This window comes from Marmota monax, unplaced genomic scaffold (assembly GCF_021218885.2).
Source record: "Marmota monax isolate L192 unplaced genomic scaffold, Marmota_monax_Labrador192_F-V1.1 WCK01_AAM20220418_F8-fsc00276, whole genome shotgun sequence".
NCBI lineage: Eukaryota > Metazoa > Chordata > Mammalia > Rodentia > Sciuridae > Marmota > Marmota monax.
Genome location: NW_026695204.1, coordinates 32618 through 275196, shown reverse-complemented (window position 1 = coordinate 275196; position 242579 = coordinate 32618). Strand labels below are relative to the sequence as shown.

General features: G+C 38.3%; 5 protein-coding genes, 2 long non-coding RNA genes and 4 pseudogenes across 12 annotated transcripts; 5 read left to right on the top strand and 6 right to left on the bottom strand.

Moving 5' to 3' along the window:
- Positions 1-5628: 5628 nt before the first annotated feature.
- LOC124083329 (sodium-dependent glucose transporter 1B-like) lies at positions 5629-15118 on the bottom strand. Its single transcript, XM_046429932.2, is given in 5 exon segments — positions 5629-9128; positions 9130-10340; positions 11720-11836; positions 12885-13053; positions 14876-15118. Coding segments are annotated over 4 exon segments (1530 nt in total). The 5' UTR covers positions 13051-13053; positions 14876-15118; the 3' UTR covers positions 5629-9092.
- Positions 15119-16802: 1684 nt separating this feature from the next.
- Positions 16803-35663, bottom strand: LOC124083334 (sodium-dependent glucose transporter 1). Of its 2 annotated transcripts, XM_046429935.2 has the most exons (4): positions 35534-35663; positions 22349-22517; positions 20976-21092; positions 16803-19562 (listed from the first exon to the last, which is right to left on the bottom strand). In XM_046429935.2, exons 2-4 carry the CDS (start codon positions 22512-22514, stop codon positions 18598-18600), a joined length of 1248 nt encoding a protein of 415 aa, XP_046285891.1. In that variant the 5' UTR covers positions 22515-22517; positions 35534-35663; the 3' UTR covers positions 16803-18597. The 2 variants fall into 2 exon arrangements, with proteins under 2 accessions (XP_046285891.1, XP_046285892.1); XM_046429936.2 differs by lacking the exon at positions 20976-21092 and having other exon boundaries at positions 16804-19562.
- LOC131423635 (uncharacterized) lies at positions 35651-38356 on the top strand. Its single transcript, XR_009225455.1, has 2 exons — positions 35651-35778; positions 35918-38356. It is a non-coding gene; the product is annotated as an uncharacterized LOC131423635 (long non-coding RNA).
- Positions 38357-41298: 2942 nt separating this feature from the next.
- LOC124083333 (sodium-dependent glucose transporter 1) lies at positions 41299-61450 on the bottom strand. Its single transcript, XM_058574385.1, has 4 exons — positions 61324-61450; positions 52317-52485; positions 50577-50693; positions 41299-49269 (listed from the first exon to the last, which is right to left on the bottom strand). The coding sequence occupies exons 2-4, from the start codon at positions 52480-52482 to the stop codon at positions 48308-48310; spliced, it is 1245 nt and encodes a 414-aa protein (XP_058430368.1). The 5' UTR covers positions 52483-52485; positions 61324-61450; the 3' UTR covers positions 41299-48307.
- A 13036-nt stretch (positions 61451-74486) lies between these two features.
- Positions 74487-100714, bottom strand: LOC124083331 (sodium-dependent glucose transporter 1B-like; annotated as a pseudogene).
- Positions 95865-96082, top strand: LOC124083332 (protein kish-A-like; annotated as a pseudogene).
- Positions 100715-115379: 14665 nt separating the features above from the next.
- LOC124083330 (sodium-dependent glucose transporter 1B) lies at positions 115380-137032 on the bottom strand. Its single transcript, XM_046429933.1, has 4 exons — positions 136775-137032; positions 120642-120810; positions 119111-119227; positions 115380-117647 (listed from the first exon to the last, which is right to left on the bottom strand). The coding sequence occupies exons 1-4, from the start codon at positions 136913-136915 to the stop codon at positions 116653-116655; spliced, it is 1422 nt and encodes a 473-aa protein (XP_046285889.1). The 5' UTR covers positions 136916-137032; the 3' UTR covers positions 115380-116652.
- Positions 125896-128796, top strand: LOC124083341 (integrator complex subunit 7-like; annotated as a pseudogene).
- LOC124083323 (la-related protein 1B-like) lies at positions 128903-131116 on the top strand (annotated as a pseudogene).
- Positions 137033-138022: 990 nt separating the features above from the next.
- On the top strand, positions 138023-168787 carry LOC124083321 (uncharacterized). Of its 4 annotated transcripts, XR_009225457.1 has the most exons (4): positions 138043-138475; positions 153441-153498; positions 156811-156931; positions 167894-168787. It is a non-coding gene; the product is annotated as an uncharacterized LOC124083321 (long non-coding RNA). The 4 variants fall into 4 exon arrangements; XR_006848694.2 differs by lacking the exon at positions 167894-168787 and having other exon boundaries at positions 138042-138475; positions 156811-157031; XR_009225458.1 differs by lacking the exon at positions 153441-153498 and having other exon boundaries at positions 138059-138475.
- Slc16a10 (solute carrier family 16 member 10) lies at positions 159415-222297 on the bottom strand. Of its 2 annotated transcripts, none has more exons than XM_046429926.2 (6): positions 222211-222297; positions 197271-197415; positions 192974-193427; positions 171776-171919; positions 162217-162445; positions 159415-160424 (listed from the first exon to the last, which is right to left on the bottom strand). In XM_046429926.2, the coding sequence occupies exons 1-6, from the start codon at positions 222278-222280 to the stop codon at positions 160192-160194; spliced, it is 1275 nt and encodes a 424-aa protein (XP_046285882.1). In that variant the 5' UTR covers positions 222281-222297; the 3' UTR covers positions 159415-160191. The 2 variants fall into 2 exon arrangements, with proteins under 2 accessions (XP_046285882.1, XP_058430369.1); XM_058574386.1 differs by lacking the exon at positions 222211-222297 and adding an exon at positions 216242-216347.
- Positions 222298-242579: the final 20282 nt, after the last annotated feature.

The window sequence follows — 242579 nt, the reverse complement described above, 5'->3', positions numbered from 1 at the left end:
AGAAATCTGGTAAATGGAGATTATTGCAAGATTTAAGAGCCATTAATAATGAGATGGTTATTATGGGACCTGCTCAATCAGGGATTCCTCAGTTGTCTGCTTTGCCAAAAACCTGGTATGTTTTAGCTATAGATATTAAAGATTTTTTTTTTTCAATTCCAATTCATCCTGAGGATAGTCCACGTTTTGCATTTACTATCCCTGCACTGAATCATGAAAGTCCTGATCAGAGATATGAATGGAAAGTACTCCCTCAAGGGATGGCTAACAGCCCAACTATGTGTCAAATTTATGTTAACAAAGTAATCCAGCCACTTAGAAATCAAAATCCTGAACTACAAATATTTCACTATATGGATGATGTATTATTAGCACACAAAGATAAAAACACATTGCTAGAATGTTATGCCACACTTACAAACTTATTAAAAAATTGTAATCTAGAGATAGCAATAGATAAAGTACAATTAAATTTTCCAATTAATTATTTAGGAGTTCTATTATCCTCAACCATGGTCCGTCCACCAAAAATTCAAATACGAGTAGATCAACTCAAATCACTTAATGACTTTCAAAAGTTATTAGGAGACATAAATTGGATAAGGCCTTATTTAGGTATACCAACAGGAGAGTTGGGACCTTTATTTGATATCCTAAAAGGTCCATCAGATCCAAATTCACTCCGAATGTTAACGCCTGAAGCAAGAAAGGCATTAAAAATCATTGAAACATATATGGAAAATATGCATTTGGATAGAATTGATATAAGTTTGCCTTTATTATTTATTGTACTACCAACAAAAAATATTCCTACAGGAGTATTTTGGCAAGAAGGTCCATTATTGTGGATACATTTATCTTATTCTCCTAACACTATTCTTACTAGGTATCCTGAGGCTGTAGGACAATTAATACTCAAAGGAATAAAAGCAGCAAAGGGAGTGTTTGGAATTTCTCCCAATAAAATTATTACTCCATATACTATGAATCAAATTGATGAGTTAGCTAATGAGTTAAATACTTGGGCAATAATCATGTGCAAATCTAATGTTTCATTTGATAACCACTTACCATCTAATCCTTTATTGTCTTTTTGGTCATTGCATCCTGTAATTTTTCCAAAAATGACAAGAAAAACACCTATCATGAATGCTCCAAATATATTCACTGATGGGTCAAATAATGGTACAGCAGCAGTAGTTACCCCTGATCAAACTTTTACATTTTTAGTACCCAAACAATCAGCTCAAAAGGTAGAGCTTAATGCAGTTTTACAAGCTTTTGTGATGTTTAAAGATTCTGTATTTAATTTATTTTCTGATAGTCAGTATGTAGTTAATGCTATAGTATCTCTTGAAGATGCTGGTAGGATTTCCCCTTCTTCTACTGTTTTCTATTTGCTTTCCACTATACAAAGTCTAATCTGGGACAGAAAAGATCCATTCTTTATAGGACATATCAGGGCACATACAGGATTGCCTGGAGCCCTTAGTTTGGGCAATGATTTAGCAGATAAAACTACACATGACATACATATTTTCTCTACACTAGAAGAAGCTATAAATTTTCATAAAAAGTTCCATGTCAATGCTAATACTTTACAAAAGCATTTTAAAATAACTAAGGAACAAGCTAGACAAATAATAAAACAATGTCAAAATTGTGTGACATTTTTACCACAAGTTAATCTTGGAGTCAATCCTAGAGGATTGATACCTAACCATATTTGGCAGATGGACGTCACACACTTGCCAGAATTTGGAAAATTAAAATATTTGCATGTTACAGTTGATACTTCTTCTGGATTTTTGATGGGCTCCCTTCATGCCAGAGAAAAAACTAAAGATGTTATAGCTCATTGCTTACAAAATTTTGCCACTGTGGGTGTTCCAAAACAGTTAAAAACAGATAATGCCCCTGGTTATACTTCTACCTCTTTTAAACAATTTTGCTCAACATTTGGCATTACTCATATAACAGGAATCCCATACAATCCACAGGGACAAGGCATAGTTGAAAGAGCTCATCAAACTATTAAAATGTACTTATTAAAGCAAAAAGAAGGAATTGGGAAGGGGTATATATTCCCCAAAGATAAACTTAAAATAACCCTTTTTACTCTAAACTTTTTAAATTTGGATTCATCAGGACTTAGTGCTGCGGAAAGGCATATGTGTCCAAAAAATGTACATAAGCCCAAGGTACTTTGGAAGGATATTCTAACAGGACAATGGAAAGGTCCTGACCCAGTAATTGTCTGGAGTCGGGGGTCTGTTTGTGTGTTTCCACAGGGAGTACAGCAGCCGATTTGGATTCCAGAGAGATTAACCAAGGTCCTGACCCAGTGATTGTCTGGAGTCGGGGGTCTGTTTATGTGTTTCCACAGGGAGAACAGCAGCCGATTTGGATTCCAGAAAGATTAACTAAAGCGATTTCTACAGACCAAAAAGAAGATGATTTGGCTCAAGTCCATAACAACTGATATCCAAAACTCCAGTTTGGCTATTCTTACATCTGCAACAGAACCAGGATGCTTTTTTCAATATCTATTTTATTATTGCCCTTTGCCATATCATGAAGTTCTATTTTGTTTTTTGAGCTCATACAGACCTAGGTTAATGTTTTGCTGATCAGTTCTATTTTTTGACTATAGAGTTTTTAAACATTGCAATGGAGATTTCACCTGTAAAAAGTTATAAGGCCTTTACTATAATGTTATGTGTTGTATGTATTATATTATGTGTGCACACTTGTGTTTTGTGTTATATGTTTGAATGTACGTATGTCCATATATCATATATGATGAGCGCTCATGATAAAATGGATCCAAATATTTTTTTTCACGTGATTTATATGGTTTAATTTAAATTGGGTAAACAACTGTTGAGGATTGTTTTAATATGTAAACAAAAAAGAAGGTTAACAGATCTGTTTGTTTACTTTCACCTTTCCTTTTCATTATATTTAATAATTCTCTTAAAGATAATGTAAATTGTTAAGAAAATTGTTTTCTTTTAGTGCCTTCTGTAATGTTACATAATTTTTTCTTTAGCCATTATTGCCAGAATTCCTATCTTCATCCCAGTGCCGGTGAAGACAATGTAAATTGTTAAGAAAATTGTTTTCTTTTAGTGCCTTCTGTAATGTTACATAATTTTTTCTTTAGCAATTATTGCCAGAATTCCTATCTTCATCCCAGTGCTGGTGAAGACAATGTAAATTGTTAAGAAAATTGTTTTCTTTTAGTGCCTTCTGTAATGTTACATAATTTTTTCTTTAGCCATTATTGCCAGAATTCCTATCTTCATCCCAGTGCCGGTGAAGACAATGTAAATTGTTAAGAAAATTGTTTTCTTTTAGTGCCTTCTGTAATGTTACATAATTTTTTCTTTAGCCATTATTGCCAGAATTCCTATCTTCATCCCAGTGCTGGTGAAGTCAAAGATAAAACCAATCTACAGCTTCTACAATAGCCATCACTGAACTGCTTGCAGAACTTGCCTGGACACATTGTGAGCTCACCTGTATGCATTGTGAACTATCTGTTGTGCAGCGACTTGTGGTAGTGTTGGGGTATTTTTGCTGATGATGTCATTGGTGGTACAATTTTTCCAAAAGGAGCCGTCAATTGGCTTGGTGTATCTTCCTCCCTTCTGCTTGTCATGATCGTCCAGCTAAAATTTGGGGGCCAACAGAGGTGAGGCAAAGAACCTCACCCCCCCGCTGGTACAAAGACCTCTCCACAGGTGTGGCTGTATACTGGACCGGTAGTCAGTGACGGGTAAGATCCAATTGCAATGGTACCAACCTAAGGACCATATGTACTATTGGACAACCTAAGGCAGGCACGGTCCCTAAGCCACATGCTTGTTGTTTAAACAGAGAGGGGGAGATGTTGACAGCCACAGCCGAAGGGGCCCCAGCAAACTTCCAGCTGCCAGCAAACTTCCAGCTGCCGGCTGATGATTGGCTCACAGCGGCCCCAGCAACATCTGATTGGCTCCTCTGCGGTGATGCTCATTGGGCTGTTTCCCTGCCCTTTCAGACCACAGAGCTGCTCATTGGGGGACTTTTTTGGCTCCGCCCACGTGACCCAGCCAATCGGCCTCAAGAGCAGGAGGATTGTGGGAGGTGGGGAGAAGCTTGTGTGGGAGAGAGAGGCTTGTGGGAAGCCGGTGGTGGCAGTTGAGGCTCTGAGGGTTTTTCCTGAGAGGCTGTTTTGTTTGGCGTGTGTGGTTCTAAAAATAAAGTTAGTTTCTTTTGACAAGTGGCTCCTGATTGTGCCCAGCCAGACTGCGGCAACTCTTCCTTCCCCCAACTCCTGCAATTTGCTGGAATTATGTTTTCAATTCCAATTCAAACGATGAATTGGAAGGGCCTGCCAGTCCCTTTCAGGTACCTGTTAGCAATATTCACAAAGCCCAGCATTACCCTGACATGAAGTAGGCAGTGGAATTTTGGTGTAAGGCTACTGCATTCTGAGCAATGGCAGCAGGAGTGTGAAGGTGGCCACTCTCTGGAAGGAAGCAATAGAAATGACCCAAGGCAGGAGCTGGGGTTGTGGCTCAATGGTAGAGCAATCACCTAGCATATATGAGGCCCAGGGTTTGATCCTCAACACCATATAAAGATAAATAAATGTGGAAAGAAAAGAAAAGGAAAGGAAGAAAGAGAGAGAAAGAAAGAGAGAGAGAGGAAGAGAGAGGAAGGAAGGAAGGAAGGACGGACCCAAGGCAAACCATTCATAAGGCACACTATTGACCCCTAGGTCCAATAATGGTAATGGGACCTACTCACATCACATAGGTTCTTTGGGGAATCAGGACTAGAAATATCAAGAGGACGGACCAAGAGAGGGAAACAGAAGGAAGTAGTCCCATGGAGCTTCTGTGAGAGGCAGAGAGCAGCCTAGTCCATGGTTCCCTGAACACATACCATCTGCTCCTAGGCAATCACAGGACTTCCATGTTTCTTAACAAAGGAGCGCAAAACAGAGGATCATTCAAGTGCAGAAAACTGTAACCTAAGCCCTCAAACACATGATACTTGGTAGTCTCCAAGGAGAGAAGTTTATTAAAACTTAGGGTGGGTAGGACAGAGAGTTACTGCCTAATGGGCACAGAGTTCCAGTTATGCCAGATGAAGAGTTCTGCGGATGGATAGCAGTCATGGCTGCACAACAATGTGAATATATTTCCTGCCACTGCACTGCACACTTGAAAATGGATAATATAGTAAGAGTTATATTTTTGTACATCATACACCATTAAAAATACATCAGTTTTGTAAAAGCACCTTATACTTTCAACGAGTTGTTCAGAAGCTAAAAACCCCAATCTCTCATGCTACTCATGTCATCAGACAATTTCAAAACCTTTCTCCTGCCCACCCAGTAACTAGCTAATAAATGCATCAAACTCAAGCTGCAATAAAATTAGAGATGGGTACCAAATATATTCTGAAATTAAATTCCTAAACTGAAGCAAGACAAGAAAATACATAAGAATACTTAATACAAGAATCGATCATCTCTGAAAGTTCTAAAAGCAATAGGACAGAAGAGGAGGACAAGAGAAGACAAAAATAGAACTAACCACTAGATAAATGTTGGAAAATAAATTTAAAGAATAGTTTTTAAAAATTTTATTTTGGGGGACTGGGTATTGAATCCAAGGGTGTGCTACCACTGTTATATATCCCCAGCCCATTTTATATTTTGAGACAGGGTCTGAGTAAGTTGTCAAGGTTGGACACAAACTTGTTATCCTCCAGCCTCAGTCTCCCAAGTAGCTGGGATTACAGACAAGAAAAAAAAATCTTGGTTATAAACATTCACATTTATAAAATTTTAAATCATTAAATGTGAAGCTACTTATACATATATAAATATTCAACTCAAGTTCGACCTAGCTAAAATGAACTAGCCAAAGTGTCTTTCAGAATTGGAGCCAAAATCTTCCTCCTCACAATCATCATCAGCCTGCTTTTTTCCTTTACACACAGGGGAGGCTACATGAAGAATTTCTAAATATCTTTTATTAATATGTGAAAGTGGCAGGGTTAAGTGACATGTTGCTATGATTCTAAAGTTCTGGTTATAATAAAGCTATCCTGATTATCCACTGAATCCATGTGAAACAAAATCATCTTAGGAATAATATCTTGGATCTCACACTTCTTGCAGGAGGGTATTGCAACACTTGTCTTTTTTGTTGTTGTTTTGTTTTTTGTGGTGGTGCTGGACATTAAACCATAGTCTTGTGCATATACTCCCCTGTTGGCTTTGAAGAGGCTGCCATGTTGTGGGAGGATCTATGAGAGGGTCACATAGCAAGGAACTGTGGGAGTCTTGAAGGACCTAAGAATGGACCAGCTGACTGTGAGCAGGAAACAGGAAACCCAGTCAACAAGCTAGTAACTAAATACTGAAAGCAACCCCATGCCTTGAAGGAGGACTGAACACTCCAACGAAGAAGAAAATGCTACCCAACAGGGATATGGGTCTCGGCCCTGTAAGACCCATAGCAGAGGAAAGTTAAGTCATGTCTACATTGCTGAACCACAGAAATGTGAGATAATAAGTGTATGTTGTTTTAAGTTGCTGTTTTTTGTGGTCATTTATTAGACAGCAATAGAAAAGTTGGCTATTGGTTATTGTATATCAGTAGACACCTAAGAACTGATCATTCAAATGAATGCTAATGCTTAGACTGTGCTAAGTTGATTCCTTTCAATATGGAAACACGTTTTCAAAATTTTATAATGCCAGTGGTCTTATGAACATCCACATTTTGGTTTGTGGAATCTTAGTGATTTATCTATATGGATTTCCAAAATGTATGCCATGTTCTCATTCCCATGCATTTCTCCCATGGCCTCATCTCCTACCCTCTAAAAGTAGAAGCTGAGGGGAAAATCCCTATAGTAATGAGCCTCTCATCAGCCAAACAACTGCTACTGCCTAAGGCCCAGCAGCCTGAGAAAGAGAAGAGAGAGTGTGGAACATAAGTGATTTCCAACACTAATCAGGGGAGAAGTACTGTATTTTAAAAAAACAACAGGTATTTTACCATCAATTTCTCCAGCAGCCCTCTCCAAAGTTCTTGCGTTCTCAACATGAATGAAAGCTATAAGGTGAACAAACTGGTTAAGAAAGGTACTGCATTTCACTTAAGACAAACCAAAGCAACTGTTTCTCAAAAACAAATTTATAGACATTAGATAAGAGAAAGCATTCTGGTAGAAATTTGAGGTCACTCAACATAAAACTTAGGGAAAAGTATACAAAAACTCTTATTGATTCTTGTCATTTATTGAAGGATAGACACACCAGTTTGGCCATACTCATAAATTCCCTTCCTCATCCTTGATGCCTAGACCACTAAGCCACCTGCTGTCTGACATCCCCCAATCCCAGTATAGGGGATTGAACGGAGGCCTTTAGCATGCTAAGCAAGTGCTCTACCACTGAGCTACATCTCCAGCCCTTCATCTTCTCATCTTCACTTTGGATTCCCAGGTGTTTCAAACTCAAGGAAGAGGATGGGTGGGTGACATAAGAATTCCAAACCCTAGAAAAGGCTGTGCCTCCTTGTAAACTGAACTTCTAGTCTGGTTCACAGTACTTATACTGGGATTATCACCCAAATCCAGTGAGAGTCAAAGTCTTGAAACAGTAAGACCTAGACCCAGCCTCTGTTATTGAGGTAGGTCAGGGGCCTCAAAAGACCATCTATGCCTCTACTACTAATGTAATAATTCAAACAGCTTCTAATATCAGAATATAGTATCTCCAAATCCTATTTACACATCACTAGAGATTAAATTAGCATATAAAAATAAGTTTTCTTTAAAAAATATCTGCAAATATAATTTCCATAATTATATTTACTGCATATCACTGAACCTAAGACACTGATTGTAAAATATGATGTTATTTTATATATGCATGTAGTAAAAAAAAGTCAAACAAGATTTCTCATAATATTAAAAGATCATTGATTATAAGTATATGCAGTTTAAAAGACATTAAATTATGGGGAAAAGTTATATCTTAGGATCAATGAGATGCAGCATTAAAAATGTATCCCTGCCTGGTACAATGGTGCACACTTGTAACCCCAGTCAATGGAGAAGCTGATGCAGGAGATCACCAAGTTCTAGGCCAGCCTCAGCAACTTAGACTCTATCACAAAAATTTTAAAAAGGTGGGGAGGGGTGCGGTTTGCAGGTATAGCTCAGTGGTAAAGCACTACTGGGTTCAATTTCAGTACAAAAAAAAAAAAGTGTTCTTTAGAATATTTTCCAAAGAACATATTTAATATAGAGTGTATGAAATTGGAATGAATTCATACACAATAGCTCATACTTAAAGCCATTTACCATTTTTGTTTCAATTCTCATTTGAAATGAAGAATGTGTTAGCTGTCATCCTACACAAACTTTAAAACCTAGGAGTTTCTCAATTTGGATCTCATCTCACTTCCATTTCTGGAGTCACAGATCAAGTGATAACATAAACAAGACCTATACTGAGAGCCCTAAGCCAGACTCCTATCTTGAACCCAGGTCTCTTGAGTCTGGCTTTGTGTTCTCTGCCTAGAAATCAAATACCAAATAAGTCTTTAACAATCTTTGGTCCAACAATAAAGATAAGGTAAAGCAATTAATAAAAACAACTATTTGTTTCCAGAGATAATCATGAAATTTCTCTGCCCAACATCTTTGGCAGAACATGCCTGATACTTGAATGGAATATCCATCCCACACATAACGGCTTTTGTTCTAGTCGAACACTACCCAACTTCTCAAGAAGGAAAAAAAAAAAGGGTTTGTGTGCTCTGAAAGGTAGACACAAGAAAATATTACCTATCAGCCTATGATACACAATAGTCTCAAAACAAGGTCCTACTGAACCACACAATTGATACTTTGTGGGAAACACTGGGAATTAGAACATTTCAAATCTTCAGCATTTGCTAACGTGGGCCTTGAAACTTTGATCCCCAAAGCATGCTGAAATCTGGTAATGCTGCTCTGCCCTCTTTAAAAGTGGCATTTATTCACGACAGTCAGTAAATAATTCATCTTCTCTAAGTGTTAGTCCCTTTTTTCCACGCTTCTGGCAAGGTGTTTCACAGCGGAATCACCAGTATTAACTGGGGAAGACTTAAATATTAATGTACTTGATAGGAACTGGGTGGAGACATCAGCTGTGGGCTCCATCAAAATATTTCCAGAATGTTCTATGACAATAGGCCCCATTGTATCATTCATTTCTACTACTTCAAAATCCATTTCATTCCATTTTTCTGCGTCCTCCCCTTCATTCTCCTCCTCATAGTCATTTAGCTCAGAGTTGGAAAGCAAAGACTTTTGGTCCTCACTCTTTCTGTTAGCTTTTCGCTGGTGATCCAGAGGCAAGGTAGCTAATTTATACAGCACAGGAAATATAACAGCAGTGAATATTGCTGACCCCAAACAGGTGTACAGAACTATGGGCAAATCTGGGTATTGTCCCTGAACAATTCCAATTACTGCAGGAATAGCCATTTCTCCCAGTGCTGCACCAATTACAAAAAAGGCTGCTGATTTCCCACTTATGGTCGTGTACTGCTCAATCCAGGAAACACCACTGGGAAATGTGGCTGCCATTGAGGCCCCATACACCGAAGTGGCAATCCAGAGACAGAGTGGACTCTTGTTGAAAAGCACCAGAAATAAAGATGAAACCAGGCTGCCAATGTTGCTCAACACAATCATGGTGCCCGGCTGTAGACAGGCAGCAAAGAAGATCGCCAGGCCCCTGCAGGCTGCAAAGGTCCCCCAGAAGATGGAGTTCAACCCAGCTGCTTCATGTTCTTCCATGCCAGCATGAGTGGTGGCAAAGGAGAAAACGTAAGAGCCATATGTTACCTCTGCTCCAACATAAAAAAAGAAGAACAAGAAAAGGAGGCAGAGAAGGGTCTTGTGATATTCAGCTCTTCGATATCCCTGAGCAGATGGTTTTGATTTTTCCTGCCTTGAGCTTTTCTTGAAAAACAGAGTAAACAGGAAGACAGACACTATGAAAATATAAGTGCCGATAAAAGCATAAGCCCAGAATAGATTCATGTCATCAGGCAATCCAAACAGAGGCGCTGAGTCAGCTTCAGATGATCCGTTGGTGGCTGGAGGCTGAAAGGCAGGCTCTGTGTGGTTTTCAGCAGACACTGAGGTACCCAGTGCCAATTTAGCCAGAATTGGAGCCAGAAAGGCACCCAAGGCAAAACTGAAGTGTAAGGCCTGCATGTGTGGGGCTCCTTCATCCCCCCAAATATCCAAGATGAGGACATTACCACCTGCCAATGAAGGATGGAGAATTCAATTATGTTAAGCACAGTTATCTGGTTTTAAAAAAAAAAAATAGGTCTTTACTGTCAGAAAGAGGATAAATCTGTATTACATGGCACATTTTAACAAAGTTATCAAATATTGTGCTTGAGTCAATTCTCTAAGGAACTCTAACCTACTCCCACCAGAGAGCTATAACTTATAACATTTCAACTGCATATATGGAATTCTACAAACTGATAAACCGCTACCCAGAGTCAGGCATATTAGCAAAGGCTACTTAGAGGGCCAACATCATACTGGGGAGTACATTCATACATCTACTTATTTGTAACTGATTTAAATTTATATATTTAGTTGGAAAAATTTTACCACCAGAGAGTGGCCAATTACCAAAGCTAGATTCTGTACTTGAGGAATTTCATTTATTTATTAATGAAACAGATGCAAAACACACATTCAGGAACCTGAATACACCAAGTGTCTGGTGTGCCTGTTATAGGAAATGAGAACACCTTTTAGCATCTATTCATACACCATCTGAACACCTGCAAACTAAGCCAGAAGTATAAAACATTTCTCCAATTTATAAATAACCTTAGAGTAGAGAAGGGAGGCATAGAAAGCTGGATCTTGTGGTAAACACATATCACATGTTACTTAGCAGATTTTCAAGGACATGATGACCCACAGAGAAGCTCTACTATGGGAGAACAGAAACTTTTGAGAGAGAGAGAGAAGAAAAACAAGCAAACTAGTACATTTTAAATTGAAGGCTGCTTCTATACTTCATCAGCCAAATAATGGTTCCACACTTGTTTTATCCTATTAAACCATCAATTCCTCTTAAACTACAATGTTAAAATTCTCTCCCAAAATAAAATCTGCTCACCTGCACAGTATTAGCCCAGGAGAGGCTTCTTCCCTGTTTGGATACAGTAATCAGTATCTCCAACAGAACAAAATCCTTTAAGTTAAATTCATAGTTGGCTGCTCAAAAATCTGTGCCCTAACTGGCGAAAACAGTAGCTGCTGGATGGGGGATCTGATGAAGTGAACCCATGACCCACTTAGTAAGTTCATGTCTTCATTTTTTTTCTTTCCTAGTATTAGATAATGAACCCAGGGACACTTTACCGCTGAGCTACATTCCCAGTTCCTTTTATTTTTAATTTTGAGAAAGGGTCTTAGTTGCTGAGGCTGGCCTTGAACTTGTGATCCTCCTGCTTCAGCCACCTAAGTCTCTGGGATTACAGGCATGTGCCATAACATGCAGTACAGTCCATGTCATTTCCAGAGCACTGCAAGTGACCGTTTAATACCATTTGATCTACTTTTCTAGTAGAAAGTCCCCACTCCCATAGATGACACTTAAGGGCTCACTAACCTGTATCCAGAATGCCCATTGAAACGCCAATGACAGATATCATGAAAATCAGTAACACTGCTGCCTTGCAAAAAGGAATAACAAAAAGACCAACTGTTGTAGCCAAAAGTGAAACCCCTGAGAAGAAAAGTTAAAAGTCAATTATAAAAAGTAACGTCAATTTAAATTTGGTAATCATAAGTAGACGAGTGTTACCAGCAGCTACTACAAGTGGTTTTGCCATTTAAATATTTTATAAACTTTATGGGTGATAAAATATAAATTACTATGACATGATTACAATTCACGTACTGTTAATAATCAAACTAAAAATTATACCAAAACAAAAAAGATTTTACAGCAAAAGAGACAGGACAAAATTATTTATTTTCATATTTCACACTTAAGAACCCAAAGATATATCTGGATAACAAATAACAGTTTATAAAAGCAAAAACAAAATGCAGAAAGTACAGCATTTTGTAACAAAACTTTAATAAACAAACTAGGAAATAGGAAACATAAGAAATATATTCTTTCAAGTCTCATTGCAAAAAAAGGGAATTCTTTATTCATCAGCAATAAATTATTCTCCTTGCTTTCAAAGAAGTTTTATCACATTAAATCTAAAATTTTATTTAAACACATTACTTTATCAAAAAAAAAAAAAGATGTCAAAATTTTGCCATCTATTTCCAAGGCAAGGTAGAGCATGCCATTACTGACATGGGGTGGTAGGGACAAAAGTGTAACCTACTTCAGTTCACTTACCATCCCCTCCCCCCTTCACTTTCAATCCAGAGTCCATAGAACCTGGGCAAATTCCAGGAGCATTCATTCTAAGGTCCGTGGTCCTAGGAAATCTGCCCTTACACCCTCATGAGCAGAGATAGCCTTTTGAACAACCAGTGCATGATCCTAAGTGGTACCTAAATTACTGTGAAAGTCGGGAAGTCCAAGAATTGCTAACACACACACCATTGTGTTGATCTGTTTCCAGAGGATCCAATACAGGTTTCCTCTGTCAATGTCAGAGAAGAAAACATGGAAACCCAGTTTCTGTGGAGAAGACACAAACACCACCCATTCAGCTATCAACCACTCTGCAGCTACTATTTTTCACGTTTAAAATAATGACCTAAGATCCTTGACAGCAACACAGAAGTGCAAAACAGTGTTTACTTACCCAAAAGTAAAAAATGATTCATACAATCAAAAAGAACTCCACCAATTATAGAGCCACACAAATATCCAGAGGCACGGCCCACAAAAATGAGAGAAAGACTGCTGATGTTTCTGTTTACATTCCTTGCCAAATCTTGAAATGTGGGTCCCAGTATAGCAATACTCATTCCCTATAGTATAAAAATATAAAAAATTACAAAAGGGTCTCTTTAAACTTATAATCATTAAAACAATGTCTAAGTGGTAGGGTTTTTTTTGTGTGTGTGAAGGCGATTACAATGTAATGGAGAATACTTTAAGCCCCATAGTCAAGAAAAATGAACAATATTATAGCTATAGATCCATGGATTTTCTTCTATTCCAATTCTCAATTTTTTAAATAAATTATCCATTTCTTTGGGCTCTTTGAGGCAATTCTGTTTAGTTTTTAAAAAAAACTATTCGGCATTAATAGTTAATAAGATGTAACAAAACTATTCTCAACATGCTGTTATTTCATATACTACATGTACAACAGCATAAGAATTTAGTTGCTAAAAATTTAAATTATCAACACATCAAAATATATATTCCTTTTTTTAATATCAAAACAGCAATATTTATGGCATCCTCTGAACTACCTATGTGCAAAGTGTGCAGGAGATAAACACTTTGAATGTTTCTAACATGTATTTTCCTTCAAAGAAAACCCAAAGCCATCAGGAATACAGTTAAGACTTTTTTAGAAGTTATCACATACATGTGTACAGGACGACTTTAACAATAAAATGTCACTTGGACCACGTGTTAACCAGAACTAAGGAATATAGCAGGTTATCAGAGGAACTGTCACTAGACCCTTTTTCAAGTTTTTGAGCCTTGCAGTGTGTGTGGAGTGGGTGTAATCCCACTTACCGGGCAGCTAAGGTATCAAGATCACATTTCAGGGTCGGCCCTGGGACAAAATAGTGAAACTCATCTCAAAGAAAAAAAAGAAAAAACTTTTTCTAATTTATCTACATTTCAAGAATAACTGATTCTATTTGCACTTTTCTGCTGTATATGCAGGGTGTACCCCTTATCCAAGCAGGACTACTCCAAGACTAAGGACTTGGGTATGCACAGGCCCACAGCAAGCACCAGGTATAAGGAAAGAAGCCTGAGCAATGGTTCTAATGGAATTACTTCATGTCTTCAAAGGACTTATAAAACCCGGCACACAGTGAGGGCTCACCAACAATACACAGTGATTTCTTTCTCCTCCCCTTCTCCATCAAAATATTCTAAGAATATTGTGGCTCAGACTCTCTGATATGCTAAGTGACCAGAAGTGACTCTCCTCAAAGGACAATGTGTTAACAAGAACTATGGGTCACAACTCTCCAGCTTCCAAAACTATCAAGTTTGGCAAAAGGGGGTTGGCAAAACTACATCTAGCCTTGCGCTTTGCTCCAAGAAAAAACATTTAAGCATCTGAACGCTTGATATAAATAGGACTGTAAGTGAAGTAAGACGTTACTGGCTCTACGCCTTATCCGGCTGTGTGACATGGAATAATAATTATAATAATAATATATTATAATAATTCCTCTCTTTGCAGAATTATTTCCCTATCTGCAAAACTCAGCGGTTGGCTTAATCTGATCAGGACACTAGAAAGAGGATATCCTAGAAAATCAGCTTTTTTGTGTAATAATTTGAGGATTGAATGAGTGGGGTGCGAAGGGCAGCTAAAGATCTGGGCAACCTCTGCACCGACGAGAGGTAAGAAAATTTGCTGCAGTTGTTAAACACATTAGGAAAAACAGTTTCACACTTGACAATATCCCCACCACCACTGTTGGAATGGTGCCCGTTTTCCAGATGACTAAACTGAGGCCGAAGCAGAATAACTAAGGTGTTTAAGGTCACACAGCGTAGGGGGAGAAGCCAAGACTCCAACCGTGAAGGCCACTCGCTCTGCAGGGCGCCTGCTCACGCCCGGCCAGGGAGGGTCGCTCCCCCAGCTCTCACCAGCCCCAGGAAGGCCGCACACAGGATCGCGGTGGTGAACCAACGCAGCACGGCCCGGGTCCGGCCGGGCCGGGAGACCGCCACCGTCTCCGGTTCATGCGCCCAGACGTCGGCCTGTAGGAGCCGCTGCCCGGCAGCCGTGGCCCCGGCACCACGGAACTCTAGTTCCAGCTCCAGCTTGGAGGCTCCAAATGGTCTTGCTGAGGTGAGCCTCAGGGATTCGGCCCCTCGCGGCCAGAATGTCTCTCAAGGTGCCGCCTTCTCTCCGCCCACCCGGAGAGAAGCCTGGGACGTGCAGATGTTGGCACGCAGCGGGCATTTGCCCTCCAGAACGTGCTGCGCTCGCCCGGGTCACTTGGCGGAAATGAAGCCTCCAGCCAACCAGAACCGCGCTTCAAACCGGAAGTTAATCTGGTTGCCTAGGAGACCGGATCTCTCGCAGGCATCGCATCACACTTAGTTGAACTTCCTGACGCCAGGGGACTGCCCCCCCGTGGCGGAGCAAACTGAAGCTGCAGCCTCTGAAGAGAAATCCCAAGATAAAATGCCATTAAGGAACAAGGTACAAAGTGGCGGGATTGCTGACAACTATGGGCCAAGAACTACAAGGTGGAACCTCGATCCAGCTACCCGGATCTCCTAGGAAAAATTGGGAAACTGCTAGGTGCGGTGGTGCATGCCTGTAATCCTAGCCACGCAGGAGGCCGAGGCAGGAAGATCCCAAGTTCAAGGCTAGCCTCAGCAACTTAGCGAGATAGTGAGATCTTATCTCAAAACTAAAATAAGTAAATAGATTTAGGGTGTAGCACAGTGGTAAAGCATCCCCGGATTCAGTCCCCAGTAATTCACACACACACACACACACACACACACACACACACGTCCAAAGAAACGAAAATAGGGAACCAAAAGTCTTACCATCATACAACTTTCCAAAATCACTGCCCTTGCTCCTTTGATGTCTGAAGTTTTTCAGTGTATTGTACATCTTTCACTCCACAATATTTGTTGAAACTTGTGGGTAAGCTTTCAATTCCACTTGGGCCCCATTTACAAATAGGGGTATTGAGGCCTAGAGAGAAACAACGAAACAACTTGCCCAGGGTAGTCAATGAATCAGTGGCCCTATGTGAATAATTCAATAGTAGCTCAATAAAGCAAGCTGGGTTCAAAGCTGCCCACAGCATAAAGCTGCTTCAATTCCTACAGATAATTAGGACGTTTGAGAAAGTGGAGCCAGGGAATCAGTTGGCAGGATTTCTGACAATAGCAATCAACTGAATACTGCCAGCAAACATGTGCCTGGGAAAGCTGTCCAAGCTCCAGTAAAGAGTGTAGTAACCCAACAGTGATATCAGTCCTGTGAGTCTATGTAAGGAACACAGTTAAGTCCTGCCCAAATTCTTGAACCACAAAGACACAGGATAATAAATGTTAATGCATAGAACTGTGCTAAGTTGATTCCTTTCAATATGGAAACACATTTTCAAAATTTTATAATGCCAGAGGTCTTATGAACATCCACATTTTGGTTTGTGAAATCTTAGTGATTTATCTATATGGATTTCCAAAAAGTATGCCATGTTCTCATTCCCAAGCATCTCTCCCATGGCCCCATCTCCTACCCTCTAAAAGTAGAAGCTGAGGAGAAAATCCCTGTAGTAATGAGCCTCTCATCAGCCAAACAACTACTACTGCCTAAGGCCCAGCAGCCTGAGGAAGAGAAGAGAGAGTGTGGAACAGAAGCAATTTCCAACACTAACCAGGGGAGAAGTACTGTATAAAAAGAGCAACAGGCATTTTACCATCAATTTCTCCAGCAGCCCTCTCCAAAGTTGTTTTGTTCTCAACATGAATGAAAGCTATAAGGTGAACGAACTGGTTAAGAAAGGTACTGCATTTCACTTAAGACAAACCAAAGCAATTGTTTCTCAAAAACAAATTTATTGACATTAAATAAGAGAAAGCAAATATACTGCATTCTGGTAGAAATTTGAGGTCACTCAGCATAAAACTTAGGGAAAAGTATACAAAAACTTTTATTGATTCTTGTCATTTATTGAAGTTCCCTTCATACTCATATAAATTTCCCTTCATCATCTCCCATGCCTGGGCCACAAAGCTACCTTATGATCATTACTTTGATTCTCCAGGTATTTCAGACTCAGAGAGGAGGATCTCTGGATGGGTGACACAAGAATTCCAAACCCTGGAAAAGTCTGTGACTTATTGTCAACTTTTAGACTGGTTTATAGTATGTAGAGTGGGAATAATACCTAAATTTCTTGAAACAGGAAGATCCAGTCTCTTACTAAGATAAGCAGAATGTCTCAAGAAAACAATCTACTTCTAATGTTGTAACTCTGAGATAGTTTCTAATATTGGAATATAGTATATAAAAATCCCATCTGTATATAAAAATAGAGATTAAATTAGTATTTAAAATAAGTTTTCTTTTAAAATATAAACAAACATAGTACAGTTTCCCTAATTGAATGCATTACTGTATATCATTGAATCTAAAACACTGGTTACAAAATACAACCATATTTTATATATGTTTATAGTAAAATAATGTGAATTAAATTTTGTCACATACCTGATTGGAAATGTTAAAAAGTACAGGGTAAAGATATGTCTTAGGATAAACAAAATGCAGCACTAAAAAAATGCATTTTTCAGAAAATTGTTCAATAACATATTAAGCACTGAGCATATGAATTCATAATCAGTAGCCACATACTTAAAGCTGTTTATTATTTTTGTTTTAATTCCAATTTGTAATGATGCATGGTTTGTTCTTCCAGAAATCTTGCACAAACTAAACCTATGAGTTTTTTAATTTGGATATTATCTCACTTTCATTTCAAGAATTACAAATCAGGACATGATATAAACCAGGCGTCAGTGTAGAGTTAGAAGGCTGAGAAACACCCTGAATTCAGGTCTCATGGGCCCTGTTCTGTGTTCTTTTTTTCAAAATCAAAAATCAAATGAGTCATTAGCATTCTTTGGTCTAACCATACAGATAAGATAAAACAATTAAATATCTGTTGATTCCAAAGATGATTTTAAAAGAAACTACTCTCCCCACTTCCCAGGAAGAAGATGGATGTCCGATAAATTACTCAGGAAATCCATTATATTCCTCTGTGGGTTTACTCGATTAGAACACTACCCAAGTTCTCAAACACAAATATTCTCCGAAAGGTGGAGACAATAAAGTTACCTAATCTCCCTAACAAGATCTTAGTCTACCATATCATACCATATCACTTGGTACTTTCTATAGGATTTTGGCTTTTAGAGAACATTTCAAAACTTTTCAGCATTTGCTAAAAATGGACCTAAAAACTGATCCCCAAAGCATGCTGAAAATCTGCTAATGCTCTCCTCTGACTGGCCTTGTTAGAAGTGGCGTTTATTCAAGGCAGTCAGTAAATAGTCCATTTTCTCATTTCTCCTGGTTTCTGGCAAGATACTTCAGAGGGGAATTGCTAGATTAACTGGAGAAGATTCAAACATCAATGCGTTGGAGAATGATTGGTTGAGACATGATCTCTGAGCGCCACTGAATTATCTCCAGATGTCTTTATGAAAGAATATCTTACTTTATCATTTATTTCAACCACTTCAAAATCCATTTCATTCCATTTTTCTGCATTCTCCCCTTCGTTCTCCTCCTCATAGTCATTTAGCTCAGAGTTGGAAAGCAAAGAGTTTTAGTCCTCACTCTTTCTGTTAGCTTTTCGCTGGCGATCCAGAGGCAAGGTGGCTAATTTATACAGCACAGGAAATATAACAGCAGTGAATATCGCTGACCCCAAACAGGTGTACAGAACTACGGGCAAATCTGGGTATTGTCCCTCAACAATTCCAATTACTGCAGGAATAGCCATTTCTCCCAGTGCTGCACCAATTACAAAAAAGGCTGCAGATTTCCCACTTATGGTCGTGTACTGCTCAATCCAGGAAACACCACTGGGAAACGTGGTTGCCATTGAAGCCCCATACACTGAAGTGGCAATCCAGAGACAGAGTGGACTTTTGTCAAATAACACCAGAAATAAAGATGAAGCCAGGCTGCCAATGTTGCTCAACACAATCATGGTGCCCGGCTGTAGACAGGCAGCAAAGAAGATCGCCAGGCCCCTGCAGGCTGCAAAGGTCCCCCAGAAGATGGAGTTCAACCCAGCTGCTTCACGTTCTTCCATGCCAGCATAGGTGGTGGCAAAGGAGAAAACGTAAGAGCCATATGTTACCTCTGCTCCAACATAAAAAAAGAAGAACAAGAAAAGGAGGCAGAGAAGGGTCTTGTGATATTCAGCTCTTCGCCATTCCTGAGCAGATGGTTTTGATTTTTCCTGCCTTGAGCTTTTCTTGAAAAACAGAGCAAACGGGAAGAGAGACACTATGAACATATAAGTGCCGACAAAAGCATAAGCCCAGAATAGATTCATGTCATCAGGCAATCCAAACAGAGGCGCTGAGTCAGCTTCAGATGACCCATTGGTGGCTGGAGGCTGAAAGGCAGGCTCTGTGTGGTTTTCAGCAGACACTGAGGTACCCACTGCTAATTTAGCCAGAATTGGAGCCAGAAAGGCACCCAAGGCAAAACTGAAGTGTAAGGCCTGCATGTGTGGGGCTCCTTTATCTCCCCAAATAGCCAAGATGAGGACGTTACCACCTGCCAATGAAAGATGAGGAAATGATTTACATTAAACACGATTACCCTGTTAAAAATATGGATCATTATTATTAGAATGAATATTTATTTTGTGGCATAACATTAAATGTTCTAAGTTATCAAATATTACACCTGAGTCAGTTCAGATTGAGGAACTCTAACCCACTACCACCAGAGAGCTATGTCTCATGACATCTCATCTGCATACTGGAATTTTACAACAGTTAAACTACTCCCTCCTAGAGCCAGTCACATTAGCAAAAACCTTTTTAAAAAGTAGTGCGTAGTGGCTGGCATATGGTTCAGTGGCAAAGCGCTTGCCTCCCACATGTGAGGCACTGGGTTCGATCTTCAGCACCACATAAAAGTAAATCAACAAAATAAAGATGCTGCATCCATGTACAACTAAAAAAATATTTTTAAAAATTAGTAGTGCTTAACCCCAAACTAAAGAGTAATACTTTTTACACCTAATATTTATTTGTAAGTATTTTAAATACATATTTACTATGCAAATTTTTACCATCAGATCCTGGCCATATTACTAAAGTGTACTGTATTTGCACTTGGTAGTCATTTGAGGAAAATACACACACACACACACACACTCATTCATGCACCTGAAACCCCAGGATTCTTCTGTGCTTCTTACAGGAAATAGAGCTCCTATCAGATAATTACCCTTTGAACTCCCACAAGGTGAAAGGCCTTATTTTTTTAATCAGATATTTCCAGATTAATACATATTGACACCATGTATTTTACAACCAAACCAAGGCTGAAGTATAAAACACTTTCATGATCTATCAAAGAATATAAGAATAGGTGAGAGAGGCATAAGGACTGGATATGGCACAAAATAAATATGTATGTTATTTAGCAGGTTTTCAAACCTAATGACATAGTAGCTGGGCAACAGAAGCATTTGAGAGAGGGGAGAAAAAGGAAAGGAAAGTAGTAGTACTCTACATGCATTTCTCTTTTGCTCAAAAACAGGTGTGTTTTTAAATTGGATAGCTGCTTCTGTGCTTGTGGAGCCAAATTAAGTTTTGACAGTTGTTTCAGCCTATTAAATCATCAATGATAAAATTCTTTCCCAAAATAAAGCCCACTCACCTGTACTATAATTAGCTACAGGAGGAGAGTCCTTCCCTCTTTGGATACTATAAATCAACAATCTCTCTTAAAACAAAATTGTTTATATTCCTTTAAGAGTTGGCTGCTCAAAAATTGGTGCCCTAACTGGCAAGAAGAGGAACTGCTAGACACGTGTTTCTGATGGGGTGAACCCATGATCCACTCAGTAAGTCCATGTCATTTCAAGAGCATTGCAACCAACAGGCTAATATCATATGCTATACTCCCTATTAGAAAGTCCCTACTCCCAGAGATGACACTGAAGGATTCACTTACTGATGCCCACAATGCTCCCTGAAGCACCATAGACAGACATCATGATGATCAGTAATACTGCTCTCTTATAAAAAGGAATAAGATAAAGACCAACTGCAGTAGTTAACAATGACAGCCCTGAGAAGAAAAATTTTAAAGTCAGCTATTAAAAACAGAATTTAGGCAGGCTCAAGGGTCAAGTCAATATCATAATGACTTAAAAATGCAAAATGAGGTGAGATTTAAATTTGGGAATTGTGTGTATGAATTGCAGCTTCTACAAGTGGTTATGTCATTTAAAACTTTAATAAAGCTTTATAAACTCTAAAATATAAATTACTATGACACAATTACAATTCAGGTATTGTTAATTGAGCCATAAATTATGATACAAAGAAAAATTTTATTGTAAAAGACTTGCCAAAATTGAATGTTATACATTTAAGAAATTAATGGTAAGGGGTGGGGTTGTGGCCCAGTGGTAGAGTGCTCGGCTAGCACACGTGAGGCCCTGGGTTTGATCCTCAGCACCACATAAAAATAAAGATACTGTGTCCACTTACAACTTTAAAATAAATATTTTTTAAAATGATGATAAGAAAAGAAACTAATGGTATGATTAGATGTGTGTTAACAATGTAAAATAGCAAAAATAAAATGCAATAAGTATAGCATCTTGTAGTAAAAACTTACTAACTAAACTAGTCTTGGGAATAGAGAGGGAAAAATATATATATATATATATACTTTCAACTCACATTGCAAATAAAGTGGATTCTTTTTTTATTCTTCAGCAACAAGTTATTTCCCTTGCTTCCAAAGGAGTTTTATTATATTAATCTAAATTTTCTTTAAATGTTCCAATATATTCAAAAGAGACTATGTTAAAAGCTTTCCCATTAATTTCCAGGGAGAATTAGAGCAGTCCAGGGTTATCGCTGACATGGGACAGCAGGGATAAAAATACAGCCTACCTCAGTTCACACATCATCCCCTTCACTTCAATCCAGAGTCCATAGAACCTGGGCAGATTCTAGGAGCTCATTCTAATCTCTGTGGCCATAGGAGATCTATCCTACAACCTTATGAGCAAAGCCTTTTGGACAACCAGTGGGTGATCCTACAGTGGTACCTAAATTACAATAAAGGTCTAGAAGGCCAAGCATTGCTAACACACACACCAGGGGGCTGATCTAAGTTTCCAGGGGGCCCAGCACAGACTCCCCCAAACTGCAAAGGTGAGAGCAGGACCATGGAAACTCAGCTTCCAACGAGAACACCCAAATAATATCCATTTCAGTTGTCAACCATTCTTCAGGCTACTATTTCCATATTTGAACCAAATTGTAAAACCATTTATAGTCACCAAGAAACACAAAGCAGTGTTTACTTACCCAAAAGTAAAAAATGATTCATACAGTCAAAAAGAACTCCACCAATCATAGAGCCAAACAAATATCCAGAGGCACGGCCCACAAAAATGAGAGAAAGACTGCTGATGTTTCTGTTTACATTCCTTGCCAAATCTTGAAAAGTGGGTCCCAGTATAGCAATACACATTCCCTAAAATTTAAAAAGATAAAAGTGTTTTATTTACAATCATTAAAATAATGTCTGAGTAGTAGCTTTTTCCAGTATAAAAAAGTGGAAGGGAAGATTACAATGTAATGCAGGGAATTACTAAGTCCCACAGTGAGGAAAATTGTACTATGAAAATACCATTATTATTAGTTATAAACTATGAGTTTTATTGTATTTGCAACTCTCGATGTTACAAAATTATTTTAGAATATTCAAGATGACAGGTTAGAGGAAGTCCGCATTCCTAGTGGCTCCATGGCTTGGGATCCAAGTGGTGGGAATACTGCTCCTCAGTGAAGTGAGTAAATGAAGGATCTCACTAAAATTCAATAGTCAGAGTGTCTTAGACTCTCTGATATTTGGGTACATTAAACAAAGAAGAAAGAGTACAGTGGAGCTGAACATTGGTGGCAGTGGCAACAGTAATGACAGCAGCTCTGGTTTACCAAAGAGGGAGGGAGAACACAGAGAGAAACACAGATTTGGTATGGGAAAACCTGGATAATGTCTTCAGGGAAATAATAACAGAAAAATTTCCAAACCTTGAGAATGTCATGGACATCCATATAGAGGATGTATTCAGAATCCCAAATAGATAAGATCAAGAAAGACCCTCTCCATGACACATTATAATTGAAATGCCTTACATACCAAGCAAAGAGAGAATTTTAAAAGCCTCAGGAGAAAAACATCAGGTCATATTTAAAGGCAAGTCATTCATAATCACTTCCAATTTCTCAGTACAACCTCTAAAAGCCAAAAGGGCTTAGAATGATGTGTTTCAAGTCCTGAAGGAAAACAATTGTCAACCATGACTGCTATTTCCAGCAAAGCTATATTTCAAAATCAAAAAGGAAATAAAAACCTTTCAAGATAGGCAGAAAATAAAAGAATTGATAGCTGCTAAACTGTCACTACAGAACTTAATAAAAGATATACTCCACATAGAAGAAATAATAACACAAAACCCAGAGCTCATAAATGAATCTCATATAAAGAGTAGCTAAGCAAATGAGAAACAGGGCCAAATTTAACATTATAAATAAATCAAAATGGCAGGCATTAATAAACATCTCTCTATAATAACACTGAATGCAAATGGTCTCAACTCTCCAATTAAAAGACATAGGCTGACAGTATGGATTAAAAACAACACCCAACTACATGTTGTTTGCATGAGATGTACTTCACAGTCAAAGACAATCACAGGCTAAATGTGAAAAAAGTGAATAGAGCTCCCAAAAAAGCAGGGGTAGCTACTCTTATATCTACAAGGCTGACTTCAAACCAAAATCAATCAGAAGAGACAAAGAAGGTAACTTCATACCAGTATTGGGAACAATCCAACAAGAAGACATGCCAATAATAAATATATCCCAAATATGGATGCAACTAATTTCATGAAAGAGACACTCCTCAAATTGCAGCCTAAGATACACCCCAGTAAGATATTATTGGGTAAACTCAAGATACTTCTCTCAAAATTACATAGGCCATATAGACATAAACTCAGTAAGGACTCTTTGACTGGGTACAGTGGTGCATACCTGTAATCCCAGCAGTTTGGGAGGCTGATGCAGGAGGATCACTGGTTCAAACTCAGCCTCAGCAACTTATCAAGGCCCTAAGGAACTCAGTGAGACCCTGTTTCTAAATGAAATTTTTAAAGGGGGGACTGGGGATGTGGTTCAGTGATTGAGCACCCCTGGATTCAATACCCAGTGCCAAAAAAAAAAAGACTCTTTGGACCTGAAAAATATTAAAATCAAATGGACTTAATGGACATCTTCAGAATATTTTATCCAACAACAAATGAACACACTTTTTTCTCAGCATCTCATGGAACATTCTCTAAAATAGACCATTTTAGGCCACAAAGCAACTCTTAGCCAATACCAAAAAAAAAATTGATATATTTCTTTACATCTTATTAGATTGTAATAGAATGAAATTAAAAAATCAGCATAACAAAATCCTACAAAAACTATATAAACACTGGAGATTGAACAATACTCTTTTTAAAAAATATATGTTTTAGTTGTAGTGAACACAATACCTTTATTTTATTTATTTCTTTTTATGTGGTGCTGAGATTGAACCCAGGGCCTCACACGTGCTGGGCAAGTGCTCTACCACTGAGCCACAACCCCATCCCTAAACATTACACTTTTCAATGATGAATGGGTGATAGAAGAAATCAGTAAAGGAATTAAAAAGTTCATAGACTCAAATGAGAATAGTGACACAACACTTGAGAACTTCTGAGCCACTATGAAGGCAGATCTAAGAAGAAAGTTTATAGTTATGAGTTCCTACATAAAAAAATCAGAAAGATCCCAAATAAACAACCTACTGATGCATCTCAATGCCCCTGAAAAGAAGAACAACCAATTCCAAAACCAGGAGAAGGAAGGAAAATTTAAGATCAGAGCTGAAATCAATAAAATTGAGAATAAAAACAATACAAAGGATCAATGATACAAAGAGTTGGTTCTTTGCAAAGATAAGTGTTTAACCAAACTAACCAAAAGAAAAAAACACAAATTAATAAAATTAGAGATGAAAAAGGCAAAATCACCACAGACATTACAGAAATCCAGCAGATCGTAGGGATTATTATGGATACATTTCTAGGCATAATCTGCCAAAACTGAGTCAAGAAGTTATATAAAACCTAAATGGATCAATATCTGTATTGAGGTAGAAGCCCAGGACTAGATGGATACTCAGCTGTATTCCACCAGACCTTTAGGGAACAACTAATGCCAATACTCCTTGAATGATTCCATGAAATAAAAAGGGATGGAACACTTCCAAATCAATTCTATGAAGCCAGCATCACCCTTTTACCAAAACCAGATAAGGAAATGTCAAGGAAGGAAAATTACAGACCAATACCCTGATGAACTTAGATGTATAAATACTTAGTAAGATATTCACAAGTTGTATTTAACAACATATTAAGAAGATTGTAAAAGTAGGTTTTATTCCAGAGATGTAAAGAAGGTTTAATACACACAAAACAATAAATGTAATACACACAAAACATAAATAGAATTAAGGACAAAATCACTTAGTCATCTCAATAGATGCAGAGAAGGCCTTTGACCAAACTCAGTGATAAAAACACTGAAGAAACTAGGGATAGAAGGAACTGATCTCAACATGATAAAGGTCATATGTGAGAAACCCAAAGCCAACCCTGTAGTAAGTAGGGAAAAACTGAAAACATTTTCTTTAAAATCTGGGATAAGGTAAGAGTGTCCACTCTCACCATTCCTATGTAATGTAGTACTAGAATTCTAGCCAGAGCTATTAAGCAAGAGAAAGAAATGAAAGGGATAAAAATTAAAAAGGAAGAAGCAAAAATGTCACCATTGGCAGATTATATGATCTTTACCTAGAAGATAAAAAAACTCCACCAGAAGACTTCTAGAGCTAATAGAAGCAGGTTAATACTTTAACAAACTACCAGGTTACAAAATCAACATACAACATGCATATATACCAATGATAAATCTGCGGAGAAAGAAATCAGAAGAACAATTCCATTCACAATAGCCTCAAAAAAAAAAAACACACACACACACACACACACACAAAAAAAAGAAAGAAAAACAAACAAACCTAAGAATAAACCAAGAAGGTGAAAGACTTCTACCATGAAAATCATAGGACATTGAAGAAAGAAATTTAAAAGGCCCCAGAAGATGCAAGACCTCTCATGTTCATGGATAAACAGAATTAAATGCCATACTACCAAAAGCAATTCACAGATTCAATGCAATCCCCATCAAAATACAAATGGCATTCTTTAAAGAATTAGAAAACACAGTCCTGAAATTCATTTGTAGGAATACAAGCAATATAGCCAAAATAGCCAAAGCAATTTCAAGCCAAAGAAACAATGCTGGAGGCATCACAATATCTGACATCAAATTATACTACAAAGCTATAGTAACAAAAACTATATGGTATTGGCATAAAAACAGACACATAGATGAATGGCACATAATAGAAGACACACCGAGAGAAAACTACACATCTATAGTAATCTGATCCTTGACAAAGGTGCTAAAAACATACACTGGAAAAAAGGCAGCCTTTTTAACAAATGGTGCTGGGAAAACTGGTTACTCAAATGCAGAAAAATAAGACTAGACTCTGCTCGCTCACCCTGCACAAAAATCAAGTCAAAAAGGATCAAAGACCTAGGAATTAGAATAGAAATTATGGAAGTCCTAGAAGAAAATGGAGGGTCAACACTCCAGCATAGAGGCACAGGCAACAACTTTCTCAGTAGGAACCCTAAAGCTCAGGAAAAAATGCCAAGAGTTAATAAAAAGGATGGCATCAAATTAAAAAGCTTTTGCACATCAAAGGAAACAATTTGGAATGGGAAGAGAGAACCTATAGAATGGGTTCTGATAAAGGATTAATATCTAGAATATATAAAGAACTCAAAAAACTTTACATCAAAAACCAAATAACCCAATTAATAAATGGGCAAATGAGTTAATAAGATACTTCTCAAAAGTAGAAACACAAATGGCCAATAAATACATAGAAAAACGTTCAACATCGTTAACAATTAAGGAAAAGCCAATCAAAACTATACTGGACTCAATCAATGACTGCCTACACCGTTACTGCCATTGCTTCTCTCTCTGATTCACTGCTGCCAGCCTGAGGTCGCTGGGAGGTCTTCTTTCTGGGCTTCCTCAGAAGCCACTGCCCCAGATGCAGCTGAAGCCAACACTGCTGCTGACCCCTGGAGATCGCCTGGTGATGCTGCCCCTACAGCTGCTGTTGCAGCTGCTGCTGGAGCCACTGCTACTGCCGACCCACTGCATGCTGCCAACACCACCACCACTACCTCTGCTACCACATCCCAGAGGACTGCTTTGGGGGAGACTCCAGGTTTGGTTGCATGTGGCTGCACCCATTTTGGTACACCAGCCAGAGCCTGGGGCCTGAATGTTAGCAGTTTTAGCACAACAAGAGCCTCTGTCTGGGGACACCAGCTGGGACCTGCAGGTTCAGTATGGGGGTGCCTGCAGGTTTGGAGGAGCCTGGGGTCTTCCTGCTGAGAGTACTGGTGGCCCTTGTCTTGTTGCTGTACCTCAGAATTGCTCCTTTGCCATGAACGTATCATACCCTGGTGGTCTCTCTGCAAGTAGGAGAAGCATTGAGATCTTGGGACTGCAGCTTGGCTGAGCCTGAGGTATCTGAAACCTAGACCGATGGGATAGAGACTGGGTTTGTGAGGGCTATCTGGGTTTGTTTATCCGGAGAGACATCAGAGACAGGGCTGAGAAACTGCTAAAAACTGACAGAGACAGTTCAACTTTACAGAAAGATTTATTTTATTTTATATTATTTTTTGATTTACTACTCTCTACCATATTTGAAACAGGATTTTTTTATGCATCAGTGTGTGGAGGACAATGATATATGAATGGAATTTTTCATTTTGGTTGTATTCTTATGTCTTTAATTTTTTCTCTTTGTTCATATTCTTCCTCTCTCGTCTATTTTCTTTTCAGCTTTTCTCCAATTAACAGCTAATCTCTGCTGGCTCCTCTTCCACTCTTCCTGTGAATTTTTACTCCTAGCATCTCTCTTCCTCCCTCATAAATATTGCATACTACGCTATCTCTCTTCTCTCATTCACCATTTGAAATTGTAAACTTTAACAAATATTCTGTTTATACTTTGATAGTTATTAAAATCATCATTTTGGTTTAATGCAAGAAAGCAGTAGATGCCTTAGTGAGAGCTTTTAGATTTAAGGCTATATATTGTGTACACTGGGTGCTGCTGATATTGGTTTCACCAGTAAAGGTGAAGTGCTGGAAACCTTCAGGGACACTATAGGTCTACAGGGTAGAATTTATCCTGCCTTAGATCCATACTTTTAGATGGGAAAACACACTAACAACATGAAAAAACAAGGGAATAAAGTGCCCCAAACAAACCAAGATGCTTCAACAACAGAAGCCACTGATAACACAGTAGAAGAAGTGTCCAAGGGCTGGGGTTGTGGCTCAGCGGTAGAGCGCTTGCCTAGCAAGTACGAGGCCCTGGGTTTGAACCTCAGCACCACATAAAAATAAATAAATAGAATAAAGGTATTATATCCAACTACAACTAAAAAAAATATTTTAAAAAAGAAATGTCCAAGAAGGAGTTCAGATTGTATATAGTTGAACTGATATGTGAAGTAAAGGATAGTATAAAGAGTGAAATCAAAGAAAAAATACAGGAGGTGAAAGACCACTTCAATAAAGAGTTAGAGATCATGGGGGAAAAAAAGCAAAAATGAAGGAATCAGTAAACTAAGTTATAAATTCAATAGAAAGCATCACCAACAGACTAGACCACTTAGAAGACAGAACCTCAGACAATGAAGACAAAAAATACAATCTTGAAAGTAGAGTTGAACATGCAGAGGAGATAGTAAGAAACCATGAACTGAACATCCAAGAATTATGGGATAACATGAAAAGACCAAATTTAAGAGTTATCAGAATAGATGAAGGAGCAGATATAAAAAACAAAAGGAATGCACAATCTTTTCAATGATATAATAGCAGAAAATTTCCCACACCTAAAGAATGGAATAGAAAATTGAATACAAGAGGCTTACAGGACCCCAAATGTAAAAAATTACAGCAGACCAAAACCAAGCAGACATATATAGAATATTTCATCCATCAACGAGCAAATATACTTTCTTCTCAGCAGCATATGGCTCCTTCTTTAAAATAGACCATATCTTATGCCACAAAGAAACCCTTAGTAAATACAAAAAAAAAAAAAAAACAGAGATAATACCCTGCATTCTATCAAACCACAACAGAATAAAATTAGAAATCAATGATAAAATAAAAAATAAAAGCTGCTGTAACAAATGGAGATTAAATAATACACAAATGAATGATTAATGGACAGTAGAAGAAATCAAGGATGAAATAAAAAAATTCTTAGAGGTAAATGAGAAAACTTATACAACATATCAAAATCTCTAGAACATTATGAAGGCAGTACTAAGAGGAAAGTTTATTGCATTGAATGCATTCATTAAAAGAATAAAAAGTCAACAAATAAATGACCTAATACTACATCTCAAAGCCCTAGAAAAAGAAGAACAAAGCAACACCAAAAGCAGTAGAAGACAGGAAATAATTAAATCAGAGCTGAAATCAGTAAAATCAAAACAAAAGAAACAATTGAAAAAATCGACAAAACAAAAGTTGGTTCTTTGAAAAAATAAATAAAATAGATAGACCCCTGCCCATGATAATGAAGATAAAAAGAGAGAAAACTCAAATAACTAAAATACAAGATAAAGAAGGAACTATCACAACAGACACGTCTGAAATACAGAGGATAATTAGAAACTATTTTGAAAATTTATACTCTAATAAAATAGAAAACATCGAAGACATCAATAAATTTCTAGAGACATATGACCTATCCAAACTGAATGAAGAGGCCATACATGATTTAAACAGATCAATTTCAAATAATAAAATAGAAAATGCCATCAACAACCTACCAACCAAGAAAAGCCCAGGACCAGATGGATTCTCATCCGAGTTTTATAAGACTTTCAAAGAAGACTTAACACTAATACTCCTCAAAGTATTCCATGAAATAGAATAGGAGGGAACCCTTCCAAACTCATCCCATGAGGTTAATATCACCCTGATACCAAAACCAGACAAAAACACATCAAGGAAAGAAAACTTTAGACCAATATCTCTGATGAACATAGATGCAAAAATTCTCAATAAAATTCTGGCAAATTGCATACAAAAACATATTAAAAAGATAATGCACCCCAATCAAGTGAGATTCAATTCATACCAGGGATGCAGGGTTGGTTCAACATATGGAAATCAATAAATGTAGTTCATCATATTAATAGACTTAAAAACAAGAATCATATGATCATCTCAATAGATGCAAAAAAAGCATTTGACAAAATATAGCACAACTTCATGTTCAAAACACTAGAAAAACTAGGAATAGTAGGAACATACTTCAACATTGTAAAAATATATATGCTAAACTCAAAGCCAGCATAATTCTATATGGAGAAAAATTAAAAGCATTCTCACTAAAAACTGGAACAAGATAAGGATGTCCTCTTTTATCACTTCTATTCAACATTATCCTTGAAACTCTAGCCAGAGCAATTAGACAAAAGAAAGAAATTAAAGGGATACAAATAGGTAAAGAAGAACTCAAACTATCACTATTTGCTGATGACATGATCCTATACCTAGAAGATCCAAAAAATTCCACCAGAAAACTTTTAGATCTAATAAATGAATTCAGCAAAGTAGCAGGATATAAAATCAACACCCATAAATCAACTGCATTCCTATACATCAGTGATAAATCCACTGAAAGAGAAATTAGGAAAACTATTCCATTCACAATAGCCTCAAAAAAAAAAAAAAAACTGGGAATCAATCTAACAAGAGGTAAAAGACCTCTATAATGAAAATTACAAAACACTAAAGAAAGAAATTGAAGAAAACCTCAGAAGATGGAAAGATCTTCCATGCTCCTGGATAGGCAGAATTAATATTGTCAAAATGGCATACTACCAAAAGTGTTATACAATTCCTATTAAAATCCCAATGACATTCTTCATAGAAATAGAAAAAGCAATCATGAAATTTATTTGGAAAAATAAGAGACCCAGAATAGTTAAAGCAATCCTTAGCAAGAAAAGGAAACAGGAGGCATCAAAATACTAGACCTTAAACTATACTATAGAGCTATAGTAACAAAAATGGCATGGTATTGGCACCAAAATAGACTTATAGACCAATGATACAGAATAGAGGACACAGAGACAAACCCGTATAAATACAGTTATCTCATACTAGACAAGGGTGCCAAAACCATTCACTGGAGAAAAGTTAGCCTATTCAACAAATGGTGCTGGCAAAACTGGAAATCCGTATGTAACAAAATGAAATTAAACTTCTGTCTCTCACCCTGCACAAAAATCAACTCAAAGTGGACCAAAGACTTAGGCACTAGAACAGAGACTCTGCAACTAATAGAAGAAAAAATAGGCCCAAATCTTCACCACATCAGCCTAGGATCTGACTTCCTTAACAAGACTCCTAAAGCACAAGAAGTAAAATCAAGAATCAATAAATGGGATGAATTCAAATTAAAAAGCGTCTTCTCAGCAAAGGAAACAATTAATGTGAGAAGAGAGCCTACAGATTGGGAGAAAATCTTTACCACATGTACTTTTATAAAGCATTAATCTCTAGGATATATGAAGAACTCAAAAATCTTAACCCCCCCAAAACAAATAATCCAATCAATAAATGGGCTTAAGAACTGAACAGACATTTCACAGAAGAAGAAATGCAATTGATCAACAAATATATGAAAAAGTGTTCAACATCTCTTGCAATTAGAGAAATGCAAATAAAAATAAGATTTCATCTCACTCCTGTCAAAATGGCAGTCATCAAGAATACAGGCAGCAATAAATGTTGGCGAGGATGTGGTGAAAAAGGTGCACTCATATATTGCTGATGGGACTGCAAATTGGTGCCACCACTATGGAGCAGTATGGTGATTCCTCAGAAAATTGGGAATGGAATCACCATTTGACCCAGCTTTCCCACTCCTTGGTTTATACCCAAAGGATTTAAAATCAGCATACGGTAGAGATGTAGCCACATCAATGTTATGGCGGCTCAATTCACAATAGCTAGACTATGGAACCAACTTAAGTGTCCCTCAATAGATGAATGGATAAAGAAAATGTGGTATATATACTCAATGGAATATTACTCAGCTTACATATGGAGTATTACTCAGCTTATTACATAAGCTTCTTTAAAGAAGAGTGAAATTATGGCATTTGCTGGTAAATGGTTGGAGTTAGAGAATATCATGCTAAGTGAAATAAGCCAATTCCACAAAACCAAAGGCCAAATGTTTTCTCTAGTGTGTGGATGCTAATTCACAATAAGACAGGGGGCACTAGGGAAGAATAGCGTTACCTTAGATTAGGTAGAGGGAAGTAATGGGAGGGGAGGGGGGGAGATGTGGGGATAAGGAAGATAGTAGAATGAAACAGATAGCATTACTGTATGTATATATGTGACTACATGACCAATATGATTCTGCCACATGTACTCTCAGAAAAATGAGAAATTATATCCCATCTACGTATGATATATTAGTGCATAAATTCATTGTACCTTCATGTATAACTAATTAAAACAAATAAAAAAATTTTTAAAAACTACACTGGGATTTCATCTCACACTAGTCAGAATGTCAGTCATGAAGAATGCAAACAATAATAAATGCTGGAGAGAATGTGGAGGAAAAGGAACACTTTAACAACATTGGTGAGAATGTAAATTAGTACAACCACCATGGAGAATCAGTATGGAGGTGCCTCAAAAGACTAGGCATGGAACCACCATGTGACCTAGTGATACCATTCCACAGTATTCATGTTAAGGAATTAAAGTCATCATACTACAGTGATACATGCATTCTTATGTTTATAGCAGCACGATTCACAATAGCCAAACTAAAAAACCAGCCTAGGCCATCAACAGATGAATGGATAAAGAAAATGCAATACACATACCCAATGGAGTTTTATTCAGCCATAAAGAAAAATGAAATTATGTCATTGAAGGAAAATTAATAGAACTAGAGACCATTTTGTTAAGCAAAATAAGTCAAACGCAGAAGATTAACTAACATGTTTTCTCTCATATGTGGAAGTTCAAGAGGGGAAAAAAAGGAAGTTGTGGGGGATCTCTTGAAAATTAAAGGGAGATCAGTTAGTAGAGGAAAGGGACCAAGGGATGAAAGTCAGGGAAGGAGGATAATAATATTGACCAAATTATATTGTTATATTTTGTGCATGTACAAATAAGTAACAACAAATCCTATAATTATATATAATTATAATGCACCAATAAAAATTATTTTAATTTTTCTGACTTTTCATTGTAATTTTGTTTAGTTTTTGACTACCTTAAAAGAGTATTCTTGATGACTTGTTAATAAGCTTTAACAAAACTATTCCTCACAGTACTTTAGTATATTTTGAAATATACTACATACACAGATAACATTGGACTATAGATGTTAAAATTTTAAGTTATCCAGACATCAAAATATTATTCTGTGTTTATGTTAAAACAGCAATATTTCTGGGCTGGGGATGTGGCTCAAGCAGTAGCGCGCTCGCCTGGCATGCGTGCAGCCCGGGTTCGATCCTCAGCACCACATACAAACGAAGATGTTGTGTCCTCTGAAAACTAGAAAATAAATATTGAAAAATTCTCTCTCTCTCTTTCCCTCTCTTTCTCTCTAACTCTCTCTTTAAAAAAAAACAGCAATATTTCTGATAGGGTCTTTCCTCAGAACTATACATATACAATATGCATGAGATAAACAATTTGAATATTTCCAAATATACATTTCTCTTCAAAGAAAACCCAAAGCCACCAGGAAAGAGTATAATGTGTAAGGCTATCTTAGCAAATATCACAAACATATAGAATGACTTTAAAAAAATGTTACTTGGGCAATGTGTTAACAAAGAACTAAGGGTTACTCTTCACTCCATAGGAAATTTGTCATAAACTTCAAGAAAAAAAAATGTTTTCCTTCATCTACATTTCAAGAAGAATTGATTCTAAGTACATTGTTCTGTTTTAAATGCAGGGTGTATCTGTTGCCCAACAGAAGCTATCCAGGTTAAGAACCAGGGTGTTCCCAGGCCCACAGCAAGGGTCAGATTGAAGGAAAGAAGTCAGAATACTGGCTGTCATCATATCACTTCTATTCTTCAAAGGATCTGGCACATAGTGGAGCCTCACCAAGCATCTGTAGTGATTTCTTTCTTATTTCCTCCCACATCAAAAAATTCTAAGAAACAACTGTGGTTCAGTTTCTCCGAAAACCTAAGTGGTCAGAAGTAACTGGCCTCAACGGACTCAACCACTTAACACCCCAGAATGGGAATTTATCAAGTTTGGCAAAAGCACTTCTAGCCTTGCACATTGTTGAAGAAAAACATTTAAGGATCTGAAAGACTGATGTCAATAGGATTGTGAGCAGAATAAGAGATGTTCCTAGTTAGCCAAGCAAGGTAGTACAGGCCTATAATTCCAGTAACTAAGAGGCAGAGGCAGGAGGATCACAAGTTGGAGGCCAGCCGGAGTAATTTAGGTAAGACCCTGTCTCAAAAAAAAAAAAAAAAAAAAAAAGGCTGGGGAAGTAGCTCATTGGTAGAGTGCTCCTAGGTTCAATCCCCAGTAAACACACACACACACACACACACTCACACACACACCAGAGAGAGAGAGGAGGTGGGAGAGGGAGGGAGGGAGGGAGGGAGGAGGAGGAGGAGGAGGAGGAGGAGGAGGAGGAGGAGAGAGAGAGAGAGAGAGGGAGGGAGGGAGAGAGAGGGAGAGAGAGAGAGAGATGTTCCTAGGTTCTTGGCTTTACCACTTACCAGCTGTTGGATAAGGGAAAAGTCACTTTCCTCTTAAACTATTTACCTACCTACAAAATTAAGAGGTTGGTTGAATCTGAGCAGGACACCTAAAGAGGCTATCCCAGAAAAAGCAGTGTTTCTGTGTAGTAATTTTGGGCTTGAACAGGTGGATGCGGAGGGCAGCTGCTAAAGACCTGGGCGACCTCTCTAGTATCTGTCTACCTCATCGAGGAGACATAGGTTGGAAGAGGAGACTACAATTGGAAAACACATTAAGAAAATAAATTTCGCACTTGACAATAACTCTGCACAATTCGAATTGTGCCCATTTCCCAGTTGGCCGAACTGATACCCAGGCTGATTAAAAAGCGCCCAAGGTCACACAGTGCGCAGGTGGCAAAGCCCCAACTGCAACTGCGCCACTTGTTCTGCAGGGCGCCTGCTGGCCAAGACCTGGAAGGGTCGCCGCCCCAGCTCTCACCAGCCCCAGGAAGGCCGCATACAGGATCGCGGTGGTGAACCAGCGCAGCACGCTCGCCGCCCGGCCGCTGGGCAGGGAGACCGGCACCGTCTCCAGTTCATCCTTAGCCGGGACGTCGGCCTGGAGGAGCCCCTGCCCCGCAGCCGCGGCCCCGGCACCACGCAACTCCAGTTCCAGCTCCAGCTTGGCGGCTCTGAAATGGTCTTGCTGAGATTGCTTTTCATCTGAGCTTCAGGTGTTCCAAGGTGAGCCACGGTCCTGTCCCTTGCGTCACGACGGTTTGCAAAGTCGCCACCTCCCCTAGGCCCGCCCCAAAGCAAGTCGGACTTTGGGATGCGCAGGTGTGGCGCGCAGCTGGCGCTCACCCTCTGGATCACACTTTAGGTGAAACCTCTGAGGCCACGGGACCCTCGCCAGCGGCGGAGCCAACAGAAGCTGCAGCCTCGGAACAATAAATTCCAGGGGTGAGAGGCCACCAAACCTTCAAGAGGAAATATGAGCCAAGGGCTGCACGGTGGAACCTTGTGTGGGCTTTCCCTGTCCGGGAGCTGAGGGAATGGGAGGATCTTGCCTTGCAGACTTTCCAAAATCCCTGCTCCTCCTCCTTTCGAGATATGAGGTTTCTAGGTCCATCCCAGAAAAGTATCTTTTACTCCATAAATTCTTGTTGAAACTCCTGTGTAAGCGTTCACATTGTGCTCAGTTAATTTAAAACTTTAATACTTACAATAACACTCTGAAATCCACCATAGCCCCCAAAGTACAGACTGGAGGACTAAGACAGAAGGAATAAGTAACTGTGTGCTCGTGGTCAGTCGAATCAGTGGCAACTGGTGACGGGTGACCGAAAGGAGGTCAGGAAAGAAATAAGCTCTACAGCTGCGGTCCCAATCCCACATCTGCTCAATTCCTGCAGTTTAATTCCGTTGTTGTAAAGAAATGAAGAAGGACAGTGGTTTAGGCGATTGCTGAGTAAAGTTCTGCCTGATGAGAAAGAAAGAAGTTTATCCGATACCAGTTTTAGTTTCTGTTTTCTTTTGCTTTTTAGCCTACCAGAGCACATCTCAAAATGTGATGTAAATGTTTATCTTTATCCTCCCTCTGAAATGTTTTTTCACCTGATGTCTATTTCCCTCCCTCCCTCCCTCTCTCTCCCTCCCTCTTTCTCCCTCCCTCCTTCCCTTTTTCTCTCCCTCCCTCCCTCTTTCTCTCTCCCTAATTCTCTCCCTCTCCCTTCCTCCCTCCCTCCCTCTCCCTCCCTCTCTCTCCCTCTCCCTCCCTCTTTCCCTCTCCCTCCCTCTCTCTCCCTCTTCCCCCCTCTTTCCCTCTCCCTCCCTCTCTCTCCTCCCTCTCTCCCTCCCTCCCTCTCTTCCTCTCCCTCCCTCTCTCCCTCCCGCTTTCCCTCTCCCTCCCTCCCTCTCTCCCTCCCTCCCTCTCTTCCTCTCCCTCCCTCTCTCCCTCCCGCTTTCCCTCTCCCTCCCTTCCTCTCTCTCTCCCTCCCTCTCTTTCCCTCTCCCTCCCTCCCCCTCCCTCTCTCCCTCCTTCTCTCTCCCTCTCTCTCTCTCCTTCCCTTTTTCCCTCTCCCTCCCTCCCTCTCTCTCTCCCTTCCTCCCTCCCTTTCCCTCTCCCTCCCTCCCTCCCTCTCTCCCTCTCTCACTCACTGTGGCTCCTAATAGGAACCTCAGCCTCATCATTCTTTGCAATTCAGCTTCCCAACTTCATCCTTTCCGTCATTAAATGCTTCTGTTTAATCTAAGAAATGGCTCTTCAATCTCATTCCAACTCCCCATTCCTGCTACCTTAGTTCTTTTTCTCCTCATTTCTTGCTTAAGCTAGTACAAAAGCTTTCTGATTGATTCCAAAGTCTAAATCTTGAAAATTTTAGTGGGGTCCTCTGGGACACAAATATAATGATAGAAAACAAAACTTCAGAAATTAAGTCAGTCAATCAGAAGAGAGGTAGTGCTTTGAGATCTATCTTCTGTTTAGTTGAAACCATACACGTAGGTAGGATTCCAGCTACAGTTGAAGGAAAACAATATGAGCAAAAGGCTATGGGACCATGGGGGAGGGAGGAACTAATTCCACTTGAGGAGTTGTAGAATGTGTCACAGAGAAAATGACATCTCATCTAGATATTTGAAGAATAAGTAGAATTTGCTATGGGAAAAGTGGTGTCAAATAAAAGAAATGTAGTGCAAATGTACAGAGAAATTTAAGGTAATGGAGTGTTTATAAGGCAGGTTCTGCTAAATTCTATGTGCACATAGAAGAGACACAGTTCTTACTGTCATACAGGTCATAGATTACTAGGGTGATCTAGTATTAAACAAACCATGACATGAAAGTTATGGTGTTTAAATAATTGAGCTAGTAATATGAAGAAAATAGAGGATGCAACATAATCTATTTTAGTTTTGGATGTTTGAAATGGTATTTTTGAGAAAAGTTTGGAGTGGTAAAAACAAAAGCTATAGAAAAGAGAGAACAGAATCTGGGCATGGTGTCACACACATGTTGCTAAGAGCCAAGTATATGATGCATGGCATTTTTGGTCGAAAGGTGACGCCAGCTAGCCATTGAGATGATATGATTATGTTAAGATTTGCATTCATATGGATATTGGACTCCTGCTGTTCACCTAGGCCGGCTAAGGGACTCCTGGAGAGTTCCCATTGGTTGGGGAAGTACAGTAGGAGGGAGTTCTGGGGGAGGAGCTCTCTCTGCGGTGCGGGAGGAGGCCCCGTGGGTGGAAAAAATCTCTGCCCGGATGCTACCGGACATTGGCGGCAGTTTCAAAAAATAAACTTTGTTCCTGCTTGAGTGGCTCCTGATTTTGTGCCCAGCCAGACTGCGGCAACATGTAATCTCAGCTACTGGGTAGCCTGAGGCCGGAGGATCTCAAATCAAACTCTCAGTGGTAGAGATGTTCCTGGGTTCAATCCCTAGCACCCAAAAGAGAGGAAGAGAGAAAGAATAGAAAGTGATGTGGGAGACAAAGGTTAGGTGAACATTGTAAAACTGTACAAAGGAGTTTGGACTGGAGTAATTCACTTAGGTTGACACAATGAGATCTAATATAAGCCAAAGTAATTTTTTTCAGAATATCAAGCTTCACAATATTTAATCTTTATCTACTAAGACAACTCATGCTACTATCCTTCATAAACCCGGCCCACTTCTGTAGCATTTATTCCATGTGGCCACTACCACGCACCTGGCCATCTCTAGAGGAATCGGAGATCCTGCCTTGATGCTTCCTTCTTTCTAGATAAATTGACTTAATTAAGATCTATTTACTCATTTAAATTTAACTAGCTTTTATTTTGGATTCTAGAATTGGACAACATTCTATCAGATAGAATGGGTATTTGGATGAACTGAGCAGAGGTGCTTGTCTTTATATGCAGAAATATGCTGAAAAAAGAAGCAGGAACAAGAGTGGTTGGGTCCTTTAAAAATTATTTTTCTGAGAAGGTTAGGAGAGAGATTTTCTTATCATACCTGCTCAGGCATATGGAGCCCCTTCTGATTGGCTACTGTGTTCTGATTGGTTGTTGCCCTCAGACTCTGAAATCACGAGGTCAGAGATCATGTCTCATTTGCTCCCCAACATTTGCCAGCGTGAACAGTAATCTGGGCATGTGGAGGGCAATCAAAGTACTGATATATCAATTAAAGGAATTAAAGGATTAACAATTAAAATTGAAAGTCCCTCCAGGTCTAGCACCCAGAGTTGTTACTAGAGCTTGAGCAATTGTGTAGACAGATGGGGTTTGAAGCCAGATAACAATGGACCAACTGTAAAAGAGGGGGTGAGGGCTGGGGATGTGGCTCAAGCGTAGCACACTCGCTTGGCATGCGCAGGGCACTGGGTTTGATCCTCAGCACCACATAAAAAATAATAATAATAAAAAAAGATGTTTTGTCCACCGAAAACTAAAAAATAAATATTAAAAAAATTCTCTCTCTCTCTCTAAAAAAAAAAAAAAAAAAAAACAAAAAGACGGGGTGAATTACCCACCTTAGTTAGGAGGTTGGTTTACGTATGGCGGCTTTCTATAAAGAATTAGGATAGGGCTGAGGATGTGGCTCAAGCGGTAGCGCACTCGCCTGGCATGCATGCGGCCCGGGTTCAATCCTCAGCACCACATGCAAACAAAGATTGTGTCTGCTGAAAACTAAAAAATAAATATTAAAAATTCTCTCTCTCTCTTTAAAAAAAAAAGAATTAGGATAGCTTAAGTGAAAAGCTCATGGGCCTCTTTTGAATTGGAGTTCAATTTCCATTGAATGTAGGACTCTGGAGATCAAGGCATCTAAACCTGTATCTTCTCTATAAAATAAGAATAAAGCCCCCTGCCTCATTGGTGCTTGGGGTTTAAAGAGATGATGAAAGATACCTAGATGGTGTTACAAGTGTGTGCAGAGTTAATATTATCATGAAGCTGATTCCAGCTAACACATTATTTCAACACTCCTTCCTCTTACCCCAAACTATAGTTCTTTTTTCAGTCCCCAATGATAACTGAAACTACCATGGGTAAGTCAAAAAATTGGTTCACAGGAAACTAGGGATGATGCCCTAGAGATAATATCCAAATAAAAACAGGTTTGTTTTTTTTTTAATTAACTACTGTTATAATGAGAAAATAGAAAGACACCATCCCCGCATCATTATTCTTTCCAGAGGGAGGTAGTAGAGGGACCCCAGCCAGAACTTAAGTCTATGCTTGTGACAATAGCTACAGTACCAAGTTTTGGCCCCACGAAGCCTCTGGCAGTGAGTGGTAAGGTCAGAACTTGACCACTAGGTCCACCCCCATGTCCAATCAAATAATTCATGAAAACTACTTTAAGTAGGAGTGTGATGATAAACCGAACCCACTTTCTCATGCAAAGCCTGGGGACCCTTGTATAACACACACTTCATTATACTTAAGAGTGTGAAATCCTCCTCTCTCCTGCCCAGTGCCAAGGCTTTCTAGGAGGAGCCAGAAAAGGCCAAGCTTTGCCCAGAGGCCCTGGCAGGAGGCAAAGAGGGTCCACCCTGCCCTGAGCAGAGTACACAGCTGTAAACTCAGGTCACTTAAAGCAGAGATGGTGGCACTCAAGGACACTTGAAGTATCACTTCCTGTAACTGCTTATGTAAGACAAGAAAAGTGTGGCCATTGGTTTTCTCTCTGCTTCAGCTTTCCCACTTTAAAAAACATTTTATTTTCCAAAACTCATAAAGAAAGAAGAGGGCAGAGGATATGGTTGTATTCTGAATCATGCTCAAGGTGAGAAGCACTGAACTACTTCATCACTATTCTTATTTTAAGAATCCTGGCAGCAGGCTTTCAGCTGCTGGACCTTCTAGTGAAGGGAAGAAAGAGGAAGGATCCCAGTTTCTCCTGATTTGCCATTTAGAAAATGGATCCCAGTCTGGTACTGAGATATCTGTAATCCTCCCCATTAGGAAATTTTATTCAAGTAAAATAAAAACTAAAATATTCAGCTATTAACAGCTTTTTCAGTGGATTGGTAAGTTTAAGAATTTGATCATAAACATTATAATTGAAGCTGAAAGTCAGAGATGTTACATATCATTTCCAAAATATCTATGTGAAGTAAAAAGACTACTTTCATTTCAGGAACCCAATATAAGCATCACATATTTGGGTAGGGGGACACTTAAAATCTAAAATATGTAAATAACCAATTTCTGAAGAGGAGATGCCAAGCTTAATTTTAAATTTCAAAAAAACAACTGACACATTAATTTTATTTACACCAACATCATTATTTATTTATAACAATACTTTACTCAAAAAATTTTTGTACAAAGCCATATAATTAATAAATACATTTATACAGAGATATAATAAATCTACAAGATTGCTCCTATCTTTTCCAGCCCCTTCAATAATCAAAATTGATTATTGAAAACTACCTAGGAAGGCAACCAGCAGGTTGGAGATGAGTGTTTTCAGAAGGACTTCAAACAAAAGTATTGACTATTCCTTTAGATCAAGCAGTAGCAGAAGTAATAGAAAACAGATTTTTTTTTTTCCTCTCTGCTTGCTCATCAGAGAAAGTGCAGTGTCAATCAAAAAAGCATGACTTGGGCTGGACTATAACTCAGTGGCAGAGCAGTTGCCTAGCACTGGTGAGGCACTGGGTTCAATCCTCAGCACCACATAGAAATAAATAGGCATTGTAAATCAAACAAACAAAAAATGACTTGACTGTGTTATAAATCAGTCTTTAAAAATCCCTCTGATGAGCAGAGTTTCCACTTCTCTGCATTATCAAAGGCAGTGGTTCTCAACCTTGGCTGAGCATTACACTTACAGGAGAACATTTAGAATATCAGTACTCAGACTCTACTGAAGTCCAATTAAATTGCTACTTAAGTAAAAGTGCTGGGCATTGGCAGTGTTAAGACACTGCCATGTGATTCTACAAGATCACCCCTATCTTTTCCAGCCCCTCACTGCAATCAAAATTGATGAGTGAAAACTACCTAGAAAGGCAACCAGCAGGTGGGGGATGGGTGTTTTAGGAAGGATTTCAAACAAAAGTATTGACTTAGACCTAACCTTTTGCCAGAGCAAAACACTGGATCAAAGGCTTATCACTTGGACTTAGGAACAAAAATACACTCTGCAATCATGCTTTTCCCTTGGATAATTTTTCCTCTTGGGGTTTATGGATTCTGGAGGGTTGCAGAAGCATAATGTCACTTTGCTCTGCTTCGTATCAGTAAGCACTTGACATATCACAGTCCAGGAAAGGAAAAAAACTTTCAACCCAGAGATAAGACCAAAATGATAGTGTCATCTAACTGGTTCTGATTATATATATACTGAGATATAAATATATATCTTTATACTGAGATACATATAGATATCCTTGGATGTTTGCCATGAACCCCTACTCTCTGCCAAAGCAATTTTCCACCATGGATTTTTGCTGTAACATGCCCAAAGGTTTTTTGTGACTTTCATGAACATAACCATGCAAGGCTCTTCTGTTTTTCCATCATGAACACACTAATGCACGCTTCAAAACCTTGGCAGTTTTTTAATTTTTTTCTTTCAAGTCAAGACTTCCCTTGCTTCCTTTGCAGGTGAGTATTTCCTTTCTGAAATGCTCAGTCTTGGAGTCATTCTTCAACAAGGCAAAGGGTGTTTGGATCAGATCAGGGTATTCTTCTCCTAGAGGTAAAATTTTCTGCAAGGGATCAGGAAAAAAACTGAGACTGAGAAGCTGCTCAGTTACCCAGGGTGTTGGGAGCTAAAACCCTAATCCAGCTCAACCATAAATGTCTTCTTTGTGCACTTAGCAAATCCCAACATTGGTTTCAGACTTCTTAGGCAGGCTTGACTGTATTAATCTCACCTGCACTGTGCGAAGTATTTTTACCAAACTCCAAATCAAGTAGGACTTCCCAAAGATATAAAAGTACTGGAAATGTACAAACACAAACACATACCAGGGACAGAGAGCTCAGCTAAGTTGCTTTACCAGAACTGTGTGAAAACAATTGCAATAAGCTTTACTGGATCTTCAGCTAATAGAATTGGTGTCCAGAAACCTTACTTGAAATAGTAAAACATAAGTTCCACGAAACAAGAATCCCACCTGTCTTCTCCTATTTTGTCCACAGGGCCCTGGTTTCCAAAATGGAAAATGCTGAGACACTATCTGTTAAGGGACTGAACTGTATGAATTTGGAAACTTCTTGATCCTTAGGGATTGGTGTTTTAACAGTTATCTCCTACTCACAGTTCACTCAAGTATAAATGATATCCCTTTAGGACAGTGCTTATTTTCCTTGATAAAGATCATAGTTCACTAACCACTAACAAAAATCTGCAATTTGCTTTGATTTTGTTTGTTCATTCCAATTGAAAAGAGGAACCAGTTCATCGCTTCTAGGGCCTACCAGTCCCACTTAGGAACCCATTAGCAAGAGTCACTGAGCTGAGTCCTATCATGATAGAGAACGGATCATCCCTTTAGTTTCTAATGTTCCTTGTATTCAGAATGGAATATAGAGGTGGACAATCAGTCAAGAAAGCAGTGGCATCAAGCCAAGATCAACCCATCCTTAGGCTGACCAGGAAATTCTAGGGCTAGGCCTATAAAGACAATGACATCTACTCAGGTCAGACAAATTCCTTCTGATTCTGGACCAGAAATATTCAGAGGATGACCCACAAAGTGAAGGAGGAGGGAATAGTCCCTGGGAGGGGCAGAGCTGTGGTGAGAGCAGCCTAACCCATGGTTTCCTGAGCACAGACTATCTGCTACCAGACAGTCAGAGGGATCTGCATGTTTGTAAACAAAGGGGCACAAGACAATTCAGTTAGCAGAAAATTGTGATCTAAACCCCAAATCACATGATAGGGATTAGACAAGAGAGGAAGTTCATTCATGCTTAGTCTGTGGTGCCTAGCACATGGTAAGATCTCAAACACTTGCTCAAATATGGAACAAAAATGGAAGGAGAGATAGCAAAAGCATGAGGTAGATATGCCTGACATAACCGTTCTTTGAGTTCATTCCCCACTACATGAGTGATGCTAAGCTGATTATAATAGGCCAAAAGTTCTTCTATGGTTTGAAGCTATAAACAAGCATGTGTTTTCCTATGTGCTTCTTATAGTTGGTGTCTTGGATTAGGATTAACCAAAACTAATGAAGCAAAACAATAAAAACACCTCAAAATATTCAAAATAAAATTACCACCTAATCCACTTAGAGGTATATACCCGAAAAGGACTGAAAATAGAGTCTAGAAATTTATGTATTCACATTTATAGTAACATTATGCACAATAGCCAAAAATAGAAGCACCCAAATATCCCTGCACAGATGAATGGATAAACACAATGTGGAACATACACACAATGGAATATTATTCAGGCTGAAGCGGGAAAGAAGTCCTGACATGTGCTCCAACACTGATGAACTTTGAAGACATTGTGCTAAGTCAGAGAAGCTAGTAATGGAAGGACAAATGTATGATTTCACTTGTATGAGGTACTTTCAGTAGGCAAATCAAAAACAGGAGAATGGTCACTGCTAGGGGCTGGTGGGTGAGTAGAACAGGGAGTTATTACTTGATGGGTACAGAGTTTCACTTTTGCAAGATGAAAAGAGTTCTGTGGATGGATAGTGGTGATGGTTGCACAACAATGTGAATTTTCTTCCTGCCACTAGGCTGCACACTTGAAAATGGATAATATAGTAAGATTTGCATTTTATACATCATACATCATCAAAAACACATGTTTTGTAAAAGCACCTCATACAAGTTAAAAAAAGCTAAAAAAAAAGCTAAAAGGCCCAGTCTCCTGTGCTACTCATGTCATCAGATAATTTCAAAACCTTTCTCCAGCCCACCCAGTAACCCATAACCAAATGTATCAAAGGCAAACTGCAATAAATTTAGGACCAGATACTGAATTCATTTTGAAATTAAAAACCTAAACCAAAATCTGGGAGTGTAGCTTAGTGGTAGAGGCTTGCCTGGAACATGCGAGGTCCTGGGTTCAATCCCTAGTACTGCAAACAAAACAAAACAAAACCCCTAAACCAAATGGAAAACAAGAAAATATATAAGAATTGGTATTCAGTGCAGAAACCTATCATCTTTGAAAGAAACAAAGAAGAAATAGAGGATAGGAGAATTAAAATAACTGCTGAACAAATGTGGGAAAATAAAAATTCTTTTGATCATAAACTTTCAACATATAAAATTTTAAATCATTAACTATGGAACTACACAGCTGGATGCGGTGGTACATGCCTATAATCCCAGGGGTTCCAGAGGCTGAAGCAGGAGAATCTCAAATTCAAAGCCAGCCTCAGCAAAAGCAAGGTGCTAAGCAATTCAGGAGCTCCTATCTCAAAATAACATACATAATAGCGCTGGGAATGTATCTCAGTGGTTGAGTGCCCCTGAGTTCAATCCTCTGTAACAAACAAACACAAATATAAAAATCCAACCAAAAGTTGCACACTTTGAGCCTGACTGTATTCCCACTACTTGGGAGGCTGAGTCAGAGGATCACTTGAACCTAGGAGTTTGATGCAACCCTGAACAACATGGTAAGAACTTGACTCAAAAAAAAAAAAAAAAAAAAAAGAAAAAGGAAAATCAAACTCCAATTCAATCTAGCTCGAATGCCCACTGATCAAAGTACATTTAGGGAAAGGAGCATAAATCTTCTTCCTGACTACCAAAGTCACCAGCCTGCTGGCTTCTTTGACACATAAGTGAGGTACAAACCTTCTATTTGGGAGCCACTAAGTACCATTGTCTACTATCCTGATTTATTAAGATCAGAGCATTCTGAAAGGCCATGACAATTTACATTATTCCATTTAACAAGGTATCTACACAGCCTTTCTTATCCTGTGTACATGTTAATTTCTAAGACAACAGCAAACAAATCCTTCCTGGAAACACCCTCTGTGATGAATTATTTGGTGCCTTATTTCTCACATTAGGCCTCTAGTACTTAAATTTAAGTTAGATTAAAAATGCATTTGGTATCATACAATATTTTGCAAGCTAAATTCACCCCAATGTCACCAGTACTATTACTGGGAAATGCAGATATAGACCTTGTCCATCATCCCAGAAACTTCTGCTGGATTGTACTTTAGAGAGAAAGTTCCATGGGGGCAGGAACCTCTGATCTTTCACTAGTGTCAACCTGACCTTTCTCACACAGATGGCAAAATAGGAGGTACTCCACAAATACGTGGAATGAATCATCAAAAGTCAATGAGATAAAGGGAGAAGACTAAAGATAATTGTTTTGTGTGTGTGTATAGAGGGTTGTGTGGGGGTGTAGTGGGTCTTACGTATGTATAGAGGGTACACAGGGATTGCAAACTCCTAAGGACAAAATAAAATCAGATTTAAAACAAGATAGACAAAATTTCCATAAACAGCAAAGTGTTCAAACTCCCTAAAATGTGGTCCTTCCTGACTCACGTGTGGTCCATGGGCCAGCAATAGAGCCTCATCTAGGAGTGTTGCAAACATAACACAAAAGCCATTCCATTTTTAATTTATGGAATTTGCATGATGTTCCAAGTGTACTCTTTTTTGTTTTTCTGTCTTTCTTTTCTTTTTTTTTTGAATGGTACTGGGGATTGAACCTAGGAGTGCTTAGCCACTCAGACACATCCCCAGCCCTTTTTATTTTTTTTTTTATTTTGAGACAGGGTCTCAATAAGTTGCTGAGACTGGCTTTGAACTTGTGATCCTTCTGCTTCAGCCTCCCAAGCTGCTGGGATTACAGGCATGCACCCCTGAGCCCAGCACGGCTCTATCTCCTACTCTCTAGAAGTAGAAGCTGACAGTGGAATCCCTGAAGTAAGGAGCCTCCCTACAGACAGACCACTGCTGCTGACTAAGGCCCAACAGCCCAAGGAAGAGCAGTAAAGGGAGCAGAGGTAATTTCAAGCTTTGGCTAAGGAAAAAGTACAGTATAGAAAGAGAAACAGTCTCTCTTTTGTTAATTTATCCACCAGCCCTCTCCACATTGTTAGGTTCTTAACAGAAACCTAAATAATGTGATGGGTATGCAAAGCAAATGGGCAGGGGCCAAAAAATGTGGCATATGTCAGTAAGACAAACCAAATTTTTTTTTTCAAAAGCAAATTTATAGAAATTAGATAATAGATAGCAAACATACTGTATCCCAGTAAAAATTTGAGGTCACTCAGCATAAAAACTTGGGAAAGGTAAACAAAATCTCTCATCAATTCTAGTCATTTATTGAAGGATAGCCACAGCAGTTTGGCCCTACTTATATGAAGTTCCCTTTTTCATCCCTGATGCCTGGGCCACCAAGTCACCTCATCTTTCTTTACTTTGGTTTCCTAGGTATTTCAAACTCAGGGAGGATCAGCCCTGGGTGGGTGACACAAGAATTCCCAACCCTGAACTTCTAGCCTGGTTCACAGTACTTAATATGAGATTATCAGCCAAACCCAGTGAGAGTCAAGTCTTGAAACAGAAAGACCTAGACCCAGCCTCTGTTACTGAGGTAGGCCAGGGGCCTCAAAAGACCTATCTACGCCTCTGCTATTAATATACTAACTCAAATAGCTTCTAATATCAGAACATAGTATCTCCAAATCCCATTTGTACATCACTAGAGACTAAATTAGCTTATAAAATAACTTTTAAGACATCAGTGAATATAGTATAATATCCATAATTGAATGAATTACTATACATCATTGAATCAAAGGCATTGATTATAAAATAGAATCTTCAAAAAACCATCAATGAAAATTTGTCACAATGTTAAATGACAGTTTGTGAAACAGTCTGGGAATGAAGATACTATTTCAACACCTTTTAGCATTTGCTATAAATGGATCTGGAAACTTTGATGCCCAAAGCATGCCCAGAGCTTCTAATGCTGCTCTGCCTTCTTTAGAACTGGAGATTATTCAAGGAAGTCAGTAAATTATCCATCTTCTCTTAGCGTTAGTCTCTTTCGTCCAGTTTTTGGACAATATGCTTCATAGGGGAATCACCAATATTAACTGAAGAAGAGTCAAACATTACCTTATTTGAGAGGAGTCAGAGTCTTCAGCTGTGGGCTCCATTAAACTATTTTTAGATATCTCTATGACAATATGCCTCATTGTATCATTCATTTCCACCGCTTCAAAATCTATTTCATTCCATTTTGCTGACATCCCCTTCATTTGCTTCCTCATATCCCAGAAATAAAGGGCAAAGCTTTTAGCTACTCACTGTTTCTATTTGCTTTTTGCTGGTGATCCAGAGGCAAGGTGGCTAATTTATACAGCACAGGAAATATAACAGCAGTGGATATTGCTGACCCCAAACAGGTGTACAGAACTATGGGCAAATCTGGGTATTGTCCCTGAACAATTCCAATTACTGCAGGAATAGCCATCTCTCCCAGGGCACCACCAATTACAAAAAAGGCTGCAGATTTCCCACTTATGGTCGTGTACTGCTCAATCCAGGAAACACCACTGGGAAACGTGGTTGCCATTGAGGCCCCATACACCGAAGTGGCAATCCAGAGACAGAGTGGACTCTTGTTGAAAAGCACCAGAAATAAAGATGAAACCAGGCTGCCAATGTTGCTCAACACAATCATGGTGCCCGGCTGTAGACAGGCAGCAAAGAAGATCGCCAGGCCCCTAAAGGCTGCAAAGGTCCCCCAGAAGATGGAGTTCAACCCAGCTGCTTCATGTTCTTCCATGCCAGCATGAGTGGTGGCAAAGGAGAAAACGTAAGAGCCATATGTTACCTCTGCTCCAACATAAAAAAAGAAGAACACGAAAAGGAGGCAGAGAAGGGTCTTGTGATATTCAGCTCTTCGATATCCCTGAGCAGATGGTTTTGATTTTTCCTGCCTTGAGCTTTTCTTGAAAAACAGAGCAAACAGGAAGACAGACACTATGAAAATATAAGTGCCGATAAAAGCATAAGCCCAGAATAGATTCATGTCATCAGGCAATCCAAACAGAGGCGCTGAGTTAGCTTCAGATGATCCGTTGGTGGCTGGAGGCTGAAAGGCAGGCTCTGTGTGGTTTTCAGCAGACACTGGGGTATCCAGTGCCAATTTAGCCAGAATTGGAGCCAGAAAGGCACCCAAAGCAAAACTGAAGTGTAAGGCCTGCATGTGTGGGGCTCCTTCATGCCCCCAAATATCCAAGATGAGGACATTACCACCTGCCAACGAAAGATGGGTAAATGATTTATGTTAAACACAATTACCCCATTAAAAAATAGGTCATTACTATTTGAGGATGAATCTGTATTTCATGGCATGCATATTGTAACAAAGTTATCATCAAATATTGCACCTGAGTCAGATCTCTGGTTAAGGAACTCTCACCCACTACCACCAGAGAGCTTATAACTGTCATCTGCATACTTGGAATTCTACAAACTGGTAAACCACTTCATCTCATTGCCCGGAACATGAGTAAAGAGTTTTTATAAAACAGTGCTAACACCATATTGGGAAGTAATAGTTATATCCCTTGTATTTCTAAGTAGTATAAACATATATATATTAGGCAAATCTTATCATATATTAGTCAAATTACTGAAGCTTTCTTTTCTTGGAATTGGTAGCCACCTCAAGAACATTATTAACCTATTAACCAGAGGCAAATGAGGAATGGAATACTCCAGAACTCTGGTGTGCCCATTACAGGGAACAAGAAAACTTTCAGCATCTGTACTCACCCTGTCTGAACACCTGCAAGGTGAAAGGCCGGAAGCATCAAGTCTTCGGCTGTCTTTTTTTTTTTTTTTAATCAGATATTTTCAATAAAAATATGATTCTATATTGTAATTTTACAACCAAAGCCTGAAGAATAAAACATTTACACATTCAATCAATAATACTAAAGCAGGGAAGGGAGGCATAGAAAGTTGGATTTGATGCTAAATAAGTATCCTGTATGTTATTTAGCAGGTTTTCAAAGACATAATTACAGATGCAAAAGCTTTACTGTGAGAGAACGGGGACTTCTGAGAAAAGTCACAGGAAGGAAAAACAAGAAAAATGGCACATGCTACAGGTTTCTCTGTGCTCAAAAGCCAGGGTGCATTTTAAATTGGAGGTTGCCTTGGTGCTTCTTCAGTCTAATAATGGTTCCACATGTTTTATCCTATTAACCATCAATTCCTCTTATGCTAAAATGGTCATATTTCATCATGACATGAAAACCTCCTCACCTTTAATGCAATTAGCCATAGGAGGGGTTTCTTCCCTGTTTGGATACTATAATTCAACAATCTCTCATAAAACAAAATTCTTTATGTTTCACGTTAGAGTTGGCTGCTCAAAAATCTGAGCCCTAACTGGAAAGAAGAGAAAGGGTGGTTCTGATGGGGAGAACCCACAGTTCACTCAGTAAGTCCGTGTCGTTTCAAGAGCATTTCAAGGGACAGTTTAATACTATCTGCTCTACTCCTCCTAGCAGTAGTGTCCCAATCCCAGAGATGATACTGAAGGCCTCACTAACCTGTATCCAGCATGCCAAATGAGACGCCGAAAACAGACATCATGACAATCAGTAACACGGCTGTCTTGCAAAAAGGAATAATATAAAGACCCACTGTGGTGGCCACCAGTGACATCCCTGAAGAGAAAGTAATAAAGTCAGCTACAAAAAATAGGAGCCATTAGAAACTCAAGGGTTAAATATTTTCTTTCATATGTGGAAGCTAGAGCAAAATAAGGGTGAAAAGGGTGGGGGATCTGATACCAAAAAGATACAGGGAAGATCAGTGAAGTAGAGGAAGGAGATTGAAAACGGAGAAGGGACAGAAAGGGGGAGGAAAAGCAGAATGAATTTAATAAAAATCACATTACCTGCGTATATAAATATACACCTTTATGTATACATAGAAAAAACAATATGAGGAAAAGGAAGATCAGAAGAGTAGAGGAAGGAGAATAGAGGAAGGAAGGGGAAAATGGGAACTGAAATAGAATAAATCAAATTCTATGCATGTATGATTTTGGAAAAATGAACTCAATTACCGTGTTTGACTATAATGCTCTAATTAAACACACACACACACAGAAGTCATGCAGAGTTCTTAAATGTTTCACACTGAAGAACTGAAAGGGAATTTGAAATAGGAGGTAACAAATTTAAAAGGCAAAAAAAAAATGCAATCAGACTTGTGTGCGGTGGTGCATGACTGTAATACCAGTGAAAGGAAACTGAGCAGGAGGGTAGTGAGTTCAAAGCCAGCCTCAGCAATTTAGCAAGCCCTTAAGTAACTCAGTAAGACCTGTCTCTAATTAAATATAAACAGGGGCTAGGGATGTGGCTCAGTGGTTAAGTGCCCCTGGGTTCAGTTCCTGGTACCAAAAACAAACAAACAAAAAAAGAAATGTAATCAGTATAGTAACTTGTAAAAAAAACTTTAAATAAATTAGTTTAGGGAGTAGGGAAGGAAATACAAGACATATATATTTGGGCTGGCATATAGGTTACTGGTGGAATGCATACATGGCATTTGAGAGGCACTGGGTTCACTCCCCAGGACCACAAAGAATCAAAAACAATTAAGTGTGTGCGCACATACCCACCACTTTGGAAATAAGAGAAATTATTTATTTATTCATCTGTAATAAATTATTCTCCTTGCTTCCAAAAGAGCCTTATCATAATAAATTTTCTTTAAATATTATTTAAAGCAGAGTATATTAAAGCTTTGCCATCTCTTTCCTGGTGAGGAAGGACAGTCTGGGGTCATCACTGACATGAGGCAGTAGCGACAAAAACGTAGCCTACCTCAGTTCATTCTCCATCTCCTGCCCCTTCACTTCCAACCCAGACTCCATAGAGCCAGGGCAGATTCCAGGAGCCCCTTCTGAGCTCTGTGGCCCTGGGAGAGCTGCCCTACACCCTGATGAGCAGAGCCTTTTGGACAATCATTGGGTGACCCTGGAGGGATGCCTAAATTACAGTCAAGGTCAGGAAGTCTAAGCATTGCTAACACACACACACACACACACACACACACACACACACACCTGGGGGCTGATCTGAGTTTCCAGAGGGCCCAGCACAGATTCCCCTGAACTGCCAAGGTCAGAGCAGGACCATGGAAACCCAGCTTCCATGGAGGACACCAAAACACCACCCATTTCGGTTGTCAACCTCTCTGCAGGCTACCGTTTTCATACTTAAAGGCAAGTTGAATATTCTTTGAAAATCACAAAGAAATGAAAATCGGTGTCTACTTACCCAAAAGTAAAAAATGATTCATACAGTCAAAAAGAATGCCACCAACCACAGAGCCACTCAAATATCCAAAAGCACGACCCACAAATATTTCAGAAAGACTGCTGATATTTCGGTTCACATTTCTTGCCAAATCTTGAAACGTGGGTCCCAGTATAGCAATAGTCATTCCCTGAAATTTATAAAGACAATCAGTTTTTCCTTACAAAGAAAATATGTTTTTAATTTGTATGAATTTAAAAGTGGGGAGGAGGATACAATGCAATACAGAAAACTACTTGAAAGTCCACAGTAGGGAAAAAATGTACAATGACAATATAATCTTATTAGAGTGATAGATAGCTACTATATTTTCTTTTCAAAACTCTCAATTTAAAAAAGTCTGTAACTCTTTGGGTTTTTTTTGTTTGTTTTTTTGTTGTTGTTATTGCAATGTTTCCTATTTGAATAATGCCCTAAAAGACTATTGTGTATTAAGAGTTAATAGGATCTAGGGATGAACTCAGTGGTAGAGTGCTTGCTGAGCATGCACAAAGCCCAGGATTTGATCTCTAGCACTTCGAGGGAAGGAGGTAAGGAAGGAAGGAAGGATGGAAGAAAGAAAGGGATAAAATGTAAGATGAAATCTATTCTTGAAACAATTGTCTATGTTTTAAAATATACTACATGCACCAACATGCAAGTTTAGATGTTAAAAATTCAAATTATAAAAACATTCTATTTTTGATATTGTTAAAATAGCAATATTTACAGTGCATATAGGGGCCCTCCACTCAATGACAGACAATTAGCAGAGGATAACTAATATATTTTTTAATCTATAATTTTCTTCAAAGAAATCCCCAGCCATGAGGAATATACCCTGTCAAGCTTTCTGAGAAATTTTTACATACTAATAACAGAATTATTTTAATTATAATAAACTTTTACTCAAAAACAATATATTATGAAAAATTAAATTTGACGTAAACCAGCCACCGTGTGTTACAGATTGTAGCCTAATATGTCAAAAAAACTATAATCTAAGAGTACATTCTTATAACTAATGCCCACATTTTGACCAATTATATCAGCCAATCATAGGCTGTACACTGCTCAGATTGCCCAAATGAGGCAAATGCAAAACTACAACTTGTGTAGTATAACTTCCTTTTTCTTACTATAAATACTGTCTGCCCACATTGCTGGTTGATATTGTCTCAACCTTTTATTGCTCACATTGCTGCCCAGTTTATGAATATTGTCATCGTTCAAATAAGCTCTGTGAAATTTAATTTGTATAAATTTTTCTTTTAACTGGTAGGCATCAGATATGGAATATGAAATATTCCAGTAACCTCCAGGAACACTGAGAGTCAAAGAAATTTACAATTAAAGGTCTCTTGTACCCATTGATTTCATTGAGTGACTGAGGTCACTAGCAAGTTTTCTTTTCAAGTTGAGCTCCAATAATTTGAGTAAAAAGCTTTCTAACTATATTTGAGCTTTTTTTTTTTTTTTTTTTTTTAATGGACAAGAGTCCATGGCCACATTGAATCTGATAATTCACTGGACTATATCCAGTTAGAGGCTTCCAGTAGTTACCTTCTGAAAATGGGTTTCTCCAATTCTAAAGAGTCTGGGATTCCAGGAGTCAAGGAGTCCACTTCCTGCGATACCCACTAACTTTATTTAAAAAAAAAATATGGGCTCACGGCTGTGTATTTTTGGATAAAATGAGTGAAATTTACTAAGAACACCATAGAGTTATAGTGGCCACATTGGGAAAGTTTCTACCTAGATGAAATTTTTCACTTGAGACAGTCATAAGAAAGAATTCAAAACACTAAAAAATCAATAGGATGCATCAACCTTATGTTATCCCTATAGCACAAAATTTGTTAGCAAGAAAAATAATTTATCATGGTTAACTGTTTAACATCTCATTTTTATAAAGAACTAAAACATAGTTGTTAAAAAATAAATGAAATAAATATCTGTAAGATAAGACACCCAGGTAAAAGATATTCTTCCTGAGCCAATTCTTATTATCAAGATTGGAAATCTGGGGCTGAGGGGAATCTTTATAAATAAGAATTTAATTGTTAAGGCTAGCAAAAAACTAACAAAACCTAAGGGAGTAGCACTAAAAGTTTGCCTCCTGTACAGTTTCTTGTGACAGAGAGACTGAAGATATTTGGAATTGTTAGTAAACATGTTCTGTGCCACACTGACAAGTTATACTTTGAGAGAACACATGCTTCTAGAAGTCATGATTCATAGATTTGCCAGTCTACACATGGATGGTGTGCCATTCACAATGGCTTGCTTCCTCGTGTTCACTGCAAATTAAGGTCACTAAAGGTTAAGAATTCCAATTAATATAGGAAACTAAAATTCATACAAATAAGAAGGGGGAAACCCTGTTTGCAATTGTATAGGAGATAAAATATGCTTTTTTTTTTGGTAAGGAAAAGCTGTAGTATGAAGATATTTTGTTTTATTGAGAGGAAAAATAATTTTTGTCATAAAGTAGAATGACTTGCTCTAAAATTATAAGATGAAAACTACAAGACAAAAACTGAATGGATAAGGAAGTTGTAGGTTTGTGGAAGATAAATCTTGTGAAAAGAATTTTGCATGTGACCAAAGTGGTTATGATTAGAAGGAAACTACTTAGAAGTTTTACTGAAAATGGAGCATTAATATCTAAAGTATATAGCATGGGCTGGGGTAATAGCTCAGTAGTAGAGTGCTTGCCTAGCACGTGTGAGACCCTGGGTTTGATCCTCAGCACCACATAAAAATAAATAAATAAAATGAAAGGGATTGTGTCCATCTACAACTAAAATAAATAAATAAATAAATAAAGTTTAAAGTACATGGCAAACCAAGATTTTGGTTCTCTCTGTTAAAACAACAAAGTTTTCCTAGAGTTTCGGTCAGTTATTAACCACGTTTGAGGTTGTGGCCTAGAAAACGACAATTGAATCTTACCAAGATTCCTGTGCTTCATGTTGTCTTTACAAGTTTTTGATCACTCACAGAATCCTAGCCCTCTCTCTTAAAAGAGTTAACTAAAATTATGTTATTTTTGGTATGTACCTTTGAAGTGTTAGCATCTCTTTGGTTAAATTAATGACTACAGTATAAAATGACTTGTGGTTTAATTTTGATGAAATGCCTTAAATCTTTCATGTTTTTCTTGAACTTTCTAAAATAATTCTAAATTGTCTTTTTATTGATCTTGAATTAGGTTTGAGGTTTTTCCCAGCCCTTGGAGCTGTCAAAAGGACAGCTTTCTTTTCAAAAAGAGATATAAACTAATTTGGCTTATTTGATGCATTAAATTATAAGTGAAGCATTGTCACCTAGTAAGTAATGCTAAAATTTATTTGAGTTATATTTGTAAGGAGATGTTATTAATATGTTTCAGAAACTTATGAAGTTCCTAGAAATAGTCCTAGTATTATACCATCAGTCATAATTATGGAATGCACCTGTGGTCCCAGCCACTCTGAAGGCCAAGGCAGGAGAATCACGAGAGTTTGGGACAGCATGGACAACATAGCAAGACTCAGTGTCATTAAAAATAATGTATTAATAAACAAAGTAAAAAATCCATTGGCAACTAAAAAATATTTTTAAAAAAATATTGTAAACAAATTTTTCTTATCAATGTGTCACTATTGTAATAATCATGGCTATTTAAAACTTTTTCATTCACAAACAGTTAATTGTTTAATCTGGCATGTTTCTGGGCCCTTTTCAATTTGATGTTGAAGGACATTCAAGAAAAGGACTGTCATATACATGTTTTTGATAACAATTCCACTGGAGGAAGTAAGAATTCTAAGAACTGTAATGAAGAAACTGAATGGCTTATAAACATCAAGCTGATGTTTAGTCAGCTTTATACAATAGTCATTCATTTAACCATATTACCCAGTGAGTGGAGCATGGCTATAATTCCAGCTACTTGGAAGGCAGAAGCAAGATTACAAGTTTGAGGTCAGCCTGGGAAATTAGCAAGACCCTGTCTCCAAATAAAAGATAAAAGGGGTGGGTATGTAGTTCAGTAGTACAGTACCTCTCGGTTCAATCCCCAGTTGAAAAAAAAAAAAAAGATATAAGTCGCATATGCTATGGAGAACTTGGATGACTGCCTTGCCCTCACTGAGGCTTCACAGCTTCCATGATTAAAAGCTCTGTACTCTTAAGACTCATCATAGAACAGAGAAAATGATTCAAATCGGGAAAAAACATCAAAGGGGTAACTTTACAATTGGATGATAAGCTTATAATCAATATTCAGTTTGCCAGAAACAAAATTCTGTTGACAATGAAAAAAAAAAAAAAACTCAAAAGATAGGTCTCCAGCAGCTGGTGGATGATTTGAACACCTGAAGATGAATTTCATTCACTTGCCACCTTCAGTACACATTTTCTGGTTGTATAGAAACTTTCCCACACAGAAAGACTTAGACCATAACAGTAGCTACGGAAATGTGTTTTCCATATGGGGCATTCCTGGAGTAAAATCTCCAGCAAAAGAGGTACTTGTATCACTGCAAAACAAAAACAAAAACAAAACAAAACAAAAAACTGTGCCAGTCACATTGGCTCACACCTATAATCCCAGTGGCTCGGGCTGAGGCAGGAAGATCCAAGTTCAAAGCTAGACTCAGCAATTTAATGAGGCCCTAAGCAACTTAGCAAGCCCTGCCTCAAAATAAATACTAAAAAGGGCTGGGGATATGGCTCAGTGGTAAAAATGTCCTTAGGTTCAATCCCTAGTACCAAAAAAAAAAAAGTTTAAAAAAGGGGGGTACTACAAACACAATGGTATCAAGTTAACTGTGACAAACTCAAGTGCCTTTAATCAAAGGTATTACCAGCTGATGGCAGTCAGATTTACTCCCTCTGGTGAGAAGATTGACTCCTTGTGAAATAGTTATTGGAAGACCTATGCCCCCAATAATTGTATCTCCGCTCTCTAAACTGACTCGACTCAATAGGGCGAGGCTTTAATGCATTATATTAAAGCATATTTCCCACCAAGTAAAAATACTCTTTATGTCCCACCAACTGATGACAACCAACACTTTCATGATCTAAAACTTAGAGAGTGGGTCTTTTGGAAACGATACCAGAAATTTACTGTGCTTGTCTCTGTTGGAAGGGACCATGTCAGGTTCTCTCTGCAGCAAAATTTCAAGGCCATGAATCTTGAATCTACCTCTCTCAACTAAAAGGGGCCCTTATAGATTCCTCGTAGTATACACCTGTTGGGGACCTTAAGGTAAAACTGAGCAGGAAAGTTTCTCCCCAGAAGCTGAGAGCATCCTATATGTGGACAGCTTTCCCAAAATCAGGGATCCACCATCCTGAAAGCCTTATATATATATGTATTTTTTCCCCTTTTCACCTCCATTACCGGCTGAACTAATCCCATCCCTTTGCTTACAGAAAAATACATGGGACCCGAATCTGTGGATGGCTTTAGCAAAGGCTAATGCTCTAGCAAAAAATCAGAGAAATTATTTGGATTGTGGGCTGGTGCCCCCAAGTCAGAAAATAATTCCACTTATGCCAATGTTGCCCCATGTTCCCAGTGACTTACCTTGAAACCCCAAAGGAAGAGTGGAAGTGCTTCTTGATATTCTAAACATGACTGTTCCTTGCTTTCCTATATTTGCTTGAAATAGGACCCTGATATCACCAATTAATAACCTAATCACTTCCAAATATAGAAAACCTATAAGTGATATCTGCAAAAGTTATGTGTCTCTGGACTAGGGCTGTGGCTCAGTGGCAGAGTGCTTGCCTAGCATGTGTGAGGCTCTGGGTTTGATCTTTAGCACCACATAAAAATAAACAAATAAAATAAAAGAATGTTGTCCATCTACAACTATAAAAAATCTTTTTAAAAGTTGTGTGTCTATAGAGCTGGGAATTAACTAGGTGGGTACAAGCTGAGTAATGTCTGCAAAAGGTGAATTGTGATTCCAGATATTGCATGCACAAGATCCAAGGATTACCTGAGTAGCTACAAATACTTGTATGATGTCACATTAAATCCAGTAATGTCCCTTTCCAATAAACAAGATTATATACCCTTCCAACATGATATAAAAGAATCACAAAAAAATAAGTTTCCCACTGGACCTTGTTCATAACTCTGCAGATTTATGATGAATAAATTTAACTGACCTCTGCACAAAAGCCACTAGATGGCACTCTTTTCCAGCTTGTAAGGGACTTTATGGGGTCTGTAGATAATCTGTCTACTCTGTTCTGCATCTACCCTGGTTCAGATCTTGCTCTCTCACCTGCTCCCTCCTGCCTTCTCAGGAGCTTTCCCTGGGCTGGAGATGTAGCTCAGTGGTAGAGTGCTTATCTACTATGTGTGAGGCCATTGTTTCTATCCCCAGCACTGCAAAAAAAGAAAAACAAAACAAAAAACACTTAAAAGAGTTTTCCCTGAGAGTTCTGGTACCTCCCATAATCAGAGGTCAAAGAGGTCAATATCTAAAATTAGTACCAACCTTGAGAAAATAAAAATAAGTCAGTTTCCTTTGAGGAAAGTCTCTAGCAGGGTTCTTGGGGTTTTACTTTGGGCAAGAGTGGGTGCCAATTATATGAAATTTGAAGCTAACTTGGTAAATTGGGGCAATAATGGATCTTTTTTTTTTTTAATTTTTTATTGTTGGCTGTTCAAAAGCAATAGTGGATCTTGTAGCTGATCAGACCTCATGGGGATTAAAAACTGACTAGTCTGAGAATATTAATGTTCAACAACAACGTTTAGTGAAACAACATTTGGTTTTAGATGTCCTCACTGCTCATGTAGTGGGCTTGTATGTAGTGCTAAACAAAACTGGATGTTATGCTTAATTTTCCCTTGATTTCATAAATACAAAAAGAGCAATTTAAAAGATGGCTAATCAGCTGGTGGTGTAGCTCAGTTGCTAGAGCATGTGTTTAGCATGCATGAGGCCCTGGGTTCCATGCACAGCACGCATGCACACACACACACACACACACACAGTCTGGCTGATGATACTGCTGCTTCTCTACATACTGCGTTGCATACATTAAGAAAATTTCTCAGAGAAAGAAACACAATGCATTTGAGAGCTGCTAACAGTTGGCTTGCTGACAACTTGAATGGAATGGAGGATGGCAAGCTTGGCTGTTCCAGGTTTTTCCAAACTTCATGTTTAGTTGGTCTCCAGGTCCCTATGACTTTGGTACCAGGCCAACTACAAAAATAGATATCGCTATATATCAGCCCATTTATTGCTCCTTAATCAACATCATGTTCCAGAGACTATGACCAACTGGATTTCATTGAATTCTCTTCATTATGCGACCTTTGGAGTCTCTGATTTTGGTTAAGGAATGTACTTTAGTTTTTTGGTATTATCCTCCTGATAGCAATCATGTCTCTCTAATGTATTGTATCCCCTCAAGAGTCACAAATGTTTCTATGTAGCCATTCTTTGTATATCAAACTGGCAAGAAAAACACCAAGAAGGCATACTCATCCAACTTATTTGCCAGTGTATATTATGAATTCCATAATTATGCCAAACTTGTCAATTGTGTTGGCGGAAAATACTGTCAGTGCTCAAGGTTTCAGTCAATTTCTCAAAATTGAGTAGCTGACCAGAAGGTTAGAATTGTCATGTTGGGCCTAAAGCTGCCTGTGTATGTGGGGAACCTGAATATACATTAATATGTCATCAAACTGCACCTGAGAGTATATTCTTGGAATAAGTTGCTGAGCAGTCAAGGGTTAGCGCGTCACATACTGCAAACAGCTCAGAAATGTGTACCCAGGGTAAATGAGCTGTAATCATTCAAGTTATTTCTATATGTCACTTTCTTGTTCTGTCAATAAATACTGCCTGCCCACCCTCCTGGGTGGAGCTTTTTGAACCTTTATTGGTTCAGGTGCTGCCAGGTTTCTGAATCATTCCTCTATGCAAAGAAACTAAAATTAAATTGATTAAATTGTCTAACCTTGTCTTTTTTTTTTTTTACAACTGTTAGCTTTCAGAAGAAATTCCTTGGACCCGTTAATAAAAAACAAAAATCTTTCTAATTTATCTACATTTCAAGAATACTTGACTCTAATTGCACTGTTCTGCTCTAAACTCAGAGTGTGCCCATTGTCTGAGCAAGGAGCAGTCCAAGACTAAGAACCAGGTAAGCACAAGTGCAAAGCAAGTACCTAGTACATAGAGAAAAGCCAGATCACTGGCTGTAATCAAATTACTTCACGCCTTCAAAAGATTTGCAAGACTGGGCACACAATGAGGGCTCACCAAGCATCTGCAGTGATATCTCACATCCCACCCCTACAATCCCAATTAAAAACAAAACAAAACAAAACTCTAACACATAATTGTGGCTCAGTGTCTCTAAGATACTGAGATGCTGCAAGTGGCTCTCCTCAGAGGGCTCAACCTCTATTTCCCCAGGATGGATAAGAAGAACGTTTCCAAAAAAATGGTGAATGAAGGGCAGCCCAGAAGTTTAACAAAAGGGGCTTCTAGCCTGCACTTTGCTCTAAGTAAAGCATTTAGGGATCTGAGAGCTTGATTTTAAATACGACTAAGGCCATATATTATTTCCAACTCTGCCGTTTAATCAATCAGCTGTGCGTTCATGAAAGTCATTTTCCTCCCTGGGTCTCTTCCCTATCTGCAAAACTAAGCGGTTGGCTGAATTTGGTCAAGCCATCAGGACAGGAACTCCCAGAAAAGCAGTTTTTCTGTGTCATAATTCCAGATGTGGATGCCAGTGGCTAAAGACCTGTGCAATCCCTTTTGCGGCTTCCCATCGCAACGAGGAGACCAGGAAGATTTGCTGCGGTTGAAAACATGTTAGGAAAAATCTACTTCGCCATTTGACAATAACCTTCCACAAGTTAGAACCGTGCCCTCAAATGTTCCCCGAGTTACACAATACGCAGGGAACGAAGGACAGACTTCAAATGGGAAGTCGCGGCCCCAGCTCTCACCAGCCCCAAGAAGGCCGCATACAGGATCGCGGTGGTGAACCAGCGCAGCACGCTCGGGGCCTGGGCGCTTGGCCGGGGGACCGCCACCGTCTCCACTTCATCGTTCGCGGGGCCCTCGGCCTGGAGGAGCCGCTGCCCCGCAGCCGTAGCCCCGGCACCACGCAGCTCCTGTCTCAGCTCCAGCTTGGCGGCTCCGGAGACGTGGTCTCGCTGTCACCGATCTTTGTGGCGGATCCTTGGAGCTCTGCGCTGTCGTCCCTCCTGGCCAGAAGGTCCCTGCTTGGGCCCCCACCCGCGAGGATCCTTCTCAATTTAAGGTATGAGGAAGTCGGACTTTGGAACGCGCCTCTGTTCCAACCTAGGCTCTCCATCTTGCACAATTCTGGGCGGATCAAATGGCAGAAACGAGGCTTCTAGCCAACCGGGATCGTGCCATGACCCGAGGTGTCGTGTTTACCTGGAAGACGGGTCATCCCCGACCGGCTTCAGCTGCTGCCTTGGCTGAACTCACTCCGCGCCCCGTGGCGGAGAGAGCTGAAACTGCAGCCTCGGAACACACGAATCCGGAGGGAAGATGCGGGTCCTGGGGACTCCCGCGGCTCTGAGGCTCCCAGGCTCCCCGGCGATGGGACTGAGCCGGTCCCCGCGCCTCAGCTCTCCTGGCCGCTGCCTTCGCTGGCGCCCACCCGAGCGCCAGCCAGCCAGCGGGCGCTCTTCTCCCGGATCTCGGGCTGGCCTGGGGGGACAAAAGCGTCTCCACGTCCAGCACGTGCACATCCAGGCAAGTGAAAGGATTTTACATCCAAGCACACAAGTCCGTAGTGCCAAATAGTAAGCAGTGTGTGTGACACATCTGGTAAATAGGGGAGCATGCCAGTTTCTCACTGCTGCTAAAATTAGGAGCATTCCGTGTGAAATGGAACACACCAAATGTATGAGCATTAAAGAGTCCGGAAAAATTAAAAGTAGTCCCACCAAAGGCAGACCTGGAGCAAGAATACCAAGGAGGTCCAAATGCTGGTGTGATGAGCAAGTTTGGGAGAGGATCGTTGAAGCAGGAAACAAGACATTTCTTGTTCAAGACCAGCAGATGTTGACCTTATTCAGCTAAATCACCACCACCACGCGTGCTTATGCCAAGTGAGGACTACTCGAATTTCTGGAATTAGACCTTAACATGAAGGATTCCTTGCAGTTGGCAGCCCTTAAACCTCTAAGAGTGAAAGTGCAGTTTGACCAAATGGACAGCTGGAATGTCAAATGACAGTGACTTATAATTTAGCTTAAGTTCAAACTAATCAAAATGTAATTTCCAGAAGAGGAGAAAAATGAATTTAATTGTATTCCGTCTCTGTAACTTGCTTTCGTTTTACCTCTAAAGGTAACCTTAGCTCTCAAAAATAATATCTCAGCCCGGCACAGTGGCTCTGGTCTGTATTCCCAGCGACACGGGAGGCTGAGGCAGGAGGATTGCATGTTGGAGGTCAGCCTAAGCAACTTAACAAGGTCCTAAGCAACTTAGAGAAACACTTTCTCAAAATTAAAAGGTAAAATGATCTGGGGATGTAACTCAGCAGTAGAGCATCCCTAGGTTCAATCCTTAGTACCAAAAATAAACAAATTCTCACCAGCTGGAAATACTAGGGATTTGCAAACTAAAAAAATTAAAAATAAACAAATAAAAAAGATGAGGTCAAACTTTACTGAGAAAATTCAGACCAACAACTACAAAGTGGGACTTCAACCACTTCCCAGGTCTCCTGGGTGGTGCAGGGAGCCCAAAGATTTTGTGTTGAGGGCCACAGCCTAGTCGGGATGACGCATGGCATTTTTGCCAGAAGTAGTGGTTGAGAGGTGAAGCTAGCCAGCCATTAAGATGATGACTTTTGAGTTCTGGTGGAGTTCCGGTTGAGTTGCTTGAGCTCTGGAGGGGATTCCCAGAGAGTTCCCATCGGTTGGGGAAGTGGCGGAGGAGGGATATTTCTGGTTGCTGGTTCCTGGAGGAGCCTGTGGCATTTGGGGGAGTTCCCGGAGTGTGTGTGGAGTGTGCTGGTGGAGTTCAGAAATAATAAATAAATAAATCCTGCTTCAGTGGCTCGTGATTTGTGCCCAGCCAGACTGCGGCAGTCTTGTTTTTATTAACTTTCCCAAAATGCCTGCCCTTGCTCCTTGGACATCTGAGGTTTCTTGTCCTAGGGTTCATCCTTCAGTCCATAAGTATTTGTTGAACCTTGTGTTAGTGTGTTAGCTTTCACTCCTACTTCTCAATTTTCACAATACCCTGAATTTTGATTTAGCTTCATTCATATATAGGAAGATTAAGGCATACTGGTCAGTAGTAACTTGCCCAAGGTCAATCAGCCAATCAGTGGCAGAACAGGATAAGGATAGCCCAAGAAGACACAATTCTTGCTGGTAATACTGTTAGGAAATAGATCAGGGTATGGTTTGGTGGGATTGCCAAGGAATGTTATATCAGCTGAGAAGAAAAGGCCTTATGTTCTTTTTTTTTTCTTTCAATACTTTGAATTAAACCTAGGACCTCCCACAAGTTAGGCAAGCTCCTTATCACTGAGCTAAATCCATGGCCCTTTCTATTATTTTATTTATTTATTTACTTATATATCTATTTATTTATTCATTTCTTGTACTGAGAATTTAACCCAGGGGTGCTCTACCACTGAGCCACATCCCTAACCCTTTTATTTAAAAAAATATTTTTTAGTTATAGGTTGAGACAATATCTTTATTTTACTTTTATGTGGTGCTGAGGATCGAACCCAGTGCCTCATGCATGCTAGGTGAGCACTCTATCACTGAGCCACGACCCCAGCCGTCCTCAACCCTTTTTATTTTTTTATTTTGAGATAGGATCTTCATAAGTTGCCTAGGCTGGCCTCAAACTTCAAATCCTCTTGCCTCAGACTCTGGAGTAGCTGAATATCCTGGGATTACAGGTGTGTACCACCCACCCAGGTGTACAGGTCTTGTCTTCTTCTTCAGGAGACCCCTATCTGCATCTCACTCCAGCTTTGTGTTTCGGCTCTGTAACTGCAGTATCAAAGTGTGATGTAAAAGATTTCCTTAACATCTCTCTGACAAAATCATTTTCCACCCAATTACTTGCTCATCCTCTTAGGTTCCAAGACTAAAAACCTTAATCTTGCCATTCCTTGCAACCTAGCTCTCCAACTTCATCCCTTTGGTCATTAAATCCTTCTCACTTTCCTTCAGAAATATCTTTTCACCCTGCTTTCAACTCCCACTTCCTGCTACCCTAGTCCTTATCCTCATTTCTTTTTTTTTTTTCTTTCTTTTTCCGTGTTTCCTTTTTTTCTTTTTGTAGTAGGAATTGAATGCAGGTATACTTGACCACAAAGCTACATTCCCAGTCTGTTATTATTATTTTTTTATTTTGAGATATCATCTTACAAAATTGTGTAGGGTGGCCTCAAACTCATGATTCTTCTTCTTCAGTCTCCAGAGTTGTTGGGAGTACAGGTGTGCACCACCACATCTGGCTATCCTCCTTATTTCTTGCTTTGACTATCACAAAAGTTTTTAGTTGATTTCTAAAGTGTGTGTCTTTTTTTACTCATTATTTTTAGTTATATGACATCAGAGTATATGTTGACATATTTATACAAACATGGAGTATATCTTATTCTAATTAGGATCCCAGTCTTGTGGTTGTGCATAATGTGGTGTTTATATAGGTACATAGAAAAGTTAAGTCAGATTCATTCCACTGTCTTCCTATTCCTGTCCCCCTATCTTCCCTTCATTCCCCTTTGTCTTCAAATTTTCAGTAGGGAGCCTCTGGAAATCAAGGTAATGACAAATAACAGAACCTTAAAAATGAAAGTCAGGCCAGCAGGAGGGAAGTGGTGGTCTGTCTTATCTTCTATTTAGTTGAAGCAATGCAAACAAATTGATTATTGAAGTCAGGATTCTAGCTACAGCAGAGGTGAAAACAGTCCAAACAAAGGGCTATGGAAACACATGAAAGGGAGGAACTAATTCCACTTGGAAGCATTGTACAATGTTCACAGAGCAGGTGGCATTTCATCTGGGCTTGAAGGGTAAGTAGAATTTGCTATACGGAAAGAGGTGTTTCAAGTGTAAAGCAACTAAAAGTGCAAGTGTCAAAAATCCTAGGGCATGAAGTGTTTGCGAGGCAGCATCTACTAAATGCTGGGCAAATGTGCATACAAAAGAGACAAAGTTCCTGCTTTCATAAACTTCATACAGCAATGAGATGACCATTATTAAGTAAACTTACACAAAAATTGTGGCTTCATAATTGTACTAATGATATAAAGGAAAGTATAGAGGCTTTGATTTAAGAGAACCTAATTTAGTCTTTTAGCATATCCCAAAATGAGGGCACCACCTAACACATGGAGGTCACTCAAATTACTGATACACAATTGGTGAATTAAAGGATTAACAATGTTCCCCTAAGTCTTGCACCCAGGGAGCTGGAACAATTCTGAAGACAGATTCAAGTGGACCATCTGTAAATAAGGAAGATGAACCACCCACTTCATTCAAGAGGTCAGTTCACAGGGCATTTGAGAGGAATGGGTTGCAGACAACAACTGTGGGTTCCATCAAAATATTTCCCGATGTCTTTATGATAATATGCTTCATTGTGTCATTCATTTCAACCACTTCAAAATCCATTTTATTTCATTTTTGTGCTTCTCCCCTTCATTCTCAGTAAAGGAGTAGAACGACATTATGAAAGGACAGTGAGCTTTAGAGTTCTCATTCCATGACATGCTGGGGAGCAAACCAGGCTGATCTCTGTCTTCATGATTTTAGAATCTAATGAGCTTTGGAGTCATACAAACCTAAATTTAAAGTCTAGCTCAATTTCCTATAAGCTATAGTGTTAGGTGGGAGTTCAGGACACCATGATGGTAGAGATAGGATATTAAAAAGAAGCTGCTGGAGGACAAGACAAGGAGACAAGTCCTGCCATATTTACAGTAAATCCCATTAACATGACAACTTCTGCCACTGAGGATTTATCACCATGACAAAGCCCAACACAGGTTCAAATTTTTAAATGAACAATGGAAATAAAGTGGGCAGTATTCTAATTAGGTTTTCTAAAGTAACCATGAGGGGAAATATTCTAATTAGGTATAATAAGATAACCAACGGGAGAAAATGGAATAAGGTCTTCAATCAGGTCTGTGTAGGGAAAAGGACACTTCACAGTTTGATATAAGACCCTGATTTCCAGACATCAGGGCCTTGAGCCTCTTTCTCTCTCACTCTACCTGCTGTGTTCTACCTAACAGAGTACTATCTTCACCTTCAATAAATCTGTACTCTGTTACTTCTGTATGTCTTGCTCAATCCCTTGGACAACAAGGACCTGAATTTCAGCTGAATATCCCAATGGTAATGTTTTGGCGAGCCAGCCAGGAGGAAGCCACTTTCCAAGAACACATCCCATCATACCTGCATAAGTCCACTTCTCTTTTCTATCAGGCTCTCCAACAGTACCAAGTGCAGACTGAGGAGCAACTGCAATGGTCCCCCAGGGCATCACTGGGATGATCAGAAGTTACCTCTGTTCAAAACATTGGGAAATCTATAACCTGGAAGGGTGGAGATCCTGGGACTTTATGAAACTCTGTACAGAGTTGCTTAGTTTGATCTGGCTTGTTGGAATTTTGGTTTCATTGTTTGTTCTTTCTATCTCCTCATGAGCCTATGTGCTCTCCTTCCACTTCTCAACAAATTTTCTTGCTCATAATGTCATGTCAGAGTTCTTGGTTCTTTGCCACACTCTCAGGAGGCACAGGTCAGGCAGTTAAAAGTCACTAGAGTGCCCTCTGCATAAAGATTCCCATAACAAGATAATCCAGTAGTGAGCTGCAGTTAGACTTAATCTGTGCTGGATGCAAGACAAAGCTCCCCATTGTAGGCATATTGTACTCTCATCCAATTACTTCAATCCTGTGGCTTCTCCAAAAGGAAGTTAGCTGAATCAGAACTTAACATAGCACTGTCTCCCCTTCTTCTCAATGCCCAGCCGTTTTCTGCCTCCTGTGGGTTGTTGCTCCTTCTCTGTCAATCACTTTTCCCTGCTTTCGGGCATCACCTCCTCCAAAACCCTTATTGTTTTTTCTTTAAATATTTTCCTGAAATTCCCTATGAGGGATGGGAGCTACTAGCTGAAGTTATTATCCTTATCTTTAACCATCAATCAAAAGAAAAAAGGCCAAAATAAAACTGGGTCACTTCCCCATTTTCTGGGCTTAATAAGATTACAAAAGGTAGCATAGGGACAGGTTGGAATGCCATTTAGCAGCCTCTCATAAATAGGACTACATGGGGTTCTTTTTTGGTCCTCTGAGTAAGGAAACTAAACACCACTATAAAAAAATACTAATAACAATAGTTACCAAGTTTTTAGGAATAAAAGAAAACACCAGGGAGTTACATGGCCCCTGAAAAGAGTCCAGAACCAAAGGAAAGTCCACATTCAAAAGAGAATGAGGAAAATTGGTAGACAGGGAGCTCATAGTCCTGATCATAGGAACTCAAAATAAGTGGTGCTTGCTGGGCGCTGTGGTGCATGCCTGTAATCCTAGTGGCTTGGGAGGCTGAGGCAGGAGGAAAGCAAGGACAAAGCCAGCCTCAGCACTTTAGCAAGGTTCTAAGCAACTTAGTGAGATCCTGTTTCTAAATAAGATATTAAAAATGGGTCTCGGTGGTTAAGTGCCCCTGTGTTCAATCCCCAGTACAAAAAAAAAATTATTGCTCACCCAAAACAGGGGCTAGAGAAGTCTGGCTACAAAGGTTATTATGGGATTTCTATGGGAATGCCCAGGAAATCAGGAAATACCCAATCCCAACATCCTTAATTCTCCAGAGGGATGCCTTGATTGAAATTCTGGGCTCTAGACCTAGAAACTCTCTTCTCTTACAGAATAGCCAACATGGGAGGGACCACCTCCCTTTCACAGGACTCCCCTCATGGATATATCCTCCATCACTGAAATGCTTGGGCCCCGACAATTTGAGGGAAAAATGATTAGTTTTTTATTCTTGGCCCCAGTATAAGCTAGGGAATTCAGAACAATGGCCTCTGAATGGAAGTCAAAATTATAATACCATCTTGCAACTGGGCCTTTATTGCAGAAAACAGGCAAGTGCTTGGAAGTCCCCTATGTCCAAGCCTTCATGGCCCTATACCAAAATCCACTTTGCCATGACAAGTTCCCATGAGGGACCCCCAAAGAAACTGCCCCAAATCCCGATATCCTAGATGGCCTGTTATTAACCTGCCCTCCTGTCTCTCGGGAGCACTTCCATATGATCCTCCGAGGGAGGAACCACACAAACCACTCCTTTCTCCAAAGCATATAAGCCAACAACATATCAGAAGTGGGGTCATTATGGTCCCTATGACCCCAACACCCTTATGCTATCCCTCAGGGAGGCAGCTGGAGCAAAAGGACCATAAGGGTTCAAGTTCCCTTCTCTGTTACAGACATTCTTCAGTGTAAGTCAAGAATAGATAAATATTCAGAAGATAGATAGATTTGCTGATGGGTTTCAGACCCTAACCATGGGCTTTTATTTGTCCTGGAGAGACATTCAGTTTATCTTAACAGTATTCTGCACCTTATTGGAGAGGGAATGAATCATTGAGGTAGGGAAGCTGATGAAATCTTTGCCTGCACTCCAGAGAGAAACCACCCTGTGGAAGCGATAGTTCCAACAAATGACCCTATTGAGATTACTCCTTCAGGAATGACAAAGAGAACCCAGATGATAGAAGCCCTCTCGGCAGGGATGGAAAAGGGCATACAAAACCCAATAAATTATGATAAATTAAGGATATTACTCAAGGGAAAAACGAAAACCCTGCAGCATTCTATGACAGGTTAGATGAGGCCTTCCAGAAATATACCAATATAAACCCTTCCTTTATAGAAAGCATTGCCCGATTGGGCCAATATTTCATTAGTCAGTCAGCCCCAGACATGAGGAGAAAAATTACAATATATCCAGGTGGGGTCACAGACCAACAGAAGCCAATTACGAGACTCTGCTTTCATAGTCTTCAACAACAGGGATTTGGAGAAAAGTAGGAAAGATCAGAGTAAAGACTGACAGTGAGCCAGACTTATTTATGGCTGCCATAATTGGTAATGTCCTTGAGACCAATAAACTATCCAGAGGAAATGTAAGAGGACTTCCAGAAAAAGACTTCCTGCTTTAAGTATAACAGCACAGGGCACTGGGCAAGAGATTTCCAACAGCTACCACTGGGTCCACTCTGTGGTAAAACCACCCTGGCACGGGGGGATTGACTGCCCCCATTCCAAAAGAGGGACTGTGTCAATCAAGATCCTAACAACATAGGTCCTCCTGGATGGAGAAAATGCTGACTGAGGATGCCTGGGATGACCATAGAAGCCTTGGATGTTATAGATAAGAAAATCTCATTCCTGGGCTAGGGATGTGGCTCAAGCGGTAGTGCGCTCCCCTGGCATGCATGCGGCCCGGGTTCAATCCTCCGGGTTCAATCCTCAGCACCACATACAAACAAAGATGTTGTTTCCACCGATAACTAAAAAATAAATATTAAAATTCTCTCTCTCTCTCTCTCTCTCTCTCTCTCTCTCTCTCTCTCTCTCTCTCTTTTTTTAAAAAAAAAAAAAAGTCTCATTCCTTGTCCGTATGGGAGCTAGTTACTCTGCCCTGATCACTTATGAAGGAAAATTTTCTTCCAGGTCCACTTTAAAAAAATATATATTTTAGTTGTACATGGATAGCAGTGTCTTTGTTTATTTACTCTTATGTGGTGCTGAGGATCGAACCCAGTGCCTCACAAGTGGGAGGCAAGCACTTTACAGCTAAGCCACACCCAGCCACCTTCCAGATCCACTTTCATGGTAGGCCTTGAAGGGAGAAACAGAAAGATACTTTACCCCTTCCATACCTTGCCAAGTTGATCATCTGGTTTTTATTCATGATTTTCTAATAATCTCCAACTCTCCTCTTCCACTGGTAGAATGAGACATAATGGCCAAACTGGGGGCATTCCTCCACTAGGGACCCAGACCTAAAACACTACCTGTGGCCATTTGTGGCCCCATCCCTGAAGAGATTAATTTTCAAGTAAATCCTTTGGCTTGGTACACAGAAAAACCAAGAAAAGCTATTTATGCTCACCTAACACCTACAACCCTAAAACATCCCAGCCATTACCCAAATAAAAAACAATATCTTTTAATAGAAGAGACAAAAAAGGGTTTATACCCTATTATAGATGAGCTCCTTAAACCTTGCCACTCCCCCAGTAATGCCCCAATGTTCCCCATCCTAATACCTAGTGGGGAATACCAGCTAGTACCAGACTTGAGACTTGTTAATGAAGCTGCAGTCCCTGTACACCCCTTTAGTTGCAGACCGACCCTTATACCCTGCTTTCCCAAATACCAGGAGACACTACTTGGTTTATGCTGCTGGATCTTAAGGATGCATTATTTTTAATCCCATTGCAACTGTAATCCCAATATCTTACTTTTGAATAGAAAAATCCTTTTAATAAGAAAAGACAATATACATGAAGTGTCCTCCCCAGAGGTTTAGAGATAGCCCTCATTTCTCTACCCAGGCCCTGGCAAGGGTCTTAAGGGATCTCAAGCTCAAGCAGGAAAGAATCTTTCAATATGTAGGTGACCTACTAATATGTAGTCCAACCAAGGAGATCTCCAACAAAAACACTATACAGACACTCCATTTTTTTGGCAAAAAAGAGAATACAGGGTATCTAAAAGAAATGTCCAAATCTTCCACTGGAAGGTAAAACGTTTGGGGTATATATTAACTCCAGGGACCAGCCAAATCTCCTGACAGGATAAGGGCCATTTGTGAGTTGGCTTTGCTCCTTTTGGGGAATGGCAGGTTTCTGTAGAATCTGGATCCCAAACTTTGGCCTCATTGCAAAACCTCTCTCTGAAAGCATAAAAAAGTCAGACTCAGAGCAACAGTAACAATAGGTCTTTGAGAGAAAATGCATCTAAGTCTATATCTTCCTCTACAGAATAGGACTAATACCATCTGCCTCATTGCTGCTTAAGAGTTCAAAGAAGTGAGATAAAAACAGCAGATAATGCTCTAAGTGTGCGCAGAGTTATTATAACTAAGCTGATATGGCTTACATATATTTTTATTGTCCCTATTCCTACCTAAACCTATACATTTCCTGACTTTAAGCCTCTATAATAACTGAAATGACATATATGATGTGACAATTTGGATAGGTTAAATACAGGATAAAATGGAAGCTTAGAGATGGCATCTCTCTCCTCTCTCTCCCCACCCCCTCCCTAGTCCCTATCTTGCACTTTCACCCAAAATGAGCACTTTTCTTTTCCATGCCCTTCAGCCATGACTTTCTGCCTTGCCTCAGGCCTGAAGCAATGGAGCTAGCCTGAAATGGTGAACCAAAATAAGTCTTTCTTGCCTTAAGGTGTTTTTCTCAAGTTGTTTTTTTTTTGTCATAGTGATGACAAACTAACCCAAGCTTAAAGATGATGGGCTAGTTTACTGTGTAGAGAAGAGTTCAAGAGAGAAAGCATTCAAGTAGAGGCATTCACACTGCTAGCTACTTTTAGCTGAATTTACAGAGAGAATCCGGAACACAAAGGAACAGAAGAGAAAGATTTAAATTTTGAACCAAGTCTAAATAAGGATCATGTGTAAACTTTCAGCCAATAATGATGTTAATTGCACTGGTAAAAAGGAGCCATGGACAAAAGGAAGAATACCTTGAGGGCATCTCAGATAGCTGCAGGGCCACCCCTCCCATCACAGGCTCAAAGGTGTAGAAATGCAGATTTGTTTCAAAACCTTTCCAAAAGAGCCCTTGGATGCCACGTGTACCCTCAAACACTGAAAGATTGTTTTTCTTGCATTTAGCCAGCAAGTCACTCAGAGGCTGTTGTGGTTCAAGTAGACCCCGGTACAGCTCACACTCAACCACAGAGCTTGGTGGTGTCCTCGGGATGCTGGTTTTGCAGGCACACAGAATGAAAGTTATTGAGTCAAGGAAGCTTCTCCAAAGATTTCATGGGAAACTAGGCAGAGTGCTGCAGAGTCAGAATCACTGCAAGCAGCCCCTCACAGGGCAAAGCATGGAGCTACGGAGGGGAAGGAGAGCTAAAATAGAGACTATGGGAAGGTAGTGAAGTCTGTAGCATTAAATACCTACCACGGAATAGGCAATTAGCAGAGCTAGCACAGGAGAGGAGCCAGTGGGGTAAAATCAACAAGGTCACAGGAGTGGGGCTGGCCAGCTCCTGGGAGATCACTTCCTGCCATGGTATACCTATATGCTAGACATGCAGTTGTAGGTCTTAATATTTGCCCTCACGGGTTAATATCTTGATGTAGTTCAATTCCTCCTTTCTATTCTCATATTCATCCCTTTTGGAGGGAATACTTATTTTGTCTGCCCCATTATCATATCATGGAGTATATAAATTTCCTTTTTCTTCTTTTTGTGCGGATATGTGTACAGTATGGGAACGGAACCAGGGAATTGTTCATTCTAGTGAAGTGTTTTACCACTGAGCTATACCCCAGCACTGTTTTTCATTATTACAGGTATCTATAATTAGGAGTTTGCCTTTGGTTTCAAAAGAAACTTTGGACCTCAGTTTTTTGAGCAATACTGGGATGGTTCATCCTTTGGGGACTCCAGGAGACAGACGGAATGCATTTTGTGTGAATGAGCAGGTAAGAAAATGGGACGGACGTGATCTTAGGTGGGTAGAGGCAAATACTATAGAAGGAATCTCAAGCATTCTCCAAAGACCCATGTGTTAAAGGTTTGGTGCCCTGAGTGGAGCTAGTAGAGCTGATGGGGCCTTTAACAGTGGGGCCTATTGGAGGTCTTTAGGTCATTGGGGTGGGCCCTTTCAAGCAGTTTTGGGACCCCAACCCCCTCTAATTCTCTTTGGCTTCCTGGACATGAGGTGAGCAGTTTTATTCTATCACATGCTCTTGGCTTTGCGTATGTGCTTCATTGCTGCAGACCCAAAAGCAACAGAACCAAGCAACTGTTGACTAGACTTCAAAACTGTGAGCCAAAATCAACCTTTTCTCTTTATGAGTGGATTGTCTTGGATATTTATATGTTATAGTAAAATAAACCTGACTACACAGTGACCTTCCCATTTTTTTTTTGACCTTCCCATTTTGGACTGTGGAATCCTAGTGAATTTTCCAGTGTACATTCCAAATTTTATGCCATGTTCTCATTACCATGTTTCTTTCCCCTCTGTTCCATCTTCTACCGTCTAACAGTAGAAGCTGAGGGTAGATTCCCTGTAGTAATGAGTCAGTCCCCCAGTAGCTGAACAACTGACTGTCTAGGCCCAACAGCCTGAGGAAAAACAGCAAAGGGAGCAGAGCTTTAATTTCCAAGCGTTCACTAAGGAAAGTAGCATATACAAAAGAGGAAGAGGCTCTTTCTTGTTAATTTCTCCACCAGCCCTCTTCCAAGTTGTTCGTCTATTACCATGAGCCGGTTGTGTTGGGCATGGGATGTGAAGACCTGTGCACAAGAGACTTGTGTTTATCACTTAAGACAAACCAAAGCAATTTTTTTTTCCCAAAGGAAATTTTATAGAAATCAGATAAGAGAAAGCAAACATACTATAATTAGGTAGAAATTAGAGGTCATTCAGGATAACACTTTGGGAGAGGGAAGCAAAATCACTCAGCAATTCTGGTCATTTATCAAAGGATAAAAGGATAAGCCATACTCAGATGGAGTTCTCTTTCTCAACTCTGACACCAGGCTGCTGAAACACCTTCTTGTCTTTACTTTGGTTTCCCAGGTATTTCAAACTTAGGGAGGAGGAACCCTGGATGGGTAACACAAATATCTAATCTCTAGAAAAGGTTGGGCTCCATTATAAATTGAACTTACAGCTTGTTGTCATTACCCCTGAAAGCCAGGATGGAACCTTGAAACAGGAAGACCCAGACAAGGCCTCAAAACACCTGGTTTACAGCTCCAGTACTAATGTAGTCACTTTGTCATAGCTTTTACAGTAAGAACATAGTATCTTCAAATTCCACCTGAACATAACTAGAGAAAAATTAGCATATATAAATAAGTTTTAAGAGGGTAATTTCCTTTAATTCAATTAATTCTGATGTTCCACGGAATCAAAGACACTTAAAGTAAATGCAGCATTATTTTATATAGACATATGGGGAAAAGCTGTTAATTAACCTGTCACAATATTTGATGTTCATTGATTATAAAAAAAAATTCTGATTTTTAGGGTATTTAAAGTATGGGGGAAAGGCATATCTTAGGATCAGTGAAATGTATTCTACAGAAAATTATTCAAAGAATGTATTAAATATTATGTGAATTAAATTGACACATAATAATAATCAGTAGCATTTCCTTAAAGCTATTTATCATTTTTGTCTCACTTCTCAGTTGAAATGAAGAATGGGCTGGCATTTACTTTTAATCTAGGAGATACTTTGCACAAACTATAAAACATATTAATATTCAATTTGGAAATCATGTGATTTACATTTCCAGAGTCTCGGATAAGGAGGTGTCATAAATGAGACTTTCATTAAGTACCTCATTTACAGCCAGAAACCAGAGACAAGTCTTGAATCTAGGTCTGTTGCAACCTTCTCTGTGTTGTGTATGTGTGTGCTTTTTTTAACAAATAAAAAATCAAGTGATGAATTAATATTCTTTGGTCTGACACTAAAAATAAAGTAAAGAATTATTTTTTTCTAAATATCTATTTCTAAGGAATTCTTTCATGAAAGTAATCCCCCTAACTTCCAGGCACAGTATATATGCCTAATAATTTTCTTAGAAAATTCTATCCACACCTCTGGTTTTGCTCTATTAAAACAACACTCAAGTTCTCAAAGACAAATGGCTTCTTCACATGGTCTGGAAGTTGGAAACTGTAAAATATTATCTAATCAGACTCATACCCAACACTAGTTGCACAACATGATCCTACATGTTTACGAGATCACTTGGCAGATTATAGAAGACTCAGAATAGCACATCTCAAAAACTTTTTTTTTTTTTTTTTAGCATTTCTTATAAATGAATCTGGAAACTTTGATCTCCAAAGCAGGCTGGAAATAGACTTATGCTGTCTTCTGATTTTTCTCTTTGGAGATGGAGATAATTCAATAAAGTCAGTAAGTAATCTGTCTTCTCTGTTAGTACCTTTTATTTTGGTTCTGGCAAGATGATTCTGAGGAGAAACACTAGTGTAACTGGATAAGACTCAAACATTGGTGCATTTGATATTTGGTCAAATGTTCATTAATTTGTTTGTATGGCATTTAAAGCAAGCAAACACACACACACAAAAAAGCTGTGAAAACGGCCTTAGAACATTATGTTTTGGTACTTAAAGTTGTTTCTAGATTTTAAAATACAGTTTATGTTAAAATAAATTTTATTAATTTAGAGAAGACAATGTCTTCGAGAAACAGAATTTCTTTAAGATTTTTCTCATGTGGTCATCATGAGTGATTGTTTTTTCCTTTATAAGTTTCACAATTATCCTTTGTTCTAAATCTTAGACTGACATTTGGCTTTGGAAAATCACAGTATGTTTTATTTTCCTGAAAGAAGAATAATTTATAATCTTTACTTTTGTACAACTGGTGTATTGGTGAACTTTTAAATTGAGAGCTAACTGCAATAAAGTAGATGAACAGAGAAAAAAATTAGTGCACTTGAGAGGAACTGGTTGGAGACAACAGAATATTTCCAGATGTCTCTATGATAATATGCCTTGTTGTATCATTCATTTCAACCACTTCAAAATCTATTCCATTCCATTTTTGCTCTTCTTCCCTTCATTCTCTTCTTCATATCCCAGGACTAGAGGGCAAAGCTTTCTGTTTCTTACTCTTGATGTCTTCTTTTCGCTGGCGATCCAGAGGCAAGGTGGCTACTTTATGCATCACGGGAAATATAAGAGCAGTGAATAGTGCTGCCCCCAAACAGGAGTACAGAACTACTGGCAAATCCAGGTATTGTCCTTGAACCACACCTACTACTGCAGGAATAGCCATTTGTCCCAGGGCACCACCGATTAGAATAAATGCAGCAGATTTCCCACTTATGGTCGTGTACTGCTCAATCCAGGAAACACCACTGGGAAACGTGGCTGCCATTGAGGCCCCATACACTGAAGTGGCAATCCAGAGACAGAGTGGACTCTTGTTGAAAAGCACCAGAAATAAAGATGAAGCCAGACTACCAATGTTGCTCAACACAATCATGGTGCCCGGCTGTAGACAGGCAGCAAAGAAGATCGCCAGGCCCCTGCAGGCTGCAAAGGTCCCCCAGAAGATGGAGTTCAACCCAGCTGCTTCGCGTTCTTCCATGCCAGCATAGGTGGTGGCAAAGGAGAAAACGTAAGAGCCATATGTTACCTCTCCTCCAACATAAAAAAAGAAGAACACGAAAAGGAGGCAGAGAAGGGTCTTGTGATATTCAGCTCTTCGATATCCCTGAGCAGATGGTTTTGCTTTTTCCTGCCCTGAGCTTTTCTTGAAAAACAGAGCAAACAGAAAGAGAGACACTATGAAAATGTAAGTGCTGGTAGAAGCATAAGCCCAGAGTAGATTCATGTCATCAGGCAATCCAAACAGAGGGGATGAGTCAGCTTCAGATGATCTGTTGGTGGCTGGAGGCTGAAAGGCAGGCTCTGTGTGGTTTTCAACAGACACTGAGGTACCCAGTGCCAATTTAGCCAGAATTGGAGCCAGAAAGGCACCCAAGGCAAAACTGAAGTGTAAGGCCTGCATGTGTGGGGCTCCTTCATGCCCCCAAATATCCAAGATGAGGACATTACCACCTGCCAGGAAAAGATGGAAAAATGCTTTATGTTAAACTCAGTAAAATTAAAAAAAAAAAAAAACATGACTGTGAAAACAAGGCTAAGTTTGTATTACCTGGCATTATATTTTAAGTTATCAAATACTGCATCTGAGTCAATTCTCTAATTAAGGAACTCTTAACACAGGACCACCAGAGAGCTATGCCTTATCAACATCTCATACACATACATGGAATTCTACAGGAACTACCTCCAAGAGCCAGACACTTTCACAGAAATTTTTTATAACAGTGCTAACACCATCCTGCAGAGTAATATTTATAGACCTATTTATTGTAAATATTTAAAATATATTTTTACTAGGTAAAATTTATTTATTTATTTTTGGTACCAAGCCTTGAACCCAGGGGCACTTTTTAAATATCCCCAGCCTTTTGAAATATTTTATTTAAGATAGAGTCTCGCTAAGCTGCTGAGGCTGGCTTTGAACTCATGATCCTCCTGCCTCAGTCTCCTGAGCCACTGGGATTACAGGTGTGCACCATTGTGCCCAGCATATTAGGTAAAATTTTATACCAGATAGTGCTCAAATTACCAAATCTATACACATTTGCAACTGATAGTCGTTTTGGAATATTATTTATTTCTCTATAAAAACAGATGAAAATCACTTCCAGGAACCTTAATTTTGCAGGACTCGTGCATACCTGTTGCATGGAACAAGCACACCTTTTGCTTTTCTTGTCTCTACAACATCTACAAAGGCCAGAAGCATCATAGCCTGGCTTTTTAAAAAATTAGATATTTTCAAATAAATACATAATTCCATCTCTCTTTTTACAGACAAAGATTAAAGAAGAAAACATATCAAGTAATATCACAGGAGGAAAAGGAGGCACAGAAAGTTGGATTCAGTGCTAAACAAATATAACTCACATTTTTTAGTAGCTTTTAAAAGACATGATATGAAGAAATAATGCTGTGAGACAATAGAACTTTTGAGAGAGAGAAAGAACAGGAAAAAAAAAGTAAAAATCAGTGTACACTTCTACACCCAAATGAAAATCTGTAATGTAATTAGCCACGGGAGGGGATCCTTCTGTTTGGATGCTGTAATTCCACAATCCTCTCAAAGAACTGAATCATTTTAATTTCACTTCAGAGTTGGCTGCTCAGAAATTGGTTCCCTAACTGGTAAAAAGAGTAGCTACTAGAAGGAAGTTTCTCACTGGGCGACCTCATGAATAGCTCAAAAGTTTATGTCATTTCAAGGGCATTGCAAGTGACACTTTACTATCCTCCATCCTTCTTTTCCTAGCAGTAGTGACCTGATCCCAAAGTTGCAATGAAAGGTTCACTCACCTGTATCCAGAATGCCAAATGAAACACCCATGACCGACATCATGACAATCAGTAACACTGCTGTCTTGCAGAAAGGGATAAAATAAAGACCCACTGTGGTGACCACCAGTGACACTCCTGAGGAGAAAGGTAATAAAGTCAGCTATAAAAAGCAGTATTCATGAAGAGTCATGAGTCAAGTCAACACCATAATACTTCTAAAAATGTAAAATAAGATCAAATTAAAACTGGGTAATCTTGAGAAGCTAAGAGTTGCCACTTTTATAAATGCTTTTGTCACTTCAAAACTTTATAATCTTTATGAACTAAAAAAGATAAATTACAGCCAGGTGCGATGGTGCATGCCTGTAATCCCAGCAGCTTAGGAGGCTGAGGCAGGAGGATCGCAAGTTCAAAGCCAGTCTCAGCAATTTATGGAGGCGCTAAGCAACTCAGTAAGACCCTATCTCTAAATAAAATGTTAAAAAAGGATTGGAGATGTGGCTCAGTGTTTAAGCACCCCTGGGTTCAATACCCAGTACTACCCCCCCCAAAAAAGATAAATTACTGCAACATAAATACAATTCTAGTGCTATAAACAACTATAAATTATATCACAAAGAAATGTTTGATCAACAAAAGAGGCAGAAATTCTTTCATTAAATGTTTCTTATTTAAGAACCAAAAGATGAGGTAATAAATTAAAAAGCCAAAAAGAAAATCCAATTGGCATAGTGGTGTAGTATAACTTGAAAACACTAGTTTGGAGAATGGGAGGGAAATAGAAGATTCTTATTGTTGGACTGGCATGTAGCTCTGTGGTAGAGCACATATGTAGCCTGTGCAAGACCTTGGGTTTGATAACCTGGACCCAAATAAAAATTACACACACACACACACACACACATTATGGGTTTCTCTTGACTCAAAAACTGGCTACATTTTATATTAGAGCTTGCTTCTATGCTTTTACAGCCAAAGAAAGATTCCACAATTACTTGCTTTGTCATTATTAAACCATCAATTCATTCATATGTGAATATATAATATTTATTCATATATTCTTTCAATCTACTTTAGAAATAAGAGAATTTATTCACCAGAAGTAATAGATTGTGCTCCTTCTTCAAAAGTGCATTATCATATCAATCTAAATTTTTTAAGTGTGTTAATTTATTCAAAACCAGTATGTTAAAGCTTTGCCATCTATTTCCTGGTGAGGAAGGACAGTCTGGGGTCATCACTGACATGGGGCAGTAGCGACAAAAACGTAGCCTACCTCAGTTCACTCTCCATCTCCTGCCCCTTCACTTCCAACCCAGACTCCATAGAGCCAGGGCAGATTCCAGGAGCCCCTTCTGAGCTCTGTGGCCCTGGGAGAGCTGCCCTACACCCTGATGAGCAGAGCTTTTTGGACAATCATTGGGTGACCCTGGAGGGATGCCTAAATTACAGTCAAGGTCAGGAAGTCTAAGCATTGCTAACACACACACACACACAAACACACACCTGGGGGCTGATCTGAGTTTCCAGAGGGCCCAGCACAGATTCCCCTGAACTGCCAAGGTCAGAGCTCCAGGACCATGGAAACCCAGCTTCCATGGAGGACACCAAAACACCACCCATTTCGGTTGTCAACCTCTCTGCAGGCTACCGTTTTCATACTTAAAGGCAAGTTGAATATTCTTTGAAAATCACAAAGAAATGAAAATCGGTGTCTACTTACCTAAAAGTAAAAAATGATTCATACGGTCAAAAAGAATGCCACCAAGCACAAAGCCGCTCATATATCCAAAAGCACGACCCACAAATATTTCAGAAAGACTGCTGATATTTCGGTTCACATTTCTTGCCAAATCTTGAAACGTAGGTCCCAGTATAGCAATTGCTGTTCCCTGAAATTTATGAAGACAAAAAGCTTTTCCTTACAAACAAAATAATATCTATATAATTTGTATCCATCACAAAAAGTGGTGGGTGAGATACAGATGCAATGCAGAGAATTATTTTAAGCCACATTGCAAGGAAAAAATGTACAATGACAATACTAATACTACTAGAGCCATTGATTCCTACATTGATTCACCTATTTCCTGGTGAGGTAGAACAGTCTGGGGTCATCACTGACATGGGGCAATATGTGGTGCTGAGGATCAAACCCAGTGACTTACATGTAGGAGGCAAGTTCTCTGCCACTGAGCCACAACCTCAGCCTCTGTAACCTCTTCTTTTTGTCTGTAAGTATTGCCTGCCTGTGTTGCTGAGTGGAGTTTTATTAAACTTTATTACTTCAGGGTTTTCTCAATTCATGAATTGTTCTTTGCTCAAATAAACTGCTAAATTTAATAGGTCTAAATTTCTTCCTTTAATGGGATGGCATCAGATGAGGATCCAAAGTAGAAGTCCAGCGACCAGTGTCCCAGTATAGCAATAGCCATTCCCTGAAATGAATTCTTGCACTAATATGAGAATTTAAGGTCAAAAATTCACTGGTGGATTGAAACAATCACCTTATGCCGGTCTCTCAAAGAAATTGGGGTCTCCTGTGAGTTTTCTATTTAATGCAAGCTCTATGAATTTGTTTTGAGTTCTCTGACTTAATTTGAACACTTTTTACTGGATTGAGACCAAAATTGAGAAAGAAGAGAAAGGATGTTCTCTTTTGCTGCATGTTCCCTGTGTCAGTCACATTTTCATTGCTAGGACCAAAATACATAACAGGAACAATTTTGAGGAGGAAAAGTTTATTTTGGCTCAGGGTTTCAGAAATTTAGTTGTTGGTGGACCAACGCCATTGCACTCAGCCCAAGGTAAGGCAGATCCCATCAGGGTGAAATAGCATGGGGGAGGAGCGCTGCTCCACTCATATTGAGAGGGGAAGGGGCCACAGGGAAAATGAACCTTTCCTGAATGTGTGCCCGGTGACCTATCTCCTCCAGCTATACCCTACCAGCCTGCATTTACCATCCAGTTAGTCCATTCAAACTAGGATGGACCAATTAAGTTGAAGCTCTTGTAATCTAATCATTTCACTTCTGACTATTCCTGCATTATCACAAAAGTTTTGGGGTGATACCTCACATCCAAACCATAACATTTCTCCCCACATCCCCTAAAACTCATGTCCATCTCACAATCAAAATGCATTTAGTGCATCTCCAAGAATGCCCATAGTGCTAGCACTTTCAATATTGCCCAAATGCCCAAGTCCAAAGTCTCTCTCTCTCTCTCTCTCTTTTTTTTTTTTTAGGTGCAGATAAACATAATACAATGCCTTTATTTTTATGTGATGCTGAGGATCGAACCCGGGTCCCACCCGTGCCAGGCGAGCACTCTACCACTGAGCCACAGTCCCAGCCCTCCAAAATCTCTTTTGAGACTCAAGGCAAACTCTTGGCTGTGAAGCCCCTGTAAAATCAAAAGCACGGTAGATGCTTCCAATATATAAAGGCAAAGTAAACATTTCCATTCCAAAATGGAAAAATAGGGGTATAGAAAGAAAGGGTGGGACCAAAGCAATGCAAAAACTGAACTGGACAAACAAGTCCTGTATCTCCTCATCCAGCATCTGGGGCACAGGGCAGTGAGATGTGATCTCCAAAGGGCTTAGGCAGCCCTACCCATTTGGCCTTGCCAGTTGCAGCCCATACGACTTCTCTTTTAGTCTGGTTCTGTCCACAGCCAGCAGCTTTTCTTGACAGGTGATCCTTGTTACTGGCATCTCTTAACGCACAGTCTTCACTCCAGTTTTGGTGTCACATTCACACCTTCACACATCACTCTTTTAGAAACATCCTGCAGGAATTCTAATCCAGCTACATTTTTCTGACCTTCCAAGTCTTCTTTGAAGTCTCAGTGGAAACCTTAATGATCCCCTAAGGAATCCAGCACCTTGCATAACTGCAGAACCAGGACCATGTAGATAATGCGAAGGCGTGTCAACAGTTCAAGCAGTAACTGGGCCCTCTAGGATCACAGCTGCCGCAGCCTCTGAATGCCTGGATGACTGGGCATGGTGACACAAGTTCCTAGGACTTTGTGAGAAGCATGCCTTTTTTATCTTCCATCTTCAGATTTTCCCACACTATGTGCACAAACAAGTTCCAAAAACAAGTTTGTCCCAGCAGCAACTTCACTTCTTGGATTCATTTTCTATATTAGTTTAACTTTTCATTGCTGTGACCAAAATATCCAACAAGAACAACTTAGAGGAGGAAAAGTTTATTATTGCTCATGATCTCGGGGGTTTAGTTCATGGTGGACCTACTCCATTGAACTAATTGCACTGGTCTGAAGACAAGACAAACCATCATGGCTGAAGGGTGTGGTGAATGAGTACTGTCTGTCGATGGTGGTCAAAAAACAGAGAGGGAAATAGGCCATAGGGAAGAGGAACACTTCCAAAGCACACACCTAGTAACCTACCTCCTTCAGCCATGCCCTACCTGCCTGGTTACCACAGTCCATTCAAATTAGGATGAACTGATTAGGTCATAGCTCTCATAATCTAATGATTTTGCCTCCTAATATTCCTATATTAACAGAGGAGCTCTAGAGGAATACTTTAAATAAAGTCATAACACTCTCCAAGAGGTATATATATATTTTTTCCTTCCATTTTTGATAGCTGTGGTTGCTCCAAACACCTCAAGGCTTCTTGGAGAATTTTGCTGTGGCTGCATTAGCTTTAATTGCTGGTCCATCCCACACGACTCTTCCCCACAGACTCTGTGGATGACTCTGCCCCTCTGAGACTATTTTAACTATCCCCATTTAAGTCATGAGGAGCCCCTCTCTTGTCCATGACTGATAGGGTGACCAGTAACCTGACAGAGCAGGTTCCTGCGCAGGAGGTATGAGCCACCTGGGAAAATTAAAAGTCTGAAATAATCAATAAGAAATAAGACAAAGCCAAAGATTAGATTTAAAAAGCAAAGTACCTGATAGGTCTTCCAGTCCTGATAGGAACTGGAACTGAATAACTGAAAAAGGTCCTGATTCTTTATTTAAGGGGGAGTACATCAAAGGCAGGGATAAGGTTTCAGTGGGAGGAGACTTGTTTGGGTGCTTGCTTCTCGGTTTGGCAGGGGTCATCTATGACCCAGGGGTAAATAGGTTGATTGGCATTTGGCAAGTTACACCCATCTCCGGGAGGCAAAAGGGATCGTAGGAGCTTCTTCACAAAAACTGGATAGGGGTGGGAATAAGCAGGCTTTTTGGCTCTTAGCAGGTCACTCCCATCTCCAGGACTGTGCTCGAACTTGAGCAGTGAGATAGAACAGAGCATTGACATGAATTGGGCATTTTCACATCAGTGGATACTACTTGGGAGCTCCCCAAACCAGGCTTTCCTGCCTAAAGGCTCCAACGTCACTCAGTGAACACATGGCTCATAAATGGCTTCTGGCACATGACTAAGCAGAAACTACAGTTAGCCAACACTTTCCCCTTACCCTTATTGGAGTAGTTCATGTGCTTCCTCCTCTTATGCTGCAGCAAATGTCCTAATAAAACCTCTTTAAGATGGTATTGTATCTTGTTAATGCCTGATTTCTATCTCAAGCAGAGCAGTCTAAACTGGATATACTAAGAGCTGGTGATTTCCCAAAGGCTCCTGGCCCTAAAAGGTGTCCGAAGATGGGGCTGAAAATGCTAAGGGCAGATAGCAGTCAGGGAGTTGTGGGGAGTGACAGATCGCAACAGAGAGCTGCTATATCTGTTGGAGGAGTTCCAGAGAGTTCTGACTAGCTGCTGGCTCCTACTGCCAGGAGATCAGCAACAAGGAAAGTTGCTAACACTAAGGGAACTTGACTTTGCCCATTCATGATTTCTATCTGAATTGGGCAAAAGAACCCTCAGCTGACTGGTCACATCTTGGTGACCTTTAAAGAGGACTTCCCCTTGAGAGGGCACAGAAAAAGATCACTGACAAGTGTAAAGGCCAGCACAGATCTGCCTGTGGTTGACAAGTGGTCACCTGAATCATTGCTGGAAGATCAGCTTCAACTGCTGGTACAACTGTGTGAGCCTCCCCATCCTCTTCATGTGAAAGATGCAACCCCACCTCCATGTCTATGTTCTTTAGTCTTTCTTTCATCCCTTTTGCTCACTGGTGATGATTTTTGTCACACCAGATATCTGTGGTGGCCCTACTCAACCACCCAGTTTGTACTGCAGACTGGTGTCACCATTCCAGCACACTCTGTGGCAGGCTCTAACTTGGTTTCAGAAGCTCTCTCCTGGATTACAGACTAGTTGTACCACTGCAGAGTTCTTTGTTTTGCTTTCTGAATTTCTCAGTTCTGTTTGCTTTCTGGAACTCTGACTCTGGAACACATCCTGTTTAGTGAGCACCCATAACTCTCTTGTCTCCATACCTGTAAGAATCTGATATTTCATCTGTGTATACCAAGAAACTGGCTGTTGAAAATCCTGAGATTTCCATCTTCCTCCTCTCCTTTTGTTCTCCTGTGAGACATTTTCTGTCTATCACTCTTGGTGTTCCAAAGCACTCAACCCTCAGGTGTCTAATTACTTACTGGGAGACTTACGAAAAACAGACTGACTTTCTTTTGTGATAAAGCCTTGCCTCGATACAAACTAGAAGACCAAGAGTATTGGCCAGAGAATGGGTCTGTGAATTATAGCCTCATTCTTGTTATGGTTCAGATATGAGGTGTCCCACAAAAGCACAAATAGGAAATGATGCAAGAATGTTCAGAGGTGAAATGTTTAGATTGTGAGAGCTGTAACCTCACCAGTGAATTAATCCACTTAAGTGGATTAAAAAGTGGTAACTGTAGGTGGGTAGGATGTGCCTTAAAGAAGTGGGTCACTGGCATGTTTGGGGAGTTTATATTTTGTCCCTGGTATGCAGATCTCTTTCTGTGCTTCCTGGATATCTGAATCGAGCAGCTATTTTTCCACCAGACCCTTCCACCATGGTGTTCTTTCCATGATAAGCCCAAAACTATGAATCTGGCCAACCATGAACTGAACCTCTAAAACTATGAGCCAAAATAACCTTTTTCTTCTCTAAGTTGTTCTTATTGGGTCTTTTGGTCACAGTGATGCAACACTGACTAAAACAATCCTCCATTCTGGAAAAGGAAAAAAATGAGGAGAAATTTTCTGCATTTTGGATTTTATGAAATTGTGCCAGGAGCCTAGCCTAAGCAACTTCTTTTGGGTCTGTGGTGACAGTCTTGAAGACCACTAAGCCTACTGACCCAAACATATGAAGGAAGTCATAAACATTTGAGTCAGGGACCCCAGACTCCACTTTTTTTTAACCTGGATAGAGGAAGCCAGAAAGGATAGGAGAGTATAGAAACAAATATGACTTGTGGCTGTCTTAATGCAACCACTACCTCAGGGTAACCCAAAATATACCAGAAAAGAGCCTTGGCACCTGGGTAAAAATCATATTTTAGGACGTAAGTTCACTGGAAGAGGGACTGCCCTGACTTCCCAAGAAGGGTTCATGTTACTTGGAGAAATAGTAAGTAAGATTATGTAATATTGGCAGCTATATCTTTTGATTGACCAAGTATCCAGAGCTCTTGATTAAGTAAAACCTGTAGAACAGCCACACGCTATAAAAATGGTTCAGTAAAGAGTAGCTAGCCTCTTCAAGACTTCAAATTTTACAATTATTAAAAATGGATCAATTAGGTAAATATAAAGGAGATAAATATTTATAAATATAGGTTATATATATATAAAAAACATCTGGGTCATTCTTAAGTAAGCCAAAATACTGAATATCAACTGGTAAAAATGAATTCAAAGAACTCTGGGCTTCTTAAAATGTATAAAAAGACAATATATTTGGTTCTGCTAAATGTTTTAAAATAATCTCATGTGTGAAGAATACAAAAGAGTAGCTTCAGCTGTGTTTGGATAAAGACACTGGAAAAAGGTCAAGTATCTCACCTTATTGGGGAAAAGAGTAATTTTGGAATATTTGTAAGGATTATTATCAAAACATGAAAAAATAAGGCAGTAAGAAAAAAGTAAATTTTAAAAAGAGATATTAAAAAGTTATAGGCATGCAGTTTATATTTTTTTATTACAAAGGTCAAAAGGAAAGGGAATATATATGGATGGGAAATGATTTTGAATGAGGGCAAAATCAAAAGAGTTAAGCAAAATGTAGAGGGTCTAAACAAGTCACAGGAAGTTTGTAAAGCATTAATCTTATGAAAAAAACTGCATATGTGATTAAGCTGGCAATAACTAAGGAAAATTATTTACAGGTATTCTTTTTTTTTTTTTTTTTTGTAATGGCGATTGAACCCAGGGGTGCTTAACCACTGAGCCATATCTCAAACACTTTTTTATATTTTATTTACACACAGAGTCTCACTGAGTTGCTAAGTGTCTCGCTAATCTGCTGAAGCTGGCTTTAAATTTGTGCTCTTCCTGCCTCAGCCTTCTGAGTTGCTGGGATTACAGGCATGCACCACTAGTTATTTACAGGTGTGTGTTTTTTAAAGTTATTGATGGATCTTTATTTACTTTTATGTGGTGCTGAGAATCAAACTCAGTACCTCACACATGCTAGGTACTAAGCTATGACCCCAGCTCTATTTACAGATTTTAATCCACCAAAAATCTAATAGTCATGTCATAATGCTGTCAGTTATAATTGTTATCCTAAAATGATAAATACAATGGAAATAACGAAACTGTCTTGTCAAGCTGCTGAACTTTCTTGCCAAAATTCTTACCATGGCTGTTCTAAGTCCTTTGTCATCCACAGTTTTGACTCTTCCCTAAACTGTTTATAATCAGGGTCATGGAGGGTCACTAACAATTACTCTCAGATGCAGCTTTCTGATAAGACTAGACTTTTTTGTAGACAAATTGGGTTTTCTTCAGTAATTTGAAATTGGGATAATTGTAACATATTGGATGCTGATCATCATCTACAGGAAAGATAGGATCCAACTTAACAATGGACCAAAGGTTGGTGGAACAGGCATTCTGGGTATTCAACAAACAAGACTTGGAGGCTAAAGCCAAGGAAGATAAAAGGACTAAGAGGACAGCCAGGATTTTGGTCCGAACTCTCCAAGGTTAGCAGGACCCAGAGGTTGACAAGACCCCTCTAAAAGAGCCCTGAAAATCCAGGAGATACCCAGCCTCCCATTCAGAGCAATTGTGAGGATCCTAGAGACTAGAATCCTAAAGGTACCTGTTCCGCAAGAGGAGAGTCATTGGGGAATGTAATATCCCCAGTGCTTTCAAGGAAAGTCACATTGTCAGTTAGACTGGCTCATCCTGGCAGATGATACAATTGGTATAGGAAAGGACTGAGAGTCAAGAGGCTTTTCATAAGGCTTTCAAATAACCCCCAGGCAGCCTGAAGTGTCCTTAAAAGTAGAAGGACAGAAGTTGATTTTTGGTGGATATAGAGGTCTTGAACACCTGGCAGGCAAGTATAACCAAAAACAGGTGTATTTTTATGGGGGGGGGTGGGAATCCAAGAATAATCATATATGGACTATTACAAGGAAAAGATAGTGGTCTTTTAGTGTTCGTGATCATGTTTTCATTGGATGAATTGATATAGCAATAACCTAATTACAAAAACTATCAGAGAATTGTTTTAAACTGGTATTTAGATAAAGTATACTAAAAGCATTATTCACCAATAGTAAGATAACTTATTTAAATAAAATTCTAAGTTTCATGTAAACGAAAATTCAAAAGTCATATAACCTAGCCTTCTTATTTTAGGAATGAGAAGCTCAGATTCAGAGAGGTTTCTTGCCTAATGACATGATCTAGTTGTAAAAATAAAGTATATATAGCAAATGGCTACGAGTGGTGTGGGAAGTTTGACTAGGAGACATGAAGAGTTGCAGGTTAATTTATAAGCAATAAGATTAACAAATTTTGTTAAAACACAATGGACTAATGGTTGTCCACAACAAAAATAAGTGACATAGGAAAAGAATAAGACGAAAACTAGCTAAGGAAAGTGATATATGCAAATTAGGTGAATGTTTTTTAAAAATAACAGTTCTAATTTGGCTAACAATGGTTCTTAGCCTAAATTACACTGTATGTTAAAATAACCTGAGTGTATAAGATACCAGTGCTAACAATGAATAAGAGCCCCTGCCTAGACCTCTAATTCCCCAGGCCTGTTAAAACTCTGGGAATAGGCCTTGGCTATTGTTTCAGAACACCCCTTTTTCTAATCTCCCACCAGACAAAAATTTCTAAGTTACAGATGTGGGTAGAGAAATTGTGAAAAGTGAAAATGACAAGGATTAGGGTAAGGCCAATTTTGAAAAATTAAGCCCGAAATATGAAGGTCCTAAACTAGCTTTTAGGTTAATAAAAATGGAAACAAAGGCAAACATAGAAAATTATTGCAGATGGGAAATCTGTAAGACTTTGCAGCTGTTTATTTGTAGATTTAAGATTTAAAAAATTTTCAAATGGGAAAATGATAGTTCTGCTAATTTTACTCATAGGTGAGTATAATTAGTTTTGGTTTGATGTTGAGTAAGCTGTAGAGCTCTCTTGGGAGAAACACAGTGCAGGTAGGGCTGACAGCAGATTGTTATGAAGGAGGCCTAAAATTCAAGAAAAGTTAATGATGGCCTGTCATCCACATAGGAAGGACAAAAGGCTAGGGGCAAACCTTGAAAAACTACCTGTATGTAGGGAACAAAGGGAAGACGTACAATCAACAGGTGACCAAAAAGCATAGACATTAAAAAATTGGCATGTTTTAGAATCTAAAAGAGGAGACTTTTAAAATGAAAACTAGCAACATGTCAAAAGCTACAGAGACTCTCTGGGGCTGGGGTTGTGACTCAGCAGTAGAATGCTCACCTTGCAAGCACAAGATCCTGGGTTCGATCCTCAGCACCACATAAAAATAAATAAGTGAAATAAAGGTATTGTGTCCAACTACAACTAAAATATAAATATATTTTTTAAAAAGCTATAGAGACTCTCAACTCAATTTGGTGGGAAAGATTTAAATAAAAATGTAAAGAAAATCAGATGGCATGACAGGACATATGATGAACCCAGACTAGTTCCATTTTAAGATTGGGAGCCATCTCGTCACAAAGTCATGAAAAGTTAATTTGTTTTACTACAAATTACTGCAGTTTCTAAACTTGTGTGGAATTCCTGCCTTAACCTTGAATTCACCCATGCCTGGCTTTTCCTGACCAGATAACAACCCTCTTTGAAACCTCAGCGGCACCTCATAAATTCTGATGTTAGGATCTAAAATTATTCCCTACCTTGAAATGTTAAGCCATGTAGATCATTAACCTATTATCTGCCTTTGTGTTATGCTTATCAAAATCCTGTTAGCTATAAGTTCTCAAGACGCCCACCCTTTGCAACTTTTTGTACTCTAAAACCTTTTTCCTGGAAATCTGGGGTGTTGAGCTCTAGGCCAGTTTTGGGAGAGACAGTCCTGGCCAGCTCTTGTGTACACAATACAAGCTTGCTTTAATTTGATTTAAAACTGGAGTCGGTGGTCTTTTCTTTGTGTCATGGTTCAACACGTACCCGTAAGAGTTTTAAGCTATTCATTCTAAAACTTTGGGATGCAGGAAATAGCTGAAAGGATTTTTTTAAAATAAATAAATAATAGAGACTTGAGTTCTATTTATAGGAAGACAGCAAGAGTAGTTTAGAGGTGGAAGAGGGCAAAGCACTAAAGGAAGGAGGAGGGAGATAAGAGAGTGAGAATTAAATTGAGGCTCCTCTACCTGTTTCTAAGCCTCCAAAATGAAAAAGGATCGCTATTATTTTGATAGTTTGGCAGGTACAACAAGTTTTTCCATCATATCTTATCATGACCTTGTTCAATGATATAGTTAACAGATCATATATGTATTAGTCTTTTTCAGCCCTTTCCGTTCCATGGGTCATTTCAGGGAGAGAAATGTATCCCCAAAGGGTAAAGTATGTGGTGGTAAAACAAAGTAGAGAGAGCTAAACTGGACCTGAGAAGGGGCTCTGGGCATTTCACCAGCTATTGTAACACCAGAAAGCTCCCATATATCCAGGCCCACAGGATAACTGCTTTTTCTCCTTGAGCTTTGTTTGTCTCTTTGCCTTATTGGTAAGACACTACCCCTCCCCCATATCTCCTGGTTGCAATTAAATGCAGTGATTCAAAATAAATGGCTGGAGAAAGAAGTAAAAAGGTAGCCCCTGATCACCATCTCTCATCACCAACATAAAAGGAGGGGGCCTTTCCTCCCTGACCAACACAATCTAAACATTCATTTGGTTCAAAACTTGTGGTAAGTTATGAGAGGAGCATAATTTTCTACTCAGACCAGGAAGAGCACTTGATCTTTGGTTCAGCTAGATAGGCAGTTCACAGGATCAACTCCAGGGCACTCCCAGAACCGCCATGCAGTTTATCCTCTGAGGAGATTAGCAATAATGATCAAATCATCCATTTGTGGGAACAGTACAACCTAAGGTAGGATAAATGATCTGAGAACACACAACTGCATTATGATGTGAACAAAAATGCTGATATTAAATTCTTTGGGCCTAGAATCTACTAAATGTCTTTGCAGTTTAATGGTGGCCTAAAGGTGACAAGGGAGCATGGATATTTTCATTTGGCTTCAGTCAGCCTGTTTCCTTTCTGTGCCTCTACCCTATAATTTACAATGATTCTTCTTATGCCAGGATTAAACAGCTGACTTCTTTTTTAGGCTATGGCAGGTCCATGTCAAGTTAATTACAATGCAAGGCTTCCAGCCAGTGCCCTTGGGAGAAAAGTCAGGCCCCTACAAATCAGTAGAGTGGTCAATGAGAGATTTTTATGCTTCCAGGAAACCATAGAGTCACTGCCTCTGTCAGCAGGAATAAATTACAGAAGACAGAGAACTTCACTTGTGACTCATTAAGATTAAGAAGGATAGGGGCTAAGGTTGTGGCTCAGTGGTAGAGCACTTTCCTAGCATTTGTGAGGCACTTGATTTGATCCTCAGCACCATATATAAATAAATAAAATAAAGGTTCATAGACGTGTGTGTGTGTAACTAAAACATACATATTAAATAAAAAGATTAAGGAGGATAAAATCTCTCAGAAGGAATGAGACAGAAGAGAAGGGGTCCAGGGCTCAGTGCTTCCTGGGGAGTACTTTGAATTTTTCTATATTCCCTCTTTGATAGCCACGGCTTTTCCAAACACCTCAAGGCTGAATGGAAGCTCTTTCTTTGGTTGCTGCAGCTTTGGGTGCAGGGCCATCCAGCATGATATAGTCCCACAGCCTCTCTGGATGACTCTGCCCCTTTACATCAGCAGTCCACAATCAGGTCAATGAAGAGCTCTTTCCCTACTCATGACCAAACAAAAAGTCTAAAATAGCCAGCAGGACACTGCAAAATGCATGATCATGCCTTTTTCCCTACATAAGCTGCCATCCCCTATGCTGCAGCACTAGTCCTAATAAAACCTCTTTTGGGTTTTTGTTTTTGTTTTTTAATCTTGCTTATGCATGATTTCTTCCTCTAGTAGAGCAGGCTGAACTGGATACACTAAAAGCTGGTAACACCAAAGGCTTCTGGCCCTGAAAGGAGCCAGGAGATGGGGATGAAAATGCTAAAAGTCAGGAAATAGTGGAGAGTGACAGAGTGAAACAGAGAACCACTAATTCTGTCTGCTGGAGGAGTTCCAGAGAGCTTCCACTAGCTGCTGTCTCCTACAGCTGAGAGCAGCAAAGGAGAGTCACTAATATCAGAAACTGAGAGCTACTAACACTAAGGCAGCTTCACTTTGTCCATTCATAATTTCTGAGTTGAACAAAAGAACATCTAGCTGACTACTAACAGGATCACATTGGATCTGAAAATTAACTGGGCTGTAAACAGTTGGAGAACTGAAGTAGGTACCTTTTGAAAATGGTTTCTCCAAATCTAAGGATCTGAGACACAGGAGTTTGGAAATTCACTTCATGAGACATCCACTAACTTTATTTTCAAAATCATGGGCTCTGAACATGTGAGGCACTTAGTTCCATCCCCAGCACAATATAAACAAATTAAATAAAATAAAGGTATTGTGTCCATCTACAACTAAAAAAAAAATATTTTTAAAAAATGTTAGTCAAAGGCTTTAGATAGTTGGGAAGGAAACTTTGTAACACTGATCAGAAAAAAATTTTGAACTTAGATATTCCTTAATACTTACATGAGTTTTGTATTGTTTGATCTGATGCATAGCCAAATTTTTTAAATGAAAGATGAAAGATCTGCTTCTGTTTATATGTTGATGTATGTCTCCATGTATGATGTGTATGTGATATTTTATGTCCTTATGATACTGACATCTACTTTCTTTGCTTTAAGAAAAATAATTGCTTTTATAAATGAATTAGTCTCTCAAAAAAAAAAAAAAAGAACTAATCCACATTATTTTCAGGTTTGTATGAGTTGGATAGTCTTTGGTTCATAAAATATTCATGACTTATATGAAACAGACATGTCTTTCAATTTTCAGCATTAGATATAATACAGACACACAACTTTCCCTACCTACATTGAAGATTAAATAAGCTTATGTTATCCTTACAGTGTAAAATTTGTCATCAAGAAAAATAACTTATTCTAAATTGCCTTTTTCTTGATTTTGAATTAATTTTGGGATTTTCCAAATGTGTCTTTAGAATATCTCAAAAGGATATCTCTCTTTTTAAGAAAGAGATATAGTAAACTAATTAAACTTGTTTGATATTATATTATGTGGGAATCATTGTTATTTAATAAGTAATGCTAAAATTTAAGTTATAGTTAAATGGGTATATTAGTAATACATATTTCAGAAACTATGAAATTCATAGACATCTAATAGTCCAAAGATAACACGATTAGTCATAATTCTAGTTTTATCTTAAAAATCTTTTTTTGCAACCAAGTAGCCAAACATTCTTGTCCATTTCATCACTATCATAAAAACCAATCATCAGAACTTTAACTATGGCCATTTTAAGTCTTATCACTCAAAGTTAATTTTTTTAGTGTGCTACTTTCCTTTCCTTTGTGTTCAAGGATATTCATGGAAAGTACTCTGTCAAGTACAGACATCTGATAACTTTAAGGTCATTTCAATGCACTGGGTAAGAATTCTCAGAACTAAAATGAAAAAAAAAAATGGCTTATAAAAATCAAGCTAATGTTTAATCCTACATCAAGCACAATAAGAATTAATTGAATACTAAGGAAATAACTTGGTAGATTTTGTGTTAACTCAGTAAATGCTAAAATTGTGAAGATATGCTGTTCTAACGAAGTCCATTAAGAATGATTCAAATTTAATTACCTACCATAACCAATTTAATAAACAGTGCTATACACCTGATCTGGAGAAAAAAAAATGGTATTTAAGTAGATGGAAACTCATTGCTCTTGTGTGTAGTCATGGAGTGATTGATGACTGCCTTGTGCTTGTTGAGTCTTTATAGATTCCATGATTAGAAGCTCTGTACTCCGGGGGAGATTCAAGACAGTGGATTAAAGGAAGGCTGCATTTCCAGTTGCTCCATATCTCAGTGAGAGTACTGCTTCTCAGTGAGGTGGGTGAAAGAAAGAATTCACTGAAATTCAATATAGCACAGTCAGAGACTCTTAGGAGTCCAAAAATTTGGTTGCATTTAACAAAGGACAAGAAAAAGTACACTGGGGCCAAGCCAGTGGTAGCAGCAGCAGTAGCATTGTTTGACCACAGAAGAGAGGGATAACACAAAAAGAAAGAGAAGCACAATGGACAAATTTGGCACAGAAAAACCTATAGAACAGAAAAGTAATCTGAATTTAACTGAACCAGAAGATGCACAGTGAGATGGTATTTGAAAAGTGCTCCCTGTTTTTATTTCTGCAAGCAGAGAGCCGAGGTGGGGAGTCATCTTGAAGAGACCGTGCTATAGCTTGCTGCTGCAGGAGCCCAGGAGATCAAAGCAAATATTGCTATATTGTCCCAGAAACCACCTATCATGTGGCCTCTGGTGTATCTAGCAGAACATGAACCTCACAGAAAAAAAATTGTACACAGGGACATTCAAGTATTTTGAGGATCAAAGGTTTTTGTTTCAAGTCATAGATAAGAATATGAGTGCATCTAGCCTGCCCTTCAAGTCTGAGAGCTCATATGATTAGCCTAAGAGGATTGGAAAATTGAACAGGCTGCCATGATTACACTCAGGGATTATACTTGTAGACTGAGCCTGGGAAGGCCACATTCATTGGCAGTGAAGTGTGTGAGATCTGTGGAGGGTTGGCTTCACTACCCTAAAAGTAGAATTCTTGGTAGACTCTTGAAATCCAGATGCCCAGCATCTGCCTGGCCCTCTGGATATGTTGATCTAATCTCTCCAGAGCAGATGTCACTTGACAAAATCCCAAAGGCCTGATTAGAGCTAAACCCCAGCTGTTGCACCATCACATTTAGAAATCTGTAGCAGAATCTGGTCTGTCCATATAAAACTCCAATTAACAGTACTTTCCATTCTGTCTTAATTTATACTGGTGAGACAGGAAGCTGAGAACTATTTCAACCAGCTTCAGTTCCCGGCCACTCCAGCTAGCAGCTCAGTGAGTAATACAAAAAGAGGAAAGATTTAACAAACTTTAGTACTTTCTATAAGGCATATATAGCTCAAGAAAAATGGAAAGAAGGGCAGTCTGACATAGGCAATGAACATCCAAGTTGTCAACTGTTTTGACCACTTTAGTAAAGACAATTTTCATTAATAATTCTCTCTCTCTCTTCTCTCTCTCTCTCTCTCTCTCTCTCTCTCGTAACTGCTGTGATGATTGTCTGATGGATATACATTAATATACATAATTGTTTATTTTTCCCTTCTTTTCATCATTTTAAAAATGTTTTTTATATTTCCTGTTTTGTCTTTTGAGGATTGAGGGTTTCATTTATTTGGGGATTTTTTTTTTTTTTGGTCTTGTTTCTCTTTTTCTTTCTATCTCTTTCTCTCTCTCTAATAGCTAAATTCTCTTGTTTTCTCTTTCTCTCTATTTATTTTGGTTCTTGTTTCCCCTCCTTCTTCAATTCAAAGGAAGCCAGGTTTAGTAGTGCACACCTATAATCCCAGCAGCGAGAGAGGCTGAGGCAGGAGGATCACAATTTCAAAGCCAAGCTCAGCAACTAATGGAGGCCCTAAGCAACTCAGCAAGAACCTGTATCTAAATAAAATAATTTTTAAAAGGCTGGGGATGTAGCTTAGTGATTAAGCATCCCTGGGTTGAATCTCTGGTACAAAAAAAAAATCAAAGATTCACTATGCTTGTCATTTTCAATTTTCAGAGCTTATTGGCAGTAATCTTGAAGTTATATGTACCTGTGCTTATATACTATACCTGATACCCAGCCTCTTGGACAGAAATGAAATGAAAATGTTGGGGATATTTCAGAAGTGTGCCAGAATTGGTGAATGAGAGAGTCCTTATATTACAATATTCTGTATAGTAGTGGCCTTCAACATCCTTTTCATACAGTAGCTTGGGAAAATGCCAGAATTTAATTAGCTGATGATTGCAGTGTGAACAAGGACTTATCTGTAGGAAATACTGGAAAAAAAGGTGAACCCTTTTATCTCTGATCTTTGAAAGGGATAAATGCCCAGATGGTGTTCTCTGTTTTTATGTTATTAGACTAATGTTCTATGTAAATAATTAAGATGTAAATATTTTGAAAACAATTCAAAAGAATAATTATTTAAATGATCAATGAATTCCAAAGAGAACATGTAAAACAACTCAAAGAATTTAGGAAGTCAGTTCAAGATATGAATGAGAAATTCAATAAGGAGGTAGAGATTGATACTGAAAAACAACCAAATGTAAATCTTGGAAATGAAAGACACAATAAATCAAATAAAATGTACAAAGTCTTCTAATAGGGTTGAGCAAGCATAAAACAGAATCACAGGGCTGGAAGACAGGTGCCTATCCTTTGAACAATCTGACAGTATTAAAGAAAATAAGTAAACATGACCAAAATACAGAATTGCAGGGCAACACCAATAGAACAAAGTTAAGAATAATTGGAATCAAAGAGCATTGTGAGATGAAGGTTAATGACATGGATAACCTCTTCAAGGAAATAAAACTTTCCAGGCCTTGAGAATGAGCTGGAATCAGATACAGAATGCATTAGAATCCCCAATAGAAAAGGTTTAAAAGAACCTGGCCATGCACCATGGTGCATACCTATAATCCCAGCAACTCAAGGGGCTGAGGCAGGAGGATCATAAGTGTGAGACCAGCCTCAGCAACTTAGCAAGATCCTCAGTGACTTACTGAAAACTTGTCCCAAAAAAAAAGGATCAAGGATGTAGCTCAGTGGTAAAGTACCATGGGTTCAATCTTCAGTCCAAAGGAGAAGGGGAAAAAAAGAACAAGAATAAGAAAGGAAGAAAAAGCAAAAGAACCTCTCCATGGCATCTTATAATTAAAATGCCTAGCACATAGGACAGGATAGAATTTTAAAAGCCTCAAGAATAAAATGTAAGGTCAAGTTTAGAGGTAAACCAATCAAAATAACATGTAATTTCTCAGCACAAACTCAGGAGAGGTTGGAATGATGTGTTCCACACCCCAAAAGAAAATAACTGTTAACCAAGATTACATATCCAGTAGAGCTATCCTTCAAAATTGGCAAAGAAATAAAATCTTTCCAGGACAAGCAGAACTAAAAGAATTCATGACTACTAAGCCAGCACTATTTAAAATGCTTAAAGAAATACTACACATAGAAGAAATCAATCTAATCTCTACCAAATATAGAAAACTTATCTGGATGATGTCTGAAAATTTGTGCATATGAAAGAACTAGGAATTACATATGTGTGTGCAAATCATGAGTGATGTCTGCCAAAGTACATTGTGTACACAAGACCCGAGGATAACCTGTGGAGCTACAAATACTAGTATTACATCACATTAAATCCAGGAACATCCCTTTCCAATAAACAAGGTTTCATACCCTCACAGCATGCTATAAAGGGATCACACACACACACACACACACACACACTCACAAGTTTCCCACTGGACCTTGTTCAGAGCTTTGCAGACTTAAGAGTGATGAATTTCATAGACTTCTGCTGGATGGCCACTAGATGACACTCTTTTCAGCTTCCAAGAGACTGGAGAATTTGTCTACCTGGTTTTGCATCTACCCTGGTTCAAATGTTGCTATTTTGCCTGGCTCACTACTGCCTTCTGAAGAGCTTTCCCTGAAAGTTTCCATATCTCCCATAATTAGAGACCAAAGCAGTCAATAGCCAAAATTCATACCAACACTGAAGATATGAAAGTTTTTAACAGGGTGTTCACTCTTGGCAGTAGTAAAGTGCCATGGTATGGAATTAGAAGCTAACACATTAGTTGGGGGAAGTTTGGGATATTCTAGCTAATCAGACTTCCCAGGAATTCAGAACAGTAGAAGCCACTCTCTGATTGGATACTGAGAATATGGATGCTCAACAAAGTACTTAGTGGAAAAAAAAATTGCGTTTCATATGTCTTTCTTGCCAATATATGGAGCTTGTTTATGGTGCTAAACCAAACAATGTTGTGTTTAACATTCCCTTGATTTTGTCAGTACAGAAAGAGTAATTTAAAAGATGGCTGATCATCTGGGCATGGTGGTGTATTACTCAGTTCTTAGAACAATGTTTACTTAGCATATATAAAGCCCTGGGTTTAGTCCACAGCTCTAAAACAAAAGAAAAACAAAATAAAACAAAAAAAAAGATGGGTGAGATACTGCTGTTTCTCTACACACTGCCACTGTATACATTAAATGAACAACTCAGAAAAAGGAACACATGGTTTGTTCATAGCAGCCACTAATAGTTGGTTTGCAGGCAACCATCATGCCCCAGAGACTATGAGCATTGGACCCTAATGCTGTTGAATTCTTTATTGCATGAAACTTGCATTGTTTGATTTTGATCAGTTTGGTTTGTGGAGATATTTGTACTTTAGTTTCTTGGTTTTATCCTCCTGATAGGCATTGTAAGTCTCCTTGATACGTTGTACCCATCAAGATTCAGATGTTTTTATTCAGCCATCCTTTTTTATGCATCAAAATGGCAATAAAAACTTAAAGAAGGCATAAAGAATCATCCAACTCATTTGTCATTGTACATTGTAAATTTCATAATTATGCAAACCTGTCAATTGTGTTGGTGATAGAAGGTGCCCTCACTGCTCTAGGTTTCAATCTCACAAAAAGGAGAGGCTGAGTAAAAGGGGGGAATTGTTAAATTCAACTTGGCCTAATGATGCCTGTGTATGGGGGCGAGTTCAACATACCTAATGTCACCTGAGAGTATATTTTTGGAACAAGTTGCTTAGCAGCCAAGCAATTAGCCCATTACATGCTGAAAACTGCTCAGAAATGTGCACCAACGGCACAAGAGCTGTAACTATTCAAGCTATTTATTTATATCACTTTCTTGTTGTATCTATAAATATTGCCTGCCCAACTTCCTGATTGGAGTTTTTTGAACCTTTACTGGTTTATGTGGTCCCTGGTTCCTGAATCATTCCTTTCTGAAAAAAACTGTAAGATTTTACTTGTCTGACCTTTTCTTTTTAATAGGTGTTAGCAAGAACTAGCAGTCATGGTTGCCCGTTGGAAGAAATTCTTTAATGCCTTTAAGGAAAAAAAAATATTTCTAATTCAACTATAATTCAAAAAACAATTGACTCTACTTGTGCTGCTCTGCTCCCTATCCAGGAGCTGCCTCTTGTCTGAGCAGCAGGAGTCCAAGTCCAGGGTGTGCATAGGTGGCACAGCAAGCACTTTGTAAAAGGAGAAAAGTCAGAATACTGGCTCTAGTGGTTACTTCATGCCTTCAAAGGACTTACAACAAGACCTGGCACAAAGTAAGAGCTCACCAAACATCAGAGATCTCTTTCTTTCTCACCACCCCCACCTCCCACTCTAGGAATCGGGGTGGTGAGTCTCTGAGCAAAGTGACCAGACCAATCAAGGCAAAGCCCGGACTCCAACTGGGAAGGTCGCTTTCTCTGCAAGAAGACACCTGAGAGGGTCGCTCCCCCAATTCTCCCCAGCCCCAGGAAGGCCGCATACAGGATCACAGTGGTGAACCAGCGCAGCAGGGTTTCAAAGTGACCAGACCAATCAAGGCTAAGTCTCTGAGCAAAGTGACCAGAAATGACTCTCCTCATTGGACTCATTTACCCAACTCCCCAGAATCACAATTACTGTGTTATCAGATGGGAAGTTGCCACAAATAGTGAACTGAGGGGCAGCCCAGGAGTTTGGCAAACAGTGCTTCTAGACTTGCACTTTGCTCCAAGAAAAACTTTTAAGGATCTGACAGATTGGTTAAATAGGATCACTAGCAGAGTAAGAGACCTGTTGATGGCTCTACTGCTCAACCAGCTGTGTGATCCAGAAAAGTCACTGTTCTCGTGGCCTACTTCCTATCTGCAAAATTAAGCAGTTGGTTGAATTTCGTTACACCAGCAGAAAGAGGGAATTCCAAAAAAGCACTTTTCTGTGGCATCATTCCGGAAGCGATGGCAGTAGCTAAAGACCTATGCAATGCCTTTTGACTTTCCCCCACCACATCAAGGAGGGTCTGCTTCCGTTGAAAACACATTAGGAAAGTTAATTACCCTCCACTATTAGAACTGTACCGGTTTGAAATGATTACAAAACAAGACCCAGGCAGAATATCTAATGCTCCCAAGGTCACAAAACTTGCGGGGGAGCAGGGGGGCAAAGCTGGGACTCCAACTGGGAAGGTCGCTTTCTCTGCAAGAAGACACCTGAGAGGGTCGCTCCCCTAGCTCTCACCAGCCCCAGGAAGGCCGCATACAGGATCGCGGTGATGAACCAGCGCAGCAGGGTTTCATGTCGACGACTCCTCCCGGAGACCCCCACCACCTTGGTCTCTTTCTTCGCTGGGGCCTCGGCCTGGAGGAGCCGCTGCCCCGCCGTCGCGGCCCCGGCACCACGAAACTCCTGTTCCAGCTCCAGCTTGGCGGCTCCAGAGAGGTGGTCTTGCTGCCGCTGACCTTTTCGGCGGATCCTTGGAGATCTGAGCTCCAAGCCTCCAGGCCTCGTTGGGCAACCTCCTCCGGGGTCTGTCACGGGTCACCTCCTGGGAAAGTCGGACTTTGGAACGCGCCGCTGTAGCAGGTAGCGAACCGAGGAGCTCCATCGCCCGCTATTTCGGGGTGGATCACGCGGCAGAAACGAGGACCCTAGCCCACCAGCACCTAGCCGCTACCCAGCGTGTCTTTGTTGCCTGGAAGACCGGACCTCGCCCTCTGGCTTCAGCAGCGGGCTTCGCTGGACCCACCGGGACCAGAGGACCCGCGCCCCTAGACGAGCTGAAACTGCAGCCGCGGAACAGACGAATCAGGAGAGAAGATGCACGTCCTGGCGGCTCCCGGGCTCCCCAGCGATGGGACCGTGCCTGCCGCTGAGCCTCTGCGCGCCTGGCCGCGGCCTTCGTTGGCGCCCACCCGAGCGCCCGCCAGCCGTAGCGCGGCGCTCTTCTCCTGGATCTCCGGCTGGCCTGGGGGGACAAAAGCGTCTCCACTTCCAGCACGTGCACATCCAGGCAAGTGAAAGATTTCACATCCAAGCACACGAGCCTGTAGTGCCAAATAGCAAGCAGTAGGAGTGACACATCTGGTGAGTAGGGCAGCATCTCGCGGCTGCTGAGATGGTGGAAATTAGGAGCATCCCGTGTGGAACAGAATACAGTGAATGTATGAGCAGTAAGTGTTCCGGAAAAATTAAGAGTAGCGCCCCAAAGACGGCCCTGGAGCAAGGATACCAAGAAGGTCCAAATGCTGGTGTGGTAAGAAAGTTCGTTGTAGCAGGAAACAATGAAGACATTTCATGTTCAAAAGAATAAAAAATTTTGAAAAGGGACTGGGGTTGTAACTCAGTGATGGAGTGTGAGGCACTGGGTTTGATCCTCAGCACCACAAATAAATAAATGTATATGTTGCATCCAAAAACTAAAATACTAAAAACAATATATATATATATATATATTTATTTATTTTAATTTAAAAAGGTGAGGTGAAGCCAAACCTTACAAGAAAAATGCAGCCAAAGGTAGGGCCTTGACCACTCCCTGGGTCTCCAACATTCTTACCTTTGTTAAGTTGTTCAAAATCCTTGCCCTTGCACCTTGGACATCTGAGGTTTCTTGGTCTATGGTACATCTTTCAATCCACAAATATTTGTAGACCCTTATGTATAAGTGCATTAGCTTTCCCACATACTATCTCAATTAATCCTTGAAACACCACTCTGAATCCCACTTTAGTGCCACTTACAGATAGGAGAATAGAGAGCAAGTAACACCTTACCTAAGGACAGTCAGAGATTCAGTGGCTGTAGATGAACAGCATAATAGTAGCTAAAGAAAAAAAAAAGTAGCTAAAGAAATAAATCTGGGTCCAATACTGTGGTTCCAAGCACACATACTGCCCCAAATCCTGGAGATAATTCCAGTGCTGTAAGGAAGTGGACCAGGGCATCAGTTCATAGAACTGCTGAGAATAACGTGATGCCATCTGAGAAGGAAAGGCTTTATCTTGCTTGTTTTTGTTTTTTGTTTTGCTTTTTGCAGGTATGGGAACTGAACCCAGTACCTCACACAGGCTAAGCAAGCATTCTACCACTGAGCTACATCTCCAGTCCTTTTTATTATTTTATTTATTTTGAGACAGGGTCTGGCTAAATTTCCTAGGCCAGCCTTGAACCTTCAATTCTCCTGCCTCAGCCTCCTGTGTGCCTGTTAGCCTGTCAGGCCTTGGTTCTTTACCCACAGGCCTTATCTTCTTTGTCCAACTCCAGCTTTGTTTCCCTTTGCTTTTTAACCAACCAGACCACAGCATCAAAATGGGATATACATGTTTTCTTCATCATTTCTCTGACATGTTTTGTTTTCCACCCAGTTACTCTCTATCTCATCCACTGTGGCTACCAAACCACAAAGCTGAGTCTTACCATTTCTTGCAATCGAGCTTTCCAGTTTCACCCATTGAATTATTAAATCTTAGCCCCATGTATGCCTATACTCAAGCAGCTTGAGAGACTGAGGCAGAAGGATCAGGAGTTCAAAGCCAGCCTCTGCAACTTAGCGAAATCCTAAAGCAACTCAGTGAGACCCTATCTCTAAATAAAATATTAAAAGGGGCTGGGGATGTGGCTCACGGGTTAAGCACCACTGGGTTCAATCCCTGGTACCAAAAAAAAAAAAAAAGTATGAATGATTAAATCCTTCCTAGTTTCCCTCAGAAATGGCTCTTCGTTCTGCTTCCAACTGCCTATTCCTACTACTTTAGTTCTTGTCTTTCTCATTTCTTGTGTAGACGCTTACAAAATCTTTCTAGTTGATTTCCAGTGTGTGTCTTAAAAATTTCAGTGAGCTCTTTCAAAATCAAGATGACAGATAACAGGACCTTAAAAATTAGAATCAGGCCAGCAAGAGGGAGGTCTTGGTTTGCGACATCTTTTATTTAGTTGAAACAATGCATGGAAATTGAATATTGATGGCAGGATTCTAGCTATGGTAGAAGAAAAACAATATGAGAGACACTATGGGAACATGTGGAAGAAGGAATTAACTCCACTTGAGAGGGCTGTACAATGTTTCACAGAGAGGGTGACATTTCATCTGGGTTTTTGAAGGGTACGTGGAATTTGCCACAGGGAAAGGGAAGTTTTGAGTAAAGAGCAACCATAAGTGCAAAATGCCAGTGAAATCCTAGGGCAGGGAGTTTATAAGGCAGATTCTGCTAAGTGCTGGAGAAACACGTCCACAAAAGAGACACAGTTCCTACCTTTGCAGAATTCATAGAGTATTAGGGGAGACTAGTACTAAACCATTACACAAAATTTATATGGTTTAATAACCTATTTTACTCTTGGGCATTTGGGAGGATGTCTTTGAGAGAAATTTGTTGTGGTTGACATAAAAGGTAGAGAAAGAGAACAGAGGATGATGTGGGAGATGTAGGTTAGGTTCATATTGCAAAGAGCTTTGAATGACATAGGAAAGACTTTGAACTTGAGCAACTCATTTCTTTGGGTATATTGAGATTTAATACAACCAAAATTATTTTCATTAAATATCAAGTTTCACAATCATTCATCCTTGTCACCTAAAACTGAACCCATGTCACCATCGCATTCCATGCAGCCACCACGATGTACCTGGTCATCTCAGTGAGGAATCTGAGATCCTGCCTGCATGTTCCTTCTTTCTGTCTCCTCCGTTTATCATGAAGTCTTACCAATTTCACTTAAACATTCTAATTTTACTTAGATATTAGATATTTTACTTAGATTAGTAAACCACCACTGGGTTTACCACTTCTTAGATATTCTTAAAATTAGGCCTTATCTCTGTCAGAAAGCTAAATTACAAGAAATTTAGTTTAAATATCTTACCAGGTTTTATTAGAAATTCTAGGATTGGGCCAGATGCAAAGGTGCATGCTTGTTATCCAAGCAACTCAGAGGGCCAAGGCAGGAGAATTGAAAGCTTGAGGCCAACCTCAGCAACTTAGTGAAACACTGTCTCCATAAACAAATAAAATACAAAATTTTAAAAAGAGCTAAAGATGTAGTTTAGTGGTTAAGCTCTCCTGGGTTCAATCCCCAGTACCAAAAGGGAGGAGGAGAGAAGAAAAAGAAAGAGAAAGAGAGGAAGGAAGAGAGGAAGGAAGGAAGGAAAGAAAGAAAGAGTAAAGGAAAAGGAAGAGGAAAATATATTCTCAGATTGAGCAACATCTCATTATGTAAGACAGAATGGGTGTTAAGATGAGCTGAGCACAAAATATTTAAGCTATGGAACTAACCTAGGTGCCCTTCAACAGATGAATGGATTTTTTAGAATGTGATATATACATACAATGGAATATTACTCAACCATAAAGAAGAATGACTTTATGACATTTGTCAGTAAATGGATGGATCTGGAGACTATCTGCTAAGTGAAATAAGCCAATCCCCAAATACAAAAGGTCGAATGTTCTCTCTGATATGTGGATGCTGACATACAACAAGGGGGTGGGGAAGAATAGAAGTTCAGTAGATTGGACAAAGGGGAATGAAAGGAAGGGAGTGGGGTAGGAATAGGAGACAGTAGAATTGACTCTAACATGACTCTCCTATGTACACATATGAATACACCACAGTGAATCTCCACATCAGGTATACCCAAAAGAAAGGGATCCTAATTAGAATAAGGCATACTCCATGTTTATATAAATATGTCAAAATAAACTCTACTGTCATGTATAATTGAAAAGAACAAATAAAATAAATTTTAAAAAAGATGAGCTGAACAGAAGCAGATGTAAATCTATATTTAAATAAAGCCAAGTTAATGTGTATATCAATTCTTTCAACTTAGTCATTCCACAAGGTAGACATGTTTCAAAATATCCTCTTGTGCATGATAAATATATATAATTTTTATTTACCAATTAAAATAGATAAATTAACTTAAAATCAATGATATATGTGTATTAATACAAATAAATTTTATATATGCAAGATACCTGGAAGATGCATAAAAATAACAGAGTGCTTGCCTCACTTAATTGGGTTTGTGGTTAAGAGTCTGGGATGTATAAGAATCATTCCTTCTTTCCATTTTTTTTTTTTTTTTTGGTGGTTGTTGTTGCTTCTTTTTACAATGTTGGGATCAAATTCAGTGTCTTGGGCATACTAGGCAAGTACTCTATCACTGATCTACAGCCCACACACCATATATATATATATATATGCCTCAGACTTAAAATTACTTTTTTTAACTCACCTTTGTATTGTTTGATTTTATTATTAATTCATGCACATATTACCCATTTAAAACTAACAATGAAAAAGTGTGTTGTTTCTATTTCACGTTCCCATTGCTGATGGGCTCTGGTTATCATGACTAATTGATTAGATCTGAAGGAATCCATCTTTGCATAGTACCTGAGCAGAGAACAACCCTGGGCAGAGTTTGTGAGCTACCAGCCACATGTCTTCTTACTGATTTTTGAGAGCAACCTGCTAACTTATGGTCCATAATCTAATTTAGCTTATTTGGAGTTTATCATCTGGCCTTCTTGATCATAATAATTATTTTTAAAACTTCTAGTTTTCACATTGTTTAGATGATCTCATTTCCTGGAAAAGTGAGATTATTTTCTAGTTAAATTCCCATTTTTGTGGCTGTTTTACTTTTTCTGTGACAAGTACCTATAGAATAGGAAGGATAATAATAAATAGTACAACACCTATACTTATATGTTTTGTATGGATACAGATTTGGTGGGACTGCCATGATACCTTGTCCTTGAAAGGCACCTTGTTCCATTGTTGGGGTATAATGGAAACCTATCTTCTTACACTGCTGGAGGCTAGAAGTCTGAGATCAACACGCTTGCGACACTCGTTTCTCCTGAGGCCCCTCTCCTGTATTCTCTCTGTACCTGTGTCCAAATTTCCTCCTCTTATAAAATAACAGTCCTATTATATTAGAGGGCACACCAAAGGTCTCATTTTAACTTCATTGCCTCTTCAAAGGCCCTGTATCCAAGTACAGTCACGTCCTGAAATATTAGGGGCTCTGGTTTTGGCATATGGAAAGAGGAGATGGGGCCAAAGTTGAGCCCATAACCATGTATATGAAGCAGAACGGTAAGTCCTTTACAAAGATATCATTAAATCTCATAGTCAAGTCCATGAAAGACAACTGAGGAACAGAGACACTAAATAATGAGATCCAAGAAAAACAAGGGGTTAGAGTGAGAATGTGAACAGACAGACCCTAGATGTCAACCTCTTGACAACCACATCACACATGAGCTTTTCTCATTATACTGAATCCGCTAAAGTTTCCAAAAGTTGAGAGGTTAAAATGGCTGTTATGGTGAGCAACAGAAAAATACCATCCCCAAACCATTCCTTTCTCTAGGGTGGTAGTGGAGAGGCCCCAACCAGTACTCAAAAATAGTTTGTCTATTTCTCCATCTAGCCCCATGGAGCCTCTAGCAGTGAATAGTGTGATCAGAATGTGGCCACTAGGTCCACCCTCATGTCCAACCACATCCATGAAGATGAAGAAGGAGTGCAATGAAAAACGGAGCCTGCTTCCTCATGGAAAGCCCTGGAAACCCTTGGGTATCACACACTCCATTATACTTACGAGCTTGAAACCCTCTCCTTTCCTGCCCAGTGCCAAGGTTTTCTAGGAAGAACCAGAAAAGGCTATACTTTGCCCTAAAGGAAGGTCCCTGTCCCAAACAGAGTTCAAGGCTATAAATTTAGATCACTCAAAGCAGAGATGATGGCAACTGGAATTATCATTTATTGTAACTGTTATGCATTCATTTTTCTCAATTTCAATTTTTCCATTAAAAAATATTTCCCCTCAAGACTCATAGTGCCAAGAAGGATGGGAAGAGAGTTATACACCTGAATCATGCTCCCCATTAGGAATAGCGAACTACTTCTCACTGTGCTCATTTTAATAAGTGAAAAACAGGGCCAAGGTCACTGACGGCAGGCTTTCAGGCACCAGACCCTATAGAGAAAGGAAGCAAGGAGAAGGTTCCCAGGTTCTGCCCAATATCTCCATTTAGAGACTTCTATAATCATCTCTATTCAGCAATTATTAATCAACAATATACATACTAATTAACAGCTTCTTTGGTGGATTGGCAAATTCAGAATCTTAATATAAACTTCTTAAGGGAAGCTGAAAGGCCAGAGATGTTCTAGAACATGTGTAGGGTGAAAGTGCTTCTCCCACTCTTAGGAACTCACTACAATCATCACATACATTTTGAGGCACTCAAAATATTCTTTTTTTTTTTTAGAGAGAGAGAGAGAGAGAGAGAGAGAGAGAATTTTTTTAATATTCTTTTTTTTTTTTTTAGTTTTCGGCGGACACAACATCTTTGTTTTGTATGTGGTGCTGAGGATTGAACCCGGACCGCACACATGCCAGGCGAGCACGCTACCGCTTGAGCCACATCCCCAGCCCAATCAAAATATTCTTTACTAATTTCTGAAGGAGTATTGCCAAGATATCTCTCTCTCTCTCTCTCTCTCTCTCTCTCTATATATATATATATATATATATATATATATATATATCATATATCAATTTATCTGCCTCTCTCTCTCTTTTAGTGGCTCTGGGGATTGAACCTAGGGGTCCTCTACAACTGAACCACATTCCCAGCCCCTTTTTTAAATTTTGTTTTGAGACAGGATCTCACTGACAGGATCTCATGCAGCAGTGGAGATAATAGAGGACAGGAGACCTCTTCCTCTCAGCTTGTCTTTCAAAGGAAGTGCACAGAGTGTTAATCTTCTGCACAGCAGCATGGCTTAACCAAGCCATAAATTAGCCTAAAAAAATCCCTCTGGCCAGCAGAGGAGGATCCAGTTCCCTGCATTGTCAAAGGCAGTGATTTTCAGCCTTGCCTGAGCATCACACTTACCAGGGGAACTTTCAAAATATCCACACTCAGACTCCACTGCAGACTAATTAAAATTGTTCTTAAGTAAAAGTGCTGGGTGTTGGTAATTGTGAAACACTGCCCATTGATTATTATCAGCAGCCATAATTGAAAGCCACTGGCACAAAAGTTTATCAGTTGGATGGGGACAAGAATACATTCTGCAGTCATGTTTTTCCAAAACTTGGTTCTTTTTTCTTCCTGAAGCTTATGGGTTCTGGAGGGTGCAGAAGCAAAATATCACTTTGCCTTGCCTTCAATATTACTGAATGCTGCTCATACCACAGTTCAGAAAGAAGCCTTTGCATCCGAGGTAAAACAAAAATGATAGTGTCACCTAACTGGTTCTGATCTAAAAACAATAATACCTTGAACATGTCCCATAAACCTGGACTTTGTCCATGGTTTTTACCGTACTGCATCTGAAGACTTGTGATGTCTGTAAAAATGGCAATCACACAAGGCACTTCCCGTTTTTCCACCAAGAACATGCTAATGCACATTCAGAAACTTTCACAGTTTTTTAAATTTTTCCTGCAAATACTTGAGTTTTTTACTTGCCAAACAAGGCCTTCTCTATTCCCTTTGCAGGTAAATGTCTTTTTTTTCTGAAATGCTTCTGTATCTGGCTCATTCTTCAACAAGGCCAAGGTCCAAAGGATGTTTGGATCAGAACAGGATGCTCTCCTCCAAAGGGCAGAGTTTTCTGCAAGGATCAGGGAATGGCTAAGACCTGAGAACCTGCTCAGTTACCCTGGAACTGGGAGCTGAAACCCAGGATCCAGCTCAATCGCAAACATGTCCTCTTGACTCTACTGAGCAAATCTCAGTATTGGTGTCAGACTCCTCTGCTAGAGCCTTCTTAGGCAGGCTTGAGCAGCATTAATCTCTTCTCGCTGTGCCAAGTATTCTTACCAAACTGCAAATCAAGCATGACCCCCAAAACAGAAAAATACTAAAAATGTTCAAACTTGAACACACCAGGAACCAGGAGTTCAGCTAGTTTCCTTTTTTGGAACTGCCTAAGAACAATTTCAATAATTTTTAACTAGATCCTCAATCTAGAAAATCTTACTTGAAATAATAAAACATACACTCAGTGAAGACAAGGATCTCTTTTTCTGTTTTTTAAAATTTTTTTAAATTTTAATTTGTCATATATGACAGCAGAATGCATTACAATTCATATTACACATATAGAGCACAGTCTTTCATATCTCTGGTTGTACGCAAAGTAGAGTCACACCATTCGTGTTTTCATACGTGTACTTAAGGTCATGATGTCCATCTCATTCCACCATTTTTCTTACCCCTAGTCTTTTCCTGTTTTATTCTGAGGGTCCTGATTACTGAATTTGGTAAATACTCAGACTATATGTGTTAAATGACTTGGAAACTTCTGTTCCAAAGAGATTAGGTTGTATTAATATTTCCTGCAAACTGAGAATCTGTTTATAGCTCACTCAAGTATAAATTTTCCCTACTAGAACTATGCCTTTCTCCCCACCTCGGAAAAAATCAAGCAGTCTGCTATCCTTATCTAATGGACTTTTCCAACATCATCTTCCGTTTTCTTGGTGGGGAATAGAGCATAGGTAGGTCCTGGCACATGCAAGGCAAACATTCTACCACTGAGCTACATCCCCAGTCCTTTTTATTTTATTTTGAGACAGGATCTCACTAGGTCGTCTAAGCTGGCCTCAAACATGTGATTCTCTAACATCAGCCTCCCAAGTAGCTGGGATTACAAGACATGCATCACTGAGCCCCACAAAAATGTCTGCAATTTGCTGGCATTTTGTTTTTTCATTCTGATTAAAAGGATAAACCAGGTCATCAGTCCAGGGCCTGCCAATCTCACTCAGGCACCTATTAGCAAGGTTCATTCATCCCCTGGTATGGAGCAGAAAGGGGAATTTACCTTTTAACTAGAAGGGGCCCTGAATTTGGATCGGTGGAGGCAGAAACAGGGAGGAGGCCATTCTCTAGAAGGGAGAGGCAGCATCAAACCAAGGGAAACTCATGAAGGGCTGATCAGCAACTGCTGAGGTTAGGCCCAATAAGAACAGTAGTGACTACTCAGGGCAAAAAGTTCCTTCTGCATTCTGGACCAGAAATATTCAGACTACGTGTCATAAAAAGGGAAGGACCGGAAGAAATCCCACAGAGGGGCAGACATGGGGTCAGAGAGGCAAAGAGCAGCCAGACTGTGGTTCCCTGAACACACACCCACTGCTTCTAGGCTGTCAGAGGGATCTTCATGTTTATAAACTAAGGAACACAAGACACAGGACCATTCAGTTATCAGAAAATCAGATACAATCTCAAAACATATGATAATGATACTTGGTACTCCCAGGACAGGAGAAGAGGTTCATTAATAGTCTATGGTGCATAAAACTTGCTAAAATCTCAAACCCTTGCCAAAACACAGAACAAAAATTAGAAGGAGAGATGATAAAAGGTTGAGGGAGATGCTTGACAAAAATCCCTTTTTAAATTCATTTCTTCCCTACCTGGATGATGCTGAACTGATATTAATGGGTAATACTTACTTAAAAGTATATATTCCCTATCTTCTTCCTATAACTTGTCTCTGTGGCATATAATGGATTAGGACAAAATCTCTACCAAATAAAAAAGTATATATTCTCTATCTTTTTCCATAGCTAGTCTCTTTTGAATAAACTTAATAAGACAAAATCTCCACCAAATAATAAAAATACACGGTAATATTTGCCATACTCCGCTTTTTCACTGCTGTAACCAAAAGACCTATAAGAACAGTTTTAGAGGGGGAAAATTTTATTTCAGGGCTCACGATTTCAGAGATCTCAGTCCATAGACAGCCAGCTCCATTCCTCTGGGTACTGGGGTGAAGCAGAACAATATGGCAGAAGCATGTGGTGGAGGAAAGCGTTTCAGGACCTCGCACCAAGAAGCAGAGAAAGAATTCACTCTCCACGAAACAAAATTTATACTCCAAAGACACACCCACAATGATCCACCTCCTCCAGCCACATCCTACCTGCCTACAGTTAAGCCCTATCAGTAGATTAATACACTGATTAGGTTCAGTCTCTCATAACCCAATCTAAACTTCCTTGCATTGTCTCACACGTGGGCTTCTGGGGGACATCTCTTATCTAAACCATAATAATATTAAAAATAAGATTACCATATGATCTAAGTGGATGGGTATATAAAAAAAAAGAACTCCAAAAGAATTAGAAATAGTTCTTGGAGGCCATTTGTGTTATTAATTGTATTAATTGTACCCACATTAATTCACAACAGCCAAACAGTTGAAACACCCAAGTGTCCACACACAGATTAATGGATAAATACAATGTGGAATACACAAAGATTGGAATATTATTCAGGCTGAACAAGAAATGTGACACATGCTACAGCATTGATGAACCTTGAAGACATTATACTAAGTGAAAGGAGCTAGTAATGAGAGAACAAATCTTGTATGATTCCACTTGTATGAGGCACGCAGAGTAGGCAAGTCATAGACAGTGAAAGGAGGAGGGTAGTTGCCAAAGGCAGGTGAGTGGGTAAAATGGGGAGTAATTGTTTAATGGGCACAGAGTCCCAGTTATGCCAGTTCATTAGGAGTGTCACATTGAAGAGTGGACTGTGGGACACCAGCCCCCTTTTCACACCCTTTTGTTTCCTGTCTTTGAGGTGAGTAGTTTGAATCCGCCATATACTCCCACCATGATGTCCTGCTCTGTGACAAGCTCACACAAAATGTGGCCGACTAATCATGGACTGGAATCTTCAAAACAGTGAACCAAAAGAAACCTTTTCTCTTTGTAAGTTTCTTATTTCTGGATACAGTAATAGAAACTGTTTAGCACAGGAAATGTATGCCAAGAAGTTGGGTCTCTGTCATTACTGTATGCCTGGGGATGTACAGGAGTCTGAAATTTTTTTTATACAGAAAGCCAGAGTGCTATAAGCAGAGGTTAATGGGTGACTCTGGTGACTCAGAAAACCAGAAAGCTAAGAAGAATGTGGACAGTAAAGGTGAAGCTCCTGAGATATTCAATGGAAATGTGGACTCTATTAAGAATAGTGCTAGCCAGGCTCAGTGGCACACACTTGTAATCCTAGTGGCTCAGGAGGCTGAGGCAGGAGGATCAAGAGTTCAAAGCCAGCATCAGCAACAGCGAGGCGCTAAGCAATTTAGTGAGACTCTGTCTCTAAATAAAATACAAAACAGGGCTGGGATGTGGTTCAGTGTTGGTGCCCCTGAGTTCAATCCCTGATACAAAAAAGAAGGAGGAGGAGGAGGAGGAGGAGGAGGAGGAGGAGGAGTGCTAAAGGCCATCCTTGTTACACTGTTGGAAAAAAATGGAAGCATTTTGCCCGGGCCCCGAAACTATGTGAGAGGTTGAGTTTGAAGATGATGGGCTAGTTTCCTTGGTAGAGGATATTGGATAGCAGCAAAGCATTTAAGTAGTGATATAGGTATTACTGACTGCTTATACCTAAATTTACAGTGACAATTTGGCTCAAAAAGGAACAGAGCAGAAAGGTTTTTAAAATTCACAGTTTGAGCCAGGCACAGTGGTACAAACATGTAATCCCAGCAACTGGAGAGCCAAGGCAGGAGGATTGCAAGTTCGAGGTCAGTTCAACAACTTAGCAAGACTCTCAGCAACTTTGCAAGACTTTATCTCAAAAAAATAAAATAAAAAGGGCTGGGGATATAACTCGGTGGTAGACACCACTAGATTTAATTCATAGTACTAAACAAAACTGAAAATAAAACAAAATGATATCTGAAGTGAAGTGAAATTAAGTTAAATTAAATTCACAGTTTTCCCAGATAAGGAACATGCATAAACTTTCAGAAAAGAGAGTGCAATCATTAGCACTGGTAATAAGAAGCCAAGTGCTTTGGACCGGAACTATAAGAAGGAGGACTTGAGCGCATCTCAGAGATCTGCAAGGCCACCCCAAGCTTCACAGGCTCAAAAGTGCAGAAGTGTAAATTTCTTTGAAAAACTTTCCTTTGTGGAAAGAACGCTGGTGCCTAACGTACCTATGGATTGGTTTCCCTGTATTCAGCTAGCAGGACACTCAGAGGCCACTGCAGTCGTGGTTTATGTGGGCCCATCAGGTGGGTCTATGGTGATAGACCTCAGCCTTGTGCACATGGTGCTAATTTTTCAGATAAGCAGAATAAGAGAGTTATTGGGTAATGGAGCCCTCTATCAATATTTCAAAGGAAACCCTGGGAAGCAGGGTAGTATGTGACAGGTGCCAGTCCCTATAAGCAGCTCCTTGGAGGGCAATACATGGATTTGTGGGGATGAAGGCAAAACTAAAAAGGAGACCACAGGAAAGTCAATGCCAGAATTGTGAAATGCCTGCCAAGGGAAGCTGCAGGCTTCCCTTAAATAGAGCCAGCCAAGAAAGTGGTCATGTGGGCTAAAACAGCAATGCCATAGGGGTAGGGCTGTCCAGGACATGGGAGCACACTTCCTGCCCCAGTGTACCCTGTATGCTGGACATGGACCTGTAGGATGTAATGTTTTCCCTGCTGGGTTCAGGTCTCGTTTTAATCCAATCCCTCTTTCTATTCCTCTTGGAGGGAAGATTGACTCTGTGACTGTGCCACCCTTGTATCGTAGAAGTATGTAACTTCCTTTTTCATGTATACAAGGGCTCACACCTAAGAGTTTGCCTTTATTCTCAGAGGACATTCTGAACTTGGAATATTGAACAATACTGGGACAGTCCTCTTTGGGAACTTTTTGCAAGTTCATATTGGGTGAATGGACAGATGGTGAAAGTGAGTTGGACAAGAGCCTTTTGGGGTTAGGGATAAATACTATAGTTTGGATCTTAAAAGTCCCCCAAAGGCCCATGTGTTACAGAGTCAGTCTCCAGAGCAGAGCTATTAGAAGTGGCGGAGCCTTTCAGAAATGGAGTCTAGTGGGAGGTCTTTAGGTCATAGAAACTGTGTGCCTTAAAGTAGCTTTGGGATGCTGGCCCCCTTCTCATTCTCTTTTGCTTCCTGGGCACAGGGTGAGCAGTTTTACTCCATCACATGCTCCAGCCATGATGTGCTGCACTACTCCCCCCCAAAAGCAGTCGTGAACTGGAAACTCCAAAACTGTGATCCAAAGTAAATCTTTTCTCTTTGAGTGGATTGTCTCAGATTTTTGTTATAGTAAAACAAAGCTGACTAACACAATAGCCATTCACATTTTGGATTGTCTAATCCAGTAAATTTTCTGGTGTCGATTTCCCAATTTTTGCCACATTCTCATTAACATGCTTCTTTCCCTTGGCTACATTTTCTGTGTTCTAAAAGTTGAGGTGGGCAGTAGAATCCCTGTGGTAATGAGTTTCCTGGCAGCTAAACAACTGCTCCTAAGACCCAACAGCCTGAGGAAAGCTGTGAATGGACCAGAGGTGGTTGCCAAGCTCAGGTTAAGGGTAAGGTAACACCTGGCTCTTTGGTGTTAACTTTTCCATCAGCCTTCTCCAAAGTTGTTAGGTTCTTAGTGTGAACCAGCGTTGTGTTGGGCATGGAAGGTGAATGGGCAGCGGTCAAGAAAGGTGTTGTGGTTTCATTAAGACAACGAAACCAATTTTTTCTTTAAAAGCAAATTTATAGAAGTTGGATACAAGAAAACAAACATCCTGCAATCAGGTGGAAATCACATGTGATTTAGCATAAAACTTGGAAAGAAGTAACCAAAATCTCTCATCAATTCTAGTCATTTATCAGAAGATAGACACACCAATTTTGTCCTGCTCATGGGGATATGCCTTTCTCATCTGGCTGCCTGGACACCAAGCCACCTTCTCCTCTTTACTCTTGTTTCTCAGGTACTTCCAACTCAGAGAGGGGGAGCCCTACACAGGGGACATAAGTAGTCCAATCCCTGTGCCTCACTGTAAATTAAATTTGATGGCTGGTTTGCAGAGCTTATTATGTGATTTCTACTCAAAAATGAGTGAAGATCCAATCCTGAAACTAGCTCAGACTCAGCTTCGGAGGTAGGCAAAGGCCTTGAAAGACCCTGTGCGCAGCTCTACTGCAGCCAACTTCGAAACAGCTTCTGAAATCAAAATAGTGTTGCCACATCCCCCCTAACATAAATGGAGAGAAAATTAACACATAATAGTAACTTTAATTCAGAGCAGGGATAGCTTAGTGGTGGAGTGCTCATCTAGCATGCATAAGATCAGGACTTTAATTCCCAGCAATGCAAAAACAAAAACACAAGAAAACTCTGCAAAACTCTTTAATATCCATAATGGAAAGAATTACTGTATTTAACTGAATCTGAGATAGTGATTGTAAAATAGAGCATTATTATATATTTATATATGTATAGGGGGAACATGGAACTAACTTTGCCACAATATTAATGATCACTGATTGGAAGGTATATCCTGATGTCAGAGATTTTAAAAGTGTGGTAAAAATGAATGTCTTAGGATCAATTAAATTCAGCACCAAAAAGTTATTCTTCAAAAAATTTATTCAAATAATATATTAAAATTAAGTATATTAAATTGGAACCTACTCATTATTGGTAGCATATACTTAAAATTTTTGTTTCATTTCTCATTAAAAACAAAGGATGGACTGACACATGGGTTAATTTAGGAGATGTGTTGTAGGAACTTTGAAATTTATGGATTTTCTTAGGCAACCATTTCATTTTCATTTCTCGAATCACAGATCAGGACATGATAGACATGTTAAGTCTCTCAGTGTAGAGCCAGGTCTCCTGGGCCCTGCTGTGTTCTCTTCATGGAAATCAAAAATCAAGTGAGTCCATAGCATTCTTTGGTCTAACCCTACAGGTAAGGTAAAGCAATTAATAAAAGCATTTATTCCACCAAAGATGTTCTTTCATGAAACTACTGAACTTTCCAGGGTTACGGATGCATGGATATTTACACAGCAAATCCAATCCATTCCTCCCTCATTTTGCTCTTTTAGGACATTACCCAAGTTCTCAAACAAATGGCTTCTTGGCACGTTCTGAAAGGTATAGACCATAAAATATTACTTAATCAGCTTTATGCCAAACACTAGTCTCCTGACTAGATACTACTTGGTAGTTTATGGAAGACTCTGGGAAGTATGCAACACTTTGTAACTTTTTAGCATTTGCTACAAATGGAACAGACATCCTATTTCAATGTCCCCAGAGCATGTTGAAAATCTGTGAATGCTCTCCTGTGGCTGGCTTTTTCAAAAGTGGTAATTATTCAGGGCAGTACATAAATAATCCATCTTCCCTAAGTGTTTGCCCCTTTTTTGTCCTAACTTCTGGCAAGGTGCTTCATAGATGAATCACCAGTATTAATTGCAGAAGATGCAAAGGTTAGCACATCTGAAGAGATTGGAAGAGATTGGAGACTGACCACGAGTTGTAACAAAATATTTCCACATCTCTTTTAAAGGATGACTCATTGTGTCATTCATTCCAAAACACTTCAAAATCCATTTCATCCCATTTTTATGCATCCCCCTCTTTATTCTATTTTTATAGCCTAGAAATAGAGGGCACAGCTTTCTTGTCCTCACTCATTCTGTTAGCTTTTCGCTGGCGATCCAGAGGCAAGGTGGCTAATTTATACAGCACAGGAAATATAACAGCAGTGAATATTGCTGATCCTAAACAGGAATACAGAACAATAGGCAAGTCTGGATATTGTCCTTCAACAACACCAATTACAGCAGGAATAGCCATGTCTCCCAGGGCTGCACCAATTACCAAAAAGGCTGCTGATTTCCCACTTATGGTAGTGTACTGCTCAATCCAGGAAATACCGCTGGGAAACGTGGTTGCCATTGAGGCCCCATACACCGAAGTGGCAATCCAGAGACAAAGTGGATTCTTGTTGAAAAGCACCAGAAATAAAGATGAAGCCAGGCTGCCAATGTTGCTCAACACAATCATGGTGCCCGGCTGTAGACAGGCAGCAAAGAAGATCGCCAGGCCCCTGCAGGCTGCAAAGGTCCCCCAGAAGATGGAGTTCAACCCAGCGGCTTCACTTTCTTCCATGCCAGCATAGGTGGTGGCAAAGGAGAAAATATAGGAGCCATATGTTATCTCTGCTCCAACATAAAAAAAGAAGAACACGAAAAGGAGGCAGAGAAGGGTCTTGTGATATTCAGCTCTTCGATATGCCTGAGCAGATACTTTTGCTCTTTCCTGCCTTGAGCTTTTCTTAAAAAACAGAGCAAACAGGAAGACAGACACTATGAAAATATAAGCACCAATAAAAGCATAAGCCCAGAATAGATTCATGTCATCAGGCAATCCAAACAGAGGCGCTGAGTCAGCTTCAGATGATCCATTGGTGGCTGGAGGCTGAAAGGCAGGCTCTGTGTGGTTTTCAGCAGACACTGAGGTACCCAGTGCCAATTTAGCCAGAAGTGGAGCCAGAAAAGCACCCAAGGCGAAACCAAAGTGTAATGACTGCATGTGTGGGGCTCCTTTGTCCCCCCAAAGAGCCAAAATGAGGATGTTACCACCTGCCAACGAAAGATGGGGAAATGATTTATGTTAAACACAGTAACGCTGAAAAAGGTAATTAAGAAAAGAAGGCTGAGTCTGTATCATGTGGCTTGCACATTGCAATATTCAGAGTTATCGAACATGACACCTGACCCAGTTCTCTGATTGAGGAACTCTAACCCAATACCACCAGAGAGCTAAGTGTATGACATCTCATGCATGCTGGAATTCTATAAGCTGATAAACCACTACCTCCAAGCACATTAACCAAAGCTTTTCATAAAACAGTGCTAACACTGTATTGGGAAATAATGCTTATTCACCTATTTATTTCTAAATAATTAAAATATATATGTATTTACTAGACAAATATGACCATCAGATAGTAGCCAATTACTAAAGCTTTCTTTTTCTTGGAACTGGTAGTCACTTCAAGAACATCATTTACCTATGTATAAACCAGATGCAAAATACACTTTGAGGAACCCGAATACTGTAGGATTCTAGTATGCCCGTTACCCGGAACAAGAACACCTTTCAGCATCTGCATTCACCCTGTCTGGACACCTGCAAAGTGAAAGACTGGAAGCATCAATTGTTTGGCTTCCTTTTTAAAAGATCAGATATTTTCTGATGAATGTATAATTCTACCCTGTAGTTTAACATCCAAACTAAGCCTGACACATAAAATATTTCCTTGCCGTATCTGATAACATTAGAATGGGAAAGTGGACCTTCAAAGCTGGATTTGGCCCTCAATAAACATCACCTGTGTCATTGGATGACCCATGGATTAACTCAACTGCAGAGGGGCAGGAAACTTTGAGAGGGAAAAGAAAGGAAACCAAGGTAGCATACAATACGGGTTTCTCTCAACTCAAAAACACTCCAAAACAAGGGTATAGTTTAAATTGAATGGCTGCTTCTCTTCTTTCACCACCAAATAAGGGTTCCAAACTTGTTTTATCCTAGTGAACCATCAATCCCTTATACTACAATAACAAAAATCTATCACAAAATGAAAGCTTGCTTCTCTGTACTGGAATTAGCCACAGGAAGGTGTCCTTCCCTGTTTAGATAATATAAATCAACAATCTCCCACAGAACAAAATCCTTTATGTTCACTTTACATTTGGTGGCTCAAAAATTGATACCCTGACTAGCAAGAATAATTGATAGAAGAGTGATTCTGAATGACCCACTCAGAAAGCCTATGTCATTTCAAGAGCATTGCAAGTGACAGTTTTTTTTTAAATTTATTGGTTCATTATAATTATACATACTAGTGGGATTCTTTATGCCATATATGTTCATGCACATAATATAATTTAATCAATCTCGTTCCCCAGTACCTTCACTTTCCTTCCCTTCCTCCCTCCCCCTGATTCACTTGCTGTACTCTACTGATCTCCCTTCTATTAGCAAGTGATAGTTTAATACCACCTGCTCTCCCAGAGGTGACACTGAAGAATTCACTTACCTGTATCCAGAATACCTATTGAAGTGCCAAGGACAGACATCATGACTATCAGTAATACTGCTCTCTTGCACAAAGGAATAATGTAAAGACCAACTGTAGTAGCTAACATTGACATCCCTGAGAAGAAAAGGTAAAAAGCAACTATTTAGAAACAGTGTGAAGCCAGGCGCTGTGGCACATGCCTATGATCCCTGCAACTCAGGAGACTGAAGCAGGAAGATCGCAAGTTCAAAGTCAGCCTCAGCAACTTAGCAAGTCCCTGTCTCAAACCACAAAAATAAAAAGGGCTGGGGATGTGGCTCAGTGGTAAAGTGCACCTGGGTTCCATATCTGGAACCAAATAAAAAGAAAGAAAGAAAAAAAAAGAATATGCATTATGGTCATCACTTCCAGCGCAAAATAAGATCAAATTAAAGGTGTATAATCGTGGGTTGGGGTTGTAGCTCAGTGGTAGAGTGCTTGCCTCACATGTGTGAGGCACTGGGTTCAATCCTCAGCACCACATAAAAATAAAGATATTGTGTCCATCTACAGCTAAAAAATATTTTTTTAAAAAGTGTGTAATCAGGAATTTACCTATGGGAACCCATGAATCATGGGTTGCAGAAGCTCTTACAAGACATTATTTCATTTAAACCTTATCTGGCTTGTAGACTACAATGTAAATTTCTATGACATGAATATAATTCAGCACTAGTTGTAACGAGACTATAAATTATACTAAAAAGTTTTATAGCAAAAGAGAAAGGCCAAAAATTATTTACTTAAATATTTCACATATAAAAAAAACTAAAGAATTTTTAAGTAGAAGTTAACAGTTTAATAAGTCAAAATGCAATCAATATAGTAGGAATGTACTAATAATTTTGAGAAATATGGGCAGAAATATATTTTTTCAACCTGCTTTGGAATTAAAAGAGCTTCTTTGTGTATTTATCAGCAATAAATGATTCTCCTTGCTTCCAGAGGAATTTTATCACATTAATCTGGATTTTTTAAAAATGTGTCAATTCATCCAAAAAGGAGTATGATAAAAGCTTTGGCATCTATTTACATTCTGGGGCCATCACTGACATGAGGCAGAAGGGACAAAAATGTAGCCTACCTCAATTCATTTTACCATCCCTTTTCTCTCATTTTCAATCTGGAGTCCATAGAGCCTGGGCAGGTTCCAGGAGCTCTTTCTAATGTCTGTGGCCCTAGGAGATCTGCCCTACACCCTGATGAGCAGAGCCTTTTGGACAACCAGTGAAAGATCCTAAATTACAGTGAAGTGGTACCTAAGTCACAGTGAAGATCTAGAAGGCTAAGGATTGCTAACACACACACCTGAGGGCTGATCTGAGTTTCCACAGGGCCCAGCACAGACTGCCCTGAACTGCCAAGGTGAAAACAGAACCATGGAAACACAGTCCACAGAGGATACCAAAATCCCACCCATTTCACTCTGCAGGCTACTGTTTTCATAATGTAGAGCCATGTGGTAAATGCAATGATAGTAACAAACAAGCAGAAATCAGCGTTTACTTACCCATGAGTAAAAAATCATTCATACAGTCAAAAAGAACTCCACCAATCATAGAGCCACACAGAAATCCAGAGGCACGGCCCACAAAAATTAGTGAAAGACTGCTGATATTTCTGTTTACATTCCGCGCCAAATCTTGAAAGGTGGGTCCCAGTATAGCGACACCCAGTCCCTAAAATTTAAAAAGACAAAAAAGCTTTTTTCTTTTTTTTTTTTTTTTCCACTTACAATCATTAAAATTATGTCCATCTAAGTGGTGGCTTTTTCCAGCTTAAAAAAAAAAAGTGGGATGGGGGATGTTACTCAGCTTTTCATCGCTGTGACAAAATACCTGACAGAAATCAAAGGAAGAAAAGATTCATTTTGGCTTACAGTTTCAGAGGTTTCCACCCAGAGTCACTGGTTTCATGCATTTAGGCCTGTGGCCAGACAGAACATTATGCAGAAAGCGCATGGTGGAGCCGAGCTGCTCACCTCATGATGGCCCGGAAGCCAAGAGAAAGGAAGGCTCTGCTGACGATTCAGAGGCTCCAACTAGGCCCCGCCTCCTAAGCTTGCATCCCCTCCCTGTAGCATCACAGGTTGGCAACCAAGCCTTTAGCACGTGGCCTCTGGGGGACACTTCACATCCAAACCATAACAAGGGATTACAGTGTCATGGAAGAGATTATTTTCAGAACCAAAATCAATAAAAATATAAAATGACAATACTGTTAGGATTAGAGCTATAGATTCCCATGGTTTTTCTTGATTGGCAATTCTCAATTTTTAAAAATGATTGAGCTCTTCTGGCTTTTCTTTTTTCTTTTCTTTTCTTTTTTTTTCTTGCACTTTCTAATAAAAAAATAGAAGACCTCTGTATTAAAAGTTAATTAAACAATAACATTAAAACTTTTATTGAAATCGACTTGCATGTTTTCAAATATAACTACATGAACTAACATGAGAATTCAGATGTCAGAAATTTAAATTATCAACATTATTTTCACACTTGATGTTACTAAAACAGCAGTTTTGCTGGTACAATGGGGGTCCACCCTCTGAACTACACATATATGATATTCAGGAGATTAAACTATATAAAATTTTCTAAATCCACATTTTTGTTCAAAGAAATTCCAAAGCTACCAGGAGCACAGTCTGTGTAGCTTCCTTAGAAAGGGACATACATACATACATACCAGGTGGGTGGGCAAACGTTGAAATGAAAAATGTTAAAGTCTGGTTTTGTTTAGATGTTGATGTAGATCTTTACATATGATATATGTGTGAGATTTTCTATTATAATACTTTAATTGCAAATTAAATCATAAAAGAGCTCCACTTAATTGGCTTTAAGAAAAATAAACTCTAATACAAATGAAGTATTCCTTTGAAAAATAAGAACTAACCCGTATTCTTTTCAATTTTATGTGACTTGAGTAATCTTTGATTCCTAAGAATATGGTTGGTTTAATGAAAACAGGCGTGTCTTTAGGGTTTTCAGTATTCCATATGATACAGATACACAACTTTTCCTACTTAGGTTTACAAGTAAAATGAGTTAAGTGATCTCTATAGTACAAAATTTGTCTGCCAAATATAACATGATGGTTAGCTGTTTGATGTCCCATCTTTACAAGCAATTCAAACATAATTGTTCATAATAAATGAGTTAAACAGATGTACGAAATATTCTCATGTAAAAGATGTTCTTCCTATATCATAATGATTTGCTTTTTTTTTTTCCTTCAAATCAAGAATGAACAGTTGGGGGCTGGGGATGTAACTCAGTTCTAGTGCATTTCCGTATCATGGGAGAGATGCCCCTTCCCTCCCCAGCACCCTTCCTTCCAGGAAGCTCCTCCAACAAATAAACAATAATGGAAAGTTAGGGTGAGAGAAATCCATACAAACAAGAATTTCATTCTCAGGGCGATTTAAAACAAATAAAGCTAAGGGAATTGTGTTAAATTTTTGCGCCCTCTACAGTTTCTTTGATACAAAGACTAAAGATATTGGAACTGTTATTAACAGGTTCTGTGCCACCAGGACAAATTACACTATGAGACAGCACTTGATTCTGGAAGTTACAGTTTATAGACTTGCCATTGTACAATTGCTGGAGTGGAGTTCACAATGGTATGTGCTATGGTTTGGATTTGCGGTGTCCTCCAAAAGCTCACATGTGAGACAATGCAAGAAGGTTTGGAGGAGAAATGATTGGGTTATAGCTTTAACCTAATCAGCGCATTAAACCCTTCTGGAATTAACTGAGTAGTGACTGGAAGCAGGGGTTCGTTGGGAGCATGGCTATGGGTGTATGTGTAGTATTTGCAGAGTGGAGTTTCCCTCTCTGCTTCTTGATCGTCATGTGAGCTGCTTCCTTCTGCCAATCAGTGATGTTCAGCCTCACCTCAAGCCCCAAGGAAAGGAGCCTGCTGTCCATGGACTGAGACCTCTGAAAATGTGAGCCCACAACTAAACTTTTCTTCCTCTACAATTGTTCTGGTCAGGTCTTTATGTCACAGCAGCAGAAAAATCTGACTAAAACAGATTGCTTCTCAGTGTTCGGTAGATATGCAGGAATGTAAATTCCAATTGACATGCGAAACTGAACTTAATAGAATGAGTGACTAAGAACATTGTAGAAGGCTTATGGAAGATGAATTGTGTGAAAGGAATTCTATGTGTGACCAAGCTAACATTAGAAAAAAGGAATTATTTAGAAGTTTTTCTAAAAATTGATTATTACTATCTAAGTTACAATGCAAAAACTAGAATCTGGTCCTTACTATCAAAACAACAAGGTTTTAGCCACATGCAGTGAAACATGCCTGGGACTTAGAAGGCAGAGGCAGAAGGATTACAAATTCAAGGCTACAAGGCCAGACACAGCCACTTAGCTGTGTCAAATTTATTTTTTTTTCCAAAAAGTGGGTCTGAGACTGTAGTTTAGTGTTAAAGTGACCCTGGGTTCAATCTTTAATATCAAAAATGAAAACACCCCCCCCACCAAAAAAAAAACCTTTTTTTTTTTGAGTATTGATCAGCTATTTATTTATTTATTTACTTATTTATTTATGTGCTGGGGAGTGAACCCAGGGGTACTTTTTACCTCCGAGCTACATAGCCAGGCCTTTTTAAATTTTATTTTGAGACACGGTCTTACTAAATTGCTGAGGTCTCACTAAGTTGCTGAGGCTGGCCTAGAACTTGCAATCTTCCTGCGTCAAATTAGTGTGGTCAACTCTTAATTGAAAATTGTGAAGGATTGTTCTCACATTTAAGGTAATTGGCCTAAACGGCAAAGAATCTGTTTTACCAAGATAATCTTGTGCTTTGTGTTATTTTCTTGTGCTTCTTTATTAGGTTTCTGATCATTTAAAAACAGAGTTCTTTTTGTTAAAAGAACTAAGGTTTTTCAATTACTGTAATTTTCTGTATTTGTCTTTGAAGTGTTAATATCACTTTGATTAAATGTGATGATCTGGGCTGGGGTTGTGGCTCAGCGGTAGCGTGCCACAACTAAAAAAAAATGGATATTAAAAGAAATTGTTTTTTAAAAAAATAAATAAATAAATAAAATGTGATGATCTCTGATCTTATTTTGACCAAATGTTTTAAACCTTTGATTTTTAAAATTTTTTTTATATTTATTTTTCAGTTTTAGTTGGACACAATACCTTTATTTTATTTATTTTTATGTGGTGCTGAGGATCGAACCCAGGGCCTCACACATGCTAGGCGAGTGCTCTACCGCTGAGCCACAACCCAGCCTTCCTTTGATATTTTTGAAGAACTTCACAAAATCAAATTTTGAATTAAGTCTTTTTCTTGTCCTGAAGTTAATTTTCCAGATGTGCCCTTGCATATCTCTAAAGGATCTCTCTCTTTATAAAAAGAGATATTGAACTAATTGGGCTTATTCAATATATTGGATTATATAAGAAGCAGTGTCAAATAATAAGTAATGCTAAAATTTCACTGAGTTATGTTTGTATGAATATTTTATTGATATGTTTCAGAAACTATATGAAATACCTAGAAATCTAATAATGCTTGTATTATATCATCATAGTTCTTTTTAATTTTTTTTTTATTGTAAGTGGACACAATACTTTAATTTTATTTATTTATATGTGGTGCTGAGGATCGAACCCAGGGCCTCACATGTGCTAGGCGAGTACTCGTACTGCTGAGCCACAATCCCAGCCCCATCAGTCATAGTTCTAATTATTATTGTAAATGTTGCATGTAAGAGCCTGGCACAGAGGCATGTGCTCGGAGTCCCAGCCACTCCAAAGGCTGAGGCAGGAAATCACTGGAGCCCAGGAGTTTGGGACAGCACGGGCAACTTAACAAGGACCCATTCTTATTAAACAAACACACACACACACACACACACACACACGAGGGAGATGTAGAAGGGCATAGCTAGCCAGGGAAAGGTGGTGAGGAAGAAAGTCAGGGGCAGATCCAGACCAAAGAAGTATGGAGAGGGCCTTCCAATGAGGTCAACTTCCCGGTTGATGGAAATGCTTGTGGACACAAGCAGGGGACCCAATTAGATGAACACTTCCACACTAGTGCCCCTAAGCAGGGGATCCAATAGAAAAACTAAAATAGATGCATGGATATTGGGGACACCAATGAACAACAGTGTGAAGAGTGTGGAGAAGGGAGGAGATAAGAAAAGGAGGAAATTCCAGGGACTAAAAAGAGAACAATCCAAAACTTCCCCACTGGACTTCTGGCTCAGGAGCCCCTTCTCTTTGGAGAAGTCTGTTACTGATAACTTTTGCTCTTTCAATAAATCTGTTACTTGGTTGTTATCTTTGTGTCCTATTCTTCAATTCTTTACTGAGTGGAGACAACAAACCTGATACCCCTAGATGGTAACACACACACACACACACACACAGAAAAACTGTTGCATGCAACAGAAATAATCATATTTTCTTGTCAATGGCATCAGTATGGTTAATAAAGTTCCATATGATCTTCAAACATAACCATTTTAAGTCCAGTTATTCCCAGAGTTAATTGTTCTATCTGCTGCTTTCCTTAGCCACTATCAGTTTGGTGTTCAATGACATTCTTGCATTCTGTCAAGTGCAGATGCATGTTAACTTTAAGATGATTCCAGGATGTGTGTGAAACCTGGTTTGACTGGACGCAGAGGGAAAATCTGCAAGAAGGCAGTGGAAGAAGACGGAGGTGCTGGGGCAGAGTTTGCCACTTTTCTGACCCAGCTCGTGGAGTCACTATTCAGGTCATGGTGCCAAACTCAACTCAGTCTTCCATGGCAGATGATGCCAGCTATAGCAGACAGGAACTGGACACTAACCCTGTTCTTAATGAAACTGGACAAAGTTGTAACACATGTCAAAAATAGTAGACAGAGTGAAGTAGGACTTGCTTTCTCAGGACTTCTCGGAGGCTTCCATTCTCTATTCTCATCCATTCTGCATTCCTAAATTTATCTGATGTTTTCAGAGTTGGAAGCAATTTCCTGAGGCTCTGTGTTCTTAAAGTTACACAACAAAGCGAGAACCATATGGAGAAGATTCTAAATGAATTTGTGAAGAGAATGTTCTCTATGATGTTTAGTAATGATCCTGTGGCAAGCGCCATAACACTCCTGTTGTTGGGAAATCTGGCATCAATAATTCCTGAGGGGAAGTATGCTCAGCCCTGTATTCGTCAGAGTTTGGATTCACATGATAATGTAGAAATTTAAGCTGCTGTTTTTGCTGCTGCCAACTTCTCTTGCTATAGGAATTTATAACAAAAATCTGGGAAAAGACTCAAGGTTTACCTACACCAGTAGACTTGAAGCTGAAGTTGATCTCCACCTCCAGCACGTGCAGCATGATGCACTTCTGACCTCCAGGGCTCCTTGGCTTTTACAATAGCTGGTCCTGTCCTATCCTTCCACCGAAATGGTGACTGTTCCCTTGCACACTTTTTACTCTGCTTACATCTTCACCCTTGGTTGACACACTTGAGCAAATTCAGATTCTGATGCAGTATTGAAGAATGATCCCAGGAAAGCAGTAAAGAAACCTGCTATTTAAGACTTGAAATTCCTTGCCAATAAAACACTGGATACTTGAAGTAGGGAGAACATCCACTCTGTGAATGTGCCCTCTGGACACATGATGACTTAAAGCTAGGGATATTTCCTGTGCTTTGCTCACTATCAGGGAGCATCACCAGCAGACATTGCTCAGCATAGCTCCAGGAAATGTGGCTTCTTCCTCCAGATTTTCTGACTTAGTCAAATTAGCCCAAGAATGCTGTAACCTATAATAACAGGGGCATTGCTGCTCATGGAGTGAGAATCCTAATGGATATGACTGTCCAAGAGAAGGAGCTTTGGGCACTGGAGCAAGATTCTGACTTTGGCCTGGAATCCCTTCTGGTGCTCTGTAGTCAGGATGATAGTTCAAGTGGTCAGCCACTTTAAAGATTGCTCTAAATAGTATGGTGAAGTTGGCCAAGGCAGGCCCCATCCTAGCCAATCAGTGGGTGAGACCTTGCTGACCCAGATGAACATTGTTCAGGATTCCGCCTGGATCCTGTGATATGCTGTTGCTGGGCAATTGAATGCTTGGGGACCTCGAGGAACTCTATAAGGTGATAAGCCGATCAGACACAGAGAAGCAATGGGAGCTTCTAGTAAGTTTGGCTACTGAGTTTTGTAGTCAGCAGAAAGCATCATCTGCTTAAGTAAAGGCTGGGGCTGGGGCTCAGCGGTAGAGCACTCGCCTAGCATGTGTGAGGCCCTGGGTTCGATCCTCAGCACCACATAGAGATAAATAAAATAAAGGTATTGTGTCCAACTACAACTGAAAAATAAATATTAAAAAAAAAATTTAAAAAGATCACTCAGGCACAGTGGCACATACCTATAATCCCAGTGAATTGGGAGGCAGAGGAGGAGGATCACAAGTTCGGGGGCAGCACCTGCAATTTAGTGAGAACCTAAGCAACATAGCAAGACCCTGTCTCAAATTTAAAAACTTAAAAATATGGCTGGGGATATAGCTCCGTGGTAAAACACCCCTGAGTTTAATCCCCAGGACCAAAAGAAAAAGAAGGAAGAAAGAAAATTAGGAAGGAAGGAAAGTGATTCCTTTGGTTATCAGAATTTTAACAAAGAAACTGACTGGCTAGTAAACATCAAGCTGATGTTTAACCCAAAATCAAGCACAATAAGGAAATGTCTTCGTATATTTTTCTGCTAATTTAACCAGTATTAAAATTGTGAAGTTATACAATTTGAATGAACTCCAATAAGAGTGACACAAGTCTTATTACCCATCATAACCTATTTAATAAATAGTGCTATGCACCTGGACTGTAGAAACAAAATTGGTACTTAAGAGGATATACATTGCTAAGCGTGTACTCATGAAGCACTTGGATGGCTGCCTTGTCCTTGCTAAGTCTTCACAGCTTCCATGATTAAAATCTCTGTACTCCAAGATTCATCATGGAAGAGATGAAATGATCCAAATTAATACAAAACATCAGTAGGGTAACGATTCTAAAATTGTCCAACTGGCTTATAACCCACGTTGGATTTATCCAGTTTATAGTTCTGGTAAGAAAATAAAAGCCATAAGAAATACATGCTGGAAATGATAGATTTCATTCACTTGTCACCTTCAGTGCACATTTTCTGGTTATATAGAAACTTTCCCATGGAGACAGGCTGATGCTGTAACAGTAGCTACAGTTACGAGAAAATGTGTTTTCTGTACAAGGCATTCCTGGAGCAATCTCCAGTGAGAGAAGAACAGATTGCTCTGCACAAGATGTCAGACAGCTTAAAAAAAAATGCTACAGACACAATGACATTAGGCAAAACTTCAATGAATAGACTGGATTGCCTTAGTATTACCAGTTGATGGCAATTGAATTCATTCCTACTGGAAAAACAAAGACTGACCCCTTGAGAAGCAGATGCTGAGGCCCATCCCCCAGTGATAGAACCTCACATACCTCCCACTCCATAAACTCTCACATGACTCCACAGAGCAAGGTCTTAATGCATTATTGTGAAAGCCTGTTTTTCTTCATGTCCCACCACGTGATGACAACCAGAACTTCCATGATTAAGAACCTGGAGAGTGAGTGTTCGGAAATGACAACAATATTTTGGAAATGACCGTTAGAAGAAACTATGCCATGCTCCTCTCTGCAACAGATCTTCAAGGCCTTGAGTCTTGAATCTACATCTCTCAACTCAGTGGCACCCCTCCAGACTCTTGACAATGACACCTGTTGGGGACCTTAAGGTAAAGCTGACCAAGGAGGTTTCTCCCCAGAGGCAGAGGGCATCCTAGATGTGGACAGCTTTCCCAAGATCTAGGATCAAAACTTCTCCACCATCCTGAAGACTTATTTTTTCTCCCTTTTCCCTCTATTACCTGCTGGACTAATCCCTTCCTTTTGCTTTCAGGAAAATACACAAGACCATAATGTAAATAACTTTAGCAAAGGCTAATGCTCTATCAAAAACTCAGAGCAATTATTGGGTTTGTGGGCTAATGCCCCCAAATCAGGAAACAATTCCATTATTCCAGTGCTGCCCCGTGTTCCCAGTGACTCACCTTGAAACCACAAAGGAAGAGGGGAAGCAGTCCTTGATATTCTGGACATCACTACTCCTTGCTTTCTATAATTGCTTGAGATACTACCCTGATATTTCCAGTTCATGACATATCTCTACTAATATAGAAAACTTATTGGGGTGATGTCTGCAAAATATGTTTTGAGTAATAACACCTGGGGATTACCTATATTGGCACAAGACATTGCATGATGTCACTGCATTAAATCCAGTAATGTCTCTTGCCACTAAATGAGATCATGCACACTTACATGGTGGCATAAAAGGAACTCAAAAAATTTCCCACTGGACCTGTTTATAGCTTTGCAGATTTAGCAAGTTAATAAATTTAGCCAGACGCCATTAGCTGGCCCTCTTTTCCAATCTCTAAGGGCCTTTACTGGCTCTGTGGAGAATTTGTCTATTATGTTTGGACTCCTTACTGGTTTGGATCTTGCTTATTCACCTGGCTCACTCCTACCTCCTCAAGAGCTTCCCCATACCTCCCATAATCAGAGGCCAAAGCAGTCAACATTCAAAATTATACCAACCTTGAAGGAGATAAACATGTTAATCTCTATAGTAAAAGTTGCTAATAGGGTCCTGGGTGCTCATTCTTGGCAGTAGTATTATGAAAGCCTATTTTCCTTCATGTCCCACCACATGGAATTTGAAGCTATCACATAAGTTGCTAAAAATTTTGGACCTTGAAGCCAATGAGACCCCATGGGTTGAGAAGGGTACAAGCCAGTCTCTGCAATGTGAATGATAACATGTTCAACAAAAAGCACTTAGTGGAACAAATCTTAGTTTTAGATTGCCTTTCACTGATGTGGGGGGCTTGTGTATGGTGCTGAACAAAACTAAATGCTGAGCTTAAATTTCCCTGATTTTGGTTGGCTACAATATAGTCATTTAAGAGGTGGCTAAGGGGTTGGGACTGTGGCTCAGCAATAGAGCACTTGTGTAGCATGTGTGAGGCCCTGGGTTCAATCCTCAGCACCACATAAAAAATAAATTAATTAAATAAGTAAAATATGGCTAAGGCAGCTGGTGAGGTGGCAGCCTCACTCATTTCTCCCCAAATTATAAAAACAGGAAAACTCAACCCAAAGAAATCCAACAAGGTCAGTAAGGCCAGTGATTTCAGTGATATGGCAAATTGGCCAACACCAGGAGAATTAGTGAACACTGGACTAATTGTAATTAATACAAGTGGGTACCACTCCTCTTAGATGATGTAAGACCAGACCCTCAAGAAAGACCTGGGTCAAGATGTCAACCCACAGCAAATCAGTCACCTCATAATAATAGGGGAAATGAAACATAATGAACTTTGATTAGTCATATGGTTACTGAGAACATGGTGCAAGGATGGATCAGCCATTTCAAACAGAACTTTACATCAGAATGATGTGTTACTGTGACGACGGCACGGGTGTACAGGAGTAGCCTGTCAAAGAAGCATTGCTTAAAAAGCATGTTAAGCATCAAATTGAGTATAGAAAACTTGGAATGTGATCTCTTTCTTTGGAGAAATATGGATGAACAAGGTTTCCTACCTATTTCCCTCACTGCTGAATTTTACCATGTTCAGACTCTCACCACAAAACCTTAATCTGAATTTAGAGGCACTGAAGGACAACACAGAAGTAGAAGTTGTGGAGGAGAAAATGAGGAAACAGAACTAGAGAAATGATCAATCCGAGGCCCTCCTCCAAGAAACATGCCACAAGCAGGTTTCTCTCAACTGATCAATTGTCCAGAGTTCATACCAAGCCACACATTTTGCTCACACTCACAGTACGCCCTAGATTCTCCAAGAATTGGAAGTCCATGGATCCTAAAGAAAAGTACTGAAACAAGTAATCTTTAAGCAAGGTTTGCCTAAAAGTTTGTCTACCAGTTTACCTGATGTGAACTCAAAGCCTTGGATAGAAGTAAGAGAGAGGCATCACACTGCTTCTGTGTAGCTACATCCTGAGCTGCTTTGCTCAGCCATGGCCTCCTGCCATAATGTTCTGCATCACCTTCAGCCCAGAACTCTAGAGTCAGCTGACCATGGACTGAACCTCTGTAATCCTCTAAAGAAGCTCACTGTTTAGTTTCTCAGCATGAAAGTTACCAAGCAATCTCCCATCTTCCAACTAGACAACCTCTCTCTCCAAATATGGCTCCAGGTTCACACGTAAACCACTATGGAAACCCTGGTACTTCAAAACAGAACCCTTCCAGTACTCCTCAGCATTTAATTCCAGGATCAAACTTGGAGAGTGAACCCTGAATTCAAAACATTAAAGCAGGACACTAATGATAAGAGTCAGTGATTTCTACAAATTGAGCAAAATGATGAAGAACAAGAGCTTCCAATGGATCCCACAGACCATGGAAAGCAATGTATCAGTTCAGTAATGCCCTTTAACTCCTAAAACAAAACAATGGGAAACCTAAAGTGCTATAAAACAAAATCATTTCTATTGTGTGATTTTTTTACTTCTGTTGTAAAGATCAAGTGTATCAGTTGTAAGGATACATTGAGAAATATTTAAGAAAAACTTTAATGAAGAAATGTACCCAAGTACATATGCAAATTTTTTCATATGATATTATCAAAGCAGACTTTTGGATATGATATAGTTGAGCCAAAAACAGATTATCTTTGCCTTTAAAGCCAACTGATATATATTTCACATTTTATTCAGGCTAATTTTTTTCCACAAGTAGACAAACAGAAGAAAATGGTATAGGTTTTATGTTGCACATAGCATGACCACAGTAAGAACAGTTATTCAGCAGGAAATTTTTTATGCACTAATATATTCTTGTTAGCCCAACAGGAGTTTTGTTCTATCACCCCTCAGTTCATGTTCTTCAGGAATTATGCCTAGAATAGTTACGTAAAAGAGAGGAAACTGGATGTCAAACATTAGGGAACGTGTAGAGAATCACCTCCCTACTCAAGGGCTGATGTGTTTTGGCATGTTAACTTTTAGCTGAGGCCTGATGGAATCTGAGATAAGATTCAAAGACAATAATACATATATATGAGTTATTCTTTACTTTAGTTCTTGAAATTATGGAATGAATGATGTATGTTATATTTTTGAACTTTACTTGTTCAAGTAATACTAGTACTCTTTATCTATAGTCAGTAATGGCTAAATTTTTTTTTTTTCAGAATTCAGGTTGGTGAAGATGATTTAAATGGCAGATTCTGAAAAAGAACTAACTCTAAAAGGAATCTGTAATCCATATTTCAAATTTTTTCAATAGTTTAATGATCCTATTTGAATAGACTTTTTCAGAATTACTATATAAGGAATTTTAACAGATTTTCACTAATGCACAGCTAAATAGATTACAGTGAGGTCTGCAGCGGCTTTGATAAAATAGCTTAAAAGTTTGTAATAAAAATGAACCTTGGCGATTACTTAATTTTAGTTAAGAACCCATCAACCTACTGATTCACAATGTGGGGTGGGGCAAGTGAAGAATGGAGACATTTTGGATTGGGCAGAGGGGAGTGAGGAGAGGGGAGGGGATGTGGGGATGGGAATGGTGGTGGAATGAGATGAACATTATTAACCTATATACATGTAGGATTGCATGAATGATGTGACTCTGCATGGTGTATAACCAGAGAAATGAAGAGTTATGCTCCATTTGTGTACAATGAGTCCAAACGCATTCTGCTGTCATGTGTAACTAATTGGAGCAAATGAAAACAAGAAAGAAACCATCAACCTCATATTTGCTAGATTTACAAAATTGTTTTTTAAATGCATTTTGTCTTCTTTGACATTATTCAGTTGAATGTGGTAGAAAACCCTCATTTCTGATTCAGAGCATTTTAAAATATTATCTCTGTCCCCCAAAATAGAAACCTTTCATTATACTAAATATAAGTTTGTTAACCCTGTTTTTCAAAAGGGCTACCATTAATTGCACATAAACATGAATATCAGGCTGGGGGTGTAGCTTAGTGATAGAGTGCTTGGCTAGTGTGCACAAAGTCCTGAGTTTGCTCCCCAGAACCACAAAATACCCTCTCCCTTCAGTGTTTCCTGTCACATGTGAAATACCCTCCCCCTGTACTGTTTTCTGTCAAAATTCAAACTTATCAAAGTAAAAAAAAAAAAATTGTTCACTGTGGAGGTTTAAAAATTTCTTAGCTTTCAGTTTGAAATTATTTATTGACCAGGAAAATATGCAATAATTTGCTAAAATTGTTTTTTCTACCATATCAAAGTACATAGTTCATGCCTTTGCTATCAGCAGGCCTATAATGAGTAGATGTGATGGCTCACAGAATTTTTAAAAGGGAGTTAAAGGAAAATGAAGTACATCCTTTGGGAGATAAACCTAAAAATGTTCCTATTTAATATTGTAAAATCTTTACAAATGAATATCATAAAATTATCTAAGTTTCTTTGTCATAAAAATAATTTTTGTTTAAATGGTAACTGTTACTTGCATAGCTAAATTTCTTCAATTGGCAACCTAGACATTTTATAAACTAAGAAATCTTAGACAAATTAATAATATTTCTGAGTGTATTAACATTTTAGTTCTATAACATACTATATGGATGTCTTAAAATTCTGACATTCTATAGTTTGTATTAGACATGCTGTTTTTATAATCTTTTACTTATGGGGTTTTTAAATGTATTTTGGTCCTGAATTGTTAATTTGATGAAAATTCTGCTTTTAAAATCATCACTTACTAGGTTCTAATAAATAAATATTTAAGCTTGAAAAAAAGAAAAAAAAAAGAGTCATAGCCCACCCTCAGGGAAGTTAAAGAACTAGAGATCAAACCCAGGGCTCACACATGGCAGGCAGGCAAGTATTCTACCATTAAGCTACATCCCCAACACCTTATCTTTTATTTCTGAACATGATTTTAAAATATTTTAATTTAACTCTTTTATTTTGAACTAATTTAAACTTGAATAATATTTGTTTTCATAAAGCAGAAATATAAATTTTAAAGTTTAAAAAAAAAAAAAGGTGGCTAAGGGCTGTGGCTGTATGAAGTTCAGTGTTTAGAGTATGTGCTTAGCATATATGAGGCTGGATTCAAACCCCAGCATGGAGGAAAAAAACAAAAAAACTGATGGCCAACAATACTGCTGCTGATTCTCTAGACACTGCCCACAGGATATTTTAAGGAAACTTCTCAATAGAAAGGAACATATGATGTGACCTTGAGAGCAGCTGTTTGAAGCCATCCTGAATGGTTGTTGGCAAGCCTGGCTGTCCCAAGTTTGTCTTTCTGTTTAGAAATATGAATTGCCATTTTGCAATCAACTATGCTCCTTAATTGCCATCATGCTTTGAACAAAGACTGTGACCAGTTGGACTCAGACACCATTGAATTCCCTTTATTATATGAATTTTGGATTGTTTGATTTTGATCAGTTTGGTCTTTGGTCCTTGGATACATCTGTTAAGGAGAGTACTTTGAAATTTCTTCATATTATTCTCCGGATAGTCATCATCACAGTCACCCTGAGGTGCTGTATGCCCTCAAGAATTACAACTATTTCTATGCTTCCATTCCATGTACATCAAACAGTAAACCAAAACATGAAGAAAGCATAATGAATCATCCAACTAATTTGTCCTCCCCCCCCCCCATTTTTAAGATCAAGGGTGGGGTTGTGGCTCAGTGGTAGAGCGCTTGCCTAGCATGTTCGAGGCCCTGGGTTCAATCCTCAGCACCACATAAAAATAAATAAATAAAATAAAGGTATTGTATCCAAGTACAACTAAAAAGTTTTTAAAAATAAATAAATTATAAAAAAAAAAAAGATCAAAACCCAAGGACATTCAACCACTGAACTACATCCCCAGCCCTTTTTATTTTGAGACAGAATCTGACAAAGTTACCCCAGCTGGCTTCCAACTTGCAGTTCTCCTGCCTCAGGCTCACAAGTCTTTGGGATGACTGGAATGTGCCACCACACTCAGCTGGTAATACGTCCTTTAAAACTGAGAATTCCAATTTAAAACCATTTAGACCAAATTGGTTAATTAGGATGTAACAGAAAGTGTCTGTGTTCAAGGTTTCAGTCAATCTCTCAAAATTAAGAGGCTGACCGAAAGGGAAGAATTCTAAAATTAAATTTGGCCTAAAGCTGTCTCTGGGTGTAAGGAACGATAACATTCCTCAATATGTCCACACTGGAACTTGAGAGTATATTCTTGGAACAAGTTGCTGAGCAGCAAGCATTCAGCCTGACACATGCTGCAAACTGCTCAGAAATGTGCACCCAGGGCGGTTGAATGAACGGTAACCATTCAAGATATTTCTTCATATCATTTCCTTATTGTATCTGTAGATACTGCCTGCCCACCTTCTTAGGTGGATCTTTTTGAACCTTTACTGATTTAGGTAGTACCTGCTTCCTGAATCATTTCTTTCTGCAAAGAAACTGCTAAAATGGACTTGTCTAACATTTTCTTTTTAATAGGTTTTCGCAAGAACTAAGAGTTATAGTTGGCTTTCAGGAGAAATTCCTTAATGCCTTTAAGAAAAAAAAAATCTATTTCTGATTCATTTACATTTCAAGAATAATTCTCACTGCAATACTCTGCTGCAAACTGACAGTGTGCCTCCAGCCCAAGCAGGAATAGTCCCCCAGTGAGGACCTGGTTGTGTACAGAGGCACTGTGTCCTACCCAAGCAGGACTGAGGATCAGGGTGTGCACAGGCCCAAAGAAAGCTTCCGGTACAATAAATGAAGCCTGACTTTGGGCTGTAATCAAACTACTTCATGTGCACCTGAAGTGATTTCTTTCTCACCCCTCCCTCTCCCGGCTTTAAAACATTTCATAAAACAACTGTGGCTCAGAGTCTTTGTGATGCCAAGTGACCAGAAGTGACTCCTCACAGGACTCCCCTCTCCAGCTCACCAGTGTCTCCGTGATCAAGGGATGAAAGTGTCCACAAATAGTGAATTGAGGGGCTGCCCAGGAATTTGACCAAAGGTGCCTCCAGCCTTGCACTTTGCTCCAAGAAAAACTTTTGAGGATCTGAAGGCTTGGTTTCTATAGGATTGTGGGCAGAGTAAGACACATGTTCCTGGCTCTACCACTGAACTAGCTGTGTGATCTGGAAAGGGCTTTCCTCTGTGGTCTGTTTACTTCTCTGCACAATTAAGCAGCTGATTAAATTTGGTCAGGCCACCAGGGAGAGGAAATCCCAGAATAATTTGGGGGTGTGAAGGGCCGTGGCTAAAGACCTGGGCAACCCCTTTGGTCTTCCAGTGCTCTGGGGAGACCCGGCAAGGCTTGCTGCAGTTGGCAAACATGTTAGGTAATCAGTTTCGCATTTCAAAGTAACCCTCCACGATTAGAAACGTGCCCGTGTTTTAGATAATTAAACGGAGGCTCGGAAAGACTAATAAAAAGTGCCCAAGGTCACACAGTGCGCGGGTGGCAAAGCTGAGACTCCACTGGGAAGGCCACGTTCTCTGCAGGGCGCCTGCTCGCGCGGGGCCTGGGAGGGTCGCAGCCCCAGCTCTCACCAGCCCCAGGAAGGTGGCAAACACGATCACGGTGGTGAACCAGCGCAGCACGTTCGCGGCCCGGCTGCTCCGCGCGGACACCCCCACCGTCTTCGGCTCTGTCCTGGCCGGGGCCCCGGCCCCGTGGAACTCCAGTTCCATCTCCAGCTTGGCGGCTCCGGAGAAGCGGTTTTGCTGCCGCCAAGCTTTCAGGTGCACCCTGGAGCTCTGAGCTCCAGTCCCTCCAGGCCCCTAGGTCCCTCCTGGTGCGCCTCCCTCCGGGGTTCGTCTCGGGTCAGGTCCTGGCAAGTAGGACTTTGGACTGCAAGCCTGGTGTGGGCAGGGAAAGGCAGCGACCCATCCCGTACCGTTCCGGTACAGGTCACAGAGCGGAAAGGCAGCTTTTTGCAAGCCAGGATCCAGCTTCAAACCCCACAGGGCTCTGGTTGCCTAGGAGACCGGAGGACTCAGGTGCAACATCACACCTAGGTGCCTCCTAGCCTAGGGAGCCGGAGCTCCAGTTTCCCAACAGGTGAATCAAGGGGAAAGATGTCGCCTCATCCTTTAGAGCAGGTACCTTCCAAAGAACTGCAAGGTGGAACCTCATGTCCTGGGGAACGGAGGGACCCCCAATGAGCTTTCCCTTAATTTTTTTTTTTCAAAATCCCTGCCCTTGTGCCTTCTTTTCCTGAGGTTGTTCGATCTGTTGTTCATTTTTCACTCCACAAATATTTGTTGAACCTCTACGAATTTCAGAATTTGACGTTAGCCAGATTTACAGATAGGAAGATTAAGGCACAGAGTAAGTAACAACTTGTTCCTGGCCAGTCAGCGCAACAGTGTCATTTATGGTGGTGTCGCTCAAGAAACAAATCCGTGTCCAAAGCTGCAGTTTCAAGCCCACACCTGCCCTAGTTCCTGCAGATAATTCTGGTGTGGTAGGGAAGTGGAACAGGGCATTGATTTGCTGTGATTGCTGGCTGAGTAAATCACGCCTGCTGAGAAGGAAAGGCTTTCTCTTCTTTATCCAATACCAGCTTTGTTTTCTTTTACTCTTTAACCAACCTGACCACAACCTCAAAATATGAAGTACATGTTTGCCTTTATCATCTCAAATACCCTACTCTAACTGATTTCTTCTTCTTCCTGTCCCCATCCACTGAAGCTCCCATACTATAAACCCTAGTCTTAGCAACCCAGAACCCAACTCTCCAGCTTCATCCTTTGGGTCATTAAATCCTTCCCAGTTTACCTCAGAAATATCTTTTCAATCTGCTTTTAATTCTCCCTTTCCACTACCTTAATTCTCAACCTTCTCATTTCTTGCTTGCAAAAAGTTTCTGGTTGATTTCCAAATTGTGCGTCTGGAAATTTTCTGTGGGGGTCCTCTGGAATATCAAGGTGATGATAGATAACAAGAGTTTAAAAAGTAGAGTCAGGCAATCAGGGTAGAGGTAATAGTTTGAGATTTTATTTTAGGTGAAGCAGTACTTGTGAAAAACAATTATTTTTTCAGACTGGGAGCCAACTCTGGTTTTCATACATGCTAGGTAAATGGTCTGTGTAAGTTAATTATTGACTACAGGATTTGTGCTAAGATAGAAATGAAAACAATAGGCACAAAGGGCTATGGGAAAATGTGGCAGGGAAGAGTTCATTCCACTTGGGAGAGTCGCACAATGTTCCACTTAGAAGGTGACATTTCATCTGGGTCTTTGAAGGGTAAGTAGAAATCGCTACAAGGTATTTTGAGTGATAAGCAACTCTTAGTACAAATGTACAGAGAAATTCAAGGGCATGGAGCGTTTATAAAGCAGGCTCTGATAAATGCTTGGAAAATGTGCACACAGAAGAGACAGTTTCTACCTTTATACAATTCATAGACTAGTAGGGTAGACTAGTATTAAACTGTTACACAAAAGTTATGTGGCTTAATAAGTATAGTAATAATATGAAGGAAAATATAGTAGAGGCTGTTATTTAAGATACTTTATTTTAGTTTGGGGTGCTTGGGAAGATGTCTTTGAGCACAGTTTGGTGTCGTTGACAAAAAGTGTGTCTAAAAAAGAATGGAAGAAGACATGGGACACATAGGTTAGGTCCACACTGTAAAGAACTTTGAATGCCATAAAAAAAGAGCTTGGACTTGAGCAACTCACTTCTGTTGGCATGATGAGATTGAATACAACCAAAAAAGTTTTCTCAGAATATCAAGCTTCCTGATATTCATCTTTATCTCCTAAAACTGAGATCGTGTTACCATCTTCCATAAACCTGCCCCACGTCTGTGTATTCCCTGCAGCCACCACCAGGCACCTGGTCATCTCAGTGTGGAATCTGAGATCCTGCCTTGATGCTTCCTTCTTCCTGTCTTCTCCATTAGTCACCAAGTCTTGACAATTTTACTCTGAAGATATTTCTAGAATCTAGCCTCCTCTTCATCAAAAAAAAAAAAAAGCTGAATTACAATGAATTCAGTTTAAAGAATAAAATGGCCTTTATTAGCAACTGTAGAATTAGGATGGTCATTAGCAACTGTAGAATTGGGATGGTCATAGCAGAGCTGGGACGTGGCTCATTTATAGAGGGCCTGACCAGCAGTCAGTAAGCCCTTAGTTCTATACCCATCACTGGAAAAAGAAAAGTCATTGCAGCATTTATTTTTTAATTTAAAAAAAATCTGAAATAATACAAATGCTTAAAATAAAAAAAAAAAAGATGGTGACTATTCTACAAACATTGCCCCCTTAATGTCCCCTCAAAATACTAAATTTTATATTGTGTATATTTAAGCACATAAAAATAAAAATTTTCAAATGAAAGTAAAAATTTAGGTCCAGGGTATACCTCAATGGCAAAGTGCTTGCCTACTTTCAAAAACCCTGGGTTGGTTTGATTTTTAGCACTGCAAAAACAAGTAAATACATACACAAACAAGTAAATAATTGAGCGATTTTTTTAAAAGTCTTTTCAGTAAGATTCTTACAGACTAAATAGTATCAATAAATAATACAGTGAATTGAAAAAATACTCGATACTTCTTTAAGTTGCCTATAAACCTATGTTGTCAATGAGTACAGATGTCATTTCATATTACAGAACAGTGATACATTGAAGCAGATACATTTTTTCCTAAATAATTTTTGAGTTTCAATTACTCTATCCATTGTTAGTATTTTTGAAAACAATTTTTCCTTTATAATTTTTTATTCATTATTAATGTCACAAATTCACACAACAAAGTTTTATTGTGCAGAATGCTATTATAATGAAATTCACGTGACTACAAATCATTACATGGTGTTATGGGTTGCATAGGAGGTGTCCCCAAAAGCTCTTGTGTGAGACAATGCAGGAATGTTCCAAGGTGAAATAATTAGATTAGGAGAGTTGTGACCTCTTCAGTGGATTAGCCCATTTGGTGGATTAATAATTTGAATGAATTAGTGGGTGGTAACTAAGACAGGTAAGGCATGGCTAGAGGAAGTAGGAAGCAGGTCAGTTGGGGGTAGGTCCCTGGGGATTATATTATCCCTGACTCCTTGCCCTCAAACTCTCTCTGTTTCCTGGATGTTTTGAACAGAGAAACTTTCTGTAGCCAGTTCCTTCCACCATGTGTTCTGCCTCACCTCACACCCTAAGTATGGAGTCAATCAGCCATGTGCCAAATCTCTAAAAACATAAGACAAAATAATTTTATCCTCTTCTAAGTTGTTCTTATCAGGTCTCTTGATTATAGTAACAAAAAGTTAACACGTATGGCCAATCGACCCAACATCTTTCTTGCCATCTCTGTTCTTCTTAAAACACTAACATTGCTCATTAAAAGGGTAAAAATTATTTCAATTTGATTTCTGTTCATCTTCATACAAATGACCTTTTACACTGGTGGCAAGAGTAATTTTTCTCTAACACTGGATGGCTTACCATGTTTTGCAATTGTTTGTGTTATGCTGAATGAAACAAATCACCTTTCTGATAAGGGGGAAAAAAAGTGTTAAACATTCCAAAGGCAGTTTTCAAACTTTTCAGAATGCTATATCTCAGACATATCCTCAATCTCTGCAGCTTAACACCATGTTTCTTTGTAAAGTGGCCACTTAATCTTGATTGTTTCATTGCTTCATTAGAGAAAAACAGGTTAACAAAATAGGCATATTGTTAGCTATTAATTTGAGGACAAAGATATAAAATAGTGATACTTAATATTGACATATTTTATTTGTAATAGATGAACTATGGACTAAATAAGTGTATTTTTGTAGATGGATCAAATCACTATCACTGTGAATGCAACATCATAAATATAAAGTTGTCTCATATGAGTCACTGACTACTCTTAACACCATGAGATTGCCTTTGATGATTTTCCAAAATGGGTAACCATTCTTAGTAAAGTTTTAACTAAAAGAAAAGTCAACATTCTCTTGCATTACACTTTTACTTCCTTGGAAGTTTTGGCCTTTATTGAAGCTATGCGAAAATATCTTGTGTTTATATATATAAAAGAGAGAGAGTCTGGGCTCAGATCATTAAAAACAAACTTTTCTACTCATATGAATATTTGGCAGAGCATTCAGAAGTTGGAGAGCATGTGGAATGATCCCACACATTGTAGCTGCCTAGCATCTCTGGTTCTGCCCACTAAATGCTCATAGCAACCCTCAGTTACCATGGCACCTTCCCATTTTTCTGTGTCTTCTGAGAGCACTAGGACTGATATAACCACTGGTATAAAGCATCTGCTTGAAGCTCTGCAAATAGTATTTTCTCAAATGATAGGTGCCACAAAAGAGAGTGGTATTCCAGTTGTGTGCACTAAGATAAAATTCTTCTACGTTGCTTCTTGGTAAAAGTTCAGATATAATAGGAAATTCAGAAATACTCTTAATGTTCTTAAGCCCTTTTAAATTCATAGACATGGGATGTATAATGGTGACAGATGGTAATTGTTAGGTGGCAGAGCCTCACTTACCAAAAACTGTGTTTGCTCTCCGATCTGAAAACTAGTCTTTGTGTGGAAAACCCTGTGCTAACTAGTATTCAGTCTTCTTTAAATGTTTGGTAGAACTCATCAATTAAACTCTCTGGTCCTGAGATTTTCTCTAATAGGTATGTTAGTTAACTTTTCCTCTCTGTGACAAAACACCTGGGAGAAAACAATTAAAGAAGGATAGATTCATTTTGGCTCACCATTTCAGAGGTTTTAGTCCACGGTCACCCGGCTCCATTGCTGTGGGTCAGAGGTGAGACAGAACATCATGGCAGAAATATGGCAAAGGAAGTCTGCTCATCTCATGGCAGCAGGAAGTAGTGGTGGGGGGTAGAATGGGGATAAGATATGCCTTGGGTGATCCACTTCCTCCAATTAGACCCTACCTTCTGCAGTATTCACCACCTCCCAATAACGTCATCAGAATTTGAATCCATCAATGAATTAATTCATTGATGGGATCAGAGCCCTCATGATCCAATCACCTCCCCAAAGTCCCATCTCTGAATATTGTTGCATTGGGGACCTGAGCCTCTGGGGTCGCTTTATACCCAAACCATTCTGGGAGGCTTCTTTATTACTGATTCCATCTCACTGCTTGTTATTGATGTTGGGTTTTCTGTTTCTTCATTGTTCAGTCTTGGTAAGGGGTATGTGTCTAGGAATCTGTCCATTTCTTCTAGATTCTCAAATTTATTGGCATATAATTGCTCATAATAATTTTTAATGGTCTTCTATGTTTCTGTGGTGTTGATTGTAATGTCTTCCTATTCATATTTGATTTTATTTATTAATTTATTTATTTTAATTGATTTATTAATTAATTTTATTTTATTTATTTATTTCTCCTTTTCTTAGTCTAGCTAAGGATTTGTGTATTTTGTTTCTCTTTTCAAAAAACCAGCTCTTTGTTTCATTGATCTTTTGTATTTATTTAACTCTCCATTTATTTCTGCTCTGACCTTCATCATTTCTTTCTTTCCACTAATTTTGGGCTCAGTTTGTTCTTGCTTTTTTTTAGTTCCTTGAGATGCAGTAATAGATTGTTTATTTGAGATCTTTCTACCTTTTTGATAGGGACATTAATTGCTATTGCTTACCTTTTAGTACTGCTTTTGATGAATCTGGCAGGTTGTGATATATTGTGTCTACATTTTCATTTGTTTCAAGAAATTTTTATTTTTCATTTCTTTCTTGATTTCTTCCTTGATCCATTGGTTAATCAAAAGTAAGTTGTTGATTTCCCATGCATATGTATATTTTCCAGAGTTTTTCTTTACATTGGTTTCTAGCTTTCTTACATTATAGTCAGAAAATATATTCATATGATTTCTGTTTTTAAAATTTTGTTGAGACTTGTTATATGGCCTATCCTACAATCTATCCTGAAGAATGTTCTATGTGATGATGAGAAAAATGTGTATTTGTCATTGAATGAAAATTTCTGTAGATGTCTGTTCAGTCCATTTGGTCTAGGAAATTTGGTCAGTGCAATTTAACTCTGCTAGATTCTTTGTGGGTTTTCTATATGGATGATCTTATCATTGCTGAAAGTGGTGTATTAAAGTCCCTGATGCTTATTATATTAGAGTCTATCTCTCCCTTTAGGTCTTCTAGTATTTGCTTTATACATTTGGGTACTCCCATATTGGATGCATATATATTTAGAATTGTTATTTTCTCTTTCTGAATTGCCCACTTTATCATTCTATACTGACCTTCCTTGTCTCTTTTTACTGCTTTTGATTTAAAGTCTACTTTATCTGGGTGGGCATAGTGTTATAATCCCAGTGACGTGGGAGGCTGAGACAGAAGGATCTCAATCTCAAGGTAAGCCTTTGCAACTTAGGGAGACTGTATCTCAAAATAAAAATAAAAAAGGGCTGGGAGTGTAGCTTAGTGGTAGAGCACCCCTGAGTTCAATCCCCAATACCACACAACATGTCTATTTTATCTTATGTATGTATGGCTACTCTTGCTTTCTTTGGGATTCCATTTGCATGAAATACCTATCCATGAAAAAGCTACACTTGGAAAAAAAAAAAAAACCATTCAATCAAAGACAAAACAAAAATCACCTTCTAATAACCAGCCTCCCACAATCAAGAAAAATTTAATTGTAATTTCTTTGAATTTTTTTTCATACTGGTGATTGAACTCAGGGGCACCTTATCACTGACCTACATCCCCAGTCCTTTTCATTTGTTTATTTTATTTTAAGATAGGGTCTCATGAAGATGCTTAAGGCCTTGCTACACTGCTGAGCTGGCCTCCAATTTATAATCCTCCTGACTCAGACTTCTAAACAGTTGGGATTACAAGTGTGCACCACTGCACCCAGCTCCATGGAATATCTTATTCCATCCTGATACTTTTGGTATATGTGTTTCCATAGAGGTGAAACGAGTCTGTTGTAACCAAAAGTGCAGGTCTTGTTTTTTTTTTTTTTATCCATTTAGTCACTATTTAAATTGGAAAATTTAATCCATTTACACTCAAGTTAATTATTGATAGGTAAGGTATTCCTGTACCATTGTGTAACTTATTTTCTTGTTTGGTTGCTTCTTTCTTTTCTTCCTCTCTTATAGCCTCTCTTTGTGGTTAAAGGATTACTCTAGTCATGTGTTTTGGTTCCTTGCTTTTTTATTTTTGGTTTACCCATTATAGATTTTTTGTTTTATGCTTACTATGAGGCTTACAAAAACATTTTGTGATTATGCCAAGCAATTTTGAAATGACAGCATATCAGCATGATTGTAAAGATAAGGAGAGAAACAAAGAACACGTGAAAATATACTAGGAAAATTCTCCATTGGCACTCCATTCCTCCCCACATTTTGAGTTTTTGATACCCCTTTGACATATTTCTGTATTATCTATCACTTAACATGTTATTTTAGTTATTAGTATATTAAACTGATTTTTTTCTTCATACTTAAAATATGAATGTAAGAGACCATGCTTAGAATACTAGAGCATTCTGTATTGTATCTTACCAACGAAGTTCAGATCTTACTATGATTTCTTCTTACTTATTATAATGTCTTATTCTTTCCTTTTGCAGAACTTCCTTTAGCATTTCTTGCAAAACAAGTCTGGTGGAAATACTTTCAGCTGATGTTTGTCTGGGAATGCCTTTACCCCTCCTTCATTTCTAAAAGATAGCTTTGCTGGGTACGGTATTCTTAGTTGATTTTTTTTTTCTTTTAGTACTGAGAAAATTTCATGCTACTCTCCCTAGGCTTGTAAGTTTCGGCTGCAAAGTCTGCTGTCAGGTGAATCGGAACACCCTTATTTGCTGTTTCTTTTCTTTTGAAATCTTGGGATCTTTATCTTTCACCTGTGAGTACTGGTCATTAGATGTTTTGGGGTAAACTTGGTGGAGTTCAATTTGGTGATTTTTGACATTCCAGTAGCTGGATATTCGTATCTTTCTCTAGGTTTGGGAAATTTTCTATTATGATTTCTCTGAAAGAGCTTTCTACCCCTTTGACATTTTCAAGTCCTTCTTATACCCCAATAACACAAACATTTGCTCTTTTTATACTATCCCAAAGTTCATATGAGCTTTCTTCATTCCTCTTTATTCTTTTTTCCCCATACTGTATATTTGAAAATTGCCTGTCTTTGAGCTAATTCTTTCTTCTGTTGATCTATCCTGCTATTGATGCCTTCCATCCCATTGTAAATTTCACTGAGTATATTTTTGTTCTCAAAAAATTGTTTTATTTCAAAAAATTGATTCCAAAAATAAAGAAATAAAATGAATTCCAAATCTTGGTTAAGTTTCTCTGTTAGAATTTCGAAATGTGTCTCTGTTTTCTTCAAGCTCACTGAGTTTCCTTGAGATAGCTATTTTAAGTTGTCTTTCTAAGAATCCACTCATTCTGATTGCTGCCTGGTCAGTTTCTGGCACCTTATTTAGAGTACTAGGTGGGGTCATGGTTTCCTGAAAGCTCTTGATACTTACTGGCATGCATTGTCATCTGGGCATTGAGAGATTAGATATTTGTTCAAGTCTTTCTAATCAGGTTTTGCTTGTGCCTATCTTTGAAGAGAGTCTAAACTGGCAGCTTGTTTTCTAAGCCTGTGGTCACTTCCACTATTTCAGCACTGGATGGCGCCCAAGTCCAGATATGCCGGGAGTCTGCTATTGGTATGTCATCACTGTTTTGTATTAGAGGATGATCTTGACCGAGGTTTGTCCTAAATAGGCTATTGGTGTAATGTTCAGAAAGAAGAGCATCAGCTGTTGGTGATGAAGGCTCAAACATGAGTCCATCCCTTTGGGGCACAGGTTATTCCTGATGCCAGGGCAGTTCTAAAGTCCCATCTGTGAACACTGGCCTGGTGATAGCTGTGCTGCCTGAGGTTAGTGGAGATAGTCCCTTGGCCACAACGGTGGCACTAAGCTGGCTCACATCTTAGTCTCACAACCACAGGACCTATATAGCTTTGGGAGAAGGGTGAGTTCACCCTTTGGGAGAAGGGTGAGTGTGCCAGAAAGGATGCAGCCAAAGCTTGGGACTGTCCCTCAATGCACGGGTCTCCATCTGACTCCAGAGCCAGTGGAGATGCTCCGCCTGGAGGCTCAGGCCTTTTCGTGGGACATTGACTTTCTATTAGATGCTGGGTCTCATTGCAGTAGGCCTGACCCTGGCACTGGGTTCCAACATAAAGCCTTACCCTCATGGAACTTATGGTCCAGTGAGGAAGACAAATAAATATGATAGTGACGACTAGTAAGGATAAAAAAATTAAGTTGGGAAGGAATGTAAGTGTCAGGGGGAGGGAATTAAATTGTAGCTGGCCAAGGAAGGCTTCACGGTAAAGGAGACTGAATAAGGACCAGAAAGAGGGGAGGGAGCAGTTGAGTGGCTACCTGGGGGATGAGTCCCCCACACAGGGGGCAGAAGTTGAAAAATCCCAGAGTGAAGCCAGAGAGAGAGAATAGGAGATAAGGTCAAGAAAGTAGCATATGTGAATATGTGGAGCTGTGCAGGTTATGGCAAGGTTTCCAGCTTTTGCAAGAGAGGTAGGGAGCCACAGGGTGATTTTGAGCAGAGAGCAAGGGCTCATTTGACATGTTTTGACAAGCTCAGGCTGGTTGCAAACAGAAAATAGACTCAGGGGAAGCAGAAGAACAAAAGAAAAATGTGATTGTGTGGATCAGAGTGGTGCAGGTGGGGTAGTGAGAAGTGGGGAAGGCATATTTTGAAGTAGAGCCATTAAGGTTTGCTGGCACATTTGAAGTGAGTGTGAGAGAATGGGTGATGAAGGATGACTCCAAGCGATTTTTAGTCAGGCAATATTGGCAGATACAAGGCTTTGAATTCAAGGGAGAGGTATGGGTTTCACCAGCATCTAGGTAGTAAGTCAAGCTAGAGAGTGAGCATAAAGGCAGAGTTCAGAAACTAAGCCTAATGGTCTCCCAATACTTAGAGGTTAGAAGATGAATAGGGTCCAGCAAAGGAGTGGCTAGACAAATAGGAGAACCAGATAAGTACTGTATTCTGGAAGCCTGATTCAGAGATTAGGACTTGATTCACAATAACAAATGCTCCTCAATTTAGATAAAATAAGGAATGGAAAATGACTTTTGGGGCTGGGGATGTAGCTCTGAAAAACCAGCCCCTACCTCAGAGCAAAGCCTGCCCAAGGAGGGGGGCGTGACCCTTGTCCTTGGAAAGACCCACAGAGCACTCCTAGGCACATATCCACCCTATTGAGTTATATATCTGCAAATAACAAGAGAGATCTGTGGAGTCAGGTGTCCCAGACTCAGTCAGGCTAGGTGAGGACCCATAGCAACCCCCTAGCAACCACCAATCAGCATGAGATAGGGAAAATACTTGGGATGCCAGATGACCCTCCCAATAGTTTATAGTGGTTGATAACATGTTGGGAAACCATGTAGTTCAGCAAGTACTCCCCTCGTGGCTTAAACCAATCAGTTCAAACGAATCCCCCTCTTGTACTAACCAATCACCTTTACCCAATTTGTTCCCACCAGTGAATGTGCTAATCATGTTTTAGAGTTGTTTTATGATTTTCCCGTGGTGTGTGATGATTTGCTAAGAGATGCTATGATGTATGTGAAGTCCCTGCCTTCCCCAAAGAGTGTATAAAACTGTTGCAAACCCTGGGCTCGGGGCCTCTCAGCGTCCAGTTGCTATGTGTGTGCAGAGGACCGAGGTAGCTCACAATAAACATGGATCTTGGTCTCTGGTGGTCTTTTGGGGGTCCCGAATTCAAGCATAACAGCTCAGTGGTATAGTGCTTGGAGAGAGAAAGGGAGAGAGAGGGGAGAGAGAGAGAGAGAGAGAGAGAGACTTTGGATTTAGAGATTGTGGAGGTCAGTGGTAACCTAATGATAAAAAGGGTGTGGTAGGATCAAAATCCTGATGGAATGGGTTCAAAAGAGAATAGGAAGATAAAATTGGAGAGAGTGAATACACATTTTTTCAAGGAAAACAATGTGACTGTCTTTTGTAAATAGAAAGCAATGAGGCAGCGCTTCGGAGATAGCTGAGTAGCAGAGGCAGTTGCTGGCCATGAATGAGGCAGGCCCTGAGGAAGGAAGTGGAGGAGGGAGGCAAGAGCTAAGGTGGCCTGTGTTGTTTGTATTTTGTTTTGTGGTGCTGGGGATTGAACTCAGGGGCACTGTACCATTCGGCTATATCTCCAGCCCATTCTATTTTTTGAGACAGGGTCTCACTAAATTGCTGAGACTAGCCTTGAACTTGCAATACTCTTGCCTCAGCCTCCTGAGTAGCCAGGATTACAAGTGTGAGCCATCATGCCCAGCAGCATGTGGAGTTTTGTTTGTTCTTGTTGCTGTTGTTGTTTTGGTTTGGGTCAGGGTGGAAGACATAATAGCATGTGCTTATGATGATGGAAATGATTCAGTTGAGGGGAGAAATTGACAATATAATAGAGAAGAAATGGTTGAAGACAGTGGATGTTTTTAACTTGGAAAAGAAAAGATGCAGAGGCACCTACTAAGTGGAACCCTGAGAGAACTGAACTGGCTTTTCAGATCCCAAGTGAAAGGTTAGGGAGGAATCTGACTGAGGAAAGACTAAAGGCGGGGCCGGGTTATAGCTCAGCCTCAGTGGTAGAGCACTTGACTCGCACCTGTGAGGTACTGGGTTCGATCCTCAGCACCATATAAAAATAAATTAATTTAAAAAAATTTTAAAAAGACTGAAGGAGCTGATAGATTGGGAATAGAGATGGAGATAAAATGAGGGAATCCATGGGAGGATGAGATCCAAGTTAAAGAGCAGGTACAATGGAAACCAGGAAAAGGAAATTAAGGGCATGCCACTTTGTGATAAGAGGAAGTTTGTTATTTAATATTTCAAAGATAAAGACATTTCCAGAGATGACAAGGTTTCAAAGTATCCCTGTTAAGTCAGTTCCACATGAATATTGAACCTTGGACCAAAACCTACTGGCTGGAATAACTGATGGATGTCCAGGTATGTCCAGGGATGACTGTGACAAGGACAGATAAAGGGTGGTAAAGCTGCATGAATTAAGCATGGGAGGCAGAGGTCCCATTTGTGGAGAGGAGCCCTGGGGGATGTGCTGAGCTTCTCATCTCTAGAAGGATTCAAGAAGACACTGGTGATTCTAAATTTAGGGCTAAAAAAAAAAAAAAAAAAGAAGAGAATTTGGAATTCTAAGTCTGATAACTATGATAATTGAGTTAGGCCTCTCAAATTACTTTTGTTGCTTGTTTGTTTAAAGTAAAATTCTATTTTTGTAATAAAACTTATTTTCTCGGGTGAGAATTTTACGCTGCTTAGGATCAGTAACAGTTTGTCATTTCTATTCTCTCCCCGAAATTTGCTCAAAGACCCTCTAATTGCCTGCATGATTCCAACATTTAAATATTTACTGGATTAAATGACATCACAGATTACAAATTCTTAAATTTAATGTACTAAATCTCTTTAGGATCATTAAATATAAATGATGACTTTCTCTGGGACCTATATACAGAATATATAAAGAACTCCAAAAATCTACACACACATCAATCCAACCAATAAACACTTCTCAAAAGAATACAAATGGCCAACAAATATATGAAAAAAAATGTTCAATGTTCAACATCCTTAGCAATCAGGGAAATGCAAATCAAAACAGCACAGAGATTTGATTGCATTCTATCTAGAAAGGCAATCATCACTACAAATAACAAGCCAGACAAATTGGTGCACACTGGTAATCCCAACCACTCAAGAATCTGAGGCAGGAGGATTGCAAATTCAAGGCCAGCCTCAACAACTTAGTGAGGCCCTAAGCAATTTAAGAGAGATCCTGTCTCAAAAATAAAAGATTAAAAGATCTAGGGATGTGGCTCAGTGGTAAAGCATCTGAGTTCAATCCCAGTACCAATAAATAAATATAATTTTTGAAAGGGATGAAAAGGGAGATCAAATATAAATAGTTTTGGAGCTGGGCATGTGGCTTAGTTGTAGAGCACTTGGCTAGCCTGGGCTACATTTGGTCCCTGGCACCACAAAAAGATGAAAAAAGAAAGAAAGAAAGTATCCAGGGCCTTTGGATCATTTCTCTCCATTCCCTTCTCTTGAGAAACAATATTCAACACACTTGGAATACATATATGCAGTTTTAAAAGCACCAATTTATTTCCCTTTTATTCATTACAGGCTGTTTCCTTCATTTCAGTAATCCTCCCCCCGACCCAGGGAATTCCATAAATATAAAGTCTTAAAAGAATTTGCTAAATTTTTTATTGCATTTACTGAGAATATCACGTTTTCCACAGTCAAATGATCTTATTCTCCAAATTATTACAAAGCTCTTTTCATTTAAAACATTTTGGTTATGTGTACTAAATAGCATATTATTTAAAATTCAGTTATAAATTATACTCTTTAAAGAGAAACATTTTTTTTTTAAAGTCAAGTACTAAAATGCCACATACTGGTCTAATCCAGCATGATCATTTCACATGGCAATCTATATTTCAACAAATACTGTGCCAGAAATGACATCCTATGTAGGAAGGAAAGCAGCAGAGCCACACTTCAGAGTGCAGCATGCATGGTTTTGATGTCTAACTTCCAAAATATATAAAATAATTTTTAAAAATTTTTGGATAAACATTGAGTCAAAATGAAAAATGTCAGATTATTCTAAGAGATACTTAAATCATAGAATCTCACTTAATAATACTGCAGGGTTCAATTTGTTGTAGCTCTAAGTTTTAGGCTAAAATAAACTGGTGGGAGAACAAATGGATAAGATAAATTTGCCAAGCATTGTGCAATGCCTTTACAATCTTCTATTTCTCCACCAAAATATATTCATAGTTATGTCAGAAGTTATAATGTTCTAACTTCTGATAACAAACCCCCATTCTACCCTCCACACTTAGCTCATGTCAATAGTTGAAAGGAGCAACCATTAGTTAACAGTGAGCTCAGTACATTCTATTGTGAATGTCTTTCTAATTAGGAAAATGATAATGAGCATTGTTTTCCTAATTGGTTTTATCAAATCCTCATACAATACAGTTAAGGCAAAGACCCTAAGGAGAAAACTTGTGATCCCCAATTTACCTGAACCCTACTTACAGAACATTAGGATTCAGAGATCTACATGTAATTTCAGGTGGAATTTTAGGTACTACACAATTATCCATAGTCATGGTGCTGAGAGCCCTTGATAAATCAAGGATCTGAGATCTGCTGACACTGACCCAGCTGCAACAGTTACTAGTTTAAATCTCTGTATTAAGTCTGAAAGATGAACAATGACACTTCTAGTGAGAAATTAGGACAATATAAAAATAAAACTGAGCAAATAACTAATTCTTTAAGACTGTTAACTCTCCAAACTGATTTTAGCCTGAAAATGTTAGTTTCAAATGTTCAAATATTTACTTATGTAAGCAAAATAGAAAGCCATATGTCTGTCTGTATATATATCACTTTTTTTCATAGTCCCTCAGAGACATTTTGTGTGTGTGTGTGCTAGAAACATAAACAAGGGACTGTGTCATTTAAGTTGTTACCTTGGAGGCCATGTTCATGAGAAACTTTTCATTTGGGGAAGATTTTGTGTTTTATAATTTAAATATTTAAATGCTAACAAAAATTATGTACTTGAACTTGGTAATCGCTTTATAGATGAAGTTTTTCTTTCCCTTAGATGTGTACAAATGCAACATATAACAATGTTGGCTATACATAGTTCCAATTGGTATATATATTTAAAAAGAAAAATTAATGTTGAAAGGAATATGAAGTTTAGCACCCATCTTCACCTCATCTTTCTTTGGTAGGGAAAAAAAGGCACAAATTACATAATCCATTCATAGTGAAGGGTTAAAATATAACACTATAAAAAACAAATCCTCAGTCCCTGAAATAATAATATTTCAGTACAGCCTGAATTATGAAAGAAACTTTGACCCATTAGAGAAGATGAAAGTAGAAAGGTTTATGTATTTACCCACACATAAAATATTTAATAAATTGACTCTTCTAGTATCAGACAGATACTGAACAATGTTATCAAGAATAAGTCATATATCACAGGCTTCAAAATGGTATTGATTTCTAAGTGTTATATTCTTAGTTCCTATCACATACATGCTTAGTAACATTCAACCCCAAAATACTCCAAAATCCCCATGCCCAGGGACTTGAACCCAAGGGTCGTTTTGAGACAGGGTCTCAGTGAATTGCCTAGGCTGGACTTGAACTTGTGATCCCAGCCTCAGCCTCCCTGGTCACTGGGATTATAGGTGGGCACCACCACATTGGCATAGCACTCACATTGAAAGTCCAAGAAATATCTTTAATTATGTTGATTTTTTTCCTTTGGTGGTGCTGAAGCCAGATTTAAAGTTAGGTAGTCAGTGTAGTTAGGTAAATCGGGTCTAATATTGAGTGAAATCTAAAATGGAGACCATGCGGAGAATGACTCAGGGAAAACACAGGACAACTCATGGAATGTTAATGAAGTCCCTAAAAGGCCCTAGGCCAAAGTCCACCTCAAAGAAATGTTAATGAACAGCCCCCAGCAAAAAGGTGCTGACTCAGAAGTCCTTCCTGACCAGTGCTTCTTTGGTGTTATTCTTCAACATTGGGGAAGCAAGAACTCGTTACCGGTCAATAGCGGTAACAGTGCTAGGGATTGAACCCAAGGCCTTGTGCATGTGAGGCAACACTCACATCAGCTGAGCTATATCCCCAGCCCCTAGATTGGAAATTTGTAGGCTAACTTCTACATCTTGGTGAACTCAATGAGAGCATTTTGAAAGGCTCCAGTGAGACAAAACTTCATTGCCGTGGTCCTTGTTCCACTCTGAAAGGAGCACCTCTACTAGGGGTTTAACACGGAAATTGTAAGGCTCAGGCCTTACAGGATCTATCATCAGTGATCATCTGTCCTCCTGCCAATGAAGACAGACCTTTTCATTTCCAATGTTAATTTGAAAAGCCACTTGTGAAGCAGTTTAGCGAATGTTCATTATTATCTAGATTATAAGTTTCTTCAGTTTTTTTCCGTTGTCAGATCTACAGGCCACATTCATTGTTATTCCTTGTTTGTTCCATTTATACTCAATTATGGGGGAAAAGCACTGAAGAAATCTTACTGACATTTTAACCCCATTAATGGCTTGCTTTCCTTTGCCTTTTAATCCAGAAACACCATTAACTCCATTCTGATGAAGCGGATTGATGCAGCTGGGCTGAAAGCTGAGGTAGTGAACTCATGATCAAGCGAAGGTTGCCATCAAATGCTTAGTTAGAAAGGGTCCATTTCATTCCCAGTATCTTTCCGACTTACTAGTAAAAATACTGAAATCTTCTGCTTTGGAAATGAGGTAGCCTCCTATACTAGTTGATATTTATCAAGATTTTTTTCTGCTCCCAGAAAGCAAGATTGTACCTATTTAGTGTGGCACATTGAACTTCACATTCTCAAATGTGAAGAGGTCAAGGTGATTGAAATTTACTATTTAAAATCTGATAAAAGGGACAAGCTCAGTAAACTACTATGTCCTAACTCAGTGTTTCTCCGAGAGATTCCAAGATGTGACAATGAATTTTATCATGGGTCTTTACTTTTACAAAAGTCATCTGCTAAGTCTACATTGATGGGCGTTCAATAATCATGGTTCTATCATGTATGCAGTTTCACATTTAGCTATGGGCAATTGTACCCTATCATTCTATACACTAAATGGGAAGGAAGCATGGAACAGGGACAAATTCCATATTATTATTATTTGTGGTGCTGGAGATTATTTATAACACAAAGTATTATTCTTTGCTAACAAATGATAAACATGGCTGTGACTATGAAATTATAATGGGCCAGGAATATCTGTCCACCTTGTTTTTATTTGCCCCTGGAACATTCTCAAACTCAGCTCCAGGTACTCTTTTTATCTCAACAATCAGCAAAAATCAGTGAATATCATAAAGTGAACTGATAAGTCAGTAAAGTAGCAGGTTTTTCCTCTATGGTGTGTGTACTGGGGACTGAACCCACAGGTGCTTTACCACTTAGCTATAACCCCAACCTTTTTTATTTTTATTTTGGGTCTTGCTAAGTGCAGAGGCTGGCCTTGAACTTGTAATTCTCCTGCCTCAGGCTCCTGAGTTGTTGGGATCACAGGTGTGCCCCACTGCACCAGCTCTGTAATGTGTTCTTATCCCATGCTACCATTCTACTAGTATGACTGACAAATTGTTCTTTTGTTTTGCAAGTGACAAAAAGTTTGTCTTTTGAAGAGTTAAATTTTTTGAAATGCTTCCCCCCACCCCTATTTTATTTTTCAAATAAGAAAAGGAAAATAGATGTAAAAACAAAGTAATAACATTTTACTTCCTCCTTTGAAGGCAACACACTGGAAAAGCAACAATCTTTGACCTAATACAAAAATTGTTCCTTAATGTTTTGCCAGTTTTCAGTATTAGAAATTTCCTGAAGCGTTTTAAGTACTTGTTTACATATTTTAAAATTGAAGCTAATGAGTTCATGCATTTCCATTTGTATCTGTAAAATCTGGGATTTTTCTTTGAGACCAGTCAGCATAAAATGTAATTAATCCAACCTTAGGCGGGTTCCCTAGGCAGGTTCTGGAAGCTCATTACTTTCCAAGTCATCCGCCATAGTGTGCTTTCAAGACTAAGATTCAATAAAACCTTAATGGAATATGAAAACCAAATTAAGCAATCATGCTCTCTGAAATATTTATGCTAAAAACTGGCGTTTTTTTCTTCAAAGCATTTACCTTCAATGTTTAAAGCTTTACAAGTTAGCTCAAAAGTTGACAATTACATGAAACAGCAGTTCCCTTAAATACTTAAATCGTGTAATTTAAAAAATCATTGTAGACCATTAAAATTATAAGCTCAACACTATGAACAAGCCATTCTCCAATTTATACAAAACTGGGCTGGGATCCATTCTGTGAAACTACAGGGACAATAAGTAGTGCAGCTAAGCAACTAAATGAGGACATTGGTGGGTTCCTCAGGAGGTTTTTGAAGGATGGTGGTTAGTAAAGAAAAGGGAAAGAATGATGAGGAAAACAGTAAGAAATAAGGTACAGATAAACAGGTTCACTGGTAGGAACTCCTCAGGGCCACCCATGTTATAGACTGCCTACCCTTAACCTTATATCACACTTTCTATGCAGTTTTATTGACTAAACATTAAACTCCACCTGGACATAAGACCATTTACAATAACACTCTATAAAAGAAAACAAATGCAGTTAAAAGGATAACAGTTAACAAAAGAAAATACACTTTTTATAACAAAGTTGTACATTTACTTTAAAAGTGTGGAAAGTTGAAGCTAATAGCATAAAAAATTTCTGTATACTTGGGCAAGCCTATGGGATCATCTGCAATCATGGATATGGATACACTGATGACTTATGGATCATGAAATGTAAATGAAGCCTCATTTTTATTTATAAATAGAATTTGAAGCTTACCACAAGCACTATGCAATTTTCAGTGGAAATCACAGATTTTTGTAACAGGGTTATAGAGTAAACATTGCGACAATGATCAAAGAGATCTACAAATTTCGAATGAAGTATCAGTAATCTGGGTGATGTATTATTAAACTTCCACTACAGTAAACTTTAACCAAAACCTTTCTGGGAGCTCCTTAAGCATCTGTTACAATAGTCTGACTCAAAATTTCTATAAAGAAAAATGACTGTTCCCTTTCTCATTTTACTCTTGACTTTGAGAATATGCTTAGTGTTATCAGAAAGAGTTCTGACACTGTACTCTCTTCCTCTCAGAGAAGTATCTGGGAATGAACAAGAAGACCTTACCAGATCACATGATTCAACAGTGACCTTAGGCGGGTTCCTTAGGCAGGTTCTGAAATTAGATTTACTTTGACTAACAAAGTATTTTTTTTAATCTAAAACACCAATCTTTATTTTTCATCTTTCTTGGTTTGTATATTTTAGACTTTTAGAAATTTCTTACCAAATAACACATTCCAAAATGTTTATTTAGTGGAATTTAGCATCTTACCCTTTATTCTAACTTCAGGGTATTCTCCATGAAATTCTATTACAGTGAACCCTTTCAGTGTTACAGATAGTTTGATTCATTTCATTAAACTGAAAACGACTTATATATTATTCTTATATGTATTATCATACACAAACACAATATGCCGAGATCTAAGTTTTTATTTAAATACTTAAGTCACTTTGCTGTTTTAATGTGAAAACTAACCAAGCAAGACCAAGCCTTCAGGTTTCATATTATCTTTTTCCATCTCAAAAATTAGCCAGATTTTGAAAGAAAAAGCAATTTGGAGGTCTTTATAGGTCTTTTCCATTTTAGAATTAAGTCTTTCTGTAAAATGTGTGTGTGTGTGTGTGTGTGTGGAGGGGTGTTCTTTTGAAATCTCTGCGAAGGAAGGAAGGAAGGAAGGAAGGAAGGAAGGGAGGGAGGGAGGAAGGAAGGAACATTTTTATAATGGCAAATTTGATGACTGTTTTTTTTTTTTTTTAATATTTATTTTTTAGTTATCGGCAGACACAACATCCTTGTTTTTGTATGTGGTGCTGAGGATCGAACCCGGGCCGCACGCATGCCAGGCGAGCGCGCTACCGCTTGAGCCACATCCCCGGCCGACTGGTTTTAATTGTATGTTTTTACTGAACTTTTCAAAAATGTGATATTGTTGTGGAATGAAAGTAATATCTTGGATAACTGGGAGTGAATAAATGAAGGATTTAATATACTATACTATCATGAAACACAAACATGAAAGGGCAGTGTAATCAAAATATAGTTTTAAAATTCCTGCCACAGAATCTTTTGCAAACAAATTATCAAAGACCACTGAATATTAAACTATTAGAAGTAGTAAGTTGCAGCTGGGCATGGTGGCGCATATCTATAATCCCAGCTACTCAGGAGGCTGAAGCAGGACTGCAAGTTCAAGGCCAGCCTCAGCAACTTAGCAAGACTTTGTTTCAAAATAAAACAAAAAGGGCTAGGAATGTAGCTCAGTGGTAGAGTGTCTTGGGTTCCATTCCTAGTACAGGGATTGGGGTTGGGGGTAGTAGTAAATTGCAACTATTGTGTGGGCTGGTAAGTTGCTGAATATCTTCACAATCAAAATTACTTAAGATCCTATTAAAAATAAATTCCACATTTAGCATTTACACTATGAACTTTCAAAGTGGCAAGTGAGAAAGCTTATACTGAAAAGTCAATGGATTTTCCAGCTGTTCAATTAACAGCCCCACATCCCTCAAGCTCCCCCACCGGTCCCTCCCAAGCCAACAACTACAAATCCAAATGCTCTCCAGATAGTTCCATTCTTAGCTGAAGTAAGAATAGGACTTTGCCTTTTAAAGATAATAGAAGATGAAAAGAAAAATAGTGAGCTAATAAAATTTTCTTACCTTCAGGTAATTTAGAAATAGATGAATAAAGATCTAACATTCATCTATACTTAAGATTGAAATATACTTTGCATATTATTGACTTTTAAAAGTCTAAAGTATTGAAGTGTAATTTTAAACATATAAGGAAGTGTTCCAGTTTTTATAAGTGGATAATGTGTCACAACATAACTAGTTTTTTTAATTTTGGGTACTCAAAACTAATAGTTTTCTTATAACAATATTTATAAATAAAAAAGTAACAGAAATATTAATGGAGATCATACTAGGATAAACACAGCACCACATTAACAACTTTTTGGTTAATGCTGGGCTATATATATAATGATGGTCCCATAAGATTATATTGCTTAGTAAAATTGTAACTATCTTGGTGTAAGTTCAATCTGTGTTTGCCCAATGAAACTGTCTACAGATGCATTTCTTGAAATTGGGTCTCACTAAGTTGCTGAGTCTGGCTTCAAACTTATGATCCTTTTCCCTCAATCTCACAAGTTGTTGGGATTACAGGCATGTGCCACTACAACCAGCTAATGATGCATTTCTTAAAATTTGTCCCAGGTCATTAAGTTATTTATGACTGCATACATGAATGCAAATTTTTACTAGAAAATTTTGGAAATGTAGGAATTCTCTGTTATTAGTACTTTAACTTTTTAAGGCCCATTGACCTCTTTTTTTTTTTTTTTTGAGAGAGAATTTTAATATTTATTTATTTATTTTAGTTTCCGGCGGACACAACATCTTTGTTTGTATGTGGTGCTGAGAATTGAACCCGGGCCGCACGCATGCTAGGCGAGCGTGCTACCGCTTGAGCCACATCCTCAGCGCCCCCCCCCCCCCCCCCCCCGCATTGACCTCTTAAGTCCCAAGTTTTCAATTCTGCAAAGAGTTCAATGAAATTGACACTGGTACATTAAAGTGGGTTGAGGGGCTGGGCATGTGGCTCAAGCGGTAGCGTGCTCGCCTGGCATGCGTGCGGCCCGGGTTCAATCCCAAGCACCACATACAAACAAAGATGTTGTGTTCCCCGAAAACTAAAAAAAAATAAATATTAAAATTCTCTCTCTCTCTCTTTAAAAAAAAGTGGGTTAAAATCATAACCTAGAGCTTATATATTATTAATATATTATGTATAACTAATAGAATAATATATAATTAACATAACATATAATTTAAATAGGTTATTATTTCCAGCCTATTTTAATACACCTGTGTCAATGTTGTTGAAATAGTCACATAATTAAAAACTTGGGGCTGGGGATGTGGCTCAAGCAGTAGCGCGCTCGCCTGGCATTCGTGCGGCCCGGGTTAGATCCTCAGCACCACATACAAACAATGATGTTGTGTCCGCCAAAAACTGAAAAATAAATATTAAAATTCTCTCTCTTCTCTCTCTCTCTCTCTCTTTAAAAAAAAATTAAAAACTTGGGACTTAATGGGTTAATGGATCTTATATGTTATATACTTATACTATAAGTAATACACTATATTTAATTTTTATAGGTGTTCTATCTGGGGCAATGGGATAAAATAGGTTAATTTCATTAAACCTATTTAAGCAATTGTTTCAATCAGAAAGATATTTTCTTCATGAATATAAAGGATTTTGTCCTTCCCCATTGTGCGGGTAACTCCAACTTGATAACCTGCTCGGTAAGAATTGGTTTAAATACCAGTGCTAAAGAATCCAAAAGTCAGAAAAATCCATAAATCTAAGGTAAAAATATTCTATTTTACTTTATTGTCAAAACAAATCAGAAATCTGGGATGCTTCTGGCTACTTGAATAAAACGCACTGCAAACCCAAAGGGGACAAAGGTAATGAGAAGAAATGCCTTACTCCTGAACTGCTCTGCCTTCTGACGCAGATGCTTTTCATCTCACATATCAATACTGAATACATTGTTAGCATCCGCTTCCAGAAGGTCCCTCAATGCAGGAGCAAGTCAGTATGTTCTAATCACACAGCTACCTCTCAGGCAAGCAACTTTAAAGTAGACTTGAGGTTTAGGTAGATCTGGTATTATCTAGAAGACAGGCTTAAATTTTGCAAAAAGTTTCCAAAGAGCAGAAGACATTAAAACAGAGTACCAGAACTGAAGACACCATGTGAGACAACAGACAAAATATTTCCAGACCTAACAAAACCACAACCCTTTTAGTATAGCCTGAGGTATTTTAAAATAATTGTACAAGCTAATAGCATTCACAGTTTCCAAAGTTGCTTTGGACTGAGATAACTTCAAAGGTTCACAATATTTAACTTTTAGACATATTTTCCTGCAACTGAGTCTTTCCTCAGATTCCTGGAAATATCAGACAGCTATCCAGTGGCAGAAAATGGTCCGTGTAGTAATAAGGTTTCTATTTCCCAATTATTGTGCTATTCTGATGATATGATTAAAAAAATAAGAAATTTGCAATTCATATAAAAGGAAACCTTGCTTAAAATTCAAAAGCAAGTCCAGTCTGGTGGAGGTATATAAGACATTAAATAATAGAGTCAGATTCTTTTTTGAAGATTCCAGATGAGCTTGATAGCAGAGAGTTCTGGTTGTCCAACATTTTCTCCATCTTTTCTCCTCCAGTAGTTTTGCTGATCTCTCTTTGCTTCTTACTATGGATCCATGGAATAAAACAAAGCACAGTACCTCCAATAAGAGGAGGAATTCCAGCCAGGTAGAATGCCACATCATAGGAGTCCAGTTTGTCACGAAGTAACCCTGTGAAGGGAAAAAACTGTCATCGAGAAAGAACAAGTGTGGCTCTTAGTAGTCCTCAGATCACTCAAAATGATGACCTAGCCCCAGCCTCATAACTTCACCTCAGTAGGACTGACTCAAACATCAGATATCAGACATTTTTAGAAACAGATCTGAGATATAAACCTTTTCTGATATGAAGAAGGAAAGACCTCCTATCTTTAATCTTATCACTGAGTACAGGCTTCTGAATTCTCACACCAAGATATTAGTTGGAGAAATATTTGCAACTAAGCTTCAGCTTTCTGAATGCCCCTCAGAGACCTCTTGAGGTATTCAAACACACGATATAAACACTTAGCTGGGGCTGGTGCTCAGTGGTAAAGACTCGCCTAGCACATGCAAGGCCCTGGGCTCGATCCTCAGGTATTGTGTCTAACTACAACTGAAAAAAAAAAAAACCACTTAGCTGAAGGTGGACAGAGCATCCAGATGAAACTTTACTCAAATATCTATATTTCAAACCAATATCGAGCCTGTTTTTTCCCCTTTAATAAATAACATGAAACTCTTTTAAATTATAATCCAAAAGCATGAGAAATTGTAAATCTAAAAGTCAAGATTAAAAAATTAGGTGGTTAAACACACATTGGAAGATACTAAGGCTTGTCGGCTCTTGGGGAGAAAATATAAGAATGTATATTTGACACTCTAATAGATCTTTGGGCTCTGCTTCTGGAGACTGTTATTTACAGTACTCCTTACTTCTAATTTCCCTAACAAAACCTAGGACTCGGGATTTTAAAAGTTTTCTTAATTTTTTAAAACTTCCATTATATAACCACAGTTATCTAAAATGTACAGGGAATATATTACACAGAATATATCTCTGACTTTGTTAAATAAATAGCTGAGGATTTATCTAGTTAGTTACTACCACAGAGAAATGAATGTGTATATTAATTCTGGATATAAATAAAAAATATATAATATCTCTAAATATATAACCTCCTTATCCTCTGAATCAGATTTTTGCCTTAAGAGTATGATGTCCTCAGAACCTCTAGTTGGTTAAGGACTTTTTGCTTCCAGTTTCAGTGTATAATTATTCTGTTCACTTTGGAAAGTTCCAGTTAGCTCCCTTATTCTTGGTCTGTTAGCAGTCACTTCTGATAGCAAACACCATTCCTATTAAAGCACTACTTGTGATCTGCAGTGGATAAGCTTATATGATAAAAAAGAGTGAAAAGTTGCTTAATGATATTGCATTGTATGGATATGCTGCATTTTTCCCATTCACTGTCGATGAAGAGTTGTTTACACTAAATATTATTTTATGAACTATTCCTCAGGGGTATATGTATAATCAATCCCTTACACAAAGCATGTATATTTAGAAATCTTTCAGAATCTTCATCTTTTTAAATATCATGTTCCCAATTACTCCGAAGCATACTCTAAGTGAAATATAGAAATTGTGGAATTTTTTTTTTTAACCTTCATTTTATTTGTTTTTATTTTTATGTGGTACCGGGGATCAAACCCAGTGCCTCACACATGCACTCTACCACCACTGAGCTACAACCCCAGCCCCTAGAAATTGTGGAAATTTAAAGCCTAGAAGCTTACTCTCATACATTTTATTGTTTTAGATGCTAGAAATGATGAGAGAAATTCCCCAGCAAACTTTTTCAGTATATTATAAAAGGACCGTAATTGATAAATTACAATGTATTTTACATTAGTGAGGCTTAGGACCTAAAATAGAAAATGCTATTGAATTAATATAATACAGGAGAATCATTATATTTACCTGCAATAGGTGGGCCCACAGTCATGGGTATAGACATGAATCCGAGCAGAAATCCAATTGCTTGGGATACATCCTGTGCACCAACTAACTCAAAGGCAATGGGGGCCATGATAGAAATGAAGCATCCGTCGAAGAGACCCATGACGAGACAGACAGCAATGAGGGCCCCAAAGACGCTGCACAGGGGAATCATCATGGACATCAGACCAATGAAGAAAAAGGAAAGTACCTAGGATAGATGACCGTATGTCAACTCTGTTTTTGGAAAAAGTGACCTTATTTCCCGTCCCCTCAATCTTAAATACATATCCAGATCCCTGAGTTCCATTCAAATTTTCTTATAATATCCATTAGAGACAAGTATACACTATTTATATATTTACTGCAAACTCTTTGAAGTCAGAATCTATAAGAAATTTATCCTTGGACTAGAGATTATGAGGTTTAAGGATCTTGCACCTAGTCAGTGCTCAATCGGCTCAAATTCATTCATCAAGCACTTTATTTTTTGTTATCCTTCAAAACTATCATACTTTACTTGAAAAGATTAAAGATATGGTGAATCATCCCAGAGATAAGGTTCAGAATATTTATTTGGAGCCACCAAACACCTTCTACCTAGCATTAGCTAATAGAATCAAACTCCTGATTTTGCCTGCTATTTGGTAGGCACTGTGTTATATGCAAACATTTCAATAATGAATAAGAGATGATTTTTACCCTTGGGTTATAAAGCAATGGACATTTAAATAAGTAAGTGCAAATAAATTGTTCTAGAGTTCAAAGTATAGTAGGTACAAAAATGGAAGGGAATAGACACTAACTTTTCTAGGCAAAAACTAATTAAAACTGGACAATTTACTAATCAGCAGAAGAAATGCTGTTTTAGAGATACTGGGGATTGAACCTAGGACCTTGCAAATGCTAGGCAAGCACTCTAACACTAAGCAACATCCCCAGCTCTTTTTATAAACAAGTTTATTTTAAGACAGGGCCTCACTAAGTTGCCCAGGCTGGCCTTAACTTGCAATCCTCCTGGCTCAGCCTCACAAATAGCTGGGATTACAGGTGTGTCCCTAGATACCTGGCTAGAAGAAATGTTTTTAAAAGGACCAAGTTTTTAAAAAGCATATGCATGGAATAGCAACTATCATTTATTTCATGTCTATTAAGTTCTAGGCATTATTTTAATTACTTTAGATGCATTATATCTATGGTGATCCTTAGAACAGCTTTTGAAGACAGTGATGCTGAGAGAGGTTAAGAAGCATGTCCAAAGCACACAAGATGGAACTAGTCTGGAACCTGTGGCTCATGTGGACAGCAGTAGGGAGTGGATAGAACTATTCCCAGAAGATGCTCTCTAGTGATGGTAGAGCTAGGTATAATGGAGAGACTAGATAAAGCAGCCTTCTGGATCACAACTTCATCTCTTCTATTTTTCCTAAAACCCACTGGCACACCCTTAGAAAATAAAACTTGGTAGTGCAAGTCAGTGCCACTCCAAACCTGAGGACTCTGAAGTCACAATGTGTGAGTTTAGGGTAGGATACAAGAATGGCAGCTTTCACAAACTTCAACACATGCTGAGAGCCACAGCCAAGTCGGAATGGCGCCTGGCATTTTGCCAGAAGGAGTGGTTGAGAGGTGATGGCCAGCGGCCAGCGAGCCATTAAGATGATGATAATTAAGTTAAGCTGTGTATAATTGCTGTGACTGGATTGAAACAGGCTGTGTATTCAGTTGTATATAGACCCCTGCTGTCCGGCAATAGGGCGGCTCCTGCTGCCCAGGGCTCCCGCTACTTTTGCTACTTTTGAGTTCTTTGTGGAGTTCCTGTTGAGTTCTCCAGGAGCCCTGTTGAGGGCGGAGAGAGTTCCCGGGGAGTGCGCATGGAGTGCCGGTGAGAGTAATAAAGTAGTTCCTGTTTGAACCTACAAGTGCCTCGTGGCGGCTCGGTTATTTTGAGCCCAGCCAGACTGCGGTAAACACAAGTTATCCATGGACACCATAATCAGAAACATGCTCTTAGAAAATGTGTCACACTAAGAGAACTAAAAGGTTAGTTCTCTTTGTTACATCATTATGCCATTTAGTTGAGTATATTTTTCTTTATTACTATAAATATAGCTTTATAGTAAAATTATGATTGGTTTAAGAATCTGAGTGGTCTATTTGAAAAATAAGCTTGGCACATCACATTAGCATTTTGAAAGGAGGACAAAATCTTCCCATTCTTCTGATTTTTATTTTCTAATGAAATATTCTTTCCTCTAACCCAACTTTCATGAAAACAAGTATAATTTCTCAGCAGCAAGTAATTATTGGACTTGTAGCCTCATAGGCTGGAAAGAAATAGATTTCAAGGAGACTGGATTCTAGCTGTCTGTAACCTTCACTAAGAAAAAGACTTCATGATACTTCCCATCTATTAAGATCAAAAGAGGTCTAAATATAAAATAGAGAAGCTGGTTTGAAATCAACAAATAGTAAAAACTTACAGAGTTATTCCTATTGCAAAACTAACCAGACAAACCCTAATGTTCTTATTTTATAGATTATATTCTATCTACAAACATGAAAAGCAATAGATATGTATAATCTTAGAAACACTCATCTATATTCAAACAAACTCTGGGGAATCTAGAACAGAACTTGAAGAAGCCATAGAGCCAGATGTAATGGTTCTAACTTGTAAAACCACAGACCAAACATTTTTAGCCACACCACTATAATTATACTAGGTACTATAATTATACTAGGTTAACTTCCAGGAATAAATAAATAAATAAATATTTATATATGTAAATATATTAATATATAACATTAATATATATTAATGTGTGTTATATTATTTTCCTACTTTATTCAGTACAAATTTCTTTCAAGATAAGAAAATCACCCTGTGGAATTTTATACATGGTTGTAATAGACTAGTATAGGATTTGGCACAAACTCAACTTTTGCTTAATAACAAGTGTTTTCATGGAACAATTTATATAACATGAGATCTAGGCACTTTACTTTTGTTAGTTTTCCTGATTTCTCTTTTCATTTTGGTTCCCTTTGAAATTTTGTTCTTTGGTCAATTATGTAAAAAGTTATTAACGTAAGATTTTCAGCACATTATTTAATTTGTTATCTGACTGCAACTTCTTTGTTCTTTGTTCTTTTCTCAATTTAAACTACATTAACTCACATTCTTTCATTTTAATTATTTGACAATGACTTATTAATTTGTTATTTATTGGGGTTTTCCTTTAAAAATCGAGTTCAAAAAATATTTATACATTTTATCCTTTAGGCATTTCTCAGAAAACATAACTTGCTTTTTTCCCCTTATTTGTAGTTATTATAGTAGAAAATAATGTTCTTTCCCAGCAGATGTTACTACCCAAAATGTAGCCAAGCTGGTGAGAATGTACCTGCTGTGAGAAGTAAATACCTATTCCTTATGTGCCAAAGGAACATGTGTCAACGTTTAAAAAACTGTCCATATAGGAGCTTCCAGTCTCTCTTTATCGTCTCCCAAAATAAATATTGGTTCACACTCAAATACTGAACTGCATATACTGGGACACAATTTGAAAGATGAATAAATTTAGCATTAACATGCAATCTTTGTTCTTTCTCTTAAACAGCAGTTCGGGTTAAATTTAAATAGAGGATTCAGAGGTCTTTAATTCTCTTCTAGGTTTGTACTGCCTTAATAAGAAAATGACTGTTTAGATGTGTATATTGCTTTTGTTTTCTTAAAAGCATCCAAGGAAGCTTTTTTTGTCATAATATCATAGGCTCTAGAAGAATAAGTGCAACTTGAGTTTAATTTATGTACATGAGAGAAAAGTTTTTTTTTTTTAATGCTTTCTTATTTTTTTTATTTATTTTGGGGTGGTGATCTAGGGGATTGAACCCAGGGCCTGGTACATGCTTAGGCTGGCGTTCTACCACTGAGCAGCATCCCCAGCCCAACTTCCCCATTTCTATCCAAAGATAACCATTCTTGGAGTCTTGGAGACATGTCAGTTTAAGTTTGGCTCAGGAATCTAAGTATAACTCAAGAGGAAAAATGAGCTACACCTGAATAAGCAGAAGGCATTTGTGCAGACACATGATTGGCGCAGTTAGATTCAAGTGTTGTTTCTAATAGGTTTATTCAATATAAAGTTTCCAGACTTTCATATCCTCTAGCTAGACACCCAGGGCAGAAAAGCAGCTGGCAAAAGTCCTGTTGGTCACTCACAAACTAAAGAGAACTGTTCAGGTCACATAGCCAGGTGGCTAACTGTTTTGGAAGCAAACAGTGGCCACCACACTTTCCAAGTGCTTTGCCGGGAGCCCACTCACCCGTGCTCTACAGCACACGAGTGCTACTGTGCATCTGAGCCTTCACACTAGTGCCACAGCCTAGATAAGACTATGGAGCCTCTGACTTGTATTCTGACTGGGGAATAGTTAAGTGTTTAGATATTATTTAGAATAAGCTTCCATTTGGTAAAGTCTATACTCTCATTCTAAGGTTTAGAAAAATGTAAAATGCCAATGTGGAATAAAAAATAAAATTGGACAACACTGGCCACTCCACTGCATCTGAAGTGGAAGAAGAAATTGACACAGGAAGATGGATATGAAATCCATGATCCTTTATAAATTACAAATGTAACTCATGAATGTATTCTTTAAACAATTCAAACCTTAGAAAAACATACACTGTAATATAAGAAAGGCTTCCCTCCCTGCTTCTGGATTCAACCCATGTTCTCTCCTCCTCAGGAATAACCCCCTGACAATGATTTGCAACCCTCCCATTCCTATGCACACACACATGGACATGATGTCCACATTCAATATGTCCATGTCATCTAGAAATGACACAATGGAAGTGCTCCAAATCAAGCCCAGAAGCCTCTACCATAGAACTACATCCCCAGTCCTATGAAACAGGGTCCTATTAAGTTTCCCAGGTTGGTTCCAAATTTGTCATCTGCCTTCCTCTGCCTCCCAAGTAGCTGGGATTAGAGGTGTGCCACCACACCCCGCTCAATCCTTTCATACACAATTATAACCTTCAAACCTTTCATCCTTCCAAAATTACACCTTTAAGATACAGACAGATCTGTAGTCATTTAATCATGACTAGAAAGACAGACCTGTGAGGTTAAGAAAAGTGGTAGGAAGAAAGCAGGGTAAACACAGCCTTTCCTCTCCAATGAAGGATATACTCCAGAACTTTGCAAGATTTCCTTTAACTATTATCATTCTATATAATGCAATTCAGTTGTATCCTTCTACCAGGAGCAGTGGACTTTGCACAGCCTTTAGAATTACTAGGTTAAAAATAGCTGGAACTCGGGATCTTGATGAAAGTTCAAATTCAGAACTTTTAAGCAAAAAGTACCAGGTATATTCCTAAACAAAAGATTGTCTATAAGCAAAGACCTCTAATTCAGGGAAACTAAGGTCTCCTTTCTTGAGAACTGTTCCAAATTGGGATCTTCCTTCTGTATTTAATATGATTATTAAAATATAATAAAAGCAAGGATTTTTTCACCATCTACTCTGAGCTAGTACTTTACATAAGCAGTCACAAAGAATCTTCAGCACTGTCCTCTGTGGTTCTGAAGACAAATTGCTAGTGAGACACTCACTTCAGAACCTATCCTCCTCTGTTCTGCAGCCTCCCAAACCTGAGATGACTGTGTCCTGAAATGTGACCATGTGGGAGAGCTGTGAAGTGTGTTTATGTCACCCAGTGTTCTAGGACTAGCAGCTACTCGGAAGTGGCTTCAAGGGAATAAGGAAGAATGAACTGCCACAGCCCCCTGAAGAGACAAAAGTCTGGAGCACGTATGTCTGAGAAAACCCACCACCAACAAAAGGAATGAAGAGGAGATAAGCAGAAGAGCATTCCAGACCAGAAAGGCTGGGTCAAAAGGCAGACAGCCAGGAAAGGAGGGAGGAAGAAAAAGGAATATATATACCAGCAAAGCTGGACTCTGCTGTAGCCAAGAAGAAGCAAAGAATCAAAAATCTTGGGCCAAGAAAAACAGAAGAAAGTGTAATCCCAATGACTCAGGAGGCTGAGGTGGGAGGTTGGCAAGTTTGAGGTTAACCTAGTCAACCTAGTGAGATTCTGGGCGTGTAGCTCGGTGGTAGAGCACCCTTGGGCTCTGTGTTGGTGGGCTGTGTTGTCTCTTGGGCTGCTGTGCTTACAAATGAAGCCCATCAGTGGCTCCCAGCAGTCCCAGGACACACCTAAGGACTTTCCAGCTCCTCCACCAGCCTCTTTAAAATCCAGTCATCCCCCCTGTGACTCAGCACAAACTACTGGGTGTCCCAAGCACATACTACTGCCCTACGTTTGGATGAAAAAAAATTTACATAAGGGCTTAAAGAAGCCAGTCTGTGGCTAACCTTTCCATTGAAAATAAAATATCTGATCCACAATATTGACTTTTAACTCACTGCCATCTAACAGACTAAACATGGGAAAGTTAGGAAAGTTCTATTTTCTTTTGTAAATTACTCAAAATACCTAAGTATTAAAATGTCCCCGCAAAAGTGTTGCAAATGACCTGCCTGTCCCATCTGTAGGGGGAAAGAACTTTCAGAAATTATTCTGGAGAATGCTTACGTATAAAATATAGCATGACTCCATCCTCTGAGCCTTAGAATGGGCTCCAGAATCCCTCACTGGACCACTTCTCATTCCTACCTGCTCTTCCTCCCTCCCACACTCTTGCTTCGCTCCCTCTAATCCACCCTTTACACACAGCGCGTGTACAGTAGTTTTAGAATGTAAAACCAGACCAACACTCTCCAACAAAGGCCCACTTTACTTAAAGTAAAATGTCCTTGTCTTGGTTTTCAAGGCCTGGATCACTGGCCTTCCCAGCTTTCTAACCTCTTCTGTGAGGCTCCCTGTTTTCTGAATCCCAAAGACACCCAGCATTTTCCTGCCTAAGTCCTGCTCCAAGAACTCAGAGACTATGTCTCTCTTTTTTATATCTGGATTGGTGTCTGGGGCACAGAAGGCACGCAGAATTTTTCGAAAAATAAAATGAAGCTCTGTAGTACAATAAATGCCCATTAGAAGGCTCTCTTGACACTTGAGAACTAGTCTGAACATTCAGCTATGTGTTCACTACACAATCATAAGTGAGGATGTCCATAGTAAGGTATTGATAAAGAGGGGCATAATCATTGTTCAATAAATACATTGTTAAAAGTAGTGCATAAATATGCATGAGGGCTTGGGTTTAATTCCCAGCACTGCACACCACCTCTGTCTGTACTTCCTTCTGGACCTACATGCACACAAACACCCATGGTGAGGCAGCCTCTCTGTTCCTCAGTGGACATATCTGTAAAAAGAAATAAGGACAGTCCCACCCTTACAGGGATGGGCAAGGATAATGAGATAATGCAGGTAGAGCACTTACTTCATCATCTGAATGTGAAAGTGCTCAATGAATGAGGGTTGTTATTACTTACAGTCAATTAATGCAAGTTACTTTATCTGTAATAAATGCTTTTATAATTTAATTTTGTATTTCCAAATTTCACTTTTTCTTCAAGGCACTGCTCAAATACTGCCTCTGATCACTAGCAAAATACTTATTCCCCCAAATCATAAATCCCCTAATGGTTCTCCTTTCCCTTCCTTCTGCAGCCAAGTTTTTTGGGTATAGTTATCTATATTTTCATTTATTCAATTAATCATGTCCAATTTTCTGTATTTGCCACTCCATTGAAACTGCTCTCTATAAGGTCACTAATGGCCTCTCTGTTGCTAAATCAGTGAAGATCTATTAGTCTCCTTCTCACTAGCTACTGACGCAGTGCTGGCCTCCTGCCCTTAGAAACACTCTATTCTTGGATTTTTCTTTCCAAGCTGGCCACTCCCTGTTGGTCTCCTTGCAGGGCCCTAGTCCTCCATTCACTCCATAAGCCCATGAATACCAAAGTCCTGCAGTCTCTTATCCATACTCTTCCAGGAGCTTCAAGCTCAACTTGGCTTCTTCACAGGCAGCATACATTTGACACAGCAAAATTGAATTCATCATCTTCCTTCATTGGTAAGAGTGGAAATTCATCTACTCTGTTACCCAGGTCATAAATCTCAAACCCAGTTTAAGTGGCTCCACCAAACACTCACTCTCATATCCCTGATTTACTCCTGGCATCTCTGCCTTGGCTTCTCCTGCTAAAACTACTTCAATAATCTCCAACTAGTTCCCATGCTTCCACTTGTGTGTGTGTATGTGTGTGTGTGTAATTTACATATAAAACTCACCCATTTAATGGGTACTATTCAATGCCTTTTAGTATATTCACAACATCATAGAACCACCAAAATCATTTAATTTTAGAACATTTTCATCACTCGAAAAGAAATCCCCCACACAGTATCAATTACTCACCAATTCCCCCTTCCCTCCAGCCCCTGACAACCACCCAATCTACTTTCTATCTCTATGGATCTTCCAACTATGGACATTTTATATACATGGAATCATTCAATATGTGGCCTTTTCTGACTTCCTCAACTCTTGCCCCTCCTCCTCTACTCCATTCTATCCAATTAATCTTTATAAAACACAACTCATGTCACTCCCTTGCTTAAAATCCTAACAACTCCTGATTGTAGAATTAAGTTCATCCATTCTCATGCACATTAAGTTCCTTCCCAACCTGGCCCAAACATCAACTATTCTCTTTATTCCATTCAAACATTCAGTTTCCCAGACACATCTCCACATCTTTACCCCATGTTTTCTTTGTTTGGAATACACCTCCCTATCTTCCTTAACTGTGTAACTCAGCCAGCCAGCAAGCCTCCCATCCATATATAACAACCACTCACCTCTGCTATGTGTGTATGGTGCTGGGAATTGAACCAAAGGCCTCATGCATGCTAGGCAAGTGCTCTACCATTGAACTTCACCCCCAGCCCTTCAACTACTACTCATTTCTTAACTAGTGATTCACATTTTCCCAGGAGACCTACATAACATACTCAATATTCCACTGTACTGTAACACTGTCTTTTCTGTCTTCCCATGGGACCTTCAGCTAAGGATCACAGATGACATTTCATCTGCAGCATGTAGCACACTTTCTGGCATGAAGGAGTCACTTAAATATCTGTTGCCTAAGTGTCATGAATGATCCTGAAATTAGCATTTGTTAATGCCCACCCACAACACATAGCAGGCAAAAAGTCGTACACACCCCAAATTTCATAAGATATTGTAAAATGCACTGGATCTGTTCATGATTATGAGAACTGTGCCAAAAATAAAGAATTTTTCTTAGAAGAAGCCATGGGCAAAAACATTTTGGTAGAATTCCCTGACAAAACAAAGAAAATTGTTTGATTGCCAACTTCTCATGTTGTCCAAATTCAATCTTGACTGGTATTGTCCTTGAAAAACTGCCTGTGGAAGTTATGTCTAGAAAGTTTTTTTTTTTCTTTTTATAGAATTTTAAAATTTACATTCATTTAATGAGCTACCAGGCAATAGGAATAAATTAGGGGTGAAAGAAAAGAAAGTACCTGTAGATAAACCTTCTTCACACCAGGTACATAATCTGCAATCCGGCCAAAGAGAAGTCGCCCAACTCCAGAAGTGATGCCAATGCACATGAGAACCACCTCTTTATGTTTTTCATCTTGAAATCTTTCATTCACGTGTTTCAGCTGTAGACCAAGGAGAAAGAAACCACACTAAATATGGTAGTAAAAGTTAACAAGGATTGAGGCTTTGCATCAAACATGTGCCTTCTCTGTTATGGATTCTCACTCCCTTCCCAATTAAAATATTTATTCTGTGATAAGTTTTCATTAAAAACAATGAAGAAAATCTAGTATGATTTGGCTTGATTAAAAAAAAATAGAGCTGGGGATGTAGTTCAGTACAAAATGCTTGCCTAATGTACGCAACATCCTGGCTTCAATCCCCAGCACCACAACACCTACACAAAAAAGAAATGAGTTCTTGTAAGAATTTTGTTGTTCCTGTTAAGGGTTACCAGCACATACTTTATAAGCTAGTATTGAGCCATTCAAAGAAGAGAACAGATCTTTGAATGTACCACATACTCTTGTTTTCTCAAGGTTACCCAAGGACTCAGCATATTATCTGCCCCCTGAAAGAAAGTCAATTGTGGAATTTTATTTTTTGTAGGGGACATGAATCAAACTGATACACCTGAAATTAGTTATGACAGAGCTTCCTGGATGAAAGCATAAGTTTCCCTAGTTGTCTGTTTGTATAGCACTAAAACAGATACAAGAACAGTTTCATAGAGTGGTTAAAACATTTAAGCCTCTGGAAAGTCAGAGTTCAAGTCTGGGTTCAAGTCCTGGTCCCATCCTTCAGAGTGATTTGGGGTAAGTTCTTAACTTTTAGGGTCTCAGTTTCCAGTTTCCTAAGTGTATTAAATGGAGATAGCAATAGTACCTATTTGAAGGGTGTTTAAGAGGATTAAATAAAAGAACTTAGAGCACTAGGGGTTTAGTTCAGTGGCAGGGTACTTGCCTAGCATTCATGAAGCCCTGGTTTGAATCCTGGTACTGTAAACAAACAACTTAGAACCTCTCTGGCACATGGTTAATAGTTATCAGACTATTAACTTTAGTCTTTTTTATTTTGCAGTACTGGGGATTGAACATAGTACATACTAGGGTAAGCCTTCTACCACTGAGTTACAACCCCAGCTCTAATTTTAGCCCATTTTTGATAAAAGGATCTTTTGGGGGCCAAGTGGTCTAAAAGTGGAAAAAGGGGGTGAGGGGAAGATATTTTCCCTTAATCACAGTCCACTTAGAACAGTGTGACTACAATGATCTAGGTGCCACAGACAGCAAGACTATTTGGAATGTCCCTACATTCACTGTCCCTTACACCAAACACTGGCCTAAATTTGGGAACTCTGCAAGCAAATATTCCACCCACCTCAATGGCCCAGGTAGCTCCAATGCAGCCTTTCTAGATGATGTCTCTCTCCTTGAGATGCTTCTATTTTGATTTTTATCCCCCTCCCACCCCACTTTGCATGTTTTAAAAGTTAATTTGTGTATTCCCACACCATCTCATTTTTTTTTGTCCCCTTTCAAAACTGGTAACGGTTCTCTAATGTCTCAATTTTCACACTGGTCCAGAAAAATCCTTCTAAATACGGGTTTAATCTTGTCAATCCCTTATTCAAAGGCTGCCTGCTGCCTACATTTTGTACTTCTTGGTTTGGTATTCAAAGCCCTCTATAATCTGCCACTAATTTATCTTTGTACCTTTATTACCTACTGATACTTGGCCTAGAAGTCCCAGACAAACATAAAGAAGTAAAACAGATTCTTTGGAGAGGAAAGGCATATGCTTCAGTGGATTATTAGCAGCAATGTTGCCAAGTCTACCTCCCAGCCCCCTTTTATTAAAAAGTCAGAAATCTGGATTTTCTGTGGAAATGTTGGCACCTAACTAAAATTTAGAACACTGTGTGATCCAACCCTATAAAAGCCAAACAAAACATGTCTGCAAACTGTATTAGGCCAGCTTTGATCCCAGCCCTAATCCCATCAGGCCCAGGACAGGTTTATTCACAATGCCGCTTAAACATGCTAATGTGTTCTTAATTCTCTACCCTAGCTCAGTGGTAAAGTGCTTACCTAACATGCATGATTCCCTGGGTTTGATTCCCATCACACAACCAATCATTCACATCATTCATGAGATTTAAAAAGAGAGAGAGAGAGAGAGAGAGAGAGAGAGAGAGAGAGAGAGAGAGAAAGACTTTCTAACATCACTATTGCTTAAAGTTATCATTTGGTACCATAAGTATTCTGTGTTCCTACCCAGCCTTATAGCTTTTCACTCAATACAACTCTTCCATGTCAAAGTAGACTAACAGACATCCAACAGCTTGTATCAAAGGCACCTGGAGTCATGCTGCTCACTGCCCCCAACCCTGTATTTAACTTGACTATTATTGGCTCCCGTAACCATGGTAGAAACCTGACAATCATCCTTAATTGTTCTCAATTCCTCTGTTAAAGTGAAAAGCACATGGAGGAATTAGACATCAGTAGGGGAAAAAATGCATAATCTCAAAAAATTTTAATAATGATTTCCTGTTAAAGTAATGTTCTGGTTATATGGTTAAGTAAAATATGTTATAAACATTAATTACATTTTTTTAATGTGGCTACTAGAAAACTTAAAAGTACAATATGACTTGCATTGGTTTTTAAAGAAATCCACTTGTGGCTGAGAAGATAAGAGCTGCTGAACTAAGGTTTCTTCAAACTTTTAGACAAGTTGAAGGAGATCAGATTTCCACTGAGTTCTGAGGGAAAATGAATGACCTGATCATGCATTATTGTGTATTAATTGGCTTTACTTGGAATTTGAATCCAGACTCTAGTGTACTACTTCAAGTCAGGTAGCGATAAAATATATTGTAACTGTGTGTGTGTGTGTGTGTGTGTGTGTGGTTGTGGGGATCAAATATAGGACCTTGTACATGCCAAGCAAGTGCTCTACTATGGCACTACATCCCCAGTCCTTTTTATTTCTCCCTAAGTTGTCTCCCTAAGTTGCCCACACTGGCCTTGAACTTGTGATCCTCAAGTAGCTGGGATTATAGGCATGCACCACTGTGCCTGGCTTTCCTATCTTTAAGTACTTTTCATATTTTTAACTTTTAAAGAGACAATAGACCAAAATTACCAGTCATTCTTTTGATGAAACTAAGAACATGTGTTTACCAAATTGCTATTCTTCTTTGTTAGTGATTTTTTTTTCCACCCTTACCCTATACTCTATTTTGTAATCTTAAAAAAAAAAAATAAGGTGGAATGTTTGGGATCTTTTGAAAAAGGGTGAATGAGGTAAATTCAAATTATGCTTAAGTGGGAACTACAAAGGGCCTTACTTCATTAAACTGTGTTGCTCTTGTCATTGTCATTTAAATCAAGCAAGAACTTCAACTACTTATACTCCCTCCCTACCTCCTATCAAAATCTGTACTAAGTTTCTTCGGTCAATAAGTGAGGCAATCTGGAGGGATGGAGGAGCAGACTCTCCTGGTGCTGGATCTCAGGGTCCTAGAGATCCTTTCCCCCAAGGCAGCTATACCAAGGCCTGGTGTGTTCGTTCCACTTGGGCCTGGGCTTCCCATGTACCTATCTTTCATCCTCTGGACACTGGCATGCATAATGTTTAGCAGAACACATGACACTAGGCACAACTGGTATTTCCAACAGAGTCATGTGGGCAGACATGAAAATATTGGACAGCTTATTTTTATATTTAATCTAACTTTTGGTTGTTTAACCTAACATTTTAAATGAATCCAAACTTACATTAGAGTCTACTTTCTGTGCAGGGGATAATATTTTTTAGAGAAGTTGTTTAAAGTTAACTTTGGAGGGTGGGGGTATAATTCAGGGGTAGAGGTTATCCTTAGCATCCACTAGGCCCTGGGTTCAATCCCCAATACCAAAAAGTAAACAATAAAGTTAACTTTATTTGAATGTGAGGGTGTCTTCAGGGCAGGAATTAGTCTTTTATTTATGTCCTTAAACATTTGTTTAATCCTGGGTGGCACACCTCTTAAGGGATGAAGAAAGTCTAGCTGACTGACAACCTGCCTGCTCCTGAAACATTGTTCCATCATTCAAGCAACAACAGCTTTTGCTGACCATAGAAACCATTTACAGATTGTATGAAACCCTATTTGGTTTTTGCTATCCAAAGATAACCAAGAACTCATATCGAGGATATATAATCATTCTATATCCATGCAGGAAAGGAGACAAGACAAATTAGTTACATATATTTCCATCTCATTTAATATCTTCAACTCAAGTAAATGGTGGTACACCTCTCTGTATAAATGAGGTGTTTCTGACAAGGCAATAAAAGCTAAGTTCCTCTTTCTTCACTACAGCCCTGAGCTAGATCCCATTTTTGAGAGGTCAGAGACAGCAACCTATGAAAGCAACTATCTCACTGGAATGGCCTCTGCCCTAGCTTCTCTCTTTTCCACCACTCTCCTATAAAGGAGCCACAGACAACATCAGATAGTGTTCTTCCACTGGGAATCCAAGGCGAGATCCTCTGGAACTCAAGACCATGAGGGAGGTTAAAGGAATGCCCATAGTACAACCTATGTAGTAAAACCCAGTGGCAGTACACATTTGCAAAGCAAAGATATCACTGATCCAAAAGGTCCAGTATTATCTTCTGTACTGTTTTCTAAGATTATTTGGCCATACATCATGGTCACTAGCCACATTATTCCTCCAACTCTCACTTAAGGGAATGCGTACTTTTTTGCTGTATCTCTTTTATGTAATACTTACGTGATATATTGCATAAGCAATATGACAAAACTTCAATATATGTAAGTTAGACTACACATCTTGAGGGAAATATAGTTAAAGAAGAAAAGGGAAGAAATCCTGGAGACTCTTACAACAAAAATAACTTAATTTCTGACAGTGGACGTGAAGTGACAGCTGACTTAGTACAAAGGGTTAACAAAGGAAGTGTTAGGTGACCAGGAAATTCCAGCAAAGACAGGTGAAATGGAGCATTACAATAGACTGAGGGTGAAATTGTCCCATTCACTGTTGCTGCTGTTAACTATTCTCTTTGAAAGATAAAAAAGATTTTAATCACCCATTTGTCCTTGTTTGTGATTATTTTAATTCCCTGATTATCTGTCTGCCCTTCCTGTTCAGGTAGATATCCTCACAGTACCAAGGGGTGGAGGATGGGTAGGCATGTGCACTGGCTTTGTGTCTAGGAGAATACACTCTTTGGGAGAAGGAGGAGATTTGTATCTTTTAGGTTTACAAGGTACACCCAAAATGTGCTAGTAAGTGCCATATAATATGCTCTGTGATTAAGGTATTCAAACTGATTTCAACTTCTTACTTTCCAATAGGGACATTAAGTTCACAGCACTTCTACTCATTGTTGTTCACATCAGAGATTATCAACTTCAGCTTGTTGCATCTCATTTTCGTGTAGCATAGAGTAATTTCTGAGAATACAGTCATCTAACATTTGAAAAGCTACTCCATAACTATCTCCAACTCACGCAAATGGTGGGACACCTCTTTTCGTAGGTACACTTTTTTTAAAAAGGTAAACTCAAAGAAAAGAACCTGGCCTCTTTAAAGAGAAAAAAAGAAAGAAAGATATATGTTTGAAAGAGAGTAGAAAGTCTGCTGGAGTGGTTAATGGATAATCTCAGAATTTGTTACAAATAAAAACTCAACACTACCCTTTGACTTCAAAGTTGGACTAACAGATCTTCCCAATGGAATGAGAGAGCCTGGTTTGCTTTTTCTTTCTTTTTAAAACAACTATTGTTTTCTCTATTTTTGCTTTAAAAAAAAGAAAGAAAAGAAAAGAAAGTAAATTAAAACCAGTGGGTCATTAATCAGGAAGGGTTTTCTTTTTTGTTATTGTGTTTTTGTTTTTTGTTTTGGTACTGGGGATTGAACTCAGGGATACTGTGTCAACAGAGCCACATCTCTGGCCCTTTTTATTTCTTGAGACTGGATCTTACTAAGATGCTTAGGCCTCACTAAGTTGCTGAGGCTGGCCTCAAACTTGCAATCTTCCTGTCTCAGCCTCCAGAGTTGCTGGGATTACAGGTGTGTGCCACCATGCCCAGCTCCTTAGAAGTTTTGCACAAGCACTGTGTATCAGGAAGCCAAGTGAGTCAATGAAAACTGACTCCAGAAATTTGGGTACATAAAATTAAACCATTTACACCAAAACATTGAAATGTTTCAGTGACCATTGATAGATAATCATGGATCAGATAAACCTAAAATGTCATTTTAGTTAGTTAAATCTGGTCAACTGTGCTTTGAGACTAAAACATCTCTAAGATGCACTTGAAGGAGAAATTTCTTTGCTTGCCAACATCTGTAAGGACCAACATCTCTAGGCAGCCCAGTGTCTGTTTTCACATGACATATTTCTTGTAATTGAAGTTGAGGCAGAGGTGTGTACTACCTTCTCAAAGGCCAATGATGGAGAGCAGAACTTTGGTCTAACAGGACTCTAGGAGGCAGCAGTAGCTGGTTCTGTTTGTTTTTTTAAACAGCCAGACTTTCCATCTCATTAAAATGGGTTTCCACGGTGTTGAAAATGACAATGGTACTGTTAAGACATGAAAAGTTCAGGATTGAGAAATAAAAAGTTTCTGGAATAAAGATTATTTTAACAGCCAAGAAGGAGTAGAAAAAGAAGAGTGCAGAAAAGATGATGGATGATTTGAAAAGCCTTGATAAAATTTTGAAAATATTTTCTATTACTGAAGTCTTTAAAAGCCTTTGTTATGTTTCCCCCTTTCTGGTTTCTTAAAAATAAATTTCCATGGATTAAGATAAATAAGTAAAACATCCTTGACACTGCATCTTTTAGATAAGATCAAATTTAGCAAAATGTTCTAGGGGAATTATCAATCATACTCTACTTGGATTTAGATGCCAGTTTCAATAACCCTGTTAAAATTTTAGGGTAGAATTTATCTTAAAATAGAAAATAAATTCCTATCCTACTGTCATGTATAACTAAAAAGAACAAATAAAAAATAAAGAAAAGAAACCTCTAGAATTTTTAGGCAACTTGAAATCACTTAGTGACCCTGTCAATTTCTGTGCACATATTTTTAAAGTTACCAAAAGAATATTGTTTCTTCCTGAGTGATGAAAGGTATTTAACCTGTTAAACACCTTAAATTCAGCTTAAATTTTATTCATTCCACCTAAATCTGGATTTGATTCTAAAATGTTTTTCCTTGGAATCTCATTCCTGGCACACCAGATCCACCACTCTCAAGTCCCCGGTTCCTGGATAGTTTACATGAACACAATGGATTTGAATGAAAACAGAGCCTGTCTGTGAAGAAGTGGGACAGGACTACTGCTTCAGTGATCCTAAGGATGGCACCAGGGTTCAGCCTTGGTCTGCAGCCTCCCTGCATAAGCAACTAGCATCAAGACATCAGTAGGGCACTTTGAAAATACAAAGTGGTTGTAAAGTCTTAGAAGACATGACTTCTGTTTGTGATTGATGCTCTTTTGAGGCAACAGGGGTTTCCATGTTTTGCATTTATTTTAAAGGAAAGGAGGAGAGGAGTATGCTCTTTAAACTTACTCTTGACTCTGTTTTTTTTTTTTTTTTTTTGGTACTAGGGATTGAACCGGGGGTGCTTAACACACTGAGCCACATACCCAGCCCTTTTTATTTTTTGAGACAGGGTCTCATTGTTACTGAGGCTGGCCTTAAACTTGTAGTATTCTTGTCTTAGTCTCCTAAGCAGCTGGGATTATAGAAGTGCACCAATATGCCCAGTTGATTTTTCTGAAAATCTTTTTGGATGGTGAGTGGGGGTACTGGGGATTGAACTCAGAGGTACTCAATCACTGAGCCACATCCCCAGCCATATTTTGTATTTTATTTAGAGACAGGGTCTCACTGAGTTGCTTAGCGCCTCACTTTTGCTGAGGCTGGCTTGGAACTTGTGATCCTCCTACTTCTGCCTCCCAAGCCCCTGGGATTACAGGTGTGCGCCACCACGCTCAGCTGATTTTTCTGATTTTTGAGGGAAAAACAAAAAAATTAGGGCATTAGTTCTCATTCAGCTTAATTTTGCCCTTTCTTCCAAAGTGAAGAAAAACTGAATCCTTCATGAAAATTCTACCTTTTTTAAACCTTTCCTAAGATTCAAGGTAGTGTTGTTGGCTAGAAAGATACTTTGCCAGTCTCCCTATCTACCTCTCCCCTCCAGTCTTGGTTAGGCACATAGAGTCGATCTTTTCTATTAATCCCAAGAGCCAACCAACTGCTGGATCTCTTCCTAGTGTATCCTCAAATTCAATTTTTTTTTTTTACCTGACTAAAGATTAAAAATTGTTAGGATTAGGCCTAGATCAGTTTTCCTTCTACTATCGTCATTTCAACATATCTCTGAGACTATCTATCCTAATTACTCCTTTTCTTATTCTCATTCCAAGTGGGGTAGAACACTACTGATTTTTAAAAGATCATGTGTACGTAGGTTTTTTTTTTTTTTTATTTACGATTTTTTCCCCCCAGAAGAGAAAAGGAAGCGATGGAACATTACAGGGTGGCTATGAAGGTGAAAGCAATGCAGAGCTTAAAAAGCACCTCATTGGAAGGGAAGGGAAGGGCATCAGGTAACTTCTAATCCTGGGCAATTCCAATCCCAGGATTCTGAGCAGGCTCTGAGGGTTACACAGGGGGACAAGGAGATACCTGGCAGAGAACAACAGTTAAAGCTTAAGGCATCAATAGGAAGCTAAGAACTTTCCTTTGAGGAAAAGCTGGCAAGGACAAGCCTTAAACTGTGAAAAGCCCTGGATGAAGAACATACTAAAGAAAACCATGTGTTCATAAACTGAGGTAATGATTAAATAGGGACAAGGACACTTGATTTATGTTAAGGATATTATAATGAATCATAAAATTTGATTATTAATAAATGGCAGCATTTTAAATTCCACAGATGTGTTCTTGGGTTGAGATGGGCTTGGGCATTTGTCATCCTATTTGCTGGGCTATGGTCACCCTCAGATGCCCAACTCTTCAGGGAGAAGGTGCAATGAATAGGAGGACTATTTCACCTCAGCAGGACTGTGGACCTCTTGCCACCATTTACATATTGTTAAATATACTCCACATTGCAACTAGTCTATATCATCTTAAAGTCTCTTTTATTTCTGATCACTTTTAAAATCTTACCCTATCCTAACTATATTTGCATGACTCCTTTCTCTGTAAATGGAGATAAAAATTTTGTTGCCTTCAGGGTTTTATATGTTGAAGAGCAAAGAAAAAAGTACTTGAAGAACTTAAAAGTACTGTTAAAATGTAAAAGTGGTCACGAGTACAGCAATTAGTAGACCTTGTACTTTAGCAGCTTAAGCAGCCTAAAAGCCCAATCTGAAATCAGTCAAAAAATATGCAGAGCCGGGCACGGTAGCCATGTTTGTAATCCTAGCAACTTGGGAGGCTAAAGCAGCAACTTGGTGAGACCCTAAGAAACTTAGTGAGACCCTGTCTCAAAATAAAATATAAAAAAGGGCTGGGGATGTGGTTCAGTGGCTAACCCCTGGTTCAATCCTCAGTACTAAATAAATAAATAAATTATACATATACATACATACATACATATATACATTGAGCACCAGGCACATGTTTGGTACTGGGTCTGAAATAATGAAGAAGAGATGCTGCCCCTAATCGTGTGGAGGTCCACTCTCCCTTACCTGTTTCTTCTTTAGTATTTCCTGAGGTGTACAGACACTTCCACAAAAAACTCTCCAAAGTATTTTGTAAATAAATCCACAGTTTTCACCAGCCTTTCCCATACTTCCATTGAATATATTACACAGTATAAAGGGCCTAACAAAAAAACATTACTGCAGTTTCTTGATTTAAGTTAAAATTGGGTATTTAAAACTTTTTTATTGATTTCTTTCTCCTCCACCAATTTTAAATTTTTTAGAGGTTGGGGCCTACCTTCTAGGGATAATTTTCATGCCTGAGCAAAACGTGCATCATTTCTAAAAACTGTTGAGTGATCTATAAATACTTGTTTTTGGCTAACTATAATTTGTAACACATGACAAACTTGCTTCCTCACTAAAATCAGCAGTTCTGCTTTAATTTATTTGTAAGGGATCGGTTTTCTAGCTTTCTCGTTTATTAATTATGTTTTCTCTTCCTGCAATGTTCCTATGCTAGCATATATTTTTAAAAAATTCTTTTAAAAAAAATAACAGCTTGTTTTGATGAGAGTGTTCTGTAAACATTTAACTTCACCATTAATGAGTCACAAGTGGCCAGAGAAGTAAAAATCCTTATTCATTTCAGTAGGGGAATGCTGGTGAATACTGCCTATGGTGTAAAACTGAAAAATGGGCAAATGTTCACTAACCTGAATAGTCAATTTGCAGCAGATGTTGAGATCTGAAGGGAAATAAATGCAAGGTTAGAAAAGCAAGAAAAGCATAGACACCACTGAAAAAAAATCTGGAAGTGGAGACGAAGTGAAAAAGAGATGTCCAATCATTCACTTAACAACCACATGAGAACTGAGCAATACCAGTATATTTTTAGAAAAGTTAAGTAGTTACAGTATGTGGGAAAACAAAAAAACAAACAATGCTTGGGTCCTACAGCAAAGTATGCAAGAATTTTTCATTCTCAACAAGCAGATTTTAATATAATAAATCAGATAAAAATAAGTTGGATAAAAAAGTCAACTGTTGACTGGCCTTAAAGATAGACCAGAGAAATTCTGTTATAAGCTTCCCAAGGACAATAGGAAGCTATCTTTTTTGTCTTCTAAGTACCTAATTAAATTAGCTCTTCGAACACAGAATATGTTTACAGTCACCTCCTCAGAGGCTGTCCCTGACTGCCCAAACTAAAGTTGACTATCATTGTCACCTTCTAACCCATTTTGTTTTCAAAGAAAATATCACTATTTGAAAATGACCTTGTTTACTTACTGATTTCCGTGAGAGAAACCACACTTGTCCTCACCAGTGCATCCCCATACCTAGAATGTTCATGGCATACTACAGGTACTCAGTGAGTATGTCAAGTGAACAGATCTTGAATCTGCTCAACTAAGTTATAATAGAGGAAGAAACACATAGGCAAGAACATAAAATGTGACAGAATTGAAAATCTAAATCTACTCTAAGTCTATTCTAATAGTACTTCCACCTCCATAGCAAAGTTAAACCTCTTTGGACCTCAAGGTTTTTATCTATTAATGGAAGAACCAGTATTAGCACTGCTTCCCTCATAAAAGGTACGGTGAGAGTTCAATCAGGAAAAGTATGTGTGAAGTAAATAACCCTTATGTCTTTTGGGAAAGTTTATTGGAAGGGTAATGAATGAATGAAATGAAATGTTTCTAGACGACATGATAAAAAAATTAAAGGAATGTATATAAAGGGTATGAGAGTACACTGTTCATGAATCACAATGGGTAAATAGTTAGATTAGAAAACTATAAATACTCTAATAAGCCTACTTTTGAATGAAAAATAGAAAATATTAATAAAAAAGCAATGTATTAGCTTTTATTCAGAATACCAAAACATTCCGTAGAGTTAATTGATAATAGAAGAATAAACTAAAACCAAGAATACAAAGAAGGGAAAAAAGAAAAGCAAAAAGAAAGGGAGAAGGAGGAAAAAGCAAATGTAAGCTTTACCTCTAGGCCAAAAACAAAATTAAAATTTTAAGTTTAGCTCTTTTAATCTGGTTGCAATGCAGAGAAGACTGGTATGGCAATTCTTCTAATATATAACAAATTTTCAATCAATAAAAAATGTACCCAAGGGCTGGGGATGTGGCTCAAGCGGTAGCGCGCTCGCCTGGCATGCGTGTGGCCTGGGTTCGATCCTCAGTACCACATACAAACAAAGATGTTGTGTCCGCCGAAAACTAAAAAATAAATATTAAAAAAATAATTCATATTCTCTCTCTCTCTCTCTCTTAAACAACCTTGACCCTGAGCTCCAAATATATCCAAAGAATGCCAATTTGCAGTTGCTATTGGCAATTCTTAAAGAAGAACTGGACTCTTGTCTCAACCTCCTGATTACGTGGACCAGGGTTAAATGAGCAAACAATTTTATTCCTCTAATAATTCCATTTCTACAATGCACACATTTACAGTTTTGGCCATAATAAGCTTCTATTTATTTTCCTCAGATATTCTTGGATGTTACACCTGGTCCTACAACTTTTATAACTATGTGGCTTTTGGCAAGCAGTTAAATTTTCTACACCTTAGTTTCTTCTCCTGTTTAAAAAATATCTATGTGGGCTGGGGTTGTAGCTCAGTGGTTGAGCGCTTGCCTTGCATGCCTGAGGCACTGGGTTCGATCCTCAGCACAACATAAATAAATAAATAAATAAAGATTAAGGGGGAAAAATATATATATAAAATAATTAAACTAATTAAATGACCTGTACGATCTTTTTCATCTTTTAAGTTACTGTAACACATTCCTAGCATTTAAATATTTTACTTAAAAATCACTCTCTTAAGAAGACCCCGCTTAAACCCTTGTATCAGCCCTGCAACACTGAGCTAGTCTTACCACCCCTGGTTCCTCTCCTGAGAAAAGGAAGCAATGATGCTGCCTATTTCACAGGGTAGTCCTGAGACTTCAATGAGAAAGACTGTTTGTGGGAGCTTCTTGTGAGCCAAATGTTAATAAAAATGCGGGAACACAATAAACTTCTGTTTAAAATAAACTTGTGGTTTGAAGTAAACCCTTGCTCCATGGCACTGACAATGAACATGCAGAATCTTAAACTGTGTTCCAAAACCTGGCTGCTGCAGCTGTTCTTGCCATGCTATGCCAAGAATCAGTTCAATCTGGCATGGCTACAAAGACAGCTAGATTGCCTAACTGTCCATGTTTACAATTCTGCACCTCCAAATCATACTTTTTTCCAATGTGTTATGGGGGAATATAGACTTTGTGGTTACAAAAGAGCTGCCAGTGGTTAGAGATGGGTGGGAAGGCAGATGGGCAGAACAGGGAGGACAAGGGAAAAAGGCATAAGGGAAAACAGACTGCAACATGGGCAGCCAGGGATATGCAACCCTTGCATTTTCTTTGGGTATTTGACTCTTCCCGACAGCTCAACTACATAGCAAGGTGGGTTTCCCTTATGTCCCATAATCCTCAGAGTGATTATCAGAGCTTCTCCAAAAGATGCCCTGAAATTGGAGATGAGGTTAAACCAGCACAAATGTACTCTTGATGGATCAGACAACTCTATGTCACAGAGCTACCTGGTAAGTCAGGCAAAAGCCAGTGTCCAAGTATAGTTTTAAAGGCAAGCTGCTTCAAATTAAGATTTCTATTTCTATTCCTCCATTGCACAATTCATTTTTACTTGATATAAAAATCATAAAAGGACCTTTACTCATTAGTATAATTTAGGTTCCTCAAACTTGAACAAACTTTAATACTACTATAAGGATTTGAGGAATAAGTAAGTATCCATATTACAAATGAAATTAGGTATCATTCAAAAACATGCTATATTTTATCAAACAAAGCCTGAGATACTTAAATACAAAACAAAACCAAAAGACTTCTGTATTAACAAGAGGGAAGAAATAGTTTCCTATGTTCCAACTCCTTAGGGCCCTCTCGGGAGACTAATGATTCATCAGTGGCCTCAGAGTTTCCATGTGACTCTAAAAATTGAAGAAAAACATAGTCTTTATGTTAATCATATACAGTATGTATTCGCTATAAATCTGTATATTTTATTCGGCTATGCTCAACATTTATTATAGAAAACATAATTGAACATAAAACTCTATATGGCCTATGTTCCACTTGCCACTGATTATGAAAACTAATTTTGTATGGCCACAATTTTCTCTTAGGAACAATGCACTAGAGATCAAAAGAGAACATGTGGAGACTGGAAATAAGGTCACATGATATCCTCTTATTCCCATTACATCACAACAAGAGCTGGTTTTCCTAGCTGTAAAGTATGCTGAGTGCTGGGACAGCTCAGCATTGCCTCTGTTCTTAGTTTTGAAAGAACTGAAGAGAAATTTGCAAGGCAAATTTGCTAGGGCCACTATGGCTGAAAATAGCAGCATCCCCCTCCATCTCTGAGTTGACTAGATGAAGCAATTGGTTCCAATTAGTTATACAATTAGTCTGCTGAACCATCAGCAGACTCCTTCATAAAAAGAACATGGGATTTACCATGTGTCTGAGACATGTGCAAATCTAGCTCTGAGCATAAGTCAATGAGTGAACGTGAACAAGCACAGTTTCAGAGAATCACTTCCTTAACTCTGTTATTTATTATACTTATTACATTCATCTTTGTGATGGTTTGTGAGATTTTGTGAAAATGCTTAATACATAATCCATTCTTGGCAAATGTTACCTGAATCTCCCTCTAACAAAGCCATGAAGGGAGGAACATTTGTTTGCTATTCTTATATGCATGGCTTAGCACCTGAGCAGGGCTGGAGCAGTATTTCTGCTGAGACCACAGAGTGAACACAGGGACTCTGGCTTGGGGAGTTTCTAGGCTACATTTGCAGTGTTGACTACTAACAGCATTTGGCATTATGCAAAGCTAAAAAATATCTTTTAAGGTACTACATGCCCCATTTATTGGTGTGTCTGCCTCAAAAGTTCATTTCTAGTTTAAAATGCAACTTTTCAGTAACAAGTGAACTTGGAGTCCACTTAATTGCCATGGTAGCAAACAAGTGATCTGCCATTAATCTTACACAGGTAAATAGGATCTCTCTACCAGCTTTAAGTTTCTCCCCCCACCCTCTCCAGTTTTATTACATAAGGAATATATTACAAAGGGAAATGGATTTTCTCTAAGAGTATTGAACTAATTTTTAAAATTTTTTTAAAATTTGTTTTAATGAGTTATACATGACAGTAGAATGCATTTTGACATATTGTTCACAAATGGAGCACAACTTCTCATTCCTCTGGATGTTCATGGTGCAGAGTCACACCAGTAGTGTAGTCATACATGAATAATAATGTCTATCTCATTCTACTGTCCTTCCCATCATCACAGTCCCTCCTCTCCCCTCACTCCCTTCTAAAGAATCCAAGTTTCTTCATTCTTCCCTACCCCTGTCCCCACTATGGATCAGCATCTGCTTATCAAAGCATTCAGACTTTGGATTTTGGGGATTGGCTTCTTTCACTTAGCATGATATTCTCTAGTTCTATTCATTTACCTGAAAATGCCATAATTTCATCCTTCTTTAAGGCTGAGTAATATTCCATTGTTTATATGTACCACATTTTCTTTATCCATTCTTCTGTTGAAGGGCATCTAGGTTGGTTCCACAGTTTAGCTATCAAAGTTTCTTTTGAGAACTATCTGTCACAAAGCCAACCCACTTATATTTTATCAGATTTTTTTCCTTTAAAAAACAAGCTAATTCAGCACAATTCACAATAGGTAGACTGTGGAACCAACCCAGATGCCCTTCAATACATGAATGGATAAAAAAAAAATGTGGCATTTATACACAATGGAATATTACTCAGCACTAAAAAATAACAAAATCATGACATTTGTAAGGAAATGGATGGCATTAGAGCAGATTATGCTAAGTGAAGCTAGCCAATCCCTAAAAAACAAATGCAGAATGTCTTCTTTGATATAAGGGGAGTGACTCAAAACAGAGTAGGGAGGAAGAGCATGAGAAGAAGATTACCATTAATCAAGAGGTGCATGGGAATGGGAGAGAGAAGGGGAATTGCACGGAAGATGGTAGGAGACTCTCATTGTTATGCAAAATTACATATAAGATGGTGTGAGGGGGAAGAAAAAAGAGAGAGAGAGAGAGAAACATGTCACAGTAGATTGGGTAGAAAGAGGTGATGGGAGGGGTGGGGAGGGGAGGGAGGGATAGGAAGGGCAGCAGAATACAATAGACATTAGTATGGTCCTACATATAAACGTGGCTGTATAACCAATGTGATTCTGCAATCTGTACATGTGGAAAAATAAGATTACGTACCCCATTTGAATCAAATGTATGATATGTCAAGATCATTGTAATGTTTTGAGCAACTAATAAAAAAATTAAATAAAAAATAACAAAAAAACACAAATATATATATATGAAATAAATATATGTAAAATAAATTAAAAACCCAGTAATAATGTACTTCCTCATGAATAATTTGCATTAAGTTCCTCATTAAAGATAACATGAAGCCATTAAAAAAACAAGCTAATTAACACAATATCACAGATTTCAACAAATGATTCTATGATCTACTTGATAGAGAATTATGCAGGTTTAAAGCTTAACAATTAAAATTCAACCCAATGATATGTTATAGAGTCAAAGAATACAGATAGTAAATAGCTGATTTTCAAGGTGAGCAGCACTTCAGAGATGTGAAGACAACTAAAACTAAATCATCATTCTCATACGAGGATGGAGCATTTGGTGTCACTGAGAAAAGTCACATCACCATTGTCATTCTTAGGCACTTATCACCATCTGCCTGATGTGGCCCTCTGTTCAGTGCTTCACCAAGACATGCAGGCCTGAGGTCAGACTGTGGCTTTAAGTCCTGCATCCTGTTCTTCTCATACACACCACCAAAGACACGGTTGCTTCAAAGAAATAGTAACTTCTATTTATATTATAATTTCAGCATTGGCATATAAAGCTGTGGGTCATTGCAAAACACATCAACTGTCCCTTCCCATCAACAGACAGCATTAGTGGTTACTTGATTATTCTGAGGTTTGCTGATTTGAGCTTAATTGTTAAATGTTGGATGAACATGAATATACTATCATGTCCTGTAAGAACAAAATGTAAAAAAATAATTACACCATGAGTTCAAAGATTAAAATGCTGAGATACAGCTGGGCATGGTAGTGCATACCTGTCATCCCAGTGACTTGAAAGCTGAGGCAGGAAGATCACAAGTTTGAGGCCAGCCCCAGCAACTTAACAAAGCCCTAAACAACTTAGCAAGACCATGTCTCAAAAACAAATTTTTAATTAAAATAAAATAAAATGGTGAGAAAATAAATACCACCTATATTTGTTATTTTAGGCTTATTTATAATGTATTTAGTCATTGAACAAATATTTGAGCACCTTCTGTGTGCTAGGTCTATCACTGAACAAAACAGAGCTTCTTCCCCTCATTGTAGATTTTACACACACACACACACACACACACACACACGAAGACAGAAATCAATAGTCATTATAAATAAATTATAAATGTTAGAAGTGCTATGAAAGAAAAAAAAGATATATGAAGGGGTTTGGGAATGCTGAGAGGAAGAGAGAAGGAGGAGTTTTAATGAGATGGTCAGGGAGAGCCTAATTAGAAGACAAGGAGCAGGATGAGGAGCAGGAGCTCAGTGAGCAAGAGAGACCTGGATAAGATAGGAAATCAGAGAGATCATGGAGGACCTTGTGGATCACTCTAAGGACATTAGCTTTTACTCTAAAACTGAGGGTTTCCGTCAGGCTGGGGATATAGCTCAGTTGGTAAAGTGCTTGCCTTGTTTCCACAGTGCCCTGGGTTTGATCCTCGGAATCACCAAAAAAAAAAAAAAGAAAGAAAAACCCTGAGGATTTCCTCATTTCCACTGAAGAACTCTGAGCAGAGGGACATGCTTGAAAAGAGTGTCTGTGGCTTCTTTATGGAGAACAGACTGCAGGGGACAGGGAAGGAAAGGGAGCCCAGATAGGAGGCTACTAGAGGATCCCCAGGAGAGGGGAGAGTGGCCTGGACCAAGGCACTGGTAGTTAGAATCGTGAGAGGTGGCCAAATCCTGGATATGGATCTAAAAGGAAGGTCACCAAGACTTTCTGACTGGATCAGGGTTATGGAATGCAAGAAAGAGGAGCTAAGGATGACTCCAAGGTTTGGGGCCTGGTCAACTAGAAGGATGGAATACCGTCTTCTGAGAGGAAGATGGCTGAGGGAGATGAAGTTTTGGATGGTATATTCAGGACTTTAGGGTTGGATATGTTAAGTCTGAAACACCTAGCAGTCATCCAAGTGGAGATATTAGGTAAGCCGTTGGATATACAACTCTAGTGAAAAAAATCAGGAGAGGTTTAGGCTAGAAATATAAGTCTGGAGTCTCTGGTGTATGTATGTATGTATGTATGTATATATATATATGATGTTTGAACTCAAGAGACTGGATAAAGCTACCAGTGGCATAACAAAAAACAAAAACAAAAAAACAAAGAACAAGGAGCAATCCTAAGACATGCTGATATTCAGTGGGTGGGGGGAAAAGAAGGAGCCAGCAAAGAAACTGAGAAGGAGTGATGGGGAGATAGGAGAAAAACCATGAGACTCTCACGCTCCTGGAAGTGAGGTGAAGGATAAATAGGAGCTATAAGAAGTCAGCCCAGAAGACACAACACTCAAGCAAATGGGCAACTCACAAAAAAAATTGGAAGCAAATGCTACTAGGAATGGTTGTTTAGAAAGTTAGACCTTACCGAAACCGAACCGTACCCTTACAATGAGATTATAAGCAGGTAAGCCTAAAAGAGAGGTCATTTGACAGCTTCCAGGAATCAATGAGTCTTTGTTTTTAAAAGTCAACTACAAAAAGACAAAATATCCAACAGTACTTTGAGAACAAGCATGTACAGTCTCTCTCAAATCATCATATACAGCCTAGCAGATAAAAATCACAGAATTTATAACAAAGCATGAGAGCACTTCAAAGACCTAAATTGAAAAATTAAGTCCCTAATAGATAAAAGATCCAGGTGTAACATAAGACCTCATGCTCATGGCCCAACTCCAATGCTATGAAGCTTTTCTAACTACTTTTCCAAATGGCAATCATCTTTCTCCTCTGAATCTTCTATACCTTCCTTTAAAACCACTTGACTGGCAATCATATTGTCTTACATTTTAAAAACTCCCATTTTTATGCCAGAACTAGGATAGATATTTCACATATATTTTTTCTAATCCTCATAGCAACTCTGTAAAACTGACTTTATCTCTATTTTGTAGATGAGGAAATATGCTTAGAGAGGATGCCAAAAATTATACAACTAGTTAGGGACAAAAACCAAGATTTAAGTCCAGATCTGTCTTACTTCAGAATCTTCACTTTTAGCCCACTCTATAATACTGCCTTTTACCTAAAAGTACCACACTAATAACCATCAGTCACTGTTTCTGTGAAGTTGGGTATATTTAATCTTTTAGCACCTTAGTCTCCCCATCCATGAAATGAGGATACATACATTGCCTTGCTGTGAAGACTGAAGAAGAGGATGTATGTAAAAGTGTCCTATAAATCATTACAGTTATTGTTATTATATTTACTAGGTTTTATGCTCCTTCAGAACAAGTTCATATATGTTCATGTGTGTCACCTTCAAAGGTCAATATAGGACTTAATATGAACATGATCTACTCATCTTTGGAAGGATTCGAATATCTTTTCCTCATCTAAGGAAAAAAACTGTCATCCCATTCCATGAAGCCAGGGTTAAGTACCCATAATCCAAACCTTCAATTATAACAAAGTAATACACTCAGTGCATCCACCAAAGACAAGATTTAAATAGCCTGCAAGGCATTTATTTAGTAGTCCGGTATTTCCACTATAAAGTGGCTTTCAATGCCAAAACAGTGTAATAAAGAGAAAATTCCAAATGACAAATGTCAGTGTTTTTTAAGAAATCGTGCCTGGAAAGAGAAGAGCAAGGGGAAAAGGCAAAGTTTATTAACAGAGTTAACAACCCTTTATGTTCCACACACCATCTGATTTACCACCTCCTGATACAAATAGTATCTCTAACATAGTGTAACTCAGCATCCACTATGTAGTAGAATACAAGCTAGAAAAGACCCAAGTTCACAAATGTAGTATATACACAGAATAAAAAATTTGAAGCTAGTGTCAATTTGTTTATCATTTATCATCTATGTAGATCTGCAAATACCTTTCAACCACAAACAGTAAGAAAAAAAGAAAGAAACATACTAAGCACTTTCAAGCAAATTTTGCCAAGGGAGAATATTTTCAACACTGCTTATTCTTGTTTTAGTATTAAAAGGCTAAATTTTGCTTTGAAATAAACATAAACATTATAATCTGCTTGAGCACTTGAAATTCTAATTTCCAACGAAACTCTAGCTCTCTTCCCTCATTTACAACTTGCTTAATGTTTCTCAAATACTCCTCTGAATAGAATTCCCATTTTCCAAGTGTCCCACAAGTGAATATAATGCTTCATGTCAAATTCATTGGCTTTTTTGCACATCTTCTAATTTCTACACTCTTCTGGTAAAAATAATTTATTAATGTTGGCAAAATCATTACATGAGCTATGTCCCCCGTTATGATTAGCAAGCTACTATGGAGAGCCATTCTCACACGTGACTGGGAGACTCCCAGTTTGGGTCTGAGGCACTGTGACTAATCTGTGTCGGAGCTTTCCCGGCCCTCTCCTGATGAGAGAACCCGTCCGTGTGGGGGTGTGACTGACCACTGACCCCGGGGGCCAATCACTGACCCTGAGCTTGGAGTGCGTCCCCCCTCAACCTTCATTGGATGGAATTCTCCCCTGAATTTCTTGTTCCCCAATAAAAGGCTACTCCCTGGCATGCTCGCTCTCTCTCTCTCCTGCTAGCCCTGAGTAATCCTTGCTGCCCTACGGGTGGTTCGAGGTTGGAGCCAGAGAGGGGAGCCGTCTCGGACCTGGTCATAGAGAAAGGTAACTGAGTCTGTGTGTTTTATTTCGATCTCGCTAGTTAATTTTTATGCCAAGAACCCCATTAATGAAACCAATGCGCTGGCCGCATGGTAGAAGCTACCTCTAGAAAAAGTGACCTACCAAATGTGTTTTATATTGATTATATAATTGCTGTAAAATTTTAGTCTTCTTTTTTGTTTTTGTTTGTTTGGGTTTGGAATTTTTTAATACACCAAAGCACACCATGAAACAGACTTGGTTTAATGGTCCAATGGATGAGCTGACCCTATCTTGAGAGACCCTACTTTCAAGAGTCCCTGAATTAGAACCAGGACAACTTCAACCTGATCTATCTTGCTCTTTTAAGAAGTTTTCCTGTGTGAAATGATAATATCTGTTAGCAGCAGAGCCAAAGATGTATACTCACCAAGTGAACATAAGGCACAAAATATCCAAAAAGTGCAAGTGGTATTCCAACTGCCCACACTGCATAAGCAGTCACCTTGAAGATTCCAAAATTGAAAAATTTTTTTGGAGGACTGAACTTTCTCCTGGAAAAGAGGGAGAATCTGCTGCTTTCACTCTCTTTATCTTTGGCACTGGAAGCAAGAGGTCGGTAAGTAAAGCCAGCCAGAAAGAGAACAAACATGAAGATGCAGAGGACCCTCAGTGTGTCAGAGAGGCCCACGCTGCCAATCAAAACCCTTAAAAGCAAAGGCAGCAAAATTGTGAAGACACTGCTGCCGGCAGTGACAATGCCATTCACCAGTCCAAGACGCTTCTTGAAATAGTGTCCCAAAATGACCAATGAAGGCTGGTATGCAAAGGAGCAGCCGCAGGCAAATATGATTCCATAGGTAAGGTACAGAGGCTCGATGGAACTGTATAAAGACGAAAAAGATGGAAAGCAGCTTTAATTAATTTTATCATGTGCTTGGTAGAATAAAACCTTATAGTAAAAGTAGGTTTTATTTAACCAACATATTTTCGATAAATAAAAATTGACCCCCAAAAAAGGGAAGGAAAACCTTAATAAATCCAGAATGTAGCTAAAAATATTTTAAGCTAATCTGAATATGTGAAAAATGATGGTTAAGATCATCAGTAACTTTGGTCCCTCTTCCCTTTCCATGGATTTCTGGAATTGTGTTCCCTACAGCTCAAAAACAAAGGTTGGTGACAGGAAAGGTCTTGTAAAATTGACAGTAATTAAAAATAACAAAAAAAATCTTGTCTCAATAAAACTTTTAAATTAGCATTTTAAATTGTGAAAACTCATTATTTCATGGAGTTTTCCCAGGTATTTGCTAAGAAATCTAGTAAAAGAAAAGGCTGCATTTGATATTGTCTTCCCAAGGTTATGTCAAGAACATTTGCACAGAAGAACAGTTGTGTCTCATTTTTGCTGGCCTAAGGGCTGTAGAACAACCTTCGCCCTGTGTTGCACTGTTCCCAACATTGTGCAAGATAACAAGAAATCATATTCTGATTTCAGGAAGGCTGAATTAAATGTGTCCATTAGTGATCCTGGTTTGTGAGCCTTAAGGCCATGGACATCTCAAAAGAAAAATAAATGATTAAAGAACTTTATAGTTTAACCAAATAATTATACATTTCTTAGAAAGGCAAAGGATCATATAATTTCATGTTTTGGAACAATTAAGATAAGCAGTAAAAGAAAACTAGGTTGTTTTTTTTTAAAGTCTAATTCAAAAGGCTATCAGTAGTAAAGGCAAACAATTTATTAGAAGCTAAGATAGATAAAGTTGGTTAATAATTAAATTTTGGACAATAATGCTAGTCTAGCAATATGCTGAGGTAATCACAAGGAGCTCTAGAATCTAATAAAATTAAGGCCTGTTAGCAATTCTCTCTGAGATGCCCTTCTCCCTCAATTAAGCTGCAGCTAAGCACTATCTTCAAACCAGGCTCTGGAGTCACTAATGGTTTTCCTACATTTATCTCTCCTCACTCTCATCATCTTCTACTCAATCTCTATTCTACATTCAACAAATATTATGCAGCTACTAGGTACCAGGCACCTGGTGAAAAAATATTAAACATTTGGTTCTGCCTTCAAGCTACTCATAGTAGGCTAAGTTAAAAAATAAAAAATACATCTACCCTAAGAATACAGGACAAAATATAAAACAATACTTTATTCTGCATCAAATTTTCCACAGAAGCAGTTTTTTAGATCATTGTAACTTCTTAAATTGTCAAATTTTAAAAGCAATTTTTAAGCAAATAACCTAAAACTACTATTAAACATTTTTCTGCTTCCTTCAAAGTATATATTAAAAATAGTATTGTTAGGTGTGGTAGCACATTATAAGAGAAGAGAAGAGAAGCGACTCAGGAGACTGAGAGGCAGTAGGGTCACAAGTTCGAGGTCAGTCTCAAAAATTTAGCAAGACCATGTCTCAAATTAAAAAAAAAAAAAAAAAAAAAACAACCTAAAGGGCTGGGGATGGAACTCAATGGTAAGGCACTCCTAGGTCCAATCCCCAGTACCAAAAAAAAGGAAATAGTATCATTATGAACATCAACTATTATGCCTCAATATTGTAATGCTGTCAGTTATAAACCAGATAGCCAAGTGTATAAATCAGAAACATTCTTTTAAGCATTATTTATTTTTATTTTTTGCAGTGTTGGGGGTTGAACGCAGGGCCTCATATGTACTAGGCAAGTACTCTACCATGAAGCTGTATCTCCAGCCCTACAACACTAAATACTAAAACTTGTAAAATTAGTCTCATCTCTTTCCTTCAAAACAAAGTACATGAGCCCTTGTGATGGCACTTTCACTGATGCTGAGCCTTTTTTTAACTTTATTTCTAGATGTTAACCTTAATAATAAATTATTCCAGTTGCTGAAGTTTAACAACTGAGTAAGTACAATATAAATCACAGCTATGTGCAAACGGATTCAGAAAAGGGGCCTCTGATGAGATCCAAGATGCTGGAGGCTTTCCTGAGAAGGCAGAACTGAAACCAGAGGAAGAGTGCTTCTACTGTTTGATACTTAGAATTTATACATATTTCCCTTGTTCCTGTATATTGCTGTAAAATTTGGTAGCCTTTAACCAGCAGGTTAAATAACAAAATTAAATAAAATGTGAGGACATTACATGGGTCAATCTCATTTCAAAATTTTGCTTCTCTTGGACAGGGAGGAAAGTAGGAGAAGAGAGGAGATGAACTGGGTTGACAACATAAAATATATTTCAGAATTTTTATTTCCCAAACTTAAAAAAAAAAAAAACTTTGAAAAATAATGCTTGTTTGTGTTTTGTCTACCAAAATGGGAAAGTAACAGGTTATACACGTTTCTACCTCTCAATCCTCTCTCCCCCAAAGCCTGAGTATTGATACACTCAGCAGGTGGTAGAGCCACAGTGATAGATAATGGGTAACTGGAGGTTTCAGATCAAAGAAGTGATCTGATAAGGCCTACTAACACATGTTATATTGTTGTCAAAAAAGAACTAAAAATAAATGATCTCACAGAATTGCCTAAACAATATCTTATTTCAGACAAAACTTTTTTTTCTTTAAAATGAAATTTAGGAGAAAGAAATCATAAAAGCAATTTAGAGATACGATGTCTATTTTCTACCCAATATAATTTTTTAAAATCTAAATAAAATTTTAAGTTAGGTAAAAGAAGTATAAAAGAGGCTCATTTTTAAATTTGAGGGACAGGTGTGTGTGGTTGAGGATAAAATCAGAATTCAGTTGGCTGAATACTAAATACTTTTAAATAAACATGGCAAGAAATGCAAGTTTGACTTTTTCCCCTTAATGACCACAATCATGTTTTTCAACTAAAGCAGCATGAAGATAGGTAGGGAAGAGAAAGAGGCAGGAAGTGAAGATAAAAGAAAAGATAAACCACTAAAGTACAGAGAATGGAAATAATCTTAAGAAGTTTTCTTATTAATCAGTTCCTGTTAGCCAGAGCTACAAATTAAGCCAGAGTTTTTCTGAGGATTATTCTAACCGTGTAAGGGAATTACTAGGACAACTGGAGTTTTGGCTAAGCCCATCGGCTCTACGAGCTTAGTATCTTTTCAGTACCCTCCATCTTTTTTCTAATAGACACAGGGAAAGTACTTTGACTTTAAGGTTTGTTCTAAGGTGTACTTCACTACTTCATTTTGTCATGATATTCAAACATTTTAACATAATCTTACAGGTAGGATTCTCTACCCAGGTTGGAATTAATCTTTAAATTTAATTTTTAAAATTTAATCTTTAAAAAATGTGGGGAAAAGTCTTATTCATATTAATAAACATATTTTCCTATCGGGCTGATGAACAATCTCTTTAAAATACCACTTATTGTACCCCTCAGGCCTCAGATGGGGATGACCTTAAACTCGGGCCATTGTTTCAGATAACTGACAACTATAACTTATTTGCTTTAGAATTTCTATGTGAATAGGAAAAAAAAAAAAAGAGAGAGAGAGAGAAATATTTTTCTTGGCTCCAAAGAACACCTATATCCTGACTGACATAGACATCTTATTTAGGCATGCAAACAAAAGCATTCAAATTCAAGATCTGATTTGCTGATATGAGCAAAATTTCAATTTGTAAGTCCTACTGCTTAACATTTTAAGCAAAGAAAAAGGGATCACTCCTTGTAAAGTTCCTGAAAGAAAACTTCAGGTATTTAACACTTTTTCAAAAGCAGCATGAAGAAATCAAGTTCTTACCTTACAAAAGAACTGGACATGAGTCCAACAAATCCAACAGCAGCACCCATGACAGCTGTTTTCCGACAGCCAAATATGTCTGTGAAGACACTGGCTATGGGGCAGCAAAAGAAAATCATTCCCATGGAGAGGGAACTTACCCATGCTGTAAAAGATGGAAAGAGAAAGACATTATGACATGGTAAATTATATTTGTACTTATTCCTCAGAATATAATACACATTTAGAAAAATATTCATGCAAAAAGTTATTGTTCACACTGATGAATGGAGGAAAGTTAGAATAAATTAACAACAAATCTGAACTATAGCTCAAAGCAATATTATAATTAGTCTAGCAATTATGTTTAATTGAATACTTGAAAAGTTTGTACTTGTAAGTAAATTTAAACATTCCCCTAAGATCCAATCTATCTTAATATCTCTCTGTGACTTTAATCTATGGAAAGATATTTATATAAAGAAAATAAAGTGATATGTTTAGGAATGTATTCCTAAGTGGTCAAATTGCAAAGCAATGACCACTGAAATCATGACAGTGGTTAAATTTTATAACTATTTAAAGGATCCACTCATTTGAACCCAGCTATTAAGGGGAGATCATTTGCATAGGGCCTGGGCTTAGTTCCTTTACTAAGGAAACTAACTGATACACTAGTAGATAGCTTTTTACTTGAATAATAGTTACTGGGTATTCACTTCATTTATAAAACTAAGCATATGATTTATCTTCTTTTCTGAAAGTATGTTATCTTTTACAATAAAAAAGAAGAATCCAAAGTCATAGCTTCTGGTTCTGATTTATGAAAATCCCAAACAAGAAAACCAAAAAGGAAGAAAAATAAATATTAAATACAAATAATTATAATTTTGGGCTGGGGATGTGGCTCAAGCGGTAGCGCACTCGCCTGGCATGTGTGCGGCCAGGGTTTGATCCTCAGCACCACATACAAACAAAGATGCTGTGTACGAAGAAAACTAAAAACAATAAATATTAAATAATATAATTCTGTCTCCAAAAAAAATAATAATTATTATAATTTTGTGCCAAAGAAATCAGTGATCTCGCAGAATAATCAGTCCTAAGTCAAATCTCCAACTCTGAAACTATAACATGTCCTTGGGCAAGCCACTTCTCCTCTGATTCTGTTTTCTTATCTTAAAATGGATCAAATACATACCTCTCCAGAATTATTAAGGATAAGAAAAAGTATACCTAAACCTCAGTATCTGGCATATGAGCACTTAATATATATATATATTTTTTCTCCCCTTGAGGTGCTGGGGATTGAACTCAGAAACTTCACACACTGGGCAAGCACACCACCACTTAAGTATACCACCAGTCCACATTAGCACTTAATAATTTAAAAATTTAACAACAACAAATTGTCCTATAAAATGAAGTAGATGATCTCTACTAATGTACCCAGTTTTAAAATCTTCCTCATATATTTCTCTGTTTTCATAACAGATAAAGAAAGCCCAAACCTATCTAATAAGCTTTATTTTTTATCTTATTTATTTATTTATTTTTGGTGATGCTGGGAATTGAACCCAGGGTCTTTTGCATGTGAGGCAAGGTTTAAATCCTGGCTTTACCATAGTAATAATTTCATTTGCTTCTTTGCCTTCTTGCATTTTAAATTATTTTTAATTATATAAACAGTATTTTAATCATCTATATTTCTATTTCTTTTATTCCCTTACAAAAAAGAAGAGTTCAATCTGAAAATGCAATGAAGAAGCGGGGCAAACAGTGCCATCTTGATTTAGATGTTGGTATTGGGGATTCAAAAGTGAACAACAGAGGGAGGTTAATTGACCAAATAAGTTGGCATAACCCAACCCCACACTTGCAGAGCCTCCCGGTATGGATCTCCTTGAGAAGACATATTATTTTTTAAGTCTAATCTCTTATATAAAAATTATACTAATCTGAAATAATTTAATCCTATTCAGAAAGTTTAGTAATTTATGTTTAAGAAACAATCTAATATTAAGACTAGGCAGATTTAGGGAAAAAATCCTAACATCTACTTTTAGATATAAGCACTTTTTTAAAAATTATTTTTTAGTTATAGTTGGACACAATACCTTTATTTATTTATTTTTATGTGGTGCTGAGGATCAGACCCAAGGCCTCGCACATGCTAGGCGAGCACTGTACCGCTAAGCCACAATCCTAGCCCTAGATACAAGCACTTTTAAAAAAATTTTTTTAACTTGTTCTTTTTAGTTGTACATGACATGTATTTTGACATATAGTACATACATGGAATATAACTTCCCATTTTTGTGATTGTACATGATGTGGAGTTTCATTGTATTCATGTATGAACATAGGAAAGTAATGTTTGATTCATTCTACGGTCTTTTCCTAATCCCATCCTCCTCCCTTCCCTTCATTCCCCCTTTGTTTAATCCAGAGAATTTCAGGTATAGGCACTTTTAAAATCAAATAAGATGCTGACATTAAATAGTAGACCACGTCAAGGAATCCAGGAACTTATTATTACACATAATGCTCATGAGTCAAGGTTCAAGGAAAAAATAAAATTGCACAAGTCTGTAGTTACTGTGGATTTGGGTGAAACTATACATGTTTCTATCTTCTTTTCTCTAAGTATGTTATCTTTCACAACAAAATAAAGAATTAGAAATCATAACTTCCTATTCTGATTCTGTAAAAACTCAACCTCAAAAGAGAGAAATAAGTGCAAATAATCATAATTTTGTGCTAAACAAATGAGTGGTCTCATAGGACATCAAGTCTATATAAAGAATTATAGACTTCAAAACAAAAGAATTATAGACTTCATGTTCATTGAACAAGCACTAACAGCAAGATATAATTAAATACAGCTTCTCGTCCTGACCATCCTCTTAAAATTTATTCAATTTATTCCTGCTTTTTACCTGTCACTCAAAAGACTCATTGTTGGAGCCTCTCTCCCTCTAGCCAAGTCTATCTGGGAAAGAGTCAAAACAGCTCAAGACTACCTCTCTCCTCCACTGGCCTTCCTCTGATCTGCAGGAAACACATATCCTTTGCAAATTCCAACTAGTCACCCCTGTGTAGCTCTTGCTGTGGGAGCAGTTATCCAGCAATTAACCTCTCTCCTTGTTGGATTTCTTGGTCAACTCCCAGTTTTATTCTGTGCTCCCCAATGGGAGGGGAGCTCTTTAAATGTCTAAGAGATGCCTCTAAAGACCTTTTCACTAGCTATCAAGTGAGAGAACATGTACCCCTACTTCTCCCATGAAGTAAAGAAGCCACAGCATATTATTCTTATTTTCTCAAGAATCACATGTTCTTTCTTGGTCCATAAGTATCCTTCTTACGGGTTTTAGAATCCCTGACTCTTGAACACCTACTATGAAATGCTATATGAAATATCTCATTTCTAAAGTTCACACTATAGTATCTTAGTACCTCTGCTGAAATGCCAATAGAATATTCTGATATAATAATAATAATTAGCAACAGATGAAGTTAGGCTGGTCTTCTGATAAAACCTAAGAAGAAATTAATTCTTGAATGGATAATTGCTTGCGACTGCAAACTCATAAATTTTGCAGTTTTTGTAAAGTTTTAACGTGGTATCCAAAGAATTCAAGGTCTTATTGGTTATTACATACACCATAAAAATTGAAGTGGCCTGAAATGAGGTCACTTCCACTTTTGAACAACAAAAAGCCATTGCTGTGATGTGCAATAAAAGTTAATGGTGCCCCACAAAATAAACAAATTAAGTTGCTCTTTTTTCTTTTTTCGTACTGGGAATTGAACCCAGGGGTGCTTTACCACTGAGCCACATCCCCAGTCCTTTTTATTTTATTTTGAGACAGGATCTCACTATGTTACTGAATGCCTTGCTAAGTTGCCAAGGTTGGCCTCAAACTTCTGATTCTCCTGCCTCAGCCTCTCAAATCACTGGGATTATAGGCATGTAACACCACGCCTAATTCTTTCTTTCTTTGCACATCTATGATTATTATTAAAGACTCAATAGAGCTGGTTATTGTGCTGATAACATATTTGTTGAGCTCAGATCATTTCATTTAAATCTTAAAATGCTACTCTAATGTGGTACTTTTATTAAGTTCATTTGATAATGGAGAAATGCAAATACATAGTCACTATATCTAGCATGGTAAAAAAAAATTTCAAATGCAAAACAGCCCTAGTTCCTCTATGTCATTCTATCAAATACTCACGTGGGGTTTCCTAATACTGTTGAAGAAACAAGGTTTTTTCCCAATGGAAAATGTGCTATTTTCATTATTTTTATACTGTGATACAGATCTACAACATCCTTCCCTATTCCATTAAAAACACCTAATGGTCTGAACTTTGTTCTCAATAGAGCACTTGCCTAGCATTCACAAGGCCCTGAATTGGATCACCAGCACTGAATAAATGAGTAAATAAATAAATAAACAAACAAACAAATAAATTATAAAAATTTCCATTATGTTTCTGGTACTGTCCTAGGCTATTGAGAATATAAATACAACTAAAAGATTTCTCCACTTTCCAATAATTTTCAGTTTAATAACATATATGCAAACAGAGGTTCAATTAGAACCCAGAGAGAATGTGCTAAATGTTTTAAGAGAAATAGGTGCCAAAGGAATGCTTTAGGATATGCTTGTATACTCTTATTTGAATGTGTGAGTGTTTAACATTGTAGACCCACCCATTAAAGATGTCAGACAGAGAAATCTTTATCAAATATCAGGAAGCTTTCTTTCTAATTTCCCCAGCCAGACTGTTATGGTTTACAAAATGTGAGGTATCCCCCCAAAGCTCATATAAGAGACAATGCAAGAAAGTTTAGAGGTGAAATGATTGAGTTACGAAAGCCTTAACCTAATCAGTGCATTGATCCCCTCGTAGGGATTAACTGAGCTGTGACTATAGGCAGGTAGGGTATGGTTGGAGGATGTGAGTCTCTGGGAGCATGCTTTTGGGGTATATATTTTATGAGTTGAGCTTAGACTCTCTGGTTGTTTCCTGGTGCCATGACCCCAGATGCTTTCCTCCTCTACATCCTTCTGCTATGATGTTCTACCTCCTCTACAGTAACAGAGTTGGCCATGTATGGAATGAGACCTCTGAAACCATGTGCTCCCAGATAAGCTTTTCCACCTCTAAAATTATTCTAAAATTATTCTTGCCAGGGCCTTTGGTCACAACAGTGAAAAAGCTGACTAAAACACAGACCATCTTTTTTTCTGCTCCATTCTCACTGTATGGCCAAGAAAGGATGCAAATCATTCAAAGTAAGATGAGGTTTCCTATTTAAGGAGATTTTTCTTGCATACTACTAAGACAAAAGGGTTGTAATTATGCAAAAGTATATGACTATAAGGACAAAGTGTACAACTAAAAGGGAAGATTTACTGTAGTTAAAGATATATTTATTAATATTCTTTTGGCTTTTTTGATGGTCCCAACTTGCATTTCTACTCAGTCTTGGCCTCTTTTAAGATTCCTTTGCTCTGTAGTAACACAACATCATTCTAACAGCTTTAAATGAAATTAAATGAAAAAATACATAAATTTTCATAAAATTATTTAAAAAATAATTAAATGAAAAAGTACATAAAGTACTGGGATTACAGGCATGTAATCACCATGCCTGGCTATTTTTATTAATTTTTAACTTTTTAATCTATTTGATATTATTTTTGTTCCTTTTTTTCTATCAGTGTTGCAGTTGTTATTTTATTTTTACTGTATTTCTATAATTGGTTTGATTTTATGTTATTGTTGTTAATGCCATTTCTTTTCTGTTTTCTAAGCAGCAGTGCTGAGAAAGTTTAGTACCTGGAACATTTTTGGTGGGTTTAACCGCTGAGCTACACCCCCGGGTCCAGTTGAGAGAAACTGTGCCTTATTACAACTATACCCTAGTCCTACTCAAGCCTTGGCAGATAGTTGAATTTAAAAGATAGATAAGGAAGATAAAAGCCCCTTGCTGATGACCTGGGCCCAAAAAGACACAGCTAGGGAGAGCCTGAAGCCCCACTTGGACTCTGACTCCTGTAGCAATAGCAGAGAGAAATAACTCAGTGTGGAATCAGATCTTTAAGGGACCTTAGTGCTGGCCACTCCTACACCCCTTCAGACTGCATATTGCTAACAAGACTAGAGAAGTAACCACAGAGGATGCCCGCTATCTACAACACACCCACCTTCACTACTAAAAGGACCGACTCTTTCAAGACCTACAGAGAAAGATGATACCTCAGGCTCTGACACAATACACACTGGGTCACAATCCACTAATCACAAGTGAAGAAGCCACAGTGAAACTATACCACAAAGTCCATTTGGAATTAAACTCAATATTATAAAGCAAACTGATATCCCAGGGCCCATGATCAAGAGGGTTCACTCAGAAAGCCCTCACATAAAAATGAAAGAGCTATTCATTCTAAAAGATGTGCAAATCTCAACACAGAAAGGCAAGAAGTATGAGAAAACAAGTTAATATAACTTCTCAAAAAGTGGATAACTCTCTAGTAACTGATTTCAAATGAGGGGATGAAATTCCATAGAATTCAAAACAATGATTTTTAAAATAATAAATGAATTCAAAGATTATACAAAAATATATAGCTGAATGAATTAAGGAAGACAGGATATGGGAAAGCAATTCAATAGAAAAAAAGATTTTTAAAAAGGAACAAACAGAAATATTGAAATTGAAAAGCTCAAAAAGTCAAATAAAAAGCTGAGTTGAAAGCCTCATCAATAGACTAGATCAAGCAAAAAGAAAAATATAAGGACTTGAAGACAAGTCTGATAACTATCACATCAGACAGAAATAAAAGAAAAAACTGGAAAAGAATGTATAGAACATAAAAGATCTATGGGACACTATCAGAAGACCAAACTTACAGATAATTGGAATAGAAGAGGGAGAAGAACTACAGGCTAAAGGCACAGAAAACTTATTCAGTGAAACAATAGCAGAAAATTTCCCAAGTCTCAGAAAAGACATGGACATCCAGGTGTAGGAGGAATTTAGAACCCCAAATAGACAAGACCAGGAAAGAACCTCTCTTCAACATGTTAAACTGCCAAAAGTACAGAATAAAGAAAAAAATATTAAAAGCTGCAGGAGACCAAGTGTCAAGTCATACACAAAGGAAAACTCATTAGAAAAAACAACAAAATTTGTAACAAATTCTGAAGGGGGGGCATGGAATGTTGTATTTCTAAAAGAAAATTTTTAAACCTAGATTACTATAACCTTCAGAACAAGACATTCCCAAGGTAAGCATCACCTAAAGGAATTTATCACCATTAAACCAGCATTATGGAAGACACTTAAAGAAATCTGACACCCAAAGAAGAAGCAAGATAAACACAATCCTCAGAGCATAGGTCAAAATTAATCTCAGGGTAGATCAGCAAGTGAGAATTAGGAAAGAATCATATAGCAAATCATCAAACACCTAAGGAAGAAAAAAATAGATTATTAAAAAAAATGACAGGAACAAGTACATGCATTTCAATAATCACCCTGAACATAAATGGTCTTGATTCTTCAATTAAAAGATGCAGACTGCTGAGATATAGTACATATCCTCAGCATACTAGTTCTTGCCTAGTATATATGAGACCCTGGTTCAATCCTCAGTACTGTTAAAATATATATATACATACACACACACACACACACACACACACACACAGACTGGCTGACTGGATTAAAAAACAAGACCCAACATATGCAACCTGCAAGAAACTCATTTCACTGGCAAAAAATATACATAGACTGAAAGTAGAAGGATTAAAAACAATATTTAAAGCATATGGAATCCAAAAGTAAATAAGAGAAGCTATATTTATATCCAACAAAACAGAAAGTCAAAAATCAGTCAGAAGAAACAAAGAAGGTCATTTCATAATGATAAAGGGAATAATCCATCAAAAAGACATAATAACAGCAAATATATGTGCACCAAATATCAGAGTACCTGATTAAACAAACATTACTGCTCACAAAGGGACAGCAATAATTGTGAGTGACTTCAAGTATCACACCTTGCCAATAGATTACCATATTAAAAAAAAACCAAGAAAGATACATCAGAGTTAAATTAAACAATAGATCAAATGGACTTAACAGACATGTAAGAATATTCCATCTAACAGCTGCAGAACACATATTTTTTCATCAGCACATGGAACGTTTTCCAAAATAGATCATGCAAAGCAAGTCTTAACAAATACAATTCTTGCATCTAATCAGATCATAACAGAGAAAATTAGGATGCAACAGCAATAGAACTTATACACCTGGAGACTGAACAATACACTTTCTAAATTTTTTATTGGTACATTACAATTATACAAAATAGTGGGATTGATTATGCCACATGCGTACATGTATATAATTTGATCAGTCTCATTTCCCAGTATCTTCCTTTTCCCTCTACTCCTCCTTCCCAAATAATATACTCTTTAACAACAGTGGGTCAATAAGAAATCAGGAGAAATGAAAAAGAAAACACCTACCAAAACCTATGTGACACAATAAAAGCAGCAGTTAAGAGTGAAGTATATAGATATGAGTATATACATTACAAAAACAGATTTCAAGTAACCTAATAATGTATCTCAATGTCTTGGAAAAATTAGAACCAAACCCAAAGTCAGTAGAAGGAAAGAAATAATAATGATTAGAACAGAAATAAATGAAACAGACTCTTTAAAAAAAATACAAAAGATCAATAAAACAAAAAGCTGATTCTTTAAAAAGATTGAAAAACCCTTAGCCAAACTAACCTAAAGAGAAATAAGACAAAATAAAATAAAATTCGAGGTGAAATGGGAGATATTATAGCAGATATCACTGATAACCACAGAAATCAATTAATTAGATGAAAATAAATTCAAAACTGCAGAAACAATGGACAAATTTCTAGACGCATAAACTTACCAAAACTAAATCAAGAGACCATTTTTTAAAAAATTTTTTTAGTTGTAAGTGTATGCAATATCTTTATTTTTATTTGTTTATTTTTATGGGTGTTAGGGAACGAACCCAGGGTCTCACGTGTGTGAGGCAAGCACTCTATCACTGAGCTACAACCCCAGCCCCAAAAGGACATTTTTAAAATTAAGTAGACTAGAAATAAGTAATGAAACAATAATTAAAAATCTCCCAACAGAGAAAAACCCAAGACTGACCAGATTCATGGCTGAATCTTACCAAACTTAACAAAACTTTAAAAAACACTAATACAAACTATACCATAAGAAAAAGAAGGAATCCTTCCAAATTCAATCTATAAAGGCATTACCCGCTACCAAAACCTGAGGAGACACACACACACACACACACACACACACACAAACAATTGTAGCCCAGTATCCAATATCCTTGAAAAATATGAATGCAAAAATTCACAATAAAATACTAGCAAATTGACTGCAACAGCACATTAAAAAGACCATACACATGATCAAATTGGTTTCATCCCAAGGATTTAAGGATGGCTCAACACATGCAAATCAAACCTAATACAATACATAAATACAGTCAAGGATACAAATCACATAATCATCTCAATAGGTGAAGAAAATGCATTTGAAGCAATCCAATATCCCTTCATAATAAAAATCCTGAACACACTATGTATACAGGAGGATCATACCTCAACATAATAAAAGCTGTATATGACAATCCCATAGGCAACATCATACTGCATCCGTTATGATGAAAACCTGAAAGCATTTCTTCTAAAATAAATGTGACAAGAGTGCATACTCTTGCCACTTTTATTCAATGTAATACTTGAAATTTTAGCCAAAGCAATCAGGCATGAGAAAGAAATAAAAGGGATATAAAAGGATAGGAAGAAGTCAAATTATTTCAGTTTGCATATGTTGTTATTTTATACTTAGAAAACCATTAAGAGGGCTGGGGTTTGTGGCTCAATGGTAGAGTGCTCACCTAGCATGTGTGAGGCACTGGACTTGGTCCTCAAGCACCACATAAAATAAATAAATAAATATCAAGATATTGTGTCCATCTACAACTAAAATATATTTTAAAAAATTTTTTTAAAAAGAAAACCATAAAGACTCCATCGAAACACTCTTAAAACTGATAAATTCAGGAGAATCACAGCTTCTAGAACAAGAGTTTCCCGTGTTTCTCCTTTGCTAGCAAAGCAATAAAACTTCTTCTTCTTTTTTTTTTTCCTCAAAACCTTGTCTTCATTATTAGATTGGCATGGGGACAAGGATTGAGCTTTTGGTAACAAACTGGTGACCCAGATGGAACCCAAGAACAGCCCCAACTCCAGCTTTCTTGGGCAGGCCTGCAACCCCACTTCCATGCTGAAGAAACAAGGTGGCTGATGAAGTTGTTGAGAGCTGACTGCTGGAGGGTTAGGAGACAGGTGAGTTTGCCTCAGGTAAAGAAACTACTCCTATAAGTAAAGAGAAGGATTGAGGGAGCATCCCAGCAGCTGCCAAAGCTTCTTTTGCTTCAGGGAACTCCTGCCTTCTCTCCCTGAACAGTAGAGTAAGGATTGCTCCATCTTTGTCCACTTTGAGAAAAAGAAAACCGAACACAGTAACACAACACCCTTGGCCATCTGACTGGTGAAACAGGCCTGCTAGATGTTTAAAACCAAAAACTTGGAGACCATCATCAAGGAAGCAATTGGACAAGGAAAAAGCAACCAACATTTTGGCCTTTCCCTCTAAGGTCAGCTAGGACCCAGGGAAAGATGGGACCCCTCTAAAGGCCCTGCAACTCTGTATGATCCATGCCCTATGTATGCCTTGTCTAGCCAACTACGAATTGCCACCATGGACTTCTGGACTGCCCTGATGCTCAATATCATTAACTGTCATGTCTCACCTGTTAGAGAATAAGGACTTTGGGTCACTTCCCCCCAACTTCACCCTCTCTTAGCAGGAAGCAGCTTCGAGATGTTGTCACCCATTTTTCCATAGAAATGAAATGTAGAAGGGCTGGGGTTGTAGTTCAGTTGTTGAGCACTTGCCTCGCATTCGTGGGGCCCTGGGTTTGATCCTCAGCACCACATAAAAAAAATTAAAAAATAAAATAAAGATACTGTGTCCATCTACAACTAAAATTAAAAAAAAAGAAATGAATAATAGAAATTGACAGTGGGGAAATGTGACAGTGATCCACTTTATGCTTTGAATGTAGCCCTTGCTGCTCTGCTACCGCAACTTACTTTTTTTTCTCTTAACACAATACCTTTATTTTATTTATTTATTTTTATGTGGTGCTAAGGATGAACCCAGCACCTTGCACGTGCTAGGCGAGTATTCTACTGCTGAGCCACAACCCCAGCCCCTGCAACTTATTTTTAAAACTAACATGTTTCTTTCTCTTCCTCCCTCTCTCTCCCTCCCTAATCTCAGAGAAATCTTCCCCATCCTAGGTAGAGTTATCTGTCCTTGAGCACCCACCCACCATAGGAAGGAATTCAGACCTCTAGGACAATACCAGAAGTTTTGTTCTTTTATTTTTTTATTTTATTTTATTTATTTATTTGGTGTTTTGTTTTGGTACCAGGAGCGCTGAGCCACATCCCTAGCCCCTTTTTTTATGCTTTATTTTGAGGCAGAGTCTCACTAAGTTCCTTAGGGCCTCACAAAGTTGCTGAGGCTGGTTTTGAACTTGCAATCCTCCTGCCTCAGCTTCCCAAGTAGCTGGGATTACAGGCATGTACCTGTACATGTTCCTGTACAAAATCAACATACAAAATCCAGCAGTTTTTCTTCACACCATTAATGAACTTGCTCAAAACAATAGCTTTTTAAAAGCAAAAGGAAAGAAAGAAACAATGAAAATTAAACCTAAGTAATGAGATGCAAGGCCTCTACTATAGAAATTATAAAACACAGAAGAAAAAAATTGAAGAAAAACACTAGAAGGTAGAAGGACCTCCCATGTTCAAGGGTTGGGAGAATTAATGTTAAAATAGCCATATTACTGAAGATAATTTATAAATTGAATACAATCCCATCAAAATACCTATGTCATTCTAGAAAAGACAAACTTAAAATTCATATAGAAGCACAAAAGACCCCAAATATCCAAAGCAATCCTGAGCAAAAAGAACAATGCTGGAGGCATCACAAATACCAGATTTCAAAATATACTACAGAGCCATATAACAAAACAGCATAGTATTAACATAAAAATAGATACATATTCTACCAATAGGAAATAAATCCATGCATCTACAGTTATCTGATTCTTAACAAAGATGCCAAAAACAAACACTGGAGAAAACAAAGCCTCTACAACAAATGGTACTGAGGAAACTGTACAAGATGGATTCCTCTCTGCATGTACAAAAATCAACTCAAATGGATCAAAGACCTTACTGTATGACCTGAATCTATGAAACTACTATAGGAAACACTGCAAGATTAGCCAAGGCTACAAATTTCTTCATAGGACTCAAACAGCTCAGGAAATAAAAATAAGAATTTACAAATGGGATTACATCAAATTAAAAAGTTTCTGCATAACAAAGGAAACAAGATAACCTACAGAATGAAAGAAAATCTTTGCCAGATGTTTATCTGACAGGATTAGTATTCAGAATGTATAAAGAACTCAAGAAATTTAACAATAAAAGAACAAATAATCCAATCAACAAATGGGCAAATGATCTGAACAGATACTTCTCAAAAGAAGTAATATAGCTGGGCATGGTGATGCATGCCTATAATCCCAGCAATTTGGGAGGCTGAGGCAGGAGGATCACAAGTTCAAAGCCAGCCTCAACAAAAGTTAGGCACTAAGCAACTCAGTGAGATTCTGTCTCTAAATAAAACACAAAACAGAACTGTGGATGTGGCTCAGTAGTTAAGTATCCCTGGGTTCAAAAACAAAAAAGAAGTACAAATGGCCAATAAATATATGAAAATATGCTCAACATCTTCATCTTTAGCCATCAGGAAAATAAAATTTAAGAAAAAAACTACATTGAGATTCCATATCACCACCCCAGTCAGAAAGGTTATTATCAAAACAACAACAACAAATACTGATGATGATATGGAGAAAAAAAAAAACCCTTATACACTGATGGTAGGAGTATAAATTTAGATTAGTATAGCCAATATGAAAAACAGTATGGAGGTTCCTCAAAAAACAAAAAACAGAACTACCCTATAATACAGCTATACTACTCCTGGGTATGTATATACCCGAAGGAAATAAAGTCAGCAAACAAAAAGAGATACCCACATTCCCATGTTTATTTCAGCACTATTCATAATAGTCAAGATATGGAATCAGCTAGGTGCCTATCAACACAATGTATATATACACAATGGAATTCTATTCAGCACTAAAAGAAAATAAAACTGTGACATTTGCAGGTAAATGGATGAAGTTGGAGAATCTTATGCTAAGTGAAGCCAATCCCCAAAAAACTAAAAGCTGAATGTTTTCTGTGATTAGTGGATGCTGATCTATGATGGGGGACTGAGACATGGGAAGAATGGAGGATCTTTGGATCAGGGAAAGGGGAGGGTAAGGATGGGTTATGAGGATAGGAAAGATGGTAGAATGAGATGGACATGGTTACCCTAGATACATGTATGATTGCATGAATGGTGTGTCTCTACACCGTGTACAACCAGAGAATTGAAATGTTGCGCTCCATTTATGTATTATGAATTGAAATGCATTTTGCTGTCATGTACAACCAAGTAAAACAAATTTTAAAAATAAATATATTTTAAAAAATAAGTAAATATTATGCATACATGCATGCATGCACACACACACAGAGGAATATTATTCCCCATAAAGAGGAAAAAAATCATGTTATTTACAGGAATAGATGGTACCGGAGTACTTCATGCTAAGCAAAATAAGCCACATATAAAAAGACACATATCACATGTTTTCTTTCACATGTGGAAACTTTAAAAAAAAGATCTGAAAGTAGAAGAGGGACGATTACGGAAAGGAAAGAGAGAGGGGAGGTGGAGAACAGGAGAGGAGCAAGAGAGAATAGTAGAAAGGATAGACGTGATCAATGCACAATATATACAGGTATGGAAATGACACATTGAAAACCCATTAATTGTGTCAATAACTAAAATTTTTTAAAAAGAATATCTTCTATAGAGTAGGAGTTTTTAATTTTGATTGAAATATTTGACAGACATTTACAAGCCTCTAGTAGACACACCAAATCATGAAATAAGGTCTCCACACTACTTTTCTGGCTGGGTCTATGAGATTTTCAATGTTATTATGGAGAAAGAAACTTTTTCTTAAGACCCTGTTTTAAATTGGGAACTCTGGTACAGAATAGAGGACACAGAAACCAATCCACAAAACTACAACTACCTTATATTTGATAAAGGGGCTAAAAGCATGCAATGGAGGAAGGATAGCATCTTCAACAAATGGTGCTGGGAAAATTGGAAATCCATATGCAACAAAATGAAACTGAATCCCTTTCTCTCACCATGCACAAAAGTGAATTCAAAATGGATCAAGGAGCTTGATATCAAATCAGAGACACGCCGTCTGATAGAAGAAAAAGTTGGCTACGATCTACATACTGTGGGGTCGGGCTCCAAATTCCTCAATAGGACACCCATAGCACAAAAGTTAATAACTAGAATCAACAAATGGGACTTACTCAAACTAAAAAGTTTTTTCTCAGCAAAAGAAACAATAAGAGACGTAAATAGAGAGCCTACATCCTGGGAACAAATCTTTACTCCTCACACTTCAAATAGAGCCCTAATATCCAGAGTATACAAAGAACTCAAAAAATTAGACAATAAGAGAACAAACAACCCAATCAACAAATGGGCCAAGGACCTGAACAGACACTTCTCAGAGGAGGACATACAGTCAATCAACAAGTACATGAAAAAATGCTCACCATCTCTAGCAGTCAGAGAAATGCAAATCAAAACCACCCTAAGATACCATCTCACTCCAGTTAGATTGGCAGCCATTATGAAGTCAAACAACAACAAGTGCTGGCGAGGATGTGGGGAAAAGGGTACACTTGTACATTGCTGGTGGGACTGCAAATTGGTGCAGCCAATTTGGAAAGCAGTATGGAGATTTCTTGGAAAGCTGGGAATGGAGCCACCATTTGACCCAGCTATTCCCCTTCTCGGTCTATTCCCTAAAGACCTAAAAAGAGCATGCTACAGGGACACTGCTACATCGATGTTCATAGCAGCACAATTCACAATAGCAAGACTGTGGAACCAACCTAGATGCCCTTCAATAGATGAATGGATAAAAAAAATGTGGCATTTATACACAATGGAGTATTACTCTGCATTAAAAAATGACAAAATCATAGAATTTACAGGGAAATGGATGGCATTAGAGCAGATTATGCTAAGTGAAGCTAGCCAATCCCTAAAAAACAAATGCCAAATGTCTTCTTTGATATAAGGAGAGTAACTAAGAACAGAGTAGGGTCGAAGAGCATGAGAAGAAGATTAACATTAAATAGGGATGAGAGGTGGGAGGGAAAGGGAGAGAGAAGGGAAATTGCATGGAAATGGAAGGAGACCCTCAGAGTTATACAAAAGTACATACAAGAGGAAGTGAGGGGAAAGGGAAAAATAATACAAGGGGGACAAATGAATGTCAGTAGAGGGGGCAGAGAGAGAAGAGGGGAGGGGAGGGGAGGGGAGGGGGGATAGTAGAGGATAGGAAAGGCAGCAGAACACAACAGACACTAGTATGGCAATATGTAAATCAATGGATGTGTAACTGATGTGATTCTGCAATCTGTATATGGGGTAAAAATGGGAGCTCATAACCCACTTGAATCAAAGTGTGAAATATGATATATCAAGAACTATGTAATGTTTTGAACAGCCAACAATAAAAAATTAAAAAAAAAAAAAGAAAATGGATATTTTTCAGCAAATCCACTGTAAATTTGGCCAATAATAAAAAAGAAGAAGCAATTAAATTAACTGTCTGAAATCAGAATTAAATGCCCCCCCCCTAATTTTTATAATGACTTTTAACAGGATCTGAGATTGTAACATTAGCCAGTTATAAAATAATGTGGGTTCTTCACATGTACACACACTCTCTCTTTTAGATGGAGAGATGGAATAAGAAATTATTCATTATGCAAATGTTTTTAGAAAAATCTGAGGAAAAGACAAAAAAAAATTTACAAAAAGCAAAACATCTCAACTTAAACCACCAAACACTTTTCCCATAGAATATTGAACCCAACATCATCAAAGATCAATTGTTTCAAAATTTGAAAAATCGCTAAATAAAAGCAATTACTTGCTTTTTTTTCTTGCTATGCTACATATTTTAAAATATTTGTGCTTCGTTTTCAGAAGCAGACTGTCAGAAAAGTGTTTAGAAAACAGTTAAATTTTTTTCAGTATGTATGTGCAAATGCACATGAATCATTGCTGGTTTATAACACTGTTGAAAGAAATAGGAAACAATAAATTTGGTGATCTTATATTCCTTGCCAGTACATGTTGGTTGAGTAATAAAAGAGTTCTACAAAGATTTATGATACTATTAATGCCAATACTTTTAAACAAAAGGAATGCTTGCCAAATACTCATCAGAGAAAAAATGACAGGGCATCATTTACAATTTCTGCTTGATATCATACTTCTCATATGAACAACTAAATTTGAAACTCTAAAGAAAGGAAAAACTTGCATAAGACCCAGCTACTCAGGTATTTCTGTAGAAATTCAACCTTTTCATAATAAAAATCAATAACAAATTTCACACTTTCCCAAATTCAAATCAAATGTGTAAGATTTTGTGTGATCGGCAGTGTTATACAAGCCAGTTGCAGTGTTATATAAATTAGTTGCAAATGCTACAAGAAAAATTTGAAAACAGTTTGTTAATATTTATAAATTTTGACATGCTACTTATATAATTCCCTTTGAATTGGATGATAATATGCAAGTTAGTGAGTTTACTAAAGTTGACAAAGAGTTTTGAACATGAAATTCATTTACTTCAAAGTCAAAGAAATTTTTCTAAAAGCATTAAACAGTTTTGTTTACGTGCATGAAAATTTGAAAGGGATGTGATATTTTGATAATTGTTTCAGTTATTTTTAAGTATGCCTGGGACAATTTCAGTATAGAAATCTATTTTTTCAACTGTAAATTTTCAACTGAAATCTAAGTAATAATTAAGTATTTCTAATGAAAACTGATTATCTGCATTGTAATCTGTTGTAAGTATATAATACATCCAGGCTTCAAAGACAGTATGACAAAAAGAATGGAAAAGGTTGAAATAATTTTTGTATTGATCACATAGTAATATTGTAATATGCTGGCTAAATAAAATATTGTTAGAAATCAAAAATAAATAAATAAATAAATAAAAATAAAAAAAAATAAATTGGGAACTCTGAGAACAGGTGGAAGAAAATTTAAACTATTGGGTAGAGAAAGTAAGAAAAGTGAAAAATCAAACAAACAATATATTAACTCCCATCCAAAATGATTCTGAAACTCAAATTTCAAAAACCTGAAGCCAATCTAATGCTAAGAAACTCAACCAACAAACTACCAATTAGTAAATAAATACAGTCATTAAAGATGAAATTAATTCTGTAGACCAGACTATACTCCAAAATATATATAATATACATATACTCCAAAATGTATATGTTTAGGCTTTCAATAAAATAAGGAATAATTTCATTTTAAAAGAACAATAAATTATTAAACAAATGATCAAAAATGAAAGTACATTAAAAAGAATATTAATTAGAAATCTTGGGTATGAGAAAATATAGGCATTGAAGTATAAAAAATCCAATAAGGTTGGGAATGTAGCTCAGTGGTACAGCATGTGTCCAGCCTTTGCAAGAACCTGAATTTGATTCCCAGCATCTCAAAAAGCAAACAAACACAAATCTAGTCAGTAAAGAAACTTTTTATTCCAGATTTTAAAAAATAAATATGGGGAAAGACATAAGGACCTTCAAGGAAAATTTAAGGAACTTAAGGGCTCTTTCCTCAGGTCAGAAAAGATATTTCTTCAAGTGCAAACCATGCCGGAAAATATGAATAGAATCTGAGCCCTTCAAACCTACAACTTCTATAGACAAGCTAGTAGAAATAAAGTAAAGAAATCAACCACAGAAGAAAAGGTCATTGCAGTGTATAAACAACAAGTTGTTGTGGTTTGGATATCAAATATCTCCCCAACCCCAAAGACCCATGTGTTGGAGGCTCAGACACCAACACAGCAGTGTTCAGAGGTAAAACTCTGGGGAAGTAAGTGATTGGATCAGGAGGGCCCTGGCTTCATCAGTGGATTAATCCACTGAGAGCTGAATGGACTACTGGAAAGAAGTGGGAACTATAGGAGGTGAGACCTGGTTGAAGGAAGTATATCACAGGGATGTGCCCTTGGGAATTACACCTTGTCTTTGGTCCCTACTTCTCTCTACTCCCTGGCTGCCCTGAGTTGAGATTTCCTCTTCTATGCCCTTCTACCATTATGTTCTGCCTCATCTAAGGCCCAAAGAAAGGGAGCGAACTGACCATGGACTGAAACCATGAGCCACAATAAATTGTTCCCCCTCCAAGTGTTTTTCCTCAGGTATTTGTCACAGTGATGAAAAGCTAACATACAAATTATTTTCATCTTAAAGTCTATAAATTAATAAGAAAAAAAGCTAAGAGAAAAACAGGCAGGAGGGCTGCGATAAAATATTCAGAAGGGAAAACTAATGACTAACATTTACAAAGATGCTCACGAGTAATTAGAAAAATACAAATTAAAAATAATAAATCTCAAATTGGCAAAAATTAAAAAGCTTAACCATATTGAGTTTTAGTTAGACAATAGGGAGAAGGAACTCTCTTACACCTTCCAACATAAATTGCAAGAGTAATTTGGCAACATCTAGAAAAGCTGAAGATGTGCATACCCCACATGCTAGCAATTCCATTCTCAGGCATATACTTCAGAGAAGTTTTGCACATGTGCCCAAGTAGGTATGAACAATAATGTTCACTGAAGCATCATCTGTAAAAGCAAAAAAGTGGAAAAAAGCCTAAATGCTCAGCAGCAACAGAATAAAGAAAGAACATTGGTATTAACATACAATGGAATATAGATTTATACATGTAATTGCAGTATAAGACATGATAGGAAAAATAAAAACAGATTCAGGAGAGTGATTACCTCTGGGAAGTAATGGATGAAGGGGATCAGAATGGAGAGGGGCACACAGAGGACCACAGTTGAGTTGGTAATATATCTTTTATAAAATAGGAAAAAATTTAGGATTAGAGTAGTCGGTTTTAAGTATAGTCTATATGCATTGTTACTCCCTAGATTTTTCTGTTTGCTTGAAACATTAAATTTTTTTTTAAATGTTAGTTTTCATATCCTCAAAAGGTTACTTACCCTAGACTCCACCAAAACAAAGGATAAAAATAGGAAAAACAATTTCAAACTCCTTTATTATAAAGCTTGCTTTCAAAATGGGAGAATATTGTACAAATCCAAAGTCTTAAAAGTCCATATACTCCACTGACTTGGAACTCCATAACTAGAGCTTCTTTCCATATTATATCATTAATATTTCTTATAAAAACACAATAGAAGGGTTCTCTATTATCACCCAAGCCCATCATTTCTGTACACTGACAGCACTTTGTGCTTGCAAATGAGTTAGTCAACTTGGAGCTGGAAGCCAGGGCCTCACACATGCTAGGCAAGCTCTGTGCCATTCAGGCACATCCTAAGCCCAAGGAAGTCATATTTTTGGCTACAAGTCCACAGATGCTGGCAAGTAGGATCACAACTCTGACATTTGCTGTGGGACATAGATCATCTTAAAACTACAAGTAGTCTAAGATTATGCTCTATGGTTTTACCAATTCTGACTGCCTAAATAACAAGTATCTATAATTCTTGGAAACTTCATTCTCAGATTTAAAAAAAAAGCCAAGTGTTTTAGTCAGCTTTTTCATTCTGAGACCAAAAGACCTGACAAGAACAATTAGAGGAGGAAAACTTTATTTGGGGGCACACAGTTTCAGAGACAACCGGCTCTATTCCTTGGGGCTTGAGGTAAGGCAGAACATCATGGTAGTAGAGTGTGGTGGAGAGAAGCAGCTCAACACATGGCACCAGGAAGCAGAAAAAGACTACATTCAACTCACCAAATATATACCCCAAAGACATGCCCCCAATGACCCACCTCCTCCATCCACATCCTACCAGCATACAGTGACCACTCAGTTAATTCCTGTTAATTCACTGACTGGAGTAAGGCTCTTATAGCCCAATTCATTTCACCGCTAAACCTTCTCACATTGTCTCACACATGAGCTTTTGGGGGACACACTGAAACCATAACACCAAGTTTTATCTCAACAGTATAGTCATAATTTGAAACTTACCTATGTTGTTGTTGTTGTTGTTGTTAATAAGCTTTCATTCAGCATGGATAACCCCCAGGAGGTCACGCTTCCTTCAAGTGGCATAGGGAAGTATAGGGGCCACATAATATATAGTTCCTTTCCACAACTTTGGAGAAGTTGGGCCTCAAGTCTGGGCCTGAAAATTCCTACAACTACTCAAGAGTTTGTGGACAATGACTGAGGAAACAAGCCATGCAGGAAATTGTCCTCTAGGTCACTCCATCTGAATGCAAGTGAATCCTACATGTTGGGGGGTGGGGGGGAATGCTTTAATATCTTTTACAGTATTGATAAGAAAATTTTTAAAAACTATCATTAAATAGTTTCAAATTTATATAAATACTGAGAAAAGTACAGAGAATGACCATACCAAGTTTCTCCTAGTATTAACATTTTATAGTATGGTCCTTTCATCACAATTACTGAACCAATTATTACTACACTTAAGTTCGTTTCTAACTTAAGTTTGTTCAAATTTCCTTAGTTTTTACCTAATGTCCTTTTTCCCATCCAGGAAACCACATTATATTCAGTCAGCATGTCTCCTCAGGCTCCTTTAGACATTAACAGTTTGCCAACTTGCCTTATTTTTGAAGACCTTGACAGAATTGAGGAGCATTTATCAAGATATTTTAAGATGTCCCTCAGTAGGATTTACATGATGTTCTCATAATAGCCTAGAGCTATGAGTACTTTGAAAAGAAGACCATAGAAATAAAGTTCCACTTTATATCAAGGGTACATAGTACCAACATGATATATCACTGTCAATGTAAACTTTGATAACCTAGCTGAGGCTGTGTTTATCAAGTTCCTCCACTACGAAGTAGACTTTTCTCTTTTTGTACTACAATCTTGGAAGGAAGTCACTAAGACAGAGCCTACTTAAGGAGTAGGAAATTATGATCCATCTCCTTGAGACTGATGTATTTACCTACATACTGGAATTCTTCTACATGGGAGATTTGTCTATTCTCCCACATTTACTCATTCAATCATTTATTAATATTAGTGTGAACTCATAGACAGTTATCATATACTTTAGGTTATATTCAAATACTTCTTTATCTTTTTGGCCACTGAAAGCTCCCTGAGAGCTCTTTCACTTGGCTCCTGTGACTCTTTAGCTCACCTCCGTTTATGGTGGAGGGGTGATTTAGGAGATATTTTTGTTTGTTTTTAAGCACTCCCTTGCTTCTGGTATATATATGCTGCAGGCTCCTTTTTGTATTTTTTCTGCCCCAGTCTTACAATTAACCCTATCTTCAAAGAGCCCTGGTTACTTAAGTGCTAGGTGTGTTTGTTGCTACAAGGCTTTTATTGTTTCCAAGTAGTCTCAGTTGGCAGGGCTAAGAAATACATGCATATTTACCATCTTACACAATCTATATACCTACAAATATTTTCTGCACGAACCCATTGGTATCTGGGTTCTACATCAAGCTAAACATGAATTAGTACTGACACCTCCACAACTCTAATCCATTATCACATGGGTGATGCTAGTCTTCTCCCTTACTTTTTTTGTATCCTCCCCTTCCAATAGTGAAAAGTACAAAAATAAGTGAATCTATGTTCTGAGAGACACCCACTTCTTCAAATAACCATATTATTCTATTTGCTCATAACACCAAGACTCTATGATTAAAGAACTTTAAAGTTATACTAAATTCACTCAGATCTAAAATGACCTACAGCTATTCTTTGCAAAATTTTTCAGTTCATGGCTCTTACACAGCCCACTGACATAAAATGAACATGGTTACTCAAGGCGGGAGGCCATGGCTCAGGTATTTGGGAAGGCTGAGGGACCAACATCTCTGTTAACCTGGCACCCATTCATATCACCTGGAAAGTGCTGGACTCAAGTAACTAACAACTACAGAAATTTCTGAAATTATAAATAAATTACTACTCCTAGAATGTGAAAAGTAAAATCTGGGGTTAAAAAAAAAAAGAAAGAAAGAAAAACGCAATACATCAAGCCCGTATCAACTGCTGAGTCTCCAGGGTTCTCCTTTACATTCATTGGAAATTCACAGCAGTACACAGTCTTAAATTTGGGGATTTTTTTTTTTCCCACTCCTAACCTGGACTTATAGTTGAGACATTTAATGCAAACCTCCTTGACCCTTATTTACTAAAACTCTAAGAATAATGATTATTTTCTAACCTTATCACTGTTCAAAGCAAAAGATAAAACTCCCCAGCCCCTTCCACAAGGCAGTGTGCTAATCATACAGGTAAATGCAATCTTTCTCAATTCCCATTAGAGGATGCCAACCTTACAATCTGCTAGTATGATTTCTAACAGGGATGAATCCAGTGTAATTCAACAACAAAATAGCCACAATACAGGTTCTGAATTCCTAGAAAGTTCTTCTCAAAAGTCTTGTTAAGAGGTTCATAATTTGTGTGACTCCTGTGATATGACTTTTCCCCAAATAGAGAATAAATTTGTGTAGTTGATTTCAAAGAAATAATAAGGAAGCCCTATTGAAAACAATGATATTTAAGAATGATAGGAAACTTGTGTAGCACACTCTCAATGTTACCCTTAGATTTCGCCAGACCCAGAATCTGTGAACTCAGATCAGATCATCCTGGCCTCTGGTGGAATGGCTTTCAGAACTGCCTCTTTTTTCACAGCCTCAGCTTTCATTGAGACACACTTTTAGGAAAACTGCCTGATGAAACCTATCGTTAGTTCTACCACAAGGACAAGGCCTATGTTTATTCATTATTCCTTATTCCCTAAAAGAAGTTTCCTTTGAGAAATAGGTAAATTTTGTTTTCTTTAACCATATCCACCATGCTCCCGTTTTCATTTTTGTTGTCAGATAGCTTAGAGTAAAACTGATTATTGCACTATAAAAATGTAGCTCTGGAGATATATACTGTGAAATGATTTTATGAGGTTCTAATTTGTTTTTGTGAATTTTTTTTTTTTTGGCAAATTTGACTCCACAAAAGGTGCATTATTGGGGCTGGGGCTCAGCGGTAGAGCACTTGCCTGGCGTGTGTGAGGCACTGGGTTCGATTCTCAGCACTACATATAAATAAATAAAATAAAAGTCTATCAGATGGACATCATTACCCTAGGTACATGTATGACTGCACATATGATGCGGCACTATATAGTATACAACCAGAGAAATGAAAAGTTGTGTTGCAATTGTGTACAATGAATCAAAATGTATTCTGCTGTCATATATACCTAATTAGAATAAATTAATTAATTTTATTTAAAAAATGTAGCTCTGGTAGTTTATGTATTAGGTATCATTTTTCACCTGATCTTAATATCACATACCATGTCATATTTTCGATTATTGATTTGTTTTCTATTCCTACCTTACCATTTTACTTGTATAGCATTTTATTCTGAAAACTACCTCAATCCTTGTTGGAATAAGTTAGTGTAGTTAATACACATATAATTTTATTGTTAATATAGTTGTTCAATCTTTGAGGTAATAACACAAATAATGACCCCTAGTAGGAAATAAGTTAACAGAATTTTCTTTACTAGCTTCTTATATACAGCATTGAAACATATTCTCCAAAATACAAAAGAAACAATAGATGTTCTTTACCTGAATATCATTTCCTCATAAGATTGACATATTTTAATTCTGAACCACCAAAAAAATAGTACTTCAATAATTAGATCCCTTTCAAACATCCATTTTCTCTAGACTCATTTCTGTGCACCTTCTTCCCTCATGGTAAACCTTTTATGTCTTTTCTTAACTGCAGGAACCACGCAGATGATGGTTAGACCAAGTGTAAAAATCATAACCTATAATAATCAGGGACACTAAAAACATACTTGGAGCAAACATCCTGTCTTGGCAAGGCGAGAAGAAAACTAACATTTACTGAACACCTACCACGTGGCAGATGATGTGTGGGGCACTTCATATACACCACTTCATTCAATCTTCAAAGCAACCCAGGGTGAAATAACCAAAGCTCAGAGATTAAATGACTTGTCTAAGAATGCTCAGATATTTAAGTGGAAGCCTCTAAATTTACACTGCGGGCAGCCTGGCCCAAAGCCCTGCTCTGTCCATTCCATCACTCCTTATAAATAACCATGCTGTTTTTATAACTTCTTATCAGCACACGTAAGCTGGGGCACCTTGTAAAGTGGGAAAACAATTTAATAACCCTCTCAACTCAGAAGATAAGGCCCCCCAAGGAAGCTACTTAAGATGCCTTTCTGTGGAGAAATAATCAAAACTCAGTTGTTCTTCCAAAACTGTTTCATTGCGCTGTCCCTCGATGTTTTCTTCATCTGAGCTTCCCCAGCACTTGGTGCACATCTTGTCTCTCCAAATCAAAGTTTATTAAATACCACCATCTCTCTCTTCTATTCTTCACACAGACATACAAAAGTATCAAATGAATGGGAACATTCAATCTTGAAAGGGGGGTTACTACTAGATATATAATATCTAACCTTTCTTTCTCAAAAGACTGAATCCAAGTCTTTCTCTTTTGCCCACAGGAAGAACTCCCTCCCATAGCATGTTCTCTGAAAAACCAAAAAAGAAAAGGTGTTACACATAAAACTAAAACTACTTACATAAGCAAGGTATCAACCATTTCTAAACCCTCCCACAATTAAGCAGCCCTGAGTCAACTGATATTTGTCCTGGAATTTCCCAGTATATCCTTATTCTGCTATAAGAGTCACAGAACCAAATCTTATGCAACATTGAGGATTTGGGGGGCAGTGGGTTACTGGGGATCCAACCCAGAATCTCACCCATGCCAGGCAAGCACTCTACCAACTGAGCCAAATCCCCAGCCCTTGAAAACTTATTTCTAATAAAAATTTTGAGCAGAATGGAACTAAGGACAAAGAATTAAAAGGTCCTGAAGCTGCAGTTGTGGCTCAGTGGTAGAGCACTTGCCTAGCAAGTGTGAGGCACTGGATTTGATCCTCAGTACCACATAAAAATAAACAAATAAAAAAAAGATATGCGGTCCACCTATAATTACAAAATTTTTTGTTTTAAAAAAAAAGAATTGAAAGGTCCTTATCTAGTTGAAAGGGTTATTAAATTGTTCTCCCACTTTACAAGGTTCCCAAGGTTAGGTGTGCTAATAAGAAGTTATTTAAAAAAAAAAAATCATTGTTTATAAGGAGTAATGGAATGGATGGAAATGAAAGGTCCATTTATCAGATTTGTATCCCAACACATATCAATTAGGTGCCCATAATGTATGTTCCAGCCCTATTTAGGTGCTGAGGACATAACAGTGAATAAAGCAGATGTGAATCTCTGTCCTCATTGTGGTGTCATCATATTGAGGGACAAAAGCTAGGAAGAATAGCTTCCTGTGTTGGTTGGCAAAATCCTTCATATAAAGAGGAGACTGAAAGCAATGAAATAAAATTTAATACAGAAAAAGTACAGCGTTTTACATTTGGAGTTCAGTAAATTAAATAAATAGTTATAAATGGGGAGGAGGTCTACAACATTAATCAGGTAATACGCAGGCACTGTATACAAATCATAGACTCTGTTGGGCAGTGGGAATCTGAAGTCCCTAATCTCAAGAAGCTCAAATTCATGACAGACAGACAAGGCCAGAGCAGTAAACACAGTGTGATAACTGACCAAAATTTATACCATGTATTATGGGACCCCTTAGTAGGCGTACCCAGCCCAGATGCAGGAGGGAAGGGGTAGTCAGATATTCTTTCCTCCTGATAACACCCAAACCATCTTGAAGGATGAAAGGCTTTATTCAGGCAAGGAATGAGGTAAGGGGAGACATGCCATATAAAAGGAACAGCACATGCAAAATTAATATATGTAAGTGGCTTCCTAAGGGAACAGGCCAAATCATAGGAAAACTATGTTTATCATTCTAAAAATACAAACTTCACACCTTCTCTGTTAGGGAGTCACCCATAGATTTTACACAAGAAGTGACATGATCAAATGGTATTTTGGAAACCCCTCTGGCAGCAGTTTGGAGAAAAGACTACTCATAAGGGAAACTGGCTGCTGCAAGTGACAAATGACAACAATCTGAGCTTAGAAGCAGAGGGGCATCCAAGGGGACAGATTTGAGGGATATAAGTGACAGAATCAACTCACAAATCTAAAAGATGAAGGCCATGACAGTAAGAGATTTGGCAAGGTGACAAAGTGAAGGGAAGACCAAGAATAAAGTAAAGGAACAGTTTTGGGAAACAGGAAAAGGGGAAAATGATGAATTCATTTGAAAATGAATGCAACTTACTCAATATGCCTGAATATAAAGCAAATTTCTCTTTCCAAAATTATTCCTCTGACAAGTCAATTTATATTAATTTCTCTCTTAAAATTATTTCATTATTTCATATTTTTTAATAAATTTTTCTGAATTTCCATATTTTGAAAAAAATTATTTGGGAAAAACAAGTAAACCAGAAACTACTTCACACTATTGCTGAGTTTGGGTGCTACTAGAAGTCACCAGGTAGAAGGAATTGGTTTAAAAGGAATAAAGAAATTGAACATAATTTAGAATTTTTCTGAAAACATACTTCATATTTGCAAATTTGGATGTTAAAATTTCAGAAATACAGTAAGTAGTTACATTCTGGAAATTACAAGTACACATCCCAGAACAAATTTTAAAACAACTCTCTTAATATTGTGCAAGTAGAACAAGTCATAGGGGACTTCCCTCCTTCTTTGGCCTCTGACCCATTCAAGGACTTCCCAGGGGAAGCCACTCAGGACTGTCTCCACTCCTCAGTGACTGCTTCTAGAGAAGAGGACCCATCTGATTTGTACTTTTGGTAGAAGAAAGTGAACATGCTCAGTCTGCTCCTTCAGGTTTCTCTTATCTTCAGTAGGGCCTGTACTCAGGAGGTCCAAATTCTCTGATTATCCATGACATAAGCTTACAGGGCAAATCTTGCAGGAGAGATTTACAACTGACCAGCTAATCCCTAACTGCCATACCAGTCTCATCCTTTAAATGTAGAGGAAGGTATTAGATGTCCACAGATCCACAGATGATATAGACATTGATGGTGAAGACAGTTGGAATTTATTTAAAATGTACTATTCCAGACACTCTAGATGCATTTTATTAAGTATCCTAATTTGTTTCATGCTGCAAAAACAGAATTCCTGAGAGTGGGTAAAGAAAAGTAACTTATTTCTCAGTTTTAGAAGCTAGGAAGTCCTAGATCAAGGGGTTGCATCTTGGGAAGGCCTTCTGGCTGTGTCATAACATGGCAGAAGGAATCACATGGCGGGGGGCGGGGAGTGGGGGTATGGGGGGGGGAAACGGGACAAGAGAAAAGGGGCCCAAAGTCCTCCTTTTATAAGGAATCCACTTCCTTGATAACAGTATTAATCCACTGAAGGGACATAGTCCTCATGGCCTCATCGCTTCTTAAAGTCCCACTTCTCAACCCTGTTGCATTGGAATTAAGTTTCCAGCACCTACACTTGACAGACTCAACCATTAATTCTCTTAATAACCACAGCAATTTTACAAGATACCTACTCCGTTGAGGAAATTGAGACACTGATTTTAAAACCTGATCAAAAAATCACACAAATGTAGATGATGGTAAGGCTGGAATTTGAGCCCAGAGCCCTCCCTCTTAGCCACTATGCTTTTCATTCATTTAACCAGAAGTAATGACATAGAAGATGATGAGAAAAGATGGATACAAAAGAATTAAATCTTCATCTGTAGATAAAAATCTAAGTTTGAAAATTCAAAATATAACCGTAAGTCTACTGTTTAGAAATATTGAGATAATCATAGAAATATTTATAAGAGTTGAAAGCAGTTGCCTTTGGAGGAAGGTTGCCAGGAAGAGGGGAATGGGACAGGGGGATGCTACTTTTTATTATAAGTTTTATAAATATTTCATCTATACACATAACTTTGATAATCATAAAAATTGACTTTAGAAAGAAAACTGATACCAACTTTTTTGAAACCAATCAGGTTAATGATCAAGTCTGGTTTCAAAAATCATGATCCCTTTATGATAAAATGACTTAATAAAACTATGCAGCAAATAGGCTATACTAAGAATGATACTGCTGAGAATAGGCGCCACGATGTTGGTGTGGCCTGGATCCAAATTTGAGATCTCTGATCAAAATGTCTAGGAAGAGAATGAATTTGTGGATCAAGTACCAAAGATAGAGACAGGCTCTCGAGGCCAAGTCAGAGCACAGCTTCTCCTGGTTGAAGATAGGAGTGCAAAAACCAGTTTGATGTTCATAAGTAGCTTCACAGTTTAATTTCTAGCTTGTAAGACCCTTGAAAGCCCAAAGACATCATTCCTTTGGCAATGAGAGTATTTGCAATGTGAAAGGAGAAATGGAGGAGTACAGTAGCAGTTACAGAGAAATGAGACATGAAAGGTCCTGGTTATAATACTGCTTGTTAAGCAGTATTAATTCTGCCAGGTCAGCATAGAGACATATTTCCAAAAAGTCCTTCATGAGATTTTAGAGAAAAATTATAAAGCTTTATCTTGTTATTACTTAATAGCAGTACACGCTATTTTATAAATTCAAAAGGAATATCATACATCACAGAGCTCAGAGTAATATAGATCATCTAGACAGCTACAACATCCTCCTTTCCTTCAAGAGGGAAAAAAGCACTCTTTACGACATTCAGAGGGGCTTATGTGCATATAAGACATTTAGGTAGGTCTAGAACAAACTCCCAAGGTATAATTTCCCATTAATCTCAAACCACTGACTGTCCCTTCCATAGACCAACACAGAGTTCGGTACACATTTTCCCTAAAGTCTTATACTAAATAACATTTATTAAGAGCTCACTATGTGCCAGAAACTGTTTCAGTGCTTTATATGCATTACTCAAAACAATCTTGATTCAAGTATTTTTATTATCCTTGTACAGCTGAGGAAACTACGGTGGAGCAGAAGATGGGTTAAACTACTTGCCCAAGGCCACAAAGGGTGGAGGCAAGGAGTCAATATTCTTAACCACTACACACCACCTACAGGGACCAGCCCAACCTCCAGAGAGTCACAGCAAACCTTTGGAGACAGTCTAGGGTATTTCTTCCTAAAACTGTCATGCTCAAACAAGTCTTAACCAACTAAGAAAGTATCAGCCCACACAGACAAGTTTCTACCTAACAGACAGATTTCTATCTCAGTGAATCAAATGCCTCCTTGCTCATGACTGTTGGCCTCTCAAATAGATAACACTTCTGTCCTAAGTACCAACTAAACAAAGAGACTCTCATAATAGCATTCCTAGCCACAAGTAACTATCAGGGAGTTACTATTGAATAGCAGGAAACTAAGAGATAAGAATATTCAAACCACCAAGATAAATCATAAACTGCATAGACAGGCTAAACCTCTCTTGCACATTCCTCCTTGACAGTGGATATGAGCCCAAGATCATCTTTTACATAAAGCAATTAATTAAGCCAAGTTGAGATGATGAATGACTGAAGGGGGGAAATAGCTTTAAAAAAAGATACAAAGAATACCAAGACCATTCATCCCTTGCTCTATTCTTCCTATGTTCTAGAAATCTTGATCTTCTTGTCATAGCATGAAAGGAAAGAAAAGATTTATATTAGAAATTATCTCTGCCATTCTGTTTAATCTCAAAACTCCATATAAATAACAGGCACCTATACTTTCAGTCCAGCGGTGAACATGCACACTGATGATGAAGTGAGGCCTAAGGACAGGAGTGATGCAGTCAACAGTACTCTCTCAGAGTCCTACAGAGAAACTCTGCAGATCATAACCATACACTGTCATGCAAAAAAAAAACAAAAAAAAAAAAACATGGGTCAGGTGTGGTGGTACACACCTGTAATCCCAGCCATTCAGGAGGGAAGCAGGAGAATTACAAGTTTAAGATCAACCTCAACAAATTAGAGACACCCTGTCTCAAAATAAAATAAAAAATGCCTGGGGCTATTACTTAGTGGCAGAACACTCTTTTATAAGTAAAATTTTATTAAATAAATTTTATAAAATTTTGGATTCAAAAAAGATGAAGGCAGGTGGTAGTGGCACAAGCCTGTAATCCTAGCAGTTTGGGAGGCTGAAGCAGAAGAATCTTAAGTTCAAAGCCAACCTCAGCAACCTAGCAAGGCCTAAGTACCTTAGTGAGACCCTGTTCAAAATAAAAAATAAAAAGAGCTGGGGATGTGGTTCAGTGGTTAAGCATCCCTGGGTTCAATCTCTGGTTCCAAAAAAAGAAAAAAGAAAAAGATGAACACATCACATGGATGCTCGGCACTAACACCAAGGGACTCACACCCCTAAGCACTTGCTCTTGGGCCAATCCCAGACCAGCAAACCTGCACATTTGTTGTTCTGCATCCACAAAACAAATAAGGATTTCATTTAGCTGCCATAACATTGTGGCTATGCCACTGACAAACTTTAGAGAATGACACTTTGTCTTTATCACACAGGACTTAAATGAAAGCATTCGGGTCAGGAAAAAAAATCCTTTTTATGAAATCCTTCCTCTAACAGCATGAATGCAATAGGTTCTTGCATAATGAGGTTTCATTTCCGAATAGTGCTAAGTGTTCATTTCCTTGCTTTCTGCTCAAATTCATGGTTCTGATTATACTAATTTATAGCCACTGCACATGAAGAGAAATATTTTGTGTATAAAACAATTTACATTACTATTACATACATATATTGGTGGAACAATATGAGTAAGATATGATACTGATTGTTTATAATAGCAATTAATAGACAGTAAATGCTACAAAAGTTTTGATTTTATAAAACTTATTTTAAAAAATTTTATTTAAAGGTCTGAGGTTATGGCTCTGTGGTGGAGTGCTTGCCTAGCACATGTGAGACGCTGGGTTCAATCCTCAGCACAACATAAAAATAAATAAAATAAAGGTATTGTGTCTAAATTCAACTAAAAATATATACATATATTTTTAAAACTTACTTAATATAAAAATATTGTTATAAATACTTTTTACTTAAAATTCTTTTTTATTAATTTATTTATTTTAATTAGGTATATATATGACAGCAGAATGTATTTTGGTTCATTGTAAAATTCTTGAAATACACATACTCTGTATTTTGGCTTTTAATTTTTTCTGATGTAACTATTTTACTAAGATATCATTCATAAGTCATAAAATTCAACCTTTAAAGTATAAAACTTAGTGAGTGTTAGTATATTCATAAAATTGTGAGGCTGGGGATATAGTTCACTGTACGGTATGGGTTCTTGCATAATGAGATTTTATTTCCAAATAGTGCTGAGTGTTCATTTCCTTGCTTTCTGCTCAAAATCATGGTTCTGATTGTTTATATTACCTATTAATAGATATTAAATGCTATGACAGTTTTTATTTTATGAAATTTATTTAATAAAATTTTATTTAATATAAAAAAATACTGTTATAAATACTTTTTACTTAAAAAAAAAGTGCGTGAGGCCCTGGGTTCGGTCCCCAGTACTGACAGAAAGGAAAAAAAAATGCTGGGCAATCATCATTACCTAGTTCCAGAACATTTTCTCACCTTGACCCCCAAAAATCAGACGCCCTGTACCCATTAGCAACCATTCTCATTCTTCCCTCTCTCCCTCCAGCCCCTGGCAACTACGAATCTGTCTTTATGGAATTGCCTATCATGAACATTTCATACAAACGGAATCATAAGATGCATGGCTTTTGTGTCTAGCCTCTTCTATTTAGTATAATGGATTCAAGGGCCACCTACACTATAGCATATATATTTCATTCATTTCTGTGGCTGAATAACATTCCATTTGTGGACACACCATACTTTTTTAAAATCAATTCATTCACTGATGGTTGTGAATTATTTCCACTTTTCAGCTAGTATGAATACCACAAATATGACCATTTGAGTACAAGTTTTGCTTTTTTGGTTTTGGGTTTTGTTTTGTTTTGTTTTGTTTAGGTACCAAGGATTGAACTCAGGAGCACTCAACCATGGAGCCACATCCCCAGCCTTTTTTTTGTATTTTATTTAGAGACAGGGTCTCACTGAGTTGCTTAGCACCTCACTAAGTTGCTGAAACTGGCTTTGAACTCATGATCCTCCTGTCTCAGCTTCTGGAGCCACTGGGATTACAGGCATGTGCCACTATGCCCGGCTTTGAGTATATGTTTTAGGTACACATTATTTTTCAGTTCTCTTGAATATCCACCTTAGAGTAGAATTGTTGTGTCATATGTTAATTCTTTGAGGTGAAAGGTTAAAGAAATTGAAATGTAAAAGATAAGATTTGTTTCAAGTTCTGTAAAGTTTTTAAGTTCTGTTAAGTTGTATTTGGAACCTGAAATTCATGTGGAAGTGTAAAACAACTCCCGGAAAAGCCACTGAAATGTATGTTGAAATCTCCCCTGATCATCTGGTTGCTCTGTAAAAACAACCCCCTCCCAACCCAGAAACCGTGCAGTCCAGCACGTACACACCTCAGGACTTAAGCCAATCAGTTTGAATGTATACCCTTCTTTGTGCTGACCAATCACCCCTACCCGACTTATTCCCGCCAGTGAATGTACTAATCATGGTTAAGAGTTGTTGTTTGATTTTCCCGCGGCGTGTGATGATTTGCTATGCTGTATGTGAAGTCCCTGCCCTTTCCAAAGAATGTATATAAGCTCTGCTCAAGCTGTTCTTGGGGCTCTTGGCTCTTTACCCCTTCGAGGTGAGCTTGGAGCCCCAGCATGCTGGACCCCCAATAAACCCTTTGCTGTTGCATGAGACAGTCTCTTGGTGGTCTTTTCCTCCGACGTTCGCCCGACCTTTACAGAGGAACTGCCAGATGGACCATGGCTGTACAAGAAATTTATCAGGGCTCCAATTTTTCCAAATGCTCACCAACATTTGTTATTGTCTTTTTAATTTAGCCATTTTTGTGGATATAAAACAGTAGTATCTCAATTTCTATTTGTATTTTCCTAATGACTAATGAAGTTGAGCACTATTCCATATGCTCATTGCCATTCATATATCTTTTTTGTGAAAATGCCTATTCAAATCCTTTGCTCATTTTTAAACTGTGTTGTCTTCCTACTGTTAAATTTTGAAAGTTCATTACATATTCTGGATATTAGTCCTTTAATATATATGACTTGTAAAAAAATCCTCTCCATTCTATTGATTCTCTTTTCAGTTTCTTGATGATGCCCTTTAAAACTCATCAATTTTTAATTTTGATGGGGCAACATTTATCTATTTGTTGCTATTGTTGCCTGCACTTTTGATGTCATATGTAAAAATCTGTTGCCTAATCCAAAGTCACCAGTAGATTTATGAGTATGTTTTATTCTAAGAGTTTTAATTAAAGCTCTTACATTGTCTTTAATCCATTTTGAGTTAATTTTTTAAATGGTGTGAGGTAGGGAATCCAACATTATTTCTCTTCATGTAGCTATCCAGTTGTCTCAGCACCATTTGTTGAAAATATTTTCTTTCCCATTGAATTGTCTTGGCTTATTTTTTTATCTCAATTTTTAATATTCAGAAGAAAAATAATATTTTGAAAGTAAAATTTTTATTTTTTATTGTTTTATATACATAAAACTGTAAGCTGCACACAAAGTGTTCAATGAGAAGTTTTGATATAAGTATGCACCTGTGCAAATATTGCCACAAGATAATGAGCATGTCTATCACCTCAAAGGACTTCTCATGTCTCACTGTAATTCCTCCCTCCTGTCCCTCCCTAGGCAGCTGCTGATCTTTAGTTTGCATTTGTTAGATTTTTATATAAAAAGAATCATAAAGCATGTATGTTATTTGTACATTTTCTTTGATTTACATCTTTGATGAAAATTATTTAAATATTAAGCTTCAAATACAATTACATTTTTTAAGACTGTATTTTTTCAAGGCAGTTTTTAGTTCACAAAATTAAGAAAAAGTACAAAGATTTCCCAAATACCTCCTGCCCCAACACATATATTGCCTCCTCTTTTATGAACTTCCCACCCACCAGAGTGGTGTATTCTTTACAACTGACATCATAATCACCCAAAGATTATAGTTCACATTAAGGTTTACCCTTGGGGTACGTTCTATGGATGAGGACAAATATATAACATGTGTCTACCATTATAGTAACAAACAGAGTAGTTTCACTGAACGTCCTTTGTGCTCTGCCTATTCATCTCACCCTTCCCCACTCTGAGACGAACACTTATCTTTTTACTGTCTTCAAAATGTTGCCTTTTCCAGAATGTCATATATTGGAATTAAACACTATATAGCCTTTTTACATTGTCTTCATTAACTTAGGATATGTATTCAAGGTTCCTCTGTGTTCTTTCAGAACTTGATAGCTCATTTCTGTTTTGGTGTTGAATAATATTCTACCAGCTGGACAGACTTCAATTTAGTTATCCATACACCTACTGAAGAACATCTAGGATGCTTCCAAGTTTTGGCAACTATGAATAAGCTGCTATAAACATCAATGCACACATTTTTGTGCAGATGTAAATTTTCAACTTCTTTTGATAAATATCAAGGAGCACAACTCTTATATCATAAGAATATATTTAGTTTTGTGAGAAACTACAAAACTGTCTTCCAAAGTAGCTGTACCACTTTGCATTCCCACCAGCAATAAGAGAGAGTTCTTTGCTCGACATCCTCACTGGTATTTGGCACTGTGGGTGTTTTGAATTTAGGCCATTCTAATATGTGTGTAGTAGAATCTCATTTTGATATACATTTTTCTAATGACACATACTCAGGTGTTCCAGCACCATTTGTTGAAAGGACTGTCTTTGTTTCTTTGTACTTGCCTTTGTTCCTTTGCCAAAAATCAGTTGAATATATTTACCTGGGTCCTTTTTGGGTGCTCTAATCTGTTCCATTGATCTATTTGTTGTTGCTGTTGTTGTTCTTTCACCAATACTACATGTCTTCATTATTGTAGCTTTATATTAAGTCTTGAAGCAGGGAAGTCTCAGTCATCTTTGTTCTCTTCCTTCAATATTATTTTGCCTATTCTGGATCTTTTGCCTTGCCACATCAATTTTACAATCAGTTTGTCTATATTGATAAAATAATTTGATGAAATTTGATTGGGATTGCATTGATCCTACACTTCAAGCTGAGAACTAACATCTTGACAATGTTGAATCTTCCTATTCATGAACATAGAGTATTTCTCCCCCCCCCCTCCCCCAAACTGGTTCTTCTTTGATTTCTTTCTTCAGAGTTTCGTAATTTCCCTCACATAGACCTTATACTTTCTTCCAGTTCTCCAAGTGGCCACTATTAACAGTGATGGTTAATAGTTGAGCTGGGTCAAGCCCAATTCTCTGAAGATTCATTCATCAAATACATCAAAGTTATTGATTTATCAATGGCAGAGGAATAATCTAGGAATAAGAAAATCAAGCAAACTATCACGATGATATCATAAACCTCCTTGCATGACACTCCTGCCATCCTCCCTTCCCCATTTATGTATCCCAGCTCTTACTAAGTAATGCAAATTTTCTGCATTCTCCAAGTATTCTACAATGTTAGTTTATTACTTTTATTATTAAAAAGTATTTAGTTTACCTTTTTGTTTGGAGTGGGGGGAGGTAACCAGGGTTTGAACCCAGAAGTGTTTCAACTGAGCCACATGCCCAGCCCTTTTTTATATTTTATTTAGAGACAGGGTTTCATTGAGTTGCTTAGGGTCTCACTAAGTTGCTGAAGCTGGCTTTGAACTCATGATCCTCCTGTCTCAGCCTCCTGAGCCACTGGGATTATAGGCATGTGCCACTGCAACCCACATATTTGGTTTACTTATACAGTGTTTACCATAGGCCAAGCACTATTTTGTTTTACAAAAATAAATTCATTTAATCCTCATAACAACCCTGTGAGACACTATCAGTATTTCCTTTTTACCTGAGGAAACCAAAACACACAGAGATTAAGTAACTTGCCCTAGATAGCATAACTAGTAAATGACCCAGCCAGAATTCAAAGGTAGGCACAAACTGAACCCTGTTAATCACGATTACATTCCTGCCTTTCTATTAAAAACACAATCCTGGTGTGCAAAGGCTACTCAACCATCATAAAAAGACCAATCTGAGCAAAAATGGGCAGGTGGGAGCTTGGATGACAGCTAAATGGAACCTAGGTCTCAGGCCTAGAGTGGAGGTGAATGCACCCAAAGATATAGATAGAGGTATCTGGTAATCAGCAGCCAAAGTGAGTGGCCTTTTTGCCTGGTAAGGGCACAGCTTCCCTGAGGGCAGATTTAATACCTACCAGACCACAAGGCAGCTCTACATATGCACAACAGGATGTGTCAGGTGCTGAGAGCACAACAGTGGTCATTCAACTGGAGCTCCCAAAAGGAAGAAAGAGCAGAGGCTATGCAAAAAGGTGAAAAGGTGGGGGGAAAGGCCTCTGAGCACTTTTATGTGTAAACCCAAAGGAAATGGCAACATGTCAGTGAACAAGTTCACTGAAGACTGTCTCAACTGTCTTCTAGAGGCCACATAAACAAGTTCCCTCATAGAGAAGAAAGCCTTTATGTGAATTTAACAGGAAGACCTTCTCTCTGTGCGACTTCACTGTCGTGGCATTTCATTTAGAACACATTCCCTCTGATCTGTCATATGCTATAGTACTAACATTTGGCTCACATTCTCGTTATGATAAAGGGCGAGGGAATTTTAGAGCATATGAAGTGTTTTAAAGTGAACTACAATGGCCAGGCATGGTGGCACACACCTGTAATCCCAGTAATGGGGGAGACTAAGCCAGGAGGATCACAAGTTCAAGGCCAGCCTCAGGAATTTAGCAAGACCCTCAACAACACAGCAAGACCCTATCTCAAAAAACAAAAAGGACTGGGGATATAGCTCAGTGGTACAGCACCTCTGGGTTCAATCCCCAATACCTAAATAAATAAATAGAGCAAACCACATATTTTGATATAAGAGTTGTGCCTCAAAATTAAATGTTACAGTTCATAACTCCATTATAGGCTTTCTCATTTTAAAGAAGTGTAACAGCTTTAACTTAATACAAGACTAGATTTTGTATTTCTAGTTATATAAATTATTTTCTCAAGGTTAGTTGTATAAAGTAACCTCAATGAGATCAAATACAATGTGTCAAATGGAGGAAATTACTTTGGATTGTACTCACATTTTAGAGGAGAAAAGAGGAAATAATTGTCTCTGTTGTCTCAGGTCTTCTCCATAAAGGTTTAACAGGATTTCTATTTTGTCTTATTGCCTTTCACAAGTTATCTCTTGTTACATCCAGAGGCCAAAAAGTAAAAAAACGACAATTTGGACAAGGGAGCTAAGCGTTATGATCCTGAAAAAGGGATTCCGAATGGGTGTGCTGGGAATTAACATCACTGGAGCCTTTGCATGCCAGATGGCTAGTCTACACTTACACAAATCTTCAACTTAAAAACCACTTTGAGTTAAACTAAATTTAAATATGGAATAACAGCTTTATCACTAAAAAAGTATTTTTAAGTACTTTATTCTCCCACTCTGATAAAACTGGTTTTGTAACCAATAAGTAACTGTTAAATAAAAGACAACTAAAACTAAGAAAATATTGATAATTCTTACAAATTAATGCACTGCCTGTTCACTAAAGCTTTCGCTTCAATTAAAGTACTATTTCAGGTAGGGACTGTTTTTCCTCTTTTCTAACGCTGACCTCAACCAGCTTGTTAGTTGGGTTCCAAATCACTGTATTTTTCCATTTCCCCCTCTGGCTTTCTGGGAAGCCTGACAGACGGTCTGGAAAGATGAACTTTCCAAGGTCCAAACACACAGCTGCTCCTTCCAAGGCCAGCTCCAAAATTGACATGGGCTGCCTGGTAGACGTCAATCAATTTTTAATGCCTTGTAATCTTTTCATAGTCCAATCTTTTCCTTTTCACTAGACTTACTTCTTAACTCTAAAATCTGTTATTAACAAAAAGTTAAATGAGAAATGAGTAGATACTCAGATTTGTGCATAAACACAAGCACTGCATGTGAATGTGGCTAAATTTTTTTTTTTAATTATTAAGGCAAAGATTTTTTCTAGTTTTTACAATTTTTAATCATCATATTGTTTGGGTAATTTTTTAAAAATCTACCAAAGAGGTAATAATAAAAATATGTTACTGGTAAGTCCCATTCTATAAGAGACAACAAGCCCAGTCCTTTCTTATTTTAATTTTGAGACAGGGTCTCACTAAGTTGCTGAGGTTCTCGCTAAACTACTGAAGCTGGCCTCAAACTTGTAATCCTCCTGCTTCAGCCTCCCCAGTCTCTAAGATTAACAGTAATGCCCTACCACACCTGGCCAACAAACCTCTTTTGAAGAAACATAGAGGTATTAGTAGTCTGCTCAATAAATAGCCTTCCTTAATGCATTTTACTTCAAGTGGTACACAGCTGGAACTCCTCAGAATAGAAAGGCTTATAGTATCATCATATGGAATTCACTTCTGTATTTTTTCTTTAAACCAACCAATGTGACTTGATCAGCTAGGCTTCATTCTCCACAAGGAAGAGCAATATTCCTTCTTATCAGACCACTAAATAACCAATCAGTGATTATTAAACATGTGATTGTGAAATAGCATTTAAGAGCACAGTCTATAATGTAAAGTTAGGTGTGGGTTTGAACCCTGGTATCACTGACTAACCTGCTGTGGGACCTCAAATAGATTATTTAACCTCTCTGTGTCTCCTTTTTATCACTGATAAAATGGGTAGGATAGCAGTAGAATAATGGGAGTAAAGGAGCTTGAAACTGGCTCTGAGGACTAAAGAAATGTTTGCTCTATAGTACTGATATACATGAGTATAATGTTAACTGATCAATTCTAATAGTTGAATTGACAGAATGATCCAAATAAACAAATTTCTAAGAAACCAGAACCCTGTAACTCAAGGAGATAAGAAAAGCTATTAACAGTACAGGCCTCAGAAAAGAGGGACAGCACCAGGGTTGTCCTGCCTGGATTCAGTTCAGTGAATCAGGGAGAGACGTGGCTAAGCCCACGCAGGCTCACCACAAGCCATAGTTTCAACAGGGCCCCTCTTTTGCATTTCCCTTCACACACCTACTACTTAATCCCTATTTTCTAGCCAGTGTTCAGAAACAGCCTCCATCATTTCCCCCACTATGGAGGTCACTCATCTCCATGCTCCTTTACACTGTTCATGCAAACAAATTCATCCAGAAATAACAAGAACCATAAGTCATTTCAGAAATGACTGTTACAAGAATGCTAGATAAACATCATTCATTATCAGATCAGAAGTACACAAGCAAGAACACTGTGCAGTGTTTTAATTGCTGACCTGCCATGAACAAGTTATATGACACAGAGGACTCTAAATTACAAGAAAGACATGTCTTCTATACCTTTCTTCACAGCAGCTGGCCTAGTTAGTATCTGCCCAAAATAGGGCACATCAGTCCCCTGCTCAAAATTTAGAAGAAACCAAGCTCTTCACCCTGGTCTGCAAGCCCTACATCATCCAGTCCTGCCCCTGCACCTCTCCTCACTGCACAACTTTCTATTGATGAACTGATAAAACTGAGATCCCACCTCTCAGCCTCAGGGTTTGTTTCCTCCTGGGAGGTTATTACCCCAGATCTTCATATGGCTGTGTTTACTCAGTTCTCAGGTCAAAAGCATTTGTGATATAACTTCCCAAACAACAATACCCTTCTCGAGCATTGTCCCATTTTACTTTCCTCACGGATCTTCCAGATCCATAAATCTTATCAATTCATTTACCATTTCTACCACTAAAGTGTAGTTTCATTAGAGTAAAGGACCCCATCTTGTTCACCACTGAGCTCCTGGTGCCTAGCACAGTGACATAGAAGAGACTCTCAATTTTTGTTGAGTTAAATCAGTGAAATGAGTAATAACCTCTGAAGATGACAGTATCAATCTAATATGTATTGAGTGCCTACTGTATGACCCCCACCAATCTAAACACATTTGACTCATTATCTCATTTAAAATAGCCCAACAATCCTACAACAATTGGAGTTTTTTGGGTTTTTTTGTTTGTTTGTTTGTTTTTTGTACCAGGGACAGAACTCAGGGGCACTTGACCACTGAGCACATCCCCAGCTCTTTTTTATATTTTATTTAGAGACAGGGTCTTGCTGAATTGTTTAGGGTGCCTCACTAAGTTGCTGAGGCTGGCTTTGAACTTGCAATCCTCCTGCCTCACCCTCCCAAACTGCTGGAATTACAGGCATGTACCATGGCACCCAGCAAATATATATTAACTGTGATGCTATACAACCTCCAAGTCAGATTTTTTTCACTTATGATAATGACCATGTAGTCTCACTTCAACAGGTTTATTGAGAGAGTAAATATGTAAAAACAAAATTGGAAATTATAATATTCTATGCAGCTGTATTGCAACATTTTTAAATAGCCATGATCTGTCTAACATGAATCTAACTAGGTCAAAAAGAAACGCAGTAAGCAATAAAATTATTTAATCTCATGCTTCATCTCTTGCACAGCCGTCAGTAGTAGCATGAATCTGACACTCCTAGATATATTTCAACAGAAGTCAATGCACATTCTACCCACCTATCCTTGAGCTGCAACTGCCAAAGTATGAAGTATGAGAAGAAGCTAGCCGAAGAATTAGCATTCACCAAAAAGAAGACCCATAAATACCAAGAAACTACTCCTTCAGTTAACTTCACCTGTACAACCAAACACCAGCCCACTTGTTCTTCATTCATCACATAAAAAAAGAACTGAGGTAATACCTAGTTTGGAATGCTATTTTGAACAGCCTTCAAAATGTTAATATCTCTGATTCTAGGACTTTAAGATAATTCCTACTAAAATAGTGAACTAGTAGAAAGTTCTCAACTGTAAATCTAAAAATGAGGCACTAAGTATAATTTTGACATTTATGACAAATATCACATACAATAAACAAAATGTGCCTGCATCTGAGCAAAGCCACTACCGATTCAATGGACTCATTGCTCTGTCTTCTCTATTTATACTGTAAATCAGTATATAACAGTATTCAGCAAAGAGCAGCAAAAGGACCATGTAGAATCCAAAGACCTAGGTTTACATCCTAAACTTTCCAGATAGTCTTGTTTGATCTAGTCAACCTGAGCCTGTTTCCTCATCTGTATAATTATAATAATTATAATATCATTCTACCTGTTAGCCAAATTAAGATTAAAAGCTTTATTTATATAAAAGTAAACCAGCAGGCATAAAGCAACACACAGACTTTACATTTTTTATATAGCAAGTGACAGCAATTCTAAAAGCAAATATTCAGTATAAGTTGAAATTTTTATTGATATTTAAATATAAAGAAAAGTTATAAGATACACTTATTTAACCAAAGAAATATCCAAGAAGTTATATTCATTCCCTAATTACTTAACAAGGCAAAGGAAATTTAAGGGCAGTTTGATGAGACATAGCTAGAGTAGCTTTTTGGTGAATTCATCAAATATGTGTTTTTCAATTTGTCTTAATCGTAACATCTTACTATAAATGTATCCTGGCCTTCCAGAAATTTCACAAGAGGTAAGTGCTAATCACTTCACAAACATACATTTATCAAAACATACTACCATTTCTAAAAAGTTTTTCCACAAACCACTCCCATTAGTCCTGGAGATAAATTTATCAATTTAAATTATCTACAATTCAATATTAATACTGCTTTTAAAGTTGACAATGCTTGAGTGCTTTTAGTTACAGAAGCAGAAAGATCTCAGGATTAAAGAAGTCTCCTTGCAGATTTCACCTTCTGAGATATCATGAGGAATTTGTAATCTAAAAATTTAGCGTTACAATGAATTTTATTAATAAAATTTAAGATTTTTTTTGGGGGGGTAAGGTACTGGGGATTGAACTGAGGGACTCAACCACTAAGCCATATCCCCAGCCCTATTTTTTGTATTTTATTTAGAGACAGGGTCTCACTGAGACTCTCTTTATTTAAAATGTGTTCCTATTTGTATTTCACCTTCCCATTATAGTTATGCTAAGGTTGAGGTATGACTATCTTTAATCAACTGTGCCATTTAGCGTAACAGTGAGGAAAATTCCCATACTCTGCAATGAACAGAACTTGAACTCTGACAGATATTAATGGATGTGGGAAGAACAAACAGTTGATAAGCAGAATTTATAAACATTTGTTTTTCCTATAGAAAAATCCTGAAAGAACATTTTCTACTTTGCATTTTTATATCAGACTACAGATTACACTATTTTCTGCTACTCACGGTAAATAAACTAAGCCAGAATAAACTTTTAAGATTCAACAACAAAAAAAGGCACTTACTGGGTGCTGTAAGTACAAAAGTCCAGTCAACTGTGTGGCACACATCTATAATCCCGGTGGCTAGGGAGGCTGAGGCAGGAGGATCACAGGTTTGAAGTCAGCCTCAGTAACTTAGAGAAGCTGTAAGAAACTTAGTAAGACCCTGTCTCAAAATAAAAAATAGAAAGGGCTACAGATGTTGCTCAGGGGTTAAATGCCCTTGGGTTCAATACCCAGTATCAAAAAAAAAAAAAAAAAGGTACAAAAATCCATTTTTCAGCCACCAACCAAAACCAAATAATATGGTTCAAATTAAGCCCATGAACAGACCCAATTTAACAAGAGGTAAAAGCATGGGGTCCTCAACATTTCTATGACCAATCAATCCCATCACTTAATGTTTAGTTACTTCTTGCCAACTAAAAAGCCTACTACTAATCAAGAATCTTTTTTTTTTTTTTTTTTGGTGGTGAGGGGCAGTTACTGAGGATTGAACTCAGGGGCACTCAACCACTGAGCCATATCCCCAGCCCTATTTTTTGTATTTTACTTAGAGACAGGGTCTCACTGAGTTGCTCAGCACCTTGCCATTGCTGAGGCTGGCTTTGAACTTGCAATCTGCTTGTGTCAGCCCCCTGAGCCACTGGGATTACAGGCATGTATGTACCACCATGCCCAGAAGAACCTCTTCATCTTATATGAGAATCATCCTGAATCCTGAGCCATTTTTTCTTAGGACTTCAGAGTACTTGGTTTGCTCTCAATGTAGCCTCTCAAGACCCCCAAATACAGCACCAGACCCCCTATCCCCTTTCCTACCTCTGACCAGCTGGCTTTCCTAGTCCTTCACTCTGGACTTCTTGAAGATTCTTAACAAGAAAAAGTGGGGCAGAGTGTTAAAGCCGATGTCTCCCTAATGTTAACATCATCACACAAACTGCTTTCTTTTTTTGATGCATATCAGCATTTCCTTCAGGAGAATATCTAGATTAAGAAGTACTCTGCAAGCTGAGAGTCACAGAAGTTAGTGTGTTCAAGTCTAGCACCCTAGGGAAACTATTTCTGCCACAGGGCTCAGATTCAGACCCCTAACATCCCTTCAGCCTACATCAGAATACTAAGAAACAAATGGAACCCAACAGAATTGGACAAAGATTACTATCACCTCCTGGTTCAAAAGTGAACCAAATAACTTAGGTACCAGTCAGAGGGTTCAGTCCTCCCTCAATAAATTAAGACTGAGAAAGGAAGCTAACACCAAAGTCTCTTCTCCAGAGGAAGCCACAGTCTCAGAGCTACACTCACACATACTTGAGAATGGACATGAATTACACAAATAAATAATTGATCCAGTAAGCAATGAGAGGTTGGAAGGGAAAGGATTCTTTTACACTGTAGTAATCTGAAGAAACATCCTTGCAAGCATTAAAATAGCATCACTGTGGCCTTTATGTTAGGATTATCAGACTCAGTTGCTGAGAAGAAAATCATACTTGATAGGGAAAACAGGGGTATGTAAGGAGAAGAAATAAAATTCCAAAAGCATAGTTAGGACAGAACTAGGCAGAGATAAACCTGACAGGATAATAACAGGTAGGAGGGATGGGCTGGAGTACAAGAAGTGACTGATGATAAAAACATATGTGGGGAGTAATAAGATCCAGATAGCACTAGGCTCCAAGATCATGTTGATCTTTTCAGAAGGAAAGTTAATATGCAACATGTGAATGATAGACAAGTGTAAAAATAATATACAGTGAACAGGTGAGGCAATGTTTATTTTCCACATGGAATGATTCTCAGTAATGACAAAAAACTGGTAGTAAATAAAATATTAACAGCAGTATCTAGTAACTATGCTCAGCACTTCTCTCTCCCAGCAGATGGATGAGGGTTAGCATTTGAGGGTGAACTCGTACCATGCAGAACAGTCTGAAACAGAACCCAACAGTTTTCTCTAGGGAAGCAGGAAGTGGGAGCTGTGCTGAGCACAGAACTTGATAAGAACCCAGTAACAAGAGTCCCTACCTAAACCAGCTGCTGGTTTCCATGAAAGGGCTCCACCTGAAAGATGTCAATTGTACCCTGAGTTTGAAAGAGGGAAGGGTGGGCAGGGGAAATAGCTCACTGGGAAAGCTCTTGCCTAGCATGTGTGAGGCCCTGGGACTTAATCCCCAGCACCCTCAAAAAATATTTTAAACAAAGAAGAAGAAATTGGACCCACTGACACATATCTGTAATTAATCCCAGCAACTCAGAAGCCTGAGGAAAGAGGACTACAACTTCAAAGTCAGGCTCTGCAACTTAGAGAAACCTGGTCTCAAAATAAAAAGGGCTGGGGATGTGGCTCAATGGCAAGAGTACCCATGGGTTCAAACCACAGTACCAGGTAAAAATTTTAAAAAAGTATGGAGACACGAATGGTGTGACTCTACTTTGTGTACAACCAGAGATATGAAAAATTGTGCTCTTAATGTATAATATGAATTGTAATG

Coding starts and splice junctions, on each gene's coding strand:
- LOC124083334 (XM_046429935.2), bottom strand. CDS start 22,514: ATGTGTATTGCTATACTGGGACCCACTTTTCAAGATTTGGCAAGGAAT. Junction 21,093..22,348: donor GAATCATTTTTTACTTTTGG/GTAAGTAAACAC, acceptor TTTTCTTCTCAG/GGCTGTCATTGTTAACTACT. Junction 19,563..20,975: donor AGGGAGCATTGTGGGCATCA/GTAAGTGAATCC, acceptor TTTCATTGGCAG/GTGGTAACGTCCTCATCTTG.
- LOC124083333 (XM_058574385.1), bottom strand. CDS start 52,482: ATGACTATTGCTATACTGGGACCCACGTTTCAAGATTTGGCAAGAAAT. Junction 50,694..52,316: donor GAATCATTTTTTACTTTTGG/GTAAGTAGACAC, acceptor CTTTCTCTTCAG/GGATGTCACTGGTGGCCACC. Junction 49,270..50,576: donor ATTTGGCATGCTGGATACAG/GTTAGTGAGGCC, acceptor TTTCGTTGGCAG/GTGGTAATGTCCTCATCTTG.
- LOC124083330 (XM_046429933.1), bottom strand. CDS start 136,915: ATGGAACTGGAGTTCCACGGGGCCGGGGCCCCGGCCAGGACAGAGCCG. Junction 120,811..136,774: donor TTGCCACCTTCCTGGGGCTG/GTGAGAGCTGGG, acceptor TTTAAATTTTAG/GGACTGGGTGTCGCTATACT. Junction 117,648..119,110: donor AATAGGTATTCTGGATACAG/GTAAGTGAATTC, acceptor TTTCGTTGGCAG/GTGGTAACATCCTCATTTTG.
- Slc16a10 (XM_046429926.2), bottom strand. CDS start 222,280: ATGCTATGGGAGGGAGTTCTTCCTGTGGGCAAAAGAGAAAGACTTGGA. Junction 171,920..192,973: donor TTGTGCCTTATGTTCACTTG/GTGAGTATACAT, acceptor CTTGGTCTACAG/CTGAAACACGTGAATGAAAG. Junction 160,425..162,216: donor TGTGGGCCCACCTATTGCAG/GTAAATATAATG, acceptor TTCCCTTCACAG/GGTTACTTCGTGACAAACTG.